This window comes from Prionailurus bengalensis, chromosome C1 (assembly GCF_016509475.1).
Source record: "Prionailurus bengalensis isolate Pbe53 chromosome C1, Fcat_Pben_1.1_paternal_pri, whole genome shotgun sequence".
NCBI classification, from domain to species: domain Eukaryota; kingdom Metazoa; phylum Chordata; class Mammalia; order Carnivora; family Felidae; genus Prionailurus; species Prionailurus bengalensis.
The window spans coordinates 58,806,172-59,094,529 of NC_057345.1; the positions used below are offsets into that span (position 1 = coordinate 58,806,172).

General features: G+C 37.8%; 2 protein-coding genes, 1 long non-coding RNA gene and 1 pseudogene across 12 annotated transcripts; 1 reads left to right on the plus strand and 3 right to left on the minus strand.

Moving 5' to 3' along the window:
• Window positions 1-12,504: 12,504 nt before the first annotated feature.
• PTGER3 (prostaglandin E receptor 3) lies at window positions 12,505-192,746 on the minus strand. Of its 8 annotated transcripts, none has more exons than XM_043575264.1 (5): window positions 191,755-192,746; window positions 160,414-160,593; window positions 117,547-117,638; window positions 55,093-55,252; window positions 12,826-12,995 (listed from the first exon to the last, which is right to left on the minus strand). In XM_043575264.1, the coding sequence occupies exons 1-4, from the start codon at window positions 192,646-192,648 to the stop codon at window positions 55,225-55,227; spliced, it is 1,194 nt and encodes a 397-aa protein (XP_043431199.1). In that variant the 5' UTR covers window positions 192,649-192,746; the 3' UTR covers window positions 12,826-12,995; window positions 55,093-55,224. The 8 variants fall into 8 exon arrangements, with proteins under 8 accessions (XP_043431196.1, XP_043431199.1, XP_043431203.1 ...); XM_043575265.1 differs by lacking the exon at window positions 12,826-12,995 and adding an exon at window positions 38,743-39,615; XM_043575261.1 differs by lacking the exon at window positions 55,093-55,252 and having other exon boundaries at window positions 12,505-12,995.
• Window positions 88,070-90,634, minus strand: LOC122480635 (annotated as a pseudogene).
• A 12,213-nt stretch (window positions 192,747-204,959) lies between the features above and the next one.
• On the minus strand, window positions 204,960-222,461 carry ZRANB2 (zinc finger RANBP2-type containing 2). 3 transcript variants are annotated; one of them, XM_043575272.1, is made up of 11 exons: window positions 222,284-222,461; window positions 219,851-219,903; window positions 219,651-219,759; window positions 218,485-218,567; window positions 214,067-214,143; window positions 213,640-213,774; window positions 212,372-212,541; window positions 210,567-210,653; window positions 208,494-208,652; window positions 207,357-207,430; window positions 204,960-206,811 (listed from the first exon to the last, which is right to left on the minus strand). In XM_043575272.1, the coding sequence occupies exons 1-10, from the start codon at window positions 222,337-222,339 to the stop codon at window positions 207,397-207,399; spliced, it is 963 nt and encodes a 320-aa protein (XP_043431207.1). In that variant the 5' UTR covers window positions 222,340-222,461; the 3' UTR covers window positions 204,960-206,811; window positions 207,357-207,396. The 3 variants fall into 3 exon arrangements, with proteins under 3 accessions (XP_043431207.1, XP_043431206.1, XP_043431209.1); XM_043575271.1 differs by lacking the exon at window positions 207,357-207,430; XM_043575274.1 differs by lacking the exon at window positions 204,960-206,811 and having other exon boundaries at window positions 207,378-207,426.
• A 119-nt stretch (window positions 222,462-222,580) lies between these two features.
• On the plus strand, window positions 222,581-237,137 carry LOC122480636. The gene is made up of 4 exons (XR_006296607.1): window positions 222,581-222,731; window positions 223,531-223,594; window positions 226,153-226,218; window positions 236,916-237,137. It is a non-coding gene; the product is annotated as an uncharacterized LOC122480636 (long non-coding RNA).
• The last annotated feature ends 51,221 nt before the right edge of the window (window positions 237,138-288,358 follow it).

Here is a 288,358-nt window from a genome sequence, read left to right on the forward strand (position 1 = left end):
CTACCATTATCCCATGAACATTGAGGTTATTTGTAATGTAGACATGTGAATGTTGCATTCAGCAAGGATGTCTATGGAACCCCTCTAGGAACTGTGAGGATGAACATTTAACATTCCCCTTTATTTTTTTAAAACTTCTTTTTTATTCTTTATTTATTTTTGAGAGAGAGAGACAGTGAGACAGAGTGCAAGTCGAGGAGGAAAAGAGAGAGAGGGAGACACAGAATCCAAAGCAGAATCCAAGGTCTGAGCTGTCAGCACAGAGCCTGATGCAGGGCTCAAACTCACGAACTGCAAGATCATGACCTCAGCCAAAGTCAGATGATTAACCAACTGAGCCACCCAGATGCCCCTAACATTCCCCATCTTGATCTAGAATTTGAGAAGGGTAGGTATCATTCTTGGATATTTAAAAAGAATTTCCCCAGGTAGAAGGAAGTTGAAAGCAAAATAAAAGAATACCTTTTAGGATTCACAAAATTATGAGAATTCAGCTACATATTGTAGTGTGTTTTATTTTTATTTTTTTTCAATGTTTTTTTAAATTTATTTTTGGGACAGAGAGAGACAGAGCATGAATGGGGGAGGGGCAGAGAGAGGGAGACACAGAATCGGAAACAGGCTCCAGGCTCTGAGCCATCAGCCCAGAGCCCGACGCGGGGCTCGAACTCACAGACCACGAGATCGTGACCTAGCTGAAGTCGGACGCTTAACCGACTGCGCCACCCAGGCGCCCCTGTAGTGTGTTTTTAAAGTGTTTATGTCTCTCTTGTTATTCACTAGCATTTAGTGCAGATATACCAAATATGCCAATCTTGCCTCAGCTTTGCTACAGAGTGTTATAAGTGTTACAGAATGTTATGCTTAAATCAGAATATTAAAAGGAACCCCAAACTACCCCCTCAGACTCATCCTATTTAATCCATATTTCTTTTAAGGAGGCTTTGCCATAAATTTACTCATAGACCTAGATTCTTAGTGATTGTGGCCCCAAGCTTATAGAAAAAGACAGATATTTTTTTTCTTTAAGTTTTTTATTTTGAAATGATTTTAGATTTACAAAAAGGTTTCAAGGGTAGTACAGAGAGTTTTGTATATCTGATATATAGTCCATCATCCCCTAACATTAACATTTTATATAACCATGTACATTTATCAAGACTAAGAAATGAACATTGGTACATTACTATCAACTAATTTCCAGACTTTGTTCAGGTTTTACCAGTTTTCCCACTAATTTCCTTTTTATTTTCCAGGATCCAATTCAGTATATCACATTGCACTTAATCATCATGTCTTCTTAGTGAGAGGAGACAATTTTTAATGTTGAGTAGTAATGATGGCAATGATGCAAAAGACTCAGAAAAGGTCGTTGTAGGTGGAAGGGAAAGTTTATTAATCAACTCCTCTAAGTCCAGAGACAAAAGGAGTGTCCTTCCAGGAGGAAACAATACTGGAAGATCACCATGACTCTCTCTTCCCTATTGCCCCATTATTTTTTTTCTCTAAAGGATAAGATTGAGGAGAACATCATTGTTGACCAAAGCAGTAGTCTCTTTTCCCTCTCCAGCATGTCTTCAAGTGGTACCCACTCTCCTGTTTGCTAATTGTTCCATACATTGAACTCTTAGGAACCAGAGCCTTTAGCCTCTGCATGGGGAAGCCCACACTCCTCTAGCTGCTTCCCTGCAAGTAGATGGATGAGTCAGTTCACATTACGTGGGACAGGGTAGGAAAATCAATTTGGATCTTTTTTTAGGGTGAAAATGCTAATATTCTGAGATCCACAATTCCATCTATTTCCTATGTTTATTTTTCATACTGTTTAAAATGCAGAGAGAACAAAAGTTGTGATTAGCTCCTTGCAGAACTTATAGCACAGATCATTTGGTGTATGGCTTGCTTTTTGTCATGGTGTTATAAAAAATAATCTACATTGATTAAAAATCATTTTTAAAGATGTAATTTAAAAACACTTTCTATAAAATAAAGCACTGTTAAATCATCAAAATTCCTCATGCAACAATTTAGTAATCATATGTGTATATATGTGTGTATGTGTACATATAGACATATTCTGCCTAATACACCTCTTACATGTGTTTATGTGTGTATATACATTATATGTTAATACATATGTAGGTACATATATGAATAGATGTACATAGATTTATACATATATGTATATGTACATACATGCTAAATACATATAGGCATATATACACATATACATCCTATACATATACATATTCTAGCCTGTATGTCACATATTAATCAAAATAGGTTAAGTTGTGTTGTGCTAACAAACAACTTCAAAGTTGCAACTTATTTCCTGCTCACATTATATATGCATTGCTGATTGACTTGAGACTCAACTCCCCAGTCACTGAGGAAGCCAGGTCAATGAGGACTCTACCATGTGGTGGTTGCACCACCTAGAACACAAGCCCTCTCAATCACTCAGCATGGTAAAAGAGAGCTTGGGCAATTAAGCATGAGATTTCCACAATCTCAGTTACGTACAATTTACTCACAATTTATTGGTCAGAACCCATCACAGTGTTTAATTCAACTTTAAGGGCCAGTAATCACATCTTCTAGGTGTACAGAAGGCAGGGGAGAATCAAGTATTGAAGAAAAATTATATATAATGTGTACCACATGAAAAAACTCACTTATGTGAAAAATTACTTATGTAACAGGTCAGGGTAAATAACAGTAGCATAACACTAGTATAACAAGTTGCTCCAGATTCCAATGACTTAATATAATTAAAGTTTGTTTTTACTCATTTGACAACATAATGCAACTGGCAGGAAGTCAGTACTCCAGGCAGTCAGGTAGGGACTTTAAGATCTAACATTTTGTGACATAAAGACTGAAAAGTGACAACAATAAAGAGGCAGTTGGTTCTATTTTACTTCTAGTTTGAGTATAAGGTGAATGGTCAGATCAGTTTTGTCTTGTATGTCTTGTATGGTTCGATCCCATAACAAATTAAGTGAGCAGCACCCTGAAAGGGATTGTTCAGCCACTAATTCCCTTAGCGCTCTGATGTGCTACAAACTACTTTTTTGATTGTAGAAAATAACATCCTGATACATAAGCAATGTTTTGAAAGAATAAATTAGTCATCCTGGCTTATCTAAATTAGGCTAGACTGCCATTGAAAAAGGGGTTATTTAGAGGAGTTTTTAAAGAAAAATTTATCTTCTCAACTTTGCTTCTTCCTTGTTCCCTTTCTTGCCTTATGTTACTTTTAAACTGTTCAGCCACTCCAGCATATAAATTTTACTACTGACTAAAGTTGTACTTGCTATTTCCTGAGTTCTTGGTTTATATGGTCCAGTTCCTCAGCATGAATGGCTTGAGGTCTGGGGCTACTTGTCCTCCCTTTGCTCAAGTAAACAAACAAAAGAAAGTTAGTACATAGCTCAGTACATTTAAGATTTGTAAATAACTTGTCATTTCAAAGTGAACTAAAAGCCTTGAAACTTCAACCTGGATTCATCTGAAATTATGTGGGGTTATTAAAATATGTCATAGAACTCATAAAAATATGTACAAATTTATTTCAGAGCTACATTATCCTCATGGTTAAAGATTGGTTGGAGAGAGCCCAGTACTTAAGTAAGGAATTCTTGGTTCTTGCTCTGGGTCAGTCATTAATGACCTCTATGACCTTGGGCAAGAGTTGAGTATTAGATGACTCCTAATTATAACTATCTGTGAGTTGTTGACTAAACTGGATGCAGCAATTTCTACTGTGGCCTTACAGCTTCTGGATTTTCACTGTGGAACCAGAGCATGCAACTGAATAGTTGACCAGTGATCTGGATCCATATTTTTTAGTGCTTATCCTGTTGATTGAATTTAATAGCTGTGCCAATGTTCACTGTCTAAAATCACCTAATGGTGGCCACTTGGTTGGCTCCCTTTTCGGCGTTGTATATTCACTTCCCTTTGGTTAATTGCAGGGTGGAAATTAGGGTAGCTAAAACAGGAACAGACCCTGGGGACTCCACTTTATAGCCTGTATAAACAAATGACCAGTGACTAGGCAGAGAAGCCTGGAAACAATAATTTTCCAATTGAAGTAAAAAGGGCATAATAATATACTACCAAACAAAGGGAATGACAAACTAGAATAAATATTAACTATAAATTCTGGATACCAAGTGAAACACCTGGCCAGTTCAATTATTTGGTATCATGCCACCTGATGCCCAAATCTTTAGATGAACTTAATAAGAGAAATATAACTGAATGGCAAAGATGGTATCTTCTGTTTTTCTGGTATATTCTCTACATCAACTGGTCCTCAAAAGTTACTTTTAGTACTAACCACTTAATACATTTCTCATTCTGTGATACTTATGCCATCAAAGTCTTAGGAGCAGATAGGTTTTCATCTCTTCTGATTGATATAGAACATGTACATAGGAGCACCCATCTTTATTTATCCATGCTTTAACAATATAACAATTGGGCTTATGGTCTTGTATTTTGATTTTTCCTACTTGACTTCTGGATGCGTTTATGTAACATTTTCAGCAGAATAATATTGAATGATAGATTCTGGGTCAGCTTTCATATTCCTTATTTGTGTTCCCAGTTGCAGGCTTATGTAAAGAGGTAAGAATAAATCATGAATATGTTGGTGGTTTTATTTGCCACCTGGGAGTCCTAACTTTAAAGTGAGACATTTGAGTTTTGAGCACTTGAGCCTGCTGCACACATTAAAACATATTTTTGATGGCATAAATGCTTGATTTAATTTTCTGTCCTCACATTGTCTCAGAGAGTTATTGCATATTTCCTTTAACTTGTGTGTTCAAAAATAAGTGAATGACTGTGTTAGTTATGAGGTAGAATATAAATGGTTTCCATGCTTCTCTAGGGCATCTTTCTTCATTGAAGCCTGTCCAATCCTCAACTGTGTTAATATCCGGAGACAAGACAAAGGCACAGTTAATTTATAAATGCATAGTTATGAGGCAAAACTAGATAGTAGCATCACATAAAGCCTTTGCACGATGCCTGCTTGTTCAGGCATATATGACACTGTGAGTACAGTTGACTGAGCACAGCAGTTGTGTAAAATCAGGTTAATATGTTCTAAACTATCCATTAGAGAGAGATCTCAAGGGACAGACTATCATTTTAACTACTAAAAACGGAGACAGAAAAAGGTCAGGTGATAATTCCAACTTTCTTGACAGAAATTTACTATGATTTCTATAAACTTTGCTTGTATTTATAACATGCATCTATTTGGAGGTTTGCATTCCTCCAAATAACTCAACTATAAATTATTCTTCATTTTGGGTTTAACTCTATAGAAATTCTCTGAGCATGATGTCATCTTTTGAGTGTGAAGGTGGTGTTGTATTTTCTTAAGATTGTATTAGATAATGCCTTCTTGACACTATGTAGAGCAAAAAATTCTAATAACGAAGGACATATTCTCAGAAGAGACTTAATCAGTTGTGTCTCTTCACTTGGATGAGGGAGATAAGATTACTCCAAAAGAACAGATGCCAATATCCTGCTGAGCCAAACTCAAAATGACATGGGTAGCAATGTAGGTCTATCCACTGATGAGGTGCATCTGAATTTCATCATACTGCTCTTTTATTTCAAAAATGATTAATATTAATTCAGTGTTAGTTTAAATTTTTTTTTAATTTTATTTATTTTTGATATAGAGAGACAGAGCACAAGTGGGGGAGGGGCAGAGAGAGAAGAAGACACAGAATCCGAAGCAGGCTCCAGGCTCCGAGCTGTCAGCACAGAGCCCGACGCGGGGCTTGAACTCACAAATTGTGACATCAGGACCTGAGCCGAAGTCGGACGCTCAACCATCTGAGCCACCCAGGTGCCCCAATCCAGTGTTAGTTTAAATATTAGCATTCAAAATTTAAATAACCCAGCAGGAATATAAATGTCATCAGGATTACACAAAGTTCTTGGGCAACTGTTAATATTCTCCACATTTTCTTGACCTTCTGACTTTCTTATACTAGCCAAACATAGAAAAAAATCCTAAACCAGTATGTTTGCTTGTCAAGTTCAGAAAGAAGAGAATGATGATGATGGGTTTTGCCTGAGCTTACGTAATTTCTCGCCCTCTTGAGAAGTTGATTTTATGTGTATCAATTATTTTCATCCTTTCCATTACACATTTCACACTTTCTATACTCTAGGCTCTGGGGATATGGAAGTGAGTAATTCTATACTCTAATTTAGTCTGAAATGCCTGTGTGCATTCATTAAAAAAATTTATTGTCCCCTAACTATATATCAGGAAACAGGTACCTGGGATACATTAGTTAAATAAAGATTTTAGCCTTTATGGAGTGTACATTCTAGTGGGAGAAGGCAAGGTATGAACAAAAAACATAATGAAAAGTAAATATTATAGAGTGCCAGAAGGTGATAATTATATTTTTAAAAGGAAAAGAGTGTGGTAAGGAGAATCAATAGTACAACAATATGGGAGCAGGGAGGAAAGCATGTAGAGTTTGCAATTTTAAATGAGGCTGTTGGGATAAACCACAATGAGAAGAAGACATCTGATCAAAGAATTGAAGGAGGTGAAAGAGTCAGCTATGTGCATAACTGGGAAAATATTCATGGGGAAGGAACAGCCAGATCCATCCCCTTAAGGCAGGAGAATGTCTGTTGTGTTTGTCAACAATGAGAATGGTTAGTGTGGATGGAGTGAATTGATCCCCAATGTGAATATGTAAATGTCTTCTAATGCCCAACCCAATTTTTGTGAGTGGAAGAGTTGGATACAATTAACCTACAGCATGATGAAAAAGGAACCAAAAAAATACTGAGCACCTAGTATTTGTACCTTATGTTTTCTTAGTTTATCTTCACATTAATCTATAGAGGGAGTTATTGTAATCGCCATTTCACAAATTGGAATAATAACACATAGCTAGGTTATGAGACCAAGGTTACAAAGTGATCAAGTAATGGGGCTGAGATTTGATCCCTTTGAATCCTGAATTATTTTGGCTACACCATCCAAACTCACCAATAGTCATTGCTTTGAGGTTCAATTTCTGAACAAAGCAGCCACAAATATCTAAGGATTACTAAAACTCAACTCCAACCTAGCAAGTAGTGTCATACTGGTTAATAGGGCCAGAAGTGACTATGACTCCCACTTGTTTTCTGTCACTCACCTATTTCCCGGCACTCCTTTCCCTGTTTACAGGAAGAGAAGCTGTTGAAGGTGACCTAGGTAGAGATCACAGACATCAAGAGATGCAGACAACCATTTAAAACAACCCACCAAAGAGAGCTGTATGACCAGCCTGTGTTCCAATTAGTGTCCCCTTTAGGTCACATTCCTGAGCAGTCATTTGATAACACCTGCTTCTTCTTCCCAGCGTGTAACTGCTGGAGTATTCTGGAGCAGTCAGCTGGGACATCCAATAACGAAACCTCTGCCTGCAGACCCCTCCCATTCCAAAGATTGGAATCTACCTGTAATAATAATGTATTTTACCTCCACATGCAGTTCTTAGCATGAAATTGTGAATGTTTACATTGTAAAATTTCATTTCTGACCAAGCCTGAGATTTGTAATCCTTCCTTCCCTGAGGACATAAATTGTCTGTTTTCTGATAAGCTCTTTTATTACCTCTGCTTGACCCTCTCTCTTATTACATTGAAAAATAATAAAAAATTTACGATTACAGTGTACCACACACACATACACATGCTTACTCAGTCATGCTCTTACTTCAGATAAATGTGTACAGTGGCTGTGTAAAATATAATGCAACGAGATTAAAGCCAGATCCTCTGACTGCATTGTTAAGGTTTGCATACCGATGGGAAAGAAAGAAAATTAAAACCAGTTTTTTGGAAGACATGGTATAGATAGGATCCTGGGCACACACACTTATTTTCCTCCCATGAATTTGGGCTGCTGTGGGAATAAAGTAGAAAAGCCTATAACCTGGAAAAAACTAGGCCTCCTTGTGGTCAATTTTAGCACAGTGTTGCCAACAGAAGAAACACAAATCTAACTCTGATTAGGTTTTCAAAAAAATGGAATCTTGATTTCCACTTTTTCCTGGATGATGGACTAGAAACACTGAGTGGCCCTCCACTGCAGTACAACTGGGTTGCGGCTGAAGTATTGCAAACGTACCCTTTAAATGTATTCCTCAGATGACAGTGAGAAAAATCTCCAATGACAAAAGGAAAGGAAGCAAGAGAAAAAAAAAAAAAGGAGAAGAAAAAGAGAGAAGAGGAAGAATGAGCTGAAACTCAAATACTGAACCATGAGTGGTAAGCAGATGGGTTACCTGGTTACCTGGCAGCTGAAGTCCATGTGCTGAGATGCAGAGACCCAGCCCCCAGTCTGTTGCAAAGCTCAGAAATAGAACCTGAGATTTTCACATTAAGTCAAGGCCCTCAAAGTGGGCTAACGTGGTCACAGGTCATTCCACCCTACCTCCAGGTGGAAGATAAAAATCATCTTGGGATGAAAGCATTGGGACCTCCAGGCTACCATAGAACAAATCCTTCCCCGAAACTGGTGGCCATCTGGAAAGCACTGTTTAAAAACCTCTGGCTCCTAATGAGTCATGATTATGTTGGTTTGTTTGTTTTTAATTAAAAAAATTTTTTTTAATGTTTATTTATTTTTGAGAGAGAGACAGACAGACAGACAGACACTGAAGCAGGCTCCAGGCTCTGAGCTGTCAGAACAGAGCCTGACACAGGGCTCCAACTCACATGCTGTGAGATCATGACCTGAGCCGAAGTCAGATTCTTAACAGACTGAGTCACCCAGTCACCCTTTCATGATTAGGTTTAATTGGAGGATCCATTCTTCAGGGGAAAAAATAAAATCCATCTGGTGTTGTTCCAGAGGTATACCTGAGCTATTAGGACCTTGCACATAATTGTGATCATGATTTGATGTCCGAAATGATGAGAGAAGTTAAGTCAACAGAATCTTTGCTAAGCTTCTGTCACAACGTATCATATCGGTGTGCCACTCATTATATTAATAATCACAACAACAATAATACAGCAATAATAGCAAATACTTAAAGAATGTTTTTTTTGTGTGTGTTAGGCACTATCCTAAGAACAAATGTACTGAACTATTTTAGCAAATGTGTTGTCTTTATTTTATAGATAAGAAAACTGCAGCACAGGGAGGTTACATTCTTGTTCACATGGATGGTAAGCACTGAAACCTGGCAATATGGATCTATGCTAACACTAGCATATTGGAGGAACTAAATACATAATATTTATTTCAATATCTTTTCTGTTTGCTGACCTATTGATTGGTCTTGGATGGGCTGGAAAGTAACAGAGATCACTTTATTTTCATCTCAAAATCTTCTAGCTCCCAGGCTTTTCCAGAACCTGGGCCTAGCCCAGTTTGCAGTCTCCTACCTTTAGTGGGAACTAGCATTTGTTCTTGGCATTGCTCTATGTCCTAGAATCTACCACAAGGTTGCAGATTATTCTCATTCAGGGACCTTGGAGCAGGAACTACTCTTTTTCACTAAGAGTCCATTGAGTTTTCACAGGATTATTGATATGGGTGAAGCACTACAAATATGAAACTGCCTATTTCATAGTTCTAAGTAGTAGGATAATGTGAGAGACAAAAATGACATTTGTTATGAATTTCAATCATCTCTTTAATCCAGACTTATGTAAGAGATAAATTACTGGAATTATTATTGAGGAATAAAAACAGAAATTCTAACTTTTTTTTAATTTATGGAAGAAAGAATTAAAAATTTGAGTCATGGGTAAATCATTGCCTAGTACATACAAAGACTTAATACAAAGATTTATGAGCTAGCTGGATAAATAAATCAAATTCAGGTCATGGCTGCTAAATTAATAGCAAATAAGAATAGATCAAATTTACTTGGAAATAAAAGCCTTTTTGGAAAATGTTATGAAACAAGAAGCTTACCTGTCCTTTATTATATTGGAAATTTTTGAGAATGGTTTCAATTATTCTGTAAATTAGAGTGAGATTTTGTTCAAGGTACAACCTGAAGTTAATATAGATATTACATTTATCATTAAAACAAACAAACAAACAAAAAAGAACTTTGAGGCAAATGAGGTACAAAATCACCAAGATAATTAATTTCTTTTGAGGGTAATATAGGCTTAAAAAGAGTGTAAAGTAATAATGATTTTTTCAAATAAAATTATTGACCTTTTTGTATTGTGCATTGCACAAAACCCTAATTTAAGGGCACTGACCTTTTGAACCAAATTAAGAGTCAATTTCCTAAGTGAACTCCTGCAAGGTGCAGGAGTAAACTAAACAGTGCAGAGTTTATGAGCCTTCCTCCAAGATAAATTGTTATGTTAAAATAACTGGGAGGCCTAGAACTCTGAAGAATGTTTGTCATTTTCTAAATGAAATCATTCCTATTTTTGAACAGATTAAACATTACGTGCTACTATTTTTGTCTCCAAATCTGACTCATCACTTAGAATCTAAATATTATTTAGATTTTTTTTTAGATTTAAAAATTTATATTGGATACAAACTTGGACTAGATGTGTTATCCCAGGTCAGCTATTTCTTCCAGTTATAATTATTATAATTAGAATCCCCTACTATTCTTTGTCTAATGCATTTTCTCGTTAAAAATATTATTCTAGGGGCGCCTGGGTGGCGCAGTCGGTTAAGCCTCCGACTTCAGCCAGGTCACGATCTCGCGGTCCGTGAGTTCGAGCCCCGCGTCGGGCTCTGGGCTGATGGCTCAGAGCCTGGAGCCTGTTTCCAATTCTGTGTCTCCCTCTCTCTCTGCCCCTCCCCCGTTCATGCTCTGTGTCTCTCTGTCCCAAAAATAAATAAAAACGTTGAAAAAAAAATATTATTCTAGGTGATGAAATACCTACTTAGGACTTGGATGTTATCACCCTCTTTGGTCTATTATTATCAAATGTTAAAATAATACTTCCATTTTAAAAACTTTGGTAAGAAGAGAATAAAACTGAGGGCTTTCTCATGAAACCAAACAAATGCCTGTGCTTAAAAATAAAAATAAAAATAATGGAAAGTTTAAATTGGAATCCAAATAAATAACTCTAAGCATTTACAGGTGCCTTTATTTCTCTAGTCTATGCTAAAGAAAAGCCAAAGAGAAAGATAAAAAAAGGAAAACAAAGCAAAGAAAACCTTTACTCCATATATTTCACTTTAAGAAGTTATATTAACTAGATGTTAATATTCAAAATAGCATTACTTCAGACTCACAAACTTACATAATCTTCGAGAGGCATTTGTGCATTAACACCATTTTTGTGTGTGTGTGGAGACAATGTGATAATATAATCTGGTATGTTCTAGAAACTTTTCTTTTCTTTCCAAATCATTTTGACTTTGACATCTACCCATTTAAATAAATTGACATTATCACCTCAACTTTTATTTTGCCATAACATCAAATTCTCATTCAATGCATGGTTTGTGTTTATAAAGGAATTTGAATTTATTTTTCTTTTTCCTATTATCCATATCCTCACCCACCACACAATTAACATTTTGTTTATTGCACTCACCAGACTTGCAAAATCCTGATAAAGATAGGGAATAGGAAAGATCCAGAATAAGGAAAAGTGTAATAAGAGAAATGCTATAAAAAGGAAAAACACCAGTTGAACTTAAACTAATATACAGAACATGATTATAACTGACAAACAGGTTGTCCATAAAGGTAGAATTCTTCTGTTCTTAATATCTGGTTACTGAGTGTCAATGCTTCAGAAAGAAAGGATGTTCCAGAAAGAAATGAAAGTGGTGGTTGTGGTTTTGAGAAAGATTTGGGAAAATGAAAAGACTGGTATGCTGCCTGTTTCCCAAGATGTTTTCATGGACAAAGTCTGGGCTATAGAGAGAGAAAGAGTTTTTGGAATAGAGACACTGGTAGAGGCAGAGATAGAAATTGAAAAAACAAGAGAGGGTGAGAGAGAGAGACACAGAAGATTTACAGAAGACACTAAGAAAATCCATTGCATTTAATAAATGCCAAAAAAAGGTTATTATCTAGAAGATATTTTTAAGACCCTCGCAAGTCATTAAGAAATTGACATGTAAACCAGGAGAAATTTCATAAACAGGCCAGTCACAGAAGAAAACCAAATCATCATTAAGAAAGATTGTCAACCTCACATTTCAATCAGGAAAATGTAAAATAAATTAACAATGAGATACCATTTCATACCTACAAGGATGTAAGAAGTGAAAACATCACAAATTTCAGTATAGATACACATGGAGGAAACTCTTATACATATGAACATAAGAAGATGCAAATGCCCTTTGACCCAACACTTGCACTCCTAAATATTTATCTTAGAGAAACCCATGCTGATAGGCACAAGCTAACATGTTCACTGGTTATTTTTTTCTTTCTTTTCTTTTCTTTTTTCTTTTTTCTTTTTTTCTTTTATCTTTTATCTTTTCTTTTCTTTTCTTTCTTTCTTCCTTTCTTTCTTTCGTACTGCTACTTATTATAGTGAAATAGAATAATTTTTTCTTGTCAGGGAACTGACAAATTATGCTTTCTTAAAACTATGGAATACTCTACAGCAGTTAAAATTAATGATCTAGAGCTTCATGTTTCAATATGGATAAATTTCAAGAAATACAATTATGAGTGAAGAAAACCAAGTAGCAAATCATACATATAATATGACAACATATATGTAAATATTCTAAACTCACAAAACAGTAGGATACAAATTTAATGGATGCATATACATGTAGTAAAAGTGAAAAAAAACATGCATGGGAACTTCTGGATAGGGTTAACTTTCGGGGTGGGCATAGGGGAAAAAGTGAAAAAGAATTGGTTGGGAGGTGTGGTTTTTCTGTGATATTGTCTTTCCTTAACAAAAAGAAAGTTGAGAAACTTCCAGTGATGTGATCTTGGCAGCAAGGTTGATTTTTAATCTCCAAAAAATTCCTCCTGAAAAATAAGCAAATGAATTAGGATAACAAATAAGAAATCCTTTGACAACATCTGTATAAACTAGAAGGCAAGATATTTCCAAAAACTTCAGATTGTGAACACAAGTGATAAATTACCTACAGTAGCAGAATAAGGACACAGCTGGGTGGCAGGAATAGTGAGAAATGAATGGGGACAGCCGGTATACTCCACTGGTTGAACTCCAACTCAGGGTTCAAAAAATTTGCCAACAAACATTCATTACTAAGGGAAGAAGACCTACATATTCTGGGTGGAAACATGGGAAGACATCTGAGAATAACCAGTGAAACTAGGAAAAGTCCCCAGAATCTCCAGTTTGCAAGTGAATTAAGAAAACTGCATATAGATATGAAAAAAAAAATCAAAGTTCTGAGTAAATTTCAATGTATAGTTAAATGATCATACAATTAAGCCACCAGTTAACTTCCATTTACAAGTTAAGTGACAGAACAAGGCTGTAAACAATCCAGAATGTAAGGCATTCTATAGGACAACTAATCCAGTTTCGATAAATCAATGCCTGAGGGGAAAAGGAGGAAGGGTAGGACTTCTCTGAATCAAAAGAGACTTACAAGATGTAATCAAATTAAAGTGGGGACCTTGTTTGGATCCTGATTCAAATAAATCAATGGACACATTTTCCAGACCATTCCTAATTTGATTTTGGACTAGGTATGGGATGATAACAAAGTAACATTGCCAATTTTATTAAGTAATGATGATATTTTCTGAAAAGAAAATGTCCACAATTTTTAGAGATTTATATTGAATCACATAGGGGTAAAATTATGTGGTCTGATATTTGCTGCAAAATAAGAAGGAAAATTGTGAACAGTTTTTTAAAAAAATACATTAAGTTATACAAAGCTACATTAATTAAAACAGTGTGGTACTGGCATAAAAACAGACATATAGATTAATGGCATAGAATAGAAAGCCCAGAAATAAAACCTTTTGCATATGGTCAAATGACTTCAACAAAAGTGTTAAGACTACGCAATGGAGAAAAGAACAGTCTCTTCAACAATTGGTATTGGGAGAATTGGATATTCACATTCAAAAGAATGAAGTTGGATCCTTATCTTATAGCATTTACCAAAAATTAACTCAAAATGGATTAAAGGCCTGAATGTGAGACATAAGACCTTAGAAGAAAACATAGGGGGTAAGATTCATGACATTAAATTTGGCAATGTTTTTTTGGTATGACACCAAAAGTACAGAAGTAAAAACAGACAAATGAGACTGCATGAAATTTCAAAACTTCTACACATCAAAGAAAATAGTCAGCAGAGTGAAAGGCAATCTTCAGATGAGAGAAAATATTTGCAAATATTATATATGGAGTTATATCCAGAATACGTAAAGGACCCCTACAACTCAATGGCAACAAAAGGCAGCCCAATTTAAACATGAGCAAAAAACTTGAAAGGACATTTCTCCAAAAAAGATATACAAGTGGCCAACAAGCATATGAAGAAATGCACATCTAAAGAAATCATTAAAGAAATGAAAGTTAAAATCCCAATGCAAGATCACCTCACACCTATTAAGATGGCCACTATCAAAAAAACCAGAAAATAACTAGTGTTGGTGAGAATGTGAAGATAATAGAAGCCTTGCATTCTGTGAATGAGAATGTAAAATGGTGCAGCCACTGTGGGAAACAGTATAGAGATTCCTCAAAACATAAAACTACAATTACCATGTGACCCAGTGGTCCCACTTCTGTATATATATCCAAAAGAATCCAAAGAACCTCAGAGAGATATTTGCACACCCAAGTTCATTGAAGCAGTAGTCACAATAGCCCAGAAGTGGAAGTAACCCAGATGTCTATCAATTGGTGAATGTAAAAAGAAGTTGTGGAAAATATATACACTGTAATATTTCTAGTGTGAAAAAATAACGAAATCTTGTCACGTGCTACAACAAGGAAGAACCTTGAAGACATTATGCTAAGCGAAATAAACCAGTCACAAAGACAATTGGCGAATAGTTCCACTTCTGTGTGGTATCTATAGTAGTCAAATTCATAGTAACAGAAAGTTGAATTGTGGTTGCCAGGGGCTGGGGGACGGGGGAATGAGAAATAGTTCAAAGGGCATAGAGTTTCAGTTTTGCAAGATGAAAAAGTCCTAGAGACCCATTCCATAACAATGTGAATATAGTTAACAATACTGAATTGCACACTTAAAAATGGTTAAGATGGTAAATTTTGTGTTATGTGTCTTTACCATAATTAAAACATAAATAAACAAATGAATGTGACAAAAATTTGGTTATTTTTATATCTTGGTGGTTGGTACAGCTTGTACTAGCCTTTTTAATTTTAATTCTATATCCAAATGTTCGTAAGTTTTTTAGTAAAAAAGAAATTTGAGAGAAATATGGTAGTACATTGATATCTGTTAACTTACAGTAGGAAGAAATTGGGTAGGTTTTTTCCTGTGTTTGGAATATTTCATGATTCAGAAGAAGTAATGACTATAGAAAACTGGCAACATTGGACCTTAAGTTTATTCAATTTGAGTCTGTGTGTCCCAATTCCAAATTAGTATAGGATTTCCTTTCCTATACTAGTCTAATCAATTGTGACCAGTGGAGAAGATCACATAGTTCAAATGGGACTGTTAGGAGGATGATGGGAACAATTCCCAGAAAAGTGATCTGGGCTTTGAAGAAACTTAGAAAGTGTTTTCTATAGGTTGGAAGAACAGGAAGGATTTTCACTGTAGATAAAAAATCAGACACACATGGGCAATGAGGTCCGGATGTATTTCGCTATCACAGTTTATGCTGCTATCTACTTGTGCCACTAATAGATCCAGAGACTCCTTTCTATTTTTTTTTTTTTTTCACTTTCTTGAAGGAGGAAAAAAGCAAAACAAAACAAAACAAAAAATCCTTGCAGGCTTCCAAGGTATCTGCTGCTATTCCCTGATAGCTGAAGATAATCAATCATCTTTTCTTTTCTTTTTTTTTTTTAATTTTTTAAATGTTTATTTAGTTTTGAGAGACCGAGAAACAGAACCTGAGTGGGGGAGGAGCAGAGAGAGAGGGAGACACAGAATCTGAAGTGGGCTCCAGACTCTGAGCTGTCAGCACAGAGCCCGACGCGGGGCTCGAACCCACGAACCGTGAGATCATGACCTGAGCCGAAGTCGGATGCTTAACCAACTGAGCCACCCAGGCGCCCCAAATCATCTTTTCTTTAGGAAATGCTAAAAACTTGTCAGTTATATTAATGACCAGACAAGATGACTCATGAGCTTTTATACAGTGTTATTATTGACTACATAAAAAGAAGTTGAATGATTTTGTAACAGCAATGTCATGGGACAGATAGGTAGCTACAGTTGTGAACATAACATAATGTATAAAACTTGTCGAATCACTAATCATACACCCGAAACCAATATAATATTGTGTGTCAACTATACTCAAATTTAAAAATAAAAAGCAGAAATTGATAATAATATCAACATCAAAACAAAATTGCATTCCCTGAAACAAATAGGTCATAAATAACTATGAATCTCCCCCCCCCAACCAATTACTGAGGAAATCTGCTCTAATAATTTTATACCAACTCTTTATTGTATGTTTCTTATGTTTTTGCATGGTTAGGAGAAGTTTCCAAATATGCCCTATTAAAGATCTCTTAAAATTTTATTATTTACTATTTATTTTGAAATAATTATAGATTTACAAAAAGCTGCAATAATGAAAAGTCCTTGGGTACCCTCATCTACTTTCTCCCAATGGTTACATCTTGCATTAACTATAGTACAATGTCAAAACAGGAAATTTATATTGGTACAATGTTGTATATGGTTCCATGTCATTTTATCACATGTATATAGATTCCTGTGGCCGGCACTGTAATCAAGATACAGAATTCTTCCATCACCACAAAGGTCTACTACTTTCAGAATAAAATGTGGAAATTTTGCCTCCCTTTGGGTTACTTTACTGCTTTTCACTTGTAATATAATTATCTTAAATACTTCCTCTGCATAGATTGAGATCCACGTCAGAAAAGTATTAATATTTTCTACTGACACTGCAAGAAGGAAATTGTTTTCCTGCTGGCTGGTAGTGAAAGTTCCCCAACTGGCTTCCTCTTGTATCACTTCTGCGGAGATGAGAGGGTGCATTATTACTGCCAGGTGGGGACAGAAGCCCAGGATCTTGGCTGACTTCCACTGACACTGTTGGGAGAGGATTGCTACCACTGGATGAGGGTGGGAGTCCCATCTCCCCGCTTGGCTTCTCTGACATCACACTGCAGGCCTCTACTACAGCCCGGCAAGGGTAGAAGTCTAGGATCCCCACTCAGCTTTTGCTGGCAGTGATGGGGCTAGAGCTGCATTTTGTTCCATGGTGCACTTCTGCAGTAGGGCAGTTATTATTTAAAAATTTTTCATCTTGTTAAGCTGTTCCTTTCTTTGTCCTTTGCCAGGAAGAACTAGATTTTATGAGGGCTCTTTTTTGTCAGTTTCCATCGGCTTTTCCAGGTATGGTTTTTCCAGTACCCAGTCCAGGATATAGGAATCAAAAAGGAAGGCCATCTTGGTCTTTCCTGGGTTCCAAGGTTCATAGTTGGTCAGTCTTCTCTATACCTTCACAGTCTTCTTATGTTTGTTTTATATATCATGTCCAGGACTTTTACCTGCACTAAGGGGAAGGAATAGGAAGAAATGGTTTTACTGTATTGTGGTCCAGAACCAGTGACCTAGTGAGATTTTAGAACTTCATGAAGCCTAACTTTGTTCAGGAATGTTTTAATTTGATTAAGCATTAAGCAGCTTTTATTAAACATTTTCTTTGTTATCTAATTAAAGACAATAGAGACATGAGTTACAGTGGAGGAATCACCTCATACCACCTCTAAAAGCTAAACTAATGAATTCAGCGTATCATCTTCAAAGAACAATGTGATTTCCTTTGGAAACCAATAGCAATAGGGCTTGACTGTGGCTTAGGTATGTACTAAAATGACTAAAGGAAGAATTGTGTGAACTGATCATTAACATGAAACTTCAAAAGGGGGAGTGTTCCAAACACAGTTATAATACTATCCTTTTCAACATCATGAAGTGAGAAAATGCCCTGTACAGAGGAGTGGATTTTCCAATACTATATTCCTAGATGCTCCGTCCTTAGACAGAAAAATGTATTCACTGGGCTAGCATAATCTAATTCATCCCTTTTGTTCTGATTCCACAAAAGTAACTTTGTACTTATCTGTTGAACTCCAGGCCAAGTTCTTAAGGAAAATAAGCTGAGTAGAAGATTCAAATATCTGATATCCGTAGAAATTTTATTTCTCACTAGAATTCTTTAAACTGGCATGCTCACCAGTATCTCATGAGTTTTGATTAGTGTGAGCCAGTTTCTTATTTCCAAACCTTCAAAGCTGAGGAACTGATGATAAAAAGAAGGAGCCAGAGCATTTTACTGCCTCCTTGTGAAGCTCAGATGGCTTTCTTAAGTACTTTCTCTAAACTCCTTAAATTATTCCAATTAAGTTAGATATATGCTTCAGAAATAGCTGAAACTATACTGCTTTAACATGATGACAGATATTAATACCTAATAGACACTAACTACAGTGAGCTAAGAACTATAAAGAAAAAATATCCTTAAATATTAATATTCAAAAGAGTAAATGTTTCCCAGAGGTAATCTGACAATGTGATAGTAATAATTCTTCCATTCAACAAATATTTATCGAGTGACTTATACTGTCCCAGGTCTTAGGATATACCAGAAAAGGCAGCAGACAAAACTCTTGTCTGAGGAACTCACATTCTAGAGAATGGCAAAAGGACAGAAATAAGACATATAAGTCATATGGTTGTTAGAAAGTTAATAGGTGTCATGGAAGAGAAAAAGTAAAACAGGGTGAAGAAGATCAAGAGTGTGAAGGTTGGGGGTAAGGCAGGATGTAATGGAAAAGAAGAAGGTCCAATTGAGAAGGTGAGATTTTTGCACAGACTTAAAGGACATGAGGAATGTAACAAGAACATCTTGTAAGATGGATATGTTACAAGGACATCTGAGGATAAAGCATTGAAAGAGAAAATGATGGAAAAGATGGCATCAGAGAAGCAATGAAGGTACACATGACAATGTGGACATTTTTTGGCCATTTTTGAAACTAAGTCTTATACTGACTGACACAAGAAGCCATTGAAGATATTGTTTAAACTTTTGTTTTGATATGATTTCAAACTTACGGCAAAGTGAAAAGAACAAGGAATATTTTTATTTACATTAACCAATTGTTTACTTTTTCTCCCAATTGTTTTTATCATTTGCATTCTCTCAATAGGTGATAGAAAGATAGATGATGGATAGATAGATAGATAGATGATTTTTCTCTGAACTATTTGACAGTAAACTGGAGACATTTGTGACCCCTTACCACTAAATAGTTCAGTGAATATTTTCTAAAAACAAGGAAATTCTTGGGGCGCCTGGGTGGCGCAGCCGGTTAAGCGTCCGACTTCAGCCAGGTCACGATCTCGCGGTTCGGGAGTTCGAGCCCCGCGTCAGGCTCTGGGCTGATGGCTCAGAGCCTGGAGCCTCTTTCCGATTCTGTGTCTCCCTCTCTCTCTGCCCCTCCCCCGTTCATGCTCTGTCTCTCTCTGTCCCAAAAATAAATAAACGTTGAAAAAAAAAATTTAAAAGCAAGGACATTCTCTTACATAACTATAGTACAATTAACAAAATCAGGAAAATTGATATTGATAAACACTGTTATCAAATTCATAGCCTATATTCAAATGTTATCAATTTTCCCGATAATATACTTTATAGCTGTATTTTTCCCTCTGACACAGACCTGGAATCATTTTTTTTCTTTAAGAAGTCTAGTTCCTTTTAATGCAAATGATAAGTAGAAATCAAGACATAGGCATTAGGTATGCTCATTGCTAATGCTGTCATAACTTTTAGATAATCTCAGTGGACATATTTAGTACATGTACATGTACATACACATATATGGTTATATCTATAATCACTTCTAAATGTGTTTAGCTAGGTAGGTTGATATTAAAAATCATGAGTTTATATTAATACTTTCTATTTCAATTCAATACAAATGTTTCTTCTTTCCACATATATAGCTTCCCCCTAAAATACTAGTCCCATTACTTTCAATATATTTACTCGTATGTTTAAGCAAGTTTTAATATTGCTAACCCATAGTATTGCAAAAAGCCAAACTACTAACTGAAGTTCAATATTTGTTTAAAGTTTTTAAAGGTAAAATTTCATGCAACAAAATGGATAACTCTTAAATGTACAACTTGATAACTTTTGACAAATGTTTACATCTGTGTAACCTGCAACCTGTCTGGTTCTGGTAAGTATGGAACAGAACCAGCTTTGGAAAAGAAGTCCTCAAGAACATATGCAAGGAGGTGATTATAATGACTGACCAGAGAATTTTATTTATTTATTTATTTATTTATTTATTTATTTATTTATTTTAAGATTTTATTTTTAAGTAATCTCTGCATCCAACATAGGGCTCAAACTCACAACCCCAAGATCAAGAGTTGCATGCTCTACTGACTGAGACAGCCAGGCGCCCCCCAAGAGAATTTTAGTGAGGTGAGGAGAGGAGCTAAGGACATGGGGACTGAAATGGATAGGAGATGGAATTAGTGGATTTTGAGATTCATGCGGGGTTGAAGGGTAATAGGGGACATTTTCTTTTGCTGTGTCTGTCATGTCTCTGTGACAACACAGTGATTGACACAACAGATGTTCATTGTCAAATGTGAAAATATATTGAGAATTCATTTGCTTTTGAATAATCCTAATGGTTTCTTTTCCCTGGGAACAGCTTTCCTTTTCAAGGCCACTTGTAGGTTGGTGCCCGCATTTATAACTTGCTTTCTACATTTGCTAATCTTAATATGAATGTGTGAAATAAAAGAGAGAACATAAAACCTGTCTTACGGTTATTATTAGTTAGTTTAGACGGCAATTCAGCATTTCCAAGAAAGACGCCTTTCACCTTTACAATTTTAACGAACAAATGCATCACCTTCTAATGAGAGACTTTTGGTCCTGAAACTCATCTGAAACGTTATAGAGTCCATTTAAAATTTTGTATTCTAAAATAATTACAGTAAGTTATAAAAATACCTCTAAGAATGTGGTGTGAAAGAAAACTATGTTTTCTTCTTCTGTCTTGCTTAATAGTTGATAGCATTAAATTTTCTATTTTAAAAAGAAAAAAAAAAGATGTCAAAATCTCCTTATGAAGCCAGCAGATTTAACTCCAAAATTTCCATATAGGTTATTTATTTTTAGACTTCAGCTGATAGAAAACATCTGTTTTGCTGCAACTTTAATATAACCTAAAAATGCATGTGTTCATCATCTTTGTCTCATTGATGTAATTTATATCACCCATATGAAAAACCCTTTCCAATAAATCCTTGACTTGAGGTACTGTAAGTAGAAGTAAATGGTCACTTGCAACACATAAATTCAATCTACAGTTCACTGACCATAGTTTCAGCTGATGTATTCTCTTTATTGCTTTATTAAACGAGATTTTATATTTGTACTATAATATGCATAGATTAAAGATAGCCATCAAAAACAGTGAATGGTGCAAGAGTAGCTGGTATATTTTCATAACAGACTTTAAATTCTGTGACCTTAGGAGTTTATTGAATCTCTTTATAGTTCACATCTCAGTTGGCTAAATGGGGTGATGGAGGCAGTGACCTGATCTGTTTAGTCTAGAGATTTATACGAATTACAGATTCTTTTTTGGGTTTCTTTTTTTTTTTTTGGTGCAACATGGTTTTTGGTCATTTCATTGTATCACCTTTAGAAAGTATATAGAAAAAGAGCACAAAGGTAAAATAAATGTATCATTTTTAAATTTATGTCTCAAATGTACCAGTAATTACAACTGAGATATAGACCGAAAGGTTTAAAATAATCACTTTTTTTCCCTGACAGACTTTCTAAAATTCTACTATTCTCTAAAGCCTCTTCTCTGTGGGTATAGTTCTCTATTATTTTTCCCCCATTCTGGGCTTAGATTTCCTCATCTGTAAAAAGGGGCGGTTTACTACGGTGCCCCATCTAGCTACAAATAAGCAATGTATCTAAAGCACCCTACTCAGTGTGGCTTGAGATTTAAAGGTCTGTTGAACACTCTGGGAGACAGCTTTGGGCAAGATCAGTCTCCTGAAGGATATTCAAGGGTTGCTCATGAGGAGGGGAGTCAGGGAGTGCGAGACTCACTTTTCAATGTGCTTCTTGGTTGTTTCAGTGTTTAACTACATACTAGTTTTAAACATGGCTTACAAAACAAGAAGCAACCCCACTGCCACAGGTCTGACCTGCCTGGGAATCTCTTTATTCAAGTATCCCTGAACCCTATTATTATGCAGACCCCTGAATTGGGTGGACTGTCTCTCAGCCAGAATTTGGAGAGATCAAGGAGGCACTGATTGATCTTCCCCACCACGGAAAATTACCACTCTGGGTAAGTCCAGGATTTTCACTGGTAAATTCACCTCCTCCCCCCTACCCTCCTCCCTCCTTTTGACAGGTAAACTGAGTCCCAAAGAGGCATGACACCATACCCTAGTCCAGGGGCACGCTCTATAGTTCTTCTATTGTTAATAAATACATTCAACACTGAACTTCAGCAAAGAAAGGGGTGAAAAATAGTGAGGGGTGGAGGTAGGAAGCTAGGTTTACCAGTGACTTTGGGTAAGTTTATTTAATCTTTTTGAATCTCAGATTTCTTGCCTATATTTGGGGTCAACAAAATCTACCTTGAAAAGATTGTAATGAGAATTAGAACTACAGTGTAAAGACTTTAGTATTACTGGGGAAAGAGAAGGGACATCATAGGACATCTTTACCATTATGTCCTGGAGTCAGGGAGCCTGTGTCCTATCTCTGACTATTTAAGTGGACGTTGCCAACTTTTGCTTTTTCAGGAGTAAAAGTGAAATAATATCTGTTTTTGTTTTTTCACAGTTATTAATAGAACAAAAAAAGTAATGAAATTACCTTTTTTATTGTAAAATGTTATAGAAACAAGTGAAATTAATGTTTACTAAACTTCTACTGGAGTTTTGAAATTATTAGTTTATTTTTCATATTTGAATAGAGTTGCTTAGGTTGAAATTTTAAAATGTTTTTAACGTTTATTTATTTTTGAGACAGAGCATGAATGGGGGAGGGGCAGAGAGAGAGGGAGACACAGAATCAAAACCAGGCTCCAGGCTGAGCCATCAGCCCAGAGCCCAATGCGGGGATCGAACTCACGGACCGCGAGATCATGACCTGAGCTGAAGTCGGACGCTTAACCGACTGAGCCACCCAGGGCCCCAGGTTGAAATTTTAAAGAAATTACTAGATGTCAAACATACAGTCGGATGAGCAGTCAGCAGTCTTTACGTTATTCTCCTTTGCTTCTCTTGTCGCTGATAAGCAGCACCACCAGGGCTGACCTGAGGCAGAAATGAGACCATGTGGTCTTGGCTGCTGTCCCTGGTCTGCAACCAAGGCACCTGCGGGGTGAGATTCCCTATTCTCATGCTGAATTTCATCCTCTTGCTCATTGCCTCCATAAGTTACTTCTTAGAAAAGCAAAGAAACTAAATAATTAAGTTTGAGCATTAAAAAAAAAAATGAATCGCAATAAAAATATCCTTTTAAAACTTTTTAGAGCATGATCATGAATATGGTCACTTTTTGTGATAAATACTAGAGAGACTTACCTATTTATTCCCATATTCCATTCAGTATCTTTAAGAAGCCTAGTCTGTTATATTTTTATTAGTTTCTTTTCTTCAATTTATTTGTCAATGGCTTTACATGTGTGTTTAGAAATTATGTGACTTTATTTTAACCGATTTCGTGAAGCTTTGCGTCTGCGACAAGATTTGCAATTGCACTTGGCACGTATTTACTTGGCATTATATTGGCATTAGATTTTACAATATCTGGCAATCAGCAAGAAACAGATAAAACATTATACATAATGAGAGAAAATAGAAGCTAGTGATTAACTCATCAGTGAACATGTATGTGTTATTAAGACTTTTGCATCCCTATACAATCTGCACTAGTATTATTATTCTCATTTCACACAGGAAGAAACTGAGGCTTGGCCTTGTTAAACTCACCTATAATATAAAGTTAGTTTTATAAGTGACAGGTCAAGAATTGAATGTACATCTGACTCTCAGGGCCCTAACAACATTATAGTAAATGATAAAGAACTTCAATTTGGTTATGTGTTTTTAAGGAAAAGCAAAGCAAAGAAACAAGGTCAAGGTCAATAAAAACTGTTAAAAACTGTTAATTAAATACACAATTGTGTGATCTAGATGATTAATTTTGTGTGAATTCAGAAAAGGATATAGGTTCATAGAATTAGAGAAGATGGGGAATATAGAGATAATTTAGTAATGTCCAAGGCAAGAAAATTGATTGTCCCAAACCACATAATCTGTCAATGACAGGGATGGGTTTTAAAACTACAATCCCTTGCATTTTCCAAGATAAATTTGTGCCAAAGTAAAAAAAACAAAACAAAACAAAACAAAAACCATTATATCTTAATTGTGAGATCTGAACTTAAATTTTTTTTTAATATTTATTTATTTATTGAGAGAGAGAGTGAGAGCACATGTGAGCAGGGGAGGAGCAGAGAGAGAGGGAGACAGAAGATCTGAAGCGGGCTCTGCACTGACAGCAGAGAGCCCATAGAGAACCCACAAACCATTAGATCATGACTTGAGCCAAAAGCACATGCTTAACTGACTGAGCCACCCAAGCACCCCAGATTCAAAATTTTTAATAACATCCATCATGAAGTTAGCCCAAACTGGAGAAACTTGATATTACAGTGACACAGAAGAGATGGAGAAAAATATTAGAATGATCCAGCCATTCAACCTGTCTAGATGGAAGCTTTAATGTATATCAGACACTGTTGGGTCCTGTGGCTGCGGAATTAATGAGTAGCTCCCAGTCTGTTAGGAAACCAAGAAACATCTACCAACAAGGATAATAAAATGTAATAAGGGCAATTTGAAAGGCAAATCACAAAGTGCTGTGGGCACAAAATGAGTGGGGAGGAATTAATTCAGCCTGAGAGATTTCTATTGATTCTGCTGTGGTGCTCCACAGAAGAGATGAGATTTGAGTATAACAGGCATCTAAGGGGCTGAAGGCTGTGCCAATCAGAAAGAACAGCAAAGGTATAAGATGTCATACAGCAAAGTGTGTTAAAGAAATAGCAAGAGATTCAACGAGGCTCTAAATATTTATCTAAGAGCCCCAGAAATGTATTTTGAAGAATGCTTAGCTTGTGAAAATTGCCGAACCATTCTGTTCAGAAATGTTTTGCTAATTTCAAATTTTTCTTAATTTTGCAAAAATCCTTTAGCATACTTTCCCACTCTTCTGGTATCAGCATTAGCAGCCTCACCATTGACATTTACATTTTAATAATTGTCAAAAGATGTAAGTGTTGACCACCCGTAACTAAGCACAAACTCTCATCACATTGGCTATATTTTGCCTATACGTCTTTGAAAAAATGTCTAGACTTTGTCAGATTATTTGTGTTTCAGTTATGAATGGAATTCAATAAAAGGGTAACAAACTCAAATGGCATTGACTCAATGTGAACTAATGCAATGAGAACCTTTCCAGTTCCATAAGCAAAAATATCTTCCCCTTATGGTATCTGCTCTTTGCAGTATGTTCTCCTCTCAGAAGAGTTACCACTCATAAAACTTATTTTGTTTTTTTTTTCCTACATAAAGCAAAACTTTCTCATCCTTAACATTTTTTTTAATGCCTCGGTGGAATTCTTTGGCTAAGTTCAAGTTTGCATGAGCTTGGAGGGCATCTATATTATAACAGCTTCCATGTCTGTTTCCTTCCTCCTTCCTCCCAGCTCTGAATAGATGGGATCTTAAGGGAAGGGATGAAATCTCACTCATTTAGTATTTTCAGTATCTGCCACTTAGTAGATATCCTATCAGTGAGAAATAGATGAATGAGAATAAGTGAATGAAACTGGTGAAAGCCCCATTGATCTAAGAATTATGAATCTGGTAAGGAGTAAAATTTAGTTGTTTAAGAAAAGAGATTACCTGAGGGAACCTGGGTGGCTCAGTCGTTTGAGCATCTGACTTCAGCTCAGGTCATAATCTCACCACTTGTGTGTTTGAGCCCCATGTCAGGCTCTGTGCTGACAGCTCAGAGCCTGGAATCTGCTTCAGATTCTGTGTCTCCTCCTCTCTCTGCCCCTCCCCTGCTCTCTCTTTCTTTCTTAAAAAAAATAAATAACTAAAAAAATTTTTTTTAAGATAAAAGAGATTACCTGAAATACTGGGATTTTATGGAGCCAAAAATAACCCTCCCTTTTTTACCCATTCCTGAGTTTGTAAAGTTAGACACATAAAATATATGGACATTTCTTTAAGTAAGTGATGCTACTGATACTGTTTAAAGATCATGACCTAAGTCACGACTTAAGTCATCATTTACAATCAAAATAGTTTTCCAATACTTTATCCCAGGGTTGCATAAACTTATCTCCCAAGTTACCTGCATGGCTGACACCACAGGGCCCTCCCAAAGGAGAGTCTCTTTACCACTTGACAGAGAGGAAATCAGAAGATATTTGTTCATTCTAGAAATATTAATCATACATCTGTTATGTACTAGGCAATAGAGATATGATGTTGAATAATTTCTGTGATCACAATGTTGGACTGAAGTGAACAGGTTATTTCAATATAGCATAATGGTGAGCAATAGGGAACTAAGGGAGGACAGGAGGACCCCAAAGCCTGGACTTAGAAAACTCCAGGAATGTTTTCTATGGGATATCTAAGATGTGGCTTGAGGGAAGAGTAATAATAGCTCTCTAGTAAAAAAGGAGTGTTGCAGACCCCCCCCCCCAAAAAAGTATCTGAAACATAAAGAACTTTTTAAAAGTAATTGGTGGGTAGAATAAGAATGGACAGAGAGATATAGAGAAGGAAGAGAAAAGGAGAATGAAAACAAGACAAGAACAGTTGGTAGAGGACAGTTCAGGGGGGCTTTGCAAGCAATTTTAGGTACTTTCCATTAAAATCTTTCCTAAATGGAATAATAGTTAACTGAATGGTTTCCAGCTAGAGAATGACATGTGACAATGGCCACTTTGTGAAATATGTTAGGAAAGATGGCAGGAGGACCATTTGGGAGACTTGAACATCAGTAGAGGCAGGAAGGTTGGAGAGAAGTAGATAGATTTAAGAAGCATATAGGATGCAACATCAGGAAGAATTATGGCAAGTTAGTTGAAGAAGAAGTCAAGCCTGATGCCACTGATCTCTCGCTTAAGTGGAAAGATGGTTTGTCATTCTCTAATCAAAGTAAGATGCGGGGGATGGAGGGGTGTGATTTAGGGTGATGATAATGAATTCAATTTTAGATTGATGAGTTTGGGGTGTTTGGGGGTCATTATTATAGCCACATCCAGTTGGCAGTAGGATATATAGAAAAAATGAAACACAAATGTACTCTGGGCTGGAGACAAAGATTTGAAGAACATTAACAAGATGACAGGTTGATCCAGGTGTTGACATTGCAAAATCTAAAATAGAAGAGATACTGAAAAACTGAAATTGTCTACTAAAAGTTAACATGATATAAAAATGATTTTGAAAAACAGATTCTTGGGGCTCCTGGTTGGCTCGGTCGGTTGGGCGTCCGACTTCGGCTCAGGTCATGATCTCACGGTCCGTGAGTTCGAGCCCCGCGTCAGGCTCTGTGCTGACAGCTCAGAGTCTGGAGCCTGTTTCGGATTCTGTGTCTCCCTCTCTCTCTTCCCCTCCCCTGTTCATGCTATGTCTCTCTCTGTCTCAAAAATAAATAAACGTTAAAAAAATTAAAAAAAAAAGAAAAACAGATTCTTTGAGGAGTGGTTATTACAAAAGCTTAAAGTATTCCCCTTGGGCAGTTATAGAGCAGTCTATCCACAAAAGTATATTTAGTACATAATATGAACTACAGTTGCATCTAATTGCCATGGATTTACTTGCTAATGGTGGCTTTTGTTTGTTTGTTTGTTTTCTCAGTTGCAACTGGAAATTCTCCCCCATGTTCATCTTTGCCCAGTATATGATTTGGAACAGCTCAATACAATTAGCAATTTCAGTTCAGAACATTGCCAGTATTGGAAAAGCAAAGTGTGACATGTCCTACAAATTAAGATGCACTGCCAAGTATCTTCAGGGTTCCTTGGCTCTGTATGATTAGCTCCCCCATTCATCATGTGTTCATGCAGAATTTTACCATGCCGTCTTGAGAGAATACAGGTGCCCAAAATTCAAGATGTAACTGAGTTAGAGGATTCTACTGCTGGAAGAAAACTTAGAATCTACTAAAGCCAACCTCATTCAAGAATCATGGAAAAATCTTTAAGTCTATTTAAGGCAGTTTTCAACTGTGGGTTAAGATCCATTAGTGGGTTGTGAAATCACTTTGGTAGGTTACTACTTGATTGTTTTAAAAACTGAAATAGAATAAAATAGACTAGAATAGAAAATACCAAAGCATATCACACAAAGAACAAGTAAATATTGTTTTGTAGAAATAAAAGCATGGATAGGAATAGAAAAGAAAGGCATTTTAGTGACTATAACAACATGGATAAATGTGGGAAAGTAACAAAAAATAAGGAATGTGCAGGATTATCAAATAGTTCATGATGGTTATTGCTGAATATAAATGTAGATGACTTATGAAAGAAAAAACTGGACCATTACTAGAGCCCATATTGCACTGGGTCATGAGAAACAACTGGGGAATTAATGTGTTATTCAGGAGGCAACAGAAAATCATGGAAGTTTTCTGAGCAGGGAATCAACATGATAGAAAGTGTAATTCTAGAACTGTATGGAAGGTCATCTTGTACAGAGATCAGGTAGCATTTGTAGTAATAATCCAGACATAAGGAACTCAAAATCTGTGTGTGTCAAATTTCTTCCTGACTCAGGGATTTCCACAGGATGTTTCTTTTGCCTGGATGCTCTCTACCACAGCTGCTACCACCTTATGCTTAAGCTATTTACTTCTAGGTTTTAATATATCAGTGAAATTTCCTCTCTGAGGGAAACTTTCTGACCTTCGACACTAGGTTAAGATACATATCACACTTACAATCAAATAATTAATGTACTATTATTTAGCGTCTGTACCATCTGCTAGAATGTAAGCAGAAGGACTCCATAGCAGAGGGACTTTGTCTTGTTCAAAGCAGTATTCTCAGCAGAGTGGTGCCTTTTAAACTGTTGATTACTGATAACTTTCTGTTGAATAAATGAAAGAATGTTGATAGTAACTACAGAAAGAAAATTAAATGCAGAAGACATTGTAAAGGAAAACCCAGCAGGACTTAGGGATTCATTAGATAATTGAGCAAGGAAAAGGAAAGAACCAAAGATTGTCATTCCTTCTCTCAACAAACATTTGTCCCATATACTGTGTTAGACTTTAGGAAAATGGAGATGAATAAGACATAGTTTCATGGGCAAAAATCAGAGCGGGGGTGTCTGGGTGGCTCAGATGTCTGAGTGGCTTAAGTGTCCAATCTTTATCTCAACTCAGGTCTTGACCTCAGGGTTGTGAGTTCAAGCCCCATGTTGGGCTCCACACTGGGCAGACAGCACTTGAAAAAAATAAAAATTAAAAATTAAAAAAAAATTAAAGCAAACTTTTGCATAACACTTACTCTATGGCAGACACTGTTCAAAGCACTTGAGGTACATTAACCTGAAAACAACTTCACAAGACTAAATTCACTCTGATAAGTGGCAGAGCTAGGATTCAGTTCCAGTTTCTTAATTACCCTGCTGTACTGCTGCTTCAGCCTGAAGCAAGGAACACAGACAGGTAAACAGATGGTCACAAAACGACATCACAATATACGCACACACATGGTCCAGGAAGTAGCCCAAAGAAGAAAGTGGTTATCTATCAAAAAGGGAGGGTCCAGGAAAGGCTCAATGAGGGGAAGTGACATGAAACTGAGTTTGGGGGGATTAAATTGGAGTTTTCCATGTGGGAAACATGATGGGGAGACCACTCTAGATGATAGCTTTTCAAGGCAGGAAAATATGAAATAACATGATGTTTAGGAGGGCCTACAATAAGTTTGGAATTCCTGGAAAATTCCTTGAAGCAGAGGACAGCAAATGGTGCTAAAGAGGTTAGAAGGAGAGGTTTGTCTACCACCCTAAGGAGCTGAGACCTGATTCTGAAGGCTGTAGGAAACACGGAAGCATCGTAAGCAGGAGGAGTGGATGGTATATAATACAAGATCAGACTTGCTTATTAGAAATATCGTGAAGCAGATAAACTGAGGGGTAAGCTAGAAGCAGAAAGACCGATTAGGAGACCACTGCAATCAGCCAGGTAAGAGATTATGGGACTAATATAAGGCAGTAATAGTGGACACAAAAAGAAAAGGATGTATGAATTCTGCAGAGCTTGGAAAGGCACTGGATGTTGGGGAGAGAAAAGAAGAAAGTAAGGTCTTTTCAAGGTTCTTGACTAACTAACCAGACAACTAAAGAGTGGATGGGACAACCAACCAAGGGAGAGGATCTCAAACATTCAAGATGGTGGATTCCATTTGCAGCTCATGTCATTAGGGATAGTCTGACTTTCTAGGTAAAAAGGAATGCACTCAGTAATGTGGGGTCTCCATTAAATAAAATGTTTGAAGTTCACAGTGGACGCCATGGGTGCGAATAAAGTCATTGAGAAAGAACAAAGCAAAGAGCTGAGTGCTGAGCACAGAACCTTGGGGGATTGGTCACAGCAGGGTGAGAAGAAGGGGAGCCAGGGAAGTAAAGTAAACACGACCAGAGAGGCAGGAAGACATTCAGCCAGTACATCACACATTCCAGAAACAACCTCCCCATGGACTACCATCTGGCAAATTCCTGCTTGTGTGTTCTTTCATTTCATACTCACATCGTGTTTCCTACTTTGGAAAGGGTTCCTTGATTGCCTCTTTCAATATAAATCCTTCTGTTCTTTGCTACCAACTGCTACTTGTGTATAATTTGCTCTTTATAGAAACTATCCCTTCATATTTCTGTCTGAATTTGTCTTAATGCTTGACTGTAAGCGTCCTGAGGACTAGAATAATATTGAATCCATTGCCTACAGAAGATGCTTAATAAATGTTTGTTGAATGGAACAGTTTGGGAAACACTGAGTACCATTTAGATTCCCTCAGAATGGGCCAGTAGAAAATCTATCTAACTGTATTCCCATTCGATGTTCCTAATTACAATTACTCGCAGTTCTCCAAGTAACCCCTATTGATCTCTGTTCCTAGAAAACTCATCTCATATTAATTGCCTAATGAAGTCCTACTAATCTTTCAGAGCCCAATCACATCTTCCAGGAGGCCTTTGTCACTGCCAACCCAGACATCAAGCCACCATCAAAGCCCCCAGACCCAAAAGTTAATCATCTCTCTTCTGTAGGAACTCTGTTTTATGCAGTTTGTGATTCCACATTTTTTTTTTTGCCCTGACTATGCACTATGATTCTGATGTGTTCATCTCTGTGTCTCACATCGTAAACTTTGAGCTTCTTCAGTGGAAAACCAATGTCTTGAAGATCTGTGGCTCCAGCAGCTATCACAGAAGCCAGCACATGGTGGTGGGTACTTGGGAAATGGATCAGGAATTGGATGGTTCACAAGCTTATGGCCTTCATGTGGGCTACCACTAGAGGGCACTAGCAGCTCAATCAGACTGGCAGTACTTAAGGTGTTCCCATAGGCTGAGACTCCAAGACAGGGCCCTTTGTGAAGGCACCAGAACTCAAACTTGGACTTTTTTATTTCACCCTGGCAACAGGACGAAGGTGGTTGCGCTTATTTCTGCCTCAGTGTCTCTGTTCTGAATAGCTTATTGGATTTCTAGTTACCTTTTCATCCTCCATGCTCTCTCACATACATGTGTTCTCCCTACCTCATCAGGTATGTCTAAGGAACAACTCTATTCACATCACCTCTTTTTAGCATATTGTGCAAAGCCCTGTGCAGTTGCCCAACCTGCCTTTGCAATTGTATGTCTGCCACTGGTCCTGATCCTCCCTCATCTTACAAAAGCTCAAGAAATGCTTTTTGAACTGTGAAGTAATGGTTTTTCCACCAGGGCCCATTAAGTCACAGACCGGAGACGAGTGATTAGTTCCAAATGATCTGGGCAGGATAGAGGCATGCAAAAATGAATAGACAGTGAGGTCAAGCTAAGATTTCTAACATAAATGCACACCTGATTACCTAGTAGCTGGAGCCTTATCTGACCTGAAACTGACTCTACTCTTAAGTCCCTGTGTGGAGTCATTCAATTTTTAAGGCGCTATTTTAGTTTATCAAAAATTAAATATGCTCTCTACTCCCATGTTCCATTGGAGAAGTATACCTGTCATATTAAGACACTTCTATCAAGTTCCACAGCCTTCTTGTTAAAAGTTTGCCACAGTTAGTCACTCAGAGAATTATAAATATCTGTAGCCTCTGATGTGGTTGTGTTGGAGGAAGGGAGGGGAAAAAATGAAGAGGAGAAGGGTAGCAGTTGACTTTTGAAAAGCCATTGCCATATTAAGTATTTTGAATTGCTTCGATTGTTCTTTTCCATGGGTTTGAAGTTTATTGGACATGCTGCTATGAGTGGGTATGGCCTCATGTTGGTAAAGTTGTGAGGAATTGTTGCTTTTCTTGGCCATGTGTTCATATTGTTTTTCCAGCAAGGGATAGTGTATTTCTCTTGAAGAACTATTAATAACTTGTTTCCATCTTGTGAACAGTGTACCTAACCTATGGTGCTTCCCTCTTTGCAATAGTTGTGTTTGTACAATGGCTGAAAGCTTTGTGTCTCACTTCTGATGGACTCATTTTTCAAACTGAATAAAAATAGCAACCATTATTGAATACTTATTATGTTCCAGGCACTGAACCTTATGTGCACTTAATCCTCACTGCTTATAGTAATTTATAAATTAAGTTCTACTTTTATCTCCATTTTACAGATGGATAAAACTGAGACTTGGAGAAATTGAGTAAAGTGCCCAAGGGTTACCCAGCCCTAGTTCTATGTGATGCCAAAGTTTGCATGGCAGGTATGACACCCAGATCACAAATACAGATACATATAAAATACCTCATTTGATTATTTTTATAAAGTTAACCCAAATTGTTCTCTAAGCTTGTTTTGCCAGGGTGGTAGAAAATTCAGGGGCGCCTGGGTGGCTCAGTGGGTTGAGCAGCCGGCTTCGGCTCAGGTCATGATCTCGCGGTCCGTGAGTTCGAGCCCCGCGTCGGGCTCTGTGCTGACAGCTCAGAGCCTGGAGCCTGTTTCGGATTCTGTGTCTCCCTCTCTCTGCCCCTCCCCCATTCATGCTCTGTCTCTCTCTGTCTCAAAAATAAACGTTAAAAAAAAAATTAAAAAAAAAAAGACAATTCAATTCGAATCACTATTGGAACACACCATACCATGAAGCTGTGCTGTGTGGTCCTGGAGTTAGTTGTAGTTAGTACTACATCATCTGAGATACAGTCATTTGTCTACTTACTGAGTCCCAGTGTGATCTTCACTGTTCCAGACTAGAATCCAATCCTTCTGATCTGGCCATTCTCTTGCTCCATCTCACATTTGAGGCATCAAAGGGCATCTTTGGAGTTTGGAAGTTTGGAATCTGGTGCCCAGGGTGCCACTCTCGTGGTATATCGAAGAGATATTCCTACTGCCATGGGCCACCTCCCTGGAATGCTATTTTTGCTACTGAACAATGTGTGGGTCTTGACTTTGACCTCTTCCTGAGTTTCTCAAAATCCTGTCTACTGTCATCTTCAGGGTAATTGTAGCATAATTTCTTGAACAAGCTCTCACTTCACATCACAAAGAGCCCTTTACTTTAAGCATCTTCTGTTTTCCACTGTGAAAAAATACCAGAGGCTAAGAAATAACAAATGTTTAGCTGTGAGGTAGGAAAATATAGGAAGAATAAAGGTAAGCTAATATTCCCATAAATTGTTCTGCCACATGTGTTTTGTTTTGTTTTGTTTTTTAGGTTTTTCAGATGGGTTAGTCTGAATGGGTGTGGGTTTGCTGATAAGGTATAATGAGTTTTGATGACTGTGTCTTTTCCTTGAAAGTCTATTTTATAGAACCCACTGCCAGGAATAGTAGTATTTCTCTTAATCCTCTGGTTTATTTTTGTGTGATGGATACCATGAGTCATGTGACAGACATTTCCCTCTCCGCAGGTCTTTTGGAGACATTTCGATCAGATACGTGTCTGTGTATTCTGATATTCCTAAGAAATATTTTCTAGGCTGAGATGTTTGAAATAAAGAGAGATTTGCTTTAAAAATACTTCACAGGGGCACCTGGGTGGCTCAGTCGGTTAAGCGTCTGACTTCAGCTCAGGTCATTATCTCACAGTCCATGAGTTCGAGCTCGTGTCAGGCTCTGTGCTGACAGCTCAGAATCTGGAGCCTGCTTCAGATTCTGTGTCTCTCTCTCTCTCTCTGCCCCTCCCCTGCTCGTGCTCTGTCTCACTCTGTCTCAAAAATAAATGAAAACATTGAAAACAATTTTTATAAAAAAAATACTTCACATTATCATATATGTCAGGACATGGTAAGGAGGGAGACTAATGAAAGTGGCCTCTGATTCAGTCTTTTTAAATAATTTTTAACATTTCTCTTTTTAAATATATAGATTCTAGATTTTTATGTTTAACTAGCAAATATGGTGTTACTACTAAGTAACACTTGTTTAGACCTGATATCACAAGTATAAAAGAAAACCAACAATATAATGCTTTCATCTTTGTTTCTCCTTAAATATTTGTTTTTCCTTCGTGGAACTGGGAGAAGAGAAAGTTTCAGGTCACCCCAGAAGGCACAGAATTGCTGGGCCAGCCATCTAGAAGCAAAGCACAATATGGACCTGTCCGTATTTATACCTCCTCCGCCCCAAGGCAATTCCATAGACTTGAACCTCCCCACCCTTCAGAACAGGAGAAAATTGAATTTATTCCCACTTAAGTTCCAGGAGGTTGCCATGTTCCCCATGGGCACTCCATAAATATTGACTAAATTGAATGTTGCCCTGTGTTATCTTCCTTTCTTTCTTTTTCCTTCCCTGGTCCTCTGACTGCTTTCTTGGGGCCTTGAAAATCACCCTTTCTTTTTGTCTCATCAGCTCTCAGTGTGAGGCCTCTCTATTTTAATATCACCTCTTTGTGTTTGTTTTCTCTGTGTGTCTTCTCTCAGTTTCTCTTGGAATCTGTTCTCTCTCTGCTTTCTTTTTCTGAGACTGTCTCTCTCTGTTCCTCTACTCCTCCCATCTCTCTGTCTCTCTGCCTGTCTCTCTCTCACAGATGTACCTTTCTGTATTTGTGTTTGTTCTCCTCCTGGAGTTATCATCTGAAGGGGTTCACAACAAGCCTCCCCAAAATGTGCTACATAGTCAGGTAGATTCTTTGAGCTGTAGTCAATGATGTCCCAAAAGACTCAAGGAAGAGTTTTTACCATCCCCTTAGCTGCCTAAAAGAATTTAGATGGAGGGCCTTGTCCCAGAAGAGAACAAATCACCAAATGAAACTACAAGGAATATGGGACAGGTATGGTAAACTTTCTGCGTCCTATTGTCTTTACTTTGCATGGCAAACATCTGTTTACCACACATTTGCTCTTCCCATTTTCCTGTGAATTGTCTTTCTCCCCTTTGAAGTCTCAAACACCTACCCCCTTCTTAGCTCAAGATGTCAATAAGCCTTAGTTGCCTGACTGTCTGGGGGTCTCATATTGCTATGGCACTCCCATATGCAATTAAATTTGTCTTTCTCCTGCTAAGTTTTTCTATGTCAATTTAATTAATAGACCAGCCAAAGGAACCTAGAAGGGTAAAAGAAAAAAATTTTCCTCCTCTACACATCAAAAATCGTTGCCTTTTTTCCCAAGAGATTAGACATATTTGAAGATTTTTATAAGTGCTCAGAATAATTAATTTTATGCTTTTCCCCCCTTGAAATAGCATGTTTAGCCCCTAAATATGGGAATGCAGTAACAGTGGATTGGTCTGTATCAACTACAATACATTCTAAGTCATGTAGAGTGATTGTGTCAACTCTCCTCTGGATTTTCTGTTTGCACTCTGCCCAGACAGCACTGCATTCCTCTGTTCCTTCTGACACAAATACGGCAACATTTCACCAGGCGACTATTAGCCTAGAGGGAATACTAACTTCCCCCTTCCCCTAGAGTTTATATCCCGTTCCAGTAATTTGGCCCCAGATACTGGCACAGAAACACTGGTTGCATAAAGTCCCTGGAGCCTGATACTTACTTTTTGTCCTCTGTGCCTCCAATTTTAAAAACTGAAATGGGACACTGGTTTGCTATTACTTTCCTACATTGACTTTCTGTGAAGATTTGAAGGGTGTGGTCAACCGCCTCTGGGGTTTCACATAAGTAACTGTATTGCCTTGGGCATTAAAATTAATCCTCCAAACGTTATTGGTAAAATAACATACTAATTGTTATCTAAGAAGGCATATGGAGCATTAAACTTTAAAGGTCCCTGGTACGGATAGAGTAAACAAAACCTTTGCCCTTATATTTAGGAGAAAAATCATATTTTTTTCCCCTTAAGCTCTCAATATTGAGAGCTTAACATGTGCCAACCACTTTATGCAAAATATCTCATTTACTCTTTACAGCAACTCTGCAAGTTAACAAGATGACCCACGTCCTCGTTTTGCAGATGAGGAACTGAGGCTAAGAGAAGTTAAGTGACTTGACAAAAATCATAGCAGAACTGAAACTTGTGTGTATTTTCACGTTATCGAAATCAATTTTTGTGCCTAGAAAAGAGCTATTCAAGATATTTTGGTGCAAAATTAGTATTCAATTAATTTGAAACCCTTGTTTTTCTTAAGCTTGTATGCTAGTTTATAAATTGAATTAAGAAACTTATCAATTTAGCAAGTTTAATAATTATTTTGAAGGAATACTTTACAACTTAATTAAATTCTTTGAATATCCAGCCACATTTATTAATATGATATATTTTTATTTCCTTTTAAGTACATTGTGTGACTTAACAATCTTTCCAATAACTTAATTAATTCTTATAAATCTAATAAATTAAGTTTTTAGATATGGTGAACTTCAGTTTCTTTTAAATGTTTCAAATGAAATTTCAATCTGAAATGTTAAGTCTAAAGCAATGAATCAATTACTCATTTTAACTTGGAATTATAAGATTGACCTCTTATTCTAATAGGTCTAATTTTCTTGAATAGTACAAATAATTAAACTTCAAAATAAGCACAGATTCCTAAAGACAAATATTTTAATGCTTTTATATTTTGGTTTTCTTATTCATAAAACAAAATTTTGCTATCATTAAAAGATAAGGACACAATGCTATCTCCCCATTAATTTTGATGTTACTTTCTTAAAGTAATTTTAGGAGATGCCTTCTCAATTTTCTGGGGTTTCTTAAATACCAGAAATATCAACAGGACATGACTGGACCCTTATCTGTTGGGACAATGTGTCTGTTGGGACACATTGAGATCTATTTACCGAAGTCAGTTCTCTCTGTGGTAGACAGCATTCCAAGATGACCTTTAAGATTTCTGCCCCCTAGTGTGCACAACCTGTATAACCACCTCCCCTTGGGTGTGGGTAGAATTTGTGAATATGAGGAGTCTGATTTAATCAGGTGAGCCTCAAAAGAAGCCAGAAGCAGTGAGAGTACTCTCCTGCTGGCCTTGGAAAGGGACCTTCAAGTCTGAAAGGAGGTCATAGCCCTGGATGACACCTTGATTTCAGTCTTGATTTCAGTCTGATAAAACTCTGAGCAGAAGATCCAGCCAACCCACATCCAGAGTCCCCCTTAGGAACTGCCAGATAATAAATTTGTTTTGCTTTAACTTGCTAAGTTTGTGGTGATTTGTTAGAAATCAATTTAAAAAATGAATACATTCTCCAACAGGGGTGGTCTTACCACTTGTGTTCTTCAGGTTCAAGTTATACATACCTAAATCTTTTGTCCACTAACAGAGACCTGAATGCACCACCACCCCCAACTCCAGGCTGTTGTTCCTTGATAGGATTTTGCATCGTTTACCAGGTGAGATATTTAAATGCCTTCCCATGTATAAGAGCTTTGTCAAATATCCAAGTTCCTGTATATAGGGACTTGAAGGAGCTCCTCTCTGTTTGTTATATTCTTCCTGTATTTGGGTCATAACTCATCTAGACAGTATAGTGACATCCCATTGAATTCTTTATATCTTTCATCATTTTGCCTAACTATTCCAATGTCAGTTTCTGGAAAACACTAGAGTCCACATCTGATTCTAGAATCAGACTCCTTCTATTCTTCCCTTTAATAAGCAGGCATAAGCTAAGTTTTGATGAACAGTCTTGAGTGTTGAAATGATATTGGGATTCCTACTTTCCCTCGTCATTCTGAGAGCATTCCAAAATCTCTCTGGCTAGTGTTCATGGGTTCTCTCTGCTTTCTCTAAAACACTAGTAATTATATTCTGCCATCATCACTTACTTAGTCCCTCAAAAATGTATAATGAGCCTTCTCCCCAATGATCCTGAAGTCCACTTGTGCATTTATTCATTAAGCTTTTCTCTTAACAGTACAATGATAGTTGACCATAATACATAATACTCTGAGACATACAAAGAATAAAAGATAACAATTCTTATTCCATAAGATTTTATGGTCTATTTGGAAACAAGATATGGATACAAAAAAATCAATAATTTTGCATACAAATCATAAAGTTTAAGTGATACATGTTAAGTGACATGACTGGTAAAAATACTAAGTGGAGGTACAGATTAGAGTAAGTTAAAAAATGCAGAGCAAGTAGAATTTAAGTTCATTTATTCATTCAACAAGCATATATTTAGTGTCTCTGATGTGTCAGGTGCTATGTTAGGCACTGAAGGGCCAAGAATAAGGCACAGTCACCCTCTTCATCAAGCTAACATCATAGCTGAGAAAACAAAAGCATAAGAAAAGTATGAGGACACACACTATGAAAAACACTATTATGATGGTGTATACAATATGTAATGCAAAGGAAGTGGAGAGAGGAATTAGGCTGATGATAAAGATGGGGGGAAGTCAGTGGTGAGGGAGCCTTTCAAGAGGTGACATTTTCATTGGTCCTTCTGGCAGAAATAACACTTGTCTTTTTGCTTAACCATTTCAGCCATGCCAAGAACTACCCCAAGCACTGTATACTAATGCTCATATAATCCTCCCAATGACTTCATTTGATCAAGGATATAACGGCAGTGTGGAGTAATTCCCAAAGATGACACAGAGGTCATTCGGTCACATCTCCTCCAGCACGGCTCCAATCTCCAATCAGAGCTATTCTCGTCTCTCTCAGACTTTTGCAGACTCCGGTCTCTCTGCTGCTGCCATTGCCTTACACCTGGTCTCTTTGTGATCTTTCAAAAACACAAATCAGATAATGTCAGTGCTCTGAACAAACTTTCCAACAGCTTCCCATCTCACTTGCATTAAAACCTAAGGTTCTTAGCACAGCTTTCAAGATCCTGCGTGATTTTGCCCTCACTCCTGTGACATCATTACCTACCACTCTCTCCTGAATCCGTCATTCTACAGCCACCCTTCTCCCTCTTTGCTGCTCCTTGAATGAACCAAGAATGCTCCTTGCTGATCCCCCTGTCTGGGACACTGTCCCCCAGATATTGGCATGCCTCACTTCCAGACCTCAATTCAGGTCTCTGATCAAATGTCATCTTCTCAGAAAAGCCTTCCTGACCAGCTGTGGAAAACACAACGCACTCACCTCTCTGCTCCCACTTCACTCTGAATCCTTACCCTGCTTTATTTTTCACTGTGACACTAATCAGATATTTTCTGTCTTCATCAATGAGAATAACGTCCTTGAACTTTATACTCCTCTTTACTTTATCCCCAACACGCAACACAAAGCTGGCACTAGAGGCTCAGTAAGTGGTGTTGAATCTGTGTATTCATTAATAAATGAAGTGATTTGTCAATGGTCACATTCTGGGTGTGTGGCAGGGTCGGCCTTTGTCTAACTCTAGACTCCAAGTTCTTAAATACTTCTTACTACTGAGGAAGAAGGGGAAAAATACATTGACACTGGGAATAGCTGCAGCATAGAGGATGTGAGAATGAGGGTGCTGACATAAAACTAGGAAGATGGTTTAGGACAGATCGTGAAGGATTTGGAAGTCTTGGAAAAGAAGCTTATAATTTCCCCTGTGAGCATGGAGAGGAGGCTTGCAGTATGGAGAGGAGGCTTGCACCCTCTAAATATGAGTGGAGAGAGCTTGAGACCATCTGACCTGGGGAAAGGGCATTTATATACAATTTAATGACACTTCAGATCTCTTTTCATTTCCATGACAATTCTACAGAACACTGCACTCTCTAAGGGACTAAGTGGAGAATTTAGCAAATAGATTCCTTCCTAGTATTTTTCACACCTGGCCTGGTATAGACTTTTAAATGCTGAAGCTTTGAGGTATGGTTAGCTTTGATTCCTAGTCTCTTTTGGAGATCATTCTGCATATTATTAATCATAATTATTAGAACTATTTTTTATAAAAATGTGTATATGTTGTCCCTGTCTCTGTTGAGCAGCATCTTTTTATTTTTATTTCAGTATTATTTCTGTTTGTGTGGTATATGGTGGGGTAGGCAAGGGGGGAGGTGAGTCTCAGGTTTCTGAATCCTACTTCCTGATATTTCTTATGGCCAGAGAAATAATTGAAGTTGGCATCTTTTCAGTTCAATTCGAGCTTCTTTATATGATGGATTTTGTTTATTGCTCTTTGTACTTATTTTCCAATGAAGTCCTTAAATAATTTCTCTCTGTTTTTAAATTTCCAAAGTTTTGTTATCCTTTCTGTGGTACATTAGGAAATATAAAGCAGATTTTACAAATCTGTTTTACATGGGAGCTGCCTGATTTATGTCAGCTATCATTTTCTAGCTGGGTGGTTATGCTAGGTTTCATAATATGCCAAAGCTCATATTCAAATACAAACTATAGACCAGCACGTAAACAAGAGGCAGAGAAATATTTTTTTTTCTTCCACTGAGCAACTCAAAATAAGGATGGGAAAGGCAGCTTCATATGGGTTTAATCCTGGCTGGAAAGCAATGAAGCAACAACTCTCTTTCGTTTTGGTGGTAATCAAAGCAAGCAAAGCTGTGGGTGTTGACTCTTTGAAAATCAGCGGAATTCTACCATGTATGCTTGCTAGTCTCACCCTGGCCTTTCTCCAAGCTGAGTAGAGAACAGTTCCAACAAGCGCCCCCCTGACTGAGCAGAAAAAGCACCGCATGGTTTTTTTTGTTTTTTTTTAATTTTTTTTTTCAACGTTTATTTATTTTGGGACAGAGAGAGACAGAGCATGAACGGGGGAGGGGCAGAGAGAGAGGGAGACACAGAATCGGAAACAGGCTCCAGGCTCTGAGCCATCAGCCCAGAGCCTGACGCGGGGCTCGAACTCCCGGACCGCGAGATCGTGACCTGGCTGAAGTCCGACGCTTAACCGACTGCGCCACCCAGGCGCCCCCCGCATGGTTTTTTTGTGGGAGATGCTGAAGAGGCATGAAATGCACCAGAGAGATAGTGTTTTTATGCTCTCAGGCAGATTCAAAGCTTCTGAAAAGCCACCATTCAAAGGATAAATAATAAACACCAAAGAGAACCACAGACAAGGGTAGGGAAGTTCAGGAACACATAAATGTATGTATCTATGTCGATCCTCATTTTCCAGTCAGCCTTCCAAGAATTAAACATCACCAGAGATGCTGGGAAAAGGACATGCAAATCTTCGGTAGTAAGAAAGTAGGCCTTGATTTGTGTACTTGGGAATTTTTTTTCTTCTGATGGAAAGACATGGGACATAGCAGTGATGTTTACTTCATGCATTTGTGCAGATGAGAAAAAGATCCCTCTTCCTTAGAGATTCTTCTTCTCTCTGCCTGGCACCCTTGTGCTGTGAACGCCATGCAGTATGGTACTGCATATAGTTTGCAGCCATCGGAGACAGAGTGAGCCACAGCACATTGCAGGTTTGGGAGGTTTATTTGGAAAGTAAGATGCTTGAGAGCTGCTGAATTTATCTCGTGTTCAAAGAAGTCTTTCCCCTCTTTGATGCCATCCTCACTTAGATTTCCATGCTGCTGAACTACTGTAGCTAGATCTATGCTAAATAGCTCCTTTGCAACATGCAAATTAATGCCCCCAAATCTAAATCCAGTGCACCAAAAGAATTTCCACTTAAGGTTGTGCTCCATTTGTTGATTTATATTTATGTTCTGTTAATAATAAATACAATTATCTTATTTCTCTGTTGGAGAAGTTTAGTTTGAAGATGGAAAGGCAATTATTTTAATTTTTGTTTGTATATAAAGATTAACATATCTTGCATTCAGAAAAAATTAAATTACCACAAAAAATTAAAACAAGAATCATGATACCAGTTGAATAATATTTCAAATTAGGTGTTAAGATCAGGTTTCCATTCTAGGCAATATATAATTCTTTTTATAAAGTTTATGCTTGATAGTTTTTTTCTTGCAGTGACAATCTATTAGATGATTCTTCATGTTATATCTTGATAAAAACTTGAGACAAGAAGGAAAAACGTCAGATTGCTAACTTCCTCTGGAAAGCCCCAGGTATCTGTGAGGACTCCTTCTTAGGCTCCTTCTCTTGGGTCAGTTTTCTTTCTTTACTTTTAGGAGTTACCTTCCATTTTACTTTATACCATAGCTCTTTTCCTGTCTTTCATTCCCAAATGTCACCTTTGGGACATTTGACCTTTACTGTGTGACTACTTGAAGTTGTACATTAAGCATGCATGAATTCTTCTTCACCTCTTTCAGAAACTTCATTTGGTGCTTCTATGTTATACCATTTCAATTCAGCTCAATTCAACAATTATTTCTTTTTTTTTTTTTTAATTTTTTTTCAACGTTTATTTATTTTTGGGACAGAGAGAGACAGAGCATGAACGGGGGAGGGGCAGAGAGAGAGGGAGACACAGAATCGGAAACAGGCTCCAGGCTCTGAGTCATCAGCCCAGAGCCCGACACGGGGCTCGAACTCACGGACCGCGAGATCGTGACCTGGCTAAAGTCGGACGCTTAACCGACTACGCCACCCAGGCGCCCCTCAATTCAACAATTATTTCTTGATAGACTATTATGTACAGACACTAGACAAGGACTTTGGGGGACAACAAGTTGAAGGAAAGATAGACCTTGCACTCAGCATTCAATAAGCAATAGCAAGAACAGTAATAACAACTGGCATTTAACTTTTATTCAGTGTAAACCTAGAAGTCGTAGCCACAGCAGTCAGCCAAGAAAAAGAAATAAGAGGTATTCATATTGCAAAGTTAAACTGTCGCTATTTGTAGGTGACATGATACTATATGTAAAAAAAAAAGTCTTTTTAAAATTATTTTTAAAATTTATTTATTTTGAGAGAGAGAGAGAGAAAGTAGGGGAGGGGCAGAGAGAAAGCAAAGAGAATCTCAAGCAGGCTCTGTGCTGTCGATGCAGAGCATGATGTGGAACTCAGTCCCACAAACCATGAGATCATGACCTGAGCTGAGATCAAGCTCCAGATGCTTAATGAACTGAGCCACTCAAGTGCCCTGATACATAGAAAATCTTAACAATTCCACCAAAAAACTACTAGAAGTAATAAACAAAAACAGTAAAGTGGCAAGACGCAAAATTAATACCCAGGAATTGGTGGTGTTTCTATATACAAACAACGTCACAGAAAGAGAAATTTTAAAAACAACACCGTTAACAATTGCACCAAAAAAAATAAACTACCCAGTAATAAACTTAACCAAAGAGGTGAAAGACCTTGTACTCTGAAAACTATAAAATCCTAATGAAAGAAATTGAAGATGACACAAACAAATGGAAAGATATTCCATGCTGATGGACTAGAAGAATTAATATTATCAAAATGTCCATATTACCTAAAGCAGTCTACACATTTAATGCAATCCCTATCAAAGTACCTACATCATTTTTCACAAAACTGGAACAAATAATCCTAAAATTTGTATGGAACTACAGAAAACTCCAGGTAGCCAAAGCAATCTTAAGAAAGAACAAGTCTGGATATATCACAATCCCACATTTCAAGATATACTACAAATCTGTAGTAATCGAAACAGTATGGTACTGGCACAAAAATAGACACCTAGGTCAATGGAACAGGATAGACATCCCAGAGATAATGCACATATATAATGTCAATTAATCTATGACAAAGGAGGCAACAATATACAATGAAGGAAAGATAGTCTTTTCAACAAATTGTGTTGGGATAGCTGGGCAGCTACATGCAAAAGAATAAAACTGGACCACTTTTAACAGCATACACAAAAAGCAACTCAAAATGGATTAAAGACCTAAACAAGAGACCTGAAATGATAAAAATCCTAGAAGAGAACCCATGCAGTAATTTCTCTGACAGCCACAGCACATTTTTCTAGATACATCTCCGGAGGCAAGGGAAACAAAAGCAAAAATAAACTATTGGGACTACATCAAAATAAAAGTTTTTGCACAGCAAAGGAAACCATAAACAAAACAAAAAAACAAACCACCAAATGGGAGAAAATATTTGAAAATGATATATCTGATAAGGGGTTAAAACCCAAAATATATAAAGAACTTATACAACTCCACACTGCTGGATGTGAGTGATTCCATCTTGTGCACCACATACATTCACAGGAGTTTTGTTCTATTTCTTTCCTACCTTAAACACAGTAAGCCCTCTTACTTTCTTCATATTTATTTGAATGCTATCCTCTCTGGAACCTGCTTCTTGGCCACAGTGACTTCTACTCATCTTGTAAAACTCACTTTTAGCTTCCCCAAGCTGGGCTTTCCTGACACATTCCCCCCTGGGGGAGCATTAAGTGGCTCATCTTTGGATTTCATCTACAACCAGCAAATCCAGTCACACAAAACTTACCCCACTCCTTTGTCTATTTCTGATCCTAGGCCATGAGCTGCTAACAGGCAGGGACTCTCATTTATCACTGATGATTGTTTAACAAAAGAATGAAGAAACAATAATCCAAAAATTATTCCTCTTTGATTTTGGAACGCATTTCCTGTATTCCAGTTTGCTATAAATACAATCACCCACAACTGGAGATGTCACCCAAGGACTTACGGTTGAATATTGATAAAACAGCCAGAAACATTTCCATGAAATTTAAATGTTTAGCACCTCTAGTGCTGCTCTTTCCTTCACTCCTTGTTACTCTTTGTAGAGGTTCTCTCCTCTTCTCTAACTGATAAAGGCGAATCTTAAGAAATAAAACAAGCAAAAAAAAAAAACACCTCCAGTTTTAAAATGTGGGAACATCAAATGACAGCCCCAACTGCTTGACAGAATGAAAACAAGGTCAGTGTCTTATCCTTCCACAGTGGTTGCCCCCCACCCCCAACGTCGAGCCAGAACTGTGCTCTCGAGCCATGCTGTTTGTTTTACAGCTTGCGGACTTGCACAAAATTCTTTCTCTAACAACAACAATCATAAAAATAGCATGGTCTTTTTTGCAACCTTACTCATAGCCTAAGGAAAGGAAGATTACAAAATTATGCCAGCATAAGAGCATCAGCTGAGATCCCAAAAGGTCCTAACAATACTTGGCAAATACTTTTTATAATTTGAAGAACTGAGTAAGAGAGGCATATGCTATGAGTCTTAGAAAAAGACATTTGAGGTTGCCCTTAAAAGTGGGAATGCAGCAAATCAACACAGTCTTTGCCGTGAAATTCTCACTCAACTGAGAAGGGCAAACCCGAAATAGGTCTGAGTCAGTTTTGAAAGGGCTTCCTCCAAGACAGAAATGCATTTCTTTACAATCATCCCATGAACAAGTATTATGGAGCACCTACTATACGATCTCTGGTGTGAAATACCCAGAAGTGAGGTAGTAAAATGTGGAGTGTCAGGGGGAAAAAAGACTGGGGGCAGACAGACCTGTATTTCGGTCCCAGTTCTCTCACTTATTCGCTGTTGCTTTGAGGCTTGTTAGTGAGCCTCTCTTAACCTGTGCTTCCTTGTCTATAACATGCTGATAATAACCCTACCTCAGCTTTGTTCTGACGCTTAAACAAGATCGTGTATTCAGAGAGCTTAGCAAAGTGCCTGGCACCGAGTGGCGCTTAGTAAACGGTGGCTATCACCTGCTGACATGTATTTAACATGGCTGGTACCAAGCACGATCAATCTCAAATGAGAAGCACACAGAGAAAATCTGTTACAAGTGAAAGTACGTCTCTAGTCTTCGTGTGCTCGTAAATTATACCAGGCCCTCCAAGGATAAACACAACCCTACTCTCTGTCCTCCGCCAGTAATTATAACCTCCATTAAAGCAAGAACATTTCTTCGTTTTCCTTTCTAGCTTTCTAGAAAGAAACCATTCCCACACCAAACCAAACACCATTCCCACAGCATATCTTGAAGTATATATTGAACAAGATTTCATCAATATCCTTTCTGCGGTTAGGTGATTGGCTCTTGGAAAGCAGAAACAAGGTCCATTATTCGTCTTTTTTTTTATGCTGTTACTACTGAGTACAAACTAGAGGGGAACTAAGGACAAAACAAGACAGCTCAGATTGGATCTAATTTACTAGCTCCATCCAAAAGTTCCCAGATCAATGTCCTAATGTAGCCTGAGGGAAGGTACCCATCAGGTGCCAAATACCTTATGTTACCAAACCTAATTTTCATTCTAAGCCACATGAGGTAGATACACATTTCCCCATGGTATAGAGTAAGCCAAGGCTCAGAGCAGTGAAGACTTTCCCAAAGCCAGGCAGCTAAGTAGGCAGCACCTCGATTTAATCTAGAAGAACCTGATGCTTTCTCCCACAGCACACAGCCTATTGATTCAGCAGTGACAGTGGTTTAAAGAATAATATCGGAACAGGGCCAACATGCTGTGCATGGAGTGTAGAATATTGGTCACTCTGCTAAGAGAGCATCTTTTCTTGTGACACTGTTATTTCCTGATGAGGCTACCTCACCAGGACTTTCCCCAGCATCTGTCTTATCCTGGTAGGTGTCAAGATCATAGAGAGAAACCATTTTTTTTTCTCACTAAAATCCAGCTCCCTGAGTTCATATGTCAGTGTTCAGGCAGGAATGTGAAATGCCTTTTACATGACTAAAATCTCTTCCCTGAATAGTCAAGACTTTTCCATGAATGGATAGAATTTTATAATACAAGATGTTCAAATAGGTCAGGAAAAATTCCTTTGAAAACTACTGCCAAAATGAAATTCTCCAAATGTTCCGGTTGAAAGTACGTTTGCTGCTAGGAATACAAACAACAGAGAAAATTCATTTGTTGATAGCTTCCCTGATATTTTAATTATACTCTCCAAATTCTGTTTTTTTTCCTCGATGTAACAATTTTATTCTCAAAATAAAAATGTTTAATCCACATGTAATAGTAAAATTAATGCATTATCTTTTTTCCTTGCTGTAAAATGAAATTAAAAATGCCAAGAAGCACATTTTGCTTCCAGCAGAATGGAAAGTAACCTTTTGAAGGGCCTGATAAATTTGATTTCTTATGTAGTTTTCTGATAATCATCAGTTTAACTCTGTTAAATACCAAGTGGCATTTTAAGCCTGCAAGTCTGCCAGAAAACTACATTGAATTCCCAGTGTCTTAAGTGACCTTGAATAGCTTAACACATTTCAGTATCTTTCTGGTTGTCTGATATGAGGCATATTTGGTTATTTTCATTGCCTTGTTGAAGGCAAACTTAATATGTCTTAAAAAAAATGTGTTACATAATTTGTTCAACCCATGGAGGAAAATTAAAATTTTTAAAAATACTGTGAATTTTTAAATTCCTGTGCCATTTGGTTGAAAGCTCACCTTTAAGCAAAAGAACATTAAAGTTACTCTGTTTTTTGAAATCTCTCCCTTGAAAGCCACTCCTATCCCCCTCAGAGATCTACTCATCTTTATGAGAGACTTATAGAGTAGATGTTATTTTTTTAAGGTATTATTTAATTATTTTGAGAAAGAGAGCATGCATGCATGAAGGTGGGGAAAGGGCAGAGAGAGAGGGAGAGAGAGAATCCCAAGCAGATTCTGCATTGTCAGCACAGAGCCCAACGTGGAGCCCAAACCTATGAACAGAGAGATCATGATCTGAGTCTAAATCAAGAGCCAGATGCTTAACCAACTGACTCACCCAGGTGCCCCTGGAGTAGATGTTATTAATTCCACTTTATAAATGATGAAAATGAGACTCAAAGAATGTACATATTGAGCCCCAGAAAATGCGACTGTAAAGGGGCAGAGGCAGGGCTCAAACCACTGGGTCTGATACCAGGTCCAATCTTTTAACCTGAAACATGACTTTTTTAGCATTCCCTTGTTTTTCTCTCCTTAAAGTTTCTCTCTTGATATTTTAACTTTGAATACTCCCTCAGCACCATAGTGAGAGGACAGAATTCTGACACAGATATGACAACTAGAAGACATGAATAAGTAATTTATAGGTCATGATCTTTACCTATCCTTTTTTTATTTTCTCAAAACTACTTGATAGTTGATAGTTCACCCTCTGTGTGTATAGGGCTTTCTGAGCAAGTCTTTTGCTGGGCATGAATAACAAAGCTAACAATCTAAGGTTAATGTGGTTAGTACCCTTTTATTCTAAAGTTTATTTATTTATTTTGAAAGAGAGAGAGACAGAGCATCTGCAAGGGGAAGGGCAGAGAAAGAGGGAGAGAGAGAGAACCCCAAACAGACTCTGGGCTGTCAGCACAGAGCCCCACGCAGGGCTCCATCTCACAAACTGTGAGATCATGACTTGAGCTGAAATCAAGAGTCAGACACTCAACACGTTGAGCCATCCAAGGGCCTCAATGTGGTTAGTATTCTAAAGGTTTGAACAAGCTTGTCTCTATCCCTAAATAAGATGAGTGGTTCCAGGATTCAACTAGTTGCTTATGGTCAATTATTGCCTTTGAATAGCAGTAATTCCTTATTCCATGCAACTACAAAATCATGAAAAATCCAACATAAGGGCTAATTGAATCAGCATCACTTTATAAACGAGTTTGGGAGACGCAAAGCTGAAATTTGGATTCCAGATTCTGCAAAGACGTTTTAGAATGCTCTGCTCAGTCCCTGCAGTGAAGATTTCACAAAAACAAGGTTCTGTTTCACAGAAAGAGCTCAGAGCATACTTGAGGAAGAAAATACAGAGAACAGGAAAGGAGCCAGGTCTCACATAATGTCATGTACAGGACTGTGACATCAAGTTGACACTGTATCCTCTTGACAGACTGTTTTGTTTGCATCTGTCATCATAGAAGACAACGAGCATTTCAAAGCTCAAGCTAATTTCACAAAAGGACTTTCAGCAGTGGTCAAGCAGTTGTACTAGACCAAGGGTGCCAAATAAATGCTTTCCACAGATCCTGGCAGTCGGTGACAAAGTCTCTGTAAAACCAGAGTAAGATTAGAAAGTAAGAGCAATGCAGTCCTCTCTGTCATGCTGTTTGGTAGAAGGCTGCACCTGACTCTTCTGGGAAAGACTGCCCTTTGCAATGAAATGATAACATTCCTAAAAGTTTTGGCATTAAAATATATCCTGTTTGAAAAGAATAAGATAATAGATTTCAGGTTTGTTTGTATTTTTTTTATCCTTAATTAAATTACAAGTTGGCCATTGTTAGGGATTGAATTTAGTCCCCTAGCTGAAGTTTTAATCTCCAGTACCTGTGAATGTGACCTTATTTAGAAATACAGTCTTCAGAGATGATCAAGTCAAGATGAAGTCATTAGGGTGGGCCCTACTCCAATATGACCGTGTCTTTATAAAAAGGGGAAATTTGGACACAGAGACAGATACATACAAAGGAAAGATGAAGTGGAGATAATGGGAGAATGCCATCTACAAGCCAGGGAATGGCAAAGAATGCTAGCAACCCCCCAGAAGCTAGGGTAGAGGCATGGAACAAATTCTTCCTCACAACCCTCAGAAGGAACCAAATGTGCCCACACCCTGATCTCTGTTTCTAGCCTCCAGAATCTTGACACAATACATTTCTATTATTTAAGCCTCCTAGTTTGTGATGACTTGTGTGGCTGCTCTAAGAAATTAATGTAGCCATCCTAGATCAATTATCTATTTTTCTTTTATTTTGTTGTGCTTTTTGAAATTTTACTAGTTATTGAAATCTCAAAGTCTGGAAACCCTTAAACCAAATTACCTTAAAATCCCATCCAATCTTAAGATTTTATGATGTTTTACACTGTTGAACATTTTTCCTAATTTTTCTGATTAGTCATTAAGTGCCCACAGGGTTGGAGACATCCAGATTCTCCTTAAGAAAGCAGAGTACAAACAGGAACAACATTTAGGTGTTACAGGGCCAAACCTGAGAAAATATCTCAGCATATGGCTTGAAACATTGAATGTGGATGCTCGATTGATTTCTTTCCCTGTAGTTTGAGTAGAAATAAAACTCGATGCTCCTGGTATAATATATAAGGATCCAACACTCCTCTGGCCATGGATCTGATGAAGGTGTATGTTTCTCAGAAAGTTAGAGAATGGTACCCAAAAATCTATGGCATCTTCTATTTGGTTCATCAGACAGTCCTCATCTCTTATGGGTCATGGTAACTCTTTTTCCTTTCCTTTCTCCTCCTCAGCAAGCTACACAAGAGGAGATTAGGGGCAGTGAGGTATGTTTTACCAGATCATGCTTGAATGCACTGACGAGGGCCCCATTTCCGTTGCTCAGATGGGTTTGAAAAAAATCCAGCTGGGAATTCATCCATTTATTCACTCATGCATTTATCCAATGAATAAAAAAAAAAAAAAAAAAAGAGGAGACCCAGGGACACCAATCCACGCTATATATCACACTGTCATAAAATGACTCTATAATTATAATAACTAGTATGTGTTAAAAATCTCCACCTTCATTTTATAGATGAGCTAAAATAATTGAACTTGTCCTTGGTTCTACCACTGATGAATGCAGTAGCTTGACCTTCATTCTGTATGTCTCCTCTCCATGTCTCCTCTATATCAAGATGCCTGCCCTTACAACCCACCAGACTGGTGTATACACACTACTGTACCCTAAGACATGCCTTCACTCAGGAGCTGGCTTCTCCCAGTCTCTACGCACCTCTAACCAAAGTCTATCACCTCACAAAAAAAAACTTTTCTCCAGAAAAACTTCCAGAATTCCTGGTCTCCATCCTTGCTCAGCCAGCCTCCCAAGACTTAGATTTTTAATTGTGTAACTTCTGTTTGTTTGTTTTGCATTTATTGGAATGCTGTGCTGTGTTTGATATCAGCATATCTGTGTATTTGATTTTATCTCCCTGGAAGATCATCTGCTCTTTAAAGGAAAATATTTTATCCCCTAGTTTCTAGTCCTAACCTCACTGCTAAAGAGATAGACAATATTAGTTATATCACTTAATCTATTTGAACCTCCATGTCCCAATTGATATAAAAAGAAGGTGGTGGGAAGATGCAGCCTATCAACATCTCTTACCCTGGTAGTGTGTATATAGGTCTCCCAAGCATCCCTGTCCTTTGCTGGCTCTGAGAATGGCCCAGTTGAGGCTCATGGCCATATTTGCTCATGTGAAGGCTACTCTGGTCTTATCAACGTAGACCACTCCCACATCTCTGCTGGGCAACACTACTGAGTGTAGACTCAGGCAGCCCACACTGCCGCCTAACCTGTTTCTCTCCTCTCCCTTTCATTTCTTCCTGTTTCTCTCCTCTCCCTTTCATTTGCCATAGAGTCATAAATACTGCTCCAGACCAAGATGACAGATTCTTCTCCACATCCTCCTCATCTTTACAGACACCATTCCACCTTCCTAAAGTACGTTTACACTTCTTGCTTCCTCGATCCATCCCTACTCCTATAAGACATGGTCATTCCTCACCTATTCCGTGAAGGCTTTGCTGACCACCAATCTGCCATCAGAATCTGTGCAACTGCTGTAGCATTTAAAAATATTTGTCCCTCTGCATTTTAACTGCATCATATAGAAATAACATAGTGAAATGCTTATGAGCATAGTTGTCTTGGTTTCAGACTGCCTACCTTTATAATCATCACTGTGCCACTTACTAGCTATTTGCCCTGGACAAATTATTGCTCTGCACCTCAGTTTCCTCATCTGTTGAATGAGGATAATAATAGTATTTACCATCTGGAATGTTTTTAAGGATTGATGAGTTAATGCATGAAAGCACATAGAATAGTGAACATATTATTGAGTTAACACTATGCACGAATACCACCCCATATCTCTTTTTCCCTCTAGGATTTCAAATAAGAAAAGAACTAATTCGTTATAACATCAGATTTGTAAAGTCCTAAGATCTCCTTTTCTTTCTTTTAAATCTCCCTTTTCATCAACCACTTCACATCCTGGTACCCTCTCTCCTTCAATTGTCTGAGGTAATAATGTTGACCTGCCCCTCTGCCTGATATTTAAGTAATGCATCACGAATTAGACCATTCCTGTATAATAGGACAGGGTGCGGCTTGTTGTTGGAAAGATGGAAAGACATAATATATGTGAAAATGCCTGAACATGTAGATTCATTCAAAGAATGCTCATTAAGCACCTTTTCTGTACTTAGCATGTGCCACCAGATCCTGGGAATACAGTCCTTGATTCATGTTGTCTCTGTTTAGTGAAGGATACAGACAACTCTATCTACAGTTGGGATGCGATGTGATTAGTTGTGATGAAGGGAGGAAACCGGATGCTATCATAACCCACAGTGCATATAATTGTCTCCAAAAGTAGAAGAAGGCTTCCTGAAGAAAGAGCACCCAGGGGCACCTGGGTGGTGCAGTTGGTTAAGCGTCCGACTTCAGCCAGGTCACGATCTCGCGGTCCGTGGGTTCGAGCCCCGCGTCAGGCTCTGGGCTGATGGCTCGGAGCCTGGAGCCTGTTTCAGATTCTGTGTCTCCCTCTCTCTCTGCCCCTCCCCCGTTCATGCTCTGTTTCTCTCTGTCCCAAAAATAAATAAACGTTGGGAAAAAAAATTAAAAAAATAAAAAATAAAATAAGAAAAAAAGAAAGAGCACCCAGGCTGAGTCTCAAAGGTGGAATGGGAACCAATCAGCCTTGGAAGAAGGGAGGTCTCCCAGGCTAAAGGATAACCACAGGGGAGAAGACAGAGAGGCCCAGAGCCCCGCTGTGTTTTGGAACTACTACAAGAAATTCTGAGTGATTGAGGAGTGGGAAGAGATAAGCATGGACCAGATTATAAAGGGGTTTTATGCTTCTGCCTGGATTTTACCCTGCAGGCAAGGGGGAGCACTTTGCATTAGGCAGGGGATTAACAGCAACAGATCTGGGTTTATACTGACCGTAGTGTGAACAGTAAGTTGCAGAAGACTGCGGTAGAAACCAAACAGGGTTTTGTGGGGTTATTCCAATAACCTTCATGAGAAAATGCTTAAGGATCTGAACTAAGGGATGTGGATGAAAAGACCAGAGGAAAAAAAGGCAAAATTAAACAAATAACCTAGGAAGGAAAATACATAAAGTTCACACCAGTTGTTTTTGGGGTGTGACTGTACTATATCTTTCAGTGATTCAATGTCAGATTCCTCAACATTTTAACAGACTTTCTAGATGCAGCGAGTGTAATGGTAGGAATTTTGAGTGCATCCCAGGTGGTCTTTGAACGGTAAGGACTTTGTAGGGTGCCTCACCCACATCTCAGTGGCAACAGTCTTTCCCATGGAGGTGCAGCCTTGGGTTGCAAAAATAACCCAAAGCTACCAATTTTATCCCTAATTTTCTTTGGCACATTTATTTAGATACAGAGCCTGTTTCAGATTAACTTTAATTTTATTTCTTATCTTACAGACCTCTGTCCCTATTTCTTTGCTGGATCACTGCCAAACCCCAAGCTCCTATCATGCACAGTAACTATTTCCTTCTTTGTGGGTGGGCAGGCTGCTGGAGCTAAAGGGAGAAGGAGATGTTTTCTGCTATATATATATATATATATATATATATACATACACATACATATAACATGGCTGGACCTTGAAGCGTGGCTGCTTTGTATCCTCATCCTGGGTATCAGGCTCTTGTAGTGTACAGGAACCAATGACCGAGTGTCCATAGCTCTGAGTAATGCTAATGTAGACTGAACCACCAGAGACTCCTTAAGTTTGCTTTTATATTCCTTCTGTTGATAATTTTATATTGTAACTGTGTGTAAGTGATAAATTGAGGGAGGAAACAGACTGTGAACATATTGCATTAAGCATTTCTATGAAGATCCTATTCGTATCCTGTCTGAGGTGAGACACGAAATGTTAAGCATGCAGTTTGGTGCATACGTTAACATGGGAATTGCCTTCCAGATTATATTTCAATTTTAAGAAAGAAGAAGAGTGAAAGACACAAGCACAGTTTTCTGTAGGAGACCACTGCCATATGGAACTTTGTATGCTCCAGGAAGAGTGACAAGCCTGTACTGGAAGGTAATTGAAATTCATGACCAATTTATCTTGCATGGGCCTCTCCAAGCCCAAGTGACAAGGTGCTGATGGTCTCAACCTAAGTGGTTTGATATTCAACTGTTAGTTGCAATATATGTTGGACCAGCAGGAGGAAACAGATAGGAGGAGCTTAGACACACTGTAAGGATGTATACCAGGAATTACAGCTTAGTGAAGTTCGAATCATCTCCTCTTAGGAGAAACAGTGACACATGTGATGAGACTGATGCCCAAAATTTTGGGGAAAGATTTACAAGTAAAGCTGAGAGAAACGGGCTCATAAATTTCCTTGGCAATCCCCAGAGATCTCACCTTGAACTTAGAGGCTCAAGTGCCAAAGCTGAAACTTGAACCATTGACAGATGTCGATTTTTGGAGAAGATTGCTTTGGAGTGTGGTAGCCTTCTGTCTTGTTATTCAGATCCCCATAGTCCTAAATGGAGTTTAAATTCCCAAATTAGGATTGGAGGAGCTGTAAGAAAATGAATAGTCGTCAGCATTGCTTTTGTATGGAGGGGTGTCGTATAGAACAGGAATTGTGAAAGGCATTCGTTTTGACCAAGACTTTCATTGGGCTTCTCTAGATGTTCTATTAGTAAAAAACCATTATTTCAAGTAGGTTACCATCACAACATTGAATAGGTACTATAGTAGGAAAGAGAAATCAAAGGTATCCATTGGCTACTGAAGTTTTGCCAGTTCCCAAGACAGATACTTGCATTCAACGATTTGTGAAACTTTTTTGATTACCTAGTACGTGCCTGGCACTGTGTTGATAACATGACTAGAGATGGGCCACAGACAGTTTCTACTTGCAAAGGATTTACAGTCCAGGAAGCATGTGAGGACCACTATTCAATCTAGGAGAATCTGAGAAGTGTTCCCTTCCAAAGGAAAATCTTTTAATAAGTTATGTAGAGTATACACAGCACATGCAGCATTGGTAGTATTCAGGAAGTAGGACAACATTCAATCATCTGTTTACTTTTTCCCAAACCTAATTTTGGATTTTGAACCTAAGACTGAACAGGGATTTAGCCATAAAAAGGATGAGAAAAAACAAATAGAAAAACAAATGTGTTGAACTTCAAAAAGATAAAACCAAAGTCAAAGCACAGAGCTGAGATCTGAGGAGAACGGAGACTCACAGCTTCTCTCTGCCTTCCCCTCCCTCATACAAAGTGTTTACTAAACTAAGATGACATGAGTAATATCACTTAACACTGACAGGAAAACTATAAGCTCCGTCAAAGAATAATACTTTTATAGAAGAAACCCTACAACACACAAAAGTTGATCACGAAAAAATAAACTAGCAAGTGAGAAAAGGGAGAAAAGGGGCCCTTATTGAAAGAATAATGATGATGATAATAATAAGCCAAATAAAGAGAATAAGACAAATGTAATAATATAATTTGCACCACTGAAAGGGAAATGGGATTCCAGGGCCCTTCAGCTGCCCCCACACGGTAGTAGACTGAGGAACCCAAGAGAAGTTTTATTCACCATCCCCCGTGGTTCACCAGCTTTGGTGAGAACCAACCATGTGCCTGGTCATGGGCCTCATGCAGTGGGCAGTACAAAGATGAATGAGTCACTTCTGTATCCTGAGGACATAACAAAAACAAGCTCAATCTACTGGGAAAGTGAACAGTGCTCTGCTCCAGTGGTAAAGTTCAACCTGTAGCAAATGCCAGATCAGAGGTAAAAAGCCAAGAAATCTAGCAGATTTGGAAAGAAAATGAGCAGTCTTTTTTGATAATCAGTAAATACTTCACAGAAGAGGGCAAAAAATAGTGATGAGGTCCAGAAAGAGAGAGAAGGCAAGTAACAGAAATAGCATGTATAAAGGCACAGGGGTAGGAGAGTGCAAGGAATATCCAGGAAATGGCCAGATGGGCAGGGCTGACTTGAGGGAATGAAGATCTTATTTACCATGTAAAAGGTTTGGAAATTAAATGTATTGGTAATCAGTAGTTAATCAGACAGTGGCATGTTTAGTTTAAGAGAAATACTTGTAATGTCTGTAGTGGGTTGAATGGTGGTATCCAAAAAGATATGTTCATGTCTTAATTCCTGAAGCCTATGAATGTTACCTTATTTGGAAAAAGGTTCTTTGCAGAAGTCATGCAGTTAAGGATTTTGAGACGAGAAAGTAATGCTGAATTATCTGGGTGGGTCCTAAATCCAATGACAAATATTCTTGTAAGAGAAAAGTAGAGGGATATTTGAGACAAACACACAGGAGAAAGCAATGAGAAGACAGAAGCAAGGACTGGAATGATGTGGCTTCAAACCAAGGAACACCAGGGAATGCCAACACTTATTAGAAGCTGGAAGAGGATTTTCTCGTAAAGCCTTCAGAAGGCGTTTCGCCCTGCTGACACCTTAATTTCAGACTTCCAGTCTCCTGAATTGGGAGAGAATAATTTTCTATAGTTTGAAGTTAACAAGGTTGTGATAATTTGTTGGAACAGCCCTGGGAAATTAATACCACTCTTCAAAACTAATCGGTACAAATGAAATAACAATGACTAGCATTAAGTATCATGCCTTTCAATTTACAAACCTCTTTTCTACACATTATTTTATCTTATTTTCATGATAAAACTGTGTGGGAGTAGTATTATTATTTCCCCCATTATATTGTTGAACCTAAGCTTCAAGAAATAAAATCACTTCCCTAAGGTGTCCAACTTGTACCCTCAGCTCTGTTTTTACTACTAACCTATGTTGCTTTAGTAATGAGTCAGCCCTCATAGCCACCACTCCTCATCCACATGTAGTTGATAGCTTCAGATGGCATCTAAGTAGCTCTTGAAGTCCGAGGCTGGAGAATAGACCAGAGAAGGAGGGAAAGAGATGGAGGGATCCAAATGGGACCAAGATTAGGAGATTCTAAATAAGGATTAAAAACAATTAGGTGGCCCTCTTCAAATTTTCTTGGGCTTTAGCTACTGATGCTGTAATATTGAGTGAAATGTTTAAACTCCTTGAGTCTCTGCTTCCTATTCTAGAAAAAATGGGCATAATAATCTCTAGCTGGGTTGGTTTAAAGAGTAAACAAACTGTGTATTTAAAAAATAACTTTGCAAACCCTAAGGACACAGCCTAAATGTTAGGTGTAATTATGACAGTTAAATCAGAATGGTGCAGTGCTCTGGTTCAGACAGGATTGCTCATTAGTATCACAGGAGGAACTTTTAAAACTTGCTGATGCCTAGATTCTCCCCCGGAAGTATGAAATCAGAATCTCTTAGAGTGGAACTCAGGCATATTATTTTAAAAATCATCTTAAATTATTCTTATACATGCTGCCAGTTTCCTGCCATAGTGGGAAAAGATGAGCTCTGGGGTCAAATTGATCCAGGCATATATTCCATATAATAACTTTACAATCGCTACTTATAATTGTGTAATCTTGAGTAGGTTACTTGACCTTTCCAAATCTCTGTTTTTTCAAGTTTCCAACAGGTGTAAGAATACTTAGCTCTTAATGCTGCTTTAAGAATTGAATTAAATGTATGTATGAATGAGACAGTTGGTTCAGGTTAGTTTGATTTCCCCCATCCCTTTTGCATCAATAAAGTCAATGGCAAACTAAAAGGGAAGAAGGGAATGAGGGAGTTGCATTTAGCACATGACATGCATTTCCAAAAATTAACCCCAAGTTGCATTTTCTCAATGAAGCGAAGTCATAGAGAGGTGTGGCTCTTGTGTTATGAATGCAAACATCACTAAATGTAAACATCACACTGAGCTGTTTCTTATAAAAATAATAGGTACCCAGGGGTTATAATAATTCACATTAACTGTGAAACCAAGTGTTTCCTCATTAATCAATGCCATAGGAAGGTGCCAACTATTTCCTGTGCTTAGCAAGTCGATTAGATTAGAGTCACAAGACAGCACTTTCATTGTCAAGGGCATTTATGGTCATTGAACATTAGGTCACCTGTAATAACCAAATGTCATTCTGTTCACCAATAGTGGAGGTGTTCAAAAATTGGTAATAAGATAGGGTGATGGTCACAAATTTTGTGGTTATTTTTATTTTAGTTATGGAAGATCTCTGTACTGCAAAGCATTTTAGAGTCCAAACTGGCATTTTTGTCTTTCTTTTCTAGTCTGAAAAACCCAGAGCATGTGGATGTCAGAAAGATGTTTCTTTTCTCTTAGAAATGTACAGTGTCTGCACACACTTAAAAAGCTCTAAGATATTCTACATCCAGTACATAATTGGACATGCTGTAACAACCTTGAGGATACATGCCTTTAATTTGCAATTATAGCTAAGAAGAGAATATTTCAGCATATTGTGAATTACATTAGAAACTTGTTTATTAAATAAACCATATTGTATTGGTTTACTGAGTCTAACCCCAGTTGTAATAGGCATATCTAGAGCCCAGATTTTGGCTTCTAATCCTGTTTCCAATAAAAAGAACCAGGGTTCCTCAGAGGAATGGCTGACTCAGGATTGTGGTAAGGATTACACAAAATAAACCTACACCATCTTCGAGTGCCAAAAAGTAAGGATGTGTAAAGAACAAATCAAAGCATACAATAATGGAGATATGTCAAAAGGACACAGAAACCAACTAAAGGAACTCCCAGTGGCCAAGGAAGAAACATTTAAGCAACAAAATAAAATCTTATTAGATTATAATCCAAAGTATAAACTAAATAAATACCCATTAGTCCATACTGATATAAATAAATGATTGAATAAATAAGTGGGAGAGAACAGACAAATCTCCCATACAGAGGAATCCCAAATAATTTAATTTTATGTAGATCCTTCATCCTCAAGGAGGCTGAGCACAATTCCCCACTCCTTTTTCTTTTTTCTTAAATTTATTCATTCTAGATAGAGAGACAGACAGACAGACAGACAGAATGGGAGAGGGGCAGAGACAGAAGGAGACACAGAAACCGAAGCAGGCTCTAGGATTCGAGCTGTCAGCACAGACCCTGACTCAGGGCTCAAATCCACGAACTGTGAAGTCATGACCTGAGCTCAAGTCAGACACTTAACTGACTGAGCCACCCAGGTGCCCTTCCCCACTTCTTCTTAGTGTGAGCTGCACATAGCAGTTTTTTTCTCCAAGAGTACAGTATGAAAAGGGCAAGGGAGAGGGGAGGAGTGTATTAGTCATGTTTCTCTAGAGAAACAGAACCAGTGGGAAATATATATTATATAATTAATTATATATGTAATCAGCTATCAGTAAGCTGGGTAACCAGGAAAGCTGGTGGTATAAATCAAAGCCTGAAGAACTAAGAATCAGGTGAGTCAGTGGTGTAATTCCCAGTTTGAGGCCATAGGCCTGAGAACTGAGATTATAGGAGTGCATGGGTACCGAGGGATGCTAGTTCAAGAAGAGAGAGCATTCATCCTTCCCCTGCCTTTTTGTTCTATTTGGGCTCTCAATGCATTAGATAATGCCTACCCACACCAGTGAGGGCAGATCTTCTTTACTAGGTCTACTGACCCAAATGCTGGTATCTTCCAGAAGCACCCTCACAGACATACCAGAAATAGTGTTATTGGCTATTTGGGCATCCCTTAGCCCACTTAAGTTGATACATAAAATTAACTATCACAAAGAGTAACTTTAAAGTGGAGAAGTCTGAAAAAAACTACCTTATCAGCAAATCAAGGTCAATATCAACAATGATAAATAATGTTGATAGTATGTGCTTTGGTATGATGTGATGACAATGGCATTTTACCTCTGTCATCTTTCTCCCAGAAACCCATAGTCCCAGTCCCAGTGTTTATGAGAGAAACATCAGGCAATTCCAAATACAAAGACAGTCTACAAAATACCTGACCAGGAACATCTGAGAAACTGTCACAGCAAAAAGGGACCTAAGGAGACATGATAACTAAATATAATGTGATATCCTGGTGGAAGCCTAGAACAGAAAAAGGGCATTAGATAAAAACTAAAGAAATCAGAATAAAGTATGGACCTCAGTTAATTATAACATATTGATACTGATTCATTAATTGTAACAAATGAAGTATATTATGATATTGTGATTTATAAGGAATATATATATTTAGTCATTCAGATGACCAAAACATATTTCTCAGACATGTTTGGTCTGTGTCCACAGTTCCTGGATCACAGTTCCCAAAACCTTGGGATTTCCTGAGTGATAAGAGAAATGAAAACGTCTTTTGTTATAATATTTGGTCCCTGTCCTCAGTTCCTGAAAATGAGAAAACATATAAAAAGAGATTGCCAATGGATTTTTCAAAGTGAAAGGCATATCAATAGTTTTAATATGTGCGAATAGATGTAACTTCACAATAAAGAAATACATATAAAACAACAATGAAGTACCATTTAAAAAACCCATCAGATTAGTAAAGACTAAATATTTCATAATATATTGAGATGGTAAGGATGCATAAAAACAGGTATCTTCCAGTTTGTTGATGAGCATGTGAAATGAAATGCCTTCTTTGGAAGATATTTTAGTGACATTGTAGCAGAAGCTGATGGCACCCTGCCTGTATCCCTGTGTCCATACATTTCAGTGTTAGTGGCCCAGTTTCCAAATGCCATCACCCCCTACTAAAATGGGTTGGCATGAAGGGCATGCACTGGCTTACGCAATATTTCTAGAACATGAAAGATAAGGGGATAATGAGAATTATAAGGACAATAGAATTGGCTGGTTGCTGTTAGTGTCATAGGCATTCAGAGAAAAAAAAATGGCAGGCTCAACTATCAATCAGGATACGATATGAAAGCCAGAAGTCTTCAAAGAACTGTTTACCATTTAAAAAGCAGGTTTTGGTACTACTGGACCTAGTAGAAACTTAGCCTAAATATGAGACATCTCCTGATAATTTGACAGGAGTTGATCATCACAAGCTGGTTACCATCAGATCCTCCAAGTCATTAGCTTGGGTGGGCACAGCAGGAACCCATCATACAATGATACATTGTACATTAGTGATCAAGCATGAGTATGTCCAGAGGAACAACTAAGTTATATGAACTTAGCCCCAGCCCCCCATATTACCTAACTTGTTTAACCAATATATCTCCCTCAGGTCACGCCCAAGATTTTACAGAGAGTACCCAATACCAGTTGTCAGAGGATGATAAAACCCAGGTCTGATTCACGAATGGGTTGGCTCAATGTATCCCATAAGCTAAAAATAGACTTATGAAACACAGCTCCACTCAGGGGTGGTCATAAAAGACAGCAGTGAGGGGTAATTCTCATTACTACGGGCAACACTTGAAACAAGACAAATGTTCAAGCACTTGTGTAGATGGTCTAAGTGGGGCGGGTTCAACTCTAGCAGATACTATTGGTGCTCTGACCATATTCTCTCTTCCTTGCCCTTTAGTTCATGCTGTTCAGGCTTCCAGCTAGCAGCACCTGTGTTTCTTTTCTTCTCTGGCTCATAAACCTGGCTGTGCCTGCCTGTGAAATAGGCCAGAAGTGTTAGGGAGTTAATCTCTCCCAGGCAGTGGAACGTAGGGAAGCACAGTGGGAAGTACCTGTGAGGAGAGGAGTATTTTATAACTGAGGTTATAGAGAATTCCTAGCACACCATAATGATAAATTTAGAATGACGTTTAGTTAATTTTGTTACTCCTTTTAAATTATCTACAGACAATCCCATTATTACCAGAACCTAAGGCAGAGTGCTGCTTTGTCCTCAGAAGTCCTTACTCCCAGGATCATACAGTGGCCTTCAGACAATGACTGACATGACAGGATGGAAGTCAGTGCACCAATAGCCCAGTTCCTTCACCCTCTGAATAGGGTTACCCTGAGATTTGTGTCAATACTGGTTCCTAGAATTCCCTAGAGTTTCAGAAATCCTGAGCTCCGCGTACTCAAAGTTGTGAATAGCTTGCTGATATGCTCATTACTGGCTCCTTTCCTTCCCTGCCTCACTTTCCCACTTCCCTGTTTGACTTTCCCTCATCACCTGAATAAACTATGTGTATTTGGGTCCTTGTCTCAGGGTCTGTTTCTAAAGGGCCCAGTCAAGATGGGTATCTATTAAACTTGTAAATGCACACACGCATTGCCCCAAGAATTCTACTTCCAGGAATATATCCTGAAGATATACTCACACATATGCCGAAAGACATGAGGTCTTTACAATTATGGTAGTAAACACCACTGAGTGTTTACTCTATACTAAACATTTAAGTTCTTTTCAAGTAGCAGTTTTCTCAATCCTCAAAAAACCCTTCTGGAATTATTACCAAATTCCCATTTTCCATAAGAGGAAACTGGGGCATACAGAGGTTAAATACTTGATTAAAACAGTAAGAGCTAGTGATACAGAGCCAAGGTTCAAACCCAGGAGATCTAACTTCAAAGGCCCAGCCTTATCCACTCTATATAAATGTACCAGCAAAGATACTTATAGCAACGTTTTTTTTTAAGATTTATTTTATTTTTAGAGAGAGAGAGAGAGAGCACACAAGCAGGAGAGAGGGGCAGAGGGAGAGAGAGAAAGAGAGAGAGAGAGAGAGAGGGAGAGAGAGAGAGAGAGAGAGAGAGAGAATCCTAAGAAGGCTATACACTGAGCATGGAGGCAGGGCTTGATCCCATGGCCCTGGGATCATGGCCTGAGCCAAAATCAAGAGTGGGACACTCAACTGACTAAGCCACCCTGGCGCCCCTAGCAACATTGTTTGTAATAGCTAGTAACAGCTAAAATGTCCATCATGGGAAGCCAGTTAGGTAAACTATGATATGTCATATTAAAATAGAGCTATTAAAATAATAAGGTTTGTATATTAATATAGAAAGAAGCCTAAGATATTGTTACATGAAGAAAGCAAGGTGCAGAACACTGTGTTTGCTAGAGAGGCTTTCAATCTTGCAAAACCCAAAGAGCTATATATATATATATATGTGTGTGTGTGTGTGTGTGTGTGTGTGTGTGTGTGTTTCTCTCTATATTAATTATGGTGGGAATAGCTATTGCCTTAGGAAAGGCCTGTATGTCAAAGCATGAATGGGAGACGGATTTTACACTGTAAACCATTTTTTACTGTTTTAATCTTTAACCTAAGTATATATTACTCTTTAAAAAGCTATACTAAAAATATGTATAATAAAAATATATACAAATTGCATGGCATCACAGAGGGAGGAGAACTTCATTCTACTTGGATGAGTCTCCGAAGGTCCCATGAGAAGGTCCTACCATATGGATAAATGCAGATCACTCCTGGTAGGAGCACAAGGGCAGTTCCAGAAATATGAGAGCCCACAGAGTTACAGTTTGATGTGTAGAGTTTGCGTAAAATGAAGCTAGGAAGAGAGGTAGATATCAGATCATCTGTAGATATATTAATTCACAGGAGAAATGCAATTATTCATACCAATCAATAGCTACTTGACAAAGATGTTTTTCTTGTAGGTTTTTAAAGATATCTTTGAATACCATTATATGGTATTACAAAGTGGGAAAAGAAAAATGTATCAAGTTAAAAAAGGGTTCCTATAAGGAGTATTAGTGTTCTTCATTTTCTCTTATTGAAGAGAGTTTGGCAAGGAAATATATCTATTAACAATCAGAGGACTGGGGGCACCTGGGTGGCTCAGTCAGTTAAGCATGTGACTTGATTTCGTGAGATTGAGCCCTGCATTGGGCTCTGTGCCGACAGGAAGGAGACTGCTAGGGATTCTCTCTGTCTCCCCCTCTCTCTCTGCCCCTCTGCACCCCCTCTCAAAGTAAATAAATAAACTTTAAAAAAAAATCAGAGGGATTGGGCAGTTGTTCTGAATAATGGCTGCACATTAGAATCGTCTATGAAGGTTTTTAAAAAAACAAATCCCCTGGATCCCCACATGATACTAATAAAATCAGTGGTTTTAAAACCTCTCCTAAATAATTTTAATGTGTAGTCCACATTCAGAACTCCAAAACTAGAAAGTTTATGGATTTGAACTTACTTTAGAATCTAGTTTATGAGTATCTGGATGGATTGATGGAATGTATTTATTAATTCATTCATGAAATATGTTTGGTAACCACACACACAAAAAAAAGAATCAGAGAATTGAATTGAAGTGCCAACTGCACCACTTACAAACTGTAAATTCAATGTCTTCATCTGAAAACACAGATCATTATAGTACAAGCTTCATAGAATTAATGTGAGGATCAATTGAGATAATTCATGTAACAATTAATATATTGCCTAATGTTTATCGGGCATGCTATAATTGTGGCTTATTATTATTAATAAGAACTACTAAATAACAATTTCAACATGATCACAACCTTATTACCTTATTGATTTTGTTAGAAACTGAAAACAATGAAAGGAAAGCACTTCTCTAGGAAAATTAAGGTCTGCAGTTTTAATTCAAAAGAATCTCCTGTGCTCAAAATTATCTCATTTGCCTTTTCTGCTGCCAAACCCTAAATGACATTTGTGTTCTGCCTAAAAGCATATGGCTGACTGACAGTGTCACAGCTGTGGGATCTGTCAGCATATCCCCAAAACATGGGCCATGTCCTCTGGTTCAACCAGTTACACCCAGAATGCTAAACAATGGCTGGAAGTGTTTGACTACGACTTTAAATGAGTTCTTAAAAATTCAGAACATCAGTCTACCCAGGGAAATACAAAGATCTACAAGTCATTAGACCTAACTTCATGTTAAAAAAATATTGCAACCATCCTTTCTGCTGAGCATGCTATGAAAAAGGTGACATTTACAAAATAGAAAAAAAAATCAAACAAACACTGGTTTAAAAAACTGTCACTAATGTGACAATGTACTGGCAATAGATCCTAACTGGCTATCACAAAAGCCACCACAAAAGGATGCCAAAGGTATCACAATTTTTGCTCTAGATTGAAACCCAAATGTGCTTAACCTAAACAAAACATCAGACTGCTAGAACTATAGAGATACATCAAAGAAGCTAGATTAGAGACAGTTGTATCTAATATTTTAGTGACTCACTGTACCCATTTTCTGACTTTTCTGTTACACTCAGTCACCTGGGAAGTTCCTCCTGCATAATTACAGTGACAGTTCTTGTTTTCCAAACCAAAATTTTGAACACACATTTTTATAACATCAAATACTCTTATGGGGCCAAGGGAACAGAACATCTTAAGACTGTTTTCTCCCTAAATTCTAGAGATCTGGTATATACCTTTTAAGATATATACCCTGAAAATGGTATATATTAAGCTTTTAATTTAAAATACTTGGAAAGTGTGGGGCACCTGGGTGGCTCAGTTAGTTAAGCATCTGACTTTGGCTCAGGTCATAATCTCACAGTTCGTAGGTTCAAGCCGGCATCCGGCTGTGTGCTGACAGTTCAGAGCCTGGAGCCTACTTCGGATTCTGTGTCTCCCTCTCTCTCTGTTCCTCCCCAACTCATTCTCTCTCTCTCTCTCTCTCTCTCTCTCTCTCTCTGTCTCTAAAAAGTACATAAATGTTAAATTTTTTTTAAAAACTTGGGAAGTGTGAGTTCCATGAAAAGAGAGGAAAAATAAACTGGGAGAAGACAACAAATGTAGGATAGCAGAAACTGATTATAATTTCTTTTATTATTATTTTTTTAACGTTTATTTATTATTAAGAGACAGAGTGTGAACAGGGGAGGGACAGAGAGAGAGGTAGACACAGAATCTGAAGCAGGCTCCAGGCTCTGAGGTGTCGGCACAGAGCCCAACGCAGGGCTCAAACTCCCAAGCCGTGATATCATGACCTGAGCCAAAGTCAGACACCCAACCGACTGAGCCACCAGGCACCCCTTTTTTAGCCAATTTTATCAGAAGTTTAGATGAGGTTAGATTTAATGAAACTGCAAAACTCCAAAGGGCAGTAGTGTTATAATTGGAATGGAAATGAAAATTTTGTTTTTATTCTGCAATGAATAGGAACCAGATGAATGACGTTTATAGTTATTTTTCACTTTCATCAAATTAATATTGCTTTTTTTATTAAGGAAATTTAAGAAAGAAAAGAGACTCCTACTTTATTTTTAGCAGAGCTATAAAGTTTCTTAGTACTTTCATGAACCTAGATATTCACAACCATGATTAGAAAAGAGAATCAGTCCTCAGAAAATAGATAATGGTAATATCAAAAATTGCTCTAATATTTCACTGAGATCTAAACACGTTGTGCAGACTTGAAGAAATATTGATGGACTTGGTTGGCCATGGATCAAAGAACTTGAGGTTTCAGTGACTTTGGATGTTCTTGAAGCGATAACATAATTACAAGATGCTACAAAATCATAAGCAATTTTCACATCTTAACATCGACACAGCTTTGACCTCTGAGTATAAGATCCTGGAGGCCATTCCTTTCTTCCTCACTGTAACACTTAGCTCTTTCCATCTTGTAACAAAAAAAAAAAAGAAAGAAAAAAGGAAAAAAAAAAAAAAAAAAAAAAAAAAAAAAAAAAAAAAAAAAAAAAGAAGAAAGAAAGAAAGAAACAGAGACTGTTTCTGGTCTATGACCTTTAAAAACTAATAATCAAGAGTTTATTGGATTGGTTCAAGTGAAATGTTATATAATACATTTATATTTTTTGGGGGGTAAAGACTTCTAGACGCTAATTCCTTAGTAATTGTATGAATTTTACCAGGATACATGATATCACAGTTAAAAAACTAAATCTCTTGTCCTCTTTGTATGATCATTCTTTATTTTTAGCAACTATAATGGGTGTGTAGTTAATTTTCACTTTCCTAATAACTAATGGTGCTGTGCATATTATCAGATGTTTATTTTCCATTCATAAAATTTCTTAGGTGAGTTGTTTATTAAAATCTTTTGCTCATTGTTTATTATAATGTTCCTCTTCTCATTATTGAATTGTAAGAATTTTTTGTATATTATAGACACAGATCCTTTCTCTATATGGTTATATAGTTTACACATCTTTTCTCTCATGGTGTGGATTACCTTTTCACTTAACAGTATCTTTAGAAAAGCAAAAAGTTTTAATTCCAACAAAGTAAAAATTCTAATTTTAAAATTTAGTAGCATATACTTTTTTGTTTCCAATTTTAAAAAACCTTTGCCAAACCCAAGGTGACCCAGATCTTATGCTGTGTTTTTTCTTGGAGTTTTATAGTTTTAATTCTTACATAATTAAGTCCATGACCCATTTTGAGGCAATTTTTACTTATGGCATGAGGTAAGAGTAGAGAGTTTTCATTTATTTTTGTTTTATTATTTTGTTTTGCATATGGCTATTCAATTGTTCTAGCACTATTGTTGGAAAGATTATTCTTTTACCATTTAACTGCTTTGGCACCTTTGTCAAAAATAAATTGACCATAGATGTGTAGGACTATTTCTGAATTCTAATTTGTTCCATTGATCTGTATTTTTATCTTTATGTCACTCTCATGCTGTCTTGATTAATTTAGCTTTATAATAACTTTTGAGGTCAGGTATATATAAAATCCTTTAATTTTACTCTTTTTTCAAAGTCACTTGGCTATTATAGGTTTTTAGCATTTTCTTACAAATTTCACGATCAGCTTATCATTTTATTAAAAAACACTCTTGGGATTTTGATTAGAATTGCCTTAAATCTGTAGATAAATTTGGGGAGGGCTGCCATTTTAACAATGTTGAGTCTTCATTCTGTGAACACAATATATCTCTCCATTTAGGTCTTCTTTAATTTCTCTCAGAAATGTTTTGTGCATACTTTTATCAAATATATCCAGATTTTATATTTTTGATGCTATTGTAAGTGGTATTGCCTTTTAATTTATTTTTAACTGTTTATTGATAGTATACAGAACTATTTTTAAAATTTAACCTTGATTTATTTCTGGGATACAAAGGTGGTTCAGTATTTGGAAATCAATCAGTGTGAGACATCACATCAAAAGAAAGGATAGAAAACATATGATCATTTCAATAGATGGAGAAAAAAGCATTCAGCAAAGTACAACACCTATTCATGATAAAAAAAAAAACCCTAAACAAAGTAGGTTTAGAAGGAACATGCCAACATAATAAAGGTAATATATGAAAAACCCAGCTAACATCATACTCAATGGTGAAAAACTGAGAGTTTTCCCCCCTAAGATCAGGAAGAAGACAAGATGTACACTGTCACCACTTTTACTCAGCACAGCACTAGATATACTAGCCACAGCAATCAGACAAGCAAAAGAAAAATAAGATATCCAAATTGGTAAAGAAGAACTAAAATTTTCACTATTTACAGATAACATGACACTATATGTAGAAAACCCTAAAGACTCCACCAAAAATCTACTAAAACTGATGAATGAGTTTAGTAAGGTTGCAGGATACAAATCAATATACAGAAATCTGGTGCATTTCTATTCACTAATAATGAAGTAGCAGAAAGAGAAATTAAGAAAACAATTCCATTTACAATTGCACCAAAAATAATAAAATACCTAGGAATAAACTTAATCAAGGAGGTAAAAGACCTATACTATGAGAACTATAAAATATTGATGAAGAAACTGAAGACAATACAAACAAATGGAAAGATATTCCATGCTCATGGACTGGAAGAACAAATATTATTAAAATGTCCATAACCCTAAGACAATCTACAGATTTAATGCAATCCCTATCAAAATACCAAGAGCATTTTTCACAAAACTAGAAAAAATAATCCTAAAATTTGTATAGAACTGCAAAAGACCTGGAATAGCCAAAGCAATCTTGAAAAAGAGCAAAACTGGAGGTATCACAATCCAAATTTCAAGACATACTACAAAACTGTATTAATAAAAGGAATATGGTACTGGAACAAGACTAGACATGCTGATAAATAGAACAGGATAGAAACCCCAGAAATAAACTCACATGTATATGGTTAATTAATCTTTGACAAAGTAGGCAAGAATATGAATGGGAAAAAAAGTCTCTTCAACAAATGGTGTTGGGAAAACTGGACAGCTACATGCAGAACAATGAAACTGGACCACTTTCTTACATAATACAAAAAAATAAACTCAAAATAAGTTAAGGACCTAAATATGAGAACTGAAACCATAAAAATCCTAGGAGAGAACATAGGCAGTAATTTCTCTGGTATCAGCCATAGCAACATATTTTTGGATATGTCTCCTGAGGCAAGGGAACAAAAGCAAAAATAAATTATTAGGACTACATCTAAATAAAAACTTCTGCACAGTAAAGGAAATAATCAACAAAACTAAAAGACAACCTATGGATTTGGAGAAGATATTTGTAAATGCTATGTCTTATAAAGGATTATAAGATACAAAATATATAATAACATATAATATAGCACCAAAACCCTCAAATAACCCCATTTAAAAATGGGCAGAAGGCATGAGACATTTCTCCAAAGAAGACATCTACATGGCCAACAGACATGTGAAAAGATGCTCAACATCACTCATCATCAGGGAAATGCAAATCAAAACCACAATGAGACATCACCTCACACCTGTCAGAATGACTAAAATCAAAACTACAAAAATCAACAAGTGTTAGTGAAAACGTGGGAAAAATGAACACTTGTGCACCATTGGTGGGAATGCAAACTGATGTAGCCACTGTGGAAAACGGAATACAGGTTTCTCAAAAAATTAAAAATATAATTACCATATGATCCAGTAATTCCACTCCTGGGTATTTACCCGAAGAATATGAAAAAACCAATTTGAAGAGATATATGCCTCCCATGTTTATTGCAGCATTATTTAAAATAGCCAAGTTACGGAAGCAGCCTTAGGGTCCACTGATAGGTGAATGGGTAAAGAAGATGTGAGATATATATATATATATATATATATATATATATATATATATGACTATTACTCAGCCATAAAAAGAATGAAATCTTGCCATTTGCAACAATGTGGATGGAGCTATAGAGTATAATGTTAAGTGAAATAAGTCAGTCAGAGAAAGACAAATACCATATGATTTCACTCATATGTGGAGTTTATGAAACAAAACAAACAAGGAAAGAAAAGAAGAGACAATCCAAAAAACAGACTCTTAACTATAGAGAACAAACTGGTGGTTGCCAAAGAGGAGGTGGGAGAGGGATAAATGAAATAGGTGAAGGGGATTAAGAGTATACTTATTCTGATGAGCACTGAGTAATGTATAGAATTGTTGAATTTGCTATATTGTGAACCTAAAACTAATATAATACTGTATGTTAATGATACTGGAATTATAAGAAAAATAAAATAAAATAAAAAGAATAAAATTCAACCTTGTACTCTATTACAACCTTGCTAAGCTCACTGGTTAGTTGAAATAGCTTTTTAAAAACTCTTTAGGATTTTTAACATAAACAATGAATTCATCTGTGAATAAAGAAAGTTTTATATCTTTATTTCTGATTCATATTTCTTTTATTTCTTTTTCTTGCCTTGTCTCTCCAGCTGGGTCTCCAATACAATATGGAATACAGAAAAGACATCTTTGTCTTATTCTATATCTTGGGAGGAAAGCACTCAGTTTTTAACCACTAAGGATGATACTAAACTACAGAATTTCATTAATGTCACTTACCAGATTTAAAAAGTTCCCTTTAACTTCTAGTTTGCTGAGAGATTTTATCAGGAATGAATGCTGTGTTTTTTTCAAATGATTTTTCTGCATGTACAGAGATGATTCTATGGTTATTCTTCTTTAGTCCATTGACACGATGAGTTACATTAATCAATTTTTGAATGTTAAGCCACTTTGTTTTTATGGGACCACTCCACTCAGTCATGATGTGTTATGCTTTTTGTATATCATTGGATTTGACTGACAAAAACTTTTTAAATAATTTTTGTGTCTGTGACCATGAGAAATACTGGCATATAGTATGTATTCTTGCAATGTCTCTTTCTGGTTTTGGTATCAGAGTAACATCAGCTTCACAGGATGAATTGGGGCAAATTCCATGGTTTTTCAATATTTTGCTTAATTGACTGTTCATTTGGCACTGGTTACAGCTAATATACCTATATTCAATCTAATATTATGTATGTATGGAATGGGGAATAGTTGGATGTGGCTGTGAGTTAAAGAGAGTGACAGCAGTACATCTTTTTAAGAATGAATTGTCCTTACTGAATATTTAGAGTTAGTGGAAGCTACTGTGCCTCCATCACCGGTAAACTGGAATTGACGATATTATCCATGTCATGGAATTGTTAGAATTTGTTTGAGATAACATGCAAATGATTTGCCACACTGCTGGAACATAGTTGAATCTCAATAACCGATAGCCATTTTTTCTTATTATTATCAACTTCATTATTGTCATTTTTGATATCATCATATATAATGTCCATCATTTAATGATGAAAAACATTGTCATTTCAGGAACAAATTTATAGTTTTTTGCCATTAGAAAATGTCACATCTCTTGCTCCTCGCTGTTCTCATATACTTGCCACGGGACTCTCAAGGCTGGCATTCTACAAGGAGCAATGCGATCACCTCTCTGATATGATCTGATGGACCCCTTGATAAAAATTACCTACTCAGCAGAATGCAAAACCTGGAGAACGAATCATCTTCTGTTTCCACTGAGATTGTTTTTAAGTTTGTTAATATATTAATAGCTTCATAAGCATTAATTAATTGGGATGCCTCATCTCCAGTAGATGGGACCCAAAGTAGATGAGAGCCCTTTCTCTGAGGAACAAAGAAAGGTAATGGCCATAGCTGACATTGAAAAATGGATGCAACAGAATAAATTCTGGACTCAATATTAGGACACCTGAGTTTAAGGCCCAGTTTCAACATTTAGTTGCTATGTTCAACCTTTCAGTCAAATATTCATTGAGCCCCCAGTGTATGTCAGCAACCTAGGCATAAGTCACAGTGGTAAACAAGACAGATATGGTCCCTGAGATTTCCTGACATCACTTTAACCTCTTTGGGACCTTTGTTTATTCTGTCTACCTCATGAGATTAGGGTAAGAAGCATTGAAATAACAGCACATTGGGATGCACCTTACTAGAGAAAACCACAGAACTGTGCAGATGATTCTTAAGGTATATGAACTTCAAACTTACAGTCTAAGTTCCCCTCACTAGGCTATGAACTCTGAGGAGAAAAATTGTCATATATATCTTTGTGTCCTGGTATGTGATAACTTCTGTATGCCTGTTGAAGAAATGAGTTAGTGAACAAATGCTTGAATGGAGAGTTTGGAAAGAAATTATACTGATTAAGAATTACAAAGACCTTAAAAGAATTGTTTTTCTTATAAAATAACTGAGAAGGAGGAGATATAGGTACAAATGCAGCATCTGGGTAAGAACATAGGATTTGGAGTCAGGTTGTATCAATTTAGATAATTTGGAGAGCCTGATTGACTTCTGCCAATTTGGTAACAATCTTAAAAGTCAGAATAAATTTGGGGCACCTAGGTGGCTCAATCAGTTAAGCATCTGACTCTAGATTTTGGCTCAGGTCATGATCTCATGGTTTGTGAGATCAAGCCGCGCATTGGGCTCTGTGCTGATAGCACAGAGCCTGCATGGGATTCTCTCTCTCTCTCCTCTCTCTCTCTCTCTCTCTTTCTGCCTCTCCCCCACTCTCACACGTTCTCTCTCAAAATAAATAAATAAACGTAAAAAAAGTCAGAATAAATTTAATAGTTATTGAGTCCCTAGATATGTTAGCAGTTATTAAGAGCCTTGAATATAATTGTTCATTTGGCCAATTTCTGCCAAAACTCAAAGCTGACCTTTGGAAGCTGTTCACTTTGTTCCCAAAAAAGGATTTGCCTTTTCTGTATAGCATCGCTAGTATTTTGATTCAGCACTGATCATTCTGGACTTATATTTTAGGAACTAGGGGTCAGAAATCTCAATCCTCAACCTGGCTGTACTTAAACTTTTTGTATAGTTTTGGGCAAGTCCCTTAAAAATTATGGGTCCTCTCTCTCCTCATCAAGAACAAGGAACATCAGATGGGCATTCCTGTGGCTTCTGCCTGCACTAGCATGCTGATTCTGTGGTTGGGTTTTGAACATGAACATAAGATTCTAATTTGTAGTACACTTCTTATTGTAGTTCCTGAAACAAATGATGATAGCTAATATGTAGCTAATATATAATATCCTTTAATACTGGATATATGGGACACAAATGCCCAAGCAAAATGAAACAGAGAAAAAGAACAATTTTGCTATTACATTTAAATTTAAGATATCTGCATCGAGGAAACAGGTATGGTTTCTTGGACACTTATTCAGAGATAAAAATAGAGGCCCTGGTTTTCAGCAACAAGAAGCTGAATAATAAATAACATACCTGAAAAAAATATATAAATCAAAAATAAAATATGAATGATGAATAACACAGGCTAGAACTGCCCTCTGGGCTCATTTAGAATGACACTACATTGTGTTCAAGAAGACCATCTGTAAAACATGGGTTCCACATCCTTATTTCCATTCATCCACACATGCCAGCAATTTATTTCTCTAATCATTTGAACCACGGGCTTAATTCTGCCCTGTAATTTAGTCTGCAGGGATCTAACCTGACCCAAAGCAATCTTGAGTCCCAAAATGGTGAGACAGGAATAATTTTGCCAGTTCTTCCCTTTCTAAAAAAGGAAATTTCTCTAGTCTGTGTATTCAGGTGTTGGTCTTTTGGCTCATGCTATAAAGAATCTGATCCTTAATTTTTTTGTACTCTCAGAACCTATAATGAAATACCTGTCTCTTCTAGTAACCCGAGAGAAGCTGAGAAAGTCAAGAACACAGCTGGTCGGTAAACACAAAGAATGGAAAACATATCTTACAGAATATATTTACCTAAGTAGAACACCATTTAGATTTTCACCACCTGCCTGGTATGTTGACTTATATGTATTTAAGTGACTAGATACCATTTCAATTCAGGCATCAAATTATTCAACCACCATACCATTTACTGTAGCTAAAATTTAGGATTAAATAGGCATTTTTAAATCGCTGCTTTTACTGAAGAAAAATCCTTTTATTTATTTATTTTTCACTTTGAGTTTTGCTATAGTTCGTGTGTAAAAGAAAATGAACATAGGATACAGCTATTGCCTGCTGAGTCTACATTTAAAAAAAATTTTTTTTTAACATTTATTTGTTATTGAGAGACAGAGACAGACAGAACGTGAGCAAAGAAGGGGCAGAGAGAGAGGGAGACACAGAATCCGAAGCAGACTCTGGGCTCTGAGCTGTCAGCACAGAGCCCGTCACGGGGCTCAAACTCACAAAACGTGATATCATGACCTGAGCTGAAGTCGGTCCCCCAACCGACTGAGCCACTCAGGCGCCCTGCTGAGTCTACATTTAATGGAAGTGTTATTTTATACTCTGTGCAGTAGAGAGAAAAATAATTAGAAGCCAGAAAAGTTGGTAAGGAATTTCCATTTAAAATATCCAATTTTTTTTTTTTAATGTTTATTTATTTCTGAGAGAGAGACACAGAGTGCAAGTGGGGTAGGGGCAGAGACTGAGAGGGAGACACAGAATCCGAAACAGTCTCCAGGCTCTGAGCTGTCAGCACAGAGCCTGACTCAGGGCTCAAAGCCAGGAACGGCATCAGAAATTATAAATTCCACAAGCCGAGGGTGATAAAATGTATCTTCACAAATGACAAAGGAGCCCTAGACTTTACTAAGTCAGGGCTGGCTCCCAGTCATCTCCTAGACCTTTACAGAGGCTCTGTTGATGGCAGCAATTCCTGGGGCTAAAAGTTGGTAAACTGATTAATCCTAACATTTGTTTCAATTTCTCTGTTGTATGTAGAAACTGCTGCAAGTCTTTCAAAAGGAAATGAGTGACAATGCAAAGTGAAAAGGAAACAGACTAACAGTCTCTGGAGGAACTTTAGAGGTTGAGGATCAGTTTTCTACTCCAAACTAAGCTTGTCATCGACACTTTTTCCAACCTCTTGGTTGATTTTGTGTTTTTAATGACAGCCTTCTCAACACCTTAGAGAAAATGGAGGACTGGCAGATTTCTTCCCCTCCTATAATTCAGATGATTAAGACGCCAAAGCTTCACTGTGACTAGGCAGTGCCTCAAAATAATTTCAACCAAGATTTCACTTTCTCAGGGTTCTGCTTGCTATAGGAAATCTCAGAAACCAAACTGAACCAAGGTGTTAATGATTAATTATGGTTTACTTAGTTTTTCCCCCAGATTATGTTTGCATGTTGACATATAGTATCAATGTCCATAGCCCCGGTATAAGTATGATGGGAATTTTAGAGATAGACACAAAGCCAATAGTTTTTTTTGGTTTTGTTTTTTGGGTTTTTTTTTTTGTTTTTGTTTTTGTTTTTTTTTTTTTGGTTAAGAAACCTTTTTTCAACAACCCTAGTCAAGAAGGCAAAACAAATATATGAACAATTATATAAAATAGGAAAAACGTTGCCTCTGTTTCTCAATAGATGTTGAATTTAGTTTCTTCATAGATATAAAATGGGGATAATACCACCACTTCAGAGTTAAGAATTAAATGAAATAGGGGCACCTGGGTGGCTCAGTCTGTTGAGCGTCCGACTTCAGCTCAGGTCATGATCCCACGTTCATGGGTTCGGGCCCAGCATTGGGCTCTGTGCTGACAGCTCAGAGCCTGGAGCCTGCTTCAGATTCTGTGTCTCCCTCTCTCTCTGCCCCTCCCCTGCTCACGCTCTGTCTCTGTCTTTCAAAAATGAATAAATGTTTTACAAAAATTTTTTAAAAAGAATTAAATAAAATGACTTGTGAAAGAACATAGCACATCCTAAAAACAGTGAATGTTAGTTTCTGTTCAATCTTCTGATACAAGGATCCTGAATTTGGTATCTGTTGTTCATATTTTATTACCTTATTAACTGTGGTTAGATATAGAAGGGCATGAAGCACTAAAGGAGAAATCAAGAATCCTGACATCTTTTGTGTGTTGTTGATGCTACACAAGTTCTATACAAGGCTAACTCTCACAAGTATACTGGTGACAGATAAGGCTATTAAGGAAGCTTATAAAGTTTAGTTATATGCATTACAATTATTGTTAGTTCATCTGCTTTTTAATTCACACACTCACTCACTTATTCATTTAAATTGTAAATAAATGATAGGTGCTTAATACTTATTTAAAAAGGAGTGAAAGAGATGTTTATAAAGAATTTATTACGTTGTAAGTACTATGCTAAGCACAAGGGTGTTGGCACAAAAATAGACACATTGATCAATGAACAGAATAGAGAACCCAGAAATGGACCCACAGATGTATGGCTAACTAATCCTTGACAAAGCAGAAAAGAGCATCCAATGGAAAAAAGACATTCTCTTCAGCAAATGATGATGGGAAAAGTGGACAGAGACATGCAGAAGAAGAACCTGGACCACTTCCTTACACCATACACAAAAATAAATCTGAGATGAATGAAAGACCTAAATGTAATACAAGAAGCCATCAATATCCTAGAGGAGAACACAGGCAACAACTTGTTTGACCTCGGCTGTAGCAACTTCTTACTAGACATGTCTCTGGGGGCAAGGGAAACAAAAGCAAAAATGACCTATTGGGACCTCATCAAGATAAAACGTTTCTGCACAGAGAAGGAAACAATCAAGAAATTAAAAGACAACTGATGTAATGGGAGAAGATACTTGCAAATGGCATATTGGATAAAGGATTAGTATCCAAATTCTATAAAGAATTTACCAAACTCAACACCCAAAAAACAAATAATCCAGTGAAGAAATAGGCAAAAGACATAAAGAGACACTTTTCAAAAGAAGATATACAGATGGCTAACAGACACATGAAAAGATGCTCAACATCACTCATCATCATGGAAATACAAATCAAAACCACAATGAGATACCACCTCATACCAGTCAGAGTGGCTAAACTTAACAACTCAGGAAACAACAGATGTTGGTGAGGATGTTGGTAGAGAAAGGAGAACACTTTTGCAAGTGTATTGCAAGTGTGGGAATGCAAATTGGTGCAGCCACTCTGGAAAACAGCTCTGGAAAAAAGCCCCCTACAACCCAGTAATTGCACTACTAGGTATTTATCCAAAGGATACAAAAATGCTGATTTGAAGGGGGCACATGCACCCCAATGTTTATAGCAATACTATCAATAATAGTCAAACCATAGAAAGATCCCAATGTCCATCGACTGATGAATGGATAAAGAAGACGTGGTATATATTTACAATAGAATAGTACTCAACTCAACGATCAAAAAGAATGAAGTTCTGTAAATATTATCCATTATTATTGTTATAAAAATAATAATGATTATTACTATTCTTATTGTCATCATCATAGTACTTGCCCAGTTAAAGCATCTCTATGCTAACCATTAACCTGATAAAAGAACCCATAACTCCCAAGTCTTTTATAATCTGGCTCCAACATATGCTTCTTTCTGGCTTTATTTCCTGCTACATGCTGCCCCACATCCTGTGCTTTACTATAATGACCTACTTACCATTTCTTCTATATCATGTGTTTTACCTCCTCTGTCTTTACTCAGGCTGTTTCCACTGTTTTGTATATCCTTTAACACAGTTTCTGCCTGGAAAACTCCTAGCCATCTTTTAATATATTAGAGTTCATTGGCATCTCTTTTGTGAAATATTCCCCAACTTCCACCCCAAGGGAAAAGTAGTCCCTATGGTGTTACTGTCATTTACAGATATCTGTGTCTCCTCTACAAGACCTCAAGATCCTCCAAATGCTAACTTTATAATTCATCATATTTTTTTTTTGGTGTCTACCACATGTGCTATGTGTCCTAAGTGCTAACTAAATATTTGTTAAATGCATAAAGTTTTTAGAAGTGTAGAATGTTCTCATCCTCACATAGATTATCTCATTTGATCCTTTCAAAACTTCTGGGAAGAAGCCAAAGTTGGACGTTTAACCGACTGAGCCACCCAAGTGCCCCAAGTTCTTTGTTTTTGTTTTTTTTTTTAAACACACATCGTAACAATCTGGGAACCAGGGAGTCCAGTTCTAAGGTTTGATTTAAGCAAAACTCCTGCTAGTTGCTTTGAACTAAGGACGTCCCCAGAACAGAGTTTTGGGGCAGCTCCATTCCTCAAGATAGCTATAAACTAGAGCTTTGCAAACTGCCCTTGTATATAATACTCTGTTGTGTTCCAGAAAACCTATAACTCCTTTGGCATTTTTAATGACTAATCCAAAGTTATGAAATGAAGTAACAATAGAGACTAATAGACATAGCTGTGCTTTGATTCTGCACTTTTCATAGGAAATCTATTTTCAGAGGCCTCTCGTACCTTCAAAATGTAAAAGCTGTGTAGTTCTTATCTATCATCCTGTTGTCACATCTTGATGTGGTTTTATAAAAAGTAACTTGACAGAAACTTAGTGAAGTTAAAACAAAAGGAATTCTTCTCCCTAGAGTTGTCTTTTTTTTTTTTTTAAATTGTAAACATGCCTTCCAAGAATGATGCCAGGTACAGATTTCTGATAAAATATGATTTAATCTTTCTTATAGCTTTTTCATTTGACCTTATAATTTAAGTACATTCAGGTAAAACATCAGATGTGTAGATGGAGAGAATAGAAAATAGTAATTAAAAATAAAATGGGTAATAACTGAAAGACCTAGTAAAATATTGACCAAATAATTAACTTTGTCTTTGGCCACCCTGGTTAATCAAATACTTTGTGACACACATCACTCTGTATGAAATGACATTGCTTTCACCCTAAACAGTGTTTTTCTAAACAGTGTTTATGTCGGAGTGGTGAACTGGGAAACAGGTGGAAAGGTAATTCTTTACCAAATTCCCAGAAGGGCTCTTTTTTTTAAGTTCATGTATTTATTTTGAGAGAGACAGAGACAGAGAAAGAGAGAGAGAGAAAGAGAGATAGAACACACAGGGGAGGGGCAGAGAGAGAGAATCCTAAGCAGGCTCCACACTGTCAGCATAGAGCTTGATGTGGGGCTCAAACTCATGAACTGTGAGATCATGACCTGACCCGAGATCAAGAGTCAGATGCTTAACCAACTAGCCACCCAGGAAGGGTTCTTATTCAACTTCTTTTTTTTTTTTGATGTTTTTTTAAAATTTATTTATTTTTGAGACAGAGAGAGACAGAGCATGAGCGGGGGAGGGGCAGAGAGAGAGGGAGACACAGAATCCGAAGCAGGCTCCAGGCTCTGAGCTATCAGCACAGAGGCCGACATGGGGCTCGAACTCACTGTGACCTGAGCTGAAGTCGGACGCTTAACCGACTGAGCAACCCAGGTGCCCCCTTGTTCAACTTCTACTACCAGTGGGGAGAGATTAGTGAATGAGTAAATGAAATATGGACAAACATGCTAATGTTCCAAGAACAAAGGAAGCTAACTGTTCACAGCAACTCAAGGTAGAGGAAACCAGTCTTGAACTATTACTCAAAAAATAGAAATCTCTTATCAGTTTGAAATATGCTCCCACCTGTATAGTCCTATTTTAATGTCTCTGATTTTCAGACCTAAATTATGTTTATATCCAAAGATGAAGCGAATGGTTCCAAACCAAATGAAAGTGTTATTTTATGTTCCCACAGTATTTCAAGAAATACCAATGGACTTTGGTTTCAAGGCTTCTGAAATTGAGGGCATAAATTCACAAAATAGCTGGTTGGGAGTGGGATACGGGGTGGCCAAAGCTCCGGCAGCACTGAACCAGACTACATACAACACATTGACCCAGACCCCCATGGCAGCCTCTAGCCAGCAAGCAACTGTAACTACCTCAGGGGCTCCCTGTTGCTTCGGACAAAGCCTTTCATTATCTGGTCTTTCCCAGAGTGTTCGCTTCTCTTTCATGTCTAAATCACAATTCACACTCCCAGATCTCCTTCCCCATCTCCACACACTATACTTCAGACACTCACTTTCTTTTATTTTTTCAGGTTTTTATTTAAATTCCATTTAGTTTAATAGTTTCAGGTATAGAATTTAGTGATTCATTATTTACATATAACCCCCGGTGCTCATCACAAGAAGTGTGCCCCTTAATCCCCATCACCTATTTTCCCCATTCCCCACCCACCTCCCCTCTGGTAACCATCGGTTTGTTTCCTATAGTTAAGAGTCTGTTTCTTGGTTTTCCTCTCTTTTCTCACCTCTGTATTCATTTGTTTTGTTTCTTAAGTTCCACATGAGTGAAATCATATGGTATTTGCCTTTCTCTGGCCAACTTATCTTGCTTAACATAGTACACTCTAGCTCTATCCATGTCATTGCAAATGACAAGATTTCATTATTTTTTATGGCTAAGTAATATTTCATTATATATATATGGATATCTATATTATATATAGATATATAATGGATATGTATCTATATATCTATCTATATCTATACCATCTATATGTATCTATATATCTATATCTATATCATTTTCTTTATCCTTTCATCAGTTGAAAGACATTGGGCTCTTTCCTTAATTTGGCTATTGATAACACTGCTATAAACATCAGGGTGCATGTATACCTTCAAATTAGTATGTTTGTATCCTTTGGGTAAATACCTAGTAGTGCGATTGCTGGAGTTCTATTTTTTTTTTTAACTTTTTGAGGAACCTGTATACTGTTTTCCAGAGTGGCTACACCAGTTTGCATTCCCACCAAAAGTGTAAGAGGGCTCCCAATATTTCTGCATCTTTGCCAACACCTGTTGTTTCCTTTGTTGTTTATTTTAGCCATTCTGACTGGTGTGAGGTGATATCTTATTATAGTTTTGATTTGTATTTCCCTGGTCATAAGTGATGTTGAATATCTTTTCATGCGTCTGTTGGCCATCTGAATGTCTTCTTTGGAAAAACAGACACCTTCTTTGCAGTTTTCTAAGGAAATTTAGTTTCTTTCCTTCTTCACCTATAATGCTCCGTCCCCAACCCCCCAGGCAGCTTGCTGAAGTCTTACCCTTCCCCAAGACTTAACTAAAATGTCTTATTTATGAAGACTTTCTAGATTCCCCACATAGACACACATATAGACACACACACAGAGAAACACATGATTGTAGACCTAAGGTAGAATCAGAGACTCCCTGAGTAACTAGACTAGATTAGTTTAGTTTAGAACCATATATAACATATTATTAATATTGTAATGTTATAAATCCACTAATTGTAATTATTTGCTTACATATCTCTCTCTTCTGTAATTAAACCATGAGCTTCTGAAGGGCAAAACTGCATTTTCTAACTCAGTCACTTGCCATAGTGCCTAGTACTGACCAATGGTTTTATAAATGCTTAATGGGTGGGACACCTGGGTGGCTCAGTCAGTTAAGTGCCCGACTTCAGCTCAGGTCATGATCTTGTGGTTTGTGGGTTTGAGCCCCGCATCAGGCTCTGTGCTGACAGCTGAGAGCCTGGAGCCTTCTTTGGTTTCTGTGTCTCCCTCTCTCTCTAATCCTCCCCTGCTCACACTCTCTCATAATTTCCTGGATTTTAATGGAATCCTCCCTATCATCTGGCGTATCAGAAAAACATCATGCCTTTGATTATCTTTCCCCAAAATGTTCTCGATGTTTGCTGAAATAAATGTATATATTTACAGTAATTTCCCAAATATATATCAGTGAACAATGCAGTATATTCTTTTGCAGAGCAGAGATGATCTCAGATTCATTTTTATTTGCCTGGGACCAGCATGTAACAAATGCCAAATAAACAGGTGTTAAGAACATGAAAGGAGAGGAAAGAGCACTTTTTCTTTCAGTGCTTAGGTATTCTTGGAAAAAAATGACTTCAGAAGAATAATGGTAGGGTTGTTTTTTGTTTGTTTGTTTGTTTGTTTGTTTTGACTCAGAAGTTAGGGAAGTGTTAACTTTTGGCCTGCTGCCATATCCTTCAAAATGGTAACACTGCAAGCAGCTAGAAATAGGTGAGGCAGTCTCTTTCATGGAAGCTGATTGAGATGTTACAGGATGCTCTAAGCACACAAATCAATAGCCACAAGGAGGAATAGGATGGGTCTATTTGCTGAAAATAAAATCTTCAAAGACTTCATTGTTCTGACATTGTTCTAGCTCCATTTATTGAAAACTTTTATTCCCATTCTTGTGCTAGCCTCTTCACATATATTCTCATTTTATTCTCCTAACAATACTATAGACCAAGTATCATTACCCCTCTTTCTACAGAAGAGATAAGTGAGGCTTAGAAATGTTCATCGGTTTACCTACCATTATGTAGGTATCCTGCCTTAACACAGGATGTAATTCAATTCTGATAGAAAATCAGGGTAAGAAAAAAATCTTTACTGACTCTCATTCAGGACCTTATTTGGTCTACTAAGTGACCCATACATTTTTCTGTGACTTAAGAACTGAATTTTATTTCATCAGAATTTTCGTTCATCAGAAGCACAGATAAACCTTAATTCTTTATTACCTGGAAAGGGGGACACATTACACCACACACTAAACTATCCACAAGGCAAAACGATCTCAACAATGTCAGCCAAGACTTTGACCAAAGTTAAACAACAAAATTGGCCCATTGAATTCTACTCCTTTTTTTCTTTCACAGTCACATGTCTCCGAGCATACGCATGAGTAATATACATCATTGTGAACGTGCTGCACTGTAAATAAAACACAGAGCTCAGAGTGACTGGCTTCGATTCAGGAATTCAGCTACTTCAGTTGAGGAAACTTAGTTTGGCAAAGCTTAATTTCTTTAATCTTCTACATCCTCTGACTCTGAAGCTTCACATTGACTCTGTGTTTGGGAAACTCAGTTTCTCCCTGCTTAGTTCCCACATTAGCAAAATTGGCCCATCCATCACCAGCATACATTTTTAAAGTATTGAACAACAAAAATGCTCATGGATTGACTCTAAGGAAAATTAGATGTCTCCAAATATGTGAATACAGGCAATACATGCAATATTACCCAGAGAATTTGCCTACATCAATGTAAAGATATAACTAAAGTTAATAGTTACATAAGGTGATATATCATTTGAATTATGAAAAATGTGCTTTCTAAAACACTCTCCAGATCTTCTTTCCTGACAGAAGCAGCAATAACAACAGAAACAATAAAACTTCTATAAGAAACAGATGGCCAAGCTTATTACAAGCCATAATGTCAGATGTCATAATAATTGCTTCCTCAAATTGACCTCCTCTGACCTACCAGCTCTCAACTTTCCTTTCTCCACTTTTTAAGATACTTGCTAATCACCAAATCTAAACATAACCACCTTGTAAATATCATTGATGTTACATATGGTTTATATTTTAAACCAGATGTAAAGGGAGAAGACTATGTCTATAGTGAGCCCACCAAGATGCCTTGATCCTAAAGTCAAGTGTAAGAAAGCATCTAGTAAATTTGAGAAAAAGAACGAAAACATTGGAAGAAAGCACATTAAAGACAGAATGGATTAATAAGAGGCTATTGGAGTTAATTTCAGACATTTCTCACTGTAGGTGACATCAGAGATGTACTTTTGTTGGCACATATTTATAATACACAAGAAAATCTACATATTTCTTAATTCCCACCTCTAATTTTCATGTAGGTAGTCTAATTTAGAGTAGGAGGGGCATTTCTCATTTCTTTTTATCTACTCTTTCTGCTCAGCTATTACTATAAGCAGAAACAACAAAAAATACATCATTCTGTCATTGGCATGATTTTAGCCTAAATTATTATCATTTTTTTAAACCTCAGATGGTATTTTTTTGTTTTTGAGAGAGAGAGCACACACATGAACAGGGGAGGGGCTTAAGAGAGAACCTTAAGCAGACTCCATACTCAGCATGGAGCCCCACAAGGAGCCTACACAGACTTGGGCCCCAGGCAGAGCCTCATCTCATCACCAGGAGATCATGACCTGAGCCAAAATCAAGAGTCCGATGCTTAATCAATTGAGCCACCCAGGCACCCCTAACCTCAAGTAGTTTAATAGAGGGATCTTACTCACTATATACCAGATTCTCTGATGAAAGTGGGCTGGTGGTTAACTGGGTAACCCAACTGACACCGAAACCAAGGGGAGGCTCAGGGTTGAAAGGGAAAAAAAAAGAAAGGAATGTGTTAAAGATAAAACTTTTATACTGAATTGTCATGCATGAAATTGAAAAATCAGTTGGATCAATTCAGACAGACTCTCCTATTAAGGCAAAATTCCAGGTTCTATTGGGGCACCTGGGTAACCCAGTCAGTTAAGCTTTTGACTCTTGATTTGGCTCAGGCAGGTCATGATCTCACGGTTCGTGGGTTTGAGACCGCGTCAGGTTCTGGGCTGACGGCTGGGAGCCTGCTTGGGATTTTCTCTCTCTCTCAGGCTATTAGAGGGGCATGGTACATTTAGGAACTAAATAAATAATAGAATAGAGTTATAAAGGGCCCCAATTATTAAGGACCATATATGTGGTGTTAATAAGTTTGGAATTTATTCTGGGAGAAATAAGAAATTCTCAAAACTTCTAATCAGAAAAGTGCCAAGGTTATTTCTATGCCTTAGAAATATTTCTCTGGCTGCAGTGTGGGGAACTGATGTGGAGGAGAGGTCACTCTGGCTACACAGTGAATAGATTTGGTGAGGGAAGCTGAGGGTTGGTGGGAGAAACAAGGCTGGGGGCAACAGGAAAGCATTAGAGTAAGCCATCAGATAAGAGTGCTGGAACTAATTTAGCTGAACTGGGGAAAGAGACAAATGGACAGATTCAAGGACATTACATAGAGGCAGAATTGACACATGTGACTATAATGACAGGAGGGGCAGGTCATCCAGGATAATTCCAGGGTTGATGGCCAGAGCCTAGAGCCCCGGGGAAGAAGCAGGCTTTGGGAAGCAGGTCCTGAGTGAAGTTCAGTTAAACGTGATGTCCAGCCAGACACTGGCTATAAAGGTGTGAAGTCTGAATAGCACAGACTTGGAAGTCCTTATAGCATTTGGATGTCAATTTAAGCTATGTAATCCATAACGAGTATGCTGTGCAAAAGGGATCAGTTAAATTGCTGGAGAACATCAAAAGGAATAATTAGGTGAAGAGGATCTTGCAAATGTGAATGTATTTGAGATTGCCTTTTAGGTATCTTCAGTCCAATTTGAAGTTGGCCACCCCCCTACACCTCCCAAAAAAACCTATTTAGACAGCTTAGTGATTATCTATGTCTACTAAAGTAATCCATGGTGTTTCTTCATGATTTTACATGGTTAATTAAATATAAAACCTGAAAATGAAGGGCACCTATAAAGACTTAAAAGTTAATCATTGTTTATTATATTTACACATCATTTAAATCAATTGGCTACTTTTGATGTCAAGTGTATTTCACTTTTATATTATCCCAAAGAATAGCAGGTTAGTTCTATAATTTCATCTTATCAAAAGCAGGTAAGAGTTTAACTCTTATTCAAAGTATCAGCTTTTAACTTGGAGGTAAAAGATGACATTTTGGAGCCAAATTTAAATTTTGTAGCTAAAAGGCTCTACAGTCTGGATTACAGATATCTACTTTGAAATACTATTTACCCCTCCTCTTTTTTAAAGAGAATAGGGGAAGACCTTGAGGCATTTTAGCAAAAGGCTTCTTTAAAACTCTTTGTGATGTAGAAGTTAAAATAGAAATCAGACCTCAGAAGAAGATGAAAAGATAACTCATCAAATGTGAGAGTCCGTGCCCAAACATCGCATTTGAGCCTGAGCACCAAGATTAGGCAGGGCAAAGGTCAAATTACTCTGGAGTTTTTCAGTACAGTTAACTCAAGTACAATTTGTAAGTGACCCTTACTAAAATTATGGTAATGATTTACAAAATTTACCCTAATGATCCTAACTGAAAGAAAATATCAGTATTTTGGGAAGTACTCCATGATGATGCCATATTTTAAAAACATTTTACATTCTCATTTCCTGAATTTAGTAATAATCATCTAAAGAAATTTCAAGCATTTTCTGGGGGTGCCTGGGTGGCTCAGTCAGTTAAGTGTCAGACTCTTGATTTTGGCTCAGGGTCATGATCTCACAGTTTGTGAGTTTAAGCCCAGCATCGGGGCTCTGTGCTGACAGGATGGAGCCTGCTTGGGATTCTTTCTCTCTCTCTTTCAAAAAAAATTTTTTTTAAATAAACTTTTTAAAAAGTAGAAAAAGGAGGAATTCCAAGCATTTTCTAACATCTGGTTATTATTTAGGTGTTTATTTGGCATTTTTTAACAATCACCTAATAGGATGTTTCATTGGGGTCTTTGATTCAGAGTTCTTACCCAGGAGTCACATGATCATTTTTAATCCACTAGTAATTACATTGGGACTACCCTTAAGTGAACAGAAAATATAAATATAAATGATTCAGAGTTTCCAGAAGGGAGCTGGTTATTTACCAGGAAGGATAAAATTGGCCACCTCTTGTTTTATCAACATACTTGATGGATACTTGCAAGAACATAGGGTTATTAATTAAATGTGTACTTCATTGAATGTACATATAATAATGGCAGTACTCTTGCAGAAAGACTTCTCAAGTTCAGAAAACCCCTCTTACTTGTAATGATTTTCTGTTTTATGATAATTTCTTGTAGTATATGAATCTCTGATACTTGGCAGGAACTTTTTATTTTTGCCATTAACTACTTATAAAATAGACAACCTACTACTTTCATAACTTGGCATTATTTAAACTTTTTTTTTTTACCTAAACCCATTTTTCCTTTAAAGTGGAAGTTGAAAATCAACATTCTTGTGTCATTGCATAAATCTATGATTACTATGGATGACTCCATTTATATGTGATTTCACCTACCTCTCATCATTACTGTAATAACTATAAAATCTATTTTAAGCCTCAGATTCTCTCCTGAAAAATTTAATGTATGTATACAATAACTCACTGGATACTGCCATTTGGATATCCTACAGAAGTCTCAAAATCAGTATGTTTCAGACTGAGGCTTTCCTCCACCCATTCCTCCTTGTTTAATGTTACCAAAATTTCATCATTCACCCAAGTCAGAAATAATGAGATACCTAGAATTTTCTTCCTCTTCTCTCCTCATAAGAAATCAGTCAGGATTCATGATGAATCTATTTCTGAAATATCACTGGAATCTGACCCATCTTTTCCACTCTTGCCAGCACTACTTAATTTAGGACCACTTTCCAGAATTACCAAAAGAGCCTCCTTAATATTATATCTGTTTCTCATATTGCCCCATGAGTCCTTTCATTATAGTGCTACCAGCATTTCATTTTAAAATGAAAATTTAAAAACTTGAAAAAAATGAAAATTCAGTCATGTTATTTCTGCTTTAAAATTCCCAGTCATGCCCTCTTTCTCAGATTCTTTTTTTTTTTTTTTTGGCCTAGGTTCAATATAGTTTATTAATGGGACATGACAAGGTAGGACTTCCCAAGCCCCTCTCCTTCCTCAGTGTTCTGGGTTGGAAACTGTGGATGTCAGGAGATTCTCAGTGTGTTGGTGGATGAGTTGGGGCAAGAATTCCTCAACAGCTGAGGGCCTCTCTTTTCCTCTTGTTCTGGCCTTGGCTGGTGATCCAGGGGGCTCTTACTCCTTGGAGGCTGTGTGGACCATACAGCCCATCACCTGATCGCTGTAGCCAGATTCATTGTCACACCAGGAAATGAGCTTGACAGAGTGGTCATTGAGAACAATGCCAACCCCAGCATTGAAGATGGAAGAATGAGTGCCACTGTTAAAGTTGAAGGAAACAACTTGGTCCTCAGTAGAGCCCAGAATGCCCTTGAGGGACCCTCTAATGCCTACTTCACCACCTTGATGTCATCGTATTTGGTGGTTTTCTCTAGGTGGCAGGTCAGATCCATGATTGACGTGTTGGGGGCAAGGACACTGAAGGCCATGCCAATGAACTTCCTATTCAATTCAGAGATAACCTTGCCTACAGCCTTGGTGGCACCAGTAGAAGTAGGAATGATGTTCTGGGCAGCCCCTTGGTCATCATGCCACTGCTTTCCCAAGGAGTCATCCATTGTCTTCTGGGTGGCAGTGATGGCATGGACTGTGGTCATGGGTCCCTCCATGATGCTGAAGTTGTCATGGATGACCTTGGACATAGTGGCCAAGCAGTTGGTGGTACAGGAGGCATTGCTGACAATCTTGAGGGAGTTGTCATACTTCTCATCATTCACTCCCATCACAAACATGAGGGCATCAGCAGAAGGGGCAGAGATGATGACTCCCTTGGCCCTACCCTTCAAGTGAGCCTAAGCTTTATCCATGGTGACAAAGACCCCACTAGACTCCACAACATACTCAGCACCAGCATCATCTCATTTGATGTTGGTGGGATCTCATTCCTGGAAGATGGAGATGAACTTTCCATTGATGACAAGTTTCCCATTCTCAGCCTTGACTGTGCTGTGGAATTTACCATGGGTAGAATCATACTGGAACATGTATTCCAAGTAATTGGGTTGATGAAGGGATCACTGATGGTGACAATATCTACTTTGCCAGAGTTAAAAGCAGCCCTGTTGACCAGGCACCCAGTACAGCCAAATCCACATTTTTCTCACCTCCGCCATCGTGTCTCAGGGACACGGCTGACACTGCATCAGAAGATGCAGCTGTCTGCTGAATGGGGAGGAGCAGAGAACCTAAAACCAAGATTCTTTAGTATGACTTACAAGATTGATAGAGTTCCTCTGTACAAAATGCTTTCCATAATTGAATTATATCCACGAAGGCCTCCCTTATGATATTATAAGTTCCATAACCCAGCAACCAGAAGAGGTCATATGACTAGTTCTCAACAAAGGCAAAAGTAAAGTGTGCTACTTGGCAATTCAGACCTTAAAGGGAAAGCTACTAGCTGGACATAGAACCCCAATCTTGACACACAGTTGAGAGCCTTAACACAAAAGGAATCAGGTCCCTGAAGCACTATGTAAAAAAGAACTCCTAGTGGATCTGTAACATCCACACTGGACTGTTATTAGAGTTAGAAATAAACTTTTGTTGTGTTTGAGCTATTACATTTTGAGGCATATTTGTTACCATAGTTTAACCCACCTCCATGTAATACACCCCAATATAAATAAAAATATAATATATATTTATTATAAATTATATTATAAATATAATTCCATCCCTAATTGTGTGTACAACTTTATATTTTATACAGATTTCCAACTTCTCATATGTATCCTAAGTTTTACCTATACCAAATTACTTAAAATTCCATAGATAAGTCATGCTCACTCTTGCTTTTATACCTTTGCTCCTGCAGGGTTATACCTTTCCTGCCTTACGCTTTAAGACTGAAGCAGACAATGCTCCTCTGCAGAGAAAGAGAAAGAAAGTTTTTCTTTCTCTCTGTTGTGGACTGAACTGTATTTGCCCTCCCTTAAATTCAGAAGTTGCAGCCCTAACCCCCAATACCTCAGAATGTGACTGTATTTGGAGACAGGAACTTTACAGAAGTCATTAAGGTTAAATGAGGTCTTTAGGGGGAGCCCAATCTGACTGGTGTACTTAAGAGGAGATTTGGACACATAGAGAGACATTCATACTTAGAAAAGACCATATGAGGACACAACAAGAAGGTAGCTGTCTGCAAGCCAAGGAGAGAGGACACAGGAAAAAGCAAAGTTGCCAACACCTTGATCCTGGAAGTCTGGCTTCCAGAACCGTGAAAAACTAAATTTCTGTTGTTTAAACCATCCATTCTGTGGTATCTTGTTAGGGCGGGCCCTAATAAACTAGTATACACTCCTTGTAGCAGGATGTTTGTCCCTCTGAAATTCGGGAGCATTCTGAGATGCCCACCCTTTTAGCACTTATCGTAGCTTTTAAAAAAATTTTTTTTAATGTTTATTTATTTTTGAGAGAGAGAGAGAGAGAGAGAGAGACGAAGCATGAGTGGGGGAGGAGCAGAGAGAGAGAGGGAGACACAGAATCCGAAACAGGCTCCAGGCTCATAGCTGTCAGGACAGAGCCTGATGCAGGGCTCGAACTCACAAACCGTGAGACCATGACCTGAGCTGAAGCTGGACGCTCAACCGACTGAGCCACCCAGGCACCCCAATTATCGTAGCTATTTTTAAATCATTGGTTTACTTGTCTGTCTCCCTAAGTCTCTGTGAATCTTTGAAGGAAGGAACTCTGCCTTATTTATCTGCTTCACTGCCCCCTGATGATATGTTGGAAAACTACTGTGGGAAGTGGATAATTGTTCTTTAGAATGGATTACTTTTTTTCTCCACAACTTGCAGCTTACCAGTAAGTAAGTAAATAAGTAGTCGTTGGGGTTTTCGCTTGCTGTGAATCCTCCTGACATACCTGGCCAGGCTACCAAACATGTGGCATTGATTTTGATACAGGATTTCATTATTGAAGACTCTGCCTTGCCATTTTTTAATATTGTTATGCTGGTATCATTTTGCATATTTACTAAGGTCCGGAAGATGAAGATGGGTTTTAGAACAAGAACAAGATCTTTCAGGAAAGTTGGTGGAGTTGTTTTAGTGAACTGCTTTTAGTATTTTATCCACATTACAATAGCCTCTTTTTTCCAAGAACTACCCCTTAATGCAGAGGTGGGCTTAATCCAGGCTGTGTGCCTCACTTGGTTGGACCAGAGTGGTCACCAGTTCCAAGTCTGAGTACTACAGTTTGATTCGTACATGTTGAATTGAGAATGAGAGAAGGTAATCTTGGTCTCTTTTGAGTGGTTGAAACCAAAGAGATATAAAACTCCAGAACTGTGAGATAGTCATGTGCATTGAGAAACAGACATTTGACTGAAGAATGAGATATATCCCAAATACAGAAGTTGTGTAGGAAAAAAAAAAGACTAACACATGGCCACAAAGAGAGAATGACAGAAAGACAGAGAGAAGGAGAGAGAGAAGGGTTGAGAGAGAGACAGAGAAATGGGAGAAGCAGCTGTAATGCCAATTAATTTTATTTCTTCATTTCAGTTCCTTGGGAAGTCCTATTACACTCTTTGCTCTTGGATTCCATGAGATTTTAAAACAAATTCCATTTTGATTTAAGCCACTTTGAGATTGACTTCTGTTATTTGCAACAAAAGGGTCCCTTGCTTCAATCAACTAGATAGCATAGTTAACATTTGTAATTTTTGATCACCCAATTCATTCTTCCTGGATTTGGGTAGTAACACTTAAACCATCCTATTTAGAGTGACTTCCCTTTATTGTAGCACATAAGGTTCATTAGGGCCAACCCCAGGCCATAATAATTAGTTCAAGAAGGGAAACACGATCCAAACTGGGCTAATATCTCCATTTGCTAGAACTAAGAAGTTGTGAGGAGCTGAAGAATTTTTTTCTACTAAGGTTGCCTAACTAGTAAGGATGATAGCCTGTAGCTTTTCCTGTTCATCTTGCCTGCATGAAAAGAGAACATTCCTGAGAATAAAACCAGTGCAGGAGAAGGCAAAGAACAAAACCAGAAAAACCCAGATTCTCCAAATGTCATCTAGGCATCAAGATCCTAGACTCTTAAGTTATTTCACCAATAAATTGTTCTTTTTTAAAGTCAGTTTGAGAGTTTTTTTGTTGTTATTTACAACCAAAGCATCCAGTATGAATATAACTTCCTTGCACTTCTTTGAGTTGGTGAAGTTTTATTATGTACACCAAGTTTTATTATGTAGCACCAAATGCCTAGCCCTGTATTTGAAATATAGTAGATGCTAGAAAAAATAACTGCTGGTACTGAATTAAGAAGACAAATGGTACCTAGCATGTCATTTTGGGGGTGTCTTTTTACAGCCTTACCTCTTCATTTGAATATTCTGCCAAATCAGTGCTCTATCATCAGTGGATTTTAGTTAGATTAAATAAGAAGGGTTACTATTTAAGTCCTTGTTATTCCTTGCCATCACAACAAACCATTTGTGTTTGTTCTCCAAATGCTGAATCCTAAGTAGTTACCCCTTTCCATCTCACTACCACCAGCTTTGTGAGAACTCCTGATCTGAACCAGTCTAATAGCCTCGTGATGCATCTCCAAGTCTCTACACTCTTCTCTCTCAAATCCATTTAACAAAGTGTAATGAGAAACATCTATCTAGTCACGGTTTGGGGCCATGGCTGTTATACAAATTACAGATAATGTATATAAGGGAACTAACACTGTGCATGGCATATCGATTAATATTAAAATGTCTACAACTATAAAGATACCCCTAGAATATTAACAGGTAATTATTTTTTAGTACTAACTGTCTACCTGGTGCTTTATCTCATTTATCCTTTTTTTTAATATCAAATTTATTGTCAAATTGGTTTACATACAACACCCAGTTCCTCAATACCCATCACCACCCTCCGCTCCCTCCCGCCCTCATCTACCTTTAGTTTGTTCTCAGTTTTTTTTTTATTATTATTTTTTTTTATTTTTTTTAATTTTTTTTTTCAACGTTTATTTATTTTTGGGACAGAGAGAGACAGAGCATGAACGGGGGAGGGGCAGAGAGAGAGGGAGACACAGAATCGGAAGCAGGCTCCAGGCTCTGAGCCATCAGCCCAGAGCCCGACGGGGGGCTCGAACTCACGGACCGCGAGATCGTGACCTGGCTGAAGTCAGACGCTTAACCGACTGCGCCACCCAGGCGCCCCAGTTCTCAGTTTTTAAGAGTCTCTTATGCTTTGGCTCTCTCCCTCTCTAACCTCTTTTTTTTTTTAATTTATCCTTTACATTAACTCTTTGAGGTGCTTTTGCAGGTGAAAACCCCAAAACTCAGAGAGCTTAAAAAACACAAATTTAGACAGTTGTTGAGATTATATTCAAACCAGGGGTGACTGACTTCAAAGCCTTTGCTTAATTTCCCTACTATCTATTACATCTCTCTACTATATAATTTTTATATTTTCTAAGCAGAAAAATCAAACGTGGCCCCTTCTAACTTGGAGAAGCTGATAACAATGAGACACAAAAGCTGATCTTAGAAAATGCACCCTCGGGAGCCTGGGTGGCTCAGTCGTTTAAGTGGTTAAGCGTGGGACTTCAGCTGAGATCATGATCTCATGTTTTGTGAGTTTGAGCCATTCTTCTGACTCTGTGTTGACAGCTCGGAGCCTGGAGCCTGCTTCAAGTTCTGTGTCTCCCTCTTTCTCTGCCCTTCCCCTGCTTACGCTCTGTTTCTCTCTCTATATCAAAAATAAATATTAAAAAAAGAAAATACACCCTAATACCCTGCTGCAGATCCTTCATTTCATGTTTTCCTTACAGCTTTGCAGTTTTGTGAAAAGCAGCACATGAGAGGTTTTGCTCCTAGCGTGGGATGTGGCCTTTAGGACAGAACACCTGCTCTCAAATTCAGACTGCGTCCCTACCCACCAGTGTGTGTCTGTGCATATGAAAACCAGAGAGAGTGATTCTAATAGACTAAATTGGGATGCTTTCCAAGGACTTGGAGTCATGGGACAACAGATCTTATACAATCTAATCTGACTTGATTTGGCATAAAAACGTTGTTTTTTACAAAGAGTTTACACTCCCATATACTGAACAGATCCAGCTAAGTATTGCTGTTATTTTCTTCATGTTAAATTAAAAAGAAACAAATCACAAAGCAGGAATTCCTTCTTCAAAGAAAAACTATCTTTATCTTTTAAAGTCCTTGACTTATTGGGGTGCCTGGGTGGCTCAGTTGGTTGAGCGCCTGACTTTGGGTCACGATCTTGCATTTGGCGAGTTCAAGCCCCACATAGGGTTTGCTGCTCTCAGTGCATAGTCTGCTTCAGATCTTCTGTTCACCCTTCTGTCTGTCCCTCCCCCACTTGCACCCTCTCTCTCAAAAATAAATAAAACATTAAATAAATAAATAAATAAATAAATAAATAAAGTCCTTGACTTATGGAAGTGCATGAAGAAAACGTATAGTGGCCCTTTGAAAGTCACATTTCCTGTTGTATGGGGTTGGGGTGCTCACAGAGACTTGGCCGGCAGTCCACCCTACTGACGTAGTTCACACACTTAGGCTTCTAGTTTAGTTTTCCCTTTTGACATTCCTACTCCAATAGGACTGAGGCCCAGACCTGAGTCCCAGCGCACTTGGCTAGGGTCCTGACTATTTTTGCTTCAGGAATCAGGTGTGAGTGGTCACAGGTCTTAGGTTTCAGCCCCTCCTACATTTTACTTTCATTCATTGATTTGCCCCTGTGTGTCCTTGAGAGGTTTATATCATTGCAAATATAACTACCTAAGAAGGATTTCAGTGACCAGAAGTAGCAAGATAAATTAGAAAAAGAATAAATTCCAGGGCCTCAGACCTGGGTTTGCTTCATTGCCTTGGTAGTATGTTCTTGGGAAAGTCAATTATCTGCTGTATGACTTAGTTTCCTCATTGGTGAAAATGGGGATAACCATTTTTATTCTCAGGGCTTTTGTTAGAATTAACCATGATATCACAGGTAGATATATCTAACACTGTGTTTAAGCTAAAGTAGATGCTCAAGAAATCTATTTTTTCTCACCTTCTGAAAGTAAAAAAGAGATTCATATGTTTAGAAAAAGAACTCAAGTTAACTTCTGCATTAGGCAATACCCAAACTCAGTGTCTCACACTGCTGTAGACTGGGATTGTTGAACTTCAGGTTGCATTGCTGGGACTCATGACAGCTGATGTGTCATGCATTGCTTACATCATTGTTGAGAATTTGCAACAAAAATAAGCAGCATGATATCATTTAGAAACAGTTACACTCCATACACTCTTGTTTATTTATCTGTGTATACATGTTCTAAAAATTTATATTTACACATGCTATGGCTTGTTTTGTTTTGATAGGATGGGTGATTGTTTCTGCTTAGAAATCCTAAGAAACAAAATATTTTTATAAAATGTTCATAGAAATCAAAACATAAGTTAAGTGCCAGAGAACACAATCATGGATTTCATCAGGGCTATAGACATAGTGAGTGTAATGGAATAGTAGGGTTTTCCTGTAATGCCTGAGACAGACTCTGGACCATGCTTCACTGCCTGGGGGATCCAGTAATGGCTGGTATACAAAATCAGCACTCCCTGCATAATTGAACATGAATCTTTGAGCTTTACATGTTGCCATTAATTTGAAAATAGCTGCACACTAATTTACATTCATTTTTCTGATATTCAAAGAAAATGGAGAGAGATAATCTAATCACTGAAACTGGGAACTGGTATAACTCTATATACAAGTAGTTTAGCAAGTATGTCTGATTTTTTTTTTATGTACTTCATTCCTGTACAGGATTTTTTTAAATTATAAAGAAACAGATGGAGCAGACCTTGCAAGAACTGAGAAAGAAAAAATGATCAGTGACATTTCATCTGAATTGGGAATAATTTCTCAAGTCCGTCTACATTCCTGGCTTAATTAAGATTATGAGTTCATGGTTCATGTGTCTGAAAATTAAGATGAATATTCTGATCATGGCCAAACTGGGATCTATTGAATGGGATTTGTGAAATCTTTGTTATAGTTTCTGCATTTTCAGGATGATATTGTAACTATAGGTATATAATAAAATCTAAATTTTGTTTCCATTTTCTTATCATTCTGAGGGATGTGCATCAGAGCAAATTCTCCAGTCTTGGGTAAAAATGTCAGAAAAAGACCCTTGTGTTTACTGTTACAAAGTGAAGATATTTCCTGCAGAGACCTTTGTCCTCAATTTCAGCACCCTAAACATGGAGACAGGGAGACTGAGGAAAGACAATGAAGAGACAGTGTAGGTGCGGAGCAAGCTCACTTTTGATATCCATTCAAATGTTAGTAATAATGTATTTTAGTACTAGAGGGTATCTTCAGTGGGAGTACTCTAACTCTCTGGCATTCTTTGCTATAATTTGACCTCATCGTTAAATGCTCCTAACCAGGTAGGGGTCTGATGTGTTGCTCCTGACAAGCCTACTCTTGCTGTGGATGGTTCTCCTTCCCAAATGTTTCCTGTAGATAGAGATCACAAACAATAAGCAAGGATGTTTAGAGCATGTTTCTCAAAGGCTCTGCTAGCATTAAAATATTTTCTTAGAGTTAACTATTGGAATAGATTCAAATATAGTTTGCACCTTATCCACAGAGCTCCTCTGTTGTCTCTTCATGTGTGGGGTAAAGAGGTCAAGAGAAAAGTTTTTAGCAATGGGGAGTGAATTACACATACACACACACACACACACACACACACACACACGCCTACAAATAGAGATACAAAAGGTTTGTTTCTTACAAAACACTTGGAACAGTTTAAGTCCCTAGGGTTGAGACCTCTTCACTTAAGAAGTTTGGCATTTCATCATTTTCCAGGTACAAAATATAGTTCCACATTCTCCCTATGCTCTAATTTGCTTTCTGATGTTGAATGTTATTAATAGTCAAGCAACATTAAATTAGCCACACATCTCTAAGTTGTCCAAAGTGATTGAGCATCTCCTTTTAAAGTTTCCCACAAAACCAGAGAATACTTGAGACAGTGTTGAGAAGGGAAGAATATTCCAGACAAGAAATGGCAAGTTTAAAATTGGAGTCAAGAAACAAAGTAGTTCAGAAGAGTATAGTTCAAGGGAAAGGAATGATTAAGTTAAGCAAATGGTAAAGGTCATGGTGGATTTTGTAAGCCTTGTGAAAGAGTTTGGAAAACAACGATACGCACCATTAACCGAAAGAGAAAAAACGTCAAGGACATTTGTGCTAAGACTTGAGTTGTGTGGTCATTGATGCATTCCAACCTGGTTTGCTCATATTTTGATCCGTTTGTCATCTGTTAAGAGATACTGATGGGAAGGCTAGTAAAGATATGGATACTCCAGAGCAGTGCTGTTCAACAGAGTATTCTGTACGATCAGGTAACCACTATACACATATGGCTACTGAGAATTTGAGATAAGGCTTGTGCAGTGAGGATGGTAATTGCCTTTAGCTCAGTGGGTAATAAAGGAAAAATAGCGATAGGCTTTTTGGGGATTAAATGCTAGGAGATATGGGCAGAACTCCAAAATCCATTCTGCAAATCAAGAGCAATATTAAGAACATGGCCAAATTCAGTGACATCAGGACAACCAGATCTGAAGACTGAGTGTGTCGAAGTGCAGAGGCATATTCCTGAATAGTTTGGCAAGAGTTAAGGAGCAGAGCAGGGTTGTAGGAGAGTCAGAAAAATTCTTCTGGACCTGATTCACTGAAGTAGCCTTGCCTTAGAAACATAAGGTGTGGTCTTCCCAGGTCGATGTTCATTGTTCTTAAAAAGAAACAGACTGAAATCAACACCCTGCAGCCTGTGGAGAGATTAACTAATTAACCAAGAAGAAACAAAGCAAAAGATGCCTCGAAGGTCTTTCTTCTTGGGCATCTAGAAATGAAATATTTGCCATCACAAAATGGGCACCATTTATAAATGAATATTAGTCCAAAACTATGAGGAGTTATTTTTTCTTTAATGTTTATTTTTATTTTTGAGAGAGACAGAACATGAGTGGAAGAGGGGCAAGAGAGAGGGAGACATAGAATCTGAAGCAGGCTCCAGGCTCTGAAGTGTCAGCACAGAGCCTGATGTGGGGCTCGAACTCATGAACCATGAGATCATGACCTGAGCCGAAGTTGGACGCTTAACCATCTGAGCCACCCAGGCACCCCTATGAAGAGTTACTTTTAAATAAATACTGGTTTCTTTGTCTGCAGACCTAGACTCTAAAATTATTCAGGCAACTGATGAGGAAGGACTGAGGCAGGTTTGTGGGACTAGTTTCTTCACCTCACTGACTCAGAAGTTCCTCGTAAGTAAACTCAGGGAGTGTCCCTCTTCCAGGCGGGAAATGAACATGCTCCATTAGTGAGCCACTACTTCAGACAAAATCAGACTGAAAACACATAAGAAAGTCAAACATGCAAGAGATGTATTTTAGAGTGGAATTCTGTTCCACAGAGAGGAACTGGTATAAATTTGATAATTATGCCTAACTTTTCACACATAATACTGGATAATAAATTCTAGCACTTCATGCTGTTCTTTAAATTTATTCTTTTCTTTCATAAAGATACAATTAATTTAATGTCAGTGTGCCCCAAACAACTAAATGTTAACCATCCATTACACGCTTAATTGTTTTCACCTTTGTCTTATTTTCACCCTTTTTTTCCACTAGTTTATGCATATTTGTATTTTCATTTTCCACTCATTTTTTATTCTTTTAGTGGTTATTTTTTTTTTGAAGTACAGAGAGACAGACAGTGTGAGTAAGGGAGGGGCAGAGAGAGGAAGATACAGAATCTAAAGCAGGCTCCAGCCTCTGAAGTGTCAGCACAGAGCCTGACAAGGGGCTCGAACACACAAGTGGTAAGATCATGACCTGAGCCAAAGTCAGAGCCACCTACTGAGCCACCCAGGCTCATTTTTTAAATAATAAGAGAAAATCACAATAAAATGGTCAAAAAATTTTGCAAAACCACATTTGCTCAAGACAAATTTAGAGATACTCCATAGCCTATAGGAAGGCATAGTAAGAAATAAATGTTTATTAGCTGATTATAAATCTCCAAATTTGACATAGGAAAGGTCATGCATAATAATGGTGCCAATGCATAATTCACAAAAACACAGACATAGAAAAGACAAATGTATCAAAGCCAAGAGTAGCCTCTTCCGTTCACTCTATTTCACTACAATTTGCCCTTTAGTTTAGATTCCTTGGATATTTCTATGTGATGGAGAATCACACCAGTGTACCTTGAGCAGGGAGATGTAGAGAAGAGTTGAAGATGATTGGGCAGGCCTGGTAAAGAAAAGTAGCAGAATACTGATATTTACTGAGCACCGCCTATGTGCTTAAAGATGCAGTGAATTATCTCACTCTTCACAACAGCCCCTTGGCTCATCACAAAAGTATTTTTTTTTTTTTTTTGGCACCTGCAATGTGCCAGGTTCTGTGCTTGGTAAAGACCAGGATGGATAAGATCAAGCCAGTCTCTGCTCTTGTGAAACTCATATTCTAATTCAGAAAACAAAGAAAGAAGTAAACAAAGAAGCAAAAACAAGTTACAAATTAGGATAGGCACTGTAAAGGAAACAAATTAGATAAGGTAGAAAATAATAAGAGAAAACTACCAGAGATAGGAAGCATAAGAAAGAGAGCTTTGAAAAAGTATTTAAGCCAGTAACCAAAGGAAGAAACAGAACTATATATGCAGGAAATTGAGAAAAAAAAGTGGAATACCATGTACAAAAGTCCTGGGGTGAGAAAGATCCCTATGTCTACTGAGAAATGAATAAGCTGGGGAAAGAAGAAGAAAAATCATTAGGAGGCCATCAGTAGTGACCTTGCTGAGAGACAAGTTTTGTGTGGATTAGAATAGCAGTACTCAAGATGAAGCGTAGTGAACAGTATTGAGACATATTTTGGAGGTAAGATATATTTTACAGTAGTACTTGCCACATGGGCTTCTTAATATCCCCTACTTTAGCAGATGAGAAATAACCTAAAAAGTTAGGAGATTAACCAAGGGTCTTACAGGAAATAACTTCAGGATGGGGGTTATGAACCCTGCCTTCCTTAAAGTCCTTTCCATGCATCGTACTTCCTAGCTTTATTAATTCAAGGTCAATGCAGGTTTACAGAATCCTAAAAGTAGAACCTTTTGCCAGTCTGATGATTCTGAATTCAAATATGCTTTAATAACCTGGACAGCATACAGATTTTTAGTTCACAAATCCATAACTTCATTTCATCTAAAAAAGGCACCAAGTTCTACAAGCTCTCCAGATATAGTTGTTCTGCACAAAATACCAAAACACTTTGCATTTCTTCCAGCGATGTGCAGTGTTAACACCATGTATATGAAAATTTTTCCATTGACTAAAGCAGCAATTTGTAGCAATTGTGAACCATATGCTGTTAAGTGTAAACTGGGTAATTTCAGTGACCAACCCATTTTTTCATCTTTGCTAAAAATATGCCTGTATCCCCCCATATTTAAAATGGCCCTGGTTGCTGAAAGTCTCCGACCATGCCAAGTAAGTCAACACAAGAAAAAGGTTTAAAATAAGCACTTGGGGCACCTGGGTGGCGCAGTCGGTTAAGCGTCCGACTTCAGCCAGGTCACGATCTCGCGGTCCGTGAGTTCGAGCCCTGCGTCGGGCTCTGGGCTGATGGCTCAGAGCCTGGAGCCTGTTTCCGATTCTGTGTCTCCCTCTCTCTCTGCCCCTCGCCCGTTCATGCTCTGTCTCTCTCTGTCCCAAAAATAAATAAACGTTGAAAAAAAAAATTTTTTTTTAAAAAATAAATAAATAAAATAAGCACTTGGTCTGAAAAATTGAGCCGAAAAGGACTTTGCTTTCTAAACTCAGTACTTCTGCACTTAATTTCTTCGTTTTTATTCTGTCCTTACTGTTGAGATTCTGGGGGATATATTAGTGCTGATTGCTAGTACTTCCATTTCATCTTTTTTCTCAGAATGTGGTGAGATTATTTTCCTCTTCAATTGGCTCAGCATGCTACTTGCTCTAGAAGCGAGTGGGTGCCTCTCTAAGGCTCTGCCTTTTGCTACCACGGGCCCAGCCATGTTGGGAGCCTCGGTTAGCCCGAGTCTCTGATGGAGACGACCTGAGGCCCGGTCTCACACCCAACCCCCCACAGGCAGGCTAGGCGAGGGCAAACAAACTTTTGTTGTTTCAAGAAACTAAGATTTGGGGTTTTATTGTTGTTGCTGCTGCTAATGTATGCCCTCGTTTTCTTCACATTCTTTAGGTGAAGGAAATACAAATCTCCAAATTAGGGAAGTTTGACAGGCAGTATAGTTGGCAGACGGTCAGGAAGTCTGCATTCAGGTAATCTGTTTTTAATCATTCTTTGCACTTTGCCTGCTCACCGACCCCTCTTTTTTCTCAGCTGTCAAAAGCGACAATCATGTAAGCGCGGTATGACGGTTTGTCAAGTGCCTAGCAGGATGCCAAACCATAGATGATGGTTAAAATGAGAATAGGCATCCTTGAGAAGAGTAGTGGTTAATAGACTAAAAATCTAGAGGGATATATACCCACGTACTTCCGACTGAATCTGAAGAGACTGCAAAAATGGCAGAAAAATGGCCATTTATCCCCTCACTCCCCTCCTATCCCTGGAAGCTTCTCCCTAGTCACAAGTGCACCTTTTTGTCCCTTTCTGTGTACCTGATGCTCTCTGCCCTCCTCCAACTCCTCTGTCACAAACTGCTCCCAGGGAACAATGCACACCACTCGTCAAATCATTCATTAAAGTAACCACGTTTCCCCAAGACTTAACTTTTGTTACAAGACTAAAGCTCCAACATAGTATTTTTGGCCTTAGGTGGAAAACAGCAATGGGAAACTTTTCACCTGAACCCAGGACGACAGAGAGGATGCCTCTAGCTTGTTAGGTCCACTAAGCTGGGTGGGTTTCCTGGTTAGTCTTTAGACAAGACTTTCATGAAGCTGTCCAGAGTGTGCTGGGAAAAGTACGATAGTTTGGCAGGGTCTTCTGTGGGCTCAGGACCAGCAGTGCTAGCACTGTGTTTGCATGACTCTTGAAATGGACAGGGGCCTCTGTACTGTCTTCATACTAAGCCTGACAGCAATTCTGCAAAAGGGTGTAAAGAACTTTGTTACAGATGATGAACTGAAGCTTAAACTTTTACAGTCATTTCCCAAGTTCACATAGATGGAGAGTAGAGGAAGATGTATCCCAAACCAGCAACTCTGATTTCCAGGCTAATCCCCTCTTTCCCTTCACCAACACAGCTTTCTGCCTCTGGAGGAGTAAATGCAATGTTGTCTCTTGATCTTCATAGCATATGCTATCACAGAATGCAGATATCTCTTTTTAGTAGTAGATGGTAACATGAAATTATGTTTTCTACATTTATAAGATAACTAAAAGAGAGAGGGGGGAAAAGAATGAGAGTTTAAAAAAAAAACTACAAATGTACTCTTGAATATGAAATTAAGTTGAGGTATCCTGTACAGCCATGTGTTCTAGCTAAAAAAAAAATCCCACTGCTTCAGGTCATTTTCATCTTCTCCTACATGAAGAAAGACAGAAGGAAATAGGGAAGGATGCTACATTTTTAAGTCCCATCATTTTTCTAAGAAACTATCATTGTTTTCTGGTAGCTAATATAATTTCTAACATCTTATCTATTTGCAAACTGTTTTAAACATTGGAAACATCTTAAAGGTTACAGTGAAAAGACAAGATTTGTAGCCAAACAAACTTGGGTTTGAATACTAATTCCACCATCTAAAGTTATAGACCTTGGGAAAGTGAATTAATTAAGCCCCACTCTAGAGATGGGCCTCAAGCTTCTCATCTCTAAAATAGAATTTTACAGTAACAATCTCATAGAACAGCAGTGAGTATTATATGAGATAGTGAGTATAAATCACTTCTATATTGAAAAATTTTTAAATGTTACTTCTCCTTTCCTTTTGCATCATATAATTCTGTAATTTTTATTCCCAAGTAACACACAATCAAGTGGATTTTATTGATTTAATAGATATTTGAAAGAAGGAGAGAAAGAAAGAAAGAGGAAGAAAGAAAGAGGAAAGGAAAGATGGAAGGAAGAAAGGAAAATTGCAGGCCAATATCCCTGATTAATATAGATGCAAAAATCCTCAACAAAATATTAGCAAACCAAATTCAACAGTACATTAAAAGAATCATACACCATGAAAAAGTGAGATTTATTCTAGGGATGCAAGAGGGTTTAATATCTGCAAGCCAATCAATGAAATACACCACACTGACAAAATGAAAAGATAAAAATCATATGATCACCTTAAGGAGGGAAGAAGGGAGGGAGGAAGAGAAAGAAAAATCTTTAAGGACAACAGTTCTAAAATGAAGTGGAGATAGTTTCCTTCTCTGAATGGTCTGTTATTGTTCTGTCAGCAGAGATTGGAAGCACTTGGAGTTATCCTGTCCTTGTCCTCTTTCCCCAGTAGTGACATAAGTAAGAGATATAAAAACTTTTTGTAACGCTTCTGATAATATCATGAGAAATTGGTCATTTGTTCATGAAGCAGAACATCCTACTTGAAAGACTTTTAGCTCCTTTTCATTTTGTCATTTATTCACCACTGGAATTGTTACAGAAATACATTTTAGGGCCACTGATCTCATCCTTGTACAAAATTATACATTTATGTTTCAGACAACTGACCAGGTTTCTAATGTAAATCTAAGAGACAGAGGAATTTTCCAATGCCCAGTCTAAGATTGGTCTTAACTAAACCTTTGCTCTTTGTGCTACTTCTGGTAGCGATTTCCTTCCTCATCTTGGAGGAGAACATCTACAGGTTTGGGCAGCTGTCTCCACCCTAAAGAAGGACTAGTTTCTTTTATAGTTTCAGAGTCTTAAATGTGAAATGTGAGGTTAAGTACATGGTAGGTGTTGTCAAATGGAGCATATCAATGCAGTTCCTCTATTTCCTACAACCATTAGTATTTGGACAGATACCCTGGGTAATTGTAGGCATTTATAATTAGGTTTTGATGGGGAACCATTTCAAGAAAATGATTTAGTCAGCTGTGAACCAGATTGTTAGGCAAATCTCCCACCCAACTGAAAACACAGAAAGGCATGTTGATACAAAGAGAACTTTAGAACTATGCTGAAAGTTCCTTTATTTTGCCAAAAACAATTGCATCACTTCCTAGGAACATAATTACATGTCTCATGAACCTCTATTTTTCTTTTTAAAAAGTACAGCCAATGGGATTTTATTGGCACAACCTGTAGCTCAGGATCAGAGTTACAATATGTGCATCAAAAGCAAAGGCTGGGCAATGTTCTGTGTGATCATGAATAGCATTTAGAGGCCTCCAAAGTTCCAACATGAACTGTTGTCAACAGTTGGGCATTGACATTAAAAAGACTAGAGAGGCATTTGACCCTCAACCCAAGATGAGACTTTAAAGAGGTTTTTTTTTTATGTTTATTTACTTAGAGAGAGAGAGAGAGAGAGAGAGAGAGAGAGAGAGAGAGAAGAGGCAGAGAGAGAATCCCAAGCAGGCTCCATGCTATCAGCACAGAGCCTGTCTTGGGGCTTGATCTCACAAACCATGAGATCGTGACCTGAACCAAACCAAGAGTTGGGATGCTTAACCAACTGAGCCACTCAGGCACCCCCAAGATGAGACTTTAATTAGCAGACAAAACAGAGATGCAAATGCCTGTTATTTTCTTTTGAAGGCTTATCCATGTACAAGCACAAAATTGTAATTAAAAATCTCCAAATAACCAAATCTAACTCAAGAAGGCAATGGCTGGACTACCATTACCCTCAGTGCTCACTACTAGCATCATATTGCTGTTTGAATGCCTCCTTCAAATGACTTTGTAAATACTTCATTATCTTCTTTTAAATGGGTAGCATCTAGCATTCCTTAAACCTTCAACCTCTAAGTGAATATATTGCTTTTATTTGGAAACTACCAGGGAAGAAACCTGACTGTTCAAAACAGTGAAATCAACTTAAGTTGATAACTTATGTACAGGAATTCCTACAACCTCCTACTCTTTCCAACATAGAGCACTTTGACTTTAGTCTAATTGGGTCATTTATAATCTGCTACAAACAACACAAATATCTTTCCCAACACTTGTTTATGAGCTTTATATTATCTATTTATTTACTGGAAAAACTTCCAGGTATTTTAATGTCAGAAATATGATCACTTTTGAATTGTCTTTCCTAACTGGAGCCAGGGCTGGCATACATCATTGAGATTTTTATTCAGTCCCTAAACCCATTACATACAGAAGCTGCATCATTTTAGGTCTTATTATTTTGGATTTTACATGTAGCCTTCTCTCTAAATCAACCAACACATCTGTTATGGGTTGAATTGTCTCCTTTACCCCAATCAAATTCCTACGTTGCAGTTCTAACCCCCAGTATATCAAAATGTGATCTTATTTGAAAATAGGGTCATTGCAGATGCAGTTAGTTAACATGAGGTCATACTGGAATAGACTGTTCCACTATGACTGGTGTTCTTATAAAAAGGAGAAAATTGGATATAAGACACACACTATGTGGGGTGATATGTCTACAAGCCAGGGAATGCCAAACATAGTTAGCAAACCACCAGAAACTGGGAGGGTAGCATGGAACAGATTCTCCCTGATGCTCAGAGAAGGAACCAACCCTACCAACTCCTTGGTCTTTCAGTCTCCAAAACTGCAAGAAATAAATGTAAGCCACCCAGTCAGTGGTTCTTTGTTATGGAAGCCTAGGAAACTAACACACCTTCTTCACTAGTGTGCCAGCGAATAATCTCATTAGTGATTCCTTTTTTATCCCTGCTCCTGTGTATTAAATGGGAATATGTGCATGTTACCAGTGATCCCAGGAGTTATCTTCAAAATGATGGCTATTTTTAAAATGGATATCTCTAAGCATTCCTTTGGCCTTCCAAAAGATGAAAAATGGTGAGACTTGGAAGGAAAGCAAGACACTTTGTCTTCTTCTTATACCTTCCTTTAAAAAATATTGTAGCAGCCCACTGGGTACATACTAATAGTGAAAAACATTCTGATAGAACTATGAGCATCAATCATAAGTGCAGCCAATTGGGCATTCAACTAATGTCTTTAAGGTGGGAGCTAAGCAACGGAAGGATTTCAAGTAAGAAAATAAACAATGAAGTATCTTTGCTATCAGGAAGGAGAGAAGGCCATGGCTTTCATCATTTGGGAAACCAAATAAGATCCACAAAAACAAACTACTGCTTAGAAAATAGAAAAGGAGGTAGTAATATCAAGGGAAGATCAGTAGTCAGCACCTGGACTGAAACCTTGACTTTCCTAGTCCTAGAAGAATTTGGACTAGGCAAATTTCCTACTACCACTACATTCCCAGCTTCCAGATCTTTGAGCCACGTTTGATATGTGTAGTTGTCAAACTACTAATGGCAATTCAAGTTAACTTTTTAGAGGACATTTGGAGATTTGCAAAGAGTTTGTAGCAAAATTTCTTGGGGCCCTATTACGATCATGTGTTGCTTTGGCACACATGTAATTCCTATCAGATCCAGATTCCGGCCACTTACTCAAAATTGAAGCATCCTGTAAATGCCTTTCTTGGGTCCATATTTTACCTCTGGGGATTTATAGTGGTCTTAGGAATAACGGCCTCACTTGTATCATCTCTAATCTTTGCAGCAACCCTACAAGGTAGGTGTTACTTACCCTGATTTATAAATAATGAAACTGAGGCTAAGGGAAATTAAATATAGAGTCTCCAAGGTCACATAATTACCTAGTGTAAGTCAGGATTCAAATCTAGGACTGTCCAACCTTAAAGTCTGAGCTATTTCTACAAGCTTGCACTATTCTGCCTTTGAAGAAATGCTGGATCTAGTTAGAGAGCAATATTGCAGTTTGTTATTTCTCCTTGAGTTTCTAAGATTGCATTTAAATTTTTGTCAAGTGAGATAAGGTTGTGGCACTCTTTCTCAGCTTTGTCTATTACCTCCACAGAATCTCTGCCAATTCCAAGTGTAAATTTAAACTAGTTATGTGCCTAGAAAGCCAACCACTGAATGGTTATTCTGAAAGTGTGGCTAACTGCCTGCCTTAAGTAACATATGGACAGTTTGGGCCTTGAATAATCTTGAGTTATTGCTTTTGCTCAAACTCATAGTTCATTGTTGCATATCTTCCTTCTGTTCTTTCTTTCACCAGCAAGGACTTGTTGAATGCCAAGTCTATGTCATACACCAGACATGGAGATGAAAAACATATTCCCTGCCTAGGCTATGCAAAGAAGATGGGTAAATAAACCAACAAATTAAAGCACAGACAATTATTTTATCATTAAGATGTCCTACAAGAAGTGAAACTTGAGCTGAAACTCATGAAAGCCGAGTTATGGTTAATCATATCAAGAAGAGAAGGGAATATCTAGCATAGAAGGAACAGCATGGGCAAAGCATAAAGGCATGGGATTTTAGTTTAGCGTTGCTGGAAAATAGGCTGATGTGGAAGAAGACAACAGAGGCTCAGCAGAGACTAGATTGTAGAAAGTTCTCTGGACTAAGCTAAGTTTTCTTAACCTTACCCTGAAGGCCATAGGAAAATATTAAGGATGTTAAGAATGAAAACAACATGAACAGATTTTCATTTCATTAACAAAATTTCACAGTGACAGAAAATGTGGAGGATAACTGGAGGTCCCAAGACCGGACACAGGACACTAGTTACTGGGGTAAGTAAGATGGGAAATGATGGAAGCCTAGATTTAGACCATGGGTGTGAAGATGGAGAGATGGAATTAAGAAATACTTGTAGAACTAACAGACCTTAAAGGATGGTTAGATCTATAAAGAGGTTGGGCACCTGGGTGGCTCAGTTGTTTAAACGTCTGACTTCAGCTCAGGTCATGATCTCATGGTTTGTGGGTTCAAGCCCCACACTGGGCTCTGTGCTGACAGCTCAGAGCTTGGAGCCTGCTTCACATTCTGTGTCTCCCTCTCTCTCTGACCATCCCCCACTCATTCTCTCTCTCTCTCTCTCTCTCTCTCTCTCTCTCTCTCTCTATTTCTCTCTCTCTCTCTCAAAAATAAACACTTGGGGTGCCTGGGTGGCTCAGTTGGTTGAGGGTCCGACTTTGGCTCAGGTCAGGATCTCACAGTTTTTGAGTTCGAGCCCCACGTCGGGTTCTGTGCTGACAGCTCAGAGCCTGGAGCCTGCTTAGGATTCTGTGCCTCCCTCTCTCTCTGCTCCTCCCCTGCTCATGCTCTGTCTCTCTCTCTCTCAAAAATAAAGATTAAAAATTTTTTTTAATAAATAAACATTAAAAAAATAGATTCTCCCTCTACCCCTCCGCTTAGCTCACGCTCCCTCTCACTCTCTAAAAGAAATAAAATGAAAACAAAACAAAACAAAACTTATAGAAAGGAGGTTAACTCAGCCATTTGTTTTCCTTTATTCCAAAGTCTTACTAAGAATATATTACTGTCTTTTCCCCATTCTCTGTTTATTTTCTTGGTATAATGTTCACTTAATTTTGCTTGCATATCTCTTATTCTTCACAACTACCAGAAGCATTATCACCCACTACCACCAACCCAGCAGTCAGCAAGTATTTTTGGAGCACATATTACTAAATCATACTTTGTCCAATCTTGTAACAAATTTATAATCCTCTCTTTTATTCCTGAATTTCTATTAGTAGTCTCTGTTTGGTTTAATCCTGTATTTTTAGTGGACTGTGTTTTCCTTTCTTTTTCTCTTTTTAATTTGAGATAGCATGAGAAAGGGGGAGAGGGGAAGTGGGAGAGAGAGAGAGAGAGAGAGAGAGAGAGAGAGAGAATCTTAAGCAGGCGCCAAACTCAACGTGGAGCCCAGTGCGAGGCTCCAATCAATGACCCTGGAATCATAACTTGAGCCAAAGTCAAAAGTCAGATGCTCAACTGACTAAGCCACCCAGGTGCCCCAAAGGCATTGTGTTTTCTTAAGTGTGTAATTTTTTCTTCCCTTCCTGTGCCATAGTATTTCAGTGCTTAAATTTTCTCTGTACACCCGCATTTTTAAAAATTATTTACTCAAGACAATGCTGCACAAATATTTCTAGTCCATTTTTAAAGCATTTAAAAGGATTTAACATTTAAGTTGTAAGTTAAATCAATAAACTGATAAAAACCATAATCGGCAACTACTTTCATTAGTAAGTTAACTTAACTTTCATTAAGAAAACATTAACTACTTAACTTTCATTAAGAAAGCGACTAAAGATTGTTATTCATTTGCTTAGGCTCTGGTGTACTTATTTCCAATAAATAAATAAATAGCACTATACTTTGTTCAAAGAATTCACAAGATGAAAATTTTTTAGATCCTCATATGTGTAAATTATACTCATTTTATTCCACAGGCTATATATCTCAAGATACAAAGTTAAAATTCAGCTCCTGTACCACGGTAAGAAATGGCATAGTTAACTAGAAGGCAAGTTATTTTGGGACACATGGGTGGCTCAGGTCATGAACTCACAGTTTGTGAGTTTGAGTCCCACATTGGGCTCCCCTGCTGACAACTTGAAGCCTGCTTGGGATTCTTTCTCTCTCCTTTTCTCTACCCCTCCCCTGCACCAGCAGGGGCTGCGTAGAGAAAGAGAGGGGGACAGAAGATCTGAAGTGGGCTCTGTACTGACAGCAGAGAGCCCAATGTGGGACTTGAACTCAAGAGCCCCAAGATCATGACCTGAGCCAAAGTCGGATGCTCAACCAACTGAGCAATCCAGGCACCCCAAGACAAGTTATTTTAAATGAAGGCTTATATTTATCTTATTTATTCTTTTTCTAAAAGTAATAATTCTACACTCAACAAATATTTACAGTTGTTTTCAGGGCACCTGGGTGGCTCAGTCAGTTAAGCACCTGACTATGGCTCAGGTCATGATCTTGCAGTTCATGAGTTTGAGCCCTTTGTCAGGCTCTGTGCTGACAGCTTAGAGCCTGGAGCCTGCTTCAGATTCTTTCTCTCTCTCTCTCTCTCTCTCTCTCTCTCTCTGTCTCTGTCTCAAAAATAAAATAAAAAATATTTTTAAATATTTATAGTTGTTTTCTTCAAGAAATATAAAAGACTCCCTTGTATCACTCAAATTTAAAGACTACATCAAATGGCATAACATAGACTTTTAACTATAGAGAACAAACTGTGGTTACCAGAGGGATAGGTGAGGGGATGGGTGAAACAAGTCAATGGGATTAAGAGTACACTTAAAATAATGAGCATGGAGTAATGTATAGAATTGTTGAATCACTATATTGTACACCTGAAACTAATATAACACTATATGTTACCTATATTGGGATTAATTATTTTTGAATGGCATAACATCAAAGAGGAAAAGTAAATGGAGAAACAACTGTCCGCTAAATGCCACCCTTACCCATAGTGTGCATACCTAGTTGTCCTAAGCATTACTTACACAGATTGCAGTCTCGTCACTTAGCCTCTCCATCAAGTTTTTATTGAGTAAATTCTATGAGCTTTGCTCTGTGCTAGGCTCTGTAGATACAAGAGATACATAAAACACGGGTCCTGCCCACAAGGAGCTTACAATGTGATTGGGAGTTTTGTTAAACAAACTATAAAAGCTCTTAAAAATACATTTTGTACAAACTATTTTTATATAAAAAGGCACTTCAGATAATGAAAAAGAAAAGCCTTAGAACCTGAATGAAATGCAGCCACACTTTTATCCATGGATGAGCCTAGAGATATTTTGAATTAACAAAATATTCAGTAAAAATCTAGATTAATGAAAAATATAAGCACAAATATTTTTAGGACAACAATTAAACATTTAAGTAATGATAGTAATTAAGAGTATATCAAGCTAGGTATATTTTATACAGATGTTTAAAGTACCTGAATAATTACCATTGTCTTTACAATACATTTCTTTTGAATGTCCTTCCAACTACTGAGAATGTTGAAAAAAACTTTTGTTCTCTTGGTTTATATGGTTCCTTTATAACCTGGGTTTTATTATTTATTTCATTTTTAAAAACCATTCGTATAGACAGTAAAAATGTGGATTAATTCAACTCTTACTGAATTTTCATATCTTTTATGGACCAAAGTCCCCTTATAGCTATAAGACACATATACACATTTACATATAAAAGATAATGACTCTAATTTTCTCCTCCTTCCTTGGGAGAATTTGGATAAACATAGCTTCTGATGGAAGCCCAATCATCTAATCCTAACATGCCCTGTTTCCATAGCTCACCCTGGCCCTACGCCATTCCTCTTCAGACTACCCAGCCCAACCCCTTCTGGAGCAGAAGAGCTGGGTGTTTGCTTGTTTTTGTTTGTTTGTTTGTTTGTTTGTTTGTTTCACACTGGGCTGCAGTGGTGCTGTACTAAAGCACTGGTTCTGCAATAGGATGGAGGCGGGCGTAGGCACGAGTTCATTGTTCCAAAGCAAACGTCATAGGTCTAAAATTACACAGAATATATTATACGTAGTCAGGAACCAAGTCTATAAAAGTCACCTGTAAAGCATTTTAACATCACAGGTTTGTTTGCATATGTTTTCCACAGAGCTTCACAGTAGGTACTATAATTACAATAAAACTGTAGATCAAGCCCCATTTCTCCACACGTGACCTCTTTGGCAGAAATTTATTTTATTCTGAAGGCTAATTCTATTCTCAGCGTAATCTCATTACATAATTATGAGAATCCATGTTTCTGGAAGATAATTTTAAAAAGGAAGATGAAAGCCCTTGTTAAAAGTCAGTAAGTGTGTTGCTGAATCATGATCCAGAATATTTGAGAACATCTGTTACAGAACTTATTTAGGGTGAATTTAGTATGAAATGGATATATTTCTGTGGATTAAAAATGAAAGTACCAAAAGTATTTTACACTGGCATATACCATCTCTCCATTAGATTTCAAACTAATTTGACAGAAATCATTTCTAATTGTGTGAGAACTCTTTACCAAATAGTAGTGATTTTTCAAACTTTTCCAATCATTTTATTACTTGATGACTTTCACATATAGCATTTTAATAAACATTATTGTATTAAACTGCATGTGATTATTCTGCCTGGATGTAGCTTTGTGTGGGGGGGAAGAGTAGAGTGTGCAAGCAAGGGAGAGGCAGAGGGAGAGAGAGAGAGAGAGAGAGAGAGAGAGAAGAGAGAGAGAGAGAGAGAGAGAGAGAGAGAGAGAGAGAGAGAGAAAGAATCTTAAGCAGGTTCCACGCTCAGTATGGAGCCTGACGCGGGGCTGATTCCATGACAGTGGCATCACAACCTGAGTGGAAACCAGGAGTCAGATGCTCAACCAACTGAATCACCCAGGCGCCCCTGGATGTAGCGTTTTTAAATCAGGAAAGTTTAACATAAAATTTCCCGAGTTGAATAGAAACATGGAAACAAAGAGCTTTCTTTCCATAACATTCATTTAAATTTGCAACTGCTAATATTGTATGTAAACGTTGCCTTTGTTGAGAATTTACCAATTAAGGCCCATCTTTCTTGGTGTCAAATACTGCACTAGTGTTAAGAGACCTATGGAGAAAATGTAAGAAAAGGATCCTGTCCACCATGAAATAGAATTTTGTTAAGGGGAAAAGACATATATAATGAAAATATTTCAAGGATAATATAGAAATCATCAAAATGAACACTATATAACTTCAGAGTGGGATAGGAAGAGAACAAAGAAACTTAAATTTCAAGGCCTAAGGACAAGGTGAGATTGCACATGTGGGAGATGGGTAGGTTTTGCGTGGGGAAAAATAATCGTGAAGTATTATAAACAAGAATAGCACCAAGAGATTTGAAGTTGATTCTGTCCATGACATTTAAACATACATAGTCAGGAAACCAGTTTGTATAGTTGAAACTGAGAACTCATATTCTATAGCTGGAGATAAGTCTGGATGAAGAATTAATCACAGTTAATACTTGTTGAGTATCTACTGTGTAAGGCTCACTTTACATACATTATCACAATAACCCCATTACAGGTAAGTATCATTATCTTTAATCTGTAGATTAATTCATTGAGATTCAATGAAATTAATTAAATTTCTCAAGCTCACAGAGCTAGTGCGTGGCACAGCCAGATTTAAATCCAAGTTTGATTCCAAAACCCATGCTTCTATTATTGTCTTGTAAATGGAATATCATGGAAACCAATCTCACATCCCACTCTACTGTACGAAGAACAATAAACTTGTAATCAAAGAACTTACAGTTGGATCTAAATTCTTACTTACCCATTGAGACATTGGGCAAGCCCTCTTTTGCAAAAATAAAATAATTTTGTATTTTTCTCTGTGTGTACAGCAAGTTACATAAAGCCATTTAAAATACAAGTTTGAATGAAAATAATTGTGTTTTACAACTAATCCACAACTGGTTCAACTATTTAAAGGAATGACTCACTGCTTTGGTTTAATCTAATTGACAGAGAGGACAATGGAGTCACAGTATAGTCTCCTATGGCAAAACTGCTGATACATTTTATCATGGCTTCCTTAGATGTCCTAGTAGGTGAAATCATAATCCTTAGCACAGTGGCTAAAGGAGGGACACTCAATAAATATGTTTTGAACTGAGTGAATGAGGGGGGGCAGGGAAAGAGGAAGAGAGGGGGAAAGAAAGTACGAGAGAAAGACTGGTTGAATTTACAAGCAGGTAAGGACATAAGCTGAAAGATATTCAATGACTCAGAAGTGTTTTTTTTTTAGTTTATTTATTTATTTTGAGAGAGAGAAAGACTCACAAAGCACAGGGCAGAGGGGGTGCAAAGAAAGAGGGAGAGAGAAAGAATCCCAAGCAGACTCCATATCAGCTCAGAGCTTAACGCAGGGCTCTAACTCACAAACTGCGAGATCATGCCCTGAGCTGAAATCAAGAGTCAGATGCTTAAACAACTGAGCCACCCAGGTGCCCTTCAAAAGTATTTTTTAAAATCTCATAGAATTTCTAATTTCAATTCAGACAAAATAGATTCCTTTATTTCATAAAAAGTAACAAAATTTGATATTTGGTAGCTATATCACCCACTAATTTGCCTTTTGTATGTCACCTGGGAAGAAATTTTAAGAAATCCTGAACCGATAGTGGTAAATCAAAAGGCTATGCCCGGATTTTTTATTGCTCTAACACAATGGTTAATAATGTAGCCTCACTATTGTTTTCTGTGACACCTTAGAAGAGCCCTTAGCTGCACCCACTCCTTTTAATCTTCAAAGACAGAGAAATAGCACTTAAGCTGATTCCTGAGTTACAAAGTGACATATAACCAGAATACAGACCTAAGGACTTTTAGTTCCAAGCTTAGTGCAGAGGAACACAACATCTCCAACACATTCATCACACATTTGGCATAAATATCTTTTGCCATGGTGCCCTCCTGCCTCCATTTGGCACCTTCTTCTATCTCATTAAAGTTTATGTCCTAGTAATTGAATTCCTGCCCTCAAAATGTTGACTTTTCACTTTTGAAAACTTACACTGATTTTTCAAACTCATCAAATCAAAACTACCATAAAATGTAAAGATGTCCATACTGGTTGGGACTCAGGCAATGACTTGAAGTTGGGGGAACACTGAAAAATGGGTTTTTCATTTTCTCACTTTTTCACCAATCATTCTCTGCGAAATCAAATTCAACTTCTTTAAATATGTACCCAAAATCCAGTTCCAGGATGCAATTTAGCACTCACAGGCACACTTTACGATAATAAACCTGGTTTCAGTGGGTATTACTGACGACAAAAAAAACATTAATTTTTTTTAAAGACGAAAATGAATAATCCAAATCAAACATAAATTCTCCTTCTCAGGTGGGAAGAAATACACAAACTCAGGGAAGCAGGAATTTCAATAAAAAGTTCAGCTCCGTTCTTTCATTATCTGTTAGAATAGAGAGAGAAAGATGTAATAAGCATGGGTAGGGGGACTGTTTTTGTCTGGCATGAAGAGAGGGTATAAATGAGAAATACTTAGACTTTGAAACATTCTTTTTTTTTGAGTTATTAAAAAATATTTAGGAAGTTTATTTTGTAGGTCACACAACCTTTACAAATGTTTCCATAATTGTATCTTGGTGGGCTGCAGAGTCATTCACTCTGCATGAAACATTCCTATTTGAAGTAATTACATGTGTGTTTTGTAAATAAAAGCAATTTAAATAACTCTGGGATTTTGGATCACTTAAGCTTCTGAATGATTTAATTATGCTAAGTATATGCCTTTTATAAGACATTTTTCTGGTTCCCAAGTTTATAAATCCAGTAGAATAATTAAATCATAACACTGTATCAGTTGTAGTCACATTGAATAATCTTGTTGTAAAAACAAGTCACAGTGTCTAACGATACCCTAAAAAGATATGAAATACCCTAAAAAGGATGAATGCAAATCTAAATAACCATGAAATACATTTTTTCGCCTATCAAACCAACAAAGTATTTGTGTGTGTGTGTGTGTGTGTGTGTGTGTGTACGTGTGTGTATGTTTTAAAATAATATACAGTGCAGGTTAGGATGAAGTAAAGCAGAAACTCTACCACATTGCTGATGAAATTCTAAATCTTTATAATTTTTTTGAAAAGCAGTCAGACTATGTGCATCTTTAAAGAATATTAAAATTGGCATATTAATTATTTCTTAAAGTATAGTTATGATAAAACAATCACAAATTTTTTTAAAACTATATTTCAGTCTTTAGGTAATGATATAGTTCTATTCATTGTGGGGCCAAATTTGAACACAGATTATGATAAGTAAACTACAGTGTACCTTTTAATAGACTATCATAAATATTAAAATTACTTTTAAAATAATTTGTAAATAGTCTGGGGAATGTTTATTTTATGTTAAGTTAGATAAAAACAAGATATGGTAAAAAAAAAAAACCAAGATATGGTAGAGCACATGTAATATTATCCTAAGTATGTAAAACAAAATCAAGAAAAGGACAGGGGAAAAGATGAGAAAGAAATTTACTAAAATGATGGCGAATTTTTCCTGAGGAGTGGAAGTAAAGTTTAGCAAGCTGCTTTTCTTTTTAATTTTCTGCGTTTTTCTAAGTTTCTATAGAAAGCTTGGTTTATTTTCATAATGAAGGGAAAGGACAATGGGATTTACTTTAAAAAATTAAAAATGAAATTAGAGTGAGCCTACTAATAAAGAGATGGGAACTGGGGATCTCCCTTCTTTTCCCTTCACTTATTTTCCAAAGAATTCTGCATTTATGGCAAAAAAAAGTGCCCAGAATAGATGTATTACATGCAGATATTTAAGGAAAGGCTGTAGGATGCTGAAGATGAGTTGAATAAAAACTTTACTGACTTTGAAGCTACATTCCAGAATGAACCAGCTTATTGGTATACTTTAGGCATTGTTGCACACTATATCTCTATTGGAAAACACATTTTAATCTTCCCCTGAGGAACAGAAGTGATTACCTTTCAGTAACTTCAGCCATGAGAGAACAAATGGCCAAAGACTTTGAGCTGCTTAAATGTCCATATCCATCCTAACAACTTACATGGAATGATGGAGTCATTGTACCCAGCCTCACCCAGGGAATGAAATAAAATGAACGTGCTGACTTTCCATTACAATAGCGAGTTCAACTTATTTGAAAAGCCAAGTGTGCTATGTTTGAAAAAAAAAATTAAAACTTTTCACATTCTTTCATTAAAACAAAAAAGATCACATAATGGAGTAATACCCAGAAGATTATTCATTCATTTAACCCTATAGTCAGAAATATTGAAATATTGAAATAAGGTGTTTTAGGAAGGAAGCTAATGCTTGAAATTTAATATGACTAACTATACATTGTATTTGGCATTATGATCTGCTTTCTAGAGTATCCATTCTTTGAAGTACGTGTTTTATACAAAATAAATCTATTCAAAAGGGCAAGCAGGGGTGTGTTAACCATGTGGCGAGCACACTGAGTTCTGATGTCTAATCAAAACAGAGTGGCTTAGCCTTAAAATATTCCTAGAGGGTGTTCTTAGTGTGAAAAATCAGTGACATGCAGGCTCTTTTACTGCATGAGAGTTGACTAGTCACAAGATCAGCCTGGAACCAGTCTCAGAAAGTTCTTAGTTGGAGGAAATTTAAGTGAAGTTGTAAAAACAGCAACAGCTCCTCTAAGAAATCTAGTCCTCCTTAGTCAGGTGTGTGTGCTTAAACTGCATTTTAATTCTTAGGGATATTTCGTCCTCGTAGCATGAACGCAGATCAGAACAGAGATAGGGGAAGGCTATACTGTAATCTAGACAGCTTCTACATCTCACCTTTCCAACTGGTCACTCCACATCAAGGTTGAGGAGCACTGGTGGGGTAAGGAGGTGGAGCTGGATGCATAGTTGTTTGTGTGGTGCCTGATCTGTGAACAGACAGAGGGTTTCAGTGGACAGAATCATTGATGATGATCCCTTTTGTCAGATGACTGTTCCTTGAACATTTTATAGAAAAGCAGAACCAAAAATCTATACATCAATTTGCTTAGCTGTAGCCAACTAAACAAAAAATACTTTAGATCTTATCTTCCCAAGACTGCTTCATTTCTGCCTCCAAGCTTTGACCCACCTTCTATTTCCTCCTATAGTTTCACACCATATATTACTTGAGTAGAGACCACACCTAATACGACTTCTAAATCCATAGAGCAGCTATCATACCACTTGTTAAATGGTGAATGAAAACTCACTGGCTTCGAGGGTGCCTGGATGGCTCATTCGGTTAAGTGTCCAACTCTTGATTTCTGCTGAGCTCATGATCTCATGATTTGTGGGATCAAGCCCCACATCAGGCTTCGTGCTGCCAGCCCAGCTTGGAATTCTCTTTCTCCCTCTCTCTCTGCCCCTCCTCAACTCAAAAAAATAAAAATAAAAAAATAAACTTAAAAAAAGAAAAACCCCATTGGACTCAAATGATTGGTGTAGGTAAATCCAATTCTACCACTTTCTAGCTTTCAGTGACTTTCTGTTACTCCTAGGACAGACCATAATTCTTCACATGACCTCAGAGGTCCTTTTTGATCTAGCCTCTGTCTGCAACTCCAGCTTTGCCTGTTGAGACCACACTAGCCATCTGTGAATATCATGAATAGCATCATCCTCCTTCCTACCTCAGGGCCTTTGCACTTGAAGCTTCCTCTGCCTAGAATGCTCTTCCAATTCCCTCATCATCTGGCTGATTCCTACTTGTCCTTCAGATCTCAACTTGGAATATCACTTCTTCAGAGAATATTCTGAATATTGACTAGGACTGGTCCCCCACTATGTGATACCCACTATTTTTTTTCAAGAGTTCATTGTAGCTTGGAAACAAAAGTCACTTTTGTGAGTATTGTTTAATATTTGTTGCTATCTCTAGGCTACAAGTTTCATGCCTAGTTGTCCTTACCACTGTGTCTCCACCAGCTACCACAGTGCCTGACACATAGGTCATGGACAGTTAAGTATTTGTGGCACGATTAAATAGGATTCTCCAAATAATAGCTTAAATTCACTGGATTCTCCAAATAATAGCTGAGCAATGTTCTACAAATAGCTTAAATTCACTGGATTCAATAAAAACTACTAAGAAAGAAAGATTTCCTCTGTATACATTTGTTAGTAATTCTCTTATAAGAAATGGCTGAAAAATTAAATTCTTACCAAAAAAAGTATTACAAGAAAAGAAGAAATAAATGAAATCCAGTGTTTCCTTAGTCAGTATTTTTTATTGTGTTCCTTAGGTATTTTTTTCTCAAAGGTTTAGTTAAGATCATTTTAAACAGCATGCCCATTTCATGTAGCATAAATTACATAAGATGTCCAGACAGACATGTAGTTCTCCAATTTCTGACTGTGTTAAGCAAATATATAATTTCTGTTTTAGGAAGACAGTATTATTTGAAGGACAATAAAAAGATATGTCTTCTTTGCAAACCAAATAAACACTTTGACCAATATCTATTTCAGCACAAATAGAAGTTTAATGGCACTTGTAATAGAAATATTGTGGCTCTGGAAGAGTGGTCAGAGTTGAGGTCAGAGTAGAGAAAAAAGCACAGGATTTTCTATTTATTTTCTGAGCCTTTCAGAATCGCCTATGTGCCTTTGTAAAGAATAATCAATCCTGGGGCGCCTGGGTGGCGTAGTCGGTTAAGCGTCCGACTTCAGCCATGTCACGATCTCGCGGTCCGGGAGTTCGAGCCCCGCGTCAGGCTCTGGGCTGATGGCTCGGAGCCTGGAGCCTGTTTCCGATTCTGTGTCTCCCTCTCTCTCTGACCCTCCCCCGTTCATGCTCTGTCTCTCTCTGTCCCAAAAATAAATAAACATTGAAAAAAAATTAAAAAAAAAAAAAAAAAAAGAATAGTCAATCCAGTTAGATTGGATGCCTAACTACTGGACCCCTAGGTTTTTTCTTCCTGCTCTTATACTACATAGTTTATTGTTTGGAAGCCTACTTTAACTAAGTAAAGTACTTGGGGTTGCGTTATTTGTTGGCTTAACTTGAGGAAAAGATACAACTGTAGGCGTTTGAATATCATGTTTGTCCAATGTCAAGTAACAGAAAAAGAAGGAACTGATGGGGTACCTGGCTGGCTCAGTCAGTGGAGCATGTGACTCTTGATCTGGGGTTGTAAATTCAAGCCTCATACTGGGTGTAGAGATTATTTTAAAAAAACATTTTTAAAAAGAAAGAACGGAAGGGTGCCTGAGTGACTCAGTCCGTTGAGTGCCCCACTCTTGGTTTTGGCTCAGGTCATGGTTTGTGGGTTTGAACCATGTCAGCATGGAGCCCGCTTCAGATTCTCTGTTCCCCTCTCTCTGTCCCTCCCCTGATCATGCTGTGTCTCTCAAAAATAAATAAACATTAAAAAAGAAGAAAGAGGAGGAGGAGAAGGAGGAGGAACTGAAGAAATGAAACACCGCAAGGTAACATGGGAAGAACTGAGAGCTTGGAAGCATGGTATGGTTCCCTGTTGCACTCTCTAAACCACTCCTCTCCATTGAGCCCTATTTCCCTTACAAACACTCAATGATTCGCTCCATCATTCTCAGAAAACTTTGCCTTTCTGTCACACCTAATTTCTGCAACTTACTCTGGCCCAGCAGCCAGTGGCTCATTCATTTCATGTCTATTTTCTTTCCTATGTATCTCTTTTATTTTACCCGGTCTCTCCAGTCTTTGTGCCCTTGTCTTCCTGGTTAGTGAATCAGTTTGACCTATATGAAACTGACAGCTTTGTTGGGTCAAAAATGGTTGGATGTTGGAAATTATTTATGATTTAACTTAATAACAGCCTTGTAACTAACCAGTGTTCTGACCCAAATTTTTCTCTCTTGAATGCATCCTTCATATTATTTCTAAAGCAAACCTTGCCCAATCCTAAACATCTTTGAATGTTCCCCATGGCTACAGGATAAAGTTCTGAAGACCCACCACTGAGTGACTCCCAACTTGCATCTCCAGGTTAATCTCTTGCCTTTCACCAGAGCCTTGCTTCAGTCCCTAAACTATACAGTCTAAGACTGGCCAATGCTTTTTCACCCTTACTTACTGTGGAGTTTGCTATTGCCTTTCTAAAATGCCTCTCTCTATTTCCATCCAGAATTAATTCTACTTCTCCTTCAAGACCCAGCTTTTCATTTTCTTGGCAAAGTATTGCTCCTATTATTGTCTTTCTATACCATTGCACACATTATTTAAATTGTACTTTGTCAGTTTCTCACTCTGATTCACAGTAGGAACTCAATAACTTTGTGAATAAATTGATTTCTAAGTAAATGATTGGCCTTCCTATTGATCAACATTGTGAGACAAGGACTGATCAAATTTTTCAGCACACAAAGAACCAGTGACATGTAAGTGACATGTAAGTCACTTTTCCAGGTGTGATGGTATGCTCATACTTTAAAAGATTCCCTTGGTTTAGAAACACATAGTCTCCATATGCGTCACATTTCCCCTGAGAATATCTATCCTTACATTTTACCTGTGTACGGCTTTTCTTCCCAGAACTAGGAAGAAAGCACTCAGACACTCACTGCACATTTTTAAATGAATGAATGAATAATAAGAACTGTCTTAGGCTGAGTACTCCCAGAAGCAGAACCTAAGCCAAGGATTTGTATTCAAGTGACTCATTAAGAATGTGCTCCCAGAGAAAAACCAGTAAGGAAGTGGGAAAGTAGGACACAGAAGAAACCAAGCAAGGAGTGCAATTTTAAGTGATTCCAGCCTCAGCCTGAACTTGTGGGAAACTCTGGAGTATAAATTACAGTTTCAAAGTTTGTCTCATTTATAAACAAAGAATCTGGGCTTCTCTACTCCCACATCCATCAGTCAGTGCTTCTTTGGGGGAACGAGACCCCCAGGCCCTCTGGCTCTCCCCTTGCCTTTGAAGGTCAGAGTGTAAGCAGTTATCAACAAAACAAGCAGAAGTTGGGGGTGAATATATAGAACTGCTGTATGGGATCTAAGAGGTTCTGGGTAGGACTCCAATTATGTGGGATGTACTACCAGCCACACACTTAGCAAGTTGTGGCTGGTAGTGGCGGGGGCTGCCATATGCAGAGATTGGAGAACTCTGGGAAGGTGTCCTGTAGACAATTGTCTTCTCCACTCCTGCTACTGATGCCTAGGATCACTTTAGCTAGGGTCAAAACTTTTAAATCTATATGGATAAACTATATTTAAAAAGAGAATTACCTTGTGTGGAAGAGAGAAGAGGTAAAAAAACACTTATGTAGAACCCACCATAGGTCAGGCAGGGCCAAATTTGTAGGTGTAATTAAATGTAATGTTTTGTACCCTGGCTTCCATACACACTCAAGTATGGGTCCTTCTGAGAGTGTAGGATGTGCAGGCACTGAAGGGCCTCTCTTAGACATTTTACTGCTTGTCACCATGAAGATGGTGTCCTTTATGCTGCCCAACATCTTCCTGCTCAAGATAAGTCCTCTTTCTCTTGTTTGAGCTAAGCTCATAGGTCTGTGGGTTTTTTTATCCCCAAATTGCCAAACATGTACAATACCCCGTTTGCCCACATTGCTGGTCCTCTCTGGATATGACAGCCCAAAGATTTCAGTTAAAGCAACCTTATTTTCTAAGCCATACTACAGAAAATTTTTAAATATTCCAGTTAAGATATAAAACAGAAAAGACTCTGTGTGTGTGTGTGTGTGTGTGTGTGTGTGTGATCTTGAATTTGAATTTGACTTTTGGACCAAATTATTTTCCTTGTGGAAATTGTGGTAGAAATATTGATGCATAAGTGGCCACTCGACAGACACCTGAACACAGCCGGGTTGTTTTGTCTACTGCCATGGCTTATTGGTGGCCCCTGGGCCATCTGTGGTTTAGCTGCAGATGCCTGACGCCTGTGTTCCCAGAGCCACTCTGCCTCTGTCTGTTGAATACTGTGTTTGTCTGGGAGGCTCCTTCCAGAATAACCCGGCTGAACTCCACATTAGCTCACTAACTTCTCATCCGCTGACTGATCTTGAAGAGCTGAGAGGTATGGTAATCTGCATTGTTTTCTTCAGAATTGCAACACCAGATTCAAAACATATTGTAAAGGCCGTCTGGCTTTCTGAAGGACGTAGACAACTGTTCAATAAGTACTTATCTCCTATCACTTCTAATGACCTGTGTCCTTGGTACAGATCATCCTCCCCCACAGCTAGCCCTCTTTTCTTCCATCTTTCTGTTCACTGGCTGTGTTCCATCCATCTTCAGATATTCCTAAACTTCCCTTATCTCTAGAAATAAAACACACAGGAACACATGTGCTTGACTGCCTGAACTTTCCCCTTTCTGTACGTGTGGTCCAATTTCTCACCTCCCCTTTCACCACCAGCTTTCTATGTGGTACATCTACTACTTGTACTTCCTCTCCCTTCAAAGGTCTCCTAAATAATAGCCCACAATTATAAAGTACTTTCTGTTTTGTCAGGCACTGTTCTAAACATTTTATAAATATTAATGTATTTCATTCTTTGAATTTGGCACTATTATCATCTTCTCTTGACAAATGAGAAAACTGAGACACAGAGACATTAAGCAACTTGTTTAGGGTCACCCACCAGTCAGTGGCAGAGTTTGGACTCAAATGCAGATAGTCTGGTTCCAGAATACATGCTAACTACAACCTACACTGCCTCACTGAGTCCAACCCCCATGACAGTGAAAGTAGTGTCTTGGAAAATTTGGGTATTTATCATAATCTCTGGTATGGTAATACTTGGGCTACATCTACCTGTACTGCATAGTAAGACTTAATATTTACAAGATTGTCCCTCTCTTGTTACACAAGTATAATAAAACATCATAGATCTAGAATGAATAAATCATTCTGATGGGAGCTGCACTAAATGTAACTTTTTCCAAATTTTATATTTTTATGATAGATAAAAAGGGAGTCATTGGTCAAAGTAAAAAGTAAAGCATGTAAGTCAATAGGGGCAGAATTTGACCTACTTGAGAGGGGAAAATGGAGATAATTTTAGAATGATGAAATGCAATTCTAGGCTTCTGATATCAAATGGGTTTTACCTAATCAAGGCAATAAGATACGTTATGCATTTCTTGATTACTGCCTTGGCATAATCTGGTACAGAGACAATTGAAATAACAAGAAAATTACAGAAAACAGCATAAAATCACACTCCAGAGTATAACCTGGTGACTTTTGCCATCATCTTATTTGTTGTAATTTGTAACACATATCTCGATACAGGAGTTCTTCTTAGGCAAGCATGGTAGTGATCCCTGAAGAAATAAACAAAACTGGACATTTTAAAGCTAAAGAGATCACACAGTCCAACCCTCTTATTTACAGATGAAGATATGAGGGAACATTACTTTTTATAGTCACAGAGCTAGTTTGCAGCAATGTCTCACCTAAAATTCAGCTTCCTTATTTCTGTTCCATCACAAAGCCCGATAATTAATTTGCAGATTTGATCCACTTGTAAATACCACTATTGTATATAACAGTTATTCAGCAAATAACTAAGAAAGAGAGAGAGAGAGAGAGAGAGGAATAAAGAAAGGAAGGAAGGAGGGAAGGAGGGAAGGAAGGAAGGAAGGAAGGAAGGAAGGAAGGAAGGAAGGAAGGAAGGAAGGAAGGAAGGAAGTCTGGCCCGTTATACTAGTCAATGAGCCCCACGGAGGTTTTTATCTGCTTTTGTTCATTGGTGCGCTCCTAGTGACTAGTCTAGAGGCTTCCACAGTGCAGCTTAATTACTATTTGATGTCTAAATGAATGATTTACATGGAGCATCTCTAAGTAGATTGACATTATTTCCATTTCATAGGTGAAAAAAATTAAAGCTCAGTAATGTGACTTGCTCAAGTGTAGACTAGGACTAGAAACTAGACCTTTTGCTTTTAATTCATTACCTGACTATAAAAATATTGCTTTCTGATAAATCAATTAGTTAATTATTTTGTATAAGAAATGTAGATACATAGGGGCGCCTGGGTGGCTCAGTCGGTTGAGCGACCGACTTGGGCTCAGGTCATGATCTCATGGTTTGTGAGTTTGAGCCCCATGTCGGGCTCTGTGCTGACAGCTCGGAGCCTGGAGTCTGCTTCTGATTCTGTGTCTCCCTCTCTCTCTGCCCCTCCCCCGCTTATGCTCTGTCTCGCTCTGTCTCAGAAATAAATAAACATTAAAAAAAAATTAAAAAAAAATAAAAAAAATAAATGTAGATACATAAACTTCAGCAAAATCTTTGTTTTAATGTTTATTTATTTTTGAGAGAGAATGCATGCAAGCTGGGGAGAGGCAGAAGGAGAGGGAGGGAGAGAATCCCAAGCAGACTCCACGCTCAGCACAGAGCCCAATGCGGGGCTCGATCTCACAACCGCAAGATCATGACCTGAACCAAAATTAAGAGCCGGACACTCAACCAACTGAGTCAACCAAGTGCCCCCATAACCTTCAGTAAAATTCTAAAGAAATGCATACAACTGGTGGATTATCTAGTGTCATGTGCATGCTGGTCGTAGTCGTGTCTACTCCTTGTCCTGCTATTTCACACTACCAACAAGAAGAAACCGTTCTCTCTTCTTACTCTCCAAAGCGTTCCTTCCTTTCCTGCTCTTTTCTCAGAGAAACAAAAGAGGTAGACCCAGCATCTCTTCTTCTAATGATTGTTTTCATGGCTCTCCATGAGATCTTGAACAGCTAGAACTATACTAAAGTCTCTAACGTCTTACGATCTTCTCATCAGAGGACCTACATCTTTTGGGTTTTTGGAGCCTCACTGGCCAACAAAAAATTACACTGTAACTAGGCTAGGTGACCTCTAATACTTTGATTTAAACCTGGCCTGTTGGAGGCATTCTATCTCTTTTCCTGTCTAAAACATTAAAATTTATTCTACAGTGGGTGTTATATGTAAGTGATGAATCACTATTCCTGAAATCATTATTACACGATATGTTAACTAACTTGGATTTAAATTTAAAAATAATGTCATAAAAACATTAAAAAGTGGTTATACCAGTTGAAAAATAAAGAAATAGGGTGGAGGGGCACCTGGGTGGCTCAATTGGTTAAGCCTCCAACTCTTGATTTTGGCTCAGGTCATGATCTCACAAGTTCGTGAGTTTGAGCCCCACATTGGGCTGTGTGCTGACATCACAGAGCCTGCTTGGGATTCAATCTCTCCCTCTCTCTCTGCCCCTCCCTCTTGCTCACTCTTGTGCATACGCCATTTCTCTCTCTCTCTCTCTCTCTCTCTCTCTCTCAAAATAAATAAATAAACTTTAAAAAGTTAAACAATAAAATAAAATAAAATATATTCTAAAGACAAGATACTTTAAATGCAGGTAACACTGGCTTCCTCGCAATAGTACAGGTTGTAAACACCCCAAGAATTCAGAGAAAAGGGAGATTAAAGTGAATCAGGAGGGGTTTGACTTTTCATCAAGAGATATTGGGTGTGAAAAGAACTGGTGGGGAGGAGGGGAAAGCTTGAACACAGGCCTGAATTTACAAGAGTAAGAAAGCAAACTCAGCTGGCTGTCATGTGCAGCTCACTGTGGGGCTAATATTGGGTAGAGCTGCACAGCAGTTGGGGAGCCTGGACAGGTATCCACTCCAAGAAGTCTAAGCTTTGACACAATTTTTGGAATTACAAACGGATGACTGTCAGCCAGCAACCAAACGCAGGACGAAGGATCAAATGTTAAACACTGCCTTCTGGGGAACAGTGTCCCAGTCTCCACAGACAGCAAAAAGGGCTTTATTCGCTGGCTCTCATGGACTATTGTCCACACTTCTACCACATCTTTTACTGTGCCTGGCATATTTGCTCTCACATCCAGCTCCCCAGGGGACTCTGAGAAGCTTGAATACCAACACTGAAGATACAGCTCACCCACAAATTTTCTTTATTTCATGCTACACCCTAAGGGCGAAATGTTTTCCCTTCAAAACGCTGTGCAAAATTAGAAAAACCAGAGTTTCCCAGTAACCTAGAAGTCTAACCAGCCTTTTGTGGGGATATCTAGAGGCAGGGAAATTTTCACTGTATAATACTTCTCTGTAAGAAAGAATATAACAGTTTCTTACATAAAGGCTTGATAAAAGCCTTTAAACACTGTATTTTCAGATAACCAATTAGTCATTTTCCCACTGCTAAGAAATTTAAAATGTATTCTCCAACTTGTTTTTCATTAGCAGGGGATGTACAATGTGTTTCACTTGAATATTTATTTTGAAATCCCTGTTCCCACTTACCATCAAATCCAAATGACTCTTATTTGTGTGTGTGTGTCTGGAAAATCCTTTCTTCCCTATCCTTTCTGCATTTTTCTTAGTTCCTCATGTATTGTCCACGCACATCATCAGTGCAACCCAAATTAGTCCCCTAAGTGATTTCTCTGCCTCTAGTCTCTGCTACACACCAGCCTTCCGAAAATCTCACAGAAAATCTCACATGTGGTGTAGAAGACAATGGACTTTAAAACTACTACCTGGCTAGAATCCTGGTTCCACTAGTTATTAGCTGTGTGATCCTGAGTAAGTTACTGGAACTTACTGGGCATCAGTTTCCTCCTCAGCTAAATGGGGACAATGGTAGTTAATACCCCATAAGATTGTTAGTAGGATTAAAAGGGTTAATATATAAGAAACACTTAGAACAGAAATAGGGACACAGAGGGAGCTTTCAGGACTTATTAGCTAGTACTATTTCAGCTATACTGAATAGCCAGTCACATCTATAGATGCTTGTAAGAGAAATTCCTCTGCACGACCCCTGCTGATGGGGAAGCTATGGGCTGCCATATTTTGTACAAGGATTCTATACATCCCAGGCATACCCAATTGGAAAAAGTATACCATCCCAAGGCATAGGCTAGTCACTGATGTCTGACTTTGCCAGTCAAGGAACAATGAGCTGACATGACAGAGATTTCTCTTAAGAACCTGAATTTTGAAATGTTGAGCAAATGAGGACCAGAGCAGGACCAGAGCCGTGAAGAAGCAGATATTGTATGCAAGCACAAATCATTAAGTTAAGAACTTATATTGACAGCAGAGAGAGAAACTTGGTAATTGATAATGGAAACACAGTCAGGCAGGTAGAAAATAGGTAGGCCCAATGTTGGTGGAAGACTAGTGTGGAATTCTATTTATTCCAAGTGTTGATTCTCTTGATTCTGATCTATCCTTTAACTCCAGACTACATGTTCCAGCCCACAATATTCCATTACAATAAACCTCCACTTGCTTGAGCTAACCTGAGAGGTACTCCATTTCTTATATCCCAAAGAACCTAAACAGAAGTTAGGTAATAATATTTAGTTATTAATGTTTAGCTAATAATGTTTAGTTATCCCTAATAACTAAACAATGGCTCTGTGGATACCCTAGATAATGAGTCGGGGAACTGGATGCCATTGACCAATCAACTCACTGCCCTACAATTCACCCCATACACTGTCCCTACAGACCTCCTCATCCCAAATGAGCTCCACTTCTATTGGCATATGCCCAGCTTAATTTTCTTTCAAGGGCTAGTTCAGATCCCACTTTCTCCATGAATGCCTGGGTATCATACCAGACAGAAGTGGATCCAGGTTTTGAGGAACCTGAAAAGTATAAAACTTTCTTTAATAAAGTGAATATGAAAGCAGGGCGAAGGTCTAGGAAAGATCTGTGCGAGGGAGGGGCTTTGAAGCTTGAGTTTCATTAGCATCACCCTATGTCTATCTGCCTTTGATGCCAACTCAGGAGGAACTTTTCCTCCATAAAATTATCCTACCAGGTACTTTTTTTTTTTTTAACGTTTATTTATTTTTGAGACAGAGAGAGACAGAGCATGAACGGGGGAGGGTCAGAGAGAGAAGGAGACACAGAATCTGAAACAGGCTCCAGGTTCTGAGCTGTCAGCACAGAGCCCGATGCGGGGCTTGAACTCCCGAACCACGAGATCATGACCTGAGCTGAAGTCGGACGCTTAACTGACTGAGCCACCCAGGCGCCCCTACCAGGTACTTTTATAGCAATGTGTATAATCACACAGACCTGCTAGATAAATTATCACAGTATTATATTTTGCCTCCCACTTTGGGAACATCATCTGTGACTGGGCTGCAGTACTCCTTCTTCCTGGGGCCTTGGGAAGAAATTTTTGATGTCTAAGAGATCTACAATTGCATGGATAAATGTCAGTACCAACCACTGCTCCTGCTCAGTTAGCATCTAGCAAATGCCACCTGATATTGCTAACTAAGCCATTCCCCATACAGATGCTGATAAAGCAAACCTTGTCACTATCCACATACATTCACAGATATGCCCACACATATGCTTTATTAAATTGCATATGCAAATTTTTATATGATCTTTAGAGTAAAGACCAAAATCGATTTCATGGCATACAAGACTCTAGTCTACCTCTCAGACTTCATTCATCTCTCTCCTTCCTTCTCCATGCCTCACCAGTACCTGCATTGTTGTTCTTTGAATGTTGTGCCTCCTGGAAACTCGGGGATTCTGCCCATGTTGTTCCCTATGTCTGAATGCTGCTCCTCATATGCCTACCTCGCACCATCCAGCTACTTCTTCCTCTAGAAGACTTCATTCATCCTTCTGGTATTGGCCCCCACAGAAGGAGGGCACCACATTATATGTTCCCACATCATTCCTGGCCTCCCCTTACTTGTGAGCGGAACACAGCAAAGTGAAGGCATTTCTGTGATACAGAGGTAGCAGTGGAATTCACCTTTGGGGGAATTCAGTTGTTTTTGTTTGGGGAAATACTTTAATGAGCCCTTTGGATTTTGTGAAGGTGAAGCCCATGGCCTAGGAAGGGAATGGTTTGCATAGAGGCACCAAGTTGTTCAGCAGACCACTGTCAAGGACTGCCTCCCTGGTGGAAAGAGGGAGCCGAAAGGTAATGTTTTTTCTTGGCTTCCTTTTTTTTGTGAGGAAGGATTGGTTGAGAGCTAGAGCAGGTCTGGAGATTTACAGTCCTGGGACTCTGAATAGTCTGAATATGACCGACGTAAGAAACATCAGTGGAGCTGAGGCAGATGGCATCCATTTGTGAACAGCTAGGAACCGGAACAGTCAATGAACGTTAGGGAGTACTTTTAAATGTGTGGGAAAATATCAGTACATACCACTGTCCCTGCGCATTAAGCATTTCGCATCTGTGGTTTTAAATTTTACTTTGTTTTTTTTCTTTTCACTTCCTCCCTCCCCACTCACCCCAGCCTCAGGTGAAGCTCTCAGTAGAGAGTCTTATAAAGAAGAATTATGAGGGTGAGGCCTCAGAGAAAGAAGGGAGAGGATCACAGTCTGGAGATGAACACCGCAGGGAGAGGAAACTGCCTAGGCAAGCAGAACAGAGAAAACGGAAGGGCTCATTAGGAATGCAGGGCACCTGTCCAGAGTGAGACCTGCCAAATGACAGTGGAGCATGAAGGACACTTGGAGTCATAGAGGGTTCAGGAGGGACTGTGTCTGCTGAGGCTACCGAGAATGTGCTCGAATTCTTCTATTTTTTCTTTTTTCTTTTTCTTTTTTGATGTTTATTTTATTTTTGAGAGAGAAAGAGAGTCCGAATGGGGGAGGGGCAGAGACAGAGGGAGAAACAGAATGCGAAGCAGGCTCCAGGCTCTGAGCTGTCACAGAGCCCAAGAAGGGGCTCGAACTCACAGACTGCGAGATCATGACATGAGCTGAAGTCGGCCGCCCAACCAACTGAGCCACGCAGGTGCCCCAAGAATGTGCTTGAATTCTTTTATTTGATAGGAAAGGAAAGGAACACCATGAGGCTAGAATTGGGGATATTTGGTTACAGCCAGAGTCACTTACTGAATATGAATATCACCTGATTGTAAGCTCCGTGGAAGCAGGGTTCCTATCTATTTCATTTCTGCCCTATGCCCACATATTACAATGCCTGGCACAAAGGATGAACTCAATACATATTTCTGAATGAATGAATGATCTTTCCAGCAAGACTCTAGCTTTAAAATCAGGGACCGTATTGTAAATACTCTCTAACTCCAAAGAGCCCAGAACGATGTCTGATACAGAATGGCACCAGTTAGTATTTGGTGGCTGGGATTTATGATGCACTATATATAGAGTGAGAAGGGAGATTTTTTTAATCTTAGTGATAACCATGCACACCTGGTCAAATTCACAGCCTGCCTTATCTTTTAAGCACTCCCTCTATGTAAAAGTAAACCTGCAAAAGGAAGAATAGTTGATTGATATCAACAGAGAAGCACACTAGAGACCAACCCTTTCCTGCACCATCTTTGCTGCTGTCTGACTCACTGGATTTGGTTGGTTTGTTCCACATCTGGAGTTTCCTAGATCTCAGAACCAGGAGGGTGCAGCCCTATCCCCAGAAGTGGACTTTAGCCTTAGCCTAGTTCCTAAGAGATCTATAGGGGCACCTAGGCAGCTCAGTCATTTGAGCATCCGACTCTTGATCTTGGCTCAGGTCTCGATCTCATGGTCGTGAGTCTGAGCCTCACACTGGGGTCCACTCTGGGTGTGAAGCCTACTTAAAAAAAAAAAAATCCTGCACAGCAGGGATTATCATCATGGAGAACTTGAGCTAGCCAGATGCCTATTAGTGCCCATAATTAGTGGGCTGAGTAATGAATACATGTTGTTACTAGATGTACAGCACATATGGCTTAGCTCTTGTAGCTATTTGTTATGCTGCTTATATTGATTTCAATAATATTCTTTGGATGGATCAAAATAACAAAATTATTTCAACTATTCAAAATTACGCTACTAGTAAAAGAATAAGGGCAGTTTAAGAACTCACACACTACTTATCAATTTAGAGGAAAAAGATATATTTTTTTAAATAGGCTTGACGCCCAGCACAGGGCCCAACACAGGGCTTTAACGCACTACCCTGAGGTCAAGACCTGAGATCAAAAGTCAGACATTTAACCGACTGAGCCATCCAGGTGCCCCATATTCTTTAAATATTGAAACACCTCCTAAATACTTTTTGGATTGCTAATAGTATTGTTTTGGTCCCCTCCCCACACCCACGGCAACCCACCTATCATTATAGCCCCAGGGAAATGGGAGAGTGAGGCCCAACTAGAAGGAAGAAATGCACGAGGGACCACAGCAGACAAAAGCCGTTCTAGTGCTGGAAGGAGTGGACAATGTCCTTAGTGCTCCACAAAATGCCTCAGCATCAAACCCCACATGTGGGAGGATGACAAAAAAATAGAAAGCCCAAATAGAAAAAACAAATGGCTACGAGCTTTTGAGGACACGGCCTCACAGGTTGGCCTGGCACTTACGTGTGGACACTTCCAGAGCAGGGGAATGGCAGAGAGGAGGCCCTCATAATTCTCTGAGTATCCCCAGACTCCACATGGTGGAGAAGGCCCCCCAGAGTCGCCCTGGGGTCCATGGAAGAGAAAGGAAAGCTGAACGCCAGAAGGATTGCAATGGAGCTGCTATGTTTAGGGCCAGAGTCTTCCCTACGGTTAGACAGCCAAAGCCAGTGTCTAGAGAAAAGAAGTGACAAAGCCTTAAGAGTCTGTTGTGTCAGAGAGAAAATAACGGGACCAAGTCAGCAAAGAAGAACCACAATGCTCAAAATGCGCTCTGAAAACACCAGATTCACATCCCTGAGTCAACGGGGATGCCAGCAGCTACCTAGCAACCAGGAAGATCAAAATCAACTCTAGGGAGAATGGGGAGGACCCCACAGACAGGATCAGGACTCTGTGTAGACAAGTGACCTCTCCTTGTCTGCCCCATTATCATGACAGGATATAAGCTTTCCCCTTCAGATGCCATCTTGGGTAAGAGAAGGGGGGAGGTGGGAGAAACCATGAAGTCAGAGCATTTCCCTCAAAGAGACTGGTTAATGCAAAGTGGAAAAAAAAACCACCCCAAAAAACAATAGATGGACAACATACTTTCAAGCGTAAGTTTAAAAACCCATCCTCTACTGCTCTACCTCACAGTCTCTGTCCCAGCCATCAGAGAACATAGATTCATGACGAATTTTTGTTCTACATACAAAATTTTTAAAAAGAAATTTTAAAAATATCTAAGTTGTACACTATACAGTTTTCACCCCAGCCATTAACAAAAGTGGAGACTCTTAATAGCCAAACAGATGCTAATAGCACTAAATAAATGTGGGGACTACCTTTATAAATCTGAATATGAGCTTTTAATTTTTCAGTTCAATGCATTATAAAAGTGACCAGGAAGGAAAATGAGACAGTGCCCAAGATGACTAATAAAAGAAGGCCATCCTAATAGCAAACAAGTTAGGAGTATGTGTCTAAGAACAAATTAAACCTTATAATAGGTGTAAGATTTGTTCTGTTGTATAACTTATAATCAGAGACAGTCAGTGGAGGGGCTTACTGTGATTTTATGTCCAGGCTTTAAAAGGTTAATCACAGGACATACAGCTCAGATAACAAGAAAATGATCAAATGCACTCTTATAGTATATTACCAAATCAATAGTTGGAGGATTGAGTAAGATTAAAGATTATGGTAAATATAGTAATTGCACTGAGTAATGAATTTCATGATAAATTAATCTTTATCCTCCAACTCAGAGCTGATTTGATTGATCTGTATGCACATTGGTTGCTGGAGGATTTCCTCGTCCCTGAGGGCGCAGCTGTGACCACTGTCTGAGGCAAAAGGCTTCCATAGCTAGGAGGTGACTTGATTCCCTGTCGTCCCATCTATTCTTACCAATAACCCACAACCACCCACTACAATCAGACTGAATCAGAGCCAGTGTAGCACTGTCATCAGATTAATGGTTGAATACTAGCAGCAGCTATCAAGGGTCCTTTATCAGGCAAATAGATTAACCTGAGTAGCAGAGGTCAATTCAATTCAGCATTCATTGATTACCTATCTTTTATGTGGAAGACACTGTGCGAGACATTAACACAAAATCTTGACTTATCACCAGTAAAAATGTTATAAACTGTATACAATTAAATAGTATTCATTATGTTGTATACATATTTAATGGTAATGAAAAATCTAAATCCTCAATGCATTCCCATTTCTTTTTTTTTTTTTAACGTTTATTTATTTTTGGGACGGAGAGAGACAGAGCATGAACGGGGGAGGGGCAGAGAGAGAGGGAGACACAGAATCGGAAACAGGCTCCAGGCTCCGAGCCATCAGCCCAGAGCCTGATGCGGGGCTCGAACTCACTGACCGCGAGATCGTGACCTGGCTGAAGTCGGACGCTTAACCGACTGCGCCACCCAGGCGCCCCAATGCATTCCCATTTCTGTAAGTGACAAGGACAAAGAATAACGATGATAGTCCCATTACTCACATTTTGGAGTCTAGATTTTCTGCAAAAATTTAGAAGTCAGTTATTTAAATACAAAATAATTTAGCAAATCATATATTATTCAGGTTCCCTTATTCTTAGTAATATAATAGTAATACAGTGTGTAATAATATAATAACTATGATCCTCAGGCAAAAACTTAATAGATTCTCTGACATAAAATAGCCCCTTACCCATAAAAGACATTTAAAATGTCATGCAATATAGCTATGAGAAAGGACAACCTGCCATTTGCAACAACATGGATGGCACTTGAAGACATTATGCTAAGTGGGATGTCAGACAGAGAAAGACAAATGGGATATGATATCAGTTATATGTGTAATCTAAAAAAGCCAAACTCATAGAAACAGAGAGTGGAACGGTGGTGCACCAGGGGATGGGGTTGGAGGTATAGGGAAGATGCTGTTTAAGAATACAAACTGGCAACAAGTAGTAGGTAAACCCTAGAGAGTTCATGCACAGTAGAGTGATTCTAGACAGCAATACTGTTGAGAGACAAGCTTGCTGAGAGCCTAGAATTTAATTATTCCAACCACTAAAAGGAAATGATAATTATGTAATGTGATAGAGGTGCTAATTATCACTTCAATGGCAGTCATATGAAAGTATAAATGTATCAAATTAACATGTTATGCACTTTAAATTTACATAATGTTATATGTGAAATATATTTCAATACTAAAAACGGTACATAAAATAAGGAACTATTCTTTGACTACAGCAGAGATTGCCATTTGCTTTCTAGTACCCATTCTGTCTTTCTTTATCTGATTATTAGCTGATTCCAATTAAAACACCGCATTTCCAGCACTCTCCCAGTTACGTGTGGCTGTGTGACTAAATTCTGGCCAATTATAAATAAAAGAAAAGTGATGACACTTCTGGAAAACTGCTTAAAGGGAAGGAGAACATTCTTCTTTATTTAATCCATCCTCCTTCCCCTGAACGGAGCCAAATTAATGGCTGGATCTCAAGCAGCCATACTGGACCATGAAGTGGTACATTAAGAATGGCTAACAATAGCTTCAAACTCTGATGATCAGAAATGGCCCAGATCAGCCATGGACTGCCTACATGTAGAATTTGTATAAGTTGGAAAGAAATGCCCTTCTATCTTCTTATAGCCGTTGTCATTTTGGATTTTTTTTTGGCACCTGACCAAACCTAACACACTGATAAATCATCCCATCAAGCTAGAATAAATTCTGGGCAGTTGTCAAGAGAACACCTAAAGTAATACAGAGAAAACCATACTGATAAAAGGAAACTAATGGTGTTTTCATCATGTCTAGCTTAAAATGAATCAAGTAACAAAAAAGCACAATCCTTGAGGCTTTAGGATTTGGCATAAGGAGACTGGTTTGGGGGCCCTTACATAGGTCATGCCCAAAAGTTGAAGATGACTCCAAATTGTCTGCATATAATTTTCTCAAAATTTGTACAGCATTTCCACATGATCAAAGACAAGTGTAATAGCATCAAACCACTGTATAATACAAATCTGCTTTCTCCCCATACTGGGTTTACAACACAGCTCAGAAATTGATCTTAAAGCTAGACTTGAATCTTAACTCACTTTAAACCTGGAAAAGCTTGTTTAAATTTTATAAATTTCAATTACTTTGTCTATGATATGGGGAAAATGATAGCATTTCGCTCCATTTTCTTTCATAAGGAAGTGAGGATAATCAAATGAAGTAAATATATATCAAAGTGTTACCAATGTTATTAACATCATCTTGGTGTCTCCACTTATGTTTCACTGGGAGAGGCACTTAGTTTTCAGTTTTCTGAGTTTTTATGAGCTACATGTATTCAAGTATTTAGGCTAAAAGAATACCATTGGAAATGGGTATTTGGCTAAATTACAGCTGCTTCTTTTGTAACCAGCATATGAGAAACATGTGGACAGACCCTGAAAATAAAAATAAACTTATTAACTATGTTAGATTATACAGTTGGAATATGTTACTCACTGACTGAACTATAAACGCTGTGTGTAGCAAATTCCTTTAACCTGGAATTAAGGATCCAGAAGAATTTATTTTCACAGAATTGAACAATTATCAGTGGTCATAAAAATGACTCTGGACCTACACAATACTGTTGCATATTCTAAATTATCAAAGACATATCATCAGTAATGGAACCAAATTATTTCACTAACAGCAGTGTACCATATCACAGTCTTCTTTATAACAGGTAGGTTCATAGCAATAAAAACACTAGATTAGCTGAGAAATGTCTACCTGGAACAGAACAACAAAGGCTATAATTACATTTTACAGATAGCAAAGGTGAGATTGAACTTCTTGCTCAAAAGAAAGTAGGTTATTTGAATTTCATTGTTAAGATGGCTTTCTAGGGGCACTTGGATGGCTCAGTCGGTTAAGGATTTGAGTCTTGATTTCAGCTCAGGTCATGATCTCACATGATCTCACTTGATCATGGGATCAAGCCCCATGTTGGGCTCTATGCTGGATTCTCTCTTTCCCTCTTCCTGTACCCCCACCCCCCACCCCCTGCTGGTACTCTCTCAGCCTCTCTCAAAGTAATGAAAAAAAGAATGGCTTTCTGGGGCACCTGGCTGACTCAACTGGTAGAGAATGCAACTCTTGATCTCGGGGTCATGAGCTCGAGTCCCATGTTGGGGGGTAGAGTTCACTTAAAAAATAAATAAATATAAATAAACAAATAGATAGATAGATAGATAGATAGATAGATAGATAAGAATTGCCTTCTGGGCAATTTCTTCTGCAAATTTCATAGGCAACCTTCTGACTCATATCTAAGTGACCAGGAGCTGCCATGTGGTTAGTAGTGAAAGTTCTCTTTCTCCCTCTCTCTCTGTCATTCTCACTCAATTCTCTCTCTGTCTCTCTCTCTCTCTCTCTCTCTCTCTCTTTCACTTACATGCACACACATGCACTATTAGAACTTGCTTCTCCAGTATGATTCTAAAATGAGATGCTCTACAAGGACGTGAACGTGAGGCTTGGCTCTGGCCTCACATTGTAGAGCTGACGGTACAAGGAAACCTGTGGGAGAAGAGAAACTGTCTTGATGGATGCCAGACTCTTTTCTCACTGCACCCTTCTTGACAACCCCAGCTCTTGTCAGCAAGGCTGACTGGCAGGACATCCTCTCTCCTGTCCCTTCTACAGTCTCAGTCTTCCCTTATACACTTGCTTGATTTTTCTTCCTTTTCACTGCCATTTTCAACATATTATCTTAGCCAGAAAGTGAGAGAATCAGTATGTACGTGGAGTAAGAGGGGAGGAAAGAAATGCATAGGACAGGAGTATGAGGAGACCCTGGTATCAGTTCTTTCCAGGGACGGAGTGGAGATTCATTCCATGCCTCAGCCTCTGACGTGGGCACCGAAGAGAATTTTGAATGGGGCCACTTTTGTTTCAGGCATGTTTTATCCTACCAGTACCTTCCTTTCAGATTTGTCCCTCTTTCAGCTTTCACGTTTTTCCTTGGCTTCTATAAAAGAAATCCTATCCCAATTCATCACCAAAGCTGAACTATTATTCTATGTCCCATTCCTATAAGGCCCTACTAAGTGGCTAGAACTAATGGTAATAATTATTTTGGGGATACAGAGACTGGCAGTGCTTTACTGTGTTATTTTTTACCCACAGAATGCATTTACTTTCTATGAGAAAGTCCTTACTTAAAGGAGTACCAATTCTAGAATTTTAGATCTTAGGGGGGTTGCTATAGATTTTTTAAATCTTTAAAAAATAATAATAATAGCTCACACACAATTTTTACTAAATGTCAAGCACCTTTCTAGGTGCTTTACATATTTTAGCTCATTTGCTGCTCATAACAATCCTAGAGGAAAGGGTCTACTAATATCTTGACTTTACAGATGAAGATACTGAGGTACAGAGAGGGCAAGTACTTTACCTACAGTCATGCAGCTAGTAAGTAGTTGAACTAGGATTTGAACCCAAGTAGCGTGGCTCCAGAAACCCTGCTTCCAACAATCTAGATGGCAGTCCGAAAAACCACCATGGTTGAAATTAGCTTGGGAAGAAGGCACGAATGCTAGTCTTGGCTCTCCCTCTAAGGACTTGTGTGACCTTGGACAAGTTACTTCAACTCTGAGTATCAGCTGAACTAAATTTGTGGTTTATGTTCTTATAATTTTTGGATACAGTGATATTGTGATATAACAAAAAATACATATATTTTAGTCTTCATCCCTACCTACTGAAATAGTTCTGAATGATAAAGGTGTCATTATGATATTTGGTTTTTGTCCTCAGTTCCTGAAAAAGCTCCAGAAGGATAGAGGTGAAAGGAGCATCTTTTGTTATTCATAAGAAGCCCCTTTCAACCTCATCTGAGTTTATGTTAATGAGGTGACTTTTGAAAAACCCCTAAGATGGGGGTCTCATTGCCAGGGAAACTAACCATATGATTAGAGGCTTGGCACTTTTAATCCCACCCTCTGACCTCTGGGGAGAAGAGAGGAACTGGAGATGAGTCAAACACTAATGGTCAATGATGTAATTAATCATGCCTATGTACTGAAGCCTCCATATGAAACCCTTACCTAGGAGGATCAGAGGGCTTCCAGACTAATGAACACATTGAGGTACTTGGAGGGAGGTGTACCCACAGAGGACACAGACACTCTGCACCTCTTCCACACACCTTGTCCTACACACCTCTTCCATCTGGCTGTTCCTGAATTGTATCCTTTTATAATAAACTGGTATCTAGTAAGTAAATTGTTTTCCTGAGTTTTGTGAGTCATTCATGCAAATTACTGAACCCAAGATGAAGGTCCTGGGAACCTCTGATATATGGTCTGTTTGTCAGAAGTCTGGGAAGCATGCACTTGTGATTGGCATCTGAAGTGGGGTGGGGGCAGTAACTGAGTCCGTAACCTGGGGGGTCTGCATTAACTCTGAATAGTCAGCATCTAATTGAATTGTAGGGCATCCAGCTGTTGTTGAAGGATTGGTGGGTGTGGGAAAAACCCCACATGTTTTATGTCAGAAGTGTGAAGAGTAGGGTGTCGAAGGAACAGTGTTTTTCTTTTAAAAGCAGAACCATTACTTTCAATGAAATTCCAGTTAGAAGCCTGATATACAGGACAGATAAAAGAGAGATCTTGAGCTGAGGCTATAATAATAGCTGGCCTTGAACTGTTCAAAATCCAACCCATTATCCTTGTCCCTAATTCCACTACACACACACACACACACACACACACACACACACACACACACCAGCAGCAGCAGCAGCAGCAGCTCCTGCAGATAAGGCTCTATTGAACCCAATAGAAATCCTCTTGACTCAATGGTCCCTACAGCCTCTTCCAGCAGTAGGATTCTACACAATCAGTTGTTTAGAGACACCCAGGGATAAAATATCAAAATATGCTCTCCTCTCGTCTATGCTCTCAAGTGGAAACAGCTAAGCTTAGAGTCAGACAAAAAGAGCAAGGAAACAAGTCATCCTTGCACTTGATTTCTTTTAGGGCTCAAGCAAATATGGAAATACTATTTAAAATCCTCAACCTATGCTGGGACTCTCCCTCAGACAAGCAGAAATAAGAAGTACAGGTTCTAAGCACTTAGCACAGTGACTGGCATCTCAGAAGCATCTGATGAATGATCATTGAGGCTGAATTGAATATAATAGCAAAAAATGTCTGAGACTCACAATGTATATAACTACTTTATCCTGGGCAGAACTCTTTGAGACTAATTCCATTATATACTTGAAAAATAAATTCCATGGAACTTATTTTCCCTCTGACTTAAATAAAAGTCAGTTTTATTTGAGGTTACTCAATGTTAAATTTTTCCCTCTTCTAACACTGAATGCGGGTAGTAGAGTTAGACATGCTTACTTCCTTCCCACCTCCAGATAATCTCTTAAAAACCTCATCCTCTCTTTTCTGCACAGTGGAACACATTCATTTTTAATTCATTTACTTTTCCACATTATTGTCCCACCTTTGATATGTATTCCCCTCCAAAGTACAAGGGATAAGAGATGATGTCCTTCTTAAGGGTCTAGAGAGACCAAGAAAGATCCTCCAGTCTTTGGCCTCCTCTGTAATGCACCTGCCTGCACACGGGACACTGGTGAACATTCTTCTGTGACAGGGGACTCTGGGTACCTGAGCTAGAGGATCCTATTGCTCTGCTCACTTTCTTAGAAATTCACTATATGCCAAAAAGTGAACTGATGTAGGCAGAAATCTACATTTTGTAACTTAGTCTAAAATATCCGACACGTTAGATTCCCCTCCTTCTGCAGTGCATTAAACCTGTGGTGATGCTCAGGGCCATTTGTGAAACTAAGATCTGTAGGCTCTGAAGGGCTCAGAGGAGAGTCAGAGTGACTTGGGGAGGCCCGCTCAGGTGTGCTTTTAAGTTTTTCAGTCTTTGAAATGTGTTACGTTGCATGCTTTGCTCCTGGAGGGCACTTTGTATCCCTGTGTGGCTCAGCATAGTAACAGGCAGACAGAGCAGCCAAACACAAATGGGTTGAGTGAGTGAGTGGAAGATTGAGTGAACGATAACTACAACTAATGGGGAAACTGTGGTCCGGTGATAAGAGCACCTGACAGGAAGCAGAAAAGTGATACCAAATATTAACCTATCAAAGCACTGGAGCTGTGCTGGCTGATAGTTCTCTGTTCAGCTTCCTTACATGTCAAAAGGAGGTGTCAGAATTTGCTTCTCTTGAATGCTCTCAGCTTTGGGAAGGGAAGTATTTTTTCTACTCTATCAGCCTCTGACTCCACAGCAGGGTTGCTGAAGGGGCCCTGGAGAAAGCATGCTAGATCCCAAGTTCACACTATTCAGACCTTGTGGCCAAAGGCTGTTCTGCTCCTCACACCATCCTGCTAACCACAGCTACTCTCCTTCCTGCCAGCCTGGAAGGTCACCTCCGGGACTTCCCATCCTCTACATAAGGCCATTCCATAGACATATGAATCAACACAGACAAGGTTTTCCCTTCACATTACCTTATAAACTTAACATGACTGTAAGAAGTGTTGCACTCAATGAGACTAATATAATACTTTTCAATTACTAATATTCCATCCAATTTAATACTTTTTCCCATGATGGCACCAAGGAACCTTCACTGGGAAGGAATTAGAGGCATTCTGAGTGACATGTATGTGCAAAAGTTTGGATACCATCATCTCTAATTTCAGTCCCTAATTGTAGTTAACAACTATTTGCTGAAACATGTACTGTATATCTAGCATTGTGGTAAGCTCTGTAAGGCTTAATTTCTTTTTCAACTAAAACCCCTTCTTGGATATCCTCACATTTTTTATTCATCTCATTTGTACTGCAGTCATTAAAATAAATTTAAACCATGTTTGTATGTCTACTATATGTCTATATTACAGTCTTCACTGTCTTGGAGGCTGGGGGAAGGAGAGGAAATGGGAGGGTATGGGACACTAAGATTAAAAAGATGTGGTCTCATTCAAGGAATCTAGTGGGGGAGCCAGAAACAAGTGCAGCTGACTATCATATAGCTCAAACAATGAGAGGTAATCACAGAGGCATAAATAAATTATCATGGATGCACAAAGGGGGTAGTTGTTAATTCCGAATCGGGCATCAGTTAAGAATTCTTAAATAGGTATAATTACAATGCACCTTAATGAGAGAGTAGGACTTTCTCAATTAAGAAGAACATTCAAGCAAAGAAAACAGTAGGAACAGAATTGTGAATGTGCATAAGGTGTTTGGGGAAAGAATTTCCCAAAGGCTGGTATCTTATTGTCAGATAACACTGGAATGGTACAGTTTTGAATATGTGAAACATTCAGGGTTTGCACGATGGGCACTGGGAAAACACCAGGCATTTCTGGGGACACCATTACTATCTCCACTCTCCAAAGGAGAGAACTGAGGCTTAGAAAGAGAAGAAACTCATTTCTAGGCCAAGCGTAGAGCTAAAGTTTAACACCAAAGTCCAAATGTTATACCTAGTCTTCTTTTTCTTTTTGAGATATAATTAGCACATACTATTATATTAGTTTCGGGTGTACAACATAATGATTTGATATATACATATTGTGAAATGATCACCACAGTAAATCCAGTTAACATCCACCATCCATGTATAGTTACAAGTTTTTTTTTTCTTGAGATGAGAATTTTTGAGATCTACTGTCTTAGCAAATTTCAAAGAGGCAATACAGTATTATTAACTGTAGTCACCATGCTGTCCGTGACATCTACACAACTTTCTTATTTGACAACTGCAAGTTTGTATCCACCTAATCTTAGCCTTAGCTTTTTATCTACAAAATTTGGATAATAACAATTCTTCCCTCCCTACTTGAACAGTTTGATCAAATAAAACTACAGATACTAAAATGCCTTGGAAATTATAAAAGAATTCTATAAGTGTTGATTGTTTAGATATTAATTTGTCACGTTTACAACTAATGTTACTCCTGAAGGTGGTATAAATGTATTTTTGAAAAGGGAAGTAGAATTATTTAATGTTAATACTGGCTATAAATGATGAAGTTTCTACTGTGATTTGTACATGTATTATTTCCTTTCACTTACTGGTGAAATAGGTATCATTAGCATCAATTTATAAATCAGTAAACAGAGGCAGAAAAAGATTTAAAAACTTCCCACTCATACAGCTAGTAAGTCAAGAACCAGGTTGCAAATCTATGTCTTTAAATCCCCCGGACTCTTCCACAAAGCTACCCCATGTGGCCTTCCCACTGATGATGTTAAAACCTCTCAGGTAATAATGTTGCTCTTCAGAGAGCAATGAATGATACCAACAATTTCAACACTTCCAACAAGGATGTTAGTATCTGATTCTGTGTCTTAGAAGAGATGTAACTATATCTAACCCTGTTAAGGATCATTTTGTATAAATAAGTCGTATGTTTTCTTTAGGCTTACTTTAACTGGAAAACATGACCTATTTTGCCCCACCCAGTGAAATGAAAAATGTCTTTCTTCAAGAGTAATTGCACTATTGATTAAAAAAACAAAAACAAAAACAAAAACAAAACAAAAAAAAAGCCCCTCACTATTTATGTAATGGTATTGGTTCCTTACAGTTATTTGAAATTTTAAAAGCTTCCTTAAACATTTACTGAAACATTTGTTTCTATATTTTAAAGTACATTTCTCTTGTTCATAAAATTAAAAAAATAGGGTGGGTAATGTATAAAAATTTGATAAATATTATTCATATTTGGTTTATTCTCCTACAAGATATGCTTTATGCATAGTTAAAAGTGATCTGAGTTTGACCAAATTCACATTCTTGGTGGCCTTTTATATTCAATGATGGCAATCAGATACCCCAGCTAATAAAGTCATTGATATTAATGGCCATCAGCTATTCTGATTTAATTGCTGGAAAATAATTGCTGTAGCTCTTTTTGATAACATTTTTGCTGTTTTTTTGAGAAGAGTTTTCCAAAAAAGCTGTAAACTAGTAAGATGAACATAGAGACCTTGAAGGTTAGCTTTGAGATTAGATCCAACAACAATTCAGTTAGTGCCACATGAGGCAGAATATAAACCACATATAAAGGGTTTTAAAGCAGGGAACTAAGTTCAACATTTAAATTCAGCCATCTTTACACACCATTTCAAATACTGTGGCCATTTTTACAACTGGTTTTATGTATAAATCCATAGAATCATGGGTTGGAAGAAGTCTTCCAAAAGATATTTGCAGTTCCTGCTTTTACAGCAAACTCCCTTGTGGTTTCTTAGTATTTATTTGCCCGAGCATTTGCAGTCACAGAAAACTCATTACTTTCTAAGATAGGCCTTTCCACCTTAGGCACCACCGATTTTGCTTCTTTTTACATGGGGTCAAAATTTTTCTCTCTGTAGCTTCTCCCCATAAACCTTAGTTCCAGCCTATAGGACATACCATCATATTTCATGTGGTACTCCTAGAAGCATTTGAGAGAATCGCACCATTATCCTTGGATGAAGCCAGAGATGAGGAGAAACTTGCCAAGACAAATATTTGAAAGAATAATAATCAAAACACTTATAGTGTTTAACTTTGAGTGGTAGAATATAAGGAATTTTTCTTTCGTTTTTGTGTTCTTCATTGCTTGAATTTTACACATGAATACATATTCTAATTAGAATGAAAAGAAAAAGTAAAACCATTTACATTTTGGGAAAAACATTAAAGTCCTAAATGTAATGGATATGAATTGGTACTTCACTTTGAAGAATCAGAGAATCTTAAATCTGGAATCTGTGCGTGATAAACCTCAGTCTCCTCCGGACCTAGACCTACATCATAGGGATTCATTAAAGATGCATCAGTGGGGCGCCTGGGTGGCGCAGTCGGTTAAGCGTCCGATTTCAGCCAGGTCACGATCTCGCGGTCCGTGAGTTCGAGCCCCGCGTCGGGCTCTGAGCTGATGGCTCAGAGCCTGGAGCCTGTTTCCGATTCTGTGTCTCCCTCTCTCTCTGCCCCTCCCCTGTTCATGCTCTGTCTCTCTCCGTCCCAAAAATAAATAAACGTTGAAAAAAAAATTAAAAAAAAAAAAGATGCATCAGTGACTAAATAAATGCAGAAATTATTCATTTAATCAGTGATCAAATCTATCAAAATCCAACACAAATAGTCTGATTCTCATATCTTTCTTGGAGATATAGTCATCACCAGAACAGTCATGGTACTAACAACCAAGTTGTTATTGTTCTCAATCCAAGTACTAAGAGGAAAAAGAACACCTGCATCCTAATTTAAACTGATTTAATGTCTTTTTTAATTCTGTGTGTTCCTCAATGTATCAGATTTCCAAAAAGTCTCTAGTAGTTCTGTTTTCTGCTGATTTTATAGCTAGAGAAAAACAAAGGACATTAAGGCACCCAGAAGTAAATTACTGTTCTGTTTGAACCATGGTAAATCTCTGAGAATTTTGTACATTAAATAATATGGTGATAATGATGATGGAACATGGCATGCATACTGTGAAAATTGATAAGGGGAAGCCTCACTAAAATGGAGTAGGGAGGCCAGAAGGGAGAACTCTCAGGCCATACTACTCAAGGTCAAGAATTGTCCATTAGGGACCCCAACTGAAAAGAGGTCAACAGGAAAGAATCAACAGTCACAGGTCCCAACAGGAAGAGACGTACTTTGCGTCTCCTACAAAAATCTGACTACCCCAGCAATTCAGAGAATGAAGAACCATCACCACCCTGAACTCTTGCCTTTCTCTAATGGACTTTTCTTCAAAGAAACCCCTCCCAACTTTTCCTCCTTTTCCATAAAATAACATTCCTCTCCTTTGTTAGACTAGCCTATGGTTTTGCCATCCCTTGCTTGCCCTGAATTGCAAATCTCTGCTATTCCCAAATAAACCCATATTTTGCTGGTAAATAGCTGACCGTTTCATTTTTAAGGTCAACAATACCAAGTGGTTTGCATATGTTACCTCTTCTAAGATTTACAGCTACCCTATAAACTAGAAATTATTATCCCCATAGTCCTTTATAGATCAGGAAATTGAGGGAGCAGGAATGTGTTATACTAGTCTCTATTAGATAGTGGTAGAAAGCATTGACTAATTTGACCAGATCCTATTTATCGCTTTTCAGACAAGAACTGCCATACTGAAATTCACCTATTTGCTTATATGCCTTATTATTTATTTTTCCCGGATTTCACTTGACAAAGTTGTTATAGGGACTTTTCAAAATACCTCTTCTGGGTTCCTCAAAAAAATAAATAAACAGAACTCCCATGTAATCCAGCAATTCCATTTCTGGGTTTATATCTGAAGGAAACAAAGTCACTATCACAAAGTGATAGGATTTGCATGGCCATGTTCATGGCAGCATTATTTACAAACCATTTAAGTCTTGTTTCCATATATATAATGGAAGAGTTTATTCATACCTAAAAGCAGGAAATCTTGCCACTTGCGACAACATGGATGAACCTTGCAAACATTATGCTAAGTGAAATAGATAAATGAATACAGAGATCAGGATGTCTCTTGCCACTTTACCAATATGGTTATGGACTCCTGAAGCAATCAATATTGCTACTGTGGCTACTGGTATCACTACTAATACAACACTAATAACAATACCTCCTACATATATATTGTACCCATAACTCTTCTAGAATATTTACATATTTAATCCTCATGGCTACCCTATAAAGTAAGTGCAAAAATCCAAATTCTTCATATACAAAAATCTTAAAGAGTTGAAGGAATTATTTTCAAGGTCCACAGCTTTTAAGCCAAAGTTTGATCCCAGGTCTGACTCCAAAACACATATTTTCACATCCTTAATGATAACCTGACCATGACACTTTTCCCCCAAAAAAGATACTGCTTATCTACCTGGCATCTCAGTTGCTTCTTTCCTTTCTCCAAGAATATCCCTCCCTCCCTCCCTTCCAAATGGTTGTGTTGGGCAGTTGAAAAAGAGCCCCTAAATTTGAGAGGACCATTCTTCATCCAGTGAATGGAGAATGGTGATTCCCATTAAGGAACGTCAAGTAACATGTATAATCATTCATTGTTATTTTAATTTTTTTCTGAACATGTTCTCATATTAAAACTTACTCCCATAAAATTAGGTCCATAAATTACTACATTATTTTTTTAAATTATGTTATTATTATTAACAAACCATTATGAAAATCTTCAGACTCCATTTCTCATGCAAATTACATAGAAGCCAGCAGACAAATGGAAATTTGCCTTTCAAACATTTGCCCTAAGCATTGACTCATTTGATTTGGCTTAATTAACTGCTGATTAGTAAAAAAAAAAAAAAAAAAAATTAAGTAAAGATTTACATCTAATTGGGTTGAGCCCATTCTGAATAAATGTTAATTGATCCCTGAGATACCTGAGAATTGTTGACTCCTGTAATTATATTGAAATAGTAGAGATAATATGCAAAATTAGACCAAAGCTAAACTCTAAGATGTATCGATTTTTCATGTTATACAGCTATTGGTGGCTTGTCATTTGAATCCATTTCCTGATAACAGAATTCAAGTTTTGGAGATGCCAAGATGTTATTCCCTTGAACAATATGTTCCTCACTGTTCTTATCAGTCTGATAAGTTCTGTGGAAAACAAAGCAGCTAGTTGAAAAGAGAATACTAGTGAATGAATAAAATGTCAGATATACATAACCGATTCTACCTGCTAGCAACAAGGAAAGAAAGACTCAAAAACAGGAAACAGTTTTTCTGTTTCTTAAAGATAAAATATTCTCTATTCTAGAACTGAACTGTATTTTGCAAGAAGTTTGAGCAAATTTCAAAATTAAGCAGGGGAGACAATAGACAGAAGGGTTTTCCTGCTGTCAAAGGCCTGTTCTCCCTCTCTTCCATCTTGAATTTTACATTTTCTCCCAGGAGTCCCTCTGTAATTAGAAAGCAAAAGTACTTAACTGATTTTCAGTTCTCAGTAAACCTGCTCCTGAGTTAAGCAGGAGAGGAAGTGTGAAAGGAAAAGCAACAACAGCACCAACAACAAAAAACAAAGGGGCTGAAAAGAGATGTACAGTTAGTAACCTGAATTGTGATAAACTCAGCATCCTGCAAACCCCTAGACCTGGACAGGAAGTGGCAATGCGGCCTTTCTGTGCAACCATGTATGGCTGGGCTGCTGACACCCACTCCTCTGCAGAAGCAATTCTGTATCCAACAAGGAAGGGTCAGAATATTTACAGTAGTGTGTGAACGCCCAGGTGGGGCATATAGACTTTCAAATGTTTGCTAAGAATCTTGTGAGCTGATTCTAATTGGTCCTGTTGGGAAAGCTGCCTGTCCACTGCTGCCCAAAATTGTTTGTGGCTGTTTGAAAATGCCCAGGCATCATGACAGTCAAAATCTTTCTCTCACGGGGCCTTAGCGGAGCCCTCAAAGGTAAACTTGAAGCTTTGGAAAATAATCACAGTAGTAATTCTTTGCTCAGAATATGTTTGCCAAATGTATTCTAACCTGAAAGCAGGTAAGAACCCCAGCTTCACTTCTCACTAACTCTGTGGACTTGGTGGAGTGATTCACCCTTCCTGAGCCCAGTCTTTTCATCTGCTGAGTGGTGATAAGAACACCTACCGTGTGGTATTGGCATGAGCATCTGATATCATATGCAAAGTATAGTAGCTCATAAAATGACATCTGCCACTATTGTTATTATCACCATTATTGTTAGTATTCATGTTTACTTAAAATAATTCTCTTTCCTTTCCTAATTTGATTCCTAGAAGAATCTATCAGAAGCCCGTTTTTAAAAAGATGTGTTCAAAATGAGTGAATAACTCCAGAAATAATTCCAGATATAGGATCTAGAAAACAGGATATCTAAAAAAAAAAAGAGGCAAAAGGATCAATGGCAGAGAAACCCAGGATTCTAAAGGGGGTAAAGACTACCAGATAGGTTACAATGAGATACCACCTCACACCTGTCAGAATGACTAAAATCAACAACACAAGAAGCGTTAGGGAGGATGTGGAGAAAAGGAACCCTTGTGTACGGTCGGTAGGAATGCAAACTAATGCAGCCATTGTGGAAAACAGTATGAACATTCCTCAAAAAATTAAAAATAGAATTACCCCATGATCCAGTAATTCCACTACTAGGTATTTACCCAAAGAATACAGAACGCTACTTCAAACAGATATACACATCTTTATGTTTATTGCAACATTATTTACAAAAACCTAATTATGGGAGCAGCCCAAGTGTCCATGTATATATGTATATATATGTATACATATACACAATAGAATATTATTCAGCCATAAAAAAAAGAATGAAATCTTGCCATTTACAACATCATGGATAGAGCTAGAGGGTATTATGCTAAGTGAAATAAGTCGGTCAGAGAAAGACAAATGCCATATGATTTCACTCATATGTGAAATTTAAGAAACAAAACAAATTAAAACAACAACAAAGGAGAAAAAAGAGAGAGACAAACCAAGAAACAGACTCTTAACTATAGAGAATAAACTGACGGTTATCAGACCGGAGATAGGCGAGGGGATGGGTGAAATAGGTGATGGGGATTAAGAGTACACTTATGATGATGAGCACTGAATGATGTGTAGAATTGTTGAATCATTATATTGTACACCTGAAACTAAGATAATACTGTATGTTAACTATCTTGGAATTAAAACAAAACACTTAACAAAAATTTTTAAAAAGGAAATACACATTTGAGATGTAAGGGATATCACATACATAGACACACACAAACACACACTGATAAGCCCAAGTGTATGAAAATCTACATGACTTAATCTTTGTGATATCTCATGAGCCAAAAATAAAGAAGTAAATAAGATACCTAACAACACAAACTAGGATTTGGTAGTTTGGATGAAGAGCAAGGTGAAAGCAAGCAGAAAACCTTAATAAAAGGAAGACTTGGCCCCTGTATTCAAGGAACTCGTGATTTGGTTGAGAAAAGAGAACAATCTTAAAGGAGAGGGAGAACAGGAACCTAAAAATTCTTTTTAGAGAAAAACGGAACAGAAACATTGTATGGGCCTTCCTACCTATGTCTCCTAGAGGTTTCCTATGAGCTATTTTTCAAGATTCAGAAGAAAAAAACTTGCGTGTGTTTAGCTGACAAAATTAGCTGCATGCATTCCATAGAAAAAGGAGAATCATGTTTTTCAGTTAGAAGATACCACATAGATAGACCAACTCTGATCGTACAGATGAGGCAACTAAACTTAAAAGAAGCCATATGTTTTTCTCAAACACACACACCCCATGTGAGACCAGAGCTAGTCTTCTAATATCACTTGTGTGTTCTGGTGAATGCCCAATACTAAATTAGCAAGATGGTACTAAAGTTGCTTGAGATGAGAATATCATAATTAATTTTCAATGTTCCATCAATGAATGGGGATAATAAAGTAATATTAACCATCAACTACTTGTATAGTGCTTTCAAAAGTGTCCTTATCTTATTTAATCCTACTAATGTTGTGCTGATGAGAAAATTCAATTCAGAGACGTTTACTGAATTGTCAAGGGCAAATAACCAGTGAATAGCAAATCAGATAATTAGGCTTAAGTGTCCTGACTCCTTTCTTAATGTTGGAAATTTTTCTTTTTCATTATGACTTAAAATTTTTTGTAGAGCTCTTTGGTGAAATGATTTTGTTTAAAATATACTTTAAAATATTTTAAATTACATATCTAATATCTTAGCAGTGGTCAATATTAATACAATTAGCAAATTAGTTATTTCAGTTTTCAATGAAAATCCTGCTGAAGGGAGAGTAACAGGAATATTCAAAATTACCATGGTGAAGACAAAATCTGGGATAAGGATAAGGCCATGCATATCTAATTAGGGCTACACAACCTTTAAGGCAGTGATTCCTCTTCAGAGCTTGTCAATGAATCAATATTACTTCTCCAAAATTTTGAACTAAAAATTGATTTTGTCACAACAATTCTTGAAAATTCTAGGTAAAAAAAATGTTTCAATAGTCAAGGATTGTTGAAAATAAATATAAATAGCTTTTCCTCTAAAAATGGCTTCCAAAGGATCTTCTAAGGGAGAAGATTCCAAACCACTGATTCATGAAAATCCACTTGCAATTTTATACACATCTCATACTGCTATTCAATTCATGTACACACATCCAGAATGGAGGCTGGTTTGGTATGAAAGAGTGGCTTCCAACAGACAAATACTTCAGTGTTTTAAGATCTCATTTCCATCTTCCTCAATAAGGCTAGAAAAATGCAAAGATAAATGTCATTAGTTGCTCCAGACTTTTCCCTGTAGAGAAATACAAGCTATAAACATCAATAGAGCATTTTACTAATAGCTTAAAGTGTTGGCTTAAAGCATCATTAATTTTACATTTGTAACAAGATCTGTGAGTGTATGCCTTGCATTTTCACTGAAAAGATGCAATCATTAAGGTCATCCTTGCTGCTTTGGTTCTAAGTTGCAAGGCAAAGGTGTAGTACATGCAGAAGTGTAAATATGTATGCATCCACACACACATGTAACGTAATAACATAAAGTTACATAATAGAAAATAACAGAAAGGTATATTCTAACCATTTAGCTCATTTGTGTATAGCATATTGTGCTTTTCAGGTGGAGTAAATCCTTTTATTGACTTTTAAATAGCTTCATTTTAAATCTTTCTGGCTGGGTCAGCACAAAGGAAAACAGAAGCAAGATCTTTGTTGTAAGGCAAATGCATCACTGAATGAGTTACTCGTAATTAAAAAAATAATAATAACCCTTTTACTTTCAACCTGGTTTTGGTGAGTAGTCTATGCTGCCCCTCTTCTGGTCAGGATTGTGTTCTTTTCTTTTACCCATGTGATGGCAATATTTTAAAATGATTGCAGCTCCTCTTTTAGTAATTCTATCCCTGATTATGTTGTTTCACTATTACGGGCATATAATGAGCTGTCAGGCAATTTTGGCATTCACAGGGAAGTAATTATATTGACTTAGCTCCAGTTTTAGATTTTAGCTTTCTAACCAAACATGGAAAGTCATGAGGTTCCTTGAATCATAAAGACTCTCTCACAGTGAGAATTCCTAACCTGTGTCCATAAATTTCCAAGATGTCCACAGACAAAATTCAGGAGGGCTGTACAGTCTCTGACACAATGTAAAAATTCTCTGTGCTTTTTGTGAGGAGGGGATCCATTCCTTTCATCTTATTATCAGAGGGGCCTCTGATCCCAAAGTGGTTAAAAGCCAGTGTTCTATCAGCTATGTTCTACTTAAATCTTATTTTTAAAGGCTCCAATCGGTGGTAATGGTTTCAGAATTATGTTCCTCCAATGTTCTTTTCAAAATAAAACGGAAAAAATCTTAGATATTATATTCAAAGCTTTCTTTCCAATATTGTGTAAGAATATTAGACATAAACACTGATTATCCACAGATCTCCCTTACTTGGCCTCAGAAATTTCCAGTAGACTAATGAGTACTCTTGTTCTAATTTTTTTTTTTTTTTGCTCAGATTTGGACTTTAAGATTTTCAACCTCCCATTCCATACAAACCAAAGGGTTAAGTGTTAGTCATAGAGAGTATGACCTGAACTTTGTCTTCAAAATGTGTGGTAATAGCTCTATGATTGGGGTACTACAGACTGGCATGAACTCAGAAAAAACACAGGCCAACAAAGAGACATTTGCCCAGAGTTGGACTGCTTTTTGATAAAAATCATTTTTCAGATTAAATAAAGCTGCTACGGCTCTGTACACAGACCAAATATGCAAAAATCCCATAAAAGACAAAGCTTGGTAAATTAGTTCTTTCTTACCAAGGCAAGTGTCTGGAAGTGTGAACTTAAGAGGAATTATCACAGACTTTCAAAGGTCTTGGGAGAAATAGACTCATTCTCTTTAGATAGCCCTTTGAGAGACATACAACCCCAGGGCCTCTTATCAAGAGCAAAATAAGGATTGGAGGCATCAATAGAAAGATGATACTTTCTAAGAAATTGTACCTCCTTATTTGTGAATAGGTTTATGCGATTATGGAAGTGGATCAGGGCCCATGGTGATCCAGGCATTGTTGTAGTGGTAGCACCACATTTTTGTGCAGTCAGACACAAACTGGCATTCTAGTGCCTGCCACTTTGGGAAATGCCCGAAGGATGCCTTTCAGATCCAAGATCCCACAGATGGCCTTGTCCTGCAAACCCTCAGATCCATAGCCATGTGTCTCAATGGTCATGGCCCTTGCCCTAAAGCAGAGGTTCTCATCTGAGCAATTAGTATATTTGGCAATGTCTGATTTCTGATTGTCACAGCTAGAAAAGTATTACTAGTATCTAGTGGGTAGTGGGCAGGGATACTGCTAAACACCCTGAAATGCACAGGACAGTCCCCAAAACAAAGAATTATTTGGTCCAATGTGCTGAGAGGCTGAGGTGGAGAAATCCTGTCATAAGCTCATGCCACTTTTGCCCATTCTGAAAGGAAGTTATAGACTTATGCTCTATTTAGACCTATACTACTCACAGGGCCACTAGAATTTAGTTAGTTTGAATGCTTTGGAAATTGCAATTTGGGGCAAAATGCCCTCCCCTTCCCAACTAACATCAACTCCTTTCTCCAAGACACAGGTTAAATGTCATCTCCTACAGGAAATGATTTCCTATTTTAGCATCACCTCCCTCTTATGCTTACTCTAATAGCAGCTCTGATCAAATTATTTCCTATTTCTCTACTATATTATAAACTCATTGATAGCTGATTTTTCAGAAAAAAATCCTTGTGTCTTAACACCTACCAGAATTATTGGCACATAACTGGTACAACAACAAACATGTGTTGAAGGAAGGAATAAGCCCAGAGGACTGGCTTGGATTCTGAGTACCCAACCTCCAAACTGGGTTTATTCAAAACTGTTATGGTGAACACAACAACCTCCAAGGATATCTAAGGATGTCTGACCCCATGTCTGACTGAGCAATGACTCATTTTATGGCATGAGGTTCTACATTGTGATGGTTTAATTTCTGGTGGTTAATTTCTTGATTAACAGAAGGTAACAGAGTAAAGACTATAGAGACCATAAGACCTGGTTGGAAGCCTAGGACCCCCTGGGAGAAATCATGGACAGAGCTCTCCCTAAATACCTTTCCTAAGAGGAAGGAAGGCAAATCTGATGCACTACTTTTATGAGTTTGGCTTAACAGCCTATATTCCACAGAACATCTCCCTTCACTCAAGAAGGATGAGGTGATTGACCTGAATTAGCACATAGCACAGGGGAAGCCCAACATTTGTTTCTACCAATACTCAGCTGACACCAATACCCAGGTACAAATCTATCAAAGGGTCTGACTACAAAGACAATTCTTTGGTTGGCTATGTGTAGATTACACTAGAATACACACAAAAAGGGGATGAACTAAATTGAGAACAATTTATAAATATGCTTTTGTATTAAAGACAAAAAATCTGGGATTATAACATGAATGGATATCATGTTGAAAGTGGGAAAAGAGCACCTCAGATCTACAGTAAATCAATGATACTCTGTACTGTACATGATTATGGAATATAAAACAAAATGGTATAATCATCCAGTTAGCATAATGCTGTTGCATATTACATTGTGCTTTTATTTGACAAAGCACATCAAATAGGATTTCAGAAAAACACTTAGCACAATTATAAATAAAATATTCCTGACATGAGTTGGCATCAGGAAAAAAAGACAGGAACATTTCAGAACATTCAACTTTATTTTTCATTGACAAACACAACATAAAAAACATACATTTATTAAATACACAGACTATGACTTGAATGCCATCAAAACTTTGATGTAGTTTTCATAGTCTCTTTTACTCTCCACAATACTGAATACCAGCCTTTAAAATATACTGGAAGATATGTTTAACTATACTTAGGTATCTCCAAAAAAACTTTACACAGAGATGACAAAAGTATATGTTCCCACTTAACCAAGTGTGTAGGGATAGGATGCTGAGTAGGACAGATGGAGAAACATATGCTTTCTATACTGAGCTTCCCATTATGATTAAAAGTGCCAATGATTTCAGTTCTTACTTAAATATACCACATAAGTAGTACTTACACTCATTTATTGTAAACGGATGAAGATAATCAGTGCCTATTTTTAATTTGTTTGTGTAAAGAAATGTTCAACTTTATCTGTACATGAACATTTGGTAAAAGAGGGAGAAAATAAAATATTTCATATATTTATATGAATAAATATGTATAAATATATTTCATATATATATATATATATACATATATATATATATATATACATACATACACACACATGAAAGGAAGAGAATTTAGCTGTCAGTGATGACTTAAGTGAACTGAACACCTGCTCTTACAGAAAAGAACACTGGCCATCTTTGTCTCACTGACACTCAACTGTATGAAGATAAATGCAGTCCCTTCCTTTCTTTGATTCTGAGGAATGGACTAAAAGAATGAAGGATTTTAACAAGTTGGAAATGTATGTTTCCTCCATGTCTTTCCTTACATTCTCTACCCCACCTCCATCCTTCCCTACTCCACATAAGTACCTTTTCAGTAGTCAAAAGAACACTGGAGTATAAGTCATATGCATTTTTCTCTGCCTAACATTGCAGCTTTTATTTCTACACAAACTGAAAACATATCAAGAAACTATTTTTAAATAACTATTAAAGTTTGGTGATTGGCTGCCTTTTGTCTAGATATCTGATTCACTTTAATTAAAAGGCCAACATACTTTGTTCCTAAAGCAATTGACAAAGGAATTTAAGAGCTGCACTTACGAAAATAACTTTAGAGGTGGAATTATCTCCCAAATGTTCAAAAAGCTTGAAAAATCTAATTTTGTTCCTCATGATGATCTCTTTCCTTCCTATCTTTACTCCCATAATAACATTTTTCCATCAAAACAGACTTTGTAAAAAAGAGACTCAGATCCATTTCATGTATTAGGGCAGAAGCATACTAAAAGTACACACTTGTTCTCTGTCCTCTTAAAAACAATCCCAGTTTTACCAACAGTAAATATCTGTTACATTCCTTCTGCTGAGAAAATGAATAAATTGGAGGCAAGGCTTAGGGTGACAGTCTCATTCTTAATGAAAAAATATATAATCCAGTAAATATTTGGGTTGTTGAGAATATGCAACTGATTGATTTAAAATTTCTGAAAATTAAATAATTTTCATTCTCAATGAAGAAAATGAGAGACATATAAATGAATATGGTTTGTATATGATTGAATTGTTTTTCTAGAGAATCAAAATATACTCAGCTTATGGTATCATAATGTAATGGTTTACAATTCACCTTGTATGAATTATAAACCTTTAAATAGAATCTTTGTTTAAGGAATTATAAAATAGAGAATATATAAAGTAAAAATGCTGTTTTCTTTCATTCCTTAAAAGAGTAGAGAACAGGGACAGTGAGAAAGGACGTGTTAAGTAGTGTGGAGTGAAGATATCTTTCCATCTGACTTTAAAATGAATTGTTGATCTCCTTGTGAGACAAAAATTCTTTGATTCTAGACTTGTTCAAGTCTTTCAGAGATAGACATAGTCTCAGTTTTCTCTTTTTTCACTTTGAGAGTAAGGCCACCCTGCACTATTCTTTTTACTTTCTTCAGTTTTATTCAAGGTGGACTCAATCCAAAAGAGACATTCAGGGAGGACATGTGAAAGGTTTTACTTGATCACTGTAGATACGAATTCCTTGTAACATCGAAACTGAAACTTTTTGGGTAGGAGTAATTCAGCTGAATATGAACTTTCTCATGAAATTAGTATCCATGTAAATGCCAATATAATGGAGTTTTAATTTTACAATTTCCCCTAATTCTCTATTTCATGCTTCAGTAATCACTGCCTATTCGTTAGAATAGAATACTGAGCTGATACAGTTTTTAACAAATGTGCATGCGAGCTTTAGGCTGATTCTCAAAGTTTGTAAATTGGCTCTATCAAAACCTATGTTAGGAAACATCACAGCTATGTACCACCTCTTATGAGAATTTTATTGCAACTCAGAAAAACAGTCCTCTGGACGTAGCCACAGTATTAAAGAGTCTTCATTTTTTAAAATGATATAATCTCATTCATTGAACAATTCTTCACTTTTATTTAAACCTCAATTTTAGCAGACTTTGAGAAATATTCAAGCACAAAACCAGCAAGAAACAGCATCACTGCATATTTGGCGTGATTGATCATCTAAACGTTTCACATGGGTAAATCGTAGAAATTTTAGTTTTTCCACATTAAACTTTTATCTGTTCATACAAATAATTACTCTGTAGTCTTTCTGTGTCACTCATCTTCTGGTATCCTGTTTATCTCAAGAAAATCTTTCAAGGTTAAAGGATTAAAAAATAAACAGGCAATATATATGCCTACAATTTCAAAGATCAAAATGTTTCTACTTTCTGTCTCTGGTTTAATCCCAATACCAAAGAACTATTAAGTGATTGTTGACATGGGGAGATTGAAAGTTAATCACAAATTAGGAGTCAAAAACAACAAAAATATAAAAAGTATCAATAAATAAAAGGTCTAATTCACTTGAAAATCTATTATTAGAATATTGCCACAGATTGACCACCTTTTAAAAATAGTGATTTGTCAGAGTTTCTAGTCAGTCCATTACTCAACATCAGCATGGCCCCGGGGTCTCTTTCAGCTAACTTTTACATGAGCTTACTCAATTCTATTCTATAACGTGGTCAAGAGATCTTTTATGCAATAAAGAAGTGTTAAGTAGAAATATATGTTCACTTTTTGATTCATAGCCATTTAAATCTGTCACAATTAAACACAGTTACTTAGAATATCTTGAGATACAGCATTACGTAAATTTCATAAATATTAACACATTTTGTTTCCTCCATTTAAATAGTTTTAAGATATCCACCACACTAATTTTATCTGAAAAGTAAAATGTTCTTACCGGATAGCATGCCATCATTTTCTTCTACAACACAGCATACTGTATAAACTCATCGTTTAGAAAATCAGCATTGCTTTGTAAAATCTACAATAGACGATTTTACATATATTTCTACATTGCACTCAGTCACTTCTTCCCATGTGGTTTCCTAGACCTCTATTATTTTTAACCAATATTGTCAAGTTAGGAATTGTCACAATTTATGCACACATTTTCTTTTCCTGCTCAGATATATATATAGATCAATTAAGTATATGAGAATGAATTTAAAGGTCAATAAACTTAAATTTGGAAACAAAGGTTTTTCTACAGTGACTTTAGATGCCTGCTTCCTAACCACATCTAGGGCCTTTGCACAACATCTCTGAAATCTAATCTCAACTACCATCCAAAGGCTGAAATCATTTGGGACTTACATTTCTTATCTGGTTTTCTCTGGATGAACAAATGGTTGCCTAGATAACAAAAACACACCATTTATGTAATTTTTCCTTCTCTACTTCCTTTTCAACCTTGTTCAAAAGCTGCTATTTGTCCACTCCTACCATGTATCGCTGGGAAGATATTTATTTTGTCATTAAGGATAAGTTTGAGGCTGTTTTGTCTTTATGTATTTCTGTGCTTTGAAGAAAAGTGATATTTCTTTGACAGTAATCTCCATTACCATTTGGAAGTATCGGTCTCTTAAATTATTAACACAAATAAAGCACTTTGTTGTACAGCAATATGATACTACACATTTGAAGATAAATTCATATTTCTGTAATTAAATAGGCAGAGATCATTCACTTTATCAGTTTTATGGACTGTAATGGCATGAAGCACTTCAATCATATGGCAGGTGCCTCACCGATATGCACTGAGTTTTGGCAGACATTTATTCATTCATTCACTGAATACATTCTGAACACTTTCTATGTTTCAAGTGTTGGGCTAGGTGCTGGAAGGAATAACCCAATGACACTCATACCAGTTAAATTCATTCTGTGTGTGTGTGTGCGTGTGTGTGTGTGTGTGTGTGTGTGTGTATCTGATTATAACCCAGGACCAGAGGACCATTCAAGAGGTAAAGCTTCTTTACTATAAGGTCATTTAAGTGCACTTTTTTTTCTTGAAAAAGGAGGTAGTTTTGTCTAATTCTTCATGAGGTGACCTGTGGGAAACCCAATTCTATAGCATAGAGAGATTTTACAATGGGGCTTTAGTATTAGGTTACTTATCATCATTTTTTCTAAAACATAGGCAGTACAACCGCCATGAATTACATAGGCACTCTCAGCAGATCTTGTTTCTCACTCAGCTTAACACTTTGCTTTAAATTGATTATTCCTGATTGACCTGGGATGGTTTACATATTAACCTAATGCATATATTGTACCTGTTGAAATCAATTCTTCCTCAAATGCCTACTAAACACAGGGGAAAAAGTAGTACTATAAAGAAGTATAAAATAAATCTTAATTTTTTTTTAACTAGGAATACAATAAGGTAAGCTGTAAATTAAGATCTTCATGAGAAAATGTTAATGAGTTTGCAAAATGAATGCTCCAAAGAAAACAAAGAGCATTTTGTGCGGGTTCAAATTAAAAGATTATTGTGTTTGTTGGGGAGATTCTTTTTTTTTTAAGTGCAACTCTCAAAACTTAACGTAATGATCTACTTGTGCCCAAAATATATCAACCTTAGCCATCAAGGTTTGTACACATGTAGACTATAAGAAAAATATATTAATAATAAATATTTAGATAAAGAGGGAACAGAGAAAGTGCTGTGAGGGGTCAACCTTATTAATTTTCTTATTCTATAAATAGGCCAAATTCTTTATGGAACCTTCAAAATATTTATCGGTCTTAGAATCAGAGTTAGTATTTAGATATTCCAAAAGACTAGAGAATACTTTTGGTGGAAAAATCAAGGAAGATAATTAAGCACAGTACCTATATTTAGTTCTCCAATCAGTTCTTAAATAGCATTTTGAAAAACCACTACATTGACTCTCAAGATCAGATTCATGAATCTTATCCATGCTTGTAGGAATTAAAAATGTATTAAAAAAGAAGAACATTTAGTATTTGGATAGTCACAAATCCCACCATATTTGAAATAAATGGAATTGGCTGTCATTTAGATAATGAGTAAACCTAATTACCAATACAACCAAAACTTAAACTTTATACGTTCAGCAGATAATTTATAGATTGAGCAATATTTACATCAGTACCACCAAATATTGTATACATTATATGTTTTTATCCTAATGCAACTTTTTAAAAAAATATACGGGGAAAAGAGTGACATGGAGAGAAAGAAAGAGAATACAGAAGACCAAGGTCTTTGAACAAAAGCAAATCTTTGCCTATCTTTGATGATCTATGCATTCAATCCCCCAAGTACTCAGTATACTGGAATATTAACTTTTCCTATCCCATCCCCACCACAGACCAAGATCATTTATAAAAAATGTGTTCATCTCATAAATAATCACATATTCAGCTACAAATGGCAGAGACCCAAAAACATTAGACTGTCACTAATATATTTTCCTTTGTTTGTATTTCAATACTTTTGGCACACAGGGGATTATCTATGCTTCTGAGACCATTTAGCCTTATATCAAAATTCTCCTTCAATGCATAAATGGTGGCATGCCAGAGATGCCTAAATTCACAGTAAGGTTTAGGGCTATTTGTTGCCAAAAGCTGTGAACATGCAAGTTGATTAGGTGTTCTCTTTCATGCTCCTGTCTGTATTATTTCATTGGATAATGAGATAGGCTGCCCTTTCTGTCCATCATTAGAGCAGCTGGAGACAGCATTTGCTACCTGGCAAAACTTTCGAAGAAGGATCTTTCTTAGCAGCAGATAAACCCAGGGATCCAAGATCTGGTTCAGTGAAGCCAGGCGAACAGCTATTAAGAAGAAGTTGCATTCTTTCAGCTTTTCAGTGTGTGTCTTGCAGTGCTCAACAGATGTCTGATTGAAGATCATTTTCAACATCATTATCTAAGAAAGAGGGACAAATAATTGTTCCAAAGATTAACAAAGTCACATGTATCTCCTCTGCACAATACTTTGCACATAGCTTACAGCAAATTGGTTGTTGGACTGAAATGATTAATTCAGGAAAAATTTATATTCACAGGACACAGCCCTGAATGAATACAAGACATTCCTACAGATTTTCCCTCATTTTTGGCATTTGACCTAATGCAGCCTTTTAAAAAGTACATGTTCTCAGGATCTTGGTCCTTGGTATTTAAGAAGCTTGAAATCTCAAAAACACATCTCAAAATTAGCCAAAGTCATCTGTCTTGATGCAGAAAGTACCAATGGGTTGACACCCTAACGAAAGCCAACACTTCAACAAACCAAAACAAATTTACTCTTAAACTTCAGTAGTCCTAACTGAAGCAAATTACAGAAAAAAAAGTAGAAGCAAGAAAGGAGGAAATAATACTTATTCTTAGCATTTTCTGAATCCATACAATTTGCCAGGACTCCATCAAGTTCTTTATATGCACTTAATAAAAAATTAAGAGAGATAGCATTACAGTTTCCTTTTTACAGTTGCTGCCAAGGTTTAATGATGTAAAATGGCTGAGCCAGACTTCAACGAGGTTTCCTAATACCACTTGACCTATAGGGCTTTGTTTTTTTTATCTCTCCCTTCTCACCATATACACACACTGGAATGTAAACTTCCGGAGGGCAGGATTTGGGACTATTGTTTTCCCCACTAATATATTGCCAGTACCTAAACCAATACTTAATAAACAGTGCTCAATAAATATTTGTGAATAAATAGGTAATATGACATATATATAAATATAATATTATATGACATATATCATATAAATATATTTATATATGAATGAATAGATATTTGTGATTTCCATAGAAGAGAAAAGAATGAAGGTTCATATACCTCTGAAAAGATATTCGAGCTCATTAATAATCAGAAAAGTGCAAATTATGAGAAAATAAGAACCATTTTACACCCACTAGTTTGACAAAAATGAAAAAATGAGACTTTCCCAAATGTTAGTATGGATGTGGAGAAATGAGGACGCTTTTACACACCATTATCTGGAAAAGTGAACTGGAACACCCACTGTGGAAAATAAAGGCACTGAAGAGGATGAGACAAATGAAAGATTTGAAGAATCTTGTTTCTTGAAGAAACAAGCACTATTTCCTCTGCTACCTGCAAGCAATCCTACTCCTAGGGATATACCATCCTGAATTCCTGCCCCGGGAGTTGTGCATAGGACTGTTCATTACAGTGTTATTCACAACAGCAAAAAACAAACAAACAAACAAACGAACAAACAAAACACAGAAACAACCCAAACACAGGTTCACATTAGCAGACAAAGAAAGGTGCTGACTTTATAACTGGCTCCTGAATTCATCTTTCTAATTGTGCTGCACGACTCTTAAGCACTTGAAATGTGGCCAGGACAAACTGAGATGTTGGAATATGTAATGATTTTATAATGAAATGATAACATTTTGATATATTGTGTCAAATAAAATGTATTATTAAAATCAACATTACTTTTTTTTTACTTTTTAAAAATGTCACTACTAGAAAATTTAAAATTATATATGAGGCTTTCATTTGTTGCTCACAGTCCATTCTATTGGACCCAAGGTTTCTTGTGAAGCCCACACTTATTTGGATGTCTGTCCTTAGGTCATATATCTCAAATTGAGGTCAACATCTCTGAACATCTAAAACACTCTGGACCACAAACCCACAATCCCAGCAATGGCACTTCCTCCCTTATACAGTCATGTCAGTTTTCTTCAAATCTTTCCTTTGTCTCATCCTCTTCAGTGCCTTTTGCTCTTGTTCCAATCTCATCCTACTTCAGCTCCTTCTGTCATCTGAACTATGGTAACAATAGACACCCAGATGGTGCATACAAATGTCAGCATATGACAGATTCATCATCTTAACTAAATTCTAGCTCCGATCAAACCCGCACCAGCTATAAAAACTTCAACTTGGTCTAATTGGACAAATTTGACCCACAGATTCTTAAACCAATCACTGGCAAAAGAGACAGAAACTTCCAGGTTTTGTTTAGGACAAATTCATCCCCTGGGGCTTAAATCATGGTCCTTGACCACATTACCACCTAATACCTGAGCAAATTATGGTGATATAAGCAAATAAGAACAGGGGAATGGGTAGACAACCCACAGATAGTCATATATTCTTACTCTGTAATTTCTTTCAAAGGAATTGTTTCCAAGGGATTTATACAATAAAAGCAAAAACAGCTGTATAAATAAGTCAATATTTAGCGAAGCATTATCTATATTAGTAAGAAACTAAACACATAAATTTCTAACACCAGGAGTAAAGTTTAATAAAATATTGCTTATTTGTATACTAGTATATGTAAGAATTGGGTGAAAACAGAATATAAAGTAGATTATGTATATAAAGCTATATTGTTATTATAATTAAATTCTGTGAAATACATAGACTTGTGGAAGGCAATGGAATTATTACTATTAAGCAATAATTTACCATTAGATAATTATTCAATTATTTTAAAAGTTGTATGTACATAAAAACATTTCAAACAATTTATGAAATTCTTTGAAAGGAAGTTGATGATAACTGCCTTCATTAATAAGCACGAATTATTATACACCAATTTTTTTTTTAAATAAGTAAATCTATGTCACTGTCTTCTGATGCTGGCTCATAGTCTTGTGAACTGAACACTACCTCTCACTGCATACACAGATGGCCCCCAAAGATATCTATGTCCCAGTTCCTAGAACCTGCAAATATGTTTTCACACATGACAAAAGGACTTTGCAGATGTGATTCATGATAAGGGTCTTGAGATGGGGAGCTTCTCCGGGATTACCTGGGTGTGTTCAGTGTAATCACACGGTCCTTAAAATCTGAGAATTTTATCCAGCTGTGGGGAGAGGGAGATGTGTGTACAGAGAATTGTCAGTGAGATACAACATTGCCAGTTTTGAACATAGAGGAAGGGAGCCATGAGGTGAGTTAAGGAATGGGGATGGCTTCTAGAAACTGAAAAAGGTAAGGACATAATTCTCCGAGCTCCTTCAGAGCTTCTAGAAAGGAATGGAGCCCAATGGACACCTTGAGAGTAACCCAGTAAGACTCATGTCAGGGTTCTAACATACAGAATTGTAAGAGAAGTTGGTCTTGTTTTAAGCCCCTAAGTTTATATTAATTTGTTAGAGTACTGCAGTAGAAAACTAATACACCCACAGAGTGAGCTCTCAAAAGAGGTGGAGAAGGGATGGGGAGGAAGTTGCTTGAAAATGATTTACTGTCTCTGATAGATAAAAACATCTCAGCAAGCATGTTTACTTTGTTCACTTTTATTAGGAAACTTTTTTTTAACATAAAGTAAAAGTAAACTTCATCCTAACTCTTATTTAAATTACCTCAATTTCTAAGTCTGTAACATGTAAAAATGAATTCTTGTTATTCTATCAGTTAGATTTCAATGTGTTTGATTAAAAGGGATAAAATTTTATTTTCAATTAGGTTGCTTTTAAGAAAAACATACATCTATTATTTCTTTTTTCTCCCTTTATAAACTACTGGAAAGGTTATATCTAGCTCTTTTAACCCCTCACCTCATCCAATAATTAAGTATATTTGACCACGTACCATCTTTCAGGAAGTTCTCTGGGCCTGATCTAGAACGATCTAAAAACTCACTTCAATTACATTTTCATTTTTTCAAATATAAAATAAAATAGAAATTGTCCAACTTCTTATAATCAGGAAAATTTACAAATTTACTAATTAAAGTGGGATTTCAGTCATTTTACACAGCCCTCCTTGATTATCTTAAGTTTTTATGGGGCTTAAAAATATAAATTATTATTAGACTATTATAGGTTTCATATGCCTTACATTGGTTAGTCCCCTGTAATTTCCCATAATTTACTACGGACAATTCAGTGATTATGAAATTATGAAACCAAGCTCTGTAAGCAATAGTTGGCGCATGGGGAGAGACACTCCAGCTTTTCCCAGAAATCATGAGATGTGCAATATGACAATAACTACAATTAGGGACAGAAAGCATGATACTGTCATTTCCAAATGGCAGCAGGGATGGAAGTAGGACTCCCAAATCCATCTTATTTTGAACACAAATGCAAATTAGCATCCATCTGTTGATTTCCCTGTATTTCAGGAGCTAAACAGTGATTACAATTTTTGCAAATATTTTTCAGACATTCAGACTTTGGAAGAAAACCTTTGGCATGAATATATAGATTTCTAGTAGAATTCATTTTTCCTATTAGTCCAATTCAATTCCTTACAAGGGAAAAGGGACAAATAAAAACCAGGGTGCTTAGACAGCACAGAGTCTACTTTTTTGGCAAATGCATGGATAATCTGCAAGATTGCTCTGTCTGAACAGCCTCTTGTAATGATCTGGTCAAGGGAGCGGTTAAGACTAATTCTGGGGGCCCTGAGAGCAGCTTTTCTGCCAGCATCTTCCCCAGGCTCCACGTGACTCTCCCAGGCCTCTTGCATCTCCCCATTTATCAGCAGGAATAGAGAGCTCTTTTTGTGCCCGCGATAAACAGAAACCCAACTATATCAGCATCCCCTAATTTCTCCATCCCTGCCTAGGGTCAAGGGCAACTGCTTTGCTCCATCTAAACGAAAAAAGTCTCTTTCCCAGTGATAATGACCTTTTCAATGTGTAAAGCACTAACAAAGGAGATGGTTTTTAATATGCTGCATTTGGATTTTGTTTTATTGAAGCAGGATTTATAACTACACGTTTAAAAATCTTTGGTACTTCACTGCTTGATTCAAAAATGCCTTGGGGGGGCGCCTGGGTGGCACAGTCGGTTAAGCGTCCGACTTCAGCCAGGTCACGATCTCGCGGTCCGTGAGTTCGAGCCCCGCGTCAGGCTCTGGGCTGATGGCTCGGAGCCTGGAGCCTGTTTCCGATTCTGTGTCTCCCTCTCTCTCTGCCCCTCCCCCGTTCATGCTCTGTCTCTCTCTGTCCCCAAAATAAATAAAACGTTGAAAAAAAAATTTTTAAATAAAAAAAAAAAACAAAAATGCCTTGGGTTATAGGTCATAAATATCTATTGAAGATGATAAATGAGTAAACCCAGAAAAATTAACTTGTAGGGGAGGGAATAAAATTGTGTGAGAGAACTTTCCTCACAGACAATTTTTATCTATGATGTTTTGTTTTCCATAATCCTTTGTTGTTAGGCATTGGAGGATAACCTGCTCTACTGGAAATTCCCTCTATCGTTTAATAAATGTACTACGTTATAATACAGTGAAACCTGTCTGGGCCCTTTAAATCACTTAATTACATAATTTGAAGGATTATCATGGGAAGAAGCTTCACTGGAGACTTAAGAAATAATTGCAGACTTTCCAGTCTGGTTACAACTCTGTTCTCCAGTTGCCAAATCACCTCAGCATTCTAGACTCTACTGTTTCAGAAGCTTCTCCTGCCTTATCTAATCTGAAAACTGAAAACAAACAGCTCATAAATGTTTAAAAAGTTACTAGAAGTCATGTTATTGCATCTTTACTATTATGTAATTTTATAAAATTCTTCAAAATAATGACAAATGAAGAATCAGAAGAAATAAATTCTACTGCTGGCCTGGCCACCGTGTGTGATTTTAGGCAAGCCATTCACTCTCTATGCTTTAATAAACTCACTAGGAAACCAAAGGGCTGGCCTGGAAGGCATCTTCCATATACCTCCATGGTTAAGTTTTTTCTTAGCAGTTCTGCGGCAGAGCTGGAACATGAATAAGGAGTTAATGAGAAGAAGAAAAGAAGCCAAAAGGTAAAATATGTAAACAAAAGATAAAATTACTCTTCAGGAAAACCCCAAATGTCTCTTTTGGAAAACAGCGGAGAGAGGAAAATTACAAAGTTAGAAAATGGACAACTGAATAGTACAAGGAACTAGATTCATAAAGCTTTAGGGGAAGATTTTTTTAGAAGTAACTGACTTTGTCAAACACTGACCAAGAGTTAGAGAACCTGCCATGAATCTGACTCAGCTCTGTGTCTAAGTTGGGGACCAGTTAACTAACTTTGGATCTTAAGTTCTCCCTTCTCTAAAACATGATTAATTCATGCTTGCTGAATATCTTCTCCATCTAGTATAGTGCAGTTGCAAAAATTAAAATGAGATGAGAATAATTAAGGTCTTTGATTTACAATGAATACCTCTTCCCAAGCCCCATGCTATTGCACTATTGCATATGCTTCCAGAAGAGAATCCTCTGACGATCAGGGATGGAAGAAGAGTGGATGCTTGAGGAATACTAGGAAATGAATGCATTATCTGTATGTCTGCTTTCCTTACATTTCTACCTGAGTGGTTTTTTTTTTTTTTTGAAAGAAAATAATTTGAACTTCAAAGGTGTTTGGTAATGCAGAACCATTAACAAATCACTGCACAGGAAGACCTCCAAATCTTAAAGAAGCCTGCATTCTGTCACCACTTTATTTGGTACCTAAGAATTACCATTTCCTGTCAAGTTGCATGAATTGTAAATTCTGTGTGATTTGGGTCAGTATAGCCCATTGCATATGTTATGTCTAGATAAATACCTTTCTATTAGAACAGTAAAAAACATGTCGGTAACTAAGTATTCAAATTCTGGCTGAAAAGGGAAAAGCAAAATCTACACTAAAAGTATGTATTCCTTAGATTATGGGTGATAAATTAACTTTGTGATACACATGTCAGAAGAGCTACCTTCATTACTTTTCAAACCTTTACATCTCAGTTGTCAAGAGAAAAGTCTAGAAAATATGTCTTTGTCAAGGTTTTAAAAACATTCATCCTTGCAAATATTTAGATGTAAAACAGTTTCCTTTTTTCTGCCAAAATACAGTTGCATTTAAACCCAGAATTGCTGAGTCCTATTACCCACTCAGAGAACCACAGTATTAACGACAATTATAGTGGTGTATAGTGACAGTACCTATACTTGTAGTGAGCACAGCATAACATATAAACTTGTCTAATCACTATGGTGTACATCTGAAACTAATGCAACATTGTGTGTCAACCCTACTAAAATTTTTTAAACAGCAGTCAACTGATTAAAGAAGGAATCAGAGACGTGGACTAGATTTTGTGTGCAGGGATATTTACCTCAAAAGAAAATTAGGAAAACTTAAAAGGCCAACAGTAAGGCACAGTTTAAAGTCTGTGATATCCACTGATTTGCATAGTATATATGAGATATGCATAATACATATGTATTTCAATGCTGCCATTTAAAATGATGTTTTTGAAAAAAAATTTAATAATGAGGAAATATTCAGGATGTTAAAAGTAAAAACAAATGTTTATTACATAGTATAATCGAATTTTCAAAACATCTCCAAGTGGTGGGGTGCCTGGGTAGCTCAGTCGGTTAAGTGTCCAACTTTGGCTCAGGTCATGAGCTTATGGTCCATGAGTTCGAGCCCCATGTCCGGCTCTGACAGCTCAGAGCCTGGATTCTGTTTCAGATTCTGTGTCTCCCTCTCTCTCTGCCCCTCCCTCATTTAGGCTCTGTCTCTCAAAAATGAATAAATGTTTAAAAAAAAATAAAAATAAAACAAAAACATCTCCAGGTGGGAATTAGGGAGATTTATATTTTCTTCTCTATTTTTTTCTTTGTTTTCCAAATTCTCTGCAATAAATGTGTTATTTGCACACTCGCAAAAGAAAAGCATTGAATTTAGAGTAGTTGGTAGCTTCTGTATAAACAATAACGTATTAAATAATTTATTGATAAGATGTTAGTGTCACAATCCATCCTGGAACCACCACATGGTCATTTCAGTTTGAATTCTTAGGTAGTCGATATGTGCATAATTTAACAACCAATAGGTAAACAGTGTGACACTCTATAATTGATCAAAACATTTAACTTAATCATCAAATTCATTACGGCTTATTAGAGAGAATGTGATGTTTAGTGGTCAATTACTGGCTTCTGTGATTCATGGACAGTACATTGAAACATATCCCTCCTTGTGCCACAGCCTGTATGCAATGCAGGCTGACTGTGGTTCTAACCTGATATGATAAATTCTCATTTAACTTTATTTCATGTCAAAATGACACTGTCTTCTCGATCTATGCTGTGAGAGGACTTCATCTCACAGGGTATCCACAGAGACACATCTTGTATGTGGGATGGACACTGGGTGAATATGAACATATTGGGGTCTCTCTGAATTCATGGTCCCCAAACTTATTTCACTCCCTAGTCACCTCTCTCTCTCTCTCTCATTCTCCACAGTGAATGAGAATAATTCTGTGATACAGAATCATTCACACATCTTCCACTGTCCTTCACCTCACAGAGGAAACAGCTTTTTGGGGGCCTTTCGCCTTCTTGCCATCAAGTTCAGCATCTTTTGCTAACCATTCCTCCTTTCCTCTTGTTCAAAGAGAAGAGGTGTTCCATCTCCTACCTAAGACTAACGTTCTATCTGTGCCCCGGATCTTATCCATCATGAATGTCAAAGACCTTACTTTTTCAATTACCTCCTTCTTCTTTACCTTTAACTTTTGGCTTTTTCCCAGTATCATATTAACATATCTAAATTTCTCCTACCTTGAGAAAATAAAACCTTCTGCAGAATTCTCACATCCCTGCACATACTGCTGCAGAAGTTACAGGTGAACTTCTCAAAAGAGTGTCTATCTTCCTTACGTTTATTCTTAAACCTATAATAGCCTGGCCTTAGTGCCCACAAATACTCAAGAAGCACTGTTCCCAAGGCCACCACCAAGGCTTCAAAATCCACCAGACACTTATAAGTCTTTCTTGAAACACTCTCTTCTCTAAGATTCAGGTTCCCAAATGTACTGGTTGGCATTTCCCAAATATGCCCAAATATTCAAGTTGCCATTTGATTTGATTTGATTTTCTTACTAATTTTCCTGCTACCTCTCTGGGTGATCCTTTGCAATCTCTTTTATGGCTCCCGTTTCCCTACCCATCCTGAAAATGTTAGCATTTTGGGGTCTTATCTTAAATAATGGGAGGCTGCCTCCTCTTCTTGCTGTGCATAAACTCAGTGGGTGACCTCTTCTACCCCGATGACTTCAGAATCCATCTATGCGCTATAGGCTATACCTCTTCTCTGAGCTCCAGATCGATTAATTTATCTGCCTATAGCACAGCTCTGCCTAGACGTCTTACATCCAACTCAACAGGCTCAAAAGTAATATTATTATCTTCTTCAAAGCTGCTTCTCCACCAATCTTCCTTATTTCAGTGAACCCAATTCCCTAAAACAGAAACCTAAGAGTTATGCGTGATTCATCTCGATTCATTCCTCTCTGCTTCTCCCTCCATTCCACCCCATTATCCATATTCCTTACATCCAATCACAAAGTCTCCCATTAACTTCCTAATATTTGTTTAATCTTTCACTTCTTTCATCTTCATTCCTACTGACCCTAAACCCAGACCATCACCATGTCCTGTCTGAACTACCACAATAGTCTATTACAGGATTTGTTACCTTCCATCCTGAGCCCCTCCATCCTGCTTACACAGGATGCTCCTAAAACGGGAATGTTACTGCTATTTCCCTTTGAAAAGTTCTGCAATAGCAAAGTCTGAAGTCTTTAAATGAACATGCAAGGCCCATCACCACTCAGCCCCTGTTGAGCTCACATCACCACTCTTTACCCTCACATTTATATTCCAATCATCTTGAACCTCTTTGAGTTCTTTAAAAGTGCCAGTCCCTCTTGCTTCTGCACTTTTACAATATGGACCCCCAGGTCCTTCAACTGCCATTCCCATCTTTCCTTGACCAGTCCCAATGTATTTTTTTGTGTAGGCTGGAAATGTCAATTTATTTGGTATCTCCCTTGACAAAAGCCCAGCAGGTAAGTTTTAATATGGACTCCCCAAATTCTCTACTTCCTTTATCACCACTAAACATTTCGTATTGTTGCTTGTTTTTAATTATCAGTCTCTCTTAATACATTAACATTATTACAAGAGCAGGGATTATTTCTGTCCTTTTAGGTTTTCCTGAGGAAGCAGCTAACACAGAATACATTACAGTGTATATTCATAAATAATTTTGAATTAATCAATGAATGAATGGTAGGACGAGTACCCCCTACCCATATGGGGGTACAGGATTCTAGAGTTTTTATCTAATGTACAAATCCACTAATATCTATCCCTATTCAAGACTGTGGTCTTGTTGTTTTTGTTGTTGTTGTTGTTGTTGTTGTGTTTCTGCTATTATAATTACTCAGAATAACAGCTTCAATTTAGGTACTAAAGGACTTTAGGTACATACATCTTCTCATCACTCATGATTTTAAGTAGAATGTTCACAGCTACAGTAGTAACCTGGAAGAAACTGGAAAGCTGGGCTGGAGAATCAATAGGAGAAGCAAATATTTAAAGTAAAACATATTGAATCAATAAGAAAGAAAGAATTCTTGTTATGTATTTAATAACATTTTTTTTCCAGAAATATAGCTCAAGACAAAATCCACAATAAGACGTGCATAACAACACGGTCTTTAAGAAGGATATTTACTATCAAATTTATAATTTATAGTAAGTCAAAAGTTCTTTCATTGTTAAAAAAAAATGTTACATAGGATTCTAGTGTTCCTTGCTTAAACAATTCTTGCCCACAAATATGAAACGATATCTTATACCTATATTATATTAAGTATTTAAAATACCCTTCAGAGTATCACAGATAACACATAAATAATAGTTTAATTTATTTGTAAAATTCTCTGTCAATGTTAGGCTTCTAGTCAGCGTTAGCATAGGAACTTCCTAACATTTCACGTAATTCATTTTCTTTTTCCCAATACAAAACACATCTTCGTAAAATTCACCAGCTTTTTCTATAGTTAACTCTTGTTGTGTGGACTGTAAATAGAGGCTAAGTAATTGTGCAGTGCCAGACCCACAATGGGAGGGGCTTAAGGTGTCTTGCGTTGGTGTCACTTTTTCTTTGACATTAAAAAGAACATTCTGTGATTTCCCAATCATGACAGGATGGTCAGTCTCCAATGCCTCAACCCTTCTGAAGAGAACTGTGTTCACTAAGTTAAACCTGCATTTTTGCTGCTCGTGTGAGAAAGCCGCAATTAAACACTTCTGCTGACTCTTTCACCTTTTGGGTCTACCAAGTAGCCGCACTGAAGACATTGATTCCTGCATCCCACTCAGCTCACTGTGCTGTTTTAACAGGTACAAAAGTTTATAGTAAACAGTAAAATACTCAGACTTATATAAATATTATTTGTTTTTATTTTTGTTCTTCTTCAGATGTTAAGTATAACAAAAGGAAGCATAAAAGATCCTCTCAATGGGGCATCTGGGTGGCTCAGTTAGCTAAGCGTCCAACTCTTGGTCATGGTCAGCTCAGGTCATGATCTCATGGTTCCTGAGATCCAGCCCTGCATCTGGTTCTGCACTGACAGCATGGAGCCTGCTTGGGATTCTCTCTCTCTCTGTCTCTGTCTCTGTCTCTGTCTCTCTCTCTCTCTCCCCCCCCCCTTTTCCCCTTTCTCTCTGCTCCTCCCCCCACTTGTGTGTGTGCATGCTGTCTCTCTCAAAATAAATAAACTTTTTAAAAAAGTCATTATATATTTAAAAAAAGATCCCCTCACTGTTGCCTCCTCAGTACACAGATTCTAATAGACTGTGGCTATGACTTACCACAGAATTGTAACTTGCTATGTCCTTAGAGACACAGGTCCCTTTGTAACTCCATTATCCCTTAAAATTTATGTAGCAGCTTTGTAAAACGCCTTCACAATCATGCCTTCCTTTCATGTACCACATATGCAGCAGGTGAAAACTATCGAGTGCCTTGTGTTATTTACATTGCAAATGATAAACTTTAGTTTTCAAAATGCTCTTCTGAAAAGATTGTGCTTTTCATTTTCAGAAAATCAGACTTTACAAAACCACTTAAATTACAGTTAGCAGTTACAATTTTGTACCAGGTTTGAAGAAAGTTTAAACAAGATCGAATTCACACAACATGGGATGTAGGAAAATGGAAACTTGTAACCTATTCATCTTCTATGTTTCCCCCTTTAGGCTGCTTTTGTCTCATCTGTTGGTTTAGTTGGATTCATACCATTTGGTCCAACAGCAGATTAACGAATAGGAGCCAGAAGAAAGCAAACATGAGGAAGAAACCAATTCTTCCCATGACTCAGAAGCCAAACTCCTATAAAGACTATAGGCTCCTAAGAGAAGATAGTCAAATCCCAACAACTGAATCCATTAGCTCCCTCTCTTCTTAAGGTGTGAGTTCCCTGAAGGCATTTTTACTGCACTATATGGCTTCCCAAGGAGGACCTTAAGCGAGTAATTTATAAAATTATTCCTATTACTATCTTAGAGAATGTTATTGATTTCATTTTAAAAATCTATATTTAATGTTAGCATTTTCATAAATGTTTTTGCAGGAATTGGTGAATAGATGTCATTAGGGTTTGTAAATATTCAGTTCCCTACCCCACTGGGCCAAAACACTTCTGTTTTTGTCCATTTCTCTAAAAATATTTATTGAAATAGTTTCTCCAGTTAAAACGATTTGAAAGTCATTGGTTTAATGCAGCTCTGTCCAAAAGAAATATAATTCAAGCCACTATATATATATATATATATATATATATATATATATATATATAATATCAATATAGAGATTGAGATATTTTACATTATTTTTTTACATAATGCCCAAAATCTGCTGAGTATTTTACACTCATATATGTATTTTACACTCTTAATTTGGAATTATCACCTTTCAAATGCCCAGTAACCACATGTGGCTAGTGGCTACCACACTGGACAAAGGTCTCGGGCTTTACACTTTTTGAGGGCCTATCACATATATTTCCTCAATTAAACTGCACAGGTATCATCACTATAGTGTCAACTGTTGGTTACCTACCCAACACCCATTCTTCCATCTCCCCTTCTCATCCATACATCTACTTTCATGGGAGTCTAAGCACCCCAGAGCTGATCTCATCCCTAAATACTAGAACGTGTCTGGATCAGGGGTGATGATGTGATCCCATATGAAGCAACAAGATCTCATATGAAGCAACAAGAGGAAGTTCCCTTCCCTGGATATCTGGGGGAAAGTTTCTCTCCCTCCTCTGGAGGGAACCAGAGAAAAACACAGCTTCTTACTCCTGCTAGACGTGAACTAGGAAGCATGTATACTAGTCTCCAATAATAAATAAGGGGTACATTCCAAGACACCCAGTGAATATCTGAAACCACAGATAGTACCAAACCCCACATATACTATCTTTTTTCTTATGTCTACATACCTATGATAAAATTTAATTTGTAAATTAGGCACAGTAAGAGATTAACAATAACTAATAATGAAATGGAACAATTATCCCAACATATTATAATAAAAGTAATGTGAATGTGGTCTCTCTCTCAAAATATCTACTACACCTTACTCACCCTTCTTGTGATGATGTGAGGTGATAAAGTGCCTACATGACGAGATGAAGTGAGGTAAATGATGTAAGCATGGTGACAGGCTACTACGGACCTTCTGACAATACATCAGAAGGAGGATCATCTGCTTCTGGACCACGGTTGACCACCAAGTAACTGAAACTGTGGAAAGTCAATCTGTGGATGGAGGTCAGGGAAAGGTTTCTGTACTGCCAACCATCCCAAACCTGAGGGGAACAAGCCATTGATAGGATGAGGCCAACACAGTAGACTGCAAAAGACAGGACAAGCTTTGGTCCTTGATGACAATGCTAAACTTGGGGATTAACCAGCCCTGAAGGCTGTCCTAACTCTGGATTTGCAGTTATTTTTTTTTTTTTTTTTTTACTCTGAAGCCAATACACTGTATCATCTCTAATAACAACTGAGGGAAACATAATTATACTGAAACTTTTGAGCATCTTTTGAAGCACTGTTTTTCTCTTTGTTATTTTCACTGTTTCCCTATTGTTGCTAAAATCCCTCATTGTTTAATTGTTATCCCCAGGGCACCTTCCTAAACATCTTGTTTGTTTGTTTCTTTGAACACCAGGCAATGGAGTAGCTGTTTTCTAGTGTTTCCACCCTCTGCTTCCAATTAACTTTTCTCTTCCATTACAGAAACAATGTTGTGTCTCCCATTCTTGTCTACACTAAAAGTATTTTTTAATCTTTCTGAGAATTTTTACTACTAACAACAACATGGAAACAATAAAAGTAACAAAGGAAAAGAAATGTTTTTAAAAATGCTCACAAGTCTGACTGCATACATAGTACACAGTATTCATTAGACACAAGCTGTATTGGTGGCTTTGGCATCAAAAACATTTGGGTTTGGGGCGTCTGGGTGGCTCAGTTGGTTAGGTGTCCAATTTCAGCTCAGGTGGTAATCTTGTGGTTCTTGAGTCCGAGCCCCATGTTGGGCTCTGTACTGACAGCTCAGAGCCTGGAGCCTGCTTCAGATTCTATGCCTCCCTCTCTCTCTGCCCCTCCCCAGCTAGCACTCTGTCTGTCTCTCTCTCTTTCTCTCTCTCTCTCAAAAATAAACATTAAAAAAAAAAAATTGGGGTTTGATTTGCTCAATATCATTTACAAACTCTGAACCTTAAAGCAAGTTGCTTACCCAGCAAATGAAAAAGTAAAGTAAAATAAAAGATATAGATATCATCCACCTCCAACATTTATGTGAAGATTAAAAACCATGTAATATATGTAAAATTCTTAAGGCCAGGATTTATACATCAATTTTCTGATTCCAAATCTAGTGTCTTTTTCACTTTATTACAACATTTTTTTTTTTTTTTCATTCGTCCCATAGTCACTTAGTGAGTGGCTGCTATGGGCCAGGAAAACTCATAGACTAATAAGGCAAAGTCTCTGTTCTTAAGCAGTTTACAGTGCACAGTGAATCAGACAAACAAATGAATATTAACCAGAGGGAGGCCATACAGTTTAACCATTTATCACATAGGCCATAAAATCAGACAAATCTGGATTTGAAAGTCAGCTCTGCTTTGTGTTAGCCTTGTGATTTGGGAAAGCTACTTAACATACCAAAACTAATTTCCTCAGCTGAAAAAGGAGATAGCAGTATCCTTTCAGAGTGTTGTTGACAGAATGAAATGAGATTATGTCTGTGAAATGCTTAGCATAGTGCCTACTATAAAGTAAGCATTTGTCTACTGTGGACCATCGTCCTCATTGCCATAATAAATATTATGACAACCGTAAATACAACTGTGCATAATTAAGTGATCAGGGTATACACAGGCACTGTGGAGTATAAGGGAGGGCTTTTAAATCTGTCTCCAGGATCAGGAAAGCATGGCCCCCTAAATAGCGGATGTTTCTGGAAAGTTTTGGAAGACAAAGAGTTCCTACTGCTGAGTGGGAAATTGTGTGAATCATCCTAGGAGCTACAAATTGATCTTTATGACAGAAGGTAAGGATGCTGGGGGAAGGACGGAAAATGAGTAGCACATGTGGCCAAATCCAGGATCTTAAGAATTAAACTAAGGAATCTGAAGCCTGGATGAGAGGGCGCTAGATAGTAACATGCCTGAATTCTTTGTGAGAGAGTCACTGTCAGCACACTGAGGTTTGTTCACTACAGCTCTTTCTCTACAGTTATAAGAAAAAAAGATGAAAGCAGGTCTGCAAGAATCCCAATCGTACTATATCATGCTGCAAGTTTTAAAACTGTCAAAACAAATTTTCTAATTTTGACTGTAGTCAAACACTTTCCCACTAGGCAAAGAGAACTCAATAAACAGTTTTATTTGTTTTATAAATAGTTCAGTGAAAAGAATAATATTTGTGAATTGTACTAGCTGGAAAATGTTTGCCTAATAAAACTTTTTACCACTGTATGTGAGTGTTCTACGCCTGAAAAGACAGACAACTGGATGAAATGGAAGTCCCACCTTTACAGAAAACACCTCCTAAATTGTAGGTATCATGTTGAATGGAATCCTTTAACGGTTTATTGTAGGACAAGTGAAAATTTTTGTCACCTTCTACAGGGATTTACATGACATATTCTCTATAAACCCAAGGTCCTAATAAGGCCAGTCATTGAATGGATCAACGAGATTCTGCAGGAAATCTTGTTTAACCCATGTGATTATCTAATCCAGCCAGTTTGTGTTATTTTTAGGTATTTTCACTCAATCTGTTCTTTTTTGTACATTTTCAATAAAGTAATATGACAGTGCTTTAGTAAACCAAGAAAAGTAGAGACAACCACTATGAAACTGAACGTTATGGCATAAAAAAGCTTCATGTATGCCACTCGCTAGGGGTGTGACTGGGGGAAGTTGTATAATTGAATCTTAGAATGTGGAACTGAAAAACAGGGATGAAAAATACCAAACTGATAAACTGTTGTGAAGATTAAACTAGATGATCTATTAAAGGGCTTCACACAGCAATTCTCATGTAGTAGGCATTCAGGAAAGATGTCTTTTTGTTTTGTGCATCTCTTTAGCTTCCTCTCCTTGAGTCTCGTTTCCACTCCAACTCAATAAGGGATGTGAACACATGCGCGTGCAGACATATACACACACATTACTGTTGTAATGTTTCTAAAACTGAATTTGGTGGTAACAACGAACTCCCACCTCTTATAACTATCACCTCGAGTTTGTAGAACTATTTCTTCATATTCTAGGTGGGAGAGAAATTCCAGCGCTTATTTCCCACTCTTACCCCCTACCTCAAAAATAAGATGCTGCAGGAGCACCTGGGTGGCTCAGTCATTAAGCATCTGACTTTGGCTCAGGTCATGATCTCATGGTTTATGGGTTTGAGTCTCACCTAGGGCTCTGCTCTGCCAGTGCAGAGCCTGCTTTGCATCCTCTGTGTCCCTCTCTGTGTGCCCCTCCCTCTCTCTCCCTCTCTCAAAAATAAATAAACATTTAGGGGCGTCTGGGTGGCTCAGTCCATTGGGTGTCCTACTTCAGCTCAAGTCATGGTCTCATGGCTCATGAGTTCAAGCTCTATGTTGGGCTCTGTGCTGGCATCTCAGAGCCTGGAGTCTGCTTTCGATTCTATGTCTCCATCTCTCTGTCTCTCAATCTCTCTCTCTCTGCCCATCCCCTGCTTTCAGTCTCTCTCTCTCTCTCTCTCAAAAAAAAAGTTAAAAATGAATAAACATTAAAAAATATAATAAGATGCTGCAGGAATAAGATCCTTCTTCTGGTGACCCCTTGATACAGCCAAGGGGTAAAAACCCCAAGCTAAAGTGGTCACATCTGCACCCAGGACTTTGAATCTTGAGAGAGTGACACAAAGAAGGGAGCTCTGAGATGGCAGTTTCATCTCGGCGACATGCAAACTGTCTTGCAGTGTGACCTGACGCTCAGCTTTCAGAAGAGCCTGGGTCCTGTCTGTCTTCTAAACCTGGCCTGGTAGCTTCTTATGAGCCCTGTGAACCACTGATATCCTTTTCATATATGCCCTATAGGCTTGGAGTCAGATTCTGTTGTTTGTGACCAAGAACCAAGTTTAGGGAGGAGATTAGAGCTCTGAAGTCAGAAGATATTCCTATACTTCCTGAAACTGATCTACAGCATAACTTAATTAGAAATAAATGCTAGAGAAAAAGGATTTTTTTTAAATGTTCCCTAATGTCTTTTATAGAACAAAAGCTACTTTTTAGAAATTTACTTTTGGGGCACCTGGGTGGCTCAGTCAGTTAAACATCCGACTTCTGCTGAGGTCATGATCTCACAGTTTGTGAGTTCAAGCCCCAAATTGGGCTTTGTGCTGATAGCTCAGGGCCTGAAGCCTGCTTCGGATTCTGTGTCTCACTCTCTCTCAGCCCCTCCCTTGCTCATGCTCTCTCTCTCCCTCTCTCTCTCTCTCTCTCTCTCTCAAAAATAAATAAACATTAAAAAAATTTTTAAAAGAACAAAAGAGGGAGGGTTGGAGGAAGGAAGGAAGGAAGGAAGGAAGGAAGGAAGGAAGGAAGAAAAAGAAAGAAAGAAAGAAAGAAAGAAAGAAAGAAAGAAAGAAAGAAAGAAAGAAAGAAAGAAAGAAAAATTTACTTCTGGATCCAGGCAAATCCTCAGTCTATTCTTGGAGGAAATTACTACCATTAATAAATTCAAAAATCTGCTACCCAGCATGTTGGCTGTTAGCACATCCACTGATTTATACAGAGAAAATTGTCAGATTAACATCAAACCCAGACTACAACTTGCCCTTTATGGAGTTTTCTTCTCTGGTCATCTCACTATGGTGTTAATAGTATTTGTGAGCTTACAGAGCCTCATATGGCTACCTCTGTTCCATTGTAAACCTTACATCACACTCTTAACTCACTTCTGGACAATCCTCTGACCCTAAATCTTTAATTGGGGCTTAACAAAATTCACATTAGTCTTTGAAAATGAAGTGGGGTCCTCGGAGTTAATGTCACGTATAACGGTTTCTTGTATTCACAGAACAAAAAAATTGTAATAAAGAAGAAAGAAAGATGTTGAAACTGCTTCAAGATGACATCATCACTGAAATATTGTATTGTTATAAGAGCAAAATTAAAACCCCATTGTAAATATAAATCTATTAACCAAAAGCTTTGGGAAACAACAACAACAACAACAACAACAACAACAACACCATAGGATCTGGCCACTGAGCTGCAAAGCTATGTCATAAACTGATTGCTTAGAAGCAGAGCCTGAACTGACATATGGCAAGAAATCAAAGTGAGAGATACAGAAAGAGAGAGTCCTGGTTTTAGTCTTTCAGAGGGCCACCTCCAACCTTGACACTCCTGCAATTTACGTAAATCAAGCAAACCTCCCCCTCCCCTCTACTTTTAAGCTTAGTCTGGTCTGGATCTTCTCCTGGGCATCATGATTCTTAGGATATCCTATTATTTCATAAACAAACTTGCTTACTTCTCTTTCTCTGGGTGACTGTCTCAGAGAAAAAAATAGCACCCATTAGATAGAACTTAATCCTGGCTCTGCCCATTATTAGCTGTGTAAGCTTGCAGCAGTCAGTTCCTTGTTAAGGAACCAAGGGAATGCCTTTGGTGGACAGCTAGCCACCTTACTACCAAAGGCCCAGAGAGGGAGGACCCTATTTCTTGTCATAATCACAGGGCAGGGATTAGAGAAATTTCAGAATGTCTTATGAACTCGGTCTTCAAATCTCTTTGTGTAAATACATCCACTTCTCCACCCTAATACCAGCCATCATTGTCTCTCACCTGGAAAACTTCAGCACCTTCTATCTGTTCTCCCTGCACCTAGTCTTGCCTTTCTGCAATCCAGGATCTTTTAAAAACATAAATCCAATAATACTCCCCTGATTCAAACCTTCCAGTGTTCTCTTAAAACAACATTGAAACTCCTTAGTATGGCCTTATACAAATACAATCTGGCCCCCAGCACTGTCTCTGACCTCACTTCACAGCACTCCACTCTTTCCTTCTCACTTCACTTCAGCCACACAAGCCTTCTCTCTCTCCCTTGAACACACTTGGTGAGCCCTTTGCTGTTCCCTCTGCCTAGAATGCCGTTCCTATAGATTATCCATACCTGGTTCTTTCCTTCACTCAGGTCTCAACTTAAATGTTGAGAGGTCTCAACACCTCTCTGAGGCGTTTTTCCCTGACAACTCAATCTACAAAAGTTTCTGAGGCTTCCTCTATCACATCACACTATTTATTTTCTTAACAGTGTTCATGACAATCTGATTTGTAGACTATCTTCTTCTACTAGAATGCATGTTCCCTGAGAACAGGAAACTAGTCTATGTCATTACTATATTTCCAGCATCTGGAACTGTGCCTGATGGATAGTAGATACTCAATAACCAACCACTGAAAGCATGAATGGGTGAATAAATTCTAAATGGCCCTCAGGTGTGATCCTATGTTCAGTACTGACAATGGAAAATAATATTGTTTTTTTTAGTCACAACCTCAAGTCTCTCCAGGGAATCACTCACTACATATCACGCTCCTTGAAGAAAAGGCCATGTCATCATTCTGTCAGGTTGTGATAGTGCCTGGCGTACAACTGATATTCAATGAAGTGTCACTTAAATGAGTTAATACATCATGACTCCTGCCCCTCACATTGTCAAGATAACTGCATGTAATTTTGTTGTTCATAAATTTAGTGGAAGTTCTTGATACTTTATACAGAAAGTATAGTATCATAAAACTTAAAAAAACTGTCTCTAGTTAAATTAAGTATTGTTCCACATAAACCAAGGATGAGCATTATCAACCAACATAAGAGAACTGAAATTTTTATATTAGAAACACCAACTCAAGATGAATTGGGTGACTCAGAGGCACCGCAGCTTAGAGAAAAGAGTTTGGCCTTTGACTCCCAGCTTGGCCTCTTACTAGCTCTGTTACCTTAAATGAATCAGTCAACTTCTTTCAACTTTAGTTTCTTCATTATCTATAAATTGGAGCCAATAATGCCTTCCTCTTAGGGTTATTTTAGTAAATTAACACACACACACACACACACACACACACACACACACAAATAATTGTAAGATAGAGGCTAACACAGTACTTGGCTCTAAGAGAAATCTTTGTGCCCCATGAAAAGCAACAAATTTCCTGTAAGTAAGCTTAAACAATCTCACCAAGAATATTCTAAAAAGATATCAAACACTAAATGGGTTGTTTTACTAAATGACCCTCAGAAGCCAAGAGATTTTATAATGTGAACTGTCTTATTTTACAAATATAGAACAGGAGTGTAGAAAAGCAATACAACTTGCCCAAGATAAAATGCAAATTCTTATTTCTAATCTTCAAGGCAATCTACCAATGCACTCCGCACCCTTTCCCTCATCCTTCAATCCCTATTTGACTCATAACATTGCTCAGCATTCTCAAACATACTTCAACAGAAACAGATTTGCACGCCATTCCCAGCACACCTGCTTCAATTTTTTCCTCTGTGTGTCTGCACACACTCCCTCCCCGCACGAATTCTGTGCCAAACTATGTCTCTCCCTTCTCTTCAAGCAATACATAGGGGGAAAATTTTTTCTTCACTAACAACTCTACAACTCCATCAGACCTCAACATTCACAGACTCTGATGCCCCACCTCTCTAATTCAGGAAGCAACAACCTGCACAATCTTCTTCATACATAAAGCAGATCAACTCATGGTGCCCTCACACACTGCTTTTAGTTGCTTTCCATCATACTTAAGATAAAAATATAAACTCCCAAACAAAAACGACAGGGTTCTGCACAGTTGGCCCCGCCCACATCCTTGGCCTCACCTTGAAGGTGCTCTCCCTCCTACTCACTCCGGTCTGTCCACTGGCCTTCTGTCAGTTACTCTGATGCTTCTGCTCTTTCCCACATTGATGGCTTCACATGCTGATTTCTTCCTCAAAGTATCATCCCTCAAGATTCATCATTAAGTGACATTTTCTGAGCAGAGCCTCCTTAACACCCCACACCTCACCATGGAATCAGGAGGGGGTACTCTTTGACATCTCTCAAAGCATTTTTATCTTGCCTTCATAACATGCTCATTGCTTTAGTGATGTATGTAATGGGGTGCAGGAGCCACCCCCCTTCTCTACTCAGGTGGACAGAGCAAGCCACATTGGAGCAGACGTCATGGAATAATAAGAAGCAATGACTTTGGTAAATGTAGAATGAGTAGGTTTACATAGTGGAAATCGGTGTGGTATCATAAGAAAATTCACACAACACTCCTGGTACATGCCACTGATCACTTCGGAAGAGGTAGACCATCATGCTTTCTGGGGGAAAAAGGGGGGTGGCTGAGAAACCTAACCTCTTCTCCCAAGATTTAAAGCTAATAAACTTGGAGAAGAGTGACTCTGGCTACATTCAGTAGAGGGAGAAGACATGGAAAGTCTTAGAAGAAAATTCATTGGAAGAGAAAGGCAAACTTGTCAGGAGGTGATGTGAGTACAACATAGAGACTAAGGGCCCAGGAAGGCTGATTCCAGACAGTATGTGACCTGAGGCCAGCTGCCCTCTGTGTCCATAAACTGTAGCACAGTGGTTTTCCTCTGGGTAATTACTGGTGAGTTCTATGGCTAGAGTTATGGGTATGAATTAATGTGCTCTCTAATGATGGTGCCCAAGTACAGACCTACTATAGCCTGGACAGGGACACAGTACCGCAGGGCCTCACAGCAGCAGTAGACGAGCAGCACTGCCCTTCTGCCCAGACAAGGCCCATCTGCAGCAGGCACCATGTGCCAGTGAGAGCAACCATGGTAATGACCCGTCAGACTGGTGACATTTGTTTATCGGAATGAGTGTTCACTGACTGTCTGCTACCTCAGTAGGTTGAAAGCTTCATGAAAGAAGACTGTAGAGCACAGATTGGACACTGCTCAACAAAAAGTGTCATTCACATAGAATATAATGTGAACAGTGCGCCCCCTAGAATGAGCCCATAACTGCCCAACGCGTGCAATCATGAGTCAGCGCTCATCACCACTGCACCACCAGGGTGAGCAGAGTAGCGGGTACATAGCAAGCCCTCAAACGATATTTATAGATGATTGTATAAAAGAATGTGTGGTCTACTTGGTCCATTTGCATACATTTCTATGCCCCTTTTGAGGAAATCTTTGGGTGTTTTCCCTCATGCATCTAGTATAGTACGTCCACCAGGGACGATTTTATCTATTTCAAGCTACAGGAAGTCGGAACTGAAAGGAAACTTAGAGGTGATAATTGTTTTATTTTGTTGACGAGGAAAGGAAAACCATAAAGATAAAGTGACTTCTATCACGTGGTGGCAGAGCCTAGATGAGAATCCCCGTCTTTCGCTTCCCAGTGCCTTATTTTCTCTGTGGCCCTCACTTCCTTCTCCAGTCAATTTCTTTTGTTCTCATGGAGCAGAGAGGAGTGCTCACAAGTCAGGGGTCACTTCATCACTAACTGCCACTCTTACCTTAGGACAGCTGAGGCACAGGAATGCAGACATGCATGTTCTCCCAACCCCACACAAGGTGGTTGGTAGTGAGACATTATCGGGGTAATTGCAGACATCAAGACCGTGGTGAAAGCTCCACCCTATTGTCTGGTGAATTCCTCCAAATGCATCTTATGTTTTACAATCTTTCTTTTTCTTTTCCTTCTTTTTTTTCCTTTGAGCATTTTCAACATTAACAACGTATTTCTTTTTCTAAATTTGCATGAATCACACCAACAGCAGCATATTCTCAACCACAGAAAGCGACACTTATAAAATATTCAGAAAGTGGGACAGAAAGATCAAATCTACTTTCAGGAATCAAATACTTTTCAGAAATATCAAAAGATTGGCGAAAAGTATATATTTTTTTAAGTTACACCTGATTTCCTGGAGGGTCAATAATTGCTTAAAACAAGGAGGATTCCAGCTCTAACTTGACCTCCTGTTTTTGTGTTTTCAAGATTTTTAAAAATAGTAATGCTATTTGTACTTCTGTTACATAACTTTTACTTAAATTAGTAGCTAATCTCCTTCTTTCTAGCAGAATTAAGGTGCAAAAAATCAAGCCTCCCCTTCATCTCTGCCACTATATTTCATTTTTAGATCTATGGTTCTTCAAATGCCTATCATAAAAATCAGTACTTATAAAAGTAATACAGTATATACATTTTAATAAGTGCCAAGATCACCCGATGAAATGTCTTCCTTGTGAATGTTGCCCAGGATACTGCCTAGGAGGGTCACTGGATGGGAAAATCACACTCTGTGTTATCTGTAGACTACAAATAATATTAATGTTCTGTCAGGAGCTGGCCAAATTGTGAGGCGATTTACAACTCTGTGATTCTCACTCTTGGGCCTCATCTAAGGATAACATAAGTTCAGTTTCAGGCTTTGAGTCAGTGGTAGAAATTCTATTCAGCCTCAACATTGGTGATCCCCTGTTCTGATGAGGACAACTGAGTAATGAGCTCCACCCTTAAGAAGTCTGACCAATGACAATAACTAGATGCAAAATTAATTTGACTTACACATTTATGCAAGGACAGGTCTGAGTACACAATGAAGCCCCTGACTGGAGAAACAGGCAACACATTCTCTACCTGTGGCAGTGGTCTTCAGAAGATGAGGTTATGCTTACTCCTCCAGGTTTAGGGAAAGGGAAATGGGACCCAGCAGGTTTTAGATTTAGAGAGTTAATTCACTGGCAGCCATGAGGCAGAAAGGATTCCAGAGCTGACAGGATGCAGAAGAGAGATGGTGGCAGGGGGGAGGGATGAATTATAACACCTTGTAAAAATTTATGCACTTGAGATTTATAATTTTTAATGTTTTATTTTTTTCTGAAAAGTTCCACTCTCCACCACACATTTTTGCCCCCAGTAAACTATAACTAATCAAGCTGTGAAACATCACTTGTGTCTTTTCTTCAGTTTCCTAAGGAAAAGGTCTATCTGAACACTAAGAAGTCAACATTATCATCCAGTAAAACATCCTAGTAGTGTTCCTACTATTGAAGGATATTCCCAATTATTCCCACATAGATTTATGTTGGTTTTCATTACTGTGCTGTGAAATGCGTTGGGTAGGTGTTTTTATTCCTACTTTACAAAAGAAAAGCAAATAGTTCACAAGGATATCAAGTGAATTGTCTAAAGTCACACAATTAATTGCTTACGTATTGGGGACCAGATAGTGTCTTCTGATTTGGGTGCTTAGATACTCAAACAAGAACCATGTATTGGGTATACCTTATATGGCATGAAATCATGACCATTCCTTGGAAAAGAACAATGCACAAGACAGACACTGTACCTCGCCTCAGGAGGTCAATTAAGCAATATGTCCAATGAAGTGTGACTCAGACTATGACTGGGAAATGCAAGGTAGGTGCTATGGAACCAAAGGGCCAGAGCATGCAATCTGGCCTAGAGAGAGAGAATCAAGGAAGTCTTCTCAAATAAAGTGACTTCTAATTTGAGACCTGAGGCAATCCAGGAGGGGTGATTGCTCTGTAGCTATTGTTGAGTGACTGAGGGTGAAGTGGCAAATGAAAAAATGGAGAGACAAACGTTCTCAATAAAGAGCAGAGATAATTTCTTCCACTCCATAGTGCTATTCCTCAGTTTGTGTGTGTGTCCTTCTTGCTAAAGAAGTCACACATTGTCCACCTGTCATTTCTGATACCATGCTTACTGTAAAATATTGACATATACTTAGGGGTCAGGATAGAAGGAGAACCCCAAGGACAACCAGGCTTCTTCTTTGGTTATCTTCTTTAACCTATGAGAGTTGGAATTTTCTAAGGAAAAGGGGTACTTGAGAGGCCATCTAATAGTCTTCAAGAAGTATGGTGGGAGTTGAAATACAAATTTCCTACTTCTGTCTATGATTAAGAATTGAGGAAAATGGGGGATTCAAAATTTGACATGTCACAGTTGTAAACCTCTGGATCTTAAGGCATGAATGAGATAACTGCAGAACACTGGTGAATTATAAAAAATACTACACAAATATAACGAGTTTTAGGGAGGACTTCCCTCCCAGCTTCCTTGCAATGCAAGGCCAGAACTGGAAACTGACACATGACCCAGAATCCCTTACTACCACCCTTCAGCACCCTCACATGAATCACGTCTATTACAAATGTGTGCAGCATATACTCCTGAATGTTATTCCCAGAAAACTGAACCCGTGGAAACTTTCATAATTGAATTCTTGACCTTTACACCTTTTTCAAAAGAGAAAGGCCAATGAGTCACAATTATTCTACAATTCTAGACCATCTGAACTTCTTTAAATAGAACAGTTTAAGAACTGTTTAATTCTTGGCTCTCTCTGTTAAACCCTCTCTGTTAAAATAAAAAAAATCTGCATTCCTTTAGCCTTGATTTATCTCAATCTTCAAGTTATATTGGCTTCTGAATATATCATTTAGATAATCCACCATCACCATATGTACTCTGTCCAAAAGCCCCAGTCACTCAAGAGCCTTGTTGTTGCAAAAAAAAAAAAAAAAAAAAAAAAAAAAATTCAGCCACACAGTCTCCTTTCCAAATTTCCTGAACCTGTGGAAACTTTCACGGTTGAAATCATCATTGAACCATCATTCTCACCAATAAGAGAACCTGAGAATAACATAAATTGGAAAAAAAAAAAGCCCTTAAATGTCTAGTAGTCCTACCTCCATACTTTACAGATAAGAGGATATATAACTTGCCCAAGGCCCATTATTAGAGCGATAATTCCTGGCCTATATTTAAGCAAACAAACCAACAACAACAACAACAACAACAAAACTGAAAATAAATGCGGTCACACACCCTGAATTATAAATCTGGTTCTAATAGTCTTTACACTTGAGTTCTTTGTCTGAATGATGTAGAAAATAGTGGCAAATTTACAGGATGCAATTAAATGAGATAACAGATGTGAAAATATTTACATGGTGAAGAGGATAGAGTAGAGGCACAAGAAATGTTTGTTAAGCCATCACCCTTAAATCAACCATTTCTAATAACTTCAGTTCTTTATCACCTTTCTTCCTTGACTCATCTCTTCCCACTGTCTTACCCTAAAGCCCTAAATGACTCATGAAAGTAAGTCACAACCAATCTCACTTTCCCATTTTCCAGCCCAAATCTATCTGCAAACCACAGCCTTGTCAATCTTTTAAAAACCCTCCCCCTATTCTAAAACTCAAAATAGAGATCTGTAGTCTACTGGCAAAGAACATGGTCCTTATCCCACGTTCATCCTAACAACCTCAATCTGTTTCCATACACCTTTTCAAAGAATTTTCCCATGGTTCTAGTGTACACACTCTGTTCCGGTTCCTGGACATGCTCATGCTCAGCCACAAGGTCAAGCTATGCCATCCCACCTCTTCCCTGAAGTCCACTCTGGTAAAGTCAGGTGGATGTTCTTCCCAGAGCCCAAGGCAATACTAATTATATCAAATCTGGTATTGTTCTCCAATTGTTTCACTCATAAATGTGGGGCTCCACTGAGCAGATTATAATTCTTTGACCAGCTTTTATTTATTTATTTATTTATTTATTTATTTATTTTAATGTTTTATTTATTTTTGAGACAGAGACAGAGCATGAACGGGGAAGGGGCAGAAAGAGAGGGAGACACAGAATCAGAAGCAGGCTCCAGGCTCTGAGCCATCAGCCCAGAGCCCGACGTGGGGCTCGACTCATGGACCGCGAGATCATGACCTGAGCTGAAGTCAGATGCTTAACCAACTGAGCCACCCAGGCGCCTCTTTGACGAGCTTTTAAAAACTCTACTTAATATCCCTCCCACAGTGCCTAAACAAATAAAGTAATAAACAAAAAAGTAAAGAATTCCAAGTAATCTCAATTCTCATAAAAACAAATTACGGAAGGTTTTTATACAATCATTTTCCTTGGAGCAACATCCTAAATAAGGCAGAAATTTATAGGCAGAGAAGATCAGCAATTGCCTAATACTTTTTTATACCGTGAAACAGGATTACCTCTGTAAAACAGTCTATTGCATATTTTTACCACATGTAGTGTACTTAAGGCAAGTTTCATTTGTCAAGATATATCAGGGATTCCTTAGATTTAAATAAAGTAACATCCACATTGTGAAATACCTTCTTTTTAAAATTTTTTTTACATTTATTTATTTTTGAGAGAGAGAGTGAGACAGAGCACAAGTGGAGGAGGGGCAGAGAAAGAAGGAGACACAGAATCTGAAGTAGGCTCCTGGCTCTGAGCTGTCAGCACAGAGCCCGATGTGGGGCCCGAACTCACAAACCATGAGATCGTGACCCGAGCTGAAGTCGGATGCTTAACTGACTGAGCCACCCAGGTGCCCCGGGAAATATCTTCTTGAATTGAAGCATCTCTCTTTGCATTTGTGGATATTGAGCAGAATTTGCTGGTTCAAGATTAAATTAGGTAAAAGTTTCTAAGGCTGCTTTTATCCAAGTCGGAAGTTGTAGATGAGGAATTCTGTTCCTCAGACCTTACTTTTCACAATGTTAGCCTTATAGTTACTATTTTTAAGATAGCTACAATGTTAGCCACATTCCACCTGTCTGGGGAGTGTAAGGTTTACAAAAATACAAAAGGTACTCATGGCTTTTTGTGAACAACAGCCTAAGGTTATTCCTATTTCTGGAAACTTGGCTATCATGTATAATAACTGGATGATTCGGTGAATTTGGTTCATAAAAAATGAAATAATAAAAAGTGTAACAGATTTGCATTGCTGAGTCAACTGGTGGATTCCAATAGGATTTGATGCCTCATAAACCTACAGTGACTACAAATTGTAGATCGTCTATCACGGTGACATCACTTCCCACTGTATTCTCAATTTCACATCTCACATCATATTTTTTTAAGTTTATTTTTACTTGTTTTTGAGAGAGAGAGAGAAAGCGCAAGTGGGGGAGGGGCAGAGAGAGAAGGAAACAAAGAATCCCAAGCAGGCTCCACACTGTCAGCTCAGAACATGATGCAGGGCTCGAAACCAGGATCCGTGAGATCATGACCAGAGCTGAGGTCAGACGCTTAACCAACTGAGCCACCCAGGCACCCCTCACATTGTGTTTTGTAAAGTTTCTGGTAAAAAGAAAATGTAAAGAAGGTTTTGTTTTGCACCATAGATAAACCTGTAAGTATTTTGTAGCAGCAACTTGTTGCCAGTCATTTTCTTACTATGGTATCTCTGCTAAATTTTCTGGTAGCAACAAATGAATATTATTATAATTGTGATAGTCTCCAAAATAAGATATACTCAGGGTCCTTTTAAGTAAGGAGTTTGAATAATTACATTGGTATCCTATGCCCAACTCAACAAAGGCTAATAGGGAATCCATATTTTACCTGTAGTTAGAAAACAGGTGTAAAAAGGTTCTCTCACTTCAACATTAATACACTGAAAATTCAAGTCACTAAGTTCTAGTGTCTTTATTCTTATAGTTCCCTAACTTATTAAAAGAGCTGTTTTGCCAGTTTCTTTGAGATAATTCCAACTTTTTACTGCAGATCTTTCTGAAGATATCTGAAGATTTAACTTCGATGGTGCACAAAACAGAAGACAGAAGCACTTCTTTATCAAGTTTATCAAGTACCTACTTTGGAAACCATGAATCTCTCCTCTTTGATATGACCATGTGTTAAATTTACTTCATTTTAAATGCAATGTTTTTATAAGAACTGAATCAACAGAGTGTCCGATAAAATGATGCAAACCAGTTAATATTTTTTGAATGCAGGAACTAAATAAGACTAGTTCCAAATATGTCTTTCTTAAGAGAGTGAGTTTGAACATCCTAGCTTACAATTTTCAAAACTGATCTCAATTCTTAAGGCTACCAGGCCCGTCACATTAGAATCAAAGTTTTGAAATAAAAACACTACACAGTTTCTCTTCAGCCGGTTAACTGTATAGGTAAGCATTTTATTCATACGATTTAACTGCATTTCTTTTAGGATATAAAGTGTGTGGTAAGAGCAGACTCAAAGATGTGGGTCTTAAATGTCAACTGTGAAAAATTCAGATATTCTGTTTGCCTTTAAAGTTATGTTAATTACCACACTTTAATAAAGTGTTTATTTTTTTAGAACTCTTTTCCCCATCTGTTTGACCACCTGTATACCTCATTCTTCAACCACAGGAATAAAGGTGTCTAAAATTGATGCTGGGTTTGATAAGCTACGGTGATGACATTAGCCTGAGTTCTAGTTCCTGGAACAGAGATCTGTGACCACACGGCCACTTATGGGCAGCTAGGTCCCAGCATAACTCCTTGTGCCCACGTGTCACTGATTTGGAGCCAAGACCTGTGCTCTAAATATACTGTACCAGTTAAACACAGGTATTCTAGGCTATCTGCTTTGTCAAATGCAGGGGAGTGTGGGAAGGGGAAAGGCACCAAGGTTCTGTTTTTAAATACAAGGGATTTAAAAGTAAACATGGTGCACAGCAATGGCAATATACTTAACACCACTGAACTGCACACTTAAAAATGGTAAATTTCATGTGATGTAGAACATAAAAGTTTCTGGTAGAACATAAAAAAACTAAAAGAAAAGCCATGTGGGAGTGGGTTCTGAAAACTGTGTTCACGGATTTCAGAAGTTTTCCACGACGGTCTGTTAAATTTCCAAGTCCAATATATAATCTGCTATAACTCTGCCAGTGACCAGGTCACGCTTCCTGCAATGCTTTCTATTAAGCCAGGCTGCTTGGAACGTAAATGAACATCCACTCATCAGGTACTCATAAACAACACTTACTCATAGAAATCTCCAGCTAAAAGTACCACAGAGGAAAATCTGGAGAAAAAAAACAGGTAAGTGTGTGGTGCCACACAAGGAGCATGGGTAAACATCACCTGCTCCCAGGCTGTGCCCCTCTGCCAGGAGCTAGGCAGTGCAGCAACCCCTATCTTCCTATCTCAGGACTGGTCTTGCTCCAGCCCAAAGGCCGGTCAGAGTTCCCAGGCCTTGGGGTCCCATTGACTGAATGTGGGTTCAAGCACTCCCTAGAGGGTACAGCACCATTCCAAAGGGCTGAGACAGGCTGCAGCGGCAAAAGGGGTCTTCCTTCACTCTCTTGCTTCCACCAAGAGTGAACCTGCAAGGAAGGTTAGCCCGGCTGTGCTGGGAGGGTACGCAGTGTGTCAGAAGCTGCAAGAGGGCTGTGCCCGCCTGCTGTTGCAGGTAGAATATTTCTGCAGACTGAAAATCATCTCAACATGCAAGAGATACTTGAAATAAGGAGAAAACGCACAGCAGCAGGCTACAGTTGTCACAGCCATTCTGCCCCTAGTGCACCCATTAGAAATCTGTGTCTCTGTACACGCACTGGAATGACACCTGGGCATCCTCCTACTCCCTCCAATTAGGATGGGAGCAGCCCCGTGGCCTCCACGCTTGTATAAACAAAGCCTAACGCGATGCCTGGCACTTGGAAGGTGCTCGGCAAGTAAAGGAGGAGCTCAGCTCTGAAGCCACAACCAAGATAGCGGGCCACAGGCCTCTCCAGTCCTCTGTGGTTGCCAACACACCCCTGCAAGTGCTGCCGCCATCAAGAGGCTTCCTTGGCCCGCCGGCGCGCCCGCCCGCCCAGACCTCCGCACACAGGCAGGAACTACGTACCAGTAAGGGCGACCAGCAGACAGACAGCACGCACATGATCCCCATGAGTTGGATGGCCGTCTCGGTGGTGATCCGACCCCACTGGGCGCCGGACTGTGACGCCGTGGCCTTGGCCCGGCAGCGGGACACCAGGGCCTTGATGGTGGCCAGGTTGCAGGCGAAGGTGACGGCCAGCGCTGAGAGCCCCAGGAAGGCAAAGGTGGAGGCGAAGAAGAGGTTGCCCCAGTTGTGCGAAGAGCTAGTCCCGTTGCCCCCTCCCCCGGTGCTAATGAAGCACCACGTCCCGGGCCACTGGATAGTGTACTGGCCTACGCCCAGCACCGGCAGCAGGGCGAAGGCGAGCACCGCGAGCCACACGCCGAGCAGCACGGCGCGGGTGGCGCGCGTCTTCATGTGGCTCGCGTACCAGTGCGGCGCCCGGATGGCCAGCGCCCGCTCGACGGCCATGGCGCTGGCGATGAAGAGCGAGGAGAGCCCAAAGACAGTCATGGTCAGACCGAAGAAGGTGCACAGCCTCCCCGACGGGTCGAGCTGCTCCCAGCGCTGCTTGGACAGGTACACGAAGATGACCACCGGGCTGGTGAGCAGTTGCCCGACCAGGTCTGTGAGCGCCAGCCAGCCGATGCACAGCAGGAACGACTTCTTGCGCTTGCTCTCCCGGCGCCGGTAGCTCCGCGACACGAGCAGCATGGCCAGCGCGTTGCCCACGAAGCCCGTGATGAGCATGGTGATCGGGAAGGCTACGGACACCGAGCCGCAGTCCTCGCCGGGCTCGCGGGGACGCGTGAGGTTGCCCCGCGCCGCGGCGGAGCGCTCGGGCGCCCACATGCCCGGGTACGAGTGGTTGAGGCGGGTGCAGAAAGGGGCGCTCCCGTCGCCCCGGGTCTCCTTCATGTTGGCTTCGAGGTGAGGAGAGGACGGCGCCCGGAGAGCAGCAGCGGGAGCTGGCGGAAGGGGCGCGGGCGGCGGCGAAGGTCGGTGTCCACCCGGACTGAGGCTGGGGCCGGGCTGCCCTCCATGATGCGGGGCGTAGCCGCCGCCTCACTTCTCTCCTCTGGCCACGGCGCCTGGGCTTTCAGGCAGCCGCGCCGTCGGCTCTGGGAAGCCTGCAGCTCCGAGGCGCGTGAGGTGCCGGCCCCTTCTATAAGGCCGCGGAGGGCGGGGCGCCCGGGGGTGTGGGCTGAAGCGCGCCGGGGCGGGGGCGGGGGGCTGGAGGAGCAACTGCGCGCGTCCCCCGGCTGCTGCGTGACCGCTGCCCTGGCCGCCAGGGCTGGAAACTCTCAGGAGGACTCCTCTTGCCCCGACTCCTGGTCAGACGAGACGCCCAGCCAGTCCGCCCTTCGCTGCGCCGCGCCTCCTCCTCTCCTCTGCCAGAGGAGCGTGGGCGGCCCGGGCTAAAATGTCTCCCCGTGCTTCCCGACCACAGGCAAGTCGCCAAGGCAGACCCGAACGTCCGCCCCGCTCCTTACCCATCCGCCAACGCTTATTGCAGGGGCCGGATCCTCCTCCCGGAGCTCTTCTGTAACCCTGGCAAGTGTAACTCACCTGTTTCTAAGCAATCCGGGCCAACCACACTCCTTTGCATAGCTGAATGTGAACTTTTCTCCCTTTTTATACTTTGGGACCAAGCAGCTCTGTTCCCGGGGGTCACCCTGATAATATAATACTCATAGTGCCTCATAGAGACTTAAGGGAATACGTATAAAGGAAACAAAGTAAAATCAGAGTGCCGAATTCGAACATGAAATCTCAACTACCGTTCTCCACCTAAATTCTATCCCTCTCCCCGTAAAAAAAAAAGAAAGAAAGAAAGAAAGAAAGAAAGAAAGAAAGAAAGAAAGAAAGAAAGAAAGAAAGAAAGAAAGAAAGAAAGAAAAGAAAGAAAGAAAGAAAGAAAGAAAGAAAAAGCTACGGCTAAAGTGGCTAGAGGCAGGTGGCAGCCGCTTGCATATCTGAGATAATGAAAAACTGCCGCCAGCCTATTCTCAATTAGGACTAGAAGCTGTAGTTAGATGTTAGGAAGGTCTTCACATTTAGTGAAAATGGGCATAATTGCCTAATATCTTTTACTAAGCGAATATTTAGTGTTTTTTCACAGTTTCCCGTTTTATCAGATCCTCCAAGGTCTTGTTCCTATCATTACTCCCCTTTGATGGTGAGCTGAGGATCCTTGAAGTTAAAGGATGTGCCCAAGGTCTTCCAGCAATTCTTCAGTCTGCATCTTTAGTCTTGTTTGCGTCCATACCATAATTACTCTTAGCAGTTGAGAAACAACAGTAACTTTGTTCCCACATTTTGGAAGGGTCTGGCTTTTCTGCCTCTTCACATTGTCCAGGAATGAAAAGATTTTGAAAATAATTTGTAGACTTCGTTTTTTCCCCTCATTTAAGAAATTAAACCTGATCATATAGGGGCGCCTGGGTGGCGCAGTCGGTTAAGCGTCTGACTTCAGCCAGGTCACGATCTCGCGGTCCGTGAGTTCGAGCCCCGTGTCGGGCTCTGGGCTGATGACTCAGAGCCTGGAGCCTGTTTCCGATTCTGTGTCTCCCTCTCTCTCTGCCCCTCGCCCGTTCATGCTCTGTCTCTCTCTGTCCCCAAAATAAATAAACGTTGAAAAAAAAAAAAAAAACCTGATCATATAGCAGTACGAATACCATTACTCAGGCTTCAGATTGACTTCAGGAGGAAGTCCTGTACTTCGTTTCTTTACCTTTCCTAGCTTAGTTGGTATCTTTTGGGGGTGTAAATGAGTGGTAGGAGATGATCCTACATTTTTTCTGTGCTGTTGTATTAACTCTCTGTATGAGAGCTTGAAAAAAAAATGCTTATAAGCCTTATATAGTTTTTAAAGGAGAAAGAGCAAAAATGTAATTTCAACTCCATTTTAACAACATGCATTAATGACATTATTTTGTTTTGCAGTCATTAAAATTTTTTTACACTTTTGAATTTTCTTTTAAAATGTCATGTTTCTAATGAGAATGACAGCTAGGAAGGAATACTCAAGTGGTTTACTTTTTAAATCTTCTCCAAACTTTTGTCTTATTAATTTGAATTAATCTGACACTCATATTTATGAAAGTTTTTTCTAAAATCTCATTTAAAATATTTAATATTTTCATATATATACTTTAATGCATATTGGATGAAAGTATCAAATTAAATTTTTCAGTAATGAGAGTCTAATGTAATTATGTATTTTATTTAAAAACTTAATTTGTCATGATTCATACAGCAAACATCAAAGCTGAATGTCTCTCCAGTTATATCAAAAATTATTCTCATTTTTATGAATATTTGACTTCTTTGAAATTTTACTTCCCCCATTGCAGTATATGCTGTAGCTAACTTGACTTCATAACAGTAACAGAGTTAATGTTAGACTCTTTACTCACCTCTATACCAGTGCATTAAATATGTTGCATTTCAGATCTTTTGTGTAACATTTTCCTCCTTTCAGTGATTTGCTTCATCTTATTCTAAGTTGTCAGCTTTTTAGTTATTTACCTTGTAAACAAGTGATTTAGGGAATCTGAGGAGCCACGGAATAGGATGCTGCCAGATGGATTCTGGCTGGCACTTTTTAGTGTCAAGGCAGAAATAGCCTGAATTGTGTTGGTCTGAAACACCAGCACCCTCTAGTGACCAACCTAATAACATGCTGTACAGCATATTAAAGAGAATTTCTAAATGACAAATATGTTTTGCTTAAGGAACCTCTGATATCTTTCTTAGGGGTGTACTAATTAATACATAACTATGTATTAATGGTCATTTTGTTTTCCTTGGAGTGCACAAACTATCATGTCTAATCAACAGACCAGTGGAGTATTAGAGTCAGATCATTGAAAAGACCACATATTCAAATGTTTTTTAAAAATTTTAAAGTATATAATCACCCATTATCTATTTAATTTAAAAAAATTTAATGTTTATTCATTTTTGGCAGACACAGAGAAACCAAGTGTGAGCGGGGGAAGGGCAGAGAGAGAGGGAGACACAGAATCCGAAGCAGGCTCCAGGCTCTGAGCTGTCAGTGCAGAGCCCAATGCGGGGCTCGAACCCACAAACCCACAAACCATGATTATGACCTGAGAGAAAGTCAGAGGCTTAACTGACTGAGACACCTAGTGCCCCTCACCCATTATGTATTCTTAAACTATTCTCTAAAAATAATTTACATTTTAATATGTAAATATCTTACCTTTTATTTTTTTTTTAATTTTTTTTTCAACGTTTATTTATTTTTGGGACAGAGAGACACAGAGCATGAACGGGGGAGGGGCAGAGAGAGAGGGAGACACAGAATCGGAAACAGGCTCCAGGCTCTGAGCCATCAGCCCAGAGCCCAACGCGGGGCTCGAACTCACGGACCGCGAGATCGTGACCTGGCTGAAGTCGTACGCTTAACCGACTGCGCCACCCAGGCGCCCCATATCTTACCTTTTAAAATTCACAACATATATCAATATTTAGCTAGCATTGATGAATATATTCTGCCACTTCTACTGAACTTGCATTAAGAAATCTTAAAATAGACTTGGTTACAAAACAAGATCAGTAACTATTTTGCATTACTTCATTATCAATGGAAAATATCTATAATTCTTATTCCATTGATCCAATTGCTAATTTCAGCATATTTTTAATTGTTTTTGAGAGAGAGAGAGTGCAAGAGGGGGAGGGACAGAGAGAGGGAGGCACAGAATCCAAAGCAGGCTCCAGGCTTTGAGCTGTCAGAGCCCGATGTAGGGCTTGAACTCACAAACCACAAGATCATGACCTGAGAGGAGCCACCTAGGTGCCCCAGCATATTTCTTAGTCATCCATCCATTCATTCAAAAAATATTTATTGAGCATCTATTCTGTCAGATACTGTGCTAGTTGTTAGAGATATAAAAGAAACACAGATATCCCTACATTTATGGAGCTTATGTTTTAGTGCAAAATTCTTGATTTTTAAAATCTGAAATAACAGAAGAAAGGAATGCTAATTTCAGTGGCTTTTGTGATTTGCCATGGAGGTAAGTTCTTATATAAAATCCAATTTAAAAATTCATGAACAATTTTCATGAAAAATGGAAAAATATGTAGTTTTATCAAATGGGATTTATTTCAGGAATCCAAAGTAGATTTAAACACCCAAACATCAACCAATATAATTACTATTTCAACAAAATAAAGGAGATGCTTGAAGTTTTTGCTAAATCAAACATCTGGGTATACTGAATCCCTTTGTATTGATTGCATTTTCTTCAAACTTTTCTTCCTGTTTCTTTGCATGCCTGATAGTCTTTAGTTGAAAACTGGACTAAGTAGTTAATATACTGTAGTGACTATGGTTTCTATTGTTTTCCATGAGGATTATTGATTTGGCCTGGGGCCAGGTGGGGGCTGGGGGTGCAGGTGATGTGGTCATCCACCAGGTAGTTAACTTGCCTGGATTCAGACTGCCAACATTTCCTTTTGTGGTATACAGCTGCTTTTCTATCTCTGCTCTGTTGTCATGATTTCTCATGGCTGCTCTGTGGATTGATCTACCCTATACTGCATAATTTCTTGGTCAGTGATGGGGACCACCATGTCTGTGGCTTTCTTCTGCAGATTCTCCTCTAATTTCGAGGTGCTCTGCCAGCTTTGGGTTGTGCCCTACATTTCAAGCTTGTGAAATTTCAACTATTTGCCACCTAAGGTGCTCAGGGTGGAGAATAAACTCGTTTAAGGAAAGCATCAAAGTCATGGACATAGGTCTTGAGTAGTTTTATCTTCTAAGACTAGGTTCCACTCTGGTCTCTGCTTGCTTTTTCACCAGGCTTCAGGGAGATTCTCTTTCATGCACGGTTTAGCTGTCAAACATATATTTGGGCAGAAATTCTATCTCATTCTTTTTAAGGTTCTTATCACCTGGATTTCCTATTTAAATATGCAGTGGTCTTTTCAGCCTTGAACTCCAATCTCTGGCACTTTTTGTCAGTGAGACTGATTTTTCCCATCACTGATTTCCCACAGATATAGTCATGAGGGTTGGGCATCTCTCTCAGTCCAAAAGGCCAGTAACCCTTAATTCTTACCCTTTTAGTTGTAGAGTTTTGAGATTAAACTCTTCGGCAATTTCTGTATGCTTTTGAATGCTTTCCAGTGGGTTTTAGTTGTTTAAAATTTTAAACCAGATTTTCATTGTTATCTGTAGGGCAGCGTGATAATAGCATAAAGACAGACATATCTGTTCAATGGAACAGAATACTATATCTACTTATATCTAAATAGGTAGATATTTATGGCTATACACACACACAGCGGGGGGGGGGGGAATACAGATATACAGATAAAAGATAGGTATACACACACATCCGTCCATACATGTTCAATTAATTTTCAGCAAGTGTTAAGATAATAAAGTCTTTTCAACAAAGGCACTGAAAAAAATGGATACCTGTATGAAAATAAAAATGGACATAAACCTTATCTCATACCACACAAAATGGACTGTAGATTACATGTAATTATGCTTAATCTTCTAAATTAAAATGGGAGAAAAAGTAATGATTTCTTTAGTCTCCCATCCTTACTGGAAGTACTCTCCAACTTGTCTTTTAACATTTAACATGATTCTCTGTCAGTATGCATACATATCCTTCATTCTTCTTAAATACCATGAATAATCCAAATTCTTTCTCTTTGGACTATTTGTAATTTTTGCTATCAGAAGCAATGGTGCAACAAATATTCTTGTGTATACTGGTGTGCATACTTGTAGGACTTATTTTACATGACAGATCCTCAGAAGTGAACTGCTGTACACTGATGACCCCCAAATTTACATCTGCAGTCTACGTCTTTTTTGAACTTGTTTCATATATCCAATTGACTGTTTGTCATGCCATTTAGATAGAACTTCATCCCATTTAAATGGAACTTCAAATTTTCTTCCCCACTCCTTGTTCTACTCGTCTTCCCCATCTCAGAATACAATATACCATCCACTTACTGAAGCCAGAATTCCAATGACCATCCTTGAGTCTTCCTTCTCTACCATGTTTTCCAGCACATCATCCAGTAATATTCTAATTCAAAATATATTTCATCTACATTCACTTGTCTCCATCTCCACATCTACCACCTGGTTCAGATCACTACCACCTTTTACTTAATCTACCACAATAGTTTTTAAATTGCCTTGATTTTGTAATTAAAAATTTTATAACAAATTGAGCTAAAACGACAAGTTTAAAGCATTTAATTATATTTTAAGATGCTAATAGTATCTTCACTTCTTTCACTCCCAAAACCCTTATTAACAGATTGAGGTATATTTTTTCCAATTTTTTTCTATGCTCACACAAAGATATTTCCACTCAAAGTACATGAATTTCTGCTTCTACATTTGCCAGCCCTGAACTAGTATTGCTGTTTATAATATTTACAATCTGATGGGTAAAATATATTTTGTTAAATTGGACTTCCATAAATACTAGTGAACTTAAATCCAACTTCATTAAGGAAGTTAAATCTATTTCCATGTGTATTAACTTCTTTAATTGCTTTTACATTTTCTATTGGATTAACTTCCTCTTTGCTTTGTACATTTTTTATTGGATTGTCATATGCTATTAATTTGTAGGAGCTCTTTGTACTGTTAGAGATACCGATTTCTCATTTTCCTACCTTGTCATTTGCCTTTTTTACTTTTTGTGTCTGGATTATCTTATGTAAACCATTTATTCAGAAAAAAAAAATAAACTTTTCCTTTTTGGTTTTGGGAATTCTTAAGAAACTTAAGGTCTCCCCTTGATCCTACACCCAAGTTACATTCTGAAATATTTTCCCTCCAGTATTATCGTTAAAATAGATTACTTTTTAGCAGATGGTAACGAGGTTGAAGTTTAACTTACTTTTTGATGGGCTATCATATGGGGTAGATTTGCTGTAATTTTGTTTCTATGCTTGGGGTTCTTAAGAGCTTCTTGGACTCGTCGCAGTCTCCTTTCAGACATATGCTAACCATGACTCACCTGAAGACTTGGAGGACCAACCAAGGATCTCCACATGCATGCACCTCTCCTGTTACTTGCCATCTTAGTGGCCTTGTCCTTCCTACTCCATCCAAACTCAGGGAAAATTGCAAATCTCCACCTAGGGAACTCCTGTGATGTATCTCAGAAATCTTCTCAAGGGAGTAAGTTGGCATTCAATAGGGTTAGCCTTGTTTCCCTTTATCAGATTATCACGGTCTTCCTAGTTCAGTGTCCTGAAAAACCCTGTTTTAATATATTGTGTGGTTTTGGGTGGAAAGATAAATCTTGTCATGAAGCGAAGTTCTCTGCTTAGTTTTGTTTTCTCACTTTCTACTTTATGTTTGATCTGTTTTTTATGTTCTTGACATGGAAACGTAGATATTGGTGTAGCTTCTTTCCTAATACATGGTTTCAAAATTACACATTTCCCTCTAAGTAGTGCTTTAGCGGAATCTCGAGGATATTTTCATTACCATTCAGAATATCTTAAATTTCCATCACTTGTTCCTTACCATATGGGGATGTTAAATCCTAATTATTTTCTAGTTTTGCTATTGAGTCCGTTTAATTCCACTGGTCAATGGATGTATTTTGTACTATAAATCCTTTGAGAACTGTTGTATGGCTCAATAGCCTACGTGTAAATATTCTATATGCAGTTGTTAGATGTAATGTTTTACAATAACCAATAACCAAGTAGGTCTACTTGATGTTTATTCATAATACCTTTTTCTTCATAGAGAAAGGTATTATGATTTTCAAATACACAGATCTATTCACCCTGTCAGTCCTAACATTTTGAAGCTTTAGACGTTGATATGGAATGCTTTAAGAGAAGCCAGGGCTGAAGTGCACTTCCAAGTTTGTGACATTAGTGTTAAATGGACTCTTACCACTATACAGTTCCTGTTCTAATACTAGCTTAGTCTGTTGTTTGGTAACTTTTTTCCAGCTTATTTTCAACCTGTGTTCTTACTCTGAATGCATAATTTATAGCTATAATGGGGTTTTTGTGAATTTTAATCCAGTGTGACAACATATAATTGGGGTGTATAATCCATTTTCACTTAACTACAGGTAGTTTAGCTAGCCTATTGTTGTATTTCATGTTTTTCTCTTTAAGAAAACCTCTTTTAGAATTATTAAAGTTTTATTATCCTGTTATTAACTTCTTGTACCTTTTGGGGTTATTGTGGAAATTGAAATGCTTTCTTGACTGTGAAAGTTTACCTTAAATTAGTACTTTTACTATTTCTTGAGGAATGAATCTTTTAATGGTTTAAATCACTTACCTTCATGGGGGCACCTGGATGGTTCAGTTAAGCATCCCGCTTTTGATTTTAGCTCGAGATCAAAACACAGATTAAGCTCCCCACTGATAGCACAGGGCCTGCTTAGGATTCCTTCCCTTTCTTTCTGCCCCTCCCCTACTCATGTGCATGCACAGTCTAATATTAAAAATAAATAAATCACTTACCGTCTTCCTTTTGTGTTAATGTTGTAATCTTACTTCCATGTTCTAAGCCCAATACATTACTCACATAACTCCAAATTTAGGACTACACTGATTACACAAATGCTGTAATCTGCTTAAGCAAGACTTCTATTCTTTTCCCATAAAGTAGGTCTTTCTAATCTGTTCTCCAAGAAGTAGCCAAATTTGCTTAAAGCTAACTAGGACTATTACAAACCTTTCAGTATGTCCCAACTGTTTGTAGAATCTACTTAAATTATTTTCTGTGGCCTAGCGGCTTTGCATGATAAGAGTGTCTACCTCTACCACTTCATTTTTTTACTCATTATGCCTTACACCAGCCTTAAGGTTATCATGTTAGCATAGACTTAGCAACTCTGGTATAGATCTTTCAGGAATTATTCTCCCAATTCTCTCTGACCTTTAGGTCTTCTACCCACCACTCATTTACTTCATGGTACTCATCAAAATTTGTAATGATTCTGTTTTCTTAGTTTTGATAGATTCACTAGAATACCTTGCTGTTTTACCATCTAGTCATTAACTAGTTAGTTCACTGTCAGGCATGCAGTAGACTCAATCAACATATGTAAATAATTGAATAACACAATTCTTTGGTTATATTCTAAATATTGATACTGACAAATTACCCTCTAAAAGGTCTGTGCTAACTCATCCAATGATGAAAAAAAATTAGGGATCTTAAAATGAAGAGATCATATTGATTCAAAAAGTCCCAGCAAATGCAATCAAAATGGCACTAATGACAAAAGTCCAATGGTGTGCCTAAAATTTTCAATGTGTTAAATATCAGTCTTTGTAATCCTTGAACAAGATTTTTTACATGTAAATTCCTTATAAATCCTGACATTTCCTTTTCTTTCCACTTTTGCTCATATAAGACATCAAATCTTTCAAATGCAGAGGAAACAGTTTGCTACATATTTGCTACCTAATTGGCTTACCAGACTCACAAATGCCAGTATTCGCTGTGTACTCATGTACCAGGCACAATGAACATTCCCAGGGTGATACAGCTACCATAAAGTAAAAATTCAAATCAGGAAGTTTCACTCCAGAAGATAAACATCAAATCTCATTGTCAATTCTACCCCTGGATCACACCCATTCAACTTTACTTCCTATTACATCCAGGTGGGAGATACCCAGCCTTTGTGATGAGGTTGATAATAGGCTATGACTGTTTCATCTTTGGGGATAAATACAAAATCCTTGCTCTAGTACATCACTGTAACTCACTGTTTTCAGTCAATGTTCAATGTGGTCCAGTTTAATCCTGACAAATCAAGAGGTTCCTTCTCTCCAAGGTGTCTCACAGCCATGGTTACTTTTGGTCCTCTAAAAACATGATCAAAACTTGAGCCTTCACCATTTAGCTCACATTCATCTACAAACCATCTCCTTCCTTCAGGACTACTGGTCAATTCCTGTAAAGCATTTTGCTTTTATCCAGGCAAGACTAATTCTTCCCATTTTGATCAGACTTTATTTCTACCATAAAATATTTTATAAGTACTCCCCCACTAAATTAAGGTAATGGGAAAAGGGCTGTCCTATATCCTTTTAGCTTCAAACCCAAGTATTTTTACATCCTTGAATACTATGTAGCTTTCCTCAAAAGCTTCCTAGATATATTTTAATCATTCAAGTACTTAGGAATTTACCTGGTTATTGTAAATATTTTTCTTACACTAGTACCTTGTATTTTGCTAAATACATACATTTAAGAACTATTACTTATTATGTTTTTTTACAAATGTGTGCAAATGTTATGAAAAGAAACCATACTGTTTACTAGTCACTCTCAATGACTACAAATTTGCCTTAATGCTACCTGGATCCATCCCTCCTGATACTCTAATTGTCAAAACTCTTTTTGAAGGTCAAGTCCTCCCACCCTCACCCCACCATGATGGATCTAGATCCCATCCCCTCACCTATTTGATGATACCTTTCCAACACTTCTTCCCTCCCTCCTCCATCATTTACTTTCTGTTCTATTGGAGAATGGAAGCATACCAACAAAAACCCAGTCTCAAAGAACTTCCCAGGCCAAAGCTTCGAACGATTTGAGCAATAAAATAACATAGCATTAGCCTATGACCTAAAGTATAGAAGAAATATGCATGAATCCATACAAATATAAATGAGGTTTTTTTTTTTTTTTTACAAACAAATTCCAAGTGAGAGGACAGCCCTCCCCAACAGGATGTGGAGTTCAGTTCCCTGATCCCTACTCTGAAGGTGGGCTGTACCTGGTAACTTGCTTCCAAAGGATGGAGTAGGTAAGGGAAAAATACTAACTACAATGATGAATTTGGGCAAATTTGGATATTATGTACCAGATATTTGATGAGAAAGTAACTTTCCCTGATATTCTTTCCAACTCCCCCATTCTAATCACAAGAAAAAAACCAGACTAATTTAGAATAGGGGAGTATTCGCCAGGACATCCAGCCAATACTCCTCAAGACTGTCAAGTTAGAATGAAAAGCTGTCAAACCACAGGTGACTGCAGAGATAGGACAACTAAGTGCACTGTGGTATCCTGGACTGAATCCTAAACAGAGTAATGGAAAATGGTGAAATTCACATGAAATCTGGATTGTAATTAATAGTAATAATTCAATATTGGTTTCTTAGTTTTGTCAAAAGTGTGTGGTAATGTGTTAATGATGGTGAAAACTGGGTGGGGGTATACTGGAACTGTACAATTTCTGCAGCTTTTCTGTAAATCTAGTTATAAAATTGGTGTCTATCTGATCTGCCTACCTACAAATAATGACTGAAATTAATACCATCTTACCACATCACTAGATTAAAAGACATCTGACCATTTTGGCTTTGGTTATGAGAGAGAATACTGAAATTTGCCATCAGACTTGAAAGTAAATTCCTATTTAGCAACTTCTGCGGTTCCCATGGGCAAGTTTTAAATGTCTTTAAGTTGTAACCTTCCTTTTTGTAAAATACAAGATACACAACCATGTCTAAAAGTGGCAGGAAGAATCATATAATGCCTGTACATTTATTCATACCCTAAACTGTCTTAACTGAAACCATCCACTCTATTTTTCAGAAATAATAAAATTTCCAGTTCAGGAATGCTAAAAGGTAATGTGAAAACATCTCAGGACTGTATCAAAAAACAGGGCTGAGTGGAGAAATTCCCTGCCTTCTTATCAATATCTACAACAATGGCTGTGGATGCCAGAATACAAAAAATGAGATGTGAAACAAAGACTTTTTTACCTTTATAATTGCACAGAGAGGTGGTTTTTCTTACATTTTAGAGCTTGCCCTGAACTTAAAACATGACCAGATACCATGCACATATTATTTAAATGAAAGGATTCTAAATGAGAACTTAAGAACTTACTAATTAAAAGTTACTGAGTGTTATAAAGTCACAGTTTTACAAAGAATTCAAGAAGCACACTATGGAGTGCTATTTTACCACATGAAATGAAGTGTGGGATGTTGTTGATAGGAAACATTCAATTTGGGTATTCTCAATTAAAAAAAGTCACAAGAATTTCGAGTATCCATGGCTATAACTGATCATAGCTTTGGAATGTTTTAAACCAAGAACTCCTAAATATAACATGATGTTACAGAAAAATAAGTGAATATAAAGAATTTACAATGCATAATCAAATGTAACAAGACTGATTTGCTTAAAAATAAACATTAACTCAGAGCTTAAAAATTCTAATTTATTTCTCACAAATGCCACTTGATGCTTGATTCACAGCTTTATTTACATTTGTCTACAGCATCATTTCTTCATGAAATGAACTAGTACAGCTTAGTTAAACCAAATGAAATCATAATCATCTGAATTGTCTGTAAACTATCAGCTAAATTTATAACCTTGCATTTGCTTAGTACAGCCAAAGTTTCAAATACAGAAAGCACAAGAATAAACCAATGGTAACATGTAGACTCTAGAAGATCATCTGGGCAAATTTAGAAGGTGGACTTTCAAGAAGTCTGAGGCACAATACAAGAGAGTAAAAGTTCTTGTGCAACCTACAGTAAACGCAGCAAAGAAAATTAAGACATAAAAAAACAAGGGGAAGTTCATTGTAAAAATATTATCAAAATACTTGTACATAAGATATTTTGCTTTCATTTAGATCAGCTGAAGAGAAAAATCACTCATTTGAAAGTAAAAAACAAATAATTTTGTTTGGTCTGTCTACTAGATAACCTTAAAACTTTAAAATTTTTAATTGCAGTAGACAATAATTTAAAATTAAGGAAAACAAAAACAAAATGTGGGTACTGATCCCCATGACAAAAAGTCCCCAAGCACAATTTGTCGATTTCCCTTAACATACTTACCTTGCATTGTCACTGAAGATACTGTTAAGAGAAGAAACCTTTTTGTTTTTAAACCAGAGGACAAAATGTAGCTCAAGTGACCAGATTTTGAGAAATAAAACGAACTCTGTATTTTAAGCCATAAGTAATTTCAAATGAATAGGAACACTAAGTATTTCTGCCTGTCATGCAGAAATAAGCATTCATTTGTTACTCAGAAGAAAATTTTATGCAGTGTTTGAACATCTCAAGGCAAATAAATGTTCATTTAAATTCGCAATCTCTCTGCTGATCTTTCACCCAAAGAAATATACTTTAATTTGTTCCTCATTAACTACGACTTAACTTTATCGATACTACCATATGTGATAACCAGGTTTTTAAAAGATATCACATGAAGCTTCTTAAAATATTAAGATAAAAACATTTTGAAACGGATGTTTTTCTCATCAATATCAGTAAAGAGAGGAACCTGTTTGACATTTTTGCTCAAAATTATTGTCAGGAAAGGGAAAATGAATAACACCCCTTTCCTTCTGAAATTCACAAGATTTTTTTTCTTCATTAAATGTGGTGGTACAAAAAAGTAAAACTGGATAAAAGAGAGACAAAGATTCTAAGGCACCCTCAGCATAGGGAATTTCAAAATGAGAAAGTTTCCAGTTGGCTGTTTTCAACTAGTTTTACTTTTTGTGATAGGAATCCCTTTGACATAGATTCATAGGAACAGGTTGACTCCTTTTCCCAATTAACATAAACAGATTGTTTCCAACTACTTTACCACAGTCTTGCCTCCATGCCCAAAGTTCAGGCAAGCCTAGGTTATCCTGTCTTCAGTCAATAGTTCATATTCCGAAATGAAAAAACAAGAGTTCAAATTAGGAAACAAAGTACTCTGTCACAGCTGAAATGGTTTTAAATGAAATAGTTGTAAATAATGAATGATAAATAGAGTATCTATTTTAGGACATTATGGCTTAAAATACTATTTACTTTTAATTTCACAAATAAACACAGCTGTATTGTTGTGAAAAGCAATGAAAGGCATGCACCTCTACTAGCAGTTTTAGCACTTCTGACCAAGTAAGACACCAACTCCTTAAAAAATATGCTTCATGCACTGTACTGTTTTTTTTTTAGATGTAAATTTTAATACATTATTTCTTTTTTGAACTTGAACGGGAACCAGAATGGGATGATCCAGAAGATGACCTGTGGTGCCTGTAAGACATAATGGAGAAAGCAGATAATCTAGTAAACTAGAGCTGTTATCAGCATTCATTCATAAGACTGTGAGAATATAAAAAATAAAACCTCATTATGCTGACAGAATAATTAAAATATAAGATACAAACTTATACACATAAAATTAACTAGTGTTCAGACGTTGGATGTGAGCCCAGTAATAGCATAACCGTAATTTAAAATTCTCTATATTTTACAAGTATCTTCTCCTTTCAAGATATAGCCACCTCTCAATTATTTAAGATAATGAAGGAAAGCCTTGCAAAAATGTGTAAAATTACAGATAATATATAACAAAGGCATATAAACTTGGTAATGGAAGTGTGACTAAAATCAATCCCTGTGATACACTATATAGTGTGGTAAGTCTATATGTAAAACAAATACAGCAAGGCTTCTGTGTATGAGACTATATATTCATAAATAATTACGTTTTGGAAATCTAGGTCACACAAGATGATTGTACAATTAGTTATAGGGTTATATTCATGCAGCTAATATGAATAAGTCAATATATCAACCTGGGTAAAGTAGTGGTGTTCCGAGGGGTTGGCCCTGGGCTCAGGGTTGTTTAGTGTTTTCACCAATCACCTGGCTTATGGAATAGAGAACATGTTCATTAAGTTTAGATGACAACAAACTAGGGGGATTATATGTGGCTAAGATAAAAATTTGCAGAGTGGTAAGAAAGCAACAGAATGAGTTTCACTCAAGTACAGAGTAATTGTCTTACAAAAGAACAAACGCACATAAACAACACTAGTTGTGTGTAACCTTAATATCTAAACTTCAAAATGTGGAAAATTAATAATTCTGTACAAGAAGGAATCATGAGGTAATCCTACCGCTGAACCCAGCAATAATGAGACTACTTAATCCTTATTTTCACAAGTTGAAAGGATATGGAAAATTGGCAAAGATTACAAAAAGAAATCATTAAAAGTGCCTACATAATTAGATACTGAGAATGTAGAGAAAGTTAAAAACTGAGTAATTAGCCTGTTGCAAAAATGGCGGACAGATGACATCTGCACTCTACAAATTTTAAAGATGTCAATACCGATAAAGTGATCTAGTAAAGGTCTTTCTCTTAAAAAAAGGTAGAAAAGATTTGGACTGCCAAGATGAAAAATGTATTAGCTACAAGAACAACTTCCTTATATCTTTATAAAGGGCATAAAACAATAATTTGCCGTGGAAACGCATTTATACATATTTGAGAATAGATTTCCAATGATCTGAAAAGGTTAATTTTTTTTACTAGAGGCCCCAGATTTCTATTTATATTTAATGGAAAATCAAAATCATAAATACGTTTAAAAGTTAACTTCTAAATTACTTCAACATACAGCCTCTGAATTATAATCTTAAAAGACAGAAATAACCGAGAGTTGGCTATAATAATCATATGCAAAAATAAAAATTTAAACAATAAAATGATCAGATAGTGGAAGAGTGGTTTGATCTACAACTTTTCTAAGCAACCTGATCAAAGCACACACGATAAACAAAGTAATAAATGTTTTGAAGTTCAAAGTTGAAAAGTGTAATTTAAAATTGGAACAAAGGAGATAATGAAAATCTAATCCTTGACTAGAAAGTTTAATCTATTAAACACACTTAAGAACACCCATTCTTATTTCTACAGAAACCCAAACCTTTCGGGTGACCGTGATCTTGTTCGTCTTTTTTTGCGATCACCAGGTGAAGAAGATCTAGAACGACTTCTCTTTCTGTTCCTCTCAGGAGAAGATGATGAACTTGAATAAGATCTTTTTCGTGGGGAAGAAGAGCCCCTGTGGGACCTGGAGCTGGATCTTCATTGATTGAGAAACAAATCAAACATTTCATTAAAAGAAGAAATGAGGCAGATCGTTCAGCTAACAGCTCCAAAAATAAACAAATAGGATTTATAACTGAAAATTTTATAAGAAGGAATACTTACTGCATACTCAACAGAAGACTTCTGGTTCAATCACGAAAACAATTCTACTTAAGTACAATTACTTTAACATCATTTTTTTTAACATTCTAAGTGTTTATCACTTATAACTAAAGCAGAATTTTTTTAACTTGAGGCTATCATTTTAAAGTATACATAAATAGCAAAACCAAAAGGTAATTGCATTTGCATGACTTTATGACTAGAAAACACATTCTCCCATTTGGGAAAAAAATATGTAGGTTATATACAAATTCCCGAGGAAAATAAACATTACAATTCCTTGTGGAATTACGCAACTTATTAAGTTGCTCTAGAAAAGGCAAGGATAGGGGACAGAAATGAGAAAACAGTATTCAATTGCCAAATAATCAAAAAAATAAAATAAAATGAGTAACTTTAAAACTCTGATTTATATTAACAGTATTTTTATGAAGAAATACTATTCATGAAGTATGAAGTGTTGACATTCACATGTTTCAGGTAGAAGTAAATGTGCAAATGTTTAAATGCAAATTTTTTTCTTCATTTACATATTTTGGTTGAAGGAATTTAGCTCAAACTTCCCAAAAAATTCACCTTTGGGCTTAAAATAAAATCAGAAAGCCCAAAAGGAGAATTCTTTGGAAAGTTATAAGCAATGAAAAAAATGTTTGGGAAGAATATGAAGGCTGTTCTGTAAATCTTAATTCTAGTACTTCCCAAATGGAACTAGAACTTAAAGATCTTCACCTAAGAAGCACTCAAATAAAAGTACTAACACAATGATAATACACAATAACAATAAACTCATTTGCTCTCCATTTTGTACTGGCTTAATACAAGTTTGCATATCATTCTTCCTTTCATGTTAAATTGCAGTTGTGCTCTAATGCTACAGATTTGGCTCTATTAAATAGCATTTTTACCAAAAGAACTACCATTATGATTCAGGGTAAATTTCCACAGAAGTGGAATTTTAGTCATTTTCTTATTCTTGTTAGATGCTTTAAATAATAAATCAAAACTTAAAAAAAAGGCAGCATATTTTTACTAAGTTTAAAAAAACACTTTTAAGGAAGTAGACTAGTGTCATTTGCTTCTTCACAAACTGCTTCCCTCTACCCGTCAAACTAAATGCAACCTGAAGTTAACAGTAACGATTACCTAAGACCACATCCTACCTGACTAACCAACCATACTTCCTTATTTAGTCTGTAGAATTCAAGAGGAGTGCTTGTTCTAGGCATAGTGTTTGTGTAAAATTTTATATTTATAATTTTTATAATAGTGTTAATATTACAAAAAAATAGAAATGGGTACAAGACATTCCAGAAACTTTATCTGATATAAATGACAAAATAGTTTCTGCAAATATTGAAACAACTGCCCTACAAAACAATCTGTTTTGAGGCAAGGTTAATTTTCTTCCTTTCAAAAACACAGTGAACTTTTTCTCTGCATATCTGTAATTTTATTTGAATTACTGCAAACATAACTTTACTAGAGATCTGGTGATAAGACTCTGCTCCATCTTCCTATTTCATCACATTTTAGCTAGTACAAAAATAACAAACCTTGCATAATGCAAAATAGCAGCCTTAATTCAATCATGGGAATGTCTTGGCACACTGCTGGCAATGGAAACATCTCATGGTGAGAAAATTAAGCCGAGGCAAGTGCATTAGTTTCTAATGCTAAAATAAAATTGACAAGTAGAAGCAAAATAAGAGGAAAAAAAGCAGCAACGCCTTCTGCAGCCTTAAATATTTTTTCTCTCTGCTTTACAGAGAGATGCTACCTCATTCACCTTGATTTCGACCCACGAGATCTCGAACGTTCTCTGGAAGTGGAACGAGATCTTGACTGCGAACTGGAAGAGCTTCTTGAACGGGACCTGGAACAACATGGAAGGATTTTTTTTTCCAGGACCACTTAAATGAACTTTGTGATATGAACACTGAAAGAAAAATGTATATTAGAGTTCATTTTCATATAAAAAGACAACTATTTGAGATACACATTTTCAGAACAAAATATTTTAAGGTAATATTACTTAAATACTTATGCCAAAACTTAAGCTAACATTTAAAAAGAAAACCAACTATCACTTCCCAAGTTTGACTAAATTGCTCTTAAAATCACTCAAAATTGTACAAATAAAAACACTAAGCATTATCTCACTTCATTAACATTGAATACTTTCTGTTCACAATTTTTAAAGCAACCTAGGACTTACACATCCAGGAATTTTGAATGCTGCTGTTTATAATTTAACTTCTCTGATACATCTCTATCAATTTCCCTTAGAAAATTCCTTGTTTCCTCAGTCTCTAGCTAGTATGATACTGTAAGTATGATGACATGTATATATGTTTAACTGTTTTTCTATCTACTCAAAGGTTAAAGAATTAAAGAGAAAATACATTAACAATCCTGTCTTAGGTAATTATATTACCTTTAATTTACCCCTTAAAATAATACTTTGTAGAAAAAGATTACTATTGACATCTTAAAATTACTATCTTTATAATTACTTTTGTAAGCTTTCAGGCTTTATAGTGCTCAAATAAAAACTTATCTAATTTTTCTTTTCTAGAGAATGGGTATGCATGTGCACTCAAGCGGGGGATGGTGCAGGATGGGGGGGGCAGGGAGATGGGGGAGGGGGAGATAAGGGAGGAGGGAGGGGGAGGGAGGGGGGAGAGAGAGAGAATGAATGAATGAATGAGAATGAGAATATCTTAAGCAGGCTCTAAGCTAAGTGTAGAGCCCAACGCCGGGCTTGATCCCACAACCCTGGGATTATGACCTGAGCCAAAATCAAGAGTCAGACATTCAGCGGACTAAGACACCCAGGTGTCCCCCAAATTATCTGTTAAGTGCTCAATTAGCTAATATTTTGACCCTTAAAAACCATTAAAATCCACTGCCCATGATTTCACTGGATCATGAACAGGAATTGTTCATGGGAACATTGTTTACACAAAGATACTGCTTTTACTCACTTGAATTTTCATTGTTGACTACACAACCAGGTAATATTCAAATTTTACGTTACTAACAAAATAATATTCAAGTACAACACCAAGTAAATCTTCTTTTTCCTGGACATCTCAAGATAATGAGCATTAAGCCAATATAACTAATATGGCTGAATCGGCTCCTTCATTCGGAATACCTCTATTAAATCATTAAAACACTGTATAGCAAGCAATGATTTAATTAGGGTCTAGAAAATTGCTACACTAGCCTTTAACATAATTAGTAAAAATATAAATCTTAAATTTACTTACAAATTTCTAAATGTAAACTACCTATTTAATCAAGTAGCACTATATATAATAATTTAAATGAATTTTTTAAAATCTATGTTAATAAAAAGCATGGTGATAAAAATGGACCAAGGGAAGTTTCATATTAAAACTCTGCATTTCTGAAAATATTGGACAATAACTTCATGGCACTAAGAAAAAATTATTTTATAAAAGTTGACTTGAATGAAATCTCAAATAAAAAGGAAAGCTTATTCAGTCAAGAAAAACAAAATTTATAAATAAAGAAGTTAGATACTGACATTTTGACTGGTGTTACCCTTGACCTGTACCCGTTTACCTGGACCTAGACCTTGAACTTGAGGGGGAGGATGAGCGTGATGAAGATCGTGAATGTGAAGATCGAGACTTTGAGCGACTTCGTCTGTTAGATTTCTTTTTATTACTATCTTCTTCTTCACTGGCATCAAGATTATACTTTGAGAGATCAGCATCATCTTCATCCTCATCCTAACAAAAATTCAGTCAATTATTTAGACATTTGGATATTAATGCTATCTATGAGGAATGATAAACAGTCCTGTGTATTGGACACCTCCATATGGATATGTGATGTCATCAACATCTCAGCAAATCCTCAATCCTAAAAATCTGCCTACTATATTCCTCATCTCAACTAAACAGACTGGTTATTTCAGACATTCCAAAGAAGTAATCCTAGAAATCATACTTATTTCCTCTTTTTCTGTCACAGTGTATGACCAGGTAAGCAGTCAAAAATTTTCAATTTTAACCCCTTTACTATGTATTACAGTATAACCTTTAGGTGGTCTTCCTAACTCTAGAAATCCATTCTGCTTCCCCTACATCTCAACATACTGAACCAGTCACCCCCCTGAACCAGGTCAGATAAACATACCTCATTTGTTTCTTACAAGCTTTAAAAATTGTTCCACGCTGATTTGTTTAGTTGCATTTGAGGGCCTCTTATGATCAGACCCCAAAGTGTGTACCCTCAATCTGGATCTATACATAAGGCCATAAAACTTTACACTTTGGACTCAGAGAATAAATACCACCTGATGGTGGTGCCCCTTACCATTCTCCCCTCTGCTCTAACCACACTGGCTTATGTATGATTTTTTTTTAACATTGCTGGTTTGTTCCCTATTAAGTGACCTCTATTTACGTTCTCTGCCTGAAAGTGTTCTGACCACAGCTCTTGTAGCAACTAATATCATTCTATCATTCAAATCTCAGCTCAAATTTCACCTCCTCAAAAATCCTCCATCCACTGAAACCAAAGTAGCTCTTCTCATGATCCGTTACCATGTGTCTTTATAACATAATTGCTTTCTAAATTATCTTGTTCATTTATGTCTTTCCCCTCTAGAATTTAAGTTCCATTAAAAGAAGGGTGGCTCTTAGTTATTACTCTATCTCCAGAGCTAGAATAGTGTTTGACAGAGTGGACGCTCAAAACCCTTGTGAGAACTAATGAATACACAGAACATAATCTTCACTATGGGACAAAGATCGTCAAAAGGATTCATGTTATAACATAGCTCCAAAAAGACTAAGAACAAATAAGACAAGGAAATCATTTACCTCATCTAATTTATATTTAGAAAGATCTTCATCCTCATCCTCTTCTTCTCCCTCAGATTCTTTATCTTCAACTTCCTTTAAAATAGATGCAGGACCAACTGCCTTCCCCCTGTATTTTTTCTTTTTACGTCCAAACTAGAGAAAAAAATTTCATGATATTGCTGTCAGCTGAAAATATTTAAAATCACTATTTTTTCCTAAGAAATTACTTTTATATGTTTCGGTCAATATGTATTTTTTTAAGTTAATTTTAACAACAATTATATATTTAAGTCAATTATGACTTAAAAAATGGTAAGCTGCTTTAGAAGAATCAAAGTACACTTATAAAAAATAAGATACATTTAGTATTATTCCTTCTCAGTTAAAATAGTTTTGAACAGGTTTTCTAATTTGTATTCAACCTGCACACTAATGTATAGCTTACCTCATCATATTCACCATCAGATTCTTCTCTTTCTATATATTCAACATTTTCTCTTTCATTAAAACCACCACCATAACCTAAAAGGGGAGGGGGCATAAACTATTATCCTAGGACAATTCATTAAAATAATGAAAATATATATATCCAACAACATCACCTCCAAGCAACAGAGAAAAAGAAAAATCTCATCAATGACATTTGCCTATCTAATAAATTACTAGTTTAAAAAAAAGCGTATTAAAAAAACATCACTACAGAAAACAGTGTCCAAGTTAGATACCTTAGCTGAAAAAGCCCTATTGCTACACTTCTAGTTCTTCTCATTCTCAATTTCAAAATGTCCTGTATTACTTAGCTTATGCATGGAATACATGGGTGGAAAACATTTATTCATATCTCTGCCATAACCAAGTTTCATAATGACTTTCTTCTGTAGTTCATCATAATTCTTCCGGGAAGAGTGTGCTAAGAACACAGACTCAAAATTTCACAGATTACCAGTTGCAGATAGTCTGAAATCTTTTGATGTATTGAAATTTTGCTGGGCTAAAATGTAGCTAGGGCTTGGAATATTCCTAATTATACAAATACAATGACATAATAAAGGACATCCAAATTGGTTTTAATACAATTATTTTTAATGTATTGTTAAAAGTCACTCAGGTTCTCTGAATTAACCAGTAAACTTTTATTTTTTTTTATTTTTTAAATTTTTTTTAATGTTTATTTTTGAGACAGAGACAGAACATGAACGGGGAGGGTCAAAGAGAGAGGGAGACACAAAATCTGAAACAGGCTCCAGGCTCTGAGCAGTCAGCACAGAGCCCAACGCAGGGCTTGAACTCACAGACTGCGAGATCATGACCTGAGCCAAAGTCAGACGGACGCTTAACCGACTGAGCCACCCAGGCGCCCCAACCAGTAAACTTTTAAAGTGAAAATATTCTATTAAAAAATAATCAAGTTCAGCAAACCACTATTCTTTCACGTCACAACCAACATCTACAATTAGGTGAGATTTTTCACATAAGCTTAAGAGAAGGTGAAGTTAATTTTAGAGAAAGTGAGGGAATTTTGAACTAAATCTCCCACTGAAAAAATAGAGAGGTATGTGGGCAAAAGCAACATAATCTAACTATTGCACATACTGCAGAGCAGTACCAGCACATAAAGTCAGTGTTTCTGGGATTTAAGGATTTCATGAACCAGCAAAATGCTAAATACATTTATAAACAAAAAAGTATTCTTAAAGAATTTAGGATGTATGACTTTAAATTTACTAATCACAGGCATTTAAAAAATGATCACTTACCCTATCATCTTTTTCTGACAGTCACAAATAGAAAGTACATTAACTGTCTGAACAAAATAATGTAATAAATTTAACTTTAAAAAAACATCACATTAATCTTGTTTTCAATATACTTTGTACCAGCGAAAACTGCAATGTGTCGGTATTTCTCTCTCAAATAATTGCAATATGACTCCTTGCCTCCTCCTCCTACCTTATTTCAGAGACCATATGGATTTTAATTGTAATATACAAGAATTTTCTTTTGTTTCTGTAAGGATGACATACGAATGAGAAATGTATTAAATACAGTTACAACTTTCTTTAGTAAAATCTTGGCTCCAGTTTTTCAGAAATCAAATATAAAAAACCAAAAACAAGTACAAATGGGTATACGCTGAACCTCAAGAAAACAGCTCACACATTTAACGCTAATTATAGATTACAAACTCCGTGGAAAGTTATTACATCAACATGTCCTGAGATTAAGATATGAATACTCTGATAAACAACAAATTTTAAGAGATAACTAATGATAAAGATCTAATAAGCATCAAAATACTTAAAAGTAGGAGAAAAAAAAAATCCACAGTATCTAGATGGAAAATAATTCACATAGGGGGAAAAAAAAAAAGCAAAGTGAACAAATACAATACAACAGCATGATTGTCCTTAGGCCAGTAGGACAGAAAAATGCCTGAATAAACTAGACTGTTAATATGTGGAACATGTGAAAATATTAAAACAACCCTACTTAACACCAACAGACTTTTAAGAGTTCTCTGTTCACATTTAGTAATCTATACTTGAAAAATGATAGAGCAAATAAATTAAGGCAAGATTTAGACGTTAACTGTTACACATAATTTTGCATAGGTACGTAAGGACAATTACTTTAAAATAAACATCATAGCAAATATAAAGCTATTCTCATCTCATACGGGCTACAGAAAAAAAAAAAAAACCTAGTAATTTAACAAGGACGTTGCTAACATGTAACTATTCAAAAACTAGGAGAATAGGTGCGCTTGGGTGGCTCAGTTGGTTAAGTGTCCAATTCCTGATTTCGGCTCAAGTCAGGGTCTCACGGTTCAGTTCATGGGTTTGAGCCCTGCCTGGAGCTCCACGCTCACAGCATGGAGCCTGCTTAGGATTCTCTTTCCCTCTCTCTCTGCCCCGCCCCCACTTGTGCACATGATCTCTCTCAAAATAAACATTAAAAAAAAAAAAAGAATTGTACAAAATTATTTGTACAATTATTTAATGTGATAATGCAAAGTCAGCAATCTTTCAGTAGTGCATGAAGTTTTCTTTTATTCACAAACTATCCCACGCTTAGGAAATGTTCTCCAGAACCCTGGACTTCCTTACTAAAAATAGCAGAGACACTAGAGAGCAATGCTATAGGTTATTTCACAACTTCAACTGCGACCAGCAAAGACAACTGGTTATAGCCAGGGAAGTGGGAATGGCTCAAGACAACAGAATCACAGAAAGAAAGAAAAAAAAAAGAGTGAGTAAAGAAAAAGTGAGAAGGTATCAAACTTTGAGGACTTTAGTTGTTACACTACTGCTCTTACAATAGTGCAAACTTAAAGGAGAAATCACAAAATAGGTCAGAGAATATGAGTAGATAAAAGGCTTTTTGGAAATACAATTTAAAAAACTTAAAGATTCTGGACTTTATCCTAAAAACAAGTTTTATTTATTTTTATTTTAGAGAGTGAGCAAGCAAGCAGGGGAGAAGGGCAGAGGGAGAGACAGACAATCTTAAGCAGGGCCCACGCTCAGCATAGAGCCTGATGTGGGGCCAGATGCCAGGACCCTGGGATCATTACCTAAAATGAAATTAAGAGCTGAACACTCAACCGACTAAGCCTCCCAGGCACCTGAAAACTGTTTTAAACATATGGAGCTTTTAGTTTGGAAAACAAAATATCTCTGGCTGCAACTGGGCAGGAGGGGAGTATGTACAGACAGAAACTAAGACAAGATATAGTGGTATCCTTATCTAGGGTAGTCATTGAAAAGAATTTTGAGGGGAGTAGAGGAGAGATAAGGAGTTACTAAGAAGGACATTTAGGTTTCTGTCTTATGCAACAAGCATATGGTGCGTGGTACTAATCATGAGAAAGAGATCACTAGAAGAGGGCCAGGTCCTGGGGGAAACTCATGAGTTCGGTTTGGATATAATAAGTTTGACATTTACTTGGTGATGTTGAATAGACAGCTGGATATATGGGTCAAAGAAGTCTCAGCTGAAGACACACATTTGGGTATCATGGTGTGCTGAAGTCACTTAAAGTTAGGACTTAGAAAGAAAACTGAGGGACTGGGTCTTGAAGAACCCCAACATTCTGTGGTCAGGTAGAAAGGGATGGCCCTAAAAAGGACACAAAATAAACTATCAGAAAAAAGATGAAAAAAACATAAGATATATACCTTAAGAGGTGAATGAAAGAAAGGAAACTCTTATCAGAAGGCCTCAATCTGTCCAATAAGTACAAAGGTTTAGAATGAGAAGAGTAGGGTGGACTTGAGGATTACAAAAGGAAAAATATCTAGGACATTAGGTTATAATGTTCTCACATGTGACAGTATCACAAAAAATTAAAATTAAAAAAAGAACGAGGGGAAGAAAACAAGAATTTGCTAAAGTCTAGAAGGGCCAAGTCCAGATGATTCTTAAAGGGCTAGTGAGTCTTCCCTCTGCCCTTATTAATGTTCACTATTTGTTAGCACAGAGCTCTCTAATGTTATACTCTGTAAACTGTGATACTGTTAAACAGAAAACGACTTTGTGTATGGCAGAAAAACATTAAGGTAAAAAAACCTAAGGGCAGAACAGACAGAATCCTCAATTACTGTACTCTTATAAGAAGGTGACAGAACTGCTAATTCAAATTTTATTTCTTTTAAGATCACTTAGGGGCACCTGGGTAGCTCAGTGTGTTAAGCATCTGACTTGATTTGGCACAGGTTATGATATCCTGGTTCATGAGATTGAGTACCAGATTGGGCTCTGTGCTGGCAGCATGGAGACTGCTTGGGATTCTTTCTCTTTCTCAAAATAAATAAACATTAAAAAAAATTAAAGTCATTTCGTTAGAATGTGATTGAATTTTACCTGTTCTTTCTTCTAACTTAGCATACTTTGGAGTATTACACATGTTACACTCTGATCTTCTGGCCCAATTCACGTTACTGCACCTTTGGAACGGAAAAATACCAAATTAGTAGACTATAACACAAGAAAGAGTTAATTTCTAGACAGTTTAGAATTTTAAAATAAAAACTAGGATAAAACCACTACCATAAAGAAATATTTATTAAGGATAATGTAAACAAAGAAAACGTACTAGTGCACATTTTCTAAGAGAAAATATGGATTCCAACAAGACAACTATTTAAGCAGAAGCAAAAGCTAAACAGTATGAAGAGTGCCTTTGTCATTTTTTGAAAAATAGGAGACAAATTATATATACACAGATTTTGATGTCTTAGAGGGAAAAATCACCTTTTAAAGGTTTTACTAATTTCTCAGTCTCCAAATTTACCTCAAAAGACAGCAAAGTTATTTATACCTTCTAAATAACGTCAAAAAAATTTTTTTCTTTTGAGGAATCAGTTCAAGCACTAAATTTCACAGCATACCAAATCCAGTGACCTAATCTGTTGACAAAAAATTTTCCAGTACAATTTTAATCCATATAGGATCAGAAATTTATGTATGGCCCTCTTCTGATTCAGTCCTTTTTTATATATTTGATTCATCTGCACAACAGAAAAGATGGAAGTTGGAAAAATATCTATACAGAACTTGAAAATCAAACATATTAAGAATGCCTAATTACAGATATTTATGACACACAACTTATGATTCTAAAATTACTCTGTAAACAGGCAAAATGAATTTTAAGTGTATTTCACATTAATGATAGCAGCTAAAAGTTTTCATATTTTTTAATAGAAAGAAGTAGGCTTTGATGATTTTAAATAGCCCTTCATCCTTTTTTTGAAATGCAAGCTTACCTTAAGCATTCATTTACTGGTATACATAATCCATCATAGTATAAACTAATACTACCATTAAAAAAATAGAATTTTTAAAAGTTCTTTATACTTCTATACAGACTAAACTTCTATACTTCAGCTACAGACTAAACAGTACACAGATCTTTGACTTAGAAGGTTTCCTCAAGTTTGTCAATGTGACAAAGAATTGGAAATATTAACAAGTAGTGGCTAGATATGTTACTATGGAAGAAAAAGTGGATAATTTAAAACACATACGTTTTGCACTGCCAGTCATTAGCACTAAAAAGGCCCCGGCTCTTTTCTGCAAGTGTCTTTCCTATTTCAGTACCCCCAGCTTTCATCATCTTAGCCTCAGTTGTTTTCTCTGAAAATAGGAAAATGATACATGATTAATCTGGGGAAATTTTAAAAATGATCTGTATACAGTCTTAAAAGAAGCTTCCTTAAATGCTTACCCCGACCACATCTATTACAGCTGGTTCTTCTAGCAAAGTTTACATTTCCACATCTGAAAATAAAGTAAAAGATATTCAGAAAGAGATTTAAAACTGAAGAATTTTTAAAATTCTTTATACACAACTTTTTAATGATCCCTTACTATACACCTACATCCAGAACTTCTCTGACACCATCTCAGTCATGTTAATGTCAATGTTAACTACGAAAAAAAAATCATCACAATTTAGGTGGAAAAAAATAAAAGATAAATATAAAATTTAAGTCAAAAGTCCAGGATAAGAAACTCCAATCTTTCACTATCTAGTTACGTGATCCTAGTAAGTCGCTTAAGATTTCTGTGTTTCAGTGTTCTATTAGCACATATGATTGATGACAACAAAATCCCCTTAGCAAAGCTGAAGTGAGATATCCACTTTAGCAATTACTGAGGAGGCACCAGAGTTAGAAACAAAACCAAAACAACTTCAAAGTAATTCCTAGTATAGAAAATAAGGAAATACATACAAAAATGTGTTAAGTATGATAAGAAATACATAATCCTAAGGATGGACCAGTGGGGAGAATATAGTTTCATGGGTCTTGATAAAATGCTCTTTTTACAAGCAGAAGATAGAATGGTAAGGAAAGATGATAGGTTATATGGACTAAAAACATACACAGGTTCAATAACTATAAGGAAATGGGAGTTGTGTAGGGGCATTTACCAAACCTCTGAAACCTAGTTGAAAAAAGTAACAACCACAACCAATAAACCCAACATATGGAGTAACACAGTGTCACTTTATGTTTATATTCAGCAAACTTAAGTAAACAAAAAACTTATCAAGTTCATTTACATGGTCTTGATAGTGATCTGCATATTGGTAAAACCATGTTAAATGCTGAGTGATATACAAAGCTTAAATTTTAAAAAAACTGATTACTTTTCTTTGAAAATACATATCTGAATATACACATTGTAGAAATATTCTATTCATCTTTGTAATTGAGTTGAATGCACTTAGACACCTACTTCAAATATTTGTGTATGCTGTCATTAATGACACTGTCAAAGGTAAATCATTGTACAAGTAATCAATCAGTAACATTAAAATCAGAAGTTGTGCTATACCTTTTGAATGGTTTCAATAGTATTTACCACTGAGCAATGGTATTCATAGCATATGAATTGGTCCCATTCAATACTGTCAGATACACCTGATCCTTCAGATCATCCTAACCTTTATGCAAATAGGCGATCAACTTGTTATGAAATAAACACAATATTTCATTTAAACTACTTACAAGGTGGTCAGAAGTCAAATACCGAGGAAATGTGGACTTATCTCCGTTACGGACATTAGATAATTTAATTCTCTTAAACTAAAACCAATAGCTACCAATTAAGAGTATCTGCTGTATTTCATTGCTCTACACACTATGCTATCCTATATTCATTGAAAGGGAGCTATTCTATTTTTTTTTTTTTTAGTAGAGTTAAATAACCTACTTAAAGTTACATATCTGTAAGCAAGGGAACTGGAATTAAACCCACATTTGTTTGCTTCAAAGTTTCTCTGTGAATTTTTATCTTTGGCTAGCCTAAGGACAAGAAATCTGAGACTTTTATTTGAACGTGAGTTGTGCGTTCAATTTTTGGACAACTACTTTCCATGTGTTTCCAAACAGGTACATGTATTTGAGCACCCTCCAAAATAATCTAGCAATTTAATAGAGCACACAGACTTCAGCAGCAATGTCAAAAGGCTGAGCCACTAAACACGTGCTTCTCTGCTGCAGGCATCTCCAGGCAAGCAGAAACACAGGCCTCCTGCCTTTCGGCTCTAAGCAGGCGAAACGTTCGATTCTCGTGGGGAAATTAAAGATTATTAGAGAAAAAAGTCAGAATCTCCTAAATCCAAGAAGGGTAGCGTTTAGGGGCAAGTATAAACAGTATGGGAGAAAACGGAAATTAAAAAGCAAACAAACAAAAAAACAAAAAAACACAACAAGGCGAATTATGAAAAAACAAAAAACGAGTTCGAGAAAGCAGCTTCCCGCGAACAAAAGTAAAGTTCTGCAGGAAAAAGTCACGTGGGGCAGATCCAATAGCAAGCTGGCCACGACTCTGTAGATTTCCTTATCGCTGAAACCTGGCCGAGGCGGGGGTGGGGTGTGGGGGCAAAAGGTAGGCCATCTCGCTCTCGAAAAAGAGGGGCTGTCTTGGAGAGTTGATGTCGAAGAAACTTGGAAGACATTCTCAAAACAAAGGCTCCCGAAATACCTCATCGAGAAGAGGCTGGAGCCTTCTTCCCGCCTGGGAGCCGGCGGTTCGCCTTCTCAACCCGGCCTGAGGTACTGGAGACCATAAAAACGGAAAACGCCGAAACAACCCGAGAAAGCCTCCACCGTTAAACCCTGCCCCAATTCGGGACCCTTCATGAACTCACTTTTTGTCAGGGCAAATCCAGTCACCGTCACTGACTCGGAAATTCTTAGTCGACATCTTGGACGCCGCCACCACAGCCACCCGCAGCTACGTCTTCGCAGGAGGAAGCGGGCAGGGGACTTTCGGCACTCCGGGGCTGTCTCCAAGACGCCTGATTCTGACGCACCACTGCACCAGGCTTGATAATGAGGACACTCGGCCGGGATTGAGTTTGAACGTTATTGTCTAAAGTAAAATGCTTGTGCGACTGTTTCCTGGCCGAAGGAATTATAGTGCAAATGTATTCTCTGGAGCTAAACTAACAGGCGCCGCAGGGACAGCCAAAGCGGGAGGCCTTCGTGGCACTGGAAGCCTCGGAGAGCCCCCTACAGGCGGGAGGACCCGAAAAGAAAATACTTCCGCTCAGATGGGCGGAGCTAGGGAGCCGAGGTGGAAGTGGCTGTAATCAGGTTTGAGTTTGGGATGGCGGGCTGCTTAGGCTAGGTTTAGGGGGTGAGGTATGGTGAACTAGTGAAGTATTTGTAGAAGTTATTTTATTTTATTTATTTATTTTTTAAATTTTTTTTAACGTTTATTTATTTTTGAGACAGAGAGAGACAGAGCATGAACAGGGGAGGGTCAGAGAGAGGGAGACACAGAATCTGAAACAGGCTCCAGGCTCTGAGCTGTCAGCACAGAGCCCGACGGGGGGCTCGAACTCACAGGACGCGAAATCATGACCTGAGCTGAAGTCGGCCGCTTAACCGACTGAGCCACCCAGGCGCCCCTGTAGAAGTTATTTTAATAAAGGATTGGGAACTCTGTTCTTTAATTACGCACTTGGTACACGGGTGTCATTTAGAAACGTACTCTTTTTTTGATACATACTTAGATGTAACAAATAGGCAATGTACACGTGGGAAACCAGTAATTTTAGAAGTAGGGTATTGCCAATATTGTTAAAAAATTACCTGTGTCTTTTACCCCTTGCATTCCTCCAGCGGTAACATTCTCCTCTGTTTGAGGTTTAATCTTTTGCTTTTTGAAAATTTAGTTTATGTATGTTTAACTTACAAAATGTTGAGCTTTACAGGGATAGTTGGTTGTTAAGTAATTTGCAGCTTCCCCCCCCCCCCCCCATTCAACAGTATACTTCCAAATTCGTTTTAGGGTGTCACATATATTTGCATGTAGCTGTAGTTCCCTAATTTCACTGCAATATACTGGTAATATTTCTATGTGTGACAGTTTATCCCTTTTATTTACCAGGTTTGTCATTACAAACAACGTCGGTATGAACCTTCTTAGAATGCACGGATTCAGTTACCAGAATGTAAGGATTTTTCAGAGTACAATATATATCTAGAAAGACCATTTTTCAACTACTTTCTAGTTATGATATCTGTCTTAAAGTCTTTAATAATTATAACATCTTAGTCATCTAGGATTTGGCAGCTGGTGATTTTGTTTTTCCTTGAAAACTGGTTATATTTTCCCACTTCTTTGTATATTGTTATGTTGCATAGACTCTGGATCCTATTCAAAGCCTTTGGGGTAAGTTGATCATTTTGTTTTGTTTCAGGAGTCAGTCAGTTTAATTCAGATCAGTTTGATTCAGATCCACAAGTTCAGTCTCACCTTCTGTGGGTGCTGGGCCCTATCAGTTCAGTTTTCAAAGGCTTTGTTATTCTGCTTTGAGTCTGTCCTGTACATACAACCCTCAGCGATTACTTTAGAACTTGGGCAGTACAGTAGTCCCCCTTATCTGAAGTTTTGCCTTGTTTCAGTTACCTGTGATCAACTGTGAGAAGCAGATGATCCTCCTTCTGACTTATCCTCAAAAGGTCAATAGCTTAACACTGTGTTATAAATGCCTGTCGTTCACCTCACTTCATCTCGTCCTGTAAGCATTTTACCATCTCACAACATCACAGTACAAAAATATATTTTGAGAGTGAGGGAGAGACCACATTAACAACATTTATTACAGTATATTGTTGTAATTGTTCTATTTCACTATTAGGTCTTGTTGCCTAATTTTTAAGTTAAGCTATAAATTATAGGAATGTATGTATAGGAAAAAACAGTATATATTGGGTTTTATCTGTAGTCTCAGGCATCCACTGGGGGTCTTGGTCTTATTTCCTATGGATAAGGGGAGACTACTGTAGTTTAAATTGCAGTTCCGTTCACATGTCTTTTGCCATAGAGCTTGTGTCTTTGCTAAAGATGCTTAGTTCATGTGTGAGAACAGAATTTATGTGGGTTTACGCATAGAATTAGGGGGATCCCCTTCTACATTCTCCCCTTGTGATATTCCATTCATGCTCTTTTTTGAAGGGTCCCCTTTTATTAATCCTTCTGCTAGAAATATGAGGTTTTTCTTGGGAGTTTTAGCTGCCTTCCATTGTTGCAATGGCTGACTAGGGCCCACACTGGGGCAAAGAGGTGAGAGAAAAAAATGTGGATTCCCTCTGTACTCTTCAGATCACAGAGGCCTCCTTTCCCAGCTCCCTTCTTTAGAAACATAGGTGTTCTCTTGGTCCAAGCCTAGGCCTCAACTCTCAGGTCAAAGCCCAGAGGGAGAAAAGGAGGGGAAAAAAGCCAGGTATTCTCCCACAGAAGCTCCTTTTCTCCATTCATCTTGCTAGAAATATAGGATTTCTCTTAATTTTTAATGCCTTTGCTACCATTAGTTTTACTAGATGTCAGGCCTCATGTCAAAGCTGTGAGAGAAAATAGGAAAAACAAACAGGGCATTTCTCCAACTTTTCATTCTCACCAATCTGCCATTTTTAATTTACTTTTCAGAGTCCTCAGGTAGTTGCTTTTTGTATTTTGTCCTGAACTTTTAGTTGTAATCAGTAGGAAAGAGTAGTGTAATCATCTTGACTGGCAGTGCAAATCCAGGGAATGCAAATTACTACTACATATCCATCAGAATGATTAAAATGAAAAGTTCAGACAATTTCAAGTGTTGGACAGGGTGTGGTACAACAAATTCTTATATATTCTTATACATAGTGGAAATGTCAGTTGATGTATCTTCTTTGGAGAACATTTTGTCAGAGTCTATTAAATCTGAACACCTGCATACCTTATGATGCTGAAAATCCACTCCTGAGTATACTTCCAACAGAAATGCACATATGTTCACCAAAGATGTATATAATAATGTTCATCGCTATACATTCCTAATGGCTCCAAACTAGAAATTCCCAATTGCTTATTTATGATAGCCTGGATAAATAAATTGTCATATATTCATACACTGGAATACCATATATAGTAATGAAAATAAATTGCAACCACATTAAACAGTGTGGCTGTCACTCAAAAGTGTGATATTGAATTGAAAAAGCCAGACACAGGATGCCTGGGTGAGTCAGTTGCTTAAGCATCTAACTCTTGATTTTGGCTCAGGTCATGATCTCACAGTTCATTAGATTGAGCCCCATGTTGGGCTCTGTACCGACAGCACAGAGCCTGCTTGGGATTCTCTTTCCCTCTTTCTCTCTGTTCCTTCTTAGCTTGCATGCTCGCTCTCTTTCTCTCTCTCTCTCTCAAAATAAATAAATAAATAAACATAAAAAAAAAAAGAAAAGGCCAGACACAAACTAGTACATTTACATGAAGTTCAAAAGCAGGCATAACTAATCTAGGATAATAGTTACCTTAGGACATGGAGAGAAAATAGCAACATGGGAGTCTTTTGGGATCCTGGTAATATTCTTTGTCATGATTTGGGTTCTGGCTACATAGGTGATCTTCATTTTATAAAATTTCATTGAGCTGCACACTTATGATTTGGGCATTTCTTAAAAGAAGAAGTTTTAAAAATACTTACATTTATCCATCTCACCATATCCCACCTATCCCCTCATTCAATAGATGCTTGCTAAATATTATACCAACTTCAGGGACAAAGAGAGTGATCACAGACCTGCTTATGACATGGTGAGTATCACTAGTGAATACCTTGTGGCCCTAATGGTGAATGAGCTTTCTTATAGTTGTGATATTGAGTCTACCATAACTCATATTAAGGCATATTACATGGCTATTAAGAAAAAAAATCTTTTGTTGGTTCTAGAGTTAACTGAGAGTTTAAGGTGGCAATGATCCAGTCTCTGAGGTTTACATTTGTAGATTCAAGGAGAATTTTCTTAAAGTACAGATAAATCAAGCACATTTTGTTTTTGCATGTTCAGTCACATTCGGGGAAAAAAAAAAAGAAACCTCGCTACTCAAAAACAATGAAAAATAACTTTTTATAAAGTTCCAAATCATAAATTCACTGCAAGAGTCATCATTGAGATATAGTAAAGTATTTTTTTTTAGTTGATCAGAATTGTTTCCCTAATTATGGTACATAAATCCTTGTATTATAAAATATGTGAAATTGTGACTTAACAAGCAACCATAAAAAAGTTTGCTCTTGAAATAGTTTTAAACAAAAGAACAAGGAATTTAAATAAATAAATAAGGTAGTCAGTGAATTTAACACTCATGCCTAAGAAATTCCCTAGTTTTAATCCAGGAGCTTGTGGAAAGTAAAATTTACTTCTTAGGTCACGAGGACAGTAGTGACCTTAGGCAATGTTGTGGAGTCTGAATTTGTGGCAGTGCTTAGTGCAATATGTGCAGATATTCCAGGATGGAGGGTCAGGGTGGCGATAACCTCCAGAAAGGTACTCGGAATTTGGAAATGGTAATAAAATACCGTCATTTGAGGTTGGAAGGATTAGCATGCAATTAAGTAGATCAGCCATCTGAAAATAGAATTAACTCATGCTAACATCTGATTTGTAAGGTGCACAAAAATCTCCTATATCCAGTCTGTGTTTTTGAGGAATTCTTGTAACAGGTTATAATGGCTACCATTTATTAATCACTATATATTCAATAGTGTGCTAAGAGCTTTACATCCATTATCACATTTAGAATCCCACCAATCTTTAGGAAAGATATTGTTAGCTTTGTTTACAGATAAGAAATCAAGGTTTAGAAAGTGTAAGTACCTTGTGAAATGCTATAAAATGTAACATACGGTGACTCTGGAGTCAGATTTCTTGGTTTCCAGTCCCAGTTCTATTGCCTGTCAACTATGTGACCTCAGACAAATTACTTAATCTGTGTTTTGTTTTTTCATGGAGGAAATAAAGATGATGATAATAGTACCTGTACTTTAGAATTGCTCAAAGGATTAAGTGAAATAACTCACTTAAGGTGCTTGATAAACAGAAGTCAATAAATAATGGTTATTATTAAATTAGAGGCTCACAGTAATGGATGTTAGAGCTAGTGAATAATATCCAGTTAATGTACCAAATTCAATCAACTGTAGTTAGTAAAAATTTTCTGGGAGAATCATATGTCGTCAGAAAAATGGTTTGGTAACAGTGGACAAAACATAAGAATATATCTGGTAATGACCAAAAGAGAAGGCTATTTGAGTTCAAGGATTACAACTAATTTTCAAAGAGAAGTAGTTCTAAAATAGAAAAGGAATTTCTATCCAACTTGAAAGAAAACTCCCTTAAGACTACCCATTCTCTTTCTTCTAATTACACACTCATGAGACAACCTCTGACTGATCATTTTCTCTCCTGAGTACATTTAAACCACCACAGCAAAATACCCAGAATGAATTCTCCATACTCAGTATTCTTTTAGATTTAGCTGTCTTTGTAGATTGATAAATTGACATTCTGAGGTGCATGTCACTTTCGTATGGGTCCTCTTAACATGTTGATCCCCAAGAGGTTAATTAACACTGGTGGAAATGATAAAGTTGAGTCCCTGAACCTACAAAGCTAAGAATCTGGCTTTGGATATTGTACTACAGCTCTTTATGCTTACAAGTAACAAAAATCACAATAAAATGTCTTAAACAGCAAGAAGGGGAGGGAGTTAATATTATAAAGAGAAGGCGTTTGATGGAATAGCAGGGCAAGAGTGCAAAGCAGATTCAGGAGACTGAAAGAAGCGTGCTTGCACTCTTTCGGCTGTCTCTTGCCACTACCTCTCTGCTTACACATCATTCTTTTCTATCTATAGACCGGCTTTCCCTGCCATAGGACATTCATAGGACAAACAGAAGTAGTACATACTGACTTTAGACCTGAGTAAGTGGGGCTCTCAATGAACCCTGTACCCCTGGGAGGCCCGCGCTTTGGAGAAACTTCTTCAAATGTTCTAGGTCCCCTCTGGTGCCCTGGAGCCGGAACCTAGTCCTGTGTGGATCTTGGCAATGGAAGCCCTGGAATGTTCTGTTGTTGCTGGTGGTGGGTTTGGCCTGGTCAACAGGCCCTTCTGGGTGGGATGCTCTAAACCTGGACCTGGACCTTATTGGCCTCAGTCCCTGTTTCTCCCTTGCAGAGTCCTCTCGACAATAACCCACTCACACTGCCCGGGGTCCACCAGGTGCTGAGGACTGGGACTAACACCAGTGGGTATGGGCTCAGGTTGCATGGCCCTTTGCCTGTTGCTGGTGAGCCAAAGTTCCCACTGGCCAGGGCAGTATTTATTTCATGAGACTGCACCAAATTTAGCTGCCAGAACAGGGCTGATTCACTGATTTGGGGATGATTTTCAGTAACACCGACAGAGGACAAGTTGAGGACGTGGCTACCCACTTTCCTCTTTGGGCTGCCTGTGTGAGCTGGTACATGGACACTTTACCTGTCTGTGTTCAGATCCAGGAGCCTCCTCCTGAGGAGCTACTGAGAGAGGTATGGGTAGCCCACGTGTCTTTTATACTGGGGTCCTCCCCGCCACCCCGGCGTTAGTGCCCAGGGCAGTCACACCACCCTTTTGCAAGCTATGTGTTATATGTCAGGTAATTCTGGTCATGGCCATTCTTGTCCCCTCCCAGAACTTTCCAGACTGTAGTACTGCAAAGTCAATGTCCCCTTTCTGTCAGTCATTTTTTGCCTTTTATCAATGTAGTGACATTTTGCTGTCCTGGATTGGTCTCAAGCCCTGTGGGGCATGTGATAGATATGGCTTACCTGAATGGGACTTCCCTTCTTGCTCTGCCTAGGGCCCCTCATCAATCCCCATTACTGGTAACTGGTATGTGGAAGGCAGGGTAGAGATCAACAGTAAAAAGGTCATGTTCTAGCAGTGCAGTGATCAAGGCTTAGTTCAAGAGAAGACATGGTTGGAAGATGTGTTGTTCTATGTTAATGCTTTAAATTCCATAAATAAACACTATAAACTTCTAAATGATAAATTTAACATGACCATAAAACAGAATAATTGTTTTCATTTTCCTGCATCCTCTGGGTAAGACTTGCATTTGTGGTCATCATCAACAAAGCACATTAACAATATTTCAGAGTCATTGGAAACCATTATTCAAGGGCAGTACAATGGGTGTTGCCATGAGATGAGTGATGATGTATCAGAATTCATTAAATGACATTAGGAAAGTGCAGAGGCCAGAAGATCTATACTGTTTCAATTTTAAAAGGTTCCAAAGAGCCATAGCATGGTGAATAGTAATAGTGTTGGTACCTTTTCCTTGCAGTGGGATATATGAAATTAGCCAAGAATGGTATCTTTGACAATAAATAACACAAAGAAGTGGATCCTGCAAACTGGGAAAAGTTTTCATGTGCATTGATTGGACAATAAACATCTGTGTTGGTACCTTTTTCTTGCCCTAAATTTTAATCAATAAACCACTATACCTCACATGAGCCCATGATTTTTGTAATTACTTTTATAATCAAATTGTTGCTATTGATGGCTTCTACCCTGCACACCCCCACATATTTTCCCAGGGCCTTGTATACCTTAGAGGGAGTACTGGACAGAAGATAGTGTTAAGAAAGCTTCTACCTTTGTATCTCTTTTCCATTCCAGAGATTCTCAACTGGAATCTCTTGGCCCCAACTTCAAATTTTCAGACAAAGGCTCTGGCTGTGCTAACTTGGTCCAATCAGCCATGTCAGGTGGTCAAGGGCATGGTGTAATGTACAACCCTGACTGCTAGGATGAAAAGGGAAAAGGATAGCACCCAGAGAAAAGAAAACGCAGTTGGTTTTTGTGTTAGTTTTCTAGTGCTATGTAACAAATGACCACAAACCTAGCAGCTTAAAGCAATGTATTTTATTATCTCTCAGTATCTGTTGGTCAGAGGTCTGAGCATGGCTTATTTTCTGCCTAGCATCTCACCAGACAATTAAGTTATCCACTGGGGAGACAATTCCATCTGAGGCTCTGAATCATCTTCCAAGCTCATACAGGCTATTGACAGAATTCAGTTCCTTGCAACTCAGAGTCTCATTTTCTTGCCAGATGTCAGCCAGGGCCAGCTCCTAGAGACTGCCCTTAGGTCCTAATCATATGACTCTCTTCTTACAGCATGGAGTTTACTTCTCCAAAGCCTGCAAGAGAATTTCTCTACAGTCTATTCCTGCTGCTGCTTGCTGCTGCTGCTGCTGCTATCACCGTTACTTTTATTATTATTTACTACCACCATCACTACCACTACTGTAGGCTTATATAATGTAATGGAATCAAAGGGGAAATGAATCCATCACCTTTGTCACGTAATGGAACTGGATCAAAAGAGTGGGATCCCATCATATTCACAGGTCCTGCCCACACTCAAAGGGAGGGCATAATACATGTACACCAGGAGGAAGAATCTTAGGAGCCATCCTAAAATTCTGTCTACCAGGGCTCTTAAAGATGGCCACTACAGTTGCCTCTATCTTAAAGCACTGAGAAATATTTAAACTGTCTGTCCTCCTTATTCTCTTAAGAACAACAGTTTAGGGGTGCCTGGGTGGCTCAGTCAGTTAAATGTCCTACTTCACCTCAGGTCATGATCTTGCAGTTTGTGGGTTTGAGCCCTGCATTGGGCTCTGTGCTGACAGCTTGGAGCCTGGGACCTGCTTTGGATTCTGTGTCTGTTTCTCTGCTCCTCCTCAATCACACTCTGTATTTCTCTCCTTCCAGAATAAATAGACATTGAAAGAAAGAAAGAAAGAAAAAGAAAGAAAGAAAGAAAGAAAGAAGAAAGAAAGAAAGAAAGAAAGAAAGAAAGAAAGAAAGAAAGAAAAAGAAAGAAAGAAAAAAACATAGTATAAGGGGCACCTGGGTGGCTCAGTCAGTTGAGCGTCCGACTCTTGATTTTGGCTCAGGTCATGATCTTAGGGTTTATGAGATAGAGCTAGCTCCATGTTAGGCTCTGCGCTGACAGGACAGAGCCTGCCTGAGATTCTCTCTCCCTCACTGTCTACCCCTCCCTGCCTCACACTCTTGCTGTTTCTCAAAATAAATAAACTTAGAAAAAACAAGAACAACATAGTTTACAATATATTCATTGTAAACTATGAATATATGAATATCCATAGACATTCAAGTCTCAGGTACCAGAAATATACATCTCTGGGAATATTTTGTCACACAGAATTCTTTTTCTACAATTCAGGGACAAGAAATTATTAAACGTTTATTTAGTACACTTACAGTTTGACATTCTTAGAAATTCAGTGGATTAAATGATGTGAGTATATACACACATACAGTTCACATATTGCCTACAACTTAAATTCTCCTTTTTTTCAGTGCAGACTATTAATAGGGAATTTTTGCCAGCTGGTGTTTCAGAGTTCTTTATAAATTAATTATTGTATTTACTAGCCATGTGGGAGTGGAGAAGTCTAATTGGGTCAAGGAGGCTGGTTCTTCTCGAGACTGAAAGGCAAAGCATGTATAAGGTATCAGTTGCAAATCTAATGCAGTGCTTTTTTGAACACATATGTTAGAAAAGGGAACCATACTGAAATTACCTGCATATTTATGGAAAAATCACATAATTAGCATACACATTTATTGAAATTTGCCATCAATCTACGGCAAAGACAAAATATTTTAGCTGACATGAAACTGCACAGGTGTCCCATGCCACAGGAGGAATGAGATGCTTGATGCTAATAGCACATTCATTCACTCATTCACGCACTCACACAACAGGACCAGGCTAGATATTATAGCTACAAAGAGGACAATATCCTAGCCTAGTGCTCACAGAATGCTGGTGAATATGGATGTGTAAAGAGATAGAAAAAGAAAAATGTCATAAGTGTAGGACAGTCATAATCAGAGAATATTGTGGGCATTTCTAGGTAGAACAGCTCTCCCAGTTCACAGGTAGGGAAGGGAAATCCATCCGGGTTAGTTTATCACAAGTCACAGAAACCAAATATAGTAAAACTTTATCCTTCAGTGCTAGGACCAGAGGGAGGCAAGCAGGTCACATGGGGCATGAAATTTCAAGGGGTGTTGTCACAGTTGCTGGGCCTGGGTGTGTCACCTGAGAGTGTCTCCTTAAATTTTGGGGGTAGGCAGCTGCACACTGAAGCCTCGGTCCTGTTTTTCCCTTTGGTCTTATCCTTAGTCAACACTTTTTTCCCCCTAGTTTTCTTCCTAATGAGAAACAATTGAGAAACTCATTCACACTGATGTAAATAACTAAAAATTTAAACTACACATTCTTTGAAAGAATTTTCAGTTTAGCAGAAATCATCAAGCCCTTAAACCATGGCTCAAAACCTCAAATGTTTGCAGGGCCAGGGAGTAGCAGGCCTGCATAAGATGCCAGGCAATGAGGGAGATTGTTATGGGCTATTCAAGGACCTTCAAATTCACCCTAAAAATATATACTGTTTTGGACAAACAGAAAGTACCTGCTGGATTATTAGATCAGTAGAGTAGCTGTTTGTATCTTCTGCCAAAGGTTAAAGAAATTTAGTTGCTATGTTAGAATTTCTCTAGGCAAATGGTGTAAGGACATAACAAGAATTGGATGGAAAATACCTACTGGGGGGGGGTATTCTTTCTTCAATTAAACTTTCCTTGTGAGGCCTTATTAAACATTTCTTTGGCTTTCTTTCCCACAGACCCCAAGATCTGGCCTAGTTATCCTACTCTGCTGTCGCAGCTTATTGTCTTACCTGTATTTCATGAGCCACAAGACATAGCTGGAAAGTTTTTCACAGCTAGAAACTAGAGAGAAATACATAACATTTAGGGAAAAGGAAAGTTACCATATCACTAGAACTCTTAAGAGTCTCTTGTCTAGACAGAAGTGTATAGTAGATAAGAGTAGTCAAATATACCCAGTGTGCTTTCCTTTTACCAGGAAACTGCAGGTGCTTCTGAAGGGACTGTCAATCATAGTGCTCCCCTTAACTCCAGCACAGTTTGGGATCTTGTCCCAGGCTGTCCAATCAGAATACTCAGTCCCTTGAAAGGGAGGAAGGAGTAAAGCAGCCAGCCTGTGATCCATTCACTTCCTTTATCAGAAGGACACCACTAGGGGAAAGAGAAGAAGAGAAGTGATGTGGTCTAATTCCTTGTCAACTGAACTTCAGGTAAATAGAATAATGATTTTAGACAGGAGGAGGAAGCCTTTCATACAGAATGCCCTTTAGCAGGTGTCCCTTGATAAAAACTGCTTACAGTAAATAAACCTGGAATCTATTGATTTATGGGACATAGCTTCCCAGGAGAATTTCATATAAACTACACAACTCTTGGAGGTATAAAATGAAGATGTTTTATAAATAAAATACTTCCCATTCTGTGAGGTAACAATCGACAAAACCTCACACAGAAACGTCATCTATTGCTCTGGGCTGGTGGATAAAAAGGGCCTTGTAAAAATGTTCCAGACCTTTCTCTGCTTTGTCTTTGTCTCTTGATTTCCTATGCCCTTTTAATTTTTAGTAAAGCTTGATGCTGGGAAAAATCTGATTGTTGTGAGACTGACTTGGCAATCCAATTCTGTGTGTTATTTCGACTGGCCATGGTAATTGGTTGAAGAATGAATGAATATGCGAACCAGGAAAGACTGATCAGAATATTCCCTAGGATTCATTTAGGAATTCATTTGGGAGAGAAAAGTTCTCTCTCTATCAGAGTTCTTAAGCTGGTAAATGTGGGAGTGAGACACACCGCAGAGAGAGAGCTCACCCACAAAAGGAAGCCAAACAGACACACTAAGAACTGATGGATGGAGACACTTAAAGAGAGAGGGGGCTCCTGGGTGGTTCAGTCGGTTGGGCATCCGACTTCGGCTCAGGTCATGATCTCGCGGTCCGGGAGTTCGAGCCCCACATCTGGCTCTGTGCTGACAGCTGGGAGCCTGGAGCCTGCTTTCGATTCTGTGTCTCCCTCTCTCTCTGCCCCTCTCTTGCTCATGCTGTCTCTGTCTGTCTCTCTCTCAAAAATAAATAAAGATTAAAAAAAGAAGTAGTAAGGGATAGGAAGAGAGAGTGAATTCTAAATATAGCATTTGAATCTCTGAATTTTTTCTGTTAAAAACTCCTGAATCCCCTGGACTTCCTACATAAGCCAAGTCAACACATTCTTCTTTTACTTAAGCTAGATTATACTGGGCTTCTGCCACTTGCACCCACAAATTCTGACTAATATTCTAGCTGGAATTTGGTACGGACCAGACTAGGAGGAAGAACTGAGAGCTCAGAAACAGATGAGTCTTCCAGGAAAGAGTAGTTCTCAGAGATAAAAATCGGATAAGAAACAAAATACATATCATAAAACTATCGAGAACTTCCACCCCTGGTTCACACATAAACATTATTGAAGGACTAAATAAGATTGCAACTCTTACAACAATATTTTCAACCACTTTATCCTGAGCAGTATGGACGCACACTCTTCTGCCTTCCTTTTCTTTTCCCAGCTGTTCACCGTGACCAAGTAAGACAGTGTTTTCCAGCTTTGGCTTTGGCTTAGGAAGCAAAGCTGTTTTAGAAATTGTCGCTTTATGTTGTAACTACCTATTTGTTTTATATATTCCCAATTCCTTACAGATAGGAGATAAATCTTATTTATTTCCTCAACCTCAGCACCTGGAACACAGTTAGTGCTCAATATTTGTAGAACAAAGGAAGAGAGGGGTTTTATTTTTGCCATCATTGAAACTATGCACAGGCGTGACCAAGGGGAAATTGCATGGGCTTGGTTCCTTCCCACTCCATACCAAATGTGCATAATTATATTACTTGGTATGCACTAAACTGTTAGCTTATGATGAATACTTTCATAGTTAAGGCATGCTGCTAACGTTTGTGGTGAGCAAGGAGTGACTACCCTAAATTGTTCCACAGTTTAGAGTAGTGGTTAAAATCACAGGCTTTGGAACTAGAATTCCTGCTCTGTTGCCTGCTAGCTTTGTAACCTAGGTCAAAGTGCTGTGTCTCAGTTTCCTCATCTGTGTAATAGGAATAAAAATATATCATAAGGTTGCTGTCAATATTAAATAAGTACTATGTTTAAAACTGTGGAAAAAGAGTGTCTAGCACACAGTGTCATGTGTTTGCTGCGATTATTCTTATTGTTGTTCTCCAAGCCTCACTTTTATAATGGTAAAATGGGTATAAAATTACGTCTGTGGGTAAATTGCAAATAAGATAATGCATGTAAAATTCTTGACAGTAAATGCACAATACAAAGCAAGTATTAATAGCTATTATTAGGATATAGTTAGATTAATTGGAAGTTAGCATGTGCACCAAACATGTGTTACCAATTTTCAAAAACAAAACAATAATAGGACTCATTAAAGTGTACTTGCACACTCTTAAGTAGTGTAACGTTGGAGTTAATGTCATAGGCATGGAAACCAGTTTGCCTGGGTTCAGATCTCAGCTCTACTACATATTACTTGTGTGATCTTGGGCAAGTTACTTAACTTCTATGGGTCGCCTCTAATAAAATGAGATTAATGACAGTGTCTGCTTGATAATGTAGCTCTGAGGATTAATTGAGGCAATGCCTCTAAAATAATAAACACGATGCCAGAAAAATAGTAAGCAGGCAATAAACATTAGCTTATTATGGCTGTGAGCCTCAATCACTTTCAGTGGTAAAAATGAGGATGTAAGTGTCTACCTGACCAGACTGGTATGTGGATAAAATATGATAATGCCAGTGAAAATGTCTAGTAAATAGGAGATATTTCATAAATGCCACTTTTCTTTCCCATTTTTATGATTCAGGAGACAACTCAGAACTTTACAATGCCTTAAGGTTATCAGTATAAATATCAATTGGATTTCTACATGTGCGGTTATAGGACAGAGAGGATCAGGTAAAATTTGATCAGTGACACATACTAAGTGTTGTTTATTGAATAAATATCATTTAGACCATTCAGTTGGCTTATTAGCTGTTCTTTCTTATTAAAGAAGATTGTGCCAGAAATACCCTGTTTTTGTATATTCGTTTGATTCAGGTCACAGATAAATGGCGATTTGCTCTGTTCAGAGAAGGATAGAAAAGTAGGCTGGTATTTCAAGTTTCTTACAGCGAACATGGTGCACAATCTGCTAGAACTGAAGGAGAATGTTATTAATCAAAAGGTGCATGAGGAGGCAAAGGACTTCATTATGCTGTTTTGCTCCCACAACTTGCACCTGGAGCTTTTTAATGAATGTGCCCTTTGGAGACAGGTGGCACTCTGCAAAGCGTAAACCTCTCTAAACCTCTTCTTGTCTCAAACTGACACGTCTTCATGGCACTGTGAATAATCAATCTAAGCCTTAAATGATGTGAAAGGCTTTGGTAGGACTGTAATTAGTTGAAACTATTTTTTTCTTGGTCTTTAGGAGTACACATGGCTAGAACAAGGGAAAGAAAACGTCAAGAAACAGCTGGAAAAAAGAAATCATGTATTCATTGAAAAAGGCAAGCCTATAAACAATGATATTGTGTACTGGGTGAACAAGTACAGTAGATGGCAGTTTAGTAACATCCAATATCGTTTTGTCATGTTTAGAAGTCATCTTTTTTTTTAAAGAATATGTAAAAAATATGCATCTTATGTTTTATATGTTTATTGTCATCTTTTCTGGGAAAAGTTCTGTGTGTGATCTCTGTTGGCTTAGAGAAACAGAATTGTTATAAACTTGTCAAATAGTACAGAATATAAAAGGGACATTGGGGTGCTCTGGGATTTTTACACCACATTTTATTAGCATCTCATTCATTTTGAAGCACATAAAGATTTTTTTTTTATTTGAAGCAATAAAACTTGGGAATTACTCTCAAGTAAAATAACACCACAACCAACAATTGATTCCTCTGAAAACCCGGATGTAATTTTAGCATTTCATGGATGGTTCTTTAATTGTTAGTTAAAATATTTAGGAAACTAAGAGAGGTGTGGAAAGGGAGCAGAGACAGAGAAGATATTAGGAAGGGAAGGTAAAATTTCCAAGAATTTTTGAATGTGAAAAGGAGAAGAAATAAGAACCTAACCTTTCCTGAGTTACAAGTTCAAGATTGTATCACTTGTCTGTCACATGGAATTCACCAAAAGTCCAGGCATTTAAAAAATTCTGATCCCAGAATGGAAAGCTGACAGTTCTTCCTACAATGGAATCAGACCATTACACACGCTCTGTTGGTTTAATTGAGCATACATTATATCCTTCAGCAAGAAATCTTCTGCCATGGTACCCTATTTTCTTGGGCACCAGGGCTTGACAGATTTCTCACACAACTAAGCAGTTGAGAATGATACAATTTTGACATGAAATGTGCTTATACTTTGAAAGCCATTAAACAAGACTTGTTTGCTTATAATTTTCTAATAAAATAAAGGGCCTTCTGTGGAAAGCAGTTTTAAAAACACATCATAACATTGTAAGTGTGTAGGTCTTGCAACGTTTGTTCTAATTTTCTAGTGACAGACACAGAGTAATAAGATTTCCCTAACAGATGCTTAGTGCTGGGTACTCACATGTCACTCAAGCTGACAAGGTTCTAGGAAAAAACACTTTTGTCACCATGTTACCATTTTGAAAAATGAACTGCACATAATTGCACATAATTCAATTTTGCTTAATTGAAAAGTATAAACTTCACAAAATATAATTTATTAAAGTTAATATGACAGAATTAATTGGAAATATACCCCAAACAACCCACTAGGTCCTGTTCTACAAGTTTGTCTGCAGACAAGATTCTAATCCTACGTGCCTGGAGAAAAGCATTAGTTTAGTTTACAATAGGATCATAAAATTTTGAAGTTGGGAGGGAGACTGTGAGGTCTCCTGTTTCAAATTAATACCTACTTTTAAGGATTTTCTTTCTATATATATCCCTGTAAGATTTTAATTTAATTAATATTCAAATAATAAATAGCAAGCACCATTCAAATAATAAATAACAAGCAGGTTGTGAATGAAATGAACATGGTTTTTTCACTCATTCATTCTCTCAACAGATATTTATTGAGCATCACACATAACTGGTATGTTCCAGGAATTATGTTGCAGACTGTTAATGCAAGAATAAATATTTTGCTATTTCTGTCCCTGAGGAGGAAGTCAGAGTATAGCTGGGAAGATAGACAAATTAATAACTATATTGTAGTGTGATAAAGGCTATGATAGGTAGACAGTCGTGTGGGAAAACAGATGAGGGAGCAATCTGTGTCACCTGAGGGTTTTTCAAAGACAACAGACAGGAAATCACATTTCAGCTGGAGCAGGAGTTCTCAGAGGAGAAGTGGAGGCTGAGGATCTAAGAAAGGAAATAGGCATGAAGGCAGAAAAGTATGTTTGGAGGGTGAGTGTGTGAAATGTAGGGAATGTTGGGAAGTGATAGAGAGTCAGACTTGGAAAGTTAATTAAAGGAAAGACTGCAAATATCAGATTCTAAATAGGACAGTTGAAAAAATGTGAAAGTGAAGATAGGGATATGATCTGATTTATATTTTTAAAAAACTAGGTTTGTAATAGATATGTTGAAGTATGTTCTGGTGTTTTACTTGGACAGTGGAAGTGACAATGGACAAAGGTATATATATTAAGATATGTTTTAGAAATTGACTGAACTGTGGGCACTTGGATGGCTCAGTCAATTAAGCTTCAACCCTTGATTTTGGCTCAGGTCTTGATCTCACAGTCCTGGGACTGAGTCTCACATCACACTGCATGCTCATGGAGCCTGCTTAAGATTCTCTCTCTCTCTCTCTCTCTCTCTCTCTCTCTCTCTCTCTCTTTCTCTCTCTCTCTCCCTCTCCCTCTCTCTCTCTCTCTCTCTCCCTCTGTCCCTCCCCTGCTCACTCTCAAAAGGAAGGAAGGAAGGAAGGAAGGAAGGAAGGAAGGAAGGAAGGAAGAAAGAAAGAAAGAAAGAAAGAAAGAAAGAAAGAAAGAAAGAAAGAAAAAGAAAGAAAGACAAAGAAAGAGAGAAAGACATTGAACTTGGTGGTCAGTTGCTTGGGAGAGGCAGGTGCTATAGGAAAGGGAAAAGTGGATGACTTTAAGAAGTGTAGCTGGCAGGATTAGGTTTGAGGAATGGACAAGCACTTATTAATCCTCTTCACAAACTTTTGAAGGTTATAGCAGATGAGAAAAACTGAAGTTTTAAAAAGTTAGCTAATTTGATAAGGTTACCATATAGGTAGTAATTTATGGAGACCAGATTCGAGCATATTCTGTGCAACTAATCCCAGAAGCCAACTTCTTAACCACCATGCTGACTATTTCTTTCTGTACTTATTGAGTGGGCAGTGATACCATTTACCAGACTGGGAAATAAAAAAGAAAAAGTTGTGACTAGAAGATAATCAGTTTGACCTTTAACATCTTGAGTTTGAAAGGCCAGACAGTGGAGATATTCCCAAGAGTATTGGAAATTACAGTCCTAAAGCTCATGAAAGATGTGGAGTCAGAAAGTTCAGATTTGGGAGATATCAGTGACTAAGAGTGTAAGAGTGACTCAATGGCCCAACGAATAGGCATAGGGAAGAGGATTGAGCAAAAAGCTTACAGTGGCAGTGGAACAAAGAGTCAGGGGAAGGAGACTGAGAAGGAGCATTCAAGTGACCTAAAGGGAAACCAGCATAATACATCTTCCACATAAGTCTGTGAAGTGAAGACCTAACTTTTTTCCTTTGAGTATACATTGGATAGAAGGTTGAACCATTGTCTACTTAATTGTCCATTATTGCATTAAGAGCATCCTTACAACTGAAAAATTGTCACTCGTAGTCTCTTTTTTTTTCTGAAGTTCACAATCTCTTCCGATTCAGGGTCACCATCTTCTACCTCACACAAATTCCCATCATCATACTAGACCATGAATCCACATCTTTGACGATGATGGATGTGCCTGCTCTCACCTCAATTTCTAGACTGTGCTTGAGCCAACTTTACCTCCAATATGTTTCCATATTGTTCCAGGGATTGCTCTGCTTGTGAAATATTTAACCATGAAATTCCAATGACTGAGAATAGGGTCTTCCTGTCTCTTTCCCACTAACTGAATTCAGATTCAACTTTGTTCACATCACTTATTGAGTATGTATCATATGTTGTGTGCTAGGATTTAGAATATCTATATCTATATCTATATCTATGTCTATATCAGGATATATATCTATATCTATGTCTATATCTATCTTTCTATCTCCATCTGTATCTAGATCTGTATCTGTATCTATAGATCTTAGCACTGAGACATTGCCCTTAATCTTAAGAATTTCACTAAATAGGAAGGGAGCAGATATGTAAACATTTTTTTGCCATCTGGGTGAGATAACTAAAAAGACAGAGGTGTATTATAGGAACAGTAGCGTGTATGATGGAAAGTTTGAGCAGTTGCACTTGAGTTGGAAATGGGAGACATGTTATTTATCAATAATTGCCTAACTATACCCCTAAACTTAGAGGCTTAAAATGGCCGCGATTTATTATTTCTCACAATTCTGTGGGTTGACTGGGCTCCCCCTACATTCAACTCATGGTTGGGGTAGGTAGGAAGAGCCAAGAAGGTTTTACTCACACTATGGGGTATAGGTGCTGTAGGCTAATTCTCACTCCCTGTGGCCTTTCTCTCCACATGATATACTTCAGACACAATAGCTCAAACTTCTTTAGGGCATGGTAGTTGGGTTACATTGGAACCGGCACGGTGCCAATTCTATAGCATTCTGTTGGCTTGCTTCAGAGCAAGGCTCTTTTTGTGGGAGTAATGGCATAAGTGTTGTAAGGATGGGATAAAAATTCAGCAGCCAATTTTGTTTTTAACAGACAAATTACCACAGGAGACTTTAAAAAGGAAGAGATGCTTGAGATGAGTCTCAAAAACTGAGAAGTTCGTCAGGTTAATGGGGGGTTAGAAGAGGATCTCTTCAGGAAGAGCAGCAGTGACATGAAGGCAGGAAGCAACATAGTCATTTGGCTTGCCAGGATATGTGGAATGCCTATGAGCATTTGTGGGAAGGAATGAGAAATACAACCAAGATTATGGAAAGCCTTGTTGTAAGAAGTAAATTGAAATTTACCTTCCAGATAAAGTCTGCAGAATGCCCTTAAAGAGGTTTTATATAGGGGAGCGGCTGCTCTTTACTCTCATTGATTCTTCTACTTTGCAGGCTTTGTGTGTTCTTGATCAATAAGCCTTTGGCTTTCTTTCCTTATTCAATCCAACCTACAACTCATAGTATTCACTTAAACCTCTCTTATCATCCCAACACTCTCATGACCTTCTTTTCATTCTGTTTTCCTAAACTTCAATTTTAGAATAACCTATCCATTTGTTCTGATCTTAGTACCAGGTATTGAATAATACTAGAGCAAATCACATAGCCATGTTGATGGCCTGCCTTATACATTTATGATTTCTAACCTCTGTTGGGCTCTTAATATTGCCTAGCAATTTTTATATACCCTTGCCCATTCCTTATGCTGGTCATTCCTTACCAGTCTTTTTAAGTTTTGCATTTAATGCTGCACTAGCTCCCCTTAGCAGATTACCTTGACTATTTCACACAGGAAATAGCTGTTATAGCTGTGAAAAACTTTTTTCACGTCATCTCTTTGAAGTTCACTTGCTCTTTCTCCTGGATCAGCCCCTTCCTTTCCTTCCAAATTCCTGTCATCTTCCTGGGACTTCTTTTACTCCTCCTACACCTCTGAATTGGTTTACAGTTCTCATCCACTTTTATCTTCCTTCCTTCCTTCCTTCCACACTCATGTTTCCTCCTTTCCTTCACCTATGCTCATACCCCAAGCCTTCTACCTCTTGCAAGCTCTTGCTCTAATAATTATGTCCTTACTTGCTTTTTCAATCTATCTCTTCCCACAACTTTCTCCTCAGCCTAACACATGAAAAAAAAATGTTCTTAATCCTATCATTTTCTTCAGCCTTGCTGCCTCTGCAATCCATAATCTCTCACTGTACTCCCTGATGATTCTTTCTCATTTCAAATTTACTCCTCAGCAGCCTGCAATTTGACTTATGTCTTGATCAAATGCCTAGCAGTTTCTAACACATGGTATGCATGTGTTAGATATGCATGTAACATATGTGTTGATGATCAATTTCTAATTGCCGATATTATGTTCTCTTTTTAGCCCTCATTTTACTTATAGTAAGAGGTGAGGGACAGATTCCATTTTAAGGTTCTGCTGCTGGCATAATGGAACTTGCAAACCACACATGCAAGTGGACATAATGGCTGATTCTGTACTCCACAGATTTCTTACAAAATCAATGTTACTCTATTTGCATTTTAGTTTGTTGGAGCCTGTGTTGTACCAATGGCTAAATATACTGAATGTTATTAGTATTATTGATATTGCATATATAAAATAGATAAAAAATTATATACTATATTATATTATACCATATAAAATTACTTTTTATTACATCTCTCTTGAATTATGGTGCCCATTTAATACTTGATAATCACAGATTTTTTAGAACAACAAAACTTTCTCATATACTAGGAAGATAGTATATTTAGGAAGATAGGAATCAGAGTTTCTTGGCCCAGAATAATCAATATATTTTTATGAGATGAATGGATGAATGTTTCTTATATGTAACCCAGCCAGAATTTTATAAATGAACATAGAGTGTATTTCTGATATTTCAAATTAAAAATACCATCCATTGTTAGGGCTCAGAGTGTTTACACATTCTAAATGACTGCTGCGCTATTGTTATTGAAAGAAAAACTCCACCAATTAGTACTGCAATTCACAGGTAAATTTTGTTTGTTTTCTCTGGAAATTTCATCTGTTAAAGTGCTGTTTTGGATGTGGTCTTTCCATGGAAACACGCATAAACTCCTGACGAGTTTGGACTTAGACCACTGCTATAAAACTAGGTACTTATTGGCCTTCAATTCATCTGACTTTTATCTTATGGAATGTGAGCTCATTTAATGGCATCAAGCGAAAGAAGCTAGAATAGCATCCCGTGTACTGCATACCTTTGGGACCTTCCTGTATAATGTTGACATTCAGTCTCAACCAGCCTGACAATAAAATGATCCATTTATCCAACACAAGCAGGCAAAGGAGGAGATACTGTATCTTTTCACTCTGCCTCCCACTCCCAGAGCCAGTCCGATGCTTCCTTTGGGCCAAACACACGCACACATAAAGCACTTCATCAACAATTTTTCATGTTTTCCGTTAAATTGGATTTACTCTTCTTACATGAATTTTCCCCTAGATACTTTTTCCAAATAGCACAGAAAGTATTTGAAGTGAACTAAAACTTTTTAATAATAAACTTTGTGGTTATAAAGCCCTAGGACTAGGAAACACTTATAAACAAATAAAAATGAACAGCTTTACCATTGTATAGACAAGACTAGTGAGGAGTTTAGAAAAGATATTAGCCTAAATCTTAAAAATAAAACTTTTCAAAGGGGCAATATCATCTAATTGGGGAATTTTATAATTTATAAATTCCTGACAAATCTACTCCATAAAGTAATTGCTTTAATCACCAAGAGTATTGAGTAAAATTTTTACTTCCTTAATTCCACTCCCTGATAGTTCTGTTTCTTTAAAAAGAGAGAGAGAAAAAAAAGCCTCTAAAGCAATTGTGTTTTTACCTATTCTATGGCTATTATGGTTTCTTGATTAGATTTCTATTTTCTCTTACTGAAAATAAACCTTTCCTTGTTAAGCCATGTTTTGTTGCCAATGGAGAATTCTCTTTTTTAGAAAATGCTTTAATTTATTTGGGGGTGGGGAGCGGCAGAGTGAGGGTCTGAAGTGGGCTCTGAGGTGACAGCAGCGAGCCCAGTGTGGGGCTCGAACTCACAAACTGTGATCTCTTGACCTGAACCAGTTAGGCGCTTAACCGACTGAGCCATTCAGGTGCCCTGATGATGGAGAATTCTAGAATGACCAGGCAGGTTTGATAGCCCCTCAGTTTTGCTGTTGCAAGTGACATAAACCCAACTCAAACTAGCTTAACTCAAAATAAGAAATCTCTAACTCGTAACGAAGAGTCCACAGGTGAGCCTTAGCTTCACAGGCAGCTTACTGTAGAGCTCACATCATTAAGAGACCTCTCTGGGTTGCTTCTATTATCAGGTTGACTTTCCTTGTGAGCATAATGGATAAAGCAATTCTAGTTCATCACATCTTTATTAATTCCACTTGAAAGTCCAAGCTTATCTTCTCCAGGAGCATATGTTCGAATGGGCTACTGTGATGGTTAAGTGCAGTAGTATTTGTTATGTTAGCTATTATTACTATCCCCTTAAGTTTGTGCTACTTGTCCATCTCTGTACCAAGCATTGTGGTCAAACAGAGTATCTGGATAGTTTAAACCCTCTTGTAGAGTTTTAGGGGAAGGTGTTCAATCCCATACAAATCATATATTTGAGAATAAAGATATGTAAATTCTCTAAAGGATCAATAGAGTACTTTTTGCCAGAAATAAAGGTGAAAAGCTGGCAAGTCAATTGTGGTGGTTCATTTTACGTATTGATCTGAGTGGGCCATGAGGTGCCCAGATATTTGGTCAAACATTATTCTGGGTGTATCTGTGAGGGTAATTTTGGAGGATATTAACATTTCAATCAGTAGACTCTCCCTAATGTGGGTGAGTCTTATTTCATCAGTTGAAGGCCCAAATGAAGACAAATGGGATGACTCTCCATGGATAAGGAGAGTCACGTCCTGCCTGACTGCTGAGATGGGATATCAGTCTTTTCCTGACTTTGGACTTGAACTGAAACATTGGCTCTTTGAAGTAATAAGTACGATTCTAATAAAATAAAAAAAAAAAATGGAGGAGGGGCACCTGGGTGACTCAGTCAGTTAAGCATTCTACTTCGGCTCAGGTCATGATCTCACAGTTTGTGAGTTGAAGCCCTGCGATGGGCTCTGTGCTGACAGCTCAGAGTCTGGAGCCTGCTTTGGATTCTCTGTCTCCCTCTCTCTCTCTGCCCCTCCCCTGCTTGTGCTCTCTCTCTCTCAAAAATAAACATTAAAAATATTGTTTTTTAATTAAAAGAGAGAGACATGGACAGAAAGATTTTGGATGGCAAATGTGGCAGACAGGCTGTCAGGGAAGCAAGTGATGCTCAATGAAAGACTTTGCTTAGAGGTGCCTGGGTGGCACAGTAGGTTGAGCATCCAATTTCAGTTCAGGTCATGATCTCACAGTTTGTGAATTCAAGCCCCACGTTGGGCTCTGTGCTGACAGTTCAGAGCCTGGAGCCTGCTTTGGATTCTCTTCCTCCTTCTCTCTGTCATTCCCCCATTTGTCTGTGCGCTCTCTCTCAAAAATAAAAATAAACATTAAAAAAATTAAAAAGCAATACCACTTGCCTACAGATGGTATGTGGGCCAGGTCCTGTATCAGTTAACGATTTTTCAGTTACAACATTCAGAAAATCCAGCAGAAAATATCTAAAACCAGAAGGGAATTTATTGGTTCTCATGACCAGTACTTACAGCTTGTGAGCCATTTATCAGCTTATTGCCTCTGGGCTCCAAATTCACCCTTCAGTATATGTTCCATGGTAACAGACAATCCCGTTTAGTGTTTTTCCTTTGACGTGAGACTTTCACATTAAAGCATTCTTAGTAGAGGCTGCAGGATGGAACTTGGAGGAGGAAGGAGCTTTCCTTACTTGTCTGGCTGCTGCTTGGTGGGCCAGCGGTGCAGGTGTAAGGCCATCTGGTGACCTTGTGCCCCGGAATGTGGTCCTTGGGCAACTTTTCAGGCTGGAAGTGACCACTGTGCTATATACTTGACATAGATTAGCACTCCAAAGTCTTTCTGTCTGCACCAGTGCCCCATTTCCCTTTTGGAAATCCCTGTGCAAGCTGCCTGTGCCCCAGAGAATCCCCACCAAGCCCACTTCCACTACCCCTAAAAGCCTCGCATGCTTTGCTTGCCATCCAGAAGGTTTCTACCTAGTACAGGTTGCTGGTTGCCTGCTCCCCACCTGCAGTCCACGGGGTTGCTTCCTAATGGCCTAGCAACTACAGAACAGCCTATGTCTGGGAAACCAATTAAATTTCTGGACTCTCCAATGGTGGAGATAAACTCCACCTTCTCCAAGGAAGTCTGAACACCAGCATTGGTAAGGGAGTCTCCTTCCAAGTTTGTCCTTCTTAGGGTATTCTTCCTCAGCCCTAGGGTACTATATAAAATTTCCTTATATATCATAGTGCCTCTCTTGTCACAGTTTAATACTCCTTCATATTAAATTTCCCATTGTTTATGTTTCTATGTAGTTTCTATCACCTCATTGGACCAGACTGATATAATTTTTCTCAGGGCTCAAAATTTATTATCAAGAGCAATCTCTTGGCTATGCTTCCCTTGGGGTGTCTCCACCTCAGCCAGGCTTTCTTTTTGTGGATTCACATATTGTATTTTTATACTATCAAATCTATTTGAAGACGCAAAGCTTTTCCCCATAAGCTTTAGCTCTATCTCCTCACATGTCAGTATCTGTATGCATGTCCTTAATCCGATTACTGTGTCCTCAGGGGATTCTCAGTTTCCCACTATCTACCTACCTAGAGTCAGTCACTTTTACATTGTAGGATTTGTCACTTATAACACCCTACTTCTGGTATCAATTTCTACATCCGTTATGAATTTTTTCCCTTATAGGGTCTTGAGCTTGCCAGCTTTGGGGCTGGGACTTACACCATCAGCTCTCCTGGGCCTCCAGCTTGCCAACTGCAGATCTTGGGACTTGTTAGCATCCATAATCACACAAGCCAGTTTCTTATAATAAATTCCTCCTGCCCAACACACACACATCTTTTTGGTTCTGTGTCAGTATTGACCTCTGAAAAAAGAAGGGAACAGAGGTAAAAAGACACAGAACATGAGGCTAGGGGATTGAATGGAGACATGAGGATTGGAGGAAAGTTGGGAAAGATCTAACACGACACCTTTCTTTCTCCCTGAAGGAAACTATACTGACTTCTAACACCATGGATTAGTGCTGCCTGTTTTTGCATTCTGTATAAATGTCATTAGATTGCATAAATTACTTTGTGTCTAACCTCTTTCATTAAGTATTATTGATGAGATTTGTACATGCTGTTGAATGCATCTATAGTTTATTAATTTTCATTGCTTTATAAGTACTCCAGTGTATGAATACACCACTATTTATTTTTCAAAGTGACTGTTTATGTGGAATTTGGGGGTTATAGGATGTCCATGTGTTTAGCTCTAGCAGATTCTGAGAATCAACTTCCCAAAATGGTTCTATCCATACACTTCCACCAGCAGAATATAAGAGTTCTCGTTGCTTCATAACCTCTCCAGCACTTGGTTATTTTCAGACTTTTAATCCTTAGCCTAGGACATCTAAACTTAATTTTGTATGCAGGGGTGAGCCACTGAAGGATTTTCAGCTGGAAAGTGGTGTGAAGAGGAGAGCTACACTGGTAGCATTGTATAGATTAGCGAGCAAGAGAAAGACATGAAGAGGGAGGCCAGTTGGAATGCTGTTTTAGTGATTTCATAAAAACAATGTGAAAATAAACTGCAGTATTAATAGAGGGGCTAAATTGGAAGAGACAAGAGATACTACTGTAGTGTGTGCCTATAAACAGTAAGATTTGGCAATTAATAAACAGTGCAGGCAAAGGTAGGGTGGCTGAAGAGGAGCACATGCTTGAGCTTAAGCGACTGACAAAACATTGGTAGAATCTTAACCAACTCAAGAAGGATTGGGAGACAATTATGGTTTGGGGGAAATCATTGTTACTCAAAATCTATCATTTACCATATTGAGGTCTTTACCAGACTCTTAGTTTAAAGCTATGATGAACTTTTTCCCAACTCTCATTTCTTATCATTGGAAGATCCCTCTCAGTAGAAGTTGGCTCTGTCGGGCAAGAAAGAACCAGGGCTGTGGTGGGATAGTTAAATTGCCTCCTCTGTGAACTCAGTATCCAGAGGAAGCAACAGAAGGTTTTCTATTATTCAAACCTGACAGCTTTGGTGTAAGGAGTGATAGTAGCTAGGAAAGTGACAGGTCTGGGACTTCTGGGAAGCCTAAGTCCACATAGCTTTTAAAGCAGGAGCTATTCTGTGTGCTCACTTCCATCACTAATTTCTTGCTTTCTCTCTAGACATTTGTTTCTATCACTGACATAAGCAATTGCTTCTTCTGTTTTTGCAATACAATTCTCTGTTTAACTGGGTATTCACAGAGATATGGCAAACATGTAAATGCTCCAGGACCAGCACTCCACTACATTCACGTGTACGGGTATTGAGGTAGTAACTCCAATTGATTATTTAAAAGTTTTTAAAGTTTATTTATTTATTTTGAGAGAGAGAGTGTGTGTATGTGGGTGTGTGGGTGTGGGTGTGAGTGGGGGAGAGTCAGAGAGATCTGGAGAGAGAGAAACTCAAACCGGCTCCAGGATGTCAGCTCAGAGCCTGATGCAGGGCTTTGTCTTTTGAACCTCAATATCATGACCTGAGCCACCGAAATCAAGAGCCAGATGCTCAACCAGCTGAGCCACCCAGGTGCTCCAGATTATTTAAAGATTTGAGACAGTTTGCTTGCATAACAGTTCAGGCATTGCTGTGTTGGCCTATCTATATGCATTGCTACTGAATGGATCTCATAGGCTGTATGTGTGTTTGCGCACAGCTTCTTTAGCAGAGGTTTTTATTTTATATCTTTGGTAATATTTTACCGGCCATTGTATCCAAAAGCTTAAGATGACTTATTAAGTTTATTTATAGTGTTTCCTCCAATGAAATCACTTCGCAAAGGATTTGTCTTAAACGTGTACTTTCCAAGCCTGTTACTGTATCTCAATAGCTTACAGTGTGGCACTAACAGGAAACAGAAGTAATAGTACCTTATATTTCTAGACCACTTTAAAATTTTCAAAGAGCATTTGCATATACTTTATTTTTCTTTACCCACCATCTTGTGAGTGAGGTGTTATTTTCATTTTTCAGATGAAGAAAACTAGGCTCAAGGTCATACATAGTGTCACAGCCAGGACTTTAAATCAGATCAGTGCCTGTGATGGTTAATTAATTTTGTGTGTCAATTTGACTGGACCATAGGATGCCCAGATATCGGTTAAACATTGTTTCTGGGTGTGCCTGGAAGAGATCAGCATTTGAATTGGAGGACTGAGTAAAGTAGATTGCCATTCCTAATGTGGGTGGGCATCATCCAATCTGCTGAGGGCCTGAATAGATCAAAAGGATGGAAGAAGGGCAAATTCACTCTCTGCCTGTTGGAGCTGAGTCATCAGTCATCTCCTGCTCTGGACTGACTGAGACACCATCAGCACTCCTGGTTCTCAGCAGGCCTTTAGACTCATGTTAGAATTCATACCACTGGCTTTCCTGGGTCTCCAGTTTATAAACTGCAAATGGTGGGGCTTCTTAGCCTCCATTATCATGTGAGCCTATTCCTTGTAATACATCTCATTATCTTCTTGATTTAGCTTCTCTGAAGAACCCTGACCAATACAGTGACCTTTTGCAGTGCCTCTGCCCTGATTACCTTTTGTGTCTAGCTATCGATTTTCCTGTTACCCTTCAACTGTTAGTCATGAAGTATATTCTTGCCAGGTGAGGATTATCTGTATATTGCATCAATAGACATTAGCATTAAAACATCAGCAATTCTCAAAATTACCGGGTTAATTTACTGCCTGGAACTGAGATAGGGGAACTGAAGGGATCCCATGAAGGGACCCTATGAAGACAGCTCTTTTGCTGCCTCTGTTTTTGCTGGGACCTGCACCTCCACCTTACACATGCTTTAATGTGTGTCCTCTTTGTAAAGGTCAAGTAGTTAATGATTTCTTTGGAGTCTTCCAGCACAATAGAAACATTTAATGAACAACCAGGCGGGGTTGTCATGTAGTCATGTATGTTTTCTAATGCCACTGACTCCAGACCCCTGGCTCCAGGGCATAAGTGACTTTTGGAGGACACTCAAGCACTTGTCCTTGCTCTGACCACTTCTTGGATGCCTGAGAGGACATGTACACCAGACCACCATCCTCAATAAAAACTCCAGAACCCAGGCAAAGACAAGACTCACTCTTCTTTCCTTTTCCAAATCTCCAGATGCTCTGTCTGTATCTGCACTCTCTCTACATCTTCAATAAACTCTGCTTTCATTTCCTCTCAGCTCAAGTTTGATTTCTATCCTGCACTGAAGCCAAGAATCCTCATGGCTGGTCCAGTGGGACCCCCTCTGGGTTCTTGGACTCAGCCAGCCTGCATCAGAACCAGCGTACATTCAGGAGTTAATCTTCAGGCATGAGAATTTACCTTTTATCTTTTTTCATTTGCTTTAACCAATATCTTCCTGCTGTGTGAATAGGGTTTAGATGAATAGCCGGTAAACTTTTATCACGGGTCTATGTTACATTTGACTTCTTTGGGGTACTAATCAAAGCAGTCAATGATAGCCTGATTATATTGTCAAAAAGTTGGTTTTCATAGTCTAAGAACTGAGTCACTGCGTATATAATATTTTTCTTGATAGAAATAAATTTATTTTCCTGGTTATATTATATAGCTCATCAGAATGTCTGAATTTTTGAACGGATTGGTCATTGGTAAATGTATTAAAGAAAATAATCCAAAATAGACCAAAGAGAGAAAAAGCAACTCTTGTATTAACTTAACGTTAAGTATCAGTCTGCACCCAGAGGAAAGACTAAAATGCAGGTGAAAACAGATGTAATGTTTGTTAATTTATTAGCAGCATGCAACTCAATCACGCATTGGAGTCTACTGACTAAGATCAATGTAATGGAAAACACAACTCTCCTGAGTGCTGTTCTTCTAGACTTTTTAGTGAAAAGATATTTTTAGGCAACACTATGAAATTCAGAGAACTGTGAAAGGTAATGAGGTATTCTTCACAGAGCAGTGTACCCTGTCCATTCTATCACTGAGAGAATAATGACATGACTCAGAAAAGCTGAACACATATACATTTAAATTCCTGAAAAATGATGTGGGTGTGCATTTATTTAATTATTTGGATATTTTGTCAATGTTTACTTCCTGGCTAACCAGTGAGCATCTTTATATTCAGCCGTGTAACAGATTTATGAACATAAACTTCCCTGCTTCTGCAGGCTTTGGAGAGTGATCCAGCCAACATGAACAAAGTTGGAGAATGAGAGTTATTAATTAGGTTCCAGAATGATGAGAAGTAGGCAGTTCTTACTGAAGACTATAAGGATTCTGTGAGCCAAAGGAATTGGCAGATATAAACTTTATAGAGGTCAAGGGAAAGAAAGAACATTAGATTTGCACAGCCAAAAATTGGGCCAAAAGATGTTTAGACAAAAAATAAGATCGGAAAAAAGCAAAAGCCATTGGTAATGAGCAGGAGGTTCCTTGACAACTTCCTCATTTGCCATAGCTAGGGAATAAGATGATTGAGGTTCTTCTTTATAGAACAGTGGACACACGAGTGGAAGGGGTCAGGATGGCTACAGGGGCCAGGAGCTAAGCATGATTAGCCTTAGCCAGGAGCTAAGGGTGATTATTGATTATTCTTCCCTACAATTGACTTTACCTACTATTCTGTCATTAAACACAATTTAAAATATGTAACATCAAAAAGTTACAAAGGTAGTGAGTTATTAATTTTTCTAGAAGATTCTAAACAGTGTTTGATTTTTAAAAGCTGAGTTGGATGATTTTGGAATTCAATTAGTAATACAGAGCCACAAACTCAGAATGGGAAAAAATTTCAAAGTTATCCAATTGCTTGTGATAATAGGAATTATTTCTATAATGTTCAGGTTGAGTGTTAATCTAGTGTTTGGTTCTCCGTTGACATGGTAATGTTACATTATGAGCCACCCCATTCTATTGTGTAGTACCTTGCATTTGTAAATTTTTTTTGGCTGCCAAAACAACTTTCCTGATTTCTAGCAGTGTTTTGATTTATGTTTATGAAAAACTCTCTTCTCTATTATATGCAGCCTAATGGAACTACTAATCATAGCCCTGACTGACTCCACCCTATATGGGATACCAGCATGACCCAAGGTAGACCTGCAGTCACTCTCTCCCTCAAATTTCAATCTTGAGCACGGTGACAAATGTTTGTTGTTTCATTTCTAGCACTGGTGCCCTGACCAGACCATTTTTTTCCCCCTGAGACTGCCTGTGTTTCCTGCCTTCTTATTCTCTGAATGAATCTACCTGGGTTTTTCTTGTTTCCAAAACTGATTCTCCCACGTCCTGTCAGTTATGTATATGACAATCAACCGGGGAGCCTATTAAAAATGAAGAATCCCAGACCTCACCACCCTCAAGTATGTAATTTAGTAATATGGGTTGGGGGTACAGGAAGTTAAATTTATAACACATCCTCTGGGTGATACTGACACAGTCAGATTACAGGCTGACTTTTGGGAACCACTGTTCAGATGATACAACTCAAATGTAAATTTGCACTTCAATAAAAAATTTCTGAAATTGGAAAAGGCTTGCTGACCAACTCATTAAATGAAGGAATCCCAGTTCTTTCATCCACTCAATAATTCAACAAACAGATATTGAACATCTATACTGTGCCAGGCACCATGATGAGCCTTGGGATATATGATACCATTAAGATTATTTCAGACTTGCTATTGGTGGGCACTGAGGCACTGGAAAAAGAGCAAGGAGCACATATCTGGATTTCCACATCCTATATTCAATACATATCACCAATAATCCTCAAAAGAAATGGACAAGCATTTATTTCTGTATTTCTATCTGCTCCGTACCTTTCAAAAATGTAACAATGTAGATTTTTAATTCTAGGTATGTTCCTTCATGTAGATAAAAAAAAGTTCTTGGTAAAACCAGAAATCTCATCTCTAATTGATTAGTCTTTGACATAATAATAAAGTTCAACCATACCAATTTAATAAAACAAGATTTTCTTTTTTTGTGTTGCTACAGACTTGCCTCATAGTTACATACATAATGTACAATAAAAACAACGGTGTAGTTGAATAGAATATGAAAATGCTCAGAGGCTCCTTTCAGCTAACAACAAAAATTACTCTGTAAAATACCTGCTGTTAAGTTAGCTTCAGCTTTCATATTATTTTGGAGGCTATTTTAAGCTTACAATTAATGAAACATATCCTTCTCACAAATTTTTGTTGACCTCTAAAATTTCTCATCATAAGCTTAAATAGTTGTAAAATATATAGTTTACAGAAAACTGTGAACATTGACATAAAAATTTCATTAGTCTTTGAAATGTATCCGTTTGATTCCTGTCATAATCCACATAAAAATACATGAACAAACTCATTTTAGCAGTCAGAAATTCTTCATTTATTTTTTCCTCTCTGAACTCCTATTTCTATACCACTTTTCCAATAAAATTTTATCTGCTTTAATACATTTTTCTCTGCCTGAAAGTCTTTTAGTGATCACTTTTTCCTGCCATAAAAACAGTTATATCGATTGAAAAGTAATTAAAAATTTGTGACCATAAGACTCCAAGTGTTAACATTTATTCTGAGTTGATATTTCACTATACAAATAAATGCAAAATTAACCTAAACAACATAAACAATTGTGTATTTAGATATAGATGAAATTTATTAAAAATATATCAGTTATTCAAATGGTTGGGCTATTTTTTGTTCAATAAGTGTATGTATCTGTGGATGCATATTACTTATTGCTGGAATAAGACAAAACTCAGGATCAGTCTGTTCTATTTCTGTTTTTATGGATGTAAGATCTGAGAAAACATATTCCCATAAATAAGTAGATGAGAATGGAAAGAGTTTTGTTTTAGCAATGTCATTCAAATATTTGAACTCCTTCCAAGTTATATGCCAAAATCACATAGTTATCTATCATCAAAAATTATTTTTAATGATCTACCAGCTGTCATCTTAATTAGGTCTTCTTTCAGTTTTGTTAAAGGCAAAGAATTGAAACCGATTCCAGATTTTATGACTCAGTTATTAGTCATTTACTTTCTCAATACCAACACCAATATTTTGAATTGTCCTATTGTTTGGAACCCTGGAGATTTTTACACTCAGGGTCAATGTACTGTATAGTAAGATGTAAGATGGATGATGGCATGCCTCTCTTTTTTAAAAGGAACAACTAGCATGAATAGTTTCAGGCAGTCAAATTTTGGAAAGAGTACATGTGATGCTTGGTATTTGAAAATTATTTCCTGAAAATTATTCATACCCCTAAAGCACACATGTCCCAGTTAAAAATCTGATGGTGTAAGCATGTCTCCTTTTGAAGACAGTTACTGGTTATTCAACATTATGTGAATGTAGATTTTTCTATATTGGAACAAAGAGACCTATGGTAGATTGTGTATTCTAAAATAGCTGCAAAAAAAAAAAAATCCCCTTTCCTACAAGATCTTCTTACAATCTGACATTGACACTCCTGTTATTGAGAAGTGGGGATCTATTTTCCATTCCTTTGGATTGTGGGGAGATTGCGACTATTGAGGAAATAATGCTCTGCGATTTCTGAGGCTAGGTCATAAAAGTTGATAAAGTTTCTGTCTGTCACCTTGGAATGTTCACTCTTAAAACCCAGTTTCCATGCTGTGAGGAAGCCTGATGACATGGAAAGGCTGTGAGTAGGTATTTTGGCTGACAGCCTTGTTTGAGGTCCCAGACAACAGCCAGCATCAACAGCCACACGCCTGTGTGTGAGGGAGCCTTTCAGATTACTCTAACTTCAGACACCCTGGTTATCTGAATGTGACTGCATGAAAGACCTCAAGCAAGACCCCCAAAACCAAGAGAGATAATAACAAAATTATTATCATTGCTTTAAGCTACTATGTTTTGGGATGATTCATTATGTGGTAATAATTATCAGAGCAAGACCTAAGAGAATACCTTAGTAAGAAAAATAATTTGATGTCTAGTCAATTCAAAATTTACAGAAGTGTTCCCTGATATCTAATGAAATTTATTTTTTCATGTGGTGAAAATCGCAAAGTATATTAATAGTGCATAAAGATGGCAGTTTAATTTCATTAAAGAAAATATAGCTTGATTCTCATATGTTCCAATTTATCGTTGTTTAGAGTACTGCATGTAAATTACCCACTATATTACCCAAACCCTTATCTTTTATTTAACTTTTAAAAATTTAATTATATTCTCAAAGTAATACTTGTGTTTCAATTTGAAATCTCAATAGTACTACAAGCCTAAAAACAAACAAACAAGCAAACAACTAGAAACAAACCCCTGTCCCCTTCTCATTCTATTTAGGCAAACATTTGTTTTCAATCTTTTTTAGCTGTTTATTCTGGTATTTATATCCCAATCTCTAATACTATACTTTATTGGTAGTTCTGTATTTTTGTTTTTAATTTTAGATATTATCTATTAGCTTCCTTCTATGAAAGTTTAGGATTATCTCTTTTATACTGCCTCCTCAGCCCTAATATCAATGCATACACCTGTTTTTCTTCCTATTTTTCCACCGTAGGTATATCATGCTTTCTGATACATCAGTACTTATAGTTTAAATTTGTATTATACTATGATTACATTTCTCTTCTTTTACAAATTTGTGTTATGTCATTTGCTTTGTTATCTAGGGCCCTATGACTTAGCCCTACACTTTTTTGCAGAACTATAAAACAGCTTTCAATAAAGCTCACAGCTTTGAACATATAATTTCTAGGTTCCTTTCTCCCTCCCATCCTTCCTTCTTTCCTTCCTTCTTTCCTTTCTTCCTTCCTCTCCCTCCCCCTCTCCATCTCCCTCTCTCTTTCCTCCTTTTCTCTCTCTCCCCCCACCATCCCCCTCTGTTCTGGAACCCACTATCCTCCTGTGCCAATCTGATTCATTGTTTTCTAGGCCAAGGACCCTAGCTGATATTCTAGGCAATCATTGCTGGGAATTTTCTTTCTTTTTCTTTCCCCCTGAATTAAATTTCTTTTTTTTTTTTAGACTTTGTCTTCCTTTTTCTTGGTCTATTTTTTTTTTTTTTTTGTCTTGATGGAGCACATTTTCCAGGGCTGACTGACTTTCTCTCTTTCTTTCTTTCTTTCTTTCTTTCTTTCTTTCTTTCTTTCTTTCTTTCTTAACAAAGGCTGCATACAAAAAATTTTTTGGAGATCTTACATGTCAAGAATATTTTAATTCTACCTTTACATTTGATTAAATTATAGCTGAAGGTAGAGTTTTAGGTTAGAAATAACTTTCCCTTAGAATTTAGAAAGCATTTCTAAATTTCTGATTTCTGTTGATTCGTTGTTACAATTTTACGTCTAAAGCTACTTGGATTTCTGGTTTTTTATATATTACTGAGACTTTTTGATGATTTGCTACCTGAATGTTTGGTTTCAGCTTTCTGAGTGCTGTTAATCAGGTTCCACTAGTCATGTCTCTTCCATCTTACAAAATGGTGTTTTTCATCTTTGTCTACAGTCCTTGCTGTCTCATTCCCTCCTCTGTTTTTTTTCGTCCTTGTGGTTTTATACATTTTTTACTTCCTTACTCTTGTTTTGGTGGTACTTCAGGGCATAATGTATGTGTTTACTCAATCATGTTTAACCTGAATTCTATAACTTTCTAATGTTTTTCACTTCAGAGATACTACTTCTGCCCTCTTAAGTTATTTTTAAATTGTATGATTTTTCAGCATTCGTCAGATACATTAACAGAAATTAACAGAAATACATCTTTCTGTTTTCTTTTTACTCTTTGGTATTAAGAGAGATGGAAGTGTATTATTAAGTGTTCATTCAGGAGAACTAGGAAAACATAAAGAATTGGCTATGGGGGCTTCTGGGTGGCTCAGTCAGTTGAGCATCAGACTGCGGGTCAAGTCATGATCTCATGTTTTGTGAGTTCCAGCTCCATATCAGGCTTGGGCTTGGGCTCCTTTCTGTCAGTGTGTTGAGCCTGCTTCAGATCCTCTGTTCCCCTCTCTCTGCACCCCTCCCCTGCTCACCCTTTCTCTCTCAAAGATGAATAAACATTAAAAAAAAAAAGAACTGGTTATGAAATTGTTGGAAAGACAGAAGGAGTGAAAAGGGAAAGGTACAGTTACCCACCTACCACCCACCTGGCTGGAGGAGCGGCAGAGGAAATGGGGTTGCCCAGAGCCCCGGATGCCTGTGCTGAGAAGCATGTTGTGGTACTACTGGTGCTCTGGTGTGACAACCATCAGTCACCACCCTTTGTGGGCAGCTAGGAGCCCACACCGCGCAGATGCTGCAGGAACCCAGGGGCCCACAGTCTCCTGCTTCAGAGGCTGTAGCAGCTGCTGCTACCGGAGCCATAGCTCATGAACACTGCACTGCTGAGGCACGGGCAGCGCCATCACTGCCTCGGCTGAATGATTGCACTGCCTGAGTGGGACTCCACAGCCTGCACTTGCCCTGCCCCTCTCCTTGATGCTTCCTTGCACCATCAGAAACAGAAAAGAAAAAAAAAATCAGGCCCCCAACAGTGCCTCCCATTGGCAGAACCCACTAGAAAGCAGCTGGCAAGGAAGTCTGTGAGATGTGGTGTACAGGCTCCCAGCCATCCTGCCATACAGAGGAGATTCCAGAATGCTGAGAGCCAAATGACAAATAGCCAGGCCAGAGGGTTTAAAGGGAAAGTCAATAACTGACTTGTGAATCTTATCATTTTTCTGGGGAGGCATATTATCTATTTGGCATATCCTCTGAGCGTGATGCACGGCTATAAATATATTCTCTATACATATTTCTAATAGTCAAAGGCCTTTGAGAATAAAGTCAGAACTGCTTGTGGCAAAGAGGTTTGATAATTTTCTAACTGTGAAGAAAACTTTAATGATTATGATATTTCATTGATTATTTTGGCATTTCCAGTGCTTATCTTAGACATTGCTGGTTTTGCTGACATTTTACAGAATTTGGAGCAAGTGTACAAATTTAATAGGTTGTTAATAAGACTTTTCCCATTGTCTCAGATTTCCAGTTTAGGCCAAAAACTGAGCACAAGAGATGTTAAATTCCTCACATTCTAAAGACTGCTGTGAAGGCAGCCAAAATTGGTTCAGAAACCATCCCCAGGGACAGCTAAGATAGAGCTAGACTGGATCTATGACCACCAACCTACCCCTGCTTCTCACTTTTCTTTTTGTCCTGACTAGAATGAATGACTAGACACTTTTCTTTTTCTTTTTTTAGCTTGTATATTAAAGCAAACATGGTGTTTCAGGGGAACCTGGCTATTTTTGTTGCTAAAATTGAAGGTGAAGAAATTCCTGTTTGGCCAATGTGTAATCATTGAAAATAAAAATGTGTCTGTCTGTTGGCTCCTGTGCTCCTCCTATCAGAGAGACTGGGAATTCAACTGGGAATCAACCCCCAACTATTTGCTCATGTTTTGAAAAGTCAAAGAAAAGACACATTTATGACAGAATATAGTATTCCTATTTAGTTGTTTTTATGCCATCTAAGCAGAGCTATTCAAAATAAAGAAATGCGTGCTGTTAAGAATTGATGTCAATATGATATTTGGATGTCATTTGGCCAGGGGATTCATAAAGGTTCAAATTCTTTCCTGCCTTGGCCATCCTTTCCTGAGAAATCCTCGAAGAAAGTGTATGTGCAGGATATACTGACCAATATAGCATAGTGACATCATACTGTAACAGCTGCTAGGACTTCGCTCCCAAACTCCAAAGCAGGACAAGAGGGAACTAACCAGGACTCCACAGAAAATCTCCAATCTATGTGTACTGGGATGGCTTAATATGGCCTGGAAGCAAAGAAGCCCAAAAAGCGTGTTCTGATCATTTCTACCCTAATACCCAATCCATATTTGAATCGTACCATTCTCATGTGGTGAAAATTCCACTTACTAGAGCCAAGGGCAGGACCACAAGGACAGCTGGAGATAGATGGTCTGACCCAATGCCTTAAATGTGCCCTCCCTGGACCTGCCTGGACTGTCTGTAAGCTGCCTTGTGGAAGACAGAGGGAACAGATAAAGAAAGAAAAGAAGAGAAGGAAGAGAAGAGAGATGGAAAAGCTTTCTCCTGGGGAAAGCAGGTCCCAAGCTTAGCCTTATTTCACCACACTCTTGCAAGTGAGAGAGTCCAAAGAGGCACACATTGAGGGAGAGTTAGCTAACTTTTTCCTTCCCTTACTACCATTAACACATCTTAGAAGAAGAAGTAGAAGGGTAAGATCACACAAGTGGGTAAAATTTACCTCTGTGAATGCTCCATTGTGATCCAGTTTAGAGACCAGTCTGACCATCCAGGTCAGTACTGGGATGAGGTAGGTGGTGGGGGGGTGGAGGGGGAGATAGCAAGAGTGAATGAAACCTTCAACTCCTCCAAGAGGCCCCCAAGATCATTGGACTGATGTCCGTCTTGGAAGTGGTCACTATAGACACTTTAAAAGTCTGAGGTTTTGGATCTTCATGTTTTATACTTGCTGTGTAAAAATTATACTGATGGCCCTGGAATTGCTTTACCTTCTCATCTGCTGAGGCACTTTTTGTCAGTCTTGTTCATTTCATATTTTCTAGACTTTTGGGTATCTTTTCATGCTTAGCCCTGTGTCCTCAGTCGGACAATGTACTCCTGTGGAGCGGGTCAATTACCTTTTTGTATTTCCAGAATCCAACAGTGTTTGGCATTGAGTAGGCGTTCAATAAATGTTTGATGATGAGGAAGAAGTTGCATAGTGTATGAAGGATATTATTTAGATTCATTAGGGCTTTACCAGAATACATTTTTTAAAATGAAAACTATCTTCAGATCTGTAGTTTGAAAGTTTTTCTCAGTATTTTTCTTTCTTAAAAAATTGATTTAGCATTTTCAATACAGCTTGATGGGCTAAATTTATTTTTTGCCTTTGCACTTATTCTTTTAGAAGAACATATATTTGGAAGAAGATATATATGAAGAACTGCAGAGACAGAGGCCATGTCTTTCGAACTAAAGTGGTACCCAAGGAAGAGTGATAGAAAGCACTTGCTTTGGAGTGACCCAGCCTAGCTGGATGAAATAGGAAACTCAGATCAATCTTAGGACAGGTTGAACTGTTTTCCCATTCTCATTATGCCCCTCTCCAATGCTCTTTCTCAGAGCAAAATGACAATCATAATGAGAAGTACAAATGGGAAAAAATAATGGGAAGGGATTGTACTTTCTTGCCAGTCAACGTGCTAAGTTATGTATATCAGCTCATTTTATCCACACAATTACTGTATATAAGACACAGTATTATTATCTGCAATTTATAAACTAGAAACAAGCTCAGAGGATTTCAGCAATTTGCCTAAGTCCCTCCACCAGTAATTGCAGAGCTGAAATGGGAACAGAACACTCCCTAGTCTAGCCTATGACCTTGACCACTACACTCCATTGTCTCCTGAAGGCTAAGAAATGTTCTTCAGAATAAAAAAGCAGGGAACCTCGGAGACCAGGGATGGCCTACATTTCCGACAATTTTTGGGAGGTTACCCAAATGATCTGAAATATGAGCTTAAGATTTTATGAAAGTGGCAGTCAGGTCAATTGAGCATTTACCTAGAGTTTTGGACTGACACCTTTACTGAGGTTTAGAAGTAACTAAGAGACACTCTAGGTTGAACTTTGAGATTGACATATTTTGTTTACTGTTCTGCACAATAGTCATTCTCTGCTGAAAAGAATAGTTCACTTGTATAAAAGAATGACCTGGGATTGGCTTATTGTCAGAAACAAAAAAAGTTATAATAAACCAAGACAGGTTATTTGAAGGCAGCAAAAATCTGGGATCAGGTGAAGTATCAGGTTTTTTATATATGCATATAATTTCATTTACCTTGTCCAGAGCATCCATTTTTGTGTTTTGCTTTTTTCTTGTTTTGGAATAATGAATGGAGTTATTTTAACTGAGTGCTAATGTGGTGAGTACCAGGTGAAAAATTCAATTGAAATGCTGTCACAAGATTCTTTTGTTTTACTGACAAGAAGTGTCATGTTCTCTTGATTCCTGATACATGGAGTGTGAACTGATAAATAGTTTGGAGATGAAATTGTCAGTCACCATTATCACACTCAAGCAATTATCTTTTCTGGTGGCTTACACTGCCCTGAAATTCAGGTTTTTGAGTGGGGAGGCAAAGAGAAAGAGAAAGCAATATGGATGTAACCATAAATTGGAAAAGTGCTTAGGTTAGAAATGTAAGATTCCAAAGGGACTTGAATTGGGATGGGGGGTGGGAGAATCAGCTGCTACTTCTAAGACTGAGAGAGGGAAGGAAACCAGGCAGAAGGGGTAGATAGGATGTGGATCCACCTGAAGCTAATGATGCTTAAGCTTCAGTGTTCCTTACAGGATGGAGATCATTCCAAGGCCTTGATAGGGACCCTAACAATATGTTCACATAGCCTGCTTTTGTAAAATTTGTGCATGATATTTAACTGCAGTCAATTAAGTCTGCTGTCTGTTCCTACTCTGACTTCTCTTCCATTAAATTCTTCCTTCTTTTGGTGGTTTTGGAGAGACCCCAGACATTGTTGGAGATCTAGCTAAGAAAATTTGAATGTATAAGATATTTTGTTTTAGTTTAGTGAAATATATTTATGTAATTCATATCATCACTTCCCATATATTTAAGTTAGTACCACTGCCTTGTTCTAGAATAAGAATAGCTTCCAGGAATCTTCCTTTTGTCCATTCTACCAATCTGACTGATGTTATGACTCATGGCTATGTGGCCAAAGCAATATGAATATGTCTTAAGGTGCCTAGCATCTGAAGTGTATGTGTAGTGGAACAAAAACAAGGCTTGAAGTACATGGAGCCAGAAGCTAGTATGTAGAAAATTTTTGTAATTGGAAGATTTGGTTTCTATCAATATTCTTACCAGTCAGGAATATATTTAATGATACAGCATGTAAATTAGTCACATTTTTGTCTTTTTTGGGTGGAAATTATGTGAAAAAGAATTTGTCAGAACGCTGTATTTGTAGGGCACATGTGTGGTATTTCCACAAATGATGATTGTAATAACCATATACAAAAGAAACTTTAGAGGGGGTATATCAGCTATTTACTATCACATATCAAACTTCCCCAAGCTTACTGGCCTAAAACAAAATCACTATTCCATTGTTGGCAATTTGGCTTGGGCTTTTCTAAGATGGCTTATCTTACTCCACATGGTTTTTGCTGGATCTCAGCTGTGGTGGCTGGTGCTTTTTCTTCTCCCTTCACAATACTGCATCCTCCACAAGGCAAAGGTTTGTTCGATTTCAGAGTGAGAGCATAATAAGCATGGTCTCTTGAGGCTTAGGCTCATAACTCAGACAATGCATTTCTATTAATCAAAGAAAGATACAAGGCCAGCCCAGATTCAAGAAATGGGGAGACGGGGCACCTCAGTCGGTTAAGCGTCTGACTTTGGCTCAGGTCATGACCCTGTGGTTTGTCCACTTCAGGCTCTGTGCTTGACAGGTCAGAACCTAGCACCTGCTTCCGATTCTTTGTCTCCCTCTGTCTCTGCCCCTCCACCTTCATTATTTTAATGAAAAATAATCATTAAAAAAAAAAGTGAGGAGCTGGGCATCACCTTGAGGTGCGAGTTGCCACAAAGAATTTATGGTCACTTTGCAGTCTACCATGTAAGATTTCCCACTTTGACAAAAATTTCAAACATTAACATAATGATACCAAGTTGTGAATATGAAAGAGATCATTAAGCTATCAATAATAAAAAATTAAGTCAGCTCTGCTGGAGGCAAATCTGAATTACCATTCTATTTTCTTTCTATAAAATAGCATTAGAAAAATCGTTGTTATTTGAAGAGGCATTCAAAGAGTATGGAGCCAAAAATATGGTGGGCATGGAGAGAAGGATCAACAAAATATATCTCTGAGAGCTAGCTGAATTTGCATTTGGTTTATATAACCCAGCTGTCAGAACCATGCTTGGGAGTTTATAAGGCCTGGATTTGGATAAGTTAACATTACTTAACAGTTGAAAAATTTTGGGTAAGTTACCTATTTCTTTGAGAATCAGTTTTTCATCCAAGAAAAGGAGTAGTACTAATTTCTTCATTCTTTTGTGGCTATTAGTGTACTAAATGATGTATTGGAGTGCTTAATAGTCTTCTGTTGTGTAGCAGGCAGACAGATACATACACTTTTATTGAACATGCCTACTATATCACAGCTTCTGTTCTTAGAACTGGGGCTATAATAATGAACAAGACAAAATTCACAAAATTCTTGCCCTCAGGAAGGTTCCATTCTACTGAGGAACTTATGTGTAGTAAGACACTGACTTACTCTTGAGGGGTTTATATTCCAGCCCTCAATAAATCTTAGTTCTCTTTCTTAGCATAAAGACATGAATAAAATTATAAGGAAAAATACTTGGAGCAAGTCTATGGAGATTTTGTACATTTCCTACTTAAAAGTGTGCATTAATTGATCAAAAAGAGTTTAAAGGAAAGAGATGCTGGGAGTTCACATGTAATGAACTTGCCCAAACTGTAAACGGAGGCTAAATTATTTAGGATTACTCTAATCCGGTTAGCTAGGAAAATTGGATCTCTCTCTGTCACATTTAAAAGAAAGATTCTTATCGAAGGCAAGCTGTTCCCTTGTTTTCTTAGTATCCTGGAGAATTAAAAGAAAATCTAATTTAGGAAAGCTTTTCTGTCTTAAAAAAAAAAAAAAACAACTCAATATGTTGAAAAGGCAACATTAAAAATGCATTCCCTATCTGAATCACAACTATATTGAAAGTATCAAATATTGAGTTTGTAGGCATTTTCTTTTAGCATCTACTTTTCCTATGAAATAACATTACCACATGCATTAAGCCAATTAATTTATTTCTCTCTTAGAGATGAATACATTATCCTTATACAGTTCCTAGCTGGAGGAGGGGGGAAACCCTCAATTTTTTGTTGAAGTTACAATTTCAAGGGGGAGTTTGTTTGTTTATTTATTTATGGGAGGGGGGCTTATTTTAAATCTTATCTATCTTTAAATTTGGGCAATTGGTTTTGTACTTGTGATATAATACAGTATTTTTGAACACAGTTCGAATACTAGAAAAACAGATCATTTATTTTTAATTTATTTGTAAAGCCTACTAATGTTCTATGGTTTTAGAAATTATATTTCCTTGGATTTTACAACATGAATTAATAGCAATGAAGGACGCAGTTACTTTGCCTACACATGTTTGGGGGGATGTGGAATGTTGGCTTATTGACTAATACAGGGTATTAAAATATACAACATAGAAAAACCCATTCTTGAAAGTTGTCTCCCTCTAACAGTAGTTAGGTATTTTTGTTTATTTTACATATAGTCCAAACTTGATTTTGTGTTGGAATTAAATTTGTGTTTTCATTTTAAAAACACATCTTTTTCTATCCTTATCCAGAATATGCCTTAATATTTCAGCTAAGCCATTCTCCAACTTCCACTTCCTATTTTCCCCCTACTTTTTTCTTTAGAAATAATTTTTCTCCCAGTAGTACTCTTAATTCATTAAAAGCTGATTCCCTGTAGCTTTGGACTTATTTTGAAGGAGGATTTTACCAAAGATGAGTATGTTTGGCTTCACTTCTCTAAACTGAACGTGAACTATCTTAAAATAGTAAATTTTATTATAGAATTGATCTTTTTCTTTCCCCCTATACCTTAAACCAAATACTATTTCAGTCATGCATGACGAGCAAGGTTGTACGACCTTTTTTGTATTCACACTAATTATTCTTCAGCCCATTTCAACCATAGAAATAGATGGTTTAAATCTCTAGATTTGAATTGCTTTAGTTAGACTGATTGATTCTATCTCATTAACCTTTCAGTTATTGTCAGCTCCTTTTTGTATGTGTTTTTTCTATAAGGAGAATGTTGTACAAATGGCACAGATCATTAAAAAAGTGATAAATTGAACTTCACCAAATGAAAACACATTTGCTCATTGAAAGATATCATTAAGAAGCTGAAAAGGCAGGTCACGTATATCTGACGAAGGACTTGTGTCCAAAATATATAAAGATCCATTACATCTCAGCAATGCAAAGACACACAATACAATAAAAAAATGAGCAAGATGTTAGATCAGATACTTCACTGAAAAGATATGCAAATGGATTACTAGTCATTAGGATAATGCAAATGAAAATCACAATGAGATACTACTACATACAATGAAAATGACCAATAATACTAACTGTTGGTGAGGAGGCGGAGCACCTGGAGCTCTCACAGGCCTGCTGCTGGGATACGAAAGAGCACAACCATTTGGGAAAGCGTCTGGCAATTTCTTATAAAATTAAACATTTACTTACCATAAAGCTTAGAAATTCCACTCCTAGTTATTTACCCAAGAGAAAGATAAGTGTATGCAAATGCTCTTCGCCACTTTATTCAAAATATCAAAAAGAAAAGAAAAGAACCCAAATGGCCATTAGCTACTGCATAGATAAACAAATTGTGTCATTTCCATACAATGGGGTCCTACTCAGCAACAGAAAGGGGGGGGGGGGGAACTGCTGATATACACAGTAATATGGCTCCATCTTAAAAACACCACTCCAGCTGAAAAAAGAGAGACGCAATAAACTTCATTTTGTATGAGCTCATTTATATAAAATGTTCAGAAAAGGCAAAGCTATAGTAACAGAAAGGAGACCCGAGATCAAACTGGGATGGGCATTTACTTCAAAAGGGTCTTAGGGAACTTTTGGGGAAAAGGAAAATATTCCCTATCTTGAGTATGGTGGTAGTTACACAGCTTTATATACATTTGCCAAACTTCACTGAGCTGTACTCTTAAAACAAGTTAATTTTATCTATGTAAGTTATGCTTTAATAAAGCTATTTTAAAAAAAGGAATGCTTATTTATCGTAAATAATTTGGAAAATACAAAAAGCTATAAAGATGAAAATTCATTTCTTATCAATGTAACTACGATAAATATTTTTAGTAAACTTTTATTTGAAGAATTGAATACTGCAAAAAATGCAAAATCATAGTTGTACAAGACAATGAATTTTCACAAAGTGAATATACCCATACAACTATAACCGAGCTAATGAACCAGAACATTAGTTAGCACTCCAGAAGCATGTCTTCTGCCCCTTTATAATCAGTAAGCCTCTCTAGTCAGTAACACCAGCACTTAGTTTGTCTATTTTTGAAATTCATAGATGGAACTATTTACTTTGCATCTAGTTCCTTCAGTTCAAAAATACCTTTGCAAGTTTCATCCATGTTGCATGCAGTTCTAGTTCATTCATCATTATTGTTTTACAGTTTCCTATTGTATGAATATGCCAACATTTATTTGTCTGTTTTACTGTGTATGGTTATCAAGTTATTTCTAGCATTGGGTTATTAAAAATAGGATTGCTATAAACATTCTTGTATATGTCTTTTGATGAACAGAATATATATGCCTGTCAGATACATACCTAGGAATGGGATTGCCAGGCTTTAGAACATGGATATGTGCAAATTTATAGATATTTTCAAATAGTTTCCCAGTGTGGTTGTACCAATTAAACTCTCAACAGCAGTGTATGAGCATTCCTGTTGATCCACATACTAATGTTGTTCACAGAATTATGCAGCAATATCTCCCAGTTTATTTTAAAAATTTTATAATTCTTAATAAAATTTGTCTCATGGTATTCAGAAACTTGAAATTTGCTCTTTGAATTTCTTTTTACTTAACCATATAACATAACCATGTTATTAAATGTTTTCCTGAAAGATTATTGTTAATGGCTGCATAATATTTTCTTATAAGGTTGTTACTATCTCCCTGAACTTCAGGGAGAAGTTGTCTGAACTATTGTCTAAATTTCAGTTTCTTCAACCATCCAAAAGTAATAGTCATATCCAGGTAGAGGGGTTTTTGTAAATGTAAAAGTAATGATCTGAGTAGTGCTTTACATAATATTTGGCATATGATAGATGTTCAAACAATTAGTTCCAGCATTGTATTCATCTTCCTTAATGGAAGAGAATAATTCAAATATAGTAAGTAGACCTTTAATTTCTTTTATTAGAGTTTTATAGTTTTCTGCATACAGATTTGTTAGACTGAGCCTTGAGTACATCATTTTAGGGGGTGTTATTCTAAGTACAATGTGTTTTTCACTTTAAATTCCAGTTTTTTTTGCTGGTATGTAGGAAAGCAATTGATTTTTGTGTATTAACCTGTAACCTTGCTGTATGTAACCACCACTTATTAGTTCTAGGAGGCTGTTGTTGTTACTGATTCTTTGAGATTTTCTTCACAGAAAATTATGTCACCCCTGAGTAAAGGCGATTTTATTTTTTCTTCTCAATTTGTACACAAGAAAATCTCTTTTCTTGTCTGGTTGCACTAGCTGGGTCTTCAAGTATGATGTTGGTAGGAATGGTGAGAGGGAACATGAATGCCTTTATTCCAGTCTTAGCAGGGAAAACATCCAGTTTCTCACCATTAAGTTGTCAGATGTTAGCTGTGGATGTTCTTTATCAAGTTGAGGAAGTTCTCTTCTATCCCTGCTGTGTTGAGGGCTTTACAATGAATTGGTGTTGGATTATGTCAAATACTTTTTCTTCATCAATTGGTATGATCATATAATTTTCTTCTGTAGCCTGTTTATGTGATGGATTACATTAACTGATTTTCAAATGTTGAAAAAAACCTTTGCATACCTGGAAGAAACCTTTGCAAACCTTGATTATGGTTAATTTTTTTTTATTCATTGTTGGATTAAATTTGCTAATATTTTGTTGAGGATTTTAGCATCTGTGGGAGATATTGGCATGAAATTTTCCTTTATTGTAATGTCTTTATTTGATTTTGGTATTAGGGAAAGGCTGGCTTCATACAATAAGTGAGGAAGTGTTCCATCTGCTTCTGTTTTTTTAGAAGAGATTGTAGAGAATTGATATAATTCCTTTATGAAATGCTTGGTAGATTCACCAATGAAACCATCTGGCCTATGTGCTTGCATTTTTGGAAGGATTATTATTGATTCAATTTCTATTAATAGGTGTAGATAGGCCTATTAAGATTATCTATTTTTTCTTATCTGAGTTTTGGTAGCTTGTGTCCTTCAAGGAATTAATGTATTTCACCTAAATTATCAAATCTGTGGGCATAGAGTTGTTCAAGGTATTCCATTGTTATCCTTTAGATGCCCGTGGTATCTGTCATGATGATCTCCCTTTAATTTCTGATATTAGTAATTTGTGATCTCTCTTTTTATCCTAGTATGGCTAGAGGTTTATCAATTTTATTGATCTTTTCAAAGAACCATCTTCTGTCTTTGTTAATTTTCACTATTGTCTTCCTGTTTTAGATTTCATTGCTTTCCGCTCTAATTTTTATTATTTTCTTTCTTTCTTTCTTTCTTTCTTTCTTTCTTTCTTTCTTTCTTTCTTTTTTCTTGATATAAGATTAAGTTGAGCTCCTTTTTCTAGTTTTATGAAATGGAAACTTAGATTATTTATACAGACATTGTTTCTCATATATTAATTTAATGCTATAAATTTCCCTTTAAGCCCTGCTTTTGCTGCACCCACAGATTTTTATTAATTGCATTTTTGTTTTCATTTATTTAAATTTAGTTATTTAAATTTCTGTTGAGAATTATTCTTTGATCCATGTGCTATTTGGTAGTGTGTTTTTTAGTCTTCAAATATTTTGTGATTCTCCAGCTATTTTTCTGTTATTAATTTGGAGTTATGGTCTGAGAACACACTTTGTATGACTTCTACTTTTTAAAATTTTTATGGCCAAGAATGTGGTCTATCTTGGTGAATGTTTCATGAGAGCTTGAAAAGAATGTGTATTCTATTGCTGTTGGATGAGGATTATATAAAAATTTATTAGATATAATTAATGGTGCCATTCAGGTCAAGTATATCCTAAAAGATTTTTTGCCTTCTTGATCTACTTATGAAAGAGGGGTGTTGAAGTCTTCAATTTTAATAGTGGATCTATTTCTACTTGCAGTTTTGTTGGTCTTTATGTATTTTGGTGCTCTGTTGTTAGATGCATACAAGATTGTATATACAATTCTTCTTGGAGAATTGACCCCTTACTCATTATGTAATATTCCTATTTATTCATGATAGTTTTCCTTGTATGAAGTCTGTTTTCATATAGCTATTCCAGCTTTCTTTTATTTAGTGTTAGCATTTTCTCCATCCTTTTACTTTTAATCTGTTTATACATAGAGTGGATTTCTTATAGACAATATAGAGTTGGATCCTGTTTTTTTTTTTTATCTATTCTGATAATCTGTCTTTTGAATCATATATTAATGATGTAAATACATTAATGAGGTAAATATGTTATTCACATTTAAAGTGAATATCACATTTAAAGTGAATATCATTCACATTTAAAGATTATGATGTAGTTGAATCAGTATCCACTAATGCTTTTAAACTATTTACTACTCATTAAATTTACTCTATGTTTTTTTTTTAATGTAAATATGTAGTTTAGGAAGGGAAAGTATGAAAGAGTAGGGCATGATGAACTTCTGATTGCTGGGTAGCTACATAATCACCCATGGTATGGAGCAATAGCTGTACTGTGGTCAGTTACTAAAGATAAAAATTACCAATGGTAGAGAACCAATCAATGAGGAGTTGGTTCACTGAATGCATAAGGAAGTGCAAATTAACAAGAAAAAAATGAAATATTGATTATTGTTACCTGTAATAGTTACAGTGAAAGAAAATGCCGGGTTGGACCTTGATGCTAGATGAAGCTCAGATTTGAGTCCTACCTAATTTCTGCCACTAGCTTCAAAGCTGCCCACGAAGGTAAACATTATGCTTGGACAGCAGAAAGTACCTCTAAGACTTTTGGTCACCAAGAAGGTAGTTACCACGGGAGGAGGGCAAAACCAAAAAAACTACTGAATGCTATAGTGTGAAGGGGGTATTTCATTTTGTAGATTGTTATCATCAGTTCCCTGAGAACTTTTACTAAAATGGATGTGAGAGTAACTAATTTAGGGACCTTGTCTTTGGATGTGAATACTGCAGGGTGGGAGAGCATGTTTGGATCATACAGGACTCACAGCTCACAGCTGAACAATCACTGATTACTGTTCATAATTCAGATACACAGGAAGTTATTCCTGAGGGAACAACTAGCCTGGTGACCTGGGTAAAAGCCACTGTAAGGTCTGTTTACATTGAGGAGGGGTCTGCCCAATTGCCCCCTAAATGCAAAGTGGAATGCTGCAGATGAAGTAGTTGATATGCTTCATATACAAGTCATGGAAGACTGGCTTTATGATAGTTAGGATATTTACCTACCAAATATCCCTGTTACCCAGGTTATGGTTAATGCTGTGATAAAGGGGGCTCTTTTGGATGGGCACCCAATATAACTTTACTGCTGCAAAGTCAAGCAACAGCCTTATAGAATTTACTCTCTCAGTTTCCCCTTATGGGTCTTACAGATGCTAAAAAAAAATTAGGTCAATTAACAAGAGAATTCAGGGAGGCAGGAGGGAGAATCAAGGGACTCCTCCCAGGAAAGTGAAAAATTTTAAACTGTTATTAAGAAATGGGGTAGAGCAAATGTTGATAGAAGGGAAAAAAAGAGGGAAAATAAAGGGAGTTAGAGTCACAGGACTCCTCCCAACAGGTGGATGGGTATTAAGAATGGGTGACTCAGTTGGTTAAGTGTCTGACTCTTGATTTCAGCTCAGGCCATGATCTCAGGGTTGGTGAGATCCAGCCCTGCATCAGGCTCCATGTGGACAGTGTGGAGCCTGCTTGGGATTTTCTTGCTCCATCTCTCTCTGCCCCTCCCCCCCGACCTCTCTCAAAATAAATAAATAAATATACCTTAAAAAAAAAAAGAATGCGTTGAATAAAATGGGCCTTGAGGTGTTAAAAGATAAACTGAGACATATCAAAAATTTCAAGTTTATATGAGCAAAACCTGATTTGAATTGACCAGTCCCAAGCCAGAAATGTTAAGAGCACTCCACTGCTCCACTGACAAGAGCTAGGGGAAAGGCTTTTTTTTTTTTTTTTTTTTTTTTTTTTTTAGGGAAAAACTTTTATTGAGAAGGTGCAGAAGCAAAGCAAGGAAATTATTTGATTGGCTACAGCCTAAGTGACTGCCTTATTTGGGAAAGGCTGATGGACTGTTGACGATTAGTTGTCCTCGGGTTTTAATTTCTTAACCTTTGAAGCATTATAGCCTTTGATTTTGGTTTGCTTACTACCAAGGCATTAAATCCACCTCAGTCTAATGGCCTCTTTGCTAAATTAATTTTAAAATGTTATTAAAATAAAAGTCTAAATACAACATCTTAAAGTTGGGTGGGCCAAAGGGACCCCCAGCTAGCCCCACAAAATTTATCACAATTTGGAAAAAGTTAAAAATCCAGAAGACAAAGATTGCAATGAGAAACCTAAACTACAATCCCTTGGGTCAGCAGGCTGACAATTTAGTCAAGTTAAAGACTGACAAAAGGATTGGGGTTCTTTGACTAGACTCCCTGCTGGGGATCCCAAGCCTTTCTCACACACACAAGTGGACAAAATGGTTGGGGAGGGTAAAGAAGGGTAATTCTTGGGCCTCCTTGATAGAAGAGCCCCCCACTCCCACTGTGACACCAAAACCCACCAGTGAAGCCATGACTCAGTCTACAGTGAGGCTCAGTGAACATAAACATGTAAAGGTTGACAGGACTTTGAAAGTTGGAACCTTTAAACAGACTTTATGTAAAGTTGTGTCTCCTTTACCTTAATGTTTTATGGGGATGGATATTACATCTAGCTGGGGAATACTTCTGCTGCCTAGTATTGTAAAACCACAATCTGTTGGTGGAATCCTAATGGAGGCTATAGTTTGGAATGCAGAGGTTGATGGAGTCAAGGTAAAAGTTTGTGGAAGAATTGGTATGTTTGAACAGGCTTTGTGAAGTGACTGCATCTACTTGACTTGATCGTATTATGGAGATGGACACTGTATCTGACTGGGAAACTTTCCCCCTACCTAGTACTATAAAACAGAAGCTATGCAAATCTGCCCTTCAAGCAGTATTACTTGGACATGCTAAATGGGAACTAGTAAGATTCCATGAGCCCACACAGTATGGACTAGAAGCTGGAGTACTGGTATGGACAAATACTCTGTGTCATACCCCCATATGGATCATTGATGGGTATTATGGCAAGAGACTGTGAGTGCCTTCCTGTGGTGACTACCGGGGTTTTGGACTACAGAATTTCCATTTGAGAGCAATGACTAGCTTGCTACTGGGCATTAATTGAAACTGCCACCATAACTCAAAGACATAAAATAAACTTGAAACCTGAAACACCCATGATGTCTTAAGTGATGTCAGAAGAAACACTCTAATGGGGATGACAGTACCCAGAAAATTTCCGTGATGAGATGGAAGTGGTGGATGCAAGATCATGTTATCCAGGGAATGCAAGGAAACACTCGAAAGCCGGGAACCTCTTTTCCCCTAGGACTGACTGTGAAGAGTTGCTGGATTCTATTGTCATTTGTTTAGTGTCCTATAAATGGCTCTTGACTGACCAACAAAGAACTGCTTGGTTTATGGATGGCAGTTCCAAAGTAAACAGACAACATCTTGCTTGGCAAAGCTGCCACACTGATCAAAGAATTTGGTAAAATGAATTAGCTTGATGGGCTGAATTCCATGCTGTTTTCCTAGCAGTGATGGAAGGATTGAACCGTGGTAAAAATCTCTATGCTTGGGCCAGACTCACTGGTCTGGCCATATGAGCAGACAGGAGGGCAATGGAAACCTAGCCTTTTCAAGGAATTCCCACATGAGTCCCATCCCTATGGAAATCATAATGGGTATCTGAGCGGTGTATTAATGTAGGACATATTGATGCCCATCAGAACTCCTTTCCAGGGTCAGAAAGTGATTGAAATCATTAAGCAGTATTCTCATGTGCTTGCTTAAGAAGACTACCAAGGTACATGGAATGAGTGGATGTGAGAGTATTGCAGCAATGCAAAGATGGGCTGGATCTAGACATAGTCCTCTTGTACCCCGTGAGGCACAAAATGCCAATAAGAAGTGTTCTGTCTGCCAGCAGAAGAGATAGAGACTGCAGATAGCTATGTGGCAGATTCCCTGGTAGGAAGGCCCTGAACATTCCTGGCGAGTCAGATTGATGCTAGTAGTCCTGGGGGCTACAAATGGGTTTTGACAAGAATAGACACTGACTCTGGATGGGGCTTTGCTTAACGGGTGGTAGATGCAAATGCTCAGAGTGCTATAAAAGAACTGGAACAGAAGATACTGCACTGATTTGGACCTCTGAGTCATATTTCTTCAGCCCAAGGAATACACTTTACAGCTTAAAATCTCCAACAATCAGCAGATAAATATTTTCTTCTGAGTAATAGTTTAATAGAGAATTGGGATGGGCAATTAAAACATCAGTCATCTAAGATGGGGTGGGGGAAGATCTAGACATGAAGGGCTAGCTTACACACCTTCCTAGTGTGCTCACAATCAAGAGAAGTGCTCACAATCAACAGAAGGGGTCTGTAGGAGTGTTGCCACTGGATAGATCCCTCTGTGTTTCTGGTCGATCTGGGGAAGAGTGAGTGGAGGAGGATGCTTGTATGACTATACAATTCTTGCCAAACTCAGAGGATGCTTGTATAATGACTATACTTTTCTTTCTTCCCCACATCATCTCAATTTTGTTTTTTCCTTCATGCAGTAGTCACAGGACCAAGGCTTCAATTAAAAATGTTGGAAGCAGGGGTGATTCCTAAGTGAGAAACTATAACTATATTTTTAAACCTGTATGTCAGAATTCCTAAGAGCCTGGGCCTGATGGGTGGGTTGTGCCTTCACCCCATCTGGTAAAATTAGGGTTAACAATGGGCATGGCTGTATTGCCTCATGGTAAAAATAGCCCCCTAGATCTGCACCTCTGTAAACCTATCTGTGTGGATGAGAGTAGACTGAAGGGGAGATACTTTCCAGGCTAGTATTGTTGCCTGCATTCAGAGCAACACAGTGGCTGAATCTCATGTACCCCCCAAGGGTGGAAACATTTGAATACAAAATGAAGAGAAGGAGGTATAGCAGCTGAGGATAAAGAAATGAATAAATGAGTTAATTAATGAGGGAAATCAGATATATTAATGCTTTAGAAGAGGCCCAGAGCAGATGATATTATCTTTTAGCTCAATTATTCCAGATTTCAGAAATGGTGAACTCATATATTGCTGAGACCACTCCTGCTTTTGGAACCTGACAAGATTGAATAGAAGCCTGAAAACCTGAATGTTCTTGTCCTGAGAGACATTTTCGCATAATATGGTGATGGACTGGACTAATTATTAATGACTGAGTGGAGTTCTAGTAATGAGACATTACCTTTTGACTTTTATGATCTTTTTGCCATAAAGGGTCCATGACCAGTAATCAGGGGGTGGACTATGACATAATAACAAATTTATCTTTGGTCTCTGCCCCTGGTCTTGACAAAGACCTTCTAAGACCCTTGGGATCTCTGGAGTGACAAGGGTGTCTTTTTGTATACTAATGAGATGACTGGTAGCTGGGGGCCCATAGGTAGCTTCAGGATGGGGTCTGGTTGCCAAAAAGACCAAGGCTTGGTTACAGGGTTAGAACTTCCAGTTCCACCCCCGTCCTCCAGAGAAGAGAGAGGGGCCAGGGATTGAGTTGATAATCTATCATGCCTATGTGATAAAACGTTCATTAAAAAACCCTAACTGAAGGGGTTTGGAGAGTTTCCAGTTTAGTGGACACATTGTATGTTGGAAGGATGGCATAATTCAACTCCAAGGGGACAGAAGCTTCTACACTCAGGACTTCTTCAGACCTTGTTTTACGTACCTCTTTATCTGGCTGTTTGTATCCTTTATCATATCTTTTATTATAGAATAAACTGGTAAATGTAGGTAAGTGTATTCCTGAGTTCTGCAAGTCATTCTAGCAAATACTGAATGTGAATGGTGGTCCTGGGGAACCTTGGTCAGAAGTATGGAAGGCCTGGTTTTATGAATGAGGTAGAAGCCCTCTTGTGGAACTGAGCCCTTAACTTAAGAGATTTTGGGGCACCTGGGTGGCTCAGTCAGTTAAGTGTCTGACTTCAGCTCAGGTCAGATCTCACAGTTCTGTGAGTTCAAGCCCCACATCAGGCTCTCTGATGTCAGCATAGAGCCTGCTTCAGAACCTCTTTCTCCCTCTCTTTGCCTCTCCCTCACTCATGTGTGTTCATGCTCTTTCTCTCTCTTCTCTCTCTCTCTCAAAAATAAATAGACATTTAAAATTTTTTTTAAATAAATACAAAAAAAGAGATTTGATGCTAACTCCAGTTTAATGGTGAGAATTGAATTGAATTGTAGGACACGCAGCTGGTGCTGGAGAACTGCTCAATGTAGGCAAAAACCCACAGAGCTGTGATTCCCTCTATTCAACTGTCTCTCCAGATTTTACACTGGTGGTTTGCCCTGAGATCTCAATTATTTGATAAGAAAATCCAAGAGAAGTTGTTGATTTTTTATTTGTTCACCTTTTTTCTTGTTGTAAGAATGGGAGTGACTTTCAAGTTCTTTACGTCAGATCTGAAACTGAAGTCCACACAGTAATTTCATCTATTGTGCTAAGTTTTATACTAGAGCTTACTTGTTAAACTCTAACTTGGATGACCATAGGTTTGCCTGGAATCCTGGTATACCAGCTGTAAATAAGTTAAAGCCTTATTTGACCACCCCCATTCATTATTATATGTTTCTCAATTTGCATGGAAAAAATGTAATCTCCACCTTGTTACAACACCCTTGGGAATAATGAAAGACTTCTCTGACAGGGGCAGTTGTATTTGGCTCCTGCACCCATTCAGTTTTGTTATTGGAAAACCATACACTAATTTTTCATTTTCTTTCCTTTCTCAGTATCTCTCCTTTTTCAGCATATTTTAAAATTTTTGTTGCTTTCTCAGAGACTCCCATTAAGGTGACTAGAATATGTTATATTGTGAAAACTAAGATTCTGTGTGACCATATATCTTAACTATCAGAACCACGATTTGAGAATACCCCTCTTAATATGACTATTTTATTCTATTTGGGCTTCTATAACAGAACTCCATAGCCTGGGTGGCTTATAAACAAAGGAATTTATTTCTCGCATTTCTGGAGGCTGGGAATTCCAAGATCAGATGCAAGCAGATTTGTCTGGTAAGAGCCTCCTTCCTAGTTCATAGATGGACTACTTTTCACTCTGTCCTCACATGGTGGAAGGAGCTAGGGAGCTCTCTGGGGTCTCTTTTGTAAGGTCTGTCTTCATGAAAGGGCATTAATCCCATTTATGAAGACTGCTCTCATGAACTCCCAATAGCCCCATCTCCAAATACCACCAAATTTGGGTTAGAATTCAACATATTAATTTGGGGGAACACAAACATTCCATCTATAGCATTGTGTTCCTGCCCCCTCCCCAGTTCATGTCCTTCTTGCATGCAGAATACATGTAGGGGCAAAGGGCAGGCTCCCAAAATGTGCCACCTTGGCATACTGATTATTTTTTTAAAAGTTACTTAAAAGGGGCACCTGGGTGGCTCAGTTGATTGGGCGTCTGACTCTTGATTTTGGCTCAGGTCATTGTCTCACAGTTTGTGAGTTCAGGCCCCTCATCGGGCTCTGTACTGGCAGCGTGGAGCCTGCTTGGGATTCTGTCTCCCTCTTCCTCTGCCCCTCCCCTGCTTCCTCTGTATCTCTGTCTCAAAAATAAAGAAATTTTTTAAAAAAGTTACTTAAGAAACAGCCAGTGCAATGATACTCAAACCCTCCTCTGTATATCTAAAAGCAGGAAACAAGTATCCTATATGAAAAATATCCTCCCCATAGTAAGAAGTAAAAGAACATTTTTTATCACCAGAGAGTGACTTTAAAGTCCAAAAAGCTGCAGAAATGAACCTTGTTATTTTTTACTAATCTACTACCTCAGCCCAAATTCTGCTTGGAATTCCCTACTAATTAAAGCTCTCAAACACCTGTTTTCCTTATCCTATAAACTCCTCACAAATTATCTCTTTGCCTAAAATATATAACTGCCTGTCTTGGTCATTTCCTTGCTCTCAATTTTATTATTGGGCCTCTGTGTACACATAATAAAACTTTGTGGGTTTTTTTTTCCCTCCTGCTAATCTGTCTCATGTAAATTTAATTCTTAGTCCAGCTGGAGGACCTTGAGGGGGTGAGAGAAGAATTTTTCCTTCCCTTGATACACTTATGTCCCAATAGCCCCAAAAAGTCTTAACTCATTCCAGCACAGCTCTAAAATCTCAAATCCAAAGTCTTTTCTAAATATCATTGACATTAGATATGGATGAAACTCAAGGTACAATTCATCCTTAGGGAAATTCCTCTCTAGCTCTCAACCTGTTACATGCTTCCAAAATATGGCAGTGGGACAGGCATGAGGCAGATATTTCCATTCCAAAGGAGAGAGATACAAAAGAAAGGGGTAGTAGGTTCTAAGTAGCCCAAATTTCAAGGCTTAAACTCCATGAGATTTTAAGGCTCTAGAATAATCCTCTTTGGCTCAATGTTCTGCCCTTCTGGCCTCCAAGTCCTATCTTCTAAACCCATTGAGGCAAGGGGCCCACCTGTGGTGGGAAGTCCTGCCCCTGAAGTTTTGCTAGGCAGGGGTTGGCCCCCCAAGGCTTTTGGTGGCCCTATCCCTACAGTTTTGGACAGAGGTTATCTGTCCTGTTAAAAGCAAGGTGATGGTCCACACTTTTGAACCTAAGGAGGCAGCCCTGATGATCTTGAGATTGCCTTGAGGGTCTTTACTGGTGTGTGTTCACAGCAGAATAGTTCTACTATCCTATCCTATAAAATCCAAGCTCAATACCTTCTTTCACTCTTTCCTGTCTTTTCCTCTTCAGTTCAAACTAGCAGTTTTCCTGCCAGGGTGGCTGATTAAGTTCATTGTTCACAGCTATCCTAATCTATTAAATGTTCATGGTCACTTTGTTACATCCTTAGTTCTCTTTCCAATATGCTTTCTCATTTTTTGTAAAATGGATAGGCTGGGAATTTTCCAAATCTTTCATTTCTAGTTTCTTTTGGTTGATAAAATTCCATCTTCAAATCTTTTCTTTCTTCTCACATTTTTAATATAAGCAGTCAGACCAGGCTGTACCTTTGCTTAGGAATTTCCTTAGGTAAATATCCCATTTCATTGCTCCTAAGTTGTAACTTCCACAATACACTAGAACATGAACACAATTCAGCCAAGTTCTCTGCCACTTTGTAACAAGGATCTCCATTGTCCAATACCATGGTCCTCACTTCTGTCTGAAACCTCAGAATGGCCTTGTTCCTAATTCTACCAAGATTCTGTTCATAGTGATTTACTCTCTAAGATGGAGGTTTTCTATACAGCTCTCCTCTTTTCTTTCTAAACATACCCCAGAATCACCATTAATGATCCATTTATGACAATGTAAGCTTTTTCTAGCATGCACCTCAAAACTCTTCCAGCCTCTGCCCTTACCCAGTTACAAAGCCACTTCCACATTTGAAGGTATTATCATTATTATTATTATTATTTTTACAGCAGCATCTCCACTTTTTAGAATCAAGTAGCTACAAATCTTAACTATCAGGACCAAGATTTGAGAATGCCTGTCTTAAAATGATTTATCTATTTGTACTAGGAAATGCTTATCTAGGAAGATATGGCTTATAAGCTAGTAAGTAACTTCACTGTTTCAGGAAATTCCTAACTGGAAAACAGATGTCCTACCTAGGCAAAGAGCTTGCTTATGCAACAAGAACTTTCTTATGAAGATTTGCTTTAGAACTCTTGTCTTGATATGTTTGTCAATCATGGACTACTATTAGTTAATTTGCCCAATCCTAATCAGTTCCTTACCTTGAAAGCCTTGCTGATTTAAACCTTGACCTCCAAATCATATATATCCTCTATATCTATAATTACATTTAAAATTGTTTCGATGTTTATTCATTTTTGAGAGACAGAGACAGAGACGGAAATAGTGTGAGTGGGAGAGGGAAGAGAGAGAGGGAGACACAGAATCCTAAGCAGGCTTCAGGCTCTGAGCTGTCAGCACAGAGCCCAACACAGGGCTTGAACTCATAAACCATGAGATCATGACCTGAGCCGAAGTTGGATGCTTAACTGACTGAGTCACCCAGGAGCCCCACATATCTGTAACTATATTTATATTCTCCTCTGACCTTCCCCTTCTGAGCCCTGCTAAAATTCTCAAGGTTATTTTGTTCCTTGTTGCGGTAGGGTTTCATCAACTCAACATTGCTTGATCTACAAGTCATTTGGATGGTCTTGGGCCCCTTGTACTATTAGAATTTCTGAGGCAAGTATATTAATTAGACTCCATTGTAATTTTTAAAAAACTGGATTCTCCTGAAATATTATATCAGATAGAAAAAACTTCTGGTGGGGGTGGGGGGTGTTCTTTGCCGGCTTCTACCTGGCCAGATTTTTATTTCACCAGTTTCCATCATAACAAACTATTAATCCTGACACATTCCTATGAATTAAGAATATTCTTATCTCAACACTACAGGTGGGGAACTTGGCACAGAGGCTAATTGACTTGCTCAAGATCACTCTGTGAACCAATAGCCTGGCTGAGATACAGTCCAAGTCTCTTGACTCCCCTGCTCACCAGATGTGCAATGCCATCACTCTGCTCTGCTGTCAATAGGCTGCTGACCTCATTTCCTTCTTAGTTGTCCGAAGTCTACCCTGTATGCCAATATCATTTCTGTAGTTCATACCTGAATTGCTTTTCTGCCTGGCCAAATTTGCAGTGTTACAATTTTTTCAGAGTATGGCAAACGTACCATAAAATAATATATTTTTAAATGACATAAGATAGGGAGGTAGGAGAATTCTTAAAATATGCTGAGTCTTACAATGTATAGCTTTGCAGTAATAGAAAACAATCAAATAGGTGTCAAAACTGAGCTTTTCTCATAGGTAAGTTCTATGTAGCCAACCACACACTGTACCCTTCAGGAGGAAAATGGGGAAACTAATGTTGCTTTGTACCACCTCAAATAGCTAACAAATCAGAAGTTATACTGTAAATACTGTGTTCTTTATATAAACTTGCTTCATTTAGGCAGAACATCCTTGAATTATAACTTTCTATCCATCTCTATCTTGGCAATGTTGTTTCCAAAAATGTCATGAATTGAAATGGTTTGTCTTGAGATGGATTCCACTTTCTTTCATTTTATATCCCCCCCTTTTTTTCATTCACTAGAATTGTATTTACTATGAAGCCACCATCATGATTTACTTCTTTGTAGGCCAACCCAAATCAAATAGACTGATATTAAGGTCTACAAAGGGTTTGATCCTTTCCACTCACCTCAGAAAGCATGAAGAGGTAATAAGTCTCATTGTAAAGATGTTTTTGAGGCTTTGTGAGTGGTGATTAGACAGAGCTTTTAGGGAGCCAGAAGTGAGTTTACTCACCTGAAAACGGAAGCTCCTAGGAATCCTGATTAACTGCCCCCAGCTAACACAAACACATGATGGCCTCTTTATCCAGAATTTAATTAGGACATGAACATATGACTTGTTGCAGAATTCCTGGAATTTCAAAAGCCTGACCCCCAATATTAAAAAAAAATTTTTTTAATGTTCATTCATTTTTGAGAGAGAGAGAGAGAGAGAGAGAGAGAGAGAGAGAGACAGAGTGAAAGTGGGGGAGGGGCAGAGAGAAAAGGAAACACAGAATCTGAAGCAGGCTCCAGGCTCCGAGCTGTCAGCACAGAGCCCAGTGTGGGGCTTGAACCCATGGACCATGAGATCATGACCTGAGCCAGTCAGATGCTTAACCAACTGAGCCACTCAGGCACCCCATTCTGACCCCCAGTATTTTAAAGAGGAACACCATTTTTCCCCCCAGGCTCTGTTTCATCGTTGTATGAAAAACTTTTGTTTTGAAAAGTATTTACTATTTATTTAAGGGAGATAGATACAATTCTTGGAGTGTATATATGTGAATCAGAGATAATCTCTGGATGGAGGGACTTGGGTGGCAGCTGTAGGAATAAGGGAGAGATAAAAATTGGTCTTGAAAATAAACGCACAGAAACAGTAGCAATATTAGGTGCCAAGTAAGAAAGTAAACAAAGTGTGTTGAGCTAGGCACCTATGTGTCTTGTAGGGATGTAAAGATGATGAAGAAATAGTTCCTGCCTGAAACTAGGTGGATGGGGAATACATTTACATAAACAGGCCGCCATAAGAACAGCTAAGTGTAGAAACAGGATTCAAATAAGCTCAGGAGGACTTCCTAGAGGAAATAATGCCTGAGCATGTAGTTTTAATAACTCACCTCTGATATTTAAAATGTGTATTAGTTTGCTAGGGCTGCCATAACAAAATACAACAGACTGGGTGGCTTAACCAACAGAAATGAATTTCTGCACAGTTCTCAAAACTAGAAGCCCAAGATCAAGATGTCTGGCAGGTTTGGGTTTCTTCTGAGGCCACTTTCCTTGACTTTCAAATGGTTGCCTACTTGCTGTGTCCTCAGGACGGCTTTCCTCCATGCATTCCTGTCCCTGATGTCTGTGCATCCAATTTCCTCTTCTAAGGACACTAGTCAGATTGGGTTAAGGCCCACCCATATGACCTCATTTAACCTTTATTTTTAAAGACCCCGTCTCCAAGCACAGTCACATTCTGAGTACTGGGGGCTAGAGCATCTACATACAAATTTTAAGGGAACACAATTCAGTCTATAACAAAATGTTACAGTTCTCCAAAAGGCAGAATAGGCTTTTCTTTTCCATCTTTTTTATCTTCATTTTCTCCTTCTTAAGTAAGAAGTAATGTAGCATAACAACCAAGAGCAAGGGCTCTGGAATCAGCCCACTTGAATCCAATCTTTGCTATGCTACTCGCTGGATGTGTAACCGAAGGCAAGTTGCTTTGATTCCTCTGTATCTTGGCTTCCTTGCATATGAAACGAAGATGTTAATAACTACCCCATTGGGTTTCTGTGAAGTTTAAATGGATGAATAATATAACATACTCAGTAGTCCCTGGCACATAATAAACACTCAATAAGTGTAAAATATAAAGGATAGCAATAATTTCTGGGTATAAAATTGTGCAATATGATACTTACACATACCAGTGCTAATAAATAAAAAATTTGTATTCTTTGGAGCTGAAACTCATTTTTCATCAAATGTCATAATCAGACAGAAAGATGTATAAGCTTAAGGTGACTATCCCAGCTACAATTTGTGTCACTTACTATTCACATATTCACATACAGCATACATCTGTTTGATCATATGTGTTTCTAAAATAATTCTAGTGAGATTTCAGACACCTAATATTGTTATTAATAAAAACTCCATGTGTCTTTTCCTTTCGTGTGGGTGATAATTCCATACTTTAGTTTGCTGTGTTACATTCACCATTAATCTAGTCTTTGGTATATTTTTGGTGCACATATTAGCCTTTGTATTTGTTCCTATAAAGACATTGGCATCATTTTCTCTCTTATATTCGCAAACTCTAAATAATAGCAAGTAGGAAAAAAGTTTTAAATGATAATTATTATGTGTTGTGCTTTCATAGACAGCAGTTGTCACCAATAACAATGACCAATGAACTGTTTTCAGGCATCAACCAACTTACCCAAAGGGATGTCTCTGTAGAACTTTGTTCTTTTTTTAAACATGAATATAGCATTTGCTCTCTGCCAAGCCCTGCTCTAATCACTTTTCATATATTAAATTATTCGGTCCTAACAACAGCTCTATGAAGTGGATGCTATTATCCCCAATTGACAGGTGAGGAAACTGAGGTACAAAGTGAGTAGTCACACATCAAGGTAGGCAGGGCAAGGTAATCATGGTCAGATTTTCATTCTGAGCACTCTTTTCTCTTTGGACTTAGAGCACACTAGTCCCAAAAAGATGGGAAACTCCTCCTAATCTTTCTGCTCACTCCTTCCTAATATCCTTTCTTAGAGCTTCTTCTTTGCATGGGTTGGTTCTTGAATATTGGTTTCCCAGGGTTTTATTCTTGAAATGCTTGTTTTCTTCCTTTAAAATCTCTCTCACTTAATTCTAGGGCTCGTCCACAATCTAGATAGAAATGGATCTTACATCTGTATCTCCATGGCTACCTTTTCCCTGAGTTGAATACATATTTCCAACCACCTACTGGGCACCTCCAACTCGGATGTTGAGCACAGGCAACATGGAATTCCCCATCTGCCTCACTAATCCCCAGTTGCTCCAGTTGCAATCTCTAAACCCAGTGGTGGATTCTCCAGGCTTCTTCTTCTCCCATGTCTGATCTGCACTCAGTCCTCCTGATTCTAGCCTTTGATGGCTCTCTACCCTTGTCTCTGATGTCTAATCTCACTTTCACTGCTTTAGTTTAACATCTGTAAGTAGGTGTTCATTTTCTATTGTCTTATCATCCATTAAGGATTTTCACTTGCTAAAAGTTACTCTTTGAACAGGCTGCTGGTAGCTTATACCAGCATTCTCTGCAGTTGGAGATGTTTCAATCATTTCATTACTGTTATTTCACCAATATCCCAGGCCTGAGCCAGGATTTTGTTTCTTGAGCTAGCTTTCTGTCTTCTATTTGCTAGGAAAAAATCCAGTTCCTATTTTATTGCAGTAATATTCTTCTGCAAGAACAAGATGCTTTCAGGATCAAGTCTTTTTCAGAGTTTTAAAAAATAGAGGAGGCTTATTTATTTTTTTTGTCTTTTTCTTTTTTTTCTTAGCAATTACCATTGCATAAATAGCATGCAAAGAGATACAGATCTTTTAAGAAAAACGTGGTATATTTTTCTCTGGGCTAGTTCCCTGGTCTATAAAATCTCTTGGGGTGTATATTAATTACATTGTACATTATCTCTCACCTGGACCTGGCAACCTTCGGACTTGTCTCTCTTCCTCTCTCTCTGTCTTCACTCTAATTTATCCTCTCTCTACATGACCTTCCAAAAATTGGAAAAAAAAATAGTGGCCACTGGATTAAATGAAAATTGTTTCCGAATGGCTTACAGAGCTTTCGACAAGTTAGCTGAGAACAAGCTCTCTGCTTCATCTCCCTCTCTCATCAATTCACCATGTTCTCTCAATTCACATCACAGCAACTTTTTGGCCTCCACACCTCTGCACATGTTTGTGGCTCTTTCCTCAATGTCACTTCCTCCTTCCATATTTACAAACCCATACATTCCATTAAGACCTGGCCCTGACATGATTCCTTACACTCTTACACTCTTACAGTGTCTGTAACCATCTACCATTGTGTCACCCAGGACAACTCTGTCCTGCTCATGATTAAACAGACTAGGACTCTTGTGCCTAATTTTCATCTGGCTCCTGGCCACTGACACGTTTCTTATTTAGCTCCCAATGTCTTGTTTCTAAAAACGGAGTTAGATTCTATGACTTGGTTCTTACTACTAGTTTTTAGATCGGGTTTTACCTCTGACTTTGTCCCTAAGCTTGCCACGCAACTACCACACAGGATGAAGCCTTGACCCCAGACTCAGTCAGCTTTCAGGAAACCCCTATACATCTGATGTCCCTCAAAGGAGGGATCATACATTCTGTTAAATATCTTCCTATTTTTTTCTCAGACAGAACTGGTCACTATCTCTTGAGGCTTCTGTGGTCATTCTGTATGCGTACCTCTATTACAGTATTTCTATATTGCAGTTATAGATACTATAATATTTCAGAGCACATTCTCAGGTGTGAGGAGTATAACCTAGCACTTCTATTACTCCATGTCTATTGGACCTTCTGTCAGACACTGTCAGTGTCGCTCCCAGAGCCCTTTCATATCCCTTTTATGACTTTTGTGTATTCTTCACCTGATGTCAGTGTGCCTTTGCTTCCCTCAGGCTACATCTGTGATTCTTCTTTGGGGGACTGCCTTCAGACTATGGAGCTGCTTCTCCCAGAAGGCCAGAGATCTGGAGGTGCCTGGGAATCACATCCCTTCAGGGTGGCTCTCACCCAAGGCCTGAATGGCCAGGGAGTGCACCCAAGGACAGGAGCACTATCCACCCTGAGAGGTAGGCTGAAGTCTGTGGGACTTTGCTTGAACTCTTACTTGCCTTTTTTTTCCCTCCATACTCTGCCTGACCTTCTCCCTTCTTGGTTTCTCTCAGGAATACTTCCCCAATAATTCACTTGCATAGGACTCCTTGCCTCAGGATCTACTTCTGAGGATCTTGGCCTAAGACTTACTTAATCTCCCTTTCAAGTCCATTTTGTTTGATTACAAAAACATTTGTCTACTTGAATTCTGAGAAACGTTGAAACTTCAGATTTAATCTCAACCAATTTGGGATTTTTACCATCACATCTCTTCCTTCTTCTCTACAAGTTCTGGTTGAATGGTCCTAGTGGTGGTAATGTTTCTGCAGTGTCCTGAGGGATTGTGTCCATCTGGTCTCAGTTGTCAGAATCTGTCAGGGTGACATATTATCTTACTACTCAATTATCTGTTTCCATGTTTGGTCTCATTCCTATGGTTAAAGGTTAACAATGCCTAGGTTCCTTTTTTTTTTTTTTTTTTTTTTTTTTCATTTCCAGCACTTAGAACACAGACACTAACTGTTGAGTGAAAACAAAAGAAAATAAAACAATACAACACCTTTGTAAGCTAGGCATTAACATCTTAGCTTTATAGGGGATGTAAATGGGGCTTATAGATATTAAGTTAATTGAGGCCAAAGAAGATGACTGATTAATAGCACAACTAGAATGCAGGTCTTCTGACTCAATGTAAATTTTTCTGCACCACCCAGTTTTACTTCCTCCATGTCACATTAAAGATCTCATGGCTGTGTCAATATGCCTGGTGCTCAAGGGGAGGTTCTGTTTATGCTGATCTCAGCCACCAAACAAAACAAGTCACAAACATCCTCCTGGAAGCTTGTTAGAGAAGTCATTCTAAAGTCTTTGCCATTCTTAGAAGTGAAAACCAGAATGTTCCTGACTGGGCTTCCTCCTTGAATATGAATATTAATTAACACCTTTCTTTTCTTCTTAGAGGAACTCTCCACATCTTGAAGTTTTCATTGGAAATCCACCTGTAATAAGATCAAGCATCAGCTTTGATATCATTTTTATCCATTTGATAAGCCTTCTGTGGGGGTGGGGAAGAGGTCTGCAATGCTGGGGAAGCACTGGGTCTTTAAGGAAGGTGTATGTTTGTAGCTTAAATCAGAAAGAGGACCAATTAATAATGGAAATATTCCATGATGGCGATGAAAGAAATGTACTCTAGGAACGTCTCCTGTAAGGACAATGCTCTTACGTGATTGATATACAGTGAACAAGAAGTCTGGGCACTGCACTCTTTTCCATTCTCTTCTATTCTCACTCTTAGGAGTTCAAGGCAGTAGATCAGGTTGTATCTTAAAGGACTTAAGAGGCATCCCTGATATCTTCAGAGGAGGAGATGCTATATGACCTTTTGTTCCTGTGTGCATGTGCAGGGCTCTGGCCCCTCCTGTTGTAGCCTCGTACCTGTGCTGAGCTGTGTAGGTATAGGGACTGCATGGATGGCACCGTGATGCTCATCTATGCTGCCTCGAAGGAGGGAGGAACCACATAGTTTGAAAGACCTAACTTAGTTAATATGCTACACTCTGCCTCTCAGGCACTTGGGGGCACATCTTTTGTTATTCCGCTTATTTCTCCTGACAAGGGCATGCTTTGGCAGTTTGTGAAGGAACAACATTACCATTTAGTGGAAGAGCACTTTCCGTTTTAAAACTTTTAACTTGAATTAATGTCATGTAGAGTATATTTGTTTTAACCTATTGACTCTTAGCACTTAAACACCTTAGGCAAGATCCATCTATATGTACAAAACCTGAAATCATTTGCAATTTGGTAATGTGTCTCACTGTAGCATTTTTGAATGTGATTATGAATTAAATACAGTAGTATCGTCTTATATTCCATTTTGGGATCTTAAAGTTGACATTTACTTTTGCAAATAAATTCCATGCAAAAATTGGCATAGTATTCTCTCCAGCTTGCACATTTATGGTATTTTAATCTTTTCATTTAAATCCCTGAATAGTAATTTGGGGATTTTTTTTTAAATTTCTTGAGATATATTGGGAAAGAAGAGATGCCTATATTAGGAGGTAGATTAAAAAGCTAAATAATAATTTAGGACTGCCTCCAAATAAAATTTGAAACTTAATGAAATTTGGCCTCAGTTAAAACTTCTTATTTTGTGTGTCCCTCTATTGTGCGCTGTCCTTGGGATGGCCTTTTGCCTTTCCTGTCTTGTACATGTCTTCTATGCCTTGAGGAGTATAGATCTCTACTTCATCATCAAAAATCATGATGACTGTTCCTTCTGAAATGGTTGAGGACTCCTTCTTGCTGGAGCCCGGGAGGGGCCGAGAGCAAGGATGTCCCTGAGCCCTCCAATTCTAGCTCAGCCTTATCAATCATGAGAACTTCAGGCTACTAGTGAACCCTCCAAAACAAAACAAAACAAAAAAAGAAAACATTAACTTTAATTCAATGCAATGTAGTTTAAACTCGAAGGAAAATTTTTTGCCTTATTAGCATATCTCTGGCCTTGTCTTTTTAAAAACAATAGATATCCATATTTTTTCTGAAGGCCAATGATTGGTTTCTTGCTTGATAACCTGATAGTAAACGCAACTTTAGTTTTTATAGGCTCTTCTCTCTGTGGTTTGGAAAGTGACTTTGGGAA

What these genes read in the sequence shown, in the direction of transcription:
- PTGER3 (XM_043575261.1), bottom strand. Translation starts at nt 192,648, where the DNA reads ATGAAGGAGACCCGGGGCGACGGGAGCGCCCCTTTCTGCACCCGCCTC. An exon ending in TCTGCTGGTCGCCCTTACTG is followed by an intron (nt 160,594 to 191,754) that starts GTACGTAGTTCC and finishes CCTCTTTCTTAG; the next exon opens with ATAATGATGTTGAAAATGAT. An exon ending in TGGAGTGACCAGTTGGAAAG is followed by an intron (nt 12,996 to 117,546) that starts GTGAGATGTAGA and finishes CTTATTTTTCAG; the next exon opens with GAGGAATTTTTTGGAGATTA.
- ZRANB2 (XM_043575271.1), bottom strand. Translation starts at nt 222,339, where the DNA reads ATGTCGACTAAGAATTTCCGAGTCAGTGACGGTGACTGGATTTGCCCT. An exon ending in TGGATTTGCCCTGACAAAAA is followed by an intron (nt 219,904 to 222,283) that starts GTGAGTTCATGA and finishes CTTTATTTTCAG; the next exon opens with ATGTGGAAATGTAAACTTTG. An exon ending in AGATCACGGTCACCCGAAAG is followed by an intron (nt 206,812 to 208,493) that starts GTTTGGGTTTCT and finishes TATGTCTTACAG; the next exon opens with GCACCACAGGTCATCTTCTG.